The 236,418-nt window shown below is 42.6% G+C and overlaps 10 protein-coding genes across 17 annotated transcripts; 7 read left to right on the forward strand and 3 right to left on the reverse strand.

Moving 5' to 3' along the window:
- The first annotated feature begins 1,832 nt into the window (after positions 1–1,832).
- Positions 1,833–15,823, forward strand: ZUP1 (zinc finger containing ubiquitin peptidase 1). Its single transcript, XM_063124745.1, has 9 exons — positions 1,833–1,947; positions 3,766–3,876; positions 7,082–7,194; positions 9,376–9,544; positions 11,263–11,451; positions 11,911–12,079; positions 12,817–12,968; positions 14,387–14,604; positions 14,720–15,823. Exons 1-9 carry the CDS (start codon positions 1,854–1,856, stop codon positions 14,765–14,767), a joined length of 1,263 nt encoding a protein of 420 aa, XP_062980815.1. The 5' UTR covers positions 1,833–1,853; the 3' UTR covers positions 14,768–15,823.
- Positions 15,824–18,880: 3,057 nt separating this feature from the next.
- DHRS1 (dehydrogenase/reductase 1) lies at positions 18,881–20,462 on the reverse strand. Its single transcript, XM_063125735.1, has one exon. The coding sequence runs from the start codon at positions 20,273–20,275 to the stop codon at positions 19,274–19,276; it is 1,002 nt and encodes a 333-aa protein (XP_062981805.1). The 5' UTR covers positions 20,276–20,462; the 3' UTR covers positions 18,881–19,273.
- A 7,366-nt stretch (positions 20,463–27,828) lies between these two features.
- On the forward strand, positions 27,829–54,208 carry LOC134397790 (amine sulfotransferase-like). The gene is made up of 7 exons (XM_063124751.1): positions 27,829–27,918; positions 29,507–29,668; positions 32,315–32,523; positions 34,457–34,583; positions 35,445–35,539; positions 49,213–49,393; positions 53,887–54,208. Exons 2-7 carry the CDS (start codon positions 29,521–29,523, stop codon positions 54,018–54,020), a joined length of 894 nt encoding a protein of 297 aa, XP_062980821.1. The 5' UTR covers positions 27,829–27,918; positions 29,507–29,520; the 3' UTR covers positions 54,021–54,208.
- An 18,518-nt stretch (positions 54,209–72,726) lies between these two features.
- Positions 72,727–88,128, forward strand: LOC134397788 (amine sulfotransferase-like). Of its 3 annotated transcripts, none has more exons than XM_063124748.1 (7): positions 72,727–72,943; positions 73,995–74,153; positions 76,184–76,392; positions 76,706–76,832; positions 79,038–79,132; positions 82,179–82,359; positions 87,814–88,128. In XM_063124748.1, exons 2-7 carry the CDS (start codon positions 74,006–74,008, stop codon positions 87,945–87,947), a joined length of 894 nt encoding a protein of 297 aa, XP_062980818.1. In that variant the 5' UTR covers positions 72,727–72,943; positions 73,995–74,005; the 3' UTR covers positions 87,948–88,128. The 3 variants fall into 3 exon arrangements, with proteins under 3 accessions (XP_062980818.1, XP_062980820.1, XP_062980819.1); XM_063124749.1 differs by lacking the exon at positions 72,727–72,943 and adding an exon at positions 73,805–73,911; XM_063124750.1 differs by lacking the exon at positions 73,995–74,153.
- An 11,070-nt stretch (positions 88,129–99,198) lies between these two features.
- LOC134397787 (amine sulfotransferase-like) lies at positions 99,199–128,642 on the forward strand. 2 transcript variants are annotated; one of them, XM_063124746.1, is made up of 7 exons: positions 99,199–100,458; positions 101,573–101,731; positions 122,626–122,834; positions 124,228–124,354; positions 125,756–125,850; positions 126,908–127,091; positions 128,411–128,642. In XM_063124746.1, the coding sequence occupies exons 2-7, from the start codon at positions 101,584–101,586 to the stop codon at positions 128,542–128,544; spliced, it is 897 nt and encodes a 298-aa protein (XP_062980816.1). In that variant the 5' UTR covers positions 99,199–100,458; positions 101,573–101,583; the 3' UTR covers positions 128,545–128,642. The 2 variants fall into 2 exon arrangements, with proteins under 2 accessions (XP_062980816.1, XP_062980817.1); XM_063124747.1 differs by lacking the exons at positions 99,199–100,458; positions 101,573–101,731 and adding an exon at positions 102,703–102,939.
- An 8,727-nt stretch (positions 128,643–137,369) lies between these two features.
- On the forward strand, positions 137,370–151,527 carry LOC134397792 (amine sulfotransferase-like). Its single transcript, XM_063124755.1, has 7 exons — positions 137,370–137,416; positions 144,325–144,477; positions 145,631–145,839; positions 146,781–146,907; positions 147,920–148,014; positions 150,669–150,849; positions 151,392–151,527. Exons 2-7 carry the CDS (start codon positions 144,336–144,338, stop codon positions 151,514–151,516), a joined length of 879 nt encoding a protein of 292 aa, XP_062980825.1. The 5' UTR covers positions 137,370–137,416; positions 144,325–144,335; the 3' UTR covers positions 151,517–151,527.
- Positions 151,528–156,529: 5,002 nt separating this feature from the next.
- On the forward strand, positions 156,530–183,856 carry LOC134397791 (amine sulfotransferase-like). Of its 2 annotated transcripts, none has more exons than XM_063124752.1 (7): positions 156,530–156,737; positions 162,014–162,202; positions 165,100–165,308; positions 166,020–166,146; positions 168,087–168,181; positions 180,591–180,771; positions 182,706–183,856. In XM_063124752.1, the coding sequence occupies exons 2-7, from the start codon at positions 162,061–162,063 to the stop codon at positions 182,828–182,830; spliced, it is 879 nt and encodes a 292-aa protein (XP_062980822.1). In that variant the 5' UTR covers positions 156,530–156,737; positions 162,014–162,060; the 3' UTR covers positions 182,831–183,856. The 2 variants fall into 2 exon arrangements, with proteins under 2 accessions (XP_062980822.1, XP_062980823.1); XM_063124753.1 differs by lacking the exon at positions 156,530–156,737 and adding an exon at positions 159,620–160,085.
- Positions 183,857–184,649: 793 nt separating this feature from the next.
- RWDD1 (RWD domain containing 1) lies at positions 184,650–195,816 on the reverse strand. Its single transcript, XM_063124756.1, has 7 exons — positions 195,604–195,816; positions 192,897–192,962; positions 191,862–191,992; positions 190,365–190,508; positions 188,427–188,559; positions 186,620–186,682; positions 184,650–185,072 (listed from the first exon to the last, which is right to left on the reverse strand). The coding sequence occupies exons 1-7, from the start codon at positions 195,674–195,676 to the stop codon at positions 184,960–184,962; spliced, it is 723 nt and encodes a 240-aa protein (XP_062980826.1). The 5' UTR covers positions 195,677–195,816; the 3' UTR covers positions 184,650–184,959.
- Positions 195,817–200,539: 4,723 nt separating this feature from the next.
- Positions 200,540–212,841, forward strand: TRAPPC3L (trafficking protein particle complex subunit 3L). 4 transcript variants are annotated; one of them, XM_063125736.1, is made up of 6 exons: positions 200,540–200,787; positions 202,502–202,549; positions 202,800–202,897; positions 208,177–208,276; positions 210,748–210,933; positions 212,176–212,841. In XM_063125736.1, exons 1-6 carry the CDS (start codon positions 200,746–200,748, stop codon positions 212,293–212,295), a joined length of 594 nt encoding a protein of 197 aa, XP_062981806.1. In that variant the 5' UTR covers positions 200,540–200,745; the 3' UTR covers positions 212,296–212,841. The 4 variants fall into 4 exon arrangements, with proteins under 4 accessions (XP_062981806.1, XP_062981807.1, XP_062981809.1 ...); XM_063125737.1 differs by lacking the exon at positions 202,502–202,549 and having other exon boundaries at positions 200,542–200,787; XM_063125739.1 differs by lacking the exon at positions 202,502–202,549 and having other exon boundaries at positions 200,752–200,787; positions 202,805–202,897.
- A 2,607-nt stretch (positions 212,842–215,448) lies between these two features.
- LOC134398437 (calcium homeostasis modulator protein 6-like) lies at positions 215,449–220,001 on the reverse strand. The gene is made up of 2 exons (XM_063125740.1): positions 219,393–220,001; positions 215,449–215,939 (listed from the first exon to the last, which is right to left on the reverse strand). The coding sequence occupies exons 1-2, from the start codon at positions 219,927–219,929 to the stop codon at positions 215,517–215,519; spliced, it is 960 nt and encodes a 319-aa protein (XP_062981810.1). The 5' UTR covers positions 219,930–220,001; the 3' UTR covers positions 215,449–215,516.
- Between the last annotated feature and the right edge of the window lie 16,417 nt (positions 220,002–236,418).

A 236,418-nucleotide genomic window follows, 5' to 3' on the forward strand; every position in this document is an offset into this window, starting at 1 on the left:
TTCCGACTCTTCGTGACTTCATGGACCAGCCCACGCCAGAGCTTTCTGTCGGCCATTGCCACCGCTAGCTCCCCCAAGGTCAAGTCTGTCACCTCCAGAATATCATCCATCCATCTTGCCCTTGGTCGGCCCCTCTTCCTTTTGCCTTCCACTTTCCCTAGCATCAGCCTATTCTCCAGGGTTTCTTGTCTTCTCATTATGTGGCCAAAGTACTTCAGTTTTGCCTTTAATACCATTCTCTCAAGTGAGCAGTCTGGCTTTATTTCCTGGAGTATGGACTGGTTTGATCTTCTTGCAGTCCAAGGCACTCTCAGAATTTTCCTCCAACACCACAGTTCAAAAGCATCTATCTTCCTTTGCTCAGCTTTCCTTATGGTCCAGCTATCGCGGCCATAGGTTACTACGGGGAATACCATTGCTTTAACTATGTGGACCTTTGTTGTCAGTGTGGTGTCTCTGCTCTTAACTATTTTATCAAGATTTGTCATTGCTCTCCTCCCAAGAAGTAAACGTCTTCTGATTTCCTGGCTGCAAGTCAGCATCTGCAGTAATCTTTGCGCCCAGAAATAGAAAGTCTGTCACTGCCTCCACGTTTTCTCCCTCTATTTGCCAGTTATCAATCAAGCTGGTTGCCATAATCTTGGTTTTTTTGAGGTTTAACTGCAACCCAGCTTTTGCACTTTCTTCTTTCACCTTCGTCATAAGGCTCCGCAGCTCCTCCTCGCTTTCAGCCATCAAAGTGGTGTCATCTGCATATCTGAGATTGTTAATGTTTCTTCTCGTGATTTTAACTCCAGCCTTGGATTCGTCAAGTCCAGCATGTTGCATGATGTGTTCTGCATACAACTTGAATAGGTAAGGTGAGAGTATACAACCCTGCCGTACTCCTTTCCCAATCTTAAACCAGTCCGTTGTTCCGTGGTCTGTTCTTACCGTTGCTTCTTGTTTGTTATACAGATTCCTCAGGAGGCAGACAAGATGACTTGGTATCCCCATACCACCAAGAACTTGCCACAGTTTGTTACGATCCACACAGTCAAAGGCTTTAGAATAGTCAATAAAACAGAAATAGATGTTTTTCTGGAACTCCCTGGCTTTCTCCATTATCCAGCGGATATTGGCAATTTGGTCTCTAGTTCCTCTGCCTTTTCTAAACCCAGCTTGTACATCTGGCAATTCTCGCTTAGGAGCCCTGGAAGCAACCTCAGGCTTCCCACTCAGCCATTGATAGCCTTATCCTCCATGAATTAATCGAATCTCCTTTTAGAGCCATCTAAGAGTGCAATCCTATGCATGTTTCGTCAGAAAAATGCCCTACAACTGCCAGCATGAGTGTGGTAAGACTTTTTTCTATCTAAACGTGTATAGAATTGCGCCCTTAATTGCTGGCCGTCGCCCAAATTTAACTATTCTCTGTGCGAAGTCATACTGTATTGTCGGCACTGGTACAAAATGAGCCCTGTAAAATGTAAAGCCACCCCACATCAAAAAAAGATATTTCTGAGGGCCGTGAACTGTAAACAAGCGACTCTTCCACAGAACTAAGACTTGTTCTGCTATTCCTACTCTGAACGGCGGAAGGAGCCATAAGCCCTGTTCAAAAAACTGCTTAGGAAACCAGAGTGCCGCTATTTGCGTATGTACTGAGTAAGTCTATGAGGCACAGGAAATACCCAAGAGCGCACGCATGCGCTGTCTCCAGTTGAGGTGGTTTCGTTTCTTCCCCGCCCGGGTTTGATTCTTAACACCTCCAGTTTGATACTTTGATTGGAGGTTCCAAGGTGGGGCGTGGCTTCCCCGAATTCTCGCAAGCCGCCGTTGCCGGTGGGTCTCCCGGGTGGCAGCGCAGGGCGATGGAGTTATCGGTGAGAGCCCGGCAGGGGCCGCGGCGTATCCAAGGGAGCCCTTCCGCTGGTGCCCGGGGGCCGCTTCCTTCGCCTGCCCGCGGTGAGTGAGACGCCGAGGAGCCCTTCGCGGGCTGCAGTCTTCTTGCCCAGCCAGATATGCTGGGCTGCAAATTCCCATTAGTCCCAGTGGAGTTGCAGGTCCAGACATCTGGAGGGGACCAGTGCGGGCAAGGCCGGCATGTTTATGGGGCATCAGCCTCGCTTCCTGCCCCAAAGCTGCGTGACCGGCCGCGAATGACTCCCTCGGGCAAGGCTTGGTACCCTTGAGGCGCATTTGGGAGTGATACACACAGGGACGGAATCATCTCAGGGTGCAATTTTATTGATAAAATGCGTCTCGGCCTCTTTATTGGAAGAAGAGTTATAAATTGAATGAACGAATAAATAATAATAAAATTGTTTTCTGCATCTCGAGACTGCTCACTCGCTGTGTGTTTATCTTGGATGCTCACCTGCAATGGAAGTTCTGCCTGCAGTGTCTGACTTGCAACCACTCTTTCACACCTGCAGGCCACCTGGATGCAGCAGCAGTGAATATATATGTGTGGACATACCAATTTCCTTACCTAGTTTTGGGGCAGCAACTCCATTGTCGTCTCCTAACTTAGAGACAACCTGATCCTGGCAAATGGGAGTGCAGGGAGAAGAAAATGCATAAAAATGAGACTTTGAGTGAAGGATGAGGAGCCTCTCCCCCACAACATTCCCTTGGGGTAACCTGGGGGGGGGGTACATGTCAGCAGTGGGTGAGGCCAAGCTAACCACACTATTTCTCTTATAAGTGTGCACACACATACAGATGTGCAGCACATTCATTCAGTATCAGTTCTTTCAGTGTCATATATTTGCCACCCGGATCCCCTCATTCACACACACAAGCATATCTAACATTCATCTGTTATCCATTCACTCCACACTTTCTCTTTTATTCTTGTATACCCCCCTGTATATTCACAACCTATCCATTCATTTGCACACAGCTGTGCACACATATCATTCCATTCCCTCTCCTGTTTCTTTTTCTTTTGCCGTCTTCCCTCCCCAGCTGCCAGCTCTTCTTTCCCCCATGCAAGAATTAAGCTTTGTGGTGGGGAAACTCCCATTGGTGCCAGTGGTGGGTTTGTCTGTGCCTCATTGCCATAAGAACATAAGGAGAGACATACTGGATCAGTCCAAGGGTCCAGTCTAGTCCAGCATTCTGTTCACACAGTGGGCAACCAGCTGTTGACCAGGAACCCACAAGCAGGACATGAGCAACAGCACCCTCCTGCCCATGTTCCCCAGCAACTGGTGTACATAGGCTTACTGTCTCTTGACACTAGAGGTGGCACATAGCTATCATCCTAGTAGCCATGGATAGTCTTCTCCTCCAGGAATTTATCTAACCCTGTTTTAAACCATACATATTAGTGGCCATCACTACATGTTGTGGTAATGAATTTGATAGTTTAACTGCGCGGTATGAAGAAGTACTTCCTTTTATCTGTCCTGAATCTCCCACGAATCAGCTTCATGGGATTCTAGTTTTATGAATCCCTTTTCTGGTGCATTAAGGATTACCGGGTGGCTTGGACCCGCTATTTTAATTCTCACAGTATCTGGGCAATGTTACATTAGGGATGCTCTGGCATGCTATAGAACGATTTAAGTGGTTATTCCAAGCCACATGGTATGCATAGGAGTGCCATAAAATAAATCTGATAGGATTCATAGGAGGCTCAAGGGCTTGCTCAAGTTTGGAGCTGGCTCTGGATGTGAGTTTGAGAATCAGAGTGTTTTCTTCTTATTCTTTTTTTTTACAGAAGTGAAGCTAACAATCTCATTTACATTGAATCCTTTTTTAAAAATTTATATACAGAAAGCGGTCAGGAACTATATGAATGCCCAATGTGTCATCTTGTTTGTACTGATTACCCAGTTCTGCAGGAACATGTTGAACTGCACTTGGAGGAATGCAGCTTTTTAGAAGGTAAGGTGGAAGATTCCATAATAAGGGGTGTATCTTTTCTTTATTAATTAAAAATGTTAGGTAGAATTCAAGAGATGTGGTCTCTCCCAAATGTATACTTTTATTCAAGTAGTGCTAGGCAAAATTAAATGCCATGACTAGAACTGCATATATCATAGCATCATGTCTTAAGAACTAAAAAATGATGCACTGTAATTAGGAAAAATGCTACAGAATGGGCTACAACTTTGTCTCATATTTATTTCCTCTGGAGCTGGAGACTGTAACATTGTAAACAATGAAATACCATATGACTGTATCCAGATGGGATAAATAATCAGACCTTTTCTTTTAAAAAGTAGATTAAAATGTAATATTACTTTTTCTTTAAGGAAAGCATAGTTAAATCTGAGTACAACTATAAATCTAAATATATAATACCTTAAAGTTGAATCATTGGCCTTTTATCAAGCAGGCTGAATTAAGGCTACTTTTCCTTGTACATTTTGAGAAATGGTAATACATATTTGAGGTCGAGTATGTTAAATACTACATTACCATAATTTTATTATTATTATTATTATTATTATTTATTTATATAGCACCATCAATGTACATGGTGCTGTACAGATAACACAGTAAATAGCAAGACCCTGCCGCATAGGCTTACAATCTAATAAGTTGTAGTAAACAATAAAGAGGGAAGGAGAATGCAAACAGGCACAGGGAAGTGTAAACAGGCACAGGGTAGGGCAAAACCAACAGTGTAAAGTCAGAACAAACTCAATATTTGAAGGCTATAGGGAAAAGAAAAGTTTTGAGCTGAGTCTTAAAAGCAGTGATTGAGTTTGTAGTTCTCAAGTGTTCTGGAAGAGCGTTCCAGGCGTAAGGGGCAGCAGAAGAAAAAGGACGAAGCCGAGTAAGGGAAGTGGAGGTCCTTGGGCAGGCGAGAAGCATGGCATCGGAGGAGCGGAGAGCCCGAGCGGGGCGATAGTGTGAGATGAGAGAGGAGAGATAGGCAGGAGCTAGGCAGTGAAGAGCTTTGAAGGTCAGTAGGAGAAGTTTATATTGGATTCTGAAGTGAATTGGAAGCCAATGAAGAGATTTCAGAAGTGGAGTGACATGGTCAGAGCGGCGGGCCAAGAAGATGATCTTAGCGGCAGAGTGGTGGACAGAGACCAGCGGACTGATGTGAGACGAAGGAAGGCCAGAGAGAAGAAGGTTGCAGTAGTCCAACCGAGAGATAACCAGTGCGTGAACGAGAGTCTTGGCAGAAGAGACAGACAAAAATGGTCGAATCCTGGCAATATTATACAGGAAGAAACGACAGGATTTAGCTACTGCCTCGATGTGAGGAGTAAAGGAGAGCGAGGAGTCAAATATAAAGCCAAGACTACGAGCTTCCTTGACCGGAGTAAGCGTGACATCGTTGACAGTAAGGGAGAATGAGAGGTGAGGAGAAGGTTTAGGAGGAAAAACTAGCAGTTCAGTCTTTGCCATGTTAAGTTTCAAACGACGATGAAGCAGCCAGGCTGAGATATCTGAAAGACATGCCGAGATACGATCGTGAACATCTGGAGAAAGTTCCGGAGATGAAAGATATAATTGTGTATCATCGGCATACAGGTGATATTGGAGGCCGTGAGATTGAATGAGCTTGCCCAAGGGCAGCATGTATAGAGAGAACAACAACGGGCCAAGCACCGAGCCTTGCGGAACCCCAACTGAAAGGGGAAAAGAGGAGGACGAGCTGCCGTTAGCCGACACGCTGAAAGAGCGACCCTCTAGATAGGAGGCGAACCAGTTATAGACAGAGCCACAGAGTCCAAGGTCGTGGAGGGAATCTAAGAGAAGATCGTGATCAACCGTGTCAAAGGCTGCGGTTAGATCAAGGAGAATAAGAACAGAATAATGGCCTTTAGACTTGGCAGTAAGAAGATCATTGGTGATCTTGGTAAGGGCTGTTTCAGTGGAATGCAAAGGACGGAAGCCAGATTGAAAGGGATCCAGAGCAGAGTTATTAGAGAGAAAGTCAAGACAACGAGAGTAGACCAGACGTTCCAGGATCTTTGAGACAAAGGGCAAGAGGGAGACAGGTCGGTAGTTAGACAGGGATAGTCGATATTGGAAACCGAGGATTGGAAGGTCATCGCATGAATTGAGATCCAGCCTCTGGTTCTCCAGGTGTCATCTTGTATTTCATTGGAGAATCGTACGCTATGCACAGCTGCATGGTCTTATATACTATTTTTTATTCACTATTGTATATTGATCCATCTCTTTTCAAAGTGTTCCACATCCCCTTATAGACTATTTTGATTCTCTTTAGCTGTGTGAATTCTGCGACCTTCTCACTTCAATTGTGAATATTTCTTCTTCTTAAGCAGATTATTTTCATCATCTGAAAATAAACTGTTCTGCTCAGGAAGTTACTAAACGAACAGTGAGAAAAAGTTCTGTATTAGTTACTATGGATTGGATTCTGGGCCCTATTCTGCGAATGGAAGAGTTTCTTTATCTGCAAAAGGATTTTTGATCCAGAAAAGGCTTCCACTGGAGAAAAAGAGTGGGGGAAGGGACTGTCACCAAAGTTTTCCTTTGCTCTACACTTCCTTGTGCCATTCCCTACAACATCCTCAACGCTATCTCTCAAACCTCTAGAGCATTTTCTTGTAATGCAGGGCCTGCAGGAGGGTGGGTGAATTGGTGAAAATGGCCTCTCCCTCTTCCATTGGCAGGAGCATCTTGTGAGCGGAACTTTGCTGAGGGGACACTCCCAACAATAGAGTGTTGGCTAGGATCCAAGTCTGTGTATTTCTGGGCTAGGACATGGCAGAGTTCCTCCATGTACAAGAACTGGAACAGAAAGCACCAATGCTAGGAACAAGTACACACTGCTAGTTAATAAAAATGCTCCAGGTATTAATATGTTTAGTTGTTCAGATTAACCGATTAGTGTGCATAATTCTTTAAGAAGCATACGAAGTACAAATGATAAGAGTGGTTTAAATCTGTCTTTTGGGTGACTTTAAATAACTGATTTAAATTGAATAAAATAAATTAACCAGCTTATACCATATGAAAGTAATGTACGCGGCTAAGCTGTAATCCTATGCACGTGTTCCTGGGAGTGACTCCCATTGTTGAATCTATTGGGATATTCAGAAAAATGTAACTTTCTCAAATATGATAGATCTCCTGTAATGTTTATCATGTGGCATAACAGTAGGAAGACACTTGAGTGATCTAGAATTGGCACAGCATCTCCAGAATCAGGAAGACAGACAAAGAAGAGAAGAAGCAGTAAGACAAGAAAGAGAAGATTTCCAAAAGCTACAGGTATGGCATTAGTGGTTTAACTGCAATGTGTGATAGACATCTCTGCCTACTTTAATTTTGTTTCAAGATAAATACAGAACAAGTTTTGTAAATGTGCAGTTTATTTATTTTGTGCAGGTAGAAGTAATTTTGATAGATTGTCTCCTGGCAGCAATTGATTGTGCAGAGAGCCTATTCCTTTAATCAAGTTCTCCTTTTTAAGTTACTGTATTGTAATGTCACTGATATAGTTTCCTCAGCATTGTTCTTATGTCTCTGCTTAATATTATTTAAATGAATTTACTTCCAGAAAAATTGCCTCTACGAATTTGTCAGTGAATGTTCTTTAAACATGAGGAAATGTAGCAAATAATTTCTGTTTGAGAAGAATGTAGTTATCTAGTGAACCTTCCCTCCTCAGGAACAATGCAAAGCGGATATTAAGACTTAGCTTCTTCACTCACGTTGGTCTGGTCTATAGGGAGCTTCTTGCTTCCCGACAGATACACAGCATGGATGTAGGCAATTTGGGGTTTTAGGTTTCTGAGTTGCATATGTATGACAGAGCAAGCTTCTGTTGCATCCTCTTAGTCCTGCTCCTCTGACTGAATTTTTGTTCCTTACTTCAATCCTCTTCTCACTTCACTTTTTGATAACAAAATTCTTAATAAGATGTATTTATATTTTATTTTAACATATTACTCAAATAATTATAACACTTTTCACAAGTTCTCAAAGCAGTGAACATACAAGCCCATCAAAACAAAATACAACAAGATTTATAAGATGACAGTGGGTTGTATCCAGTGGTTGTGCGAACATACGGCAGCTTGTGCAACCATTACTTTTTTTCCCCTCATCCCCTTGCAGCCCCCTTGTATGCCTGGTGCAATATTTGTCTTGTTCAATTTAGTGCAATTTCCACCCTCACACTGTAGCCCACTCTTCTGGAGAAACTACTTGGAGAGGGTTTTCAGGGAGCTGTATTGGGAGGAGGGGAAGAGAGATGGTTTGCGTGAGCTGTCTCACTCATGCAACCACTGGGCACAACCCAATATATTTATCATACTATCTTAAACTTTGCTTTGATTGGCTCTGTTACCTTGGTTACAACCTTTCCAGCAAACAGTTGTTCTACTGTTAAGTTTGTTGGGGTTTGGGTTGTTTGTTCTTGACTAAAGTTCTTGGCTGCCTCTTCAGTTTCTAACAAAAACTCCCTAGGGTTGGTTTAGTAATGAGGAAATAAGGCAGGCCTTTCTGAGGCACATCGCTTGCTTGGGGGGCATCTATACAGCAGCGCTTTGGTAGCTGATTATCTCAAAATCCCACAGTATCGCTCCTGCGAGGTGGAATTGATAAAGTTGCTTGGCAGGAGTAAGCGTGAGCTACCGTATTTCTTCGATTCTAAGACGCCATCGATTCTAAGGCACACCCCATTTTTAGAGATGTTTATTTGGAAAAAAAAGGGCATCTTAGAATCGAAGAAATACGGCATGTGACCAGGAAAAACCGCAGCACCGGCAGTCATCTGGTTTATCAAGCCCTGGCCTTCATTCCTATGTGTTCCCTGCACTTGGATCTGCCCCTAGCAATGCCCACTTGCTTAACCAGAACTGAGGCCACCACTGACAAACGAAGAAACAACTGAAAACATTGTGGTAAAATGACCCTGTGAAAAAGCGCAGTTTTGGGGGGGAAGCGTGATGTGGCTGTGAGTTGGTGCTGCATCATATAAACAATGCAACACCACTGCGCAGACACTACGGGATATACAGGGCATATAGACCAGCCCCAGAAAGCTGGGCCACAATATAACCTCCCCAGATAGAGTTTTCTGCAACAAAGAACACACTTAACTCTTCTCCCGGCAGCTTACTGTTCCCTCATCCAACTCCCATAGTTCTTTTGTGGTATCTCCCAGTATTATTGTTTTATTATTTATTATTATTTATTACATATATATATACTGCCCCATAGCTGAAGCTCTTTGGGCAGTTTACAAAGATTAAAACACTGAACATTAAAACAGATAAACAAAATTTTAAACCATAAAAGCATAAAAAAGATTAGATAATATCCATGCAGATAGTATGCAGATAGACCCTTCCTGTTACTACATGGTCTCCATGTAGTAACAGTGCTTTTCTAGAGGTTACTACTTAGACTTATTCTCTCTTAAAAGTATAATTTTCTCCTTAACAGAGACAATATGGCATGGATGGCTCTGGAGGATACAAGCAGCAGTCACTGAAGAACATGGAAAAGGAAGTCGCTTTTGGAAAAATGCAACCATCTGAGTATCACAAGAGAAAAGCTGATATGATGGAATCTCTGGCTTTTGGCATTGATGATGGAAAGACAAAGACTTCAGGTCAGTAATGAAGAAAATGTGAGCTTCCTGAAAGGCCCAATGGAAGTGACCGAAAATTGTTGTTATCTAATGAGCCATTGATCATTTAAGTGTTGCGTTCTGTAATGTAGATGTGTGTAGCAAATTGCAAAGGATTTTTGTTTCTTTCAGCAAATAAATAAAGATGATATGGGCCTGGTGAAATGACCTAGGCAAAATTCCAAAAAGTAATGTTACGGGTAATAGTGCCACAGTAGATTTTATTTAGTGATACCAGATCTGGGCACATATTGTTATTGACTTCAAGCAAGAGATTAGTCTAGACAGATATCAGAGTTTCTTGGTATTTCGGTATACTTGTACCAAACTCAACTATATTGATATTTATTTCAAATCTACATTTTAGTTGAAGTATAACCTGATTTTTAAAGTAGGGAATTGGCAAGCCACAAGGTACTTGCAGTCTTTCACCAAATATTCTGTTTTCATCAATAGAAACTGAAGACATATTACAGCTCTCTGGTGTATATGGTGGGATCACTGTCTGCCTTGTGGATTAATATTTTTATGGAGGTTCCTTAATAATTTCTGCCAGACACAGTCTTGCTTTTATTTGGGTTCACAGTATCATGAGGTTTCTACAGTAATAATTTGATTGTTTCATAAATTTGATTGTTTCATAAATACTGGTTGCTTAGGCTCTGAAACATACAATGGCTGGTTTTAGATGTAACACTAAGCTACCATGGGTTGTATTTAAGAATGATCCATGGTGGCTTAGTAGGTCGTGGGGGTGAGGGTGAAATCCTTGCCCACATCAGTAAAGTACCCACCCTCTTCAGTGAGGGTAATGAGCTCTGGGGTGGCTTACCATGTGGTGTGGTGGGTGCATCATCATTAAATCCATCTCCATGGAAAAAATGCAGTGACCATGGAGATGGCCACCTAGAGCATCCAGAATTTTGGGCAGCACTCTAGGCAGCATGGCTGGACTCTGTGGGCGCCGTCGTATAGCAATGGATGGAGCAGCCAGCGCAATGTGATTTCCTCCACACTAGCTACTGGGATAAGTAGTGGTGGGAGGATGGGAATTTACCTATGCAGCGGGGAGGGGTAAGTCAACTACAGTGCGCTGCATGGTTTCCAGTTGTGTGAGGGCTGAACACGTCATGGTTGTCCTACCTCTCCCCGCTCTGTAGTCCCCCTACCCACCCACCCCACCCCCACGATCATGTGAATAGGGCCAACGTCTCTTTGATGTGCCATCCCCTCAAACTTTGCTTCTTCCTTCATAAATTGATATTATCTATGGTAATGATTGGCTTCAAGGAGTGGTTCATGTGACTACTTTTATCACCCTTTATTTGTGCTTGCATGAAAAATTTAAAAATGCAAACACATTGCTATATTGTTTAAAAAATAAAAATTTAAAATTTAGATTAGCTACAAAATATAGAGATCCCATTCAATTAACTAAAGTAAAGGTGGCCATGTCATTTATTTAGCACTCTTAATGGCAAGTCCATGTTTTCCAAGTGCATTTGTTAAACTATAATCTACTCAACCATGTTGTCGCCTTGCTTTTTGCAGTGGCATCCTGCTTTGAATTTTCTTACATGCTGGTTATGTCTTGTGAGCTGCATGACAATTGTTGAAGTATCATCAGTAATCAGGCTTGCATCTCTTTCTTACCCTGTCTCCCCACCCCACTTCTTTAAAAAATAAATAATAATAATTAGGTATTACAGAAGCACTGTGCCAGTACTATCAAAATGAATGCAAAGACATAAAACATGTATGGCTTTCTACCGGAGTGGATCACTTCCATTGTTCTTTAGGAGATAAAGGCTGGGGTTGTGGCTATAGGAACTTTCAAATCCTGCTTTCTTCTCTCTTGAGAAACAGCACCTATAAAGACTGCTTGAAAGGTAGGTATTTTGACACAGAATTGTATTGCCAACGCTACATTTAACAGCCTGAACACTTGCTGAGCATGTACTCCGGTGTTGACTTAAATTGCAATCCACCTTGAGATGTCTGCGTAACGTGGCTTAAAATCCACATAGTTAGATATAAGTACAGTGTGCGTGACTTCTTTCATGGGATAGAAAATGATGCTAAGTTTAATGGAGCAACATTATCCATTTAAAATTTGCATGAATCTGATGAACAGAATTTGAAATAATGGCTGACTTGTGGAGATTTGCATACCAGAGTTGCATATCTTGTTGTAGTCATTGCCATCACTTCAGGTGTTCATTTCACAATCATTGTGAACACAATGAAGCTACCTTTTGCTGAGGCAGTAAATGTGGCATTATACTATATGGATTTTCGATTTCTAAGAGCCAACATGGCTGCCTTTGTTTTTTCTATGTCATCGTTAGATAATGCATCAGTTCCTTGTATTCCAAAAATTCAGTCATCAATTGAAAATGCCTGGAAAGAAGGCTTTGATCCCCAGGGAGCTTCTCACTTCAACAGCAGATTGCAGGGGACTAAGGCGTGGATAGGAGCCTGTGAAATTTATTCACTCTTAACTTCTCTCAGGATGAAGTAAGTATTCCCTGTCAAAGGAAATAATCTTAGCTCTGAGCCAACGCTAACCCATGATGCCAGTTCTGTGGATGATTTTATGTGTGCTTCGCAGAAATTGGAGTCCTAACTGGTACTATACAGAGATGATATTATTTCCATGAATTACTTTAACAAGTGAAACCGTGTCAGAATGCAAGCCTGTCTAGAACCACCTTCCTTATATCTATCTTTGTAATTTTTTGCCATTTTGAAAAAAGAATTTTCCATTACTACTTTTTAGCGTTTGAATGTGGAGAAGTTTTGCTTTCGATAGTGAAATTTTTTGCTTCATAATGCATGTGTTCATTTTAACAGCTTGTCTACAATACCAAAGAAAAATCAGCTCTGGTATGTTTATGAAATTGATATCCCATTCCTCGGTATTTCAACTCAGAGCAGATAACACTAGCAATTAAAAAGTAAAAACAACAACAATGTAATAAGCTGTTTAAAATAGCAGAAACAGATTTTTGTTTTTAAATAGGCAGCAACAAGTGAAACAATTCATGACATTTTTTGTTTCAGGACTCTGGCAGTACTTGAGATGAGAGGAATCCTTTTGTGAGCACAAACTAACAAATGAACAGCTGATCTTATGCTCTGGGACTAAATATTTGTGGTGTAGAAAAACTTACTGTCCAATAGATGAGTTAAAAATGCCATCTGGCATCTTTTGTTAAACATTTTATGAAGGCTTAGTTTAAACTGTTTTGTAGGTGTCAAATCATTGACTTTCACCAGCCAACTGGCCCTTCAGGGACACACCCTCGTTTGTTTGAGTGGATACAAAACTATTACTCTTCAGACAAGGAAAACAGTGCAAAAGTTGTGTGCACCTCCAAGCCGCCAATCTACCTTCAGCACCAAGGTAAGTTCTGCCTTGTACTTCCCTGCCCTTTTATAAAACGGTTCTTAATATAAAGCTGCATTACTGTTCTTACTATCCTGGTTCCCCGCCATGTTCCAAGAATCCTATTTCATTTTGTGGAAGTGGGGAATCTTTAATCCTCAAATCTAGTTGTAGACCTGTGCCTTGGTACTTCCAAATTTCAAAAGAGCAGTTGTGTCAGCTTCCAGATTTGAGTAGGAGATGGCTTGCACCTGGATTGAGCTATAGTGAAAAGGCGTATCCCATAGGCCAGTTTGGGAGTGTTGTGCTGCTGAAACTATCCTAATGTGTCCTATGGCCTGTTCAGACAACATGCTAAGCCATTTGCAGCAAATGGTTAGTGAGCATGTTTAAACCATGGATATTAGGGGTGTGCGCTCTGCATTGAAAATCTGAGGGCCGCATGGTGCTCCGACGGAGCTCCAAACTTTCAGGGTGGTTAGGGGACGGTTTTAAAATCGTTGGATACCCGTGGTGCAGAGCAAAGGTTGTTCAGAGCTCCATTTTCAGATAACTGCTTCATTGTAGTCTATGGCAATTAACAAAAATGCTTATATCACTGTCATTTTTAAAGATAATGAGATGAAACTTAGCATGATGATAGCTCTTAAGTAGGGCTTTAGACAAGCCATATTTGAATCAGATTCTTTCAACCTTTGATTTTTTAGGAGTTTTTAAAGTTTGACAGCTCAGCTGTCTAAAGTTTGACAGTCAGCTGTTCCATTATACTCTATGGAAAACAAAAATGCTTACATTTCTGTCATTTTTAAAGATACAGAGATGAACCTTGGCATGATGATAGCTCTTCAGTAGGCTTCACCCTTGCCATATTTGAAACAGATCCCTTCATCGCTTGATTTTTAGGGTTTTGGTTTTTTTTAAAAAAAATGTTAACCACTCTGCACATGCTAGCCTTGTGCCAGGGGGTTTAGCATACTTATTCTCAGCAGTGCAGCTTGTTGCCTTGCATGAAGGCAGCCATGGTGGCCTGTTGCTGCCTGTAACAACCCACCCAGAACCCTACAATCCATGATCGTCCAAACCGGGTTACTCTGTGTTGTGGCATCATTGTATTTTCACTGGCAGTAATATTTCTAGTCTGTTTTTGTGAACCACTTTGAACATTGTTTTTGGAGAGGAAATTGTAGGATTGAAATTGTATTATAAATGTATCTTTAAAGAACATTCATGCAAGTGGCTTGTTTTTATAACTTCGTTACAATTTTATACGTTAGGATTAAGTGTGACCTAGATATTTAGACAAAATGCAATTCTGTACAGCAGTTTAGGGTTTCTTTAAGGGTTTCTTTGTTCATAGGTGCTCAGTAGAAAAATACTTACATCCTCTAACATGATTTCTGATTGTTTTTGTCTGGTTTTTGTTTGTTTAAAATTAGGACATAGTCGTACTGTTATTGGAATAGAAGAAAGGAAGAACAAGGCTTTGTGTCTACTCATATTCGATCCAGGCTGCCCCACACAAGAAATGCAAAAGCTCTTAAAAGGCATTGATGGGAACAGTCTCAGATTGCTTCGAAGATTTGTGGGCAGCTTAAAACATAAACAGTACCAAATAGTGGCCATAGATGGTGTGCTGTCCATGGAGGAAAAAGCTGTAAGTATTTCAGAAAAGAGTTGATATGGTTAAATATTTTATCGGGCTAGTATAGTATAATTAAAAGTAGTAATGCTACTCCCTAACTTTTATCTATTTCTCTCACATTTATAAGGCTCGTAGGCAGGCTTCTCAGCACTTCACGGCTCAAAAGATCCCTTGAAATAAAAAATCCTGAAGAATACCAGAGATATCTTCTGCAATCTTTTCATTTTCATGTGTTCATAAAGACTCTGGAGCGATGTACATATCTTCTTAAGCCTTTCAAAATAAATGTTTTTTGGGGTGGGGTGGGGGAATGAAGTGTCTGGGTGTGATCTCTCTATGGTAACAGATTATGAAGAGGTGAGACATCATGTCCTTAATCACCACATAATTACTGCAGAATGTCTTTTTAAATCTGGCTAGGTTGAGGGGGGGAAGAGTTCAATCTACATGAAAACTAAAATGATCTCTGCTACTTTCAGTGTTTGAAAGAAAAACTATTCATGCTAGAATAGCACCAGTCCAAGGGGAATTTTCCTAACTCTTAGATTTCAGTATCGCTCCCATCATTGAACGTGATTACATCTTAATAGACAGAGGAACACGAATTGTTTGAAGTCTTATAGTTTTCAAGAAAATTATTTTGAAGCTAGCCTAGCAACAGCAGAGATTGAACCCCCATCCCCATTGGCTGGCATGATTATGGCATCAGTGGGTTTCCCCCCCAGTAACTGAATACATGTGTGGCTTATTTTATTGGGTGGGTTGTTCTCTTCTCTGCCTTTGTTTTTGATAATTCTGCTGGAATTATCTACTGGAATTATCACCTGTCAGGATTCCAAATCTTGTCACTCTTAAGATGAGAAAGTTTGAAGTCTTTTAGGTAGGAAGAGGAAGAACTTTTCCTCCACTTACTATTAATAAGCTGGAATTCAGTGTGTCTATCTCCTGCCTTTTATGATCAAACAACTGTCATGATTAAGGCCACAAAAATGTCTTTGGTTGCATAAGTCTTGGAATGATACTATGATAACGATGATTCATAAAGGGAAAAAACCTTCAGCGTCATACTGACCCCTATCTCTCTTGAATCAAAATATTTTGCAATCTTTGGGGTAAAAATATAACATGAAATTATATCAGAATATATCCAAACTGGTTTCATCATGACTGATTTTTATCAGATAATACAAAAGAATAATAGCCTTCCTTAATATATGCCCCAACGATTAAATATAGCTTTGATGTATTTGAATACAGAGAAAACGGTAGGATTGAATGGAAGCTTTTATTTCAGACCATTAGAAGTGTTCAGTTTTGGTAATGGCTTTCTAGAAGTTAATAAGAATGATTTATGCAAACCCTAGAGCCAAAATCTGTTTGCAAAATTCAGAATTCTTAAATTACATCGTGATACAAGGTAAGGACATCTATTTTCAGCAGCACTGTTTAGTTATTGCTGATTGCTTAGAATTATTTGAGCATTTATGTTTATTCTGTATTTGTGGCAAGGTTTTATGTTTTGTATGCTTTTGTATATTTATAATAAAGTGTAAAACAAAAAACACCTTGTCCCCTTTTGAGAAGAAAGGCTTGTAGTCCGAATTTTAGTTGGAGTTTAGTTTAATTTGGGGGGAGGGGCACTGAGAAACTCATGCTTTCTCTACCCCACCTACATCATGAGAGCAGGGGTGGAATGGCGGAGAGCTAAAAGCAGGGAACAGTATCCAAGGAGATTGCAGCTATATGCTGCAGGGGGAGGGGGAGGGGAGTTGGGACAAAATGGTGTAGACGTGGATGTTGGAAAGTATCATTTGAGCAACCTTAATAGACATTAAATTTAAGAGCAGTTGATGTTTTTCCCAGTAGCAGAATGTTTGGGTGAAATTTTTGAGATGCAGTTTTACTCATAATGGAGTTTCTTGCTGAGTTTCCAATGGAAATTTACACTTGAAAAATTTGGTCTTCATCCTGAAGTACAACGGGGTAAGGACTAATGTTTCTAATACAACACAGTACTCTGGACAGGTCATAGAGCACAATTACCTAAAATGACTTGGGTAAAGTATGTTAGTTTTCTATTAGGAAGATCCCAGATAACTGGAGTGTTGGTGGTAAACTTGATTTGATTACTTGAGGACAAGAATAATAAAAGAACTGTACTGGCATCTATACTGCTTCCAACATTGCATCTTGATGATGTATAAGGCAGAATACATGTGTTTACCCACAGTATTCTTTATGCCTGGGGAAAGTATAAGGATTTAAGAGCCGAACTATGTGTTGTATTAATCCACTTTTTTTAAAAAAAGTATGCTTAATGCTGCCACTATTGTTCTGAAGGAAAAGCAGCTTCAAACTACATCCATGGTCCTGACCAAATGCCAGTTTCCCACTAAAAATACCCTCCCCACAGATCAGCCATTGCCATACTTTTAAGAGAGTAGCTGACTTTAGGTTCATTGGAATTGCTGGGAAAGCTCTTGAGAAATTGCTAAGCTACCACAATCAAAGCTGTTTCTGCATAGCTTACCTAAAACACTCGACATATAAGCTACATAAGGTGATAGAATAGGTTAAGTAATATTCCTTTCCTAAGGTGTTCTGTGTTTGTTACACGTGCAGATAACTGTGTACCATGCACCTTTCAGATGGTCTCGCTTGAAGCATTTTTGGATCCCAGCTGTCTTGCTTAAATAACATACACTGGATTTACTGTTGAGCTGTCCCTAGCCGCCTGTGGTTCAGCCACATTACTTTGCTTTCTCCTTGAAGTGGCAGCAGTAACCTAACAATGTTAAAGGCTTGCTTTCCCCCACCCTGTCTCTTCTCTTTCCTAGTATCCCACAAATGAGCTTCCAAGATGTTGCTGCTGCCAGATATACGGATTACACAAAAGAGCCTGTAGTGGTTTGCTTGCTATAGTCATGCTGTTAGTCACCTGTGTGCACAGCATAATGCTGGAACTGAAGTTTGAACATTTGATGTGTAGCACTGGACCTTGGACTACATTTGGCATGGCTGTCAGGGCAGAAGTTATCACAGAGAGCTGGCTTGCTCTGCAATAGGCAGTGGGAAGAGCTAGTTTCACCAGTTCTCTTAACCAGTTTTATCAGATTTCCAGAGTGGCTTGAGAGCAAGTTCACATGTTTACGAATGAAGTGATTATATGAAGCAACGCCAGGATTTAACGAGCAGCAACACATCACAATAAAAATTTTAAAAGGAGAAAACCCAAGCAGCTTAGATAGATTAGGAACCACTGGCTTTGTTCTTGCAACCACCTCAGGAGCCCTGCAAGGGGCAAAAGCAGCTAGGGGATGGAACAATATGGAACAAAAGAATGGTAGGTGGGAAAGAAATTTAGCATCCCTTCTCCACTAGCAAAATCATTTAAACAACAACCAACAATAAACAACCTCTGGCCCTTGGAGATTTTGTATGTATACATGCAATGTATAGGGGGGGGGGGGGGTTTGTGTGTTTTTACATTCTTCCCCTAAACCCAGGTGAAAGTCTCATTGAGTTCAATGGACCTTAGCAGATGGGGGGGGCAAGGTTTCCCCAATAAATTCACCCCTCTGTCTCTCCATCTCCTCCTCCTTGCTTGCCTCTTCTTCCACTATCTCGCCTTGATCATATTTGCTGAGGCAGGAAAAAAATGTTCTTCAACCTGCTTATAAAATGACTGTGTGAAGACCTGGGGCTAGAAAGGTTGAAGAGTTACTTGTGATCTTTATCTGTGCACAACTTATCTTCTCTTTCAAAAAGCTTACAGCTCTCTTCCATGCACGTTCACCTTTCACACGCTTTTTAAAACGGAGCTTAAGAGCTTCTCAGGTTGTTGGCTTTTTTTTTAGCCATTCATTTTACAGCTATTAATCATGATGGTTTTATATGATCTCCTGTATCAGAGGCAGCATGTCTCTGCCACTTTCTGACTAATATAAGTCAGAGGATGCTATTACACTCATGTCCTGTTTATGGAGTTACCATTGGGACATCTAATAGGTTACCACCTGAACGGAATGCTGGACTGGTAAGATTCTTGATTAAGCAAAGCTCTTAAGTACTTAGACCATATGATGCAAAGCAGATCATCTGATGAGCAATTTGTATGTTTTCACATAACAGGTATCTTTTCTTCCTTGTTGCTCTGAACTGATCTTCTAGCATCAAAGAAGGCATTTGCTTCTTAATAAGCATTCAGTGTTACTAACTCGCCATGGCCAGCCACTTTGGAAAAAAATATAGTATGTTCTACAGAAGCAAGAAACTGAGACAAAACCTGTCAAAGCAAATATATTTAATAGTAGCATAGTTTGTAGCAGCTAGTTCTGTCATATCTGAGATACATCATACACCCAAGGATTTGGGCTAATAATTGAATAATTATGAGAAAACTTTTAAAGGCTACTTTCTGGCAAATACAAAGAAAGGAGATACTGCAGAAAGAGGAGTTAAACTCCTAAGGCGAGAAATCATGCTTACAATAAACCCTTAGTTTCTGAGGAAAGGTCCAAAACAGATCCTGAAAATTATTTTCAAACTTAGAAATTCCCTCACAGCATTTTTTTTTTAAAAAAAACACACAATCCAGTTGTCAGGAAAATGTCAAAATGAAATTTTGAACAATCAGAAAACGCTACTGTAAGACATCCCCATAACCCTGTACTGTAATATATTAGCTTTTTTTAGTTGATTTAACATTTCCTGGCATAAGGGGTGGGTAAACACTGAACTTGCTAGAATACAGGGTAAGAACCCACTTAGGTAAAGTGATGAACCGAGGAATGAGGCGGAAAAGGCCAGACAGCTTGGGCATCATTTCTGTAAGGATGTCCCGAACCGAAGTATAGTTGAAGACATCTCTCCCATCCACATCCTTGAATTGATAAAGGTGGGCAAGGTCTGGAGAGAGGAGAACCTTACCACTGTGACGCATGACATGGGGGTCAGAGGCCAGGCCAACTACACACTTCCCGCTCACTTCGGGGGTCTCTGCCATAAGGTCGAGTCTCTTCTTTAGGTCCTTGAATATTGCTGCGGTGGAGTCCTTCCCTGCTTGCTCTTTCACTTTTTCAGTGCTAACGAGGCCGGGCCACAGTGCCACGCAGGCCACGCCGAAGGGACGTAATTCGACGGCACAGTCCATGGCCAGGCGGTCACAGGCGGCCTTGCCCACGCCGTAGGGCACGTCGAACATGTATCGCAGCCCCCCAGGCGAGGAGATGATGACGATGAGCCCTTGCCCGGCGGGTACCATGAGTTGGGCAGCGTAGACCGCGCAGATGTAGTGGCCCCTCAGGCCTGCGTTGTTGACCTGGTCCCAGAGGGAGGTTGAGCTCTCCCAGAAGGGCAACCCGATCTCTTCGGTGATGGCATTCACCCCCGAGAAGGCGTTGTTGACCAAGACGTCCAAGCGGCCGGCCTGTTCCTGGCGGACGCGCTCGAACAGGGCCGCCACTTCTTCTTCCCGGGAAGAGTCGCACACCACCGGCACGCATTTCCCGCCGCGGCCTTGCACCTCGGCCGCCGCCAGCTCCAGAGCTTCCCGATGCCGCGCCGTGATGTACACGGTGGCGCCCGCCTCCGACAGCTGCAGCGCGATGCCTTTGCCGATGCCCCGCGAGGCGCCGGTCACCACGCAGACCCGCCCGGACAGAGGCTTGGGGAGACCCGCCATTGCAATGGCGGCAGCAGCAGGGCAGAAGGAAAGTCAAGGAAGGCACCGGTCGAGCTTGCTGGCCTGGATCGCGGAGGCGCGACGGATGCTGGGAGAGCGGCGGAACCAGTTGGGGTGCGAGGCTTAAATGCCGTTTCCATCTCCGCCGCCACTCCCATGAGCGAGGGGGGCGGAGGTTGGCGAGCCGGCTTCCCGGGATTAGGGCGCAGGAGCAGCTGCCGCGTGGCAGCTTTCGGAGGTACGGCAGCCGGCTGGCTCGAGCCTCGCTATCTGGGACACCCGCCCGATTCTTTGCAGCTTCCCCAGAAGTATGTGCTGGTTCTTGGGATTGCTGACTGAGTATCTCCGCTGCCCAGCTTCAGCTGGCAGGAGTTCTGCAGAAACCCAACAGGCTGCAGAAACAAAAAAGGATCCAGGAGCCGGAACATTTCCCCAATGAGGGAAGGTCGCAACAGCTGTGTACAAAATTATGCATGGTGTGGAGAATTGGAAAGGGAGACATCTGTATCTAGGGTGACCATATGTCAAGGACAGGGCCGCTGTATCTTCAACAGTTGTAGAGAAAAAGGAATGTCAGCCTGTGTTATTTGTATGCATGCAGCACCTGGTGAAATTCCCTCTTCATCACCACAGTTAAAGCTGCAGAAGCCCTGCCCTCTTGACTAGATACAAAAGAAGTGCTGGGGATCTGCTGCACCCCCACAGCCCCCTGAAAGGCTTCTGCCCTGAGAGGCTGCCAAAAAAAAAAAAGTTTAAAATTAAATTGAAAACAAAACAAAACAGGCTATGGACTTCTGCGTTGTGCATGGGGGTGGGGGCAGAGAGTGTTTGCTAAGCTCTCAGTGGTAACACCAAACAGTTGTTTGAAGATTAATGGTCTAATTCAGCCTTCCCCACTTCACATTTTGATGTACCAGGGGCTATGCATGAGGAGTCCGAAGCTACAATTAGTATTCTAAGCAAAATTATCAATGAACTGAAACTGAATTCCATCCTCTCTTCTCATCAAGTGCCATTGGAGACTGGAAAAATGTGATGACAGTGTCACAGAGCAAAATGTTTGACAAGGTCTTTCAGGAGAAAATGGAAGACATGCCGCTCATATTCATCTGGGATATTTCCGGCACATTGCAGAGGGATGGATTAGATGATCCTTGTGGTCCCTATCAACTCAACAAGTATATGATTCTATAAAATGCTTCTGCTAAAGAAGTTTCCCAAATTGAGGAGGTGCAGAGCCCATACGTCACCTGCAGGAGAGGGAGGCCCATTGCCCGGGGAGGAGACAGAGCTTGCTGCTGCTGGTCTACAACCTTGATGTTGCTGCCATCACCACCACTGTTCTTCCCTGTGGACTTTCTGCCTGACAGACTGCCACTCCCTGCAGAACCCCAGGTACTAAGCCAGCTGCTTGGACAATTTCCACCATTCTCCTCCCTTCCTGGGAGGGATATATAAGCTTGGTGGCTGAGGGGGCCTAGGAGAACCATCACCTGCAGGAGAGGGATGTTTTTGTGGTTTTAAATTGTATGTTTTTGTGATTTAAAATTTTTGTATATTGTTTTAAAGCAGTGGTTCCCAAATTTTTTCAGGTAACCGCCCCCTTGGTTCCACAAACTCATGCCCAGCGCCCCCCTACCCTACACTATAAAAATCATTATTCAGAATAGCGGTTTTCAACGCCCCACTAAGGAAGATAATAACAATAAAATTCAAAACAGTAACAATTAATTGAATACTTTATTCAAAATCCAGTTGGTGTGCCCTGCCACGCTGGCTGCAAACAGAGGCATTCGCTCTCTTTTCCCTCCCTCCCTTGGCAAGCCTGGGATGGGTGCTTCCCATTTAGCGGGGATTCTAGGAGTTGAAGGACTTTTTTCTGTCTAAACATGCATAAAATTGTGCCTTTAACTTGTCATGTCACACTAGCATGAATACAGGAATCAAATAGGATTTCCTTCTTCAGTGCAACACACTTACTTAGGAGTAAGCACCATTTTGTTATAAGAAAGGATAATGTATTTTAATTAAAATTTTAAAATAATTATCTGCCACCTGGTACAGAGTTTTCCTATGGAAAACCTGGCTGGGACTGAAGTAGAGGGATGTGGGGAAAGCTTCAGCTGTAGTGGGACCTTGAGTAGACATCAAAGAACCCACACAGGGGAGAAAAAATATTTTTATATAATTTCCCACTTTACACTATTTAAAAAAATTAAATTATGACACTATAGTGTAATTATTTAAAAAATTACACTAAAATTTATAACTTTAGCTATATTGACATTAAAGAATCCACTTAAACCAAGGATCAGAGTATCTAGCATTTTTCATATAACTGCTTATTAACCCACATATCACATAACTTCCAGCTGAAAGGCATCACCAAATGTTGCTTCCTTGCTCGTATTTTCTTGCTATGTCAATAACTGGAGATCATTGTTAATGATTATTTGTGCCTTTTGTGAAGAATAAATCGATTTAACCCATTTCATGAAGTTATCTCCAAAACACATTTCTTCTAAAATTTTGAAAATGAAGCTCCAATTAACATTATCAAACGCCTTCTCTGCATCAAGAAAGATCAAGGCAGCTTGTTTCTCTGGATGTTTATCTAGGTATTCCATTAATGGGGAACTATCAAAACCATGTGAAGTACAGAGAGGAACAAGGCAAGGTTGCCCATTGTCACCCCTGTTATTTATCTTAGTTTTGGAAATACTGAACAGGGATATAAGACAAGAGGAAAAAATTGGAGGGATAAAGATTAAAAAAGATCCATACAAATTGAGAGCGTTTGCAGATGATGTGGTATTTACTCTAGAAGACCCATTAAAGGGAATAGAAGCTCTAATGCATAAACTAAAAGAATTTGGTGGAGTAGCAGGCTTTAAGGTTAATAAACAGAAGACAAAGATTTTAACAAAAAAATTTGAACTCCCAAGATCAATCAAAACTAATAGAAAAAACAGGGTTTAAGATTGAAAACTAGGAAAATGCTGGCTAGGAACGAGGCAGGAATGAGGAGTTAGGAACGAGGCAGAGCAAACTGAGCAGCTCTGCTTACTCTCAGAGAAGAGGAAGAATGGAAAGGATTGAACAGTGTGCCCTGAAGTACCATTACAGCGAAACGTAAGTAACGCTAGTTTGCCCCCCGTGATACAGAGAACCGATACAGATAACAGATTAACACGTTAGAAACGGACACTAGCAATGTTATAAGACTAGTGTAGATCCAGCCCTGCTGAAATTCCCTTTTCTATGCAATTGCTAAATATACAGGAGCCCTGCCCTCCTTTCCATATGGTCACCCTAAACAAGCCCATTTGAACCACTACACAGTCTCTTTCTATCACAATCTCACAATACTCTATCCAAATCTCATTAAATGGGCAAAGGGTTCTAGCTTGTCAGCAAAATTTTGTTCCCAAAATTAGAAAGAAAGAAAGAGAAAGAGATCACAAAATGGTATCTAGGGCATCTTGCTATATTTACCATTTTTAAAAAAATGTTATTAATTCTTGCACAGGAAAAGTATGCAGATGGATACATGGTCTCAATTTTTTTAATATTAGAAAAATGAAACAAAGCACTTCATATGCATGACCTTTATTTTCATTCTTTAAAGCTTGTAAGCTTTTACAATAAAACGTAGGTCTCAGGTAAGTACAACAAATTCAGTTTGACATGAATGTTACGTGCATTCTCACAGAATCTGCTAATTTTCTGCAAAGGCTAAACATTTTGCCTTCATCTTACAGGTCATTTATGTATACAGAAATCCTAAAGATGCTATGGCATCCTTATTTCTTTATATAAACCCAACAGGTTTAGGAAAATCATCTGATTTGGAGGACTTCATGCAGAGTTATTTAGCTGGGAAAGGTAAGACTGAAAAGTGGTGCTGTTAAAATAAAGCGTTTAAATGCAAACAACTAGTTTACAATCAACTGCAAAGAACAAAGAGGCCTTTTCCTAACCCCCATCCAGAGGTCTGCTCAGTGGGATTAGGATGGGGCATAAGTCCTCTTTTGCTGGTAGGGCAGCCTGTCTGCCCCAGAGGCCACGGAACGCTTTGCAGGCGTAGGAGCAGCGACAGCAATGTTCCATCAGCATTAGTGCACAATTCAGGGAGTTTTAGGGGTTCTGGGTGGCAGCTTTGGATCCACCTGATCCATTGCCACCTTACTTCCCTCTCATCTCTTGGATTAGGCCCTGTAATAATGCTAACGTGAAGCGAGCAAAGTTCATTTCCCTCTGCCAGATTAAAATGTTCTCCCACCTCCGCAGTGAGAAGGCAGGATTTGGAAAGCAGTAGATTATCTGCCATGTAGCTTTCCCACACTTTATAAACACTTAGACTTACTCTGCTTATGACATTTGAGGAAGAGTAAGGGGACATCAAACTGTATAGATGACTCAGACATCTAATTTGCCACTCACCTGCTCAGCTGGGGCAAGAAACAGGGAATTTAGATGAGTACCAGATTAGCAAATTATTATGTGATCTATTAGCTAGTACATGTCTAACAGCCAGACCCCACCCCACCCCTTCTCTTTCAAGCTGTAGCCTGCAGGCAACACATCACCATTATTGCATTGGAACATGTTCTTGGACATTTGTAGCAACCATTGCTGCATGGGAAATCTTATGGCCCCCTGCCCAGTTTCTATTACAAACAAGACAAGGGAGAAACACTGAACAAAGGTGTTGATTTTTCTTTCTTTCTTTGTTTGACCAACAGTTGCTTGCAACTCTATCTTAGATCACGTGAAAGGGTGGTACACCCATAAGAACGAGTTCAATGTTCTCTTCCTTTCTTATGAGGAGATGATTAAGGTGAGATACTGATCGCTTTTCTTCTCACGAGCCAATATGACTCAATGGATAGAGTGTTCGGCTACAGCATGTGGAAATCCCTGCTGCACGCAAGACTTTCACTAAAGTAAAGTAAAGATGGCCTCCTTAAATAAGAATTTGGGAGTCGCGAAGTCAGCCCTGGAATCTTTGCCCTTGTACAACCATCCCTTTTGTGCAAGGAAGAAGGGCTTTCCAGGCTACTTCAGACACCACTTTTCTATATCTGCATCTTAACAAAGCAAGCAGGGCAGGGAGAAAGGGATGGTGTTTCTCTGAAATTTCCAAATGGGCAAAATAGTGCCCACAACAGAGGAATGGCTACTGAAGATGTTCGAGCTAGCGGAGATGGCGAAACTCATGGCAATAATGAGGGAAAAATCAACTGTAAGATTTATAACTGAATGGGAACCTTTTGTAAACTTTATGAAGGAACGAGAAAAAAATGACTTGTATATCTGTGGATTCAATCAATAGTGTGGAAAATATGGAGAGAGAAATTAGAGATTTGGATTTGACAGTGATAAAGAAAAATAATAATAATGATAATATTATTATATATCTTTGCTGAGGAGAATATTGGAAGAACATTTTATTTGGTGATTTGTTTGTTTGATTTTGTTTTGTCTTAAGTTTTGTGGATGTGTGTATTGTTAGTGGTTTTTTATTTATTGATGTTTGGAAATAATAAAAAGATGAGATCATTGTTAACAACACATTTAGGTATTTATTGCAGAGCTTTGGCTATGGGGCGGTATATCAATGTAATAAATGAATACACCCAGGCTATGGGGCGGTATATAAATGTAATTCCTTATGCCCCCCCTTCCCAGCTTTCCTTCAGCCTACACTACCTCACAGGGTCGTTGTGAGGATAAAATGAAGAGGAGGATGAAGAGGACTACATGCCCTGGACTACTGCAACTACTGAGGGGCATTGAATTCTATGATTCTGTGAATCTAAGTCTACAGCAACTGGAGGGTGCCAGGTTGTAGCAAAAACTAGGTCCCGTAACCATTTCTCTGGTGTGAAGTAATGTTTTGGGTATAAGATTCATGGATGTACATTTTAGAAAATGTTTTCCTTTCATACAAACATAAAGCAGCAGATTTAGCTTATAAGAAGCAGGTACACAGGAAAAGGAAAATATTTTCTTCCTTCACACCAGAGATTTTTTAAAGAGACCTATATCTGTGTTCAAATTCAAAATACACACACACACACACAAATCTATAAAAGAAAGCTTAAAACATAGTTCAGCACCTTTTAAAGAAACACACACTACCTGAAGAAGTTTAAACTCATGGCAGATAGGCCAGGGTTAACCTCCCCTCATTCCAAGTTTCAAAATATTTCTTTCCATAAAGTTTAAACTTCAAGAGTCTTGGGTGAGGAACTGCCACCCCAAAGGAAAGTTTGCCATATATTCTTTACTTTGAATTAAGAAGCACGCACCAGCACTTCAAAAACACACACACACACACCTCCCTCTTCACAATCACAGACACACAACAAAGTCAATCAAACCCCTACCTGAGCCAGCCAGGTTTTCTTTTTCCTTGGAGGCCAGGAAATGGCCTCCCTCCAAGCAAGGCAGATAGTTTCTCCCTCCCTGGCCTTCACAGCACTGTGGGGAAGGAGAGGGTCCAGACAGGGCCTTGGTTTATCTGCAGAAGGAAATGGCTCCTAAATGAGCCAGGCGGCCATCTTATTTCCAACATTACAATCTATTTGAGACAGGAGGGAGGAGAGAGAGCGACGCTACTGAGCATGCTCCATTTAAGAGTTATGACTCTGTACTCACTTTAATGGGGCAAAGAAAAACAATGGAAGCGAATTTTGAAAAAAGAAAAGCCATTCCACCAACTAGAAGGACAGGGGGACAAGATCCCACCACTGGTTTGAAAGGTAAGGGTCCCAATTCGGAGCTTTTAGTGAGCAAAAAAATCATCGCCACCTGGAAATAGTAGGCTGTTTTGAGCAAGAGAGGTTTTCCCCATTTTCATACCTTGAACTGCCATCCTGTCCTCAATATTTCACAAATCTTCTTGAAACGCGCAGGGTATGTAAAACCAGCATTTCTTTCTGGCAGGTCTCCGTTTCAGAAAGATTGGTGAAACATTTTCCATTTTATGAATGTCAGAATGACCCACCCCTAATTTCAGCCTTAGCATGGTGGAATGCTCTTTTCACTGATCGCCTATAACACAGGGAAACACTCCTGTGTTTCCCTGTAATAAAGAGAGCTCCATTCCTCCAGCTTCTCCCACTCTTACCCAGCCAGCCAATTCAAGCACTCCCCCCTCCACCATCCAATCAGCACTCAGGCATATCCCCCCTTGTGTTTCAACCTGTGAATATAAATTGTAAGTACATTTAGGCCTGCTTTATGCATAATTTAAACAAATATCTACATTTAAGGTATATAAGGCAGCTGAACATCACATTCCCTCCCCCAGCACTACCACGGCCCACCCTACACTCATTATTATATTTCTGGAGTTATCTTTGCATAAGAGATACAAATGTTGCTTTAGTTAAGTTCAAGTATAGTGATGTTTCAGAAAAACCTCTGTTTGCTTTCTGTATTTATACGCAGCATGCAGTTCAAAGAGCACTAGCACAAAGTCCACTTTCACTCACACCATCATTATATAAAGAATGGAAACAGTATAATATTGACATTTGCTTCTTTTGAGGACTCAGAAGCTATCCTTTCATTCTGTTCTGCTTGGTGTTATTAGCAAACCAGTATTTAAGAATTATCAAGGCAAACTCGCACAGGTAATTCTGAACTGTTGTTATTAGCAATATGACATGGGGTTATAGCAATCATTTATTAGGAAAATGCTTGACTGCATGCAACATAATGCTTGCCATCATGAGTTTAATATAATGGTTTGACAATTTTGCCCATAATAACATTTTTCCCCACAGGTGTAAGAAGTGAAGTACCTAAATGTTTTTTTTCTTATTTTTTATTCCAGTGTAAAAGTTTTGGTTTGATAAATGTCATGAATAGAATCATAGAATCATAGAATCATAGAATTGCAGAGTTGGAAGGGGCCTACAAGGCCATCGAGTCCAACCCCCTGCTCAATGCAGGAATCCACCCTAAAGCATCCCTGACAGATGGTTGTCCAGCTGCCTCTTGAATGCCTCTAGTGTGGGAGAGCCCACAACCTCCCTAGGTAGCTGATTCCACCGTCGCACTGCTCTAACAGTCAGGAAGTTTTTCCTGATGTCCAGCCGGAATCTGGCTTCCTTTAACTTGAGCCCGTTGTTCCGTGTCCTGCACTCTGAGAGGATCGAGAAGAGATCCTGGCCCTCCTCTGTGTGACAACCTTTTAAGTATTTGAAGAGTGCTATCATGTCTCCCCTCAATCTTCTCTTCTCCAGGCTAAACATGCCCAGTTCTTTCAGTCTCTCTTCATAGGGCTTTGTTTCTAGACCTCTGATCATAGAGTTAGAACTTTTTAGAGATAAAATGTGTGAAAGAATGTTCAGATTATGGGAAGAATTTCCCATCCTATGTATGAAACAAGGAGCATTCCTATTATAATTATATTCTTTCTATAAACAAGGACATCTTCCTCTTTCTTAATAGTATGGAACAACCCTGAAGTTAGGAAATATCTCAGGAAACACGGCGAGGAGGGGCAGAAGAAACTACATTTTATTAAGGCCTTAGCTAGACCTAAGGTTTATCTCGGGATCGTCCCTGCCTGCTCACAGGATATCCTGTGTGTCATTTACATGAACAGGGATGACCCTGGGACGATATCGGGATAAACCTTAGATCTAGCTAAAGCCCAGGTCAAACCATTGGTCTATCTAGCTCAGTATTGTGTACATTTACTGGCAGTGACTCCCCAGGGGTCTTTGCGAGCTCTACGTGGAGTTGCCCGAGGTTGAACCTAGGATCTCTGGCACTGAAAGCAGGTCCTCTACTACTGCTCTGGAACTCTTCTCACTACCCGTTGGAGATTCATAGCCAGCTGGTGGAGATGGCAGCAGACCTGGTGGATCCCTCTCCAGTTTAAGGCAGTTTCTTATGTCCTTTCTTCCATGTAGAGGACACTTCAAGTCTGAACCAGAAAAGGGAGTTTGTTGCCCCTGCCTTATATTTTCCAAGCAGGGGCTCTCAAAATGAAATAAAATGCTGCTACGTCACCTGGGTGCATGATCTGTTCACCACACTCAGCTCTTCTCATTCTCCATATTGCAGAATTTCCTGCAGGAGGCATAGCCAGCTACCTGAAACCCCATTGCTGTGGGCTGCTCATGGAAGAGCCAAGATTGGTGCCTATATGAATACAGATGGCTAAGAAGCCTAATGGGGAAAGTTGTTAATGACTTCTGTCTTTTACAGCAGGCCCTTTGGTTATGGAAGAAACCAAGATACCACCACACCTACTTAATTTTAAAGGACATTACTTTTTATCAGACCATGTCAAACTGGAATATCTTGAGACAATAGAAGAACTTGAAGTCAGGGATAGTGATATATTTATAGTCACTTATCCAAAATCTGGTAAGAATTCTATATAATACAGTGATTTTATTTTGATTTTATTTAGGAATAGGTTTGTTTTGAACCTAAGTATTTTAAGGCTGCCATCCTATACAAATATATTTGGGACTAAAACCCTTGAGGGGCCTGCCTCTAAGTGCACATGCCTATGATTGTGCTGTAAAATATATGGACCAAACATAACTTTGGATATATTGCCATTCCTAGAGGTCTTTGGCAGGTCTATTAGTATTAAATATGATTTAAATGCACATGTTAGGCCACTCCAAGAAGTGTGTTCTACAGCTTCCTTCTTTAAACAATAACAAATCTTCAGTATGTTATGTGTATAACCTTTTGGGTTATGCTCAAAGTGTATTATCTACACTATGGAGGGTACTCCTATGATTTTATGTGTACAACCTTTTGGGTTATGCTCAAAGTGTATTATCTAATTTACACTATGGAGGCTACTCCTATGATTTCCTTATCAAACTTGTCCACATTCCAAATCATTCTGCATGTCAGACTAGCATGTACTGCCTTTCACACTGCTCCAGATGCAGTGATACATTTCTCTAAATTACATTTTGAAAATATACATGCAAATAAAAATGTAAACCAGGGGACCCCAACCTTTTTGGACTCACATTTGGAATGTGGAGAAACTGCAGTGGGCAGCAGCATAAAATGGCTCCCATGGAGGATGTGGCTACACACATAATGGCTGGCTAGTTAAAAATGAGCTAACGAGCTGCTGGTGGTGGAGATAAATAGCGAGGACGGAGGGGGACGTAGCATGGCAAGGGGTAGAGGAGAGAAAGAGAATGTCGCTAGAAAAGAAGAGGAAGAAGGCTAGGGAAAGGGAAAGAAAATAAATGGTGAGAAAAGGGGTTTGGTGAGAGGAATAGTGAGGCTAGAGACTGGGACTGGGCAGGGAGAGAAAGAATGAGCAATGGGGAAAGGTCTGTTTGGGTGGACACGTATTAGATAGGGCCAGAAAGCAACTCTTTCCTTCCCTCCCTGCCTGCCTGCTGCAGCTGATGTGCAGCGGTTCAGGAATGGGATGGAGAACCTGGTGCCCTGATATTTTCCCAAATTTTTTATTAAAAATATTTTTTGAAGGTGTCAGGGAGTAGAGAGCTTCAGAGGGCATCACTGGAGGTCCCCTCAGGGTGTTATGGTACCCCCTGATCAAACAATTGTACATCCTTGCAGAAATAAACGTTTTTGAAAAGTATGGCACATACTGTGTACAAAGTAATGTCTTCATTTGATGCATACAACAACATTAAGTCATCCACATCGCTCAAAGGTTGAACTGAGTGCATCCTTTCTTGGTTCAGTTGGATCCCTGGTACCGATGGGGATGGAAACAGCCATTATCTTCCAGGGTAGAAAATTCTGGTCTGAATCGGTATAATTCAGTAAACTTCCTAGTTGTTCCCATTTGTCCCACTGATTACTAATGCCAACAGGTTGTAAACTCTTCTTCCAACTCATTGAAATAAGAGATGTGTCCATTGACATAACTATAACTTGAACTAAGCTCCATTGGTGTGTGTGTGTGTGTGTGTACACACATTATTGTGTGTGCACATATGTTTATCTGTCTATGATTTGCGGCACGGTGTGTGGGCGTGTGTGGTAGGTTAGAGCTCCTTGTAATTGAGAGCTTTTTAATCATTATCACCTAAAATCCATGCCCTTACCTTTCTATAACCATTGGTTGATATCACTTTATGTGGATTGCCAGGAGATGACTACCTATACATAATACAAATCATACAAGTATTTGCATTGGGGTTTATTTATTTTGAAATAATTCCCTTCCAAACCCCAGTGATAGGTCAGAGGATTTACTACTATTGACAATAAGTTGTAGTTAAGCATAGAAAATATGTTTACGTACAGAAATGAACTTGATCTTATGCCGTCTCTGATCATCAGTGTCACACCAAAAATTAGATATCTATCCACCACTCTCATCTCAGCATATTGGACACAGAAAGAACACAGGAGCATTACTGCAACAAATGGTTTTCTGTGAAACAGGCTCACAGTGGCTCTATCTTAACAAGAATATTGTTGGTACTCGACACTTAAGTTAATATTCGAGGGAGTGACAGAGGAAATAATTTGATTAAGTAATGGAATGACCCCACACATTACTTTATAAACGAATATGGGGCATCATCAGACAAGCGTTTTATCACACGCTTGCTACTGCTCACTTATGGATGTTCGCATGTCCTTTAGATGACGTCTACCTGCCGTGTGCCTCTCACTCCTTCTGCTCCTTTTTCCATCTCAAAATAGACCCCTTTTAATCCAACTTCTTTTTTTAATATGGAATGTGCCTCAATCTCCTGCTGTGTGCAGGAGAAGTGGCACAATAAAAACGGCCCCTGAATGGGCCACATGGTCTTTGTTTACTTCCTCTTTCCATCCTGAGCTTTGCCCGTGCGACTGGAAACTGAGAGTAGAGGTTGATGGGGGCAGGCACAGCACAAGTAGCCACTGTTGTCTTTCTCAGCATGCAGTCCAGGGGTGGAGCATCTGCACCCCCTTGCCCCTATGAGCGGATGCCTATGGCACCATGACATATGCCTATGTCAAGCTTGGGTAATTCAGCAAGATTTTAAACAACTTGATTTTCCTTTCTAGGAACGGTGTGGACCCAGAACATTTTGTGCTTGATTTTGAATGAAAGCCACCGGAATGGAACTGAGAACATGACCACATACCAGCAGGCTCCGTTTCTAGATTACAACGTAACTAATGTGGATTTTACCCAGCAACCATCACCTCGTATCATAATGGCCCACCTGCCTTATTATTTGGTTCCAAAGGGGCTGAAAGACAAAAAAGGGAAAGTAAGCAAATCTTGTTACGCATTTCCAATTAAAACAACCATCGATAAATTAGCTTCTGGATGTAAAATCTATACATGTATACTTGTATATATTTTGTATATATGGATAGCCCTGCCCTCTTTTGTATCTGGTCACTCTAATATAGCTCCTGCAGCTTTAACTGTTGTGAAAAACAGGGCATTTCACCAGGTGCTGCATGCATACAAATGACACCTGGTGGGAATCTGCACTGATGTTATTCTAACGCTTTGAATGGGTAACTGTGATGCACAGCGTTACGTGACCCTGTATCTCTAACGTTGTAAATGAGTTGTACTTACTGGTTCTATTTCATTGACCCCTTTCTTGTTGCTTAGTTGTAGTACTGCTACTGATCCATGTGCCTCGTTCTACCGGTAATTTTCCTCTTCCTCTTCCCTGAGAGTAGCAGAGCTGCTGGGTTTGCTCCGCCTACTTCCTGTTCTCCTTCCTTCGCTTTGCCTGCTACAGCAGTTGGAGCTTTATCACACCAGTGTTATACTGTGAAATCACTGACAATTGCCTGCAAAGGACTCAGAAGTTTTCCACCTTAAAATCTGCTTTTATTGTGAAGTACTCCCGTGCATCCTGCCTTAATTGTGCTCCTTTTGCAAAAGATCCGCCCTAATTCTGAGCCGCTGCTGCAGGTGCAGGAGCAGGATTTTAAACAAATGCTTACATCTGCGTAAGCTTTAAAGATAAAGACACCAGAATTGGCACAGTAATAGATATTAGGGAGAGCTTTAAGCATACCAAATTTGAATCGAATTGGGTCATCTGTTGATTTTTTATGATTTTTTTTAACATTTCCCCCCTCTTTGCAAAGGAGCTGAGGAACGCTCAAATCACTTCCTGGTAAGCAAAGGATCGCTGTAGCTCCGTGCAGGAAAATTAACATGAGTCTCTGCCAGCAGTCTAAAACTCTAACCAGCGGGGCTTAAATGGTGTGTTTGAAATAATCCCAACAGCTGGGGCTGCCAAAAACAGGCCTCCCCTTCTGCGCTGCTAAAACTTTTCAATTTGGTCACCCATCCAAACCCTGACCTTCTTAGCTTCAGCAAAGTGGCTGGCTCCTATGCATTCAGGCTATTTTCTGGGACTTGTGTTAAGATGTTTTGGGAGGGAGTTTGTGTGTGCTTATGACTATGCACTGCTGGCTAGGAACGAGGCAGGAATGAGGAGCTAGGAACGAGGCAGAGCAAACTGAGCAGCTCTGCTTACTCTCAGAGAAGAGGAAGAATGGAAAGGATTGAACAGTGTGCCCTGAAGTACCATTACAGCGAAACGTAAGTAACACTAGTTTGCCCCCCGTGATACAGAGAACCGATACAGATAAACACGTTAGAAACGGACACTAGCAATGTTATAAGACTAGTGTAGATCCAGCCCTGCTGAAATTCCCTTTTCTATGCAATTGCTAAATATACAGGAGCCCTGCCCTTCTTTCCATATGGTCACCCTAAACAAGCCCATTTGAACCACTACACAGTCTCTTTCTATCACAATCTCACAATACTCTATCCAAATCTCATTAAATGGGCAAAGGGTTCTAGATTGTCAGCAAAATTTTGTTCCCAAAATTAGAAAGAAAGAAAAAGAAAGAGAAAGAGATCACAAAATGGTATCTAGGGCATCTTGCTATATTTACCATTTTTTAAAAAAATGTTATTAATTCTTGCACAGGAAAAGTATGCAGATGGATACATGGTCTCAATTTTTTTAATTTTAGAAAAATGAAACAAAGCACTTCATATGCATGACCTTTATTTTCATTCTTTAAAGCTTGTAAGCTTTTGCAATAAAATGTAGGTCTCAGGTAAGTACAACAAATTCAGTTTGACATGAATGTTACGTGCATTCTCACAGAATCTGCTAATTTTCTGCAAAAGCTAAACATTTTGTCTTCATCTTACAGGTCATTTATGTATACAGAAATCCTAAAGATGCTATGGCATCCTTATTTCTTTATATAAACCCAACAGAAGGATTAGGAAAATCATCTGATTTGGAGGACTTCATGCAGAGTTATTTAGCTGGGAAAGGTAAGACTGAAAAGTGGTGCTGTTAAAATAAAGCGTTTAAATGCAAACAACTAGTTTACAATCAACTGCAAAGAACAAAGAGGCCTTTTCCTAACCCCCATCCAAAGGTCTGCTCAGTGGGATTAGGATGGGGCAGAAGTCCTCTTTTGCTGGTAGGGCAGCCTGTCTGCCCCAGAGGCCACGGAACGCTTTGCAGGCGTAGGAGCAGCGACAGCAATGTTCCATCAGCATTAGTGCACAATTCAGGGAGTTTTTAGGGGTTCTGGGTGGCAGCTTTGGATCCACCTGATCCATTGCCACCTTACTACCCTCTCATCTCTTGGATTAGGCCCTGTAATAATGCTAACGTGAAGCGAGCAAAGTTCATTTCCCTCTGCCAGATTAAAATGTTCTCCCACCTCCGCAGTGAGAAGGCAGGATTTGGAAAGCAGTAGATTATCTGCCATGTAGCTTTCCCACACTTTATAAACACTTAGACTTACTCTGCTTATGACATTTGAAGAAGAGTAAGGGGACATCAAACTGTATAGATGACTCAGACATCTAATTTGCCACTCACCTGCTCAGCTGGGGCAAGAAACAGGGAATTTAGATGAGTACCAGATTAGCAAATTATTATGTGATCTATTAGCTGGTACATGTCTAACAGCCAGACCCCACCCCACCCCTTCTCTTTCAAGCTGTAGCCTGCAGGCAACACATCACCATTATTGCATTGGAACATGTTCTTGGACATTTGTAGCAACCGTTGCTGCATGGGAAATCTTATGGCCCCCTGCCCAGTTTCTATTACAAACAAGACAAGGGAGAAACACTGAACAAAGGTGTTGATTTTTCTTTCTTTCTTTGTTTGGCCAACAGTTGCTTGCAACTCTATCTTTGATCACGTGAAAGGGTGGTACACCCATAAGAATGAGTTCAATGTTCTCTTCCTTTCTTATGAGGAGATGATTAAGGTGAGATACTGATCGCTTTTCTTCTCACGAGCCAATATGACTCAATGGATAGAGTGTTCGGCTTCAGCATGTGGAAATCCCTGCTGCACGCAAGACTTTTACTAAAGTAAAGTAAAGATGGCCTCCTTAAATAAGAATTTGGGAGTCGAGAAGTCAGCCCTGGAATCTTTGCCCTTGTAAAACTATCTCTTTTGTGCAAGGAAGAAGGGCTTTCCAGGCTTCTTTAGACACCACTTTTCTATATCTACATCTTAACAAAGCAAGCAGGGTGGGGAGAAAGGAATGGTGTTTCTCTGAAATTTCCAAATGGGCCAGACACTTTTTGGGAGGTCTCTTGGAACATTACAAAAAACCCTTCTGCTTGGCTTTTAAAAGCCCAGAGGGAGTGTTTATGTCACTGCACCCTCAGATTAAGGTGTGAATTATAATGACAGCCCTGTCTGGTAACAGAGATGGAAGACGTAAGCATTGCAAAGTGCTTTTCGTGCTTTCAGTGCTATGGAAGATGATGATGATGATGATGATGATGATGATGATGATGATTAGCAGCAGCAACATTACATAGGAATATCAGCTCCACCTTCACTTGCTTCTTGAAAAACAGGTCACTTTTAGAAGGAAGGGAAAGGGAGAGAGGAAGGAGGAAGGGCAGATTTAACACATAGCAGAGTTTTAATATTTGTCATAGAAGTTAAACAGGGCTGGACTGGCTACATGAAGCCTGAAATCAGCCTAACACAGAAGGGATGGGTTTCTATGCTGTTACTCTTTGTTCTCTCTGTTTTTACACCTTCTTTAAAAAAGAGTAAAATAAAATAAAAATACATAAACAAGATAGACCAAGAATATAACTAAAAACAAAAGTAGTCATGCTGAAAGACACACTCAGCTTTTGGATTCTCTTTTTTAATAACCATTAAGGGCTTCACCAAATAATGCTAAAACTCCACAGCCTTACTGGGGCTTCTGCTTCTGGATTCTTTGTGGGAGTAAGATCAGCCTCTTTACATGGGCAGACACATGCTTTGAATCAAGGACTTTCTTTCTCAGCAAAGTTCTATATGTTTCACTTTTCAGCCTCTAGATGGTGCTGGCAACATGTCAGATTAACCTTCCTTGGGTTATCTCTGATCTTTTTATCTGCTGGATAAAAGTCAAAAAAGCAAGAGAAACCCCAGGAGGCTCCATGAGGGACCAATCATCTTCCTGCAATAACAACCTCACGTAGAAGTGCTCTAGGAATGCTCCTCCCCCACCCCCAGCAATCAGGTATATAAAGAAGAAAATTGGTTAGGATCTTTCCTAGTCTTCCGCTGCATTGATAATATTTATTTTTTATCTGAGCATTGAACTTCCTTGAAGTTTGAGAAGTTCCAGGGGAGCAGTGCTTACCTGCACTTTGTTTCCTCTGAAAGGAAGGATCGCTGGGGAATTACGGTGTGTATTTGAATTTATTTGTAGATATAGAGAGTGAAGACAGATGGAGGCAGACAGCTTACACCCCACATTTGATCTCCAGAGGGGCTGATCCCGAAAAGTGCTTTCTACAAGGCTGCCTTCATGGCATTGGGTTGCTGCCGCTTTTGGGAAAACCCTGCGCTTTCGCTGCTGCGAGGTGGCGGGGGCTAATCCCAATGCAGAAGGCATTCCGGTGGCCGTTTGGCTTTCCAGGCCTGCCTCCTGCTCTGGCTTCCAGTGACCAATCAGGGGTTGCCTCCCACCTGGTAGGGTGACCATATTTTGGAAATGAAAAAGGAGGACAAGATGTCCAGCCCCCAAGGGGGGGGTGTCCAGCACCAAGAGGGTGTGCCCATGCAAACATAGCCTTGGTCATGTATCTGATGTTACACCACACAATTAAGAAAAATTCAACTGTCCATTAAATCTGCAACAGGAAAGATGCCCTGCTCGCCCAGCACTTCTTAGCTAAAAACTGGAGATCCCCTTTATGCCAAGGGCTGAAAATGCTGAAGGTTCAAGATCCCAAAGAAGAGGTTCGACAACCTCAGTTTGAAAGATATGGCGCCAGCAGTGTTTTAAAACAATAATTTTAAAACTCCATTTTTTAAAAAAAATAATCCTAAAAATCAATGATGAATGGATCTGCTTCAAATTTGGTATGGCTAAGGCCCTACCTAAAAACTGCCATGGTGCCAAGTTTCACTTATTTATCTTTAAAAATAACTGCTTTTTAAAAAATTAAAACCTCAATTTTTTAAAAAAATCCTAAAAATCAACGGATGAACGCAACTGTTTCAAATTTGGTATGGCGAAGGCCCTGACTAAGAGCTACCATGGTGCCAAGTATGGAGGAGGGCTAACTGGAGGAGGGCTAATGTTGTCCCTATCTTCAAAAACGGCAAAAAGGAGGAACCTGGGAACTACAGACCATCCATCCCTGGGAAAATTCTGGAGCAGATTATAAAGAAGTCAATCTGTAAACACCTTGAAATCAATACGGTGATCACTAGAAGCCAACATGGATTTGTCAAGAACAAGTCCTGTCAGACAAATTTGATCTCATTTTTTGATAAGGTAACCTCCCTTGTGGACCGTAGGAACGCTGTGGACGTCATATATCTTGACTTCAGCAAAGCTTTTGACAAAGTACCACATGACATTCTGATTAACAAACTAGCTAAAAATGGGCTAGATGGAACAACTATTAGGTGGATTCACAGTTGGCTACAGAATCGATCCTCCCAGAGTGCAGGACACGGAATAACGGGCCCAAGTTAAAGGAAGCCAGATTCCAGCGGGACATCAGGAAAAACTTCCTGACTGTTAGAGCAGTGCGACAATGGAATCAGTTACCTAGGGAGGTTGTGGGCTCTCCCACACTAGAGGCCTTCAAGAGGCAGCTGGACAAGTATCTGTCGGGGATGCTTTACGGTGGATTCCTGCATTGAGCAGGGGGTTGGACTCGATGGCCTTGTAGGCCCCTTCCAACTCTGCTATTCTATGATTCTATGAACTCTTTATCTTTAAAAATGACAGATTTTCAAAAAATAATTTTAAAACCTCAATTTTTTTAAAAAAATCCTAAAAATCAACAGAACAACAGATCTGTTTTCTATTGGGCATAACTAAAGCCCTACCTAAACGCTATCAGCGTGCCAAGTTTCATCTCTTTATGTTTAAAAATGATGGAGATATAAGCATTTTCATGAATTCCCATTAAAGTAGAGCTGCAGTTTGGCTGGGGAGGATGGAAAAAAAATCCGGATTTTTCTTCAGATTTCATAATTCCGCCTTCCTGGATTTGTGACCAAAAAATACTGACAAATCTGGATTTTTACCTGTCATATGGTCACCCTACCACCTGGGAATGCCTCTGTCTTGACACCAGAGGCATTGCTCCAGCGTAAAAGGTCAGGGTAAGTCCCCGACTTTTTAAATCCGCATCTTTGTGGGAAAGTCTCGTGGTTGCTGCGAGGTGGTTGCTGCATTGTATAACGGATGCAGCACCACTGCACAACCATGCCGGAGCTTTTAAAATGTATAGACAGCCCCCAGAGCTCAGAACCAGCCTTCTCCCACTTTTTCAGTCTCACACAAAACTGCAGTTGCCATATCAAAACCTGCTTCTATTGTTCTGTTACAGGCGTCCCCAACCCACTTAACCCTCTCAATATATATAGAAGACATTTAAGTCACAAAGTGGCTGAAAAGGAAGAAACTGCCCACCTATGCAGCTGTGATTAGAAAAAACAAAATGCACTTTCTCTCCATCACCACAGCACCCCGCTGCCATTCTTCAAAAAACAAAAAACAAAGTTGGATTCTACTGCATTTTAGTCTCCTTCCACCAGAGAGCAGACTTCTCATAGTATTGATGTATTATACAAAACTAATTAGAAGTGTTACTTAGGGGTGTGATCCGCTCCGATTAGGAGCGTAGAAGCAGTAGCGGATTGGCCTGCTCCGCCTTATCCAGAGGCGGAGTAGGAGCGGACCGCGGACCCCTAGAAGCAAGGCGAAGAGAAGCGGACATTTTTCGGAGCTCCTAGTTCAGGCGGAGCGCTCCGGTCGCCATCTTGAAAACATTTCGCCATAGGATTGCATTGCGGCAAATAATCGCGGATAACTACGTTCTTTTTGAAGCTATCGTTCTGGAAATTCTTGTGCTCAGAGAGTCGTGGATGGGGGTCATTTTGAGACCACTCTCACCTCTCTGCGTTGTGCGGGTCGCGTGCTATATTTTTTTTAAAATCGGGTCAACCGCGCGGCTCAAACGGCGTTTTCGGCTTTTCGCCCATAGGATTGCATTGAGGGAAAGAATCGGGGATAACTGGGGGGGGGTTTAAGCTATCGTTCTGAAAATTCTTGTGCACAGAGAGTTGTGGATGGGGGTCATTTTGAGACTACTCTCAACTTTCTGCGTCCTGTGGTTCTTGTGCAATATTTTTTTAAAAATCGGGGTTTGGGTTTTTTTTTTTTTTTTTTGGAAGCGATGACAGGCACATTCAACTCCCAATCCTGATGAGAATTGATCTCCTCAGAAAGCATCATCCTCCAATCCCAGCGTTGGAGGGGGGACTAAGGCAGACCCACCCTGGGAACTTTCTGTTTTGTGTCTCTTTGTGGGTTGGCGTTCGTCGAGGGAACACTTAGTTAGTTAGTGCTCCTGCTTTGGACTTTGGAGATAGATTAGGATAGATTTAGTTTGGCGTGTGTGTGTGTGTTTGTTTGCTTCTTTCTGACTTATAGCTTAGTTTGCCCTGTGTTTTTCCCTTACTTTGATTTAATATAAACTTTATTTTTAAATTTTGGAGTGTGTGTTTGGTGGGTTGGGTTGGTTGCCCCCCCCGACTGTTCTGCTTTTGTGAAAGCTTTCTTTTGAAAGCATACACACACTTCTTGTCCCATTTCCCTACATTTATTAGTAATATTCTTAAACATATTTTATTATATTCTTTTACATAGTCTTAGTAGTATATTAGTATCTCATACATATTATTAGTAGTATTCATATTTTATTCTTCTTATACATATTAGTAGTAGTGTTTGGTTGGTTCTTTTCCCCCCTCCCCTCTCTTAAATCCTGATTGTGTTTCCTTCTATCTTCTATATACCAAAAAATACCAAAAAAAATTTTATTCTCTTTTTCTTCTCTGTGTAACTTGGACTGAGTGTGCTGCTTTTGTGAAGTGCAACAGGCAGCCACAGATTGAGCATTTTGGGGAAAGCATACACACACTTCTTGTCCCATTTCCCTACATTTATTAGTAATATTCTTAAACATATTATTACATATTCTTAGTAGTATATATATTAGTATATTCTCATACATACTATATTAGTAGTATAATATTTTATTCTTTTTATACAGCATACACACTTCTTGTCCCATTTCCCTACATTTAAACATATATTCTTCTTATACATATTCTTAGTAGTACCTTATACATATTATTAGTAGTATTAATATTTTATTAGTCATCATGAAAAGAGGGAGCAGGCGTGCTGAAAGCAGCAAGGCTCAGGCTGGCACCAGTAAGCAGGCTGTCTCTCCTCCTGTGAAAATCAAACGGGCAACTCCTTGGCTGACTGCTCCAAAACAGAAGCAGGACAAGCAGCAGGCAGAGCCACTCTCTTCTGCAACTTGTGCCCGGCGTTCTCTTTTTGAGGGTGGGAATGGGAAAAGTGCCCCTTTACAAGGGGCAGGTGGCATTAGAGGAGGAGGAGTATCCCCAACACCTTCATTATCCTTTCAGCCCACGAGCCCGCTGATGGACCTAGACGAGGGGGAGGGGGAGGAGGAGGAGGCGGTGGGCCTCCAGGATGTGGGGGCTGAGGAGGAGGAGCAGCAGCAGCAGGCCGAGGCTCTCTCCCCAGTCTCATCCCACACCCCTGTTTCTGTGGCAACACCAGAGAGCTCAGGCGGGCAATTGGTGGTGTCACCACGGAAACGAAAGACAAGCATCGTGTGGGACCACTTTGAGTTGGGAGCGGATCCCCGCTTTGCTGTCTGTCGCCACTGCAAACTCAGCCTAAGCAGGGGTTCATCGACAGGGCATTATGGAACCAGCAGCATGAAGATGCATCTTCATAGGCAGCACCAGTCGGTCTTGATGGGGAAAGAGGCGGGCAAGGCGACTGGTTCCAGGGGAAAGCCGAAGGCTGCTGCTGCTGCTGCTGCTGGCACTTCCACTCTCAGCTCTCCATCTCCCATCCCCACAAGGGTTAGGCAGGCAACCCTGCCGGAAATGGGGTGGGGGAAGTATGGAACCACAAGATGGCGTTTTCCAACGCCCTCCCAGATCACCATGTCAATCGGTGAGATGGTGGCGTTGGACGACCAGCCATTCAGCCTCGTCGACAACGCAGGCTTCAAGAGGCTGATGGCGCTTGTGGTGCCATACTATAAGCTGCCGTGTCGCACCACCCTGAGCAGGCGGGTGGTGCCTTCCCTGTACCGTTCCTGCAGGGAGTTAGTGCTGGGTCGTCTGTGCCAGGCAGAGGCACGGATGGTGCACTTCACCTCGGACATTTGGTCCAGCGAGGGCGGAGTGCACGCTTACCTGTCCCTGACGGCACACTGGTGGGCAGCCGTGGGGCAGGAAGGATCCAGCACTACAGGGACTGGCAAGGAGGGCTACTGCTGGGCCCTCCTCCACACGCAAGTGATGGACCAGTCCCACACGGCAGCGGAGATTACGGAGGCCATGAACCGCATGGTGGATGGGTGGCTAGCTGGGCAGAAGGTCACCCGCGGTTACATGGTCACGGACGGGGGAGCCAACATGGTGAAGGCGGTGCGCGACAGCGGATTCGAGGGCGTCCGCTGCATCGCGCACGTCTTGAACCTGGTGGTGAGGGATGGCCTTGGGATGGGCAGCAGCAAGCCCAACCTCGGTCCCCTGTCCGGGATCCGTAACCTCCTGGAGAGCTGCAGAAAGGTGGCAGGCCATTTCCACCACAGCGTCAAGGGCAGTCGCTTGCTGCGGGAGAAGCAGGAGGAGTTGAATCTCCCGCAGCACAGGCTAGTGCAGGATGTGGTGACACGCTGGAACTCCACCTACCTGATGCTGGAGCGGATGGTGGAGCAACAGCGTGCCATCCACGACTTGTTCAGGGTCAGGGACATGGGCGTCCACCACATGGGCAAGCAGCAGTGGGACGCCATGTCCCAGCTGGTGGCGGTCCTCAAGCCGTTCCTGAACGCCACCGAGACCCTGAGCAAAAGCTCTGCCCTCCTCAGCCAGGTGATCCCTGTATGCAGGCATCTCCAGAAACAGATGGGCGACTTTCTGGAGTACAGGGATCCCGTCACCGGCAGGCGCTTCGAGCCCGAGGTCCGCGAAGCAGTGACTAGGCTGAGGGACGGCCTGACGCGGAGGCTGGAGCCCATCCAAACCGATAGGGTCCACATGTTGGCAGCCATGTGCGACCCTCGTGTGAAGGATGGGCTTTGTGGGCCAAATAGCAGGCAGCACTGGGTGGAAACGCTGGTGGGCGAAGTGCGGGCGGCATGGGCCAAGAGGGTGGGGCAGAGTGAGGCAGAGGAGCAGGCCACCCCTCCCCGCAGCAGCACCAGCAGCACCAGCAGCAGCCTCACGTGCATCCCTCCCAGCAGCAGCACAGGCGAGGGGTATTGGGAAGAGGCTCTGCACGCCGTGGTTGGGCAGAGACCCTCCCCAGCCACCAGCCAGGATGACGCTGCAACCACCATGCAGCGTTACCTGTCAGAGCCCATGGAGGACTGCTCCATGGACCCCCTGGCCTACTGGTCATCCCGCTTTCAGATTTGGCCGGACCTGTCGCGGGTGGCCATGGATCGACTCAGCTGCCCACCCACCAGTGTTCCAAGCGAGAGGGTGTTCTCTATGGCGGGCGACATAGTGACCCCTCACCGCTCTCGCTTGGAGCCGGACTTGGTGGAGCAGCTGGTCTTTCTGAAGGGCAATCTCCCCCTGCTGGGATACCCCACCCTCAAACCCTCGTGGGAGTGACAGGCAGGCTCCCCTCCCTTTAATTCCACCCCTCCTTTGGTTGGCAGGCACACTACAGTTCAGGCAGGCTGGTTTTTTCTTTTTATTATTATTTTTATTATATTTTTCTTCTTCTTCTTCTTCTTCTTCTTCTTCTTCTTATTATTATTATTATTATTATTATTTAGTGGCTGTGTTACAGTTCACAACATCAACTCTGAATCATTACATTCGTCTCTGTAGGCACTAGGCAGAGTTTGTCACCGTGCGTGTGTGTGACTGACTGTGAGGGCAAAGCACCGCACTTGAGTTCATTTCATTTCTGTGGCGTCCGGTACAGCTTAGTCAACTCATCCGGATAGTTTTCCACCCAGTTCCAAAAGACTCCATGATTGACTGCACGTGTTTAGGTGAGGTGCAAGCAGGGGGCAAGGCAATGCCTGGCACCACCACCACTAGCCAGGCTGCCTCTCTCCAGCAGTCCACGGGTCGCCCTTTGGAGTGCCCTGGGAGTGGAAGACGTACTCCGTGATCCAGAAGTATGGTTTTGAGAAGCAAGCTGTCACTTGAACTCATGGAAGTCATTGACTTCAGCACAGCCACTACGTAGAGGCTGTGGTCCTCCAGGATCTGGGTGACTCGATCAGTGTGCTGATTTTGAGAAGCAACCTTTCACTGAAACTCATTCACTTCCCCAATTGAGGGTGAGGGAGGTTAAACTCCAGCAGTCCACGGGTCGCCCTTTGGAAAGCTCAGGGATCAAGTGGACTACTCGACCAGTCTGCTGATTTTGAGAGGCAACTTTTCACTTCAACTCATGGACTTCCCCAATTGAGGGAGGTACTCCAGCAGTCCACCGATCTCCCGTAGCACAGCCACTTAGTGCGTACGGACAGTTTAAGTTTCCTGAGAAGTGAGCTCTCACTTCAACTCATGACAGCCATTGACTTCACCACAGCCACTACTGTGGATGCTGTGGTCCTCCAGGATGTGGGTGAGGATTAGTCGCAGAAGCTGGTCCAGCTTCTCTCCCTGGTCTCGTCCCACCCCTCTTCCGCTGTAACGCCCTCTTTGAGAAGCAAGCTGTCACTGAAACTCATGAAAGCCATAGACTTCCGAAGCAACCTTTCACTTCAACTCATTGACTTCCCCTTTGAGAAAAAGCTAAGCTCCAGTAATGCACCGTTTGTCCGTGGGACAGCTCTCTTACGAGAAGCTGCACTGCATATGCAGCAGTGCCATGGCTTTGAGAAGCCGAGACCCATCCCAGCCACCGGGAACCGGAGGAAAACTCCAGCAGTCCACGGGTCGCCCTTTAGATAGCTCGGGGATCAAATGGAGTCCTTGATCTGTGTGCTGATTTTGAGAAGCAACCTTTCACTGAAACTCATTCACTTCCCCTATGTGTGGGAGGTACTCCAGCAGTCCACCGATCGCCCGTAGCACAGCCACTAGCAAAGCCACTACAGTGGATGCTCTCCTCTCTCTCTCTCCTCAGTCTCATCCAACCCCTCTTCCTCTTCCCCTTCTGCTGTAACCCCTCTTTGAGAAGCAAGCTTTCACTTAAACTCATCATTCATTTCCCCAATTGAGGGAGGTAAAGTCCAGCAGTCCACGGGTCGCCCTTTGGAGGGCTCAGCAGCAACGTTAATCCTCCAAGCATGCACACAAATCTTCCATACTCAAAGTAACTGCTTCAATAACTAGTAGCTCCTTTTTGCCCGCCTGCCTGCCTGCCCCCAGAGATCTATGGCATACCTGTGCAAGGTACCAGCTCCTTTGTGCCCACCGGCCCAAGCCTGCCTGCCTGCCTGCCCATGCCCGCCTGCCCGGGAGCCGTCCTTGTGAGGTAGCTGGATCTGCTGGGACTCAGTCCCCCAGAGATCTATGGCATACCTGTGCAAGGTACCAGCTCCTTTGTGCCTGCCTGCCTGCCTGCCTGCCTGCCTGCCTGCCTGCCCATGCCCGCCTGCCTGTCACTCCCCAATTGAGGGAGGTTAACTCCAGCAGTCCACGGGTCGCCCTTTGGAGAGCTCAGGGATCAGATGCACTATTCGTGATCCAGTCTGGTGATTTTTTGAGAAGCAAGCTGTCACTTCAACTCATGGACTTCCCCAATTGCGGCTGGTACTCCAGCAGTCCACCGAACTCCCATAGCACAGCCACTTAGTGCATAGGGACAGTTTAAGTTTCCTGAGAAGTGAGCTCTCACTTCGACTCATGACAGCCATTGACTTCACCACAGCCACTTTGTGTTGGATGCTGTGTTCCTCCAGGATGTGGGTGAGGAGGATTAGTCGCAGCAGCTGGTCGAGCTTCTTTCCCCAGTCTCATATGGAGCAATTAAAGGTATCTGAGAAGTGAGCTCTCACTTCAACTTCAAGTTCAGACACTTGAGCACAGCCCCTACGGTGGAGGCGCAGCTGGCCGTGCCTCTCTCCCCAACCACTGACTGCATAGGGACAGTTTAAGTTTCCTCCTGAGAAGTGAGCTTTCACTTCGACTCATGACAGCCATTGACTTCACCACAGCCACTTCTCGTTTTGTAGTGCGCCGAGTTGAGCACATCCACTCCGGTGGATGCTCTGGTCCTCCAGGATGTGGGTGAGAGGAGGATTAGTCGCAGCAGCTGGTCGAGCTTCTATCCCCAGTCTCATATGGAGCAAAGTTTTCTGAGAAGTGAGCTCTCACTTCAACTCATGAGAGTCATTGACTTCACCACAGCCACTCCTGTGGATGCTCTGGTTTGCCAGGATGTGTAGCAGCAGCTGGTCGAGCTCCTCTCCCCTATGTGCCGAGCCAAGCTCCAGCAGTCGACCGATCTCCCGTAGCACAGCCACTTAGTGCATACGGACAGTTTAAGTTATCTGAGAAGTGAGCTCTCACTTCAACTCATGACAGCCATTGACTTCACCACAGCCACTTTGTGTGGGATGCTGTGGTCCTCCAGGATGTGGGTGAGGATTAGTAGCAGAAGCTGGTCCAGCTTCTCTCCCCGGTCTCGTCCCACCCCTCTTCCGCTGTAACCCTGTCTTTGAGAAGCAAGCTGTCACTGAAACTCATGGACTTCCCCTATGTGCGGGTGGTACTCCAGGCGTCCACCGATCGCCCATAGCACAGCCACTTAGTGTGTACGGACAGTTTAATTTTTCTGAGAAGTGAGCACTCACTTCAACTCATGACAGCCATTGACTTCACCACAGCCACTTTGTGTGGGATGCTGTGGTCCTCCAGGATGTGGGTGAGGATTAGTAGCAGAAGCTGGTCCAGCTTCTCTCCCCGGTCTCGTCCCACCCCTCTTCCGCTGTAACCCTGTCTTTGAGAAGCAAGCTGTCACTTCAACTCATGGACTTCCCCTCAGAGAAAAAGCTAAGCTCCAGCAGTCGACCGATCGCCCGTAGCACAGCCACTTGGTGCGTACGGACAGTTTACGTTTCCTGAGAAGTGAGCTCTCACTTCAACTCGTCTTGTAGTGCGCCCGCCGAGTTGAGCACAGCCACTACAGTGGATGCGCCTGCCCGCCTGCCTGGGAGCCGTCCTTGTGAGGTAGCTGGATCTGCTGGGACTGACTCCCCCGCAGATCTATGGCTTACTTGTGCAAGGTACCAGCTTTTCTGGGTCCGCCAACCCATGCCTGCCTGCCTGTCTGCCCGCCTCCCCCGGGGTGCTGCTGTGGTGGGGCATCTGCCAGGACTGACTCCTCGCCTACTCTGCCTGCCTCTCTGCCCGCCTGGTGCCTGGTTTGCTCCCAATCGTCCTCCTCTGTGCCCCTCAAGGTGTAACTGCTGGCTTAGAAAGAAAGAACCAGCCATCTTTGCCTCACTTGCTCCTTGCGCCCGCTTACGGGTTGGTTTGCTATGCGTTAGTGCTCAAGCCATCCTTGCGGCACTACAATGCATGCTGCCTGCCTGCCTGCCTGCCTTCCCTCCCTTCTCCCCTTCCCGCCTTGCAGGGATGGTGTATGTGTCTTGCTTTGACTCAGGGGAGAAGTCCTTCCTGTGCTCACTTAGACTTTATCAAGTTCAATAATCCCTTTTTCAAATGTGCCAGAAGATTTAGGGTTATCTCGTGGCATGTTGGGATTTCCTTGGAACTGGCCCCATTGAGCTGTCTGCATTGCAACTTTAAATCCCTGACATACTGGAGTGCCCGATTTTCAAAAGTTCCCCTAACATCAGGGGATGATGGGATTGCCTTGAAACTTGGTGTCCATGGGGACACATGGGTAAGCTGTCATGGGACCAAAGGATAGGTTTCTGATGTGCAAATTGACGTAGTTGTAGAATGGGACTTGATTTGGGGTGAGTTAAAAAGTTTAAGCCGCGCCAAAAATCAGGGGATGATGGGATTGCCTTGAGTCTGGGCGTCCATGTGGACACATGGATAAGCTATCATGGTGCCGAGTTTGAGGTTTCTAACATGCAAATTGACGGAGCTATCCCAAGGGGTGTGAATGGGGTGCCCGATTTTCATAAATTCCCCAAAAATCAGGGGATGATGGGATTGCCTTGAAACTTGGCGTCCATGTGGACACGTGGATAAGCTATCATGGTGCCGAGTTTGAGGTTTCTAACATGCAAATTGACGTAGTTGTAGAATGGGACAATTTGGGGTGAGTTAAGCCACGCCAAAAATCAGGGGATGATGGGATTGCCTTGAGTCTGGGCGTCCATGTGGACACATGGATAAGCTTTCATGGTGCTGAGTTTGAGGTTTCTAACATGCAAATTGACGGAGCTATCCCAAGGGGTGTGAATGAGGTGTCCGATTTTCAAAAAATCCCCAAAAATCAGGGGATGATGGGATTTGCTTGAAACTTGGCGTCCATGTGGACACGTGGATAAGCTATCATGGTGCCGAGTTTGAGGTTTCTAACGTGCAAATTGATGGAGCTATCGAAAGGGGTGTGAATTAGGGTTATGGGTGGTGCGTTAGAGGTTAGAGCCGCGCCAAAAATCAGGGGATGATGGGATTGCTTTGAGTCTGGGCGTCCATGTGGACACATGGATAAGCTTTCATGGTGCCGAGTTTGAGGTTTCTAACATGCAAATTGACGGAGCTATCCCAAGGGGTCTGAATGGGGTGCCCGATTTTCAAAAATTCCCCAAAAATCAGGGGATGATGGGATTGCTTTGAAACTTGGCGTGCATGTGTATACCCCCATGAGGTGTCATGGTGCCAAACGTGAGGTTTCTAACTTGAACAGAAAAAAAGTTGTATACTTTTTTAGCTTTCTATGCAACCCTATGGGGGGCAAAAACGGAGCTCCGGATCCGGAGCTCCGAGCGGAGCGGAGCGGAAGTGGGCGGAGCGGGGGCGGAGCGGAGCGGCCCGATCCGGAAAATGGCGGATCTGCAAGTGAAGCGGAGCGGGGGGTCCGTGCACACCCCTAGTGTTACTATTAATATCCACCAACAAGATCTTTGTAATGGTAATTGAAATACAGCCAAATCGGCAGCTTCTTCAGAAACTGCCTGTATCTTCATTTCCACCAATGAGTTAAGAAATAATGTTTTCCATATGGGTAGCCATGTAACAAAAGCAATGAAGAGCCTTATGGCACCTCAACATAACACATTTATGATATTATCACATTTTGGTCACTAAGCTTAACGTAATGATACTCTCACAGCATGCCTACTCAGAAGTCAGTCCCTGAATTTAGTTGAGTTTACTCCGAGGTAAGTGTGTATAGGATTGCAACTTAAAACTCCGAAATGAAATAACTCTTTATTTCAGGACCTTAGAGGTGCCGTATTAAAAATCTGCAGTTTTGTGGGAAAGCAATTAAGCAGCCAGGAGGTTGACAAAGTTGTGGATCTGGCTACATTCAAGAATATGAAAGCTGATCGTAGGGCAAATAATGAGATTGTACTTGAAAGAATGTTCAAGCTGGAGAACATTAACCATCTACGCAAAGGTAATTCTAATTCAAGAAAATCAAGTTGCATCTTCATAACCATCATGAGGCATATTAATGTTTCATTCTAAACCATACACTAACTCAAAATGTTAAATCCTGAAATTGGGTATTTTCCAGCATTGGGAAATGCCAAAAAGACAGATTAACACTCTTCCCTCTGATCAAGTAATCGCCCCCTCTGCCAGTTCTATAGCAGTGACCACCTACTTCCATAGCAGTGAACACTCATTTCGTTTATGGTTTATGATCATGCAGTCACTGTAGGTGGGATAGAACCAACTGCAAGATTTTAATATCTGCATACATCCATTGCCCCTTGCTTGGTATTCATGACCAAGCACCACTGTACTTTATATTGCTATATTAGTTGAGTATGAGAGTAGGGAAGACAAGATGTCCAGTATCTGATTTCCAAATGCATTCTTAAGAAACTAAAGATCAGGCCACCCTAAAATAGATCAAGTACAAATTTAGAACTTTAAAAAGATAAAAAGGCTGTATATAACCAGCTACATTAAAAACCAGGGAAAGCCTGTGTAAAAAGTTATATCTTCAGGAGGTGTTTAAAAAATATTACCTTTCCTGCCTCCTGAACTATATGAGGGTGGGTCTTCCAGATGGTGGGTGCCACCACAGAGAAGGCCTGCTGCCGAGGTTCTTCATGGCATGAGAAATATATTAAATTTGATCCCCTGAGCAGGTTCACTTCTGTCTCCATTCTCTCTCCCAGGGCATGTCTGGACTAGTGTTTATTCTGGGGATCATCCCGGGACCATCCCTGTGCATCCATATGACACACAGGAGATCCCGGGAGCAGGGAGGTTTGATCCCTCCATTTCACCAGAATAAGTTGGACCACTATTAGCCCGATTCTTCCCGCGGTCTAGGGATCATCCCGAGACTGCGGGAGGTGTGTGGGTTCCCGTCTCAGCTTTGTTCTGCCTCCTCGCAAGTAAACGTGAGGAGACAGGAAACAGGCATGGGGCATGGAGCTCTTCAGGCACACCGTGCCTATCGGGGCTGGTGGGGGAGCAGGATTGTTGCTGTTTTTTTAAAAAACTTACTTTTTTATTGGAGCGCGCATGCGCTCATCTTCTGTAAAATAAAAAAAAAGAAAATGGCGGGCGCAACATCACTCCTTCCTCCTGGGATGTTGTGCTCGCATGTGGACAAAGGGGAGGATCTTGCAAGCAGAATAATGCAAGATCCTCCCCCTCCATCCCCTGGGGCTTGTCTATATGGCTTCTTTACCCCGACGTAAATGCGCAGATTTTCATTTTAGGACATTTGCTGCAGCGCCGGGTTTTTAATGTGATAATGCGCATATTCGCATTTGCAATTTACCGTGACTTTTGGATCAACATCCGAGTTTGCACTGCATTAAAGTTATGTGTCCTTAGGGGAGTTAAATCGCATTTTGACGTGTAGGCATAATTCGAGGGCAGGACAAAGTGATTGGCCGATTTCCCGCCTTCCCACCTATCGCATCCTCTGGCTGCCTTGTTCCTTTGCGCTGTTTTCATGTCCTGAGATGGAGCTTTTAAAATTGAAACAAAGTGAGCGGAATGGGCAGCGAGAGGGAGGAGACATGTGCAGTCCCCCTCTTGCATCCTCGTCTGCTGCCTCGTTCCTTTCCTCACTCGGTTTTCCTCCTATAATGGGAATGGGCAGATACAGCTTTTAAAATTAAAACGAAGAGGGGACTCCTCTGCAAGCAGTCTGCGACCCCGTCACAGCGCACGGTGCGCTCATTGCTGCTCTCGGCCGGCTTCTTGTACACAATGCCTGTGCCAGAACAAGACTGGGCGGGGGGGGGGGGAGCATGGCCATTGGTGAAGGCTGTTCTAGAGCATCCACTTTTCCACAATTAAGATAAAACATATGCGACCCACCGAAAGTGTATAGCCTTAATTTTCTTCATAAAACATGGTAATAATAATAATAATAATAATAATAATAATAATAATAATAATAATAATAATAAATTTCATGGATTTGTTTAATGGATGACTTGAATATATTATTCACTTTGAAATAGCCTCTTGCATCCAGGAACTTACATGATGTAAACATCTAATATAAATTCAAAGCCAGAGTTATGAGTTCAAACCCATTTTCAACTTAATAAACAGTGCCCAAAAGTTATGCTTTCTATAATAGTAATATACTAGGGCTGAAAAATATGAAAATAAAAAAAATACAGAAGATAAAATACAATAAAAACATTTGAAAGGTTAAAACTACAAAAAATAACCAAACAGAAACTAGCAGCAAAAGATTTAAAATATATGCATTATTGGGAGCATGTCCCATCATACTCAGTAGGACTTATTTCTGAGTAGATTGCACTATAAATGATAGGCAATTGCATTATAATCAAAGGCAGTTTTAAACAATGCATTTAGTACTAGGATGTGCTGTAATAAAACAAAATACTAATTATTAATTGATGAAATAATTAAAATATTTCCTTTATGATTTATCATTTCATTTTAGCTCCCAAGTGTGGATGGTCTACACCTGTGCTTCAGATACCACTGCTTTCCTAATTCACTAGCTTCCTTGAATCTCTTTTTTATTTTGGGTACAATCTTAAATTTATTTACCTGGGAGGAAGCCTCATTGAATCCAATGGGGCTTACTTCTAAGTAGACACACACACTCCCACCAGCCCACCAAACAGCTGTTTGGCAGAGGAGTGGTAGCAGGACTGAGCTGCCTTGGAGACAGGCGCTTGGGGAGATTTCTCCTTGCATGCTGGGTTCCCAGGAGAATTGGGAAGCCCTTCCCCACAAGACCAGCACACGGGAGTTTTGCCAGGTGGTGGTTGTGGCCTGAATCTGTTGGAGAACATGCATACAAGAAGAGTACTTATTTATTTATTTAAAATATTTCTTGGCTGCCTTCCAGGGCAGAAGCCCGCACAAGGCGGCTTACCATAATAAAATACATAAAAACAGTTAAAATAATAAAAGCAATTTATATCCCGCTTTTTTTCCTCCAAGGAACCCAAGGCGGTGTACATAATCCTCCTCCTCTTCTCCATTTTATTTTCACAACAACAACCCTGTGAGGTAGGTTGGGCTAAAAGTCTTTGACTGGCCCAAAGTCACCTAGTGGGTTTACATGTCCAAGTCGGGACTAGAACCCAGATCTCCTGACTCCCAGTCCAACACTTTAGCCACTACACCACACTGGCTCTCATTGGCACACTGGCTCTCATAATAAAATCATAATGAAAAAATAGCATTTTAAAACAATAAAACCGACAATAAAACCAACAAGAATAATAGCAGCAATGACAGTACTCATCAGGGGAAGCCCACAGTAAAATAAAATGTTTTTAAGCTATACTAGATGCAAAAGAGGGCTGGGCTCCTACAGCTTTAACTGTTGTGATGAAGAGGGAATTTCACCTGGTGCTGCGTGCATATGAATGACACCTGTTAAAATCCCCTTTGCTATACAACCGTTAGAGATACAGGAGTCCTTTCCTTTTCTTATGTTCACCCTATTAAAAGCCTGCAAGGACGGTGCATGGCGGACCTCCGATGGGAGTTTGTTTCAGAGGTACAAAACAAACAAACCCTAAATGCAATAGAATGAAAAAAAATAGTTTCCCACCGACTCCAATACAAGAAGAATAAAACGCTATCAATGTTTTAAGTAATAATATCTTCAGACAGCATGGCTAAAAAGCATTGCCAATGAATTTGCGAAGGACACTTTTGACAGGGGTGGGGTTATTCTTAAACTGCTCTTTCTCCCTCAAAATGTCACCAGTCTTCCTGATATATCATAAATTATTAGTGGTAACTGTAATGTTTCTGGGTCAAACAAACAGACAAAACAAGTGGCTAGAGAAAGGATAAATAGGTAAATTAATTTATTAAATTTCTATACTGTCCAATAGCAAAAGCTCTCAAGGTGGTTAAAATATATTTCTAAGAACCTTTTGTAAAACAACCTACAGGCCTTTCAAACTACCTAGGACATGTGACTTTTACCTCAAATTCCCAACTCCTTTATACTAACAGAGTGTCGCTGAAGTATAAACTCATTACTGCTACTTCTTCTTCTTCTTCTTCTTCATCATCATCATCTTCATCATTAATTATTCAATGATAATTTAAATAATATAAATACTAAAGCACATAACGGTTGAAATTCCTGCATGAAGTGTGTTATCCATGGAAAAGCAATTATCTTTACCAGTTAATAATTATACTATCTTATTAAATGTATCCATAGGCTGTCCTGTGTGTTTTATTTTCCTGGTAGAACATCTCAATGTTTGTTCATGATGGGTATCTAGTGGGCTACATTGAGAGCACCAGGCATTTCTGGTCATTTGAAGATTAAGCGTTTGATTCATCTCCCCGCAACAAACAGACTGTGAATTTATGCATGAGGAGTCTGGAGCTATCCCTAGTATTAAAGGCAAAATCATCAATGAATTAAAACTTCATTTTATCCTCTCCTCTCATCAGGTACCATTGGAGACTGGAAAAATATAATGACAGTGTCACAGAGTGAAAGATTTGACAAGGTCTTTCGGGAGAAAATGAAAGACATACCTCTCAAATTCATCTGGGATATTAAAGAAATGCAAAACCACACTTAGCATGGACACTGCGTAAGAAGGCAAAACTTTCCTCTCATCAGGCACAGTTTTTTGCTCTGCTAAAAATGTTAACTAGTTTGAAATATAATATAACAATATACTAATTAATATTTTACAAATATTTTCTGAAGATATTATCAAATGTTTCTGGGAAGGTATATATTAAAGGGATGTTTTAAATAAGTGTTTTCTCTTGTTTAAATATTAGTAGAACAAAAGAGGAAAAGAAAAGAAGAATGAACTGAATAAAACATTTTTGTGCTGGCATTATATTTCTGGAGACAGAACCAGTGCAAGTCCTTTTGTTGCATGCAGTGAAGGTCAAGGGGTGACCCTGTTCCCATTCCACGTACAGAAGCCCACTAGAGTAGCAGTTGGATCTTACTCCAACACAGTGTACCTAAGGGCAGCAGGCTATAAGGCCAAAGGCAGACCATGTGGCACACCAAGCTCTATCTTTCCGGATTTACAATGGGTTCCTTTAGATGGAGAACACATGATTTGGAATTGAAAACTTCCTTTCTTGGCAGGTTCAATGAAACAGCACCATCTAGATACCATTCAGGTACAGGTATCAGGCAGAGAAGAGAGATGAAGTGTACTGATTCAGCTTCTCTGCATTCTCTTTATCTTCCTTCAGTACGCCTTTAACTTCCCCACTGCCTCCCCAGCTGTTTGCCTACTTCTGATAGAGTTATGCAGATTGACATGGTGTTGATCAGCAATGAAATGTCTTAAGTGGTCACTGTTGGGAGGGCCAGAACTCCATGGTAGCGCATATGCTGTGCACGTATAAATTCCCAGGGTCAATCCCTGGGGTCTTCAGTTGAAGGCAATCAGGTGAGAGCTGGGGACGGCCTCTGACTTTTGGAGCACCACTGCCCATCAGAATATATTATTAGCTGAATTGGTGACCTGCCAGTAGAAGGCAGCTTCTGACGTACATTTCACCTCTTCCCTGGGTTCTTAGACAGATTCTATTCTTACTCAGAGAATGCTACATGTCTTAGAGCACAGTTCCAGTGGGGTAGTGATTATTAGTTACGTAATAGATCCTCAACACTAACTCTAGGGAGCTGGTGAGCTACTGTCATACATTGGACCTCCCCAAGACCTTGCATGGCACAATCACTGGTAACTGCTAGGGTCATTTTTACATTACTTCCTCCCTGCTTTTGCATGGTGTCAGGAGATATCTGAGCCTCCTATCTTCATATGCAAACTTTCTTTCCTATGAAAGGGTAAAATAGCAATTAAAACTAGTTCTGGGCTGAATCCTTCCTCTTTCCCTGTGAAAGAGGCATTGTTTTTTCTGCCTCTTTTGCAAGGAGGGGGACAGGTTTTCCACATAGCTGGTTGCTGAGGGGACTTCTTCCTATTTTTTTAGTTTATCAAAAAACAAACCAACAAACCACCCCCTTCCCTCGGCATTTGGAGGAGCCCAGCAGTTCTTAATGAATGCCTATTGGATTGTGTGACCTCACCCTCTACAACAAGTATTCAGGAAGAATTCCTGGCCTCCTGAAAATCCTGGGGGGGTGTGTGGTTTAAATAAAGTAATAATAATAAAAGACCCTTCAACAACTGGCTACATTTAAAAAGGTACGTGGAAACTCTGTCCTCCTGCCCAAGGATAAAAATTCTTCAAAATTCTCACCTCTCCCAGCCTCTTTTGTCCGAGTTTTCATTTTTTTTCCATCCCCTACAAAATGCCAAAAATGGAATCGTCAAATTTTTTGGCACAGCACTAATTAAACCGACTAATTGAAATTTAGATCTCAGTTTAAATTGCTAAAGGCTAATCTGAATTGAATGTATTTATGCCGTTGTGCCAGTTTTTGCATGGCTTGTATATAGATTGCTGAATTTATTTCTTTGTTTATTTACTTTATAGGCAAGGGGTCCTGAGGCTGTCATTTCCCATAATCTAATGAATGGGAATACTAAACTGCTGGGGCTTCCAAGCGAAATAATAATAATAATAATAATAATAATAATAATAATAATAATAATAATAATATATTTATTTCTTATCCGCCTCTCCCTTTGGATCGAGGCGGGGAACAACATTAGAACAGGAATCAATACATCTTAAGAATTCATGATTTAACATTGATCTGGATAGGCCTGCCGGAAAAGGTTAGTCTTTAAAGCTGCCTTAAAATCACACAGAGAGTTAATTTTACGAATCTCCTCCGGCAGGCCATTCCACAATGTGGGGGCGACAGAAGAAAAGGTCCTCTGGGAAACATGTCAGCCTAGTTTAGCTGACTGAAGTAAGTTCACCCCAGAGGACCTGAGTGTGCAGGGTGGACTATATGGGAGAAGGCAATCCCACAGGTAACCTGGACCCAAACCATTTAGGGCTTTAAAGGTAATGACCAACACTTTGTACTTTGCCTGGAAACTAATTGGCAGCCAGTGGAGTGATTTTAATGTTGGGGTAATATGCTCACCCCTAGATGTACCAGTGACCAAGCTGGCTGCCATATTTTGAACTTGTTGAAGTTTCCGAACTAGGTACAATGGTAGCCCTATGTAGAGCGCATTGCAGAAGTCAAGCCTTGAGGTTACTACTGTCTTTAGGTCTTCTGACTAGGGGTGTGCACGGACCCCCCGCTCCGCTTCACTTGCAGATCCGCCATTTTTCGGAGCGGGTCGCTCCGCCCCGCCCCCGCTCCGCCCACTTCCGCTCCGCTCCGCTCGGAGCTCCGGATCGGATCCGGAGCTCCGTTTTTGCCCCCCCATAGGCTTGCATTGAAAGCTAAAAAAGTAAACAACTTTTTTTCCGTTGAAGTTAGAAACCTCACGTTTGGCACCATGACACCTCATGGGCGTATACACACACACGCCAAGTTTCAAGGCAATCCCATCATCCCCTGATTTTTGGCGAATTTTTGAAAATCGGGCACCCCATTCACACCCCTTGGGATAGCTCCGTCAATTTGCATGTTACAAACCTCAAACTCGGCACCAGGGCAGCTTATCCATGTGTCCACATGCACGCCAAGTTGCAAGCAAATCCCATCATCCCCTGATTTTTGGCGCGGCTCTACCCTCTAACGCACCTCCCATAACCCTAATTCACACCCCTTTAGATAGCTCCGTCAATTTGCACGTTAGAAACCTCAAACTCAGCACCATGATAGCTTATCCACGTGTCCACATGCACGCCAAGTTTCAAGGCAATCCCATCATCCCCTGATTTTTGGGGAATTTATGAAAATCGGGCACCCCATTCACACCCCTTGGGATAGCTCCGTCAATTTGCATGTTAGAAACCTCAAACTCGGCACCAGGAGAGCTTATCCATGTGTCCACATGCACGCCAAGTTGCAAGCAAATCCCATCATCCCCTGATTTTTGGCATGGCTTAACTCACCCCAAATTGTCCCATTCTACAACTACGTCAATTTGCACGTTAGAAACCTCAAACTCAGCACCATGATAGCTTATCCACGTGTCCACATGCACGCCAAGTTTCAAGGCAATCCCATCATCCCCTGATTTTTGGGGAATTTATGAAAATCGGGCACCCCATTCACACCCCTTGGGATAGCTCCGTCAATTTGCATGTTAGAAACCTCAAACTCGGCACCAGGAGAGCTTATCCATGTGTCCACATGCACGCCAAGTTGCAAGCAAATCCCATCATCCCCTGATTTTTGGCGCGGCTTAAACTTTTTAACTCACCCCAAATCAAGTCCCATTCTACAACTACGTCAATTTGCACGTTAGAAACCTATCCTTTGGTCCCATGACAGCTTACCCATGTGTCCCCATGGACACCAAGTTTCAAGGCAATCCCATCATCCCCTGATGTTAGGGGAACTTTTGAAATTTGAACACTCCAGTATGTCAGGGATTTAAAGTTGCAATTGCAGACAGCTCAATGGGGCCAGTTCCAAGGCAATCCCAACATGCCACGAGATAACCCTAAATCTTCTGGCACATTTGAAAAAGGGATTATTGAATTTGATAAAGTCTAAGTGAGCGCAGGAAGGACTTCTCCCCTGAGTCAAAGCAAGACACATACACCATCGCTGCAAGGCGGGAAGGGGAGAATTATTATTATTATTATTATTTATTTATATAGCACCATCAATGGAAAGCAGGCAGGCAGCATGCATTGTAGTGCCGCAAGGATGGCTTGAGCACTAACGCATAGCAAACCAACCCATAAGTGGGCGCAAAGTGAGGCAAAGATGGCTGGTTGTTTCTTTCTAAGCCAGCAGTTACGCCTTGAGGGGCACAGAGGAGGACGATTGGGAGCAAACCAGGCACCAGGCGGGCAGAGAGGCAGGCAGAGTAGGCGAGGAGTCAGTCCTGGCAGATGCCCCACCACAGCAGCACCCCGGGGGAGGCGGGCAGGCAGGCAGGCAGGCTGCGGGCATTTCTGGGGGCACAAGGAAGTGATGGCTGGTTTCTAAGCCAGCATTGCAGTTAGTCACGCATTGCAAACGCAAACCATCCCAGCGAGTCGGTCACCGAGGAGGACAGGCTAGCAGAGGGGCAGGCAGAGTGACATGTCATAGATCTAGTATTGGGGAGGAGTCAGTCCCGGCAGATGCCCCAACACAGTAGCACCCTGGGTGGGCATTGGAAAACGCCATCTTGTGGGTCAATACTTCCCCCACCCCATGTCCTGCAGGGTTGCCTGCCTAACCCTTGTGGGGATGGGAGATGGAGAGCTTAGAGTGGCAGTGCCAGCAGCAGCCTTCGGCTTTCCCCTGGAACCAGTCGCCTTGCCCGCCTCTTTCCCCAGCAAGATCGCCTGGTGCTGCCTATGAAGATGCATCTTCATGCTGCTGGTTCCATAATGCCCTGTCGATGAACCCCTGCTTAGGCTGAGTTTGCAGTGGCGACAGACAGCAAAGCGGGGATCCGCTCCCAACTCAAAGTGGTCCCACACGATGCTTGTCTTTCGTTTCTGTGGTGACACCACCAATTGCCCGCCTGAGCTCTCTGGTGTTGCCACAGAAACAGGGGTGTGGGATGAGACTGGGGAGAGAGCCTCGGCCTGCTGCTGCTCCTCCTCAGCCCCCACATCCTGGAGGCCCACCGCCTCCTCCTCCTCCCCCCCCTCCACTGTGCTGAGGACCTCGTCTAGGTCCATCAGCGGGCTCGTGGGCTGAAAGGAGAATGAAGGAGTTGGGGATACTCCTCCTCCTCTAATGGCACTGCTGCCACGTGCCTCTTGCAAACGGGCACTTTTCCCATTCCCACCCTCAAAAAGAGAACGCCGGGCACAAGTTGCAGAAGAGAGTGGCTCTGCCTGCTGCTTGTCCTGCTTCTGTTTTGGAGCAGTCAGCCAAGGAGTTGCCCGTTTGAGTTTCACAGGAGGAGAGGAAGCCCTGCTGGCAGACTGAGCCTTGCTGCTTTCAGCACGCCTGCTTTCTCTTTTCATGATGACTAACAAAATATTAATACTACTAATACTATGTATAAGGTACTACTAAGAATATGTATAAGAAGAATATAATATGTTTAAATGTAGGGAAATGGGACAAGAACAATAAAATATACTACTACTAATATGTATGAGAATATACTACTAAGAATATCTACAAGAATATAATAATATGTTTTAGAATATTACTAATAAATGTAGGGAAATGGGACAAGAAATGGGACAACCACTACTATAAGAAGAACAAAATATGAATACTACTACTAATATGTATGAGAATGTATACTAATAGACTACTAAGACTATGTCAAAGAATATAATAATAATATGTTTAAGAATAGGGAAATGGTGTGCGTATGCTTTCCCCAAAATGCTCAATCTGTGGCTGCCTGTTGAACTTGACAAAAGCAGCCCACTCCGTCGAAGTTACACAGAGAAGAAAAAGAGAATCCAATTTTTTTGGTATATTTGGTATATAGAAGATAGAAGGAAACACAATCAGGATTTAAGAGAGGGGAGGGGGAAAAAGAACCAACCACTACTATAAGAAGAACAAAATATGAATACTAATATAATATGTATGAGAATATATACTAATGGACTATGTGAAAGAATATAATAAAATATGTTTAAGAATATAAATGTAGGGAAATGGGACAAAAAGTGTGTGTATGCTTTCAAAAGAAAGCTTTCACAAAAGCAGAACAGTCAGGCTTTAATACAGGGAAGGGGGGGGCAACCAACCCAACCACACACTCCAAAATTCAAAAATAAAGTTTATATTAAATCAAAGTAAGGGGAAAACACAGGGCAAACTAAGCTACAAGTCAGAAAGAAGCAAACAAACACACACACGCGCCAAACTAAACCTATATTAAATTAATCTATCTCCAAAGCAGGAGCACTAGCTAAGTAAGTGTTCCCTCCACGAACGCCAACCCACAAAGAGACACAAAACAGAAAGTTCTCAGGGTGGGTCTGCCTTAGTCCCCCCTCCAACGCTGGGATTGGAGGAGGATGCTTTCTGAGGAGATGAATTCTCATCAGGATTGGGAGTTGAATGTGCCTGTCATCGCTTCCAAAAAAATAATAATAATAATAAAAAAAAACCCAAACCCCGATTTTTAAAAAAATATTGCACGTGAACCACAGCACGCAGAAAGTTGAGAGTGGTCTCAAAATGACCCCCATCCACGACTCTCTGTGCACAAGAATTTTCAGAACGATAGCTTAAACCCCCCCCCAGTTATCCCCGATTCTTTCCCTCAATGCAATCCTATGGGCGAAAAGCCGAAACGCCGTTTGAGCCCTGCGGTTGACCCGATTTTTAAAAAAATATTGCACGTGAACCACAGCACGCAGAAAGTTGAGAGTGGTCTCAAAATGACCCCCATCCACGACTCTCTGTGCACAAGAATTTTCAGAACGATAGCTTAAACCCCCCCCCAGTTATCCCCGATTCTTTCCCTCAATGCAATCCTATGGGCGAAAAGCCGAAACGCAGTTTGAGCCCCGCGGTTGACCCGATTTTTAAAAAAATATTGCACGTGAACCACAGCACGCAGAGAGGTGAGAGTGGTCTCAAAATGACCCCCATCCACGACTCTCTGTGCACAAGAATTTCCAGAACGATAGCTTCAAAAACAACGTAGTTATGCGCGATTATTTGCCGCAATGCAATCCTATGGCGAAATGTTTTCAAGATGGCGACCGGAGCGCTCCGACTGAACTCGGAGCTCCGAAAAATGGTCGCTTCTCTTCGCCTTGCTTCTAGGGGGTCCGCGGTCCGCTCCTACTCCGCCTCTGGGTAAGGCGGAGCAGGCCAATCCGCTACTGCTTCTACGCTCCTAATCGGAGCGGAGCACATCCCTACTTCTGACCTAAAGACATGCACTACCGTCTTTAGGTCTTCTGACTCTAAGAAGGGGCGCAGCTGGCGTATCAGCCGAAGCTGATAGTAGGCACTCCTGACCGTCGCATCCATCTGGGCTGTCATTTGGAGCGACGGATCCAGGAGCACCCCCAAACTGCAAACACAGTCTTTCAGGGGGAGTGTAGCCCCATCCAGAACTGGCTGACACACCTCCAAACCTAGGTCAGAGCCCTTGACAGCAAGCACCTCTGTTTTGTCTGGATTCAGCTTCAGTTTGTTTTTCCTCATCCAGCCCATTACTGCCTCCAAGCATTCATTCAGAGGAGACACACTATCCTTAGCTGACGCTGTTATTGAAGGCATAGAGAAATATATTTGGGTGTCATCAGCATACTGATAGCACCCCACCCCATGCCTCCGGATGATCTCTCCCAGCGGTTTCATGTAGATGTTAAACAGCATTGGGGATAGGATGGCACCTTGTGGTACGCCATACAACAGCTCCTTTTTTGAGAAGCAACTATCCCCAAGCATCACCATCTGGAATCTACCTGAGAGGTAGGACCGGAACCACTGGAGCACAGTGCCCCCGATTCCCAAACCCTTCAGGCATTCCAGAAGGATACCATGGTCGATGGTATCGAAAGCCGCTGAATGGTCCAAAAGTACCAGCAGGGACACACTCCCCATCAATACTCATGCGGAGATCGTCCACTAAGGCGACCATAGCTGGCTCAACTCCGTATCCTGCCCTAAAGCCAGTTTGAAATGGGTCTAGAAAATCTGTATCATCCAAGACTGCTTGGAGTTGGAAGGCAACTGCCCTCTCAATCACCTTGCCCAAAAATGGAAGATTTGATACTGGTCTATAATTATTAAGGTCCAGGGGATCCAAGGAGGGCTTTTTTAGAAGCAGCCGTATCACTGCTTCTTTTAAACATGGTGGAAAACTCCCCTCCCTGAGAGATGCATTAATAATATGTTGTAGTTGTAGTCTAACTGCATCTCCTCCCTGGGTGACCAGCCAAAAAGGACAGAGATCGAGAGGACAAGTTGTCTTCCTTACTCGTCCAAGCAGCTTGTCCACATCATCAGTACTCACCAACTGAAACTGATCCAGTGTAAACCTACTCACGGAGTTGCTGGACACTTCAGCTTCTGTTATAATGACGGCATCTAAATTGGCTCTTATCCGAGAGATTTTATCTGTGAAATGATCATTAAATGCATCACAGCGAACTACCGAAGGCTCTAAAACTGGGTTCAGGGGAGGAGGTGCCTGAGTTAGACCCCTCACCACCCTAAACAGTTCTGCTGGACGTGAATTCGCAGACGCAATGCGGTCAGAGAAGAAAGCTTTCTTCGCTGCACGTATTGCCACCCCATAAGAACGAAGATGTTCTCTACGATGTGCCTTGTCGGATATGAGACGAGTTTTCCTCCATCGGCGCTCCAGTCGTCGACCTTCTCGCTTCAACTTCCTGAGATCTTCTGTGTACCAAGGTGCACGATTGGAAGCAGGTCGGAGAGGATGTTTGGGGGCAATCGTGTCGATAGCCCTAGTTAGGTCTTGATTCCATCTATTGACCAGGGCTTCAACAGGATCGTTGACAATACCAGCCATAGCACCCTCTAAGGCTTTCTGGAATCCAAGAGGATCCATCAGCCTTCGAGGGCAGATTATCTTAATAGGTCCGCCACCCCTGCAAGGGCGGATGGTAGCCATGATATTAACCCTGACCAGAAAATGGTCTGTCCATGACAACGCAGAGGTATTTATCACCTCTGCCCACAGATCTGTCTGTTCGGAACTGAAAACAGCATCGAGGGTGCGACCTGCTGAATGTGTGGGTCCAGAGACCAATTGGGATAGGCCCATGTTTGTCATGGATGCCATGAACCCCCGAGCTGCACCTGACAAACCACTCCCGAAAGGGATGTTGAAGTCGCCCAGGACCAAAAGCCTGGGCGACTCCAACACCAACTCCGATACCAGTTCCGTGAGCTCGGCCAGGGAGTCTGATAGGCAGCGGGGTGGCCGGTACACCAACAGAATCCCCAGTCTATCCCTGGTCTTTAGACTCAGGTACACACACTCAATGTGATTCAACTCCCGGACAGGAAATCTGGTCAGGTTGAGATTATCCTTATAGACCACAGCTACTCTGCCCCCCTGCCCACTTTTCCTCACCTGCTCGATAACACAGTACCCAGCTGGGAGGGCCTGGGCCCATGTGGAGCCACTGTCATCTCCCAGCCAGGTCTCTGTGAAACACGCCAGGTCGGCCTCCTCATCTGTGAGGAGATCATAAATTATATTTGTTTTGTTTTTAACCGACCTGGCATTGCATAGGAGCAAGGAGATGGTCCGTGGTTGGCTTGGTTCGTTCTCCAAGTTCCCCAGGGTGGCAGGGCGACTGGAAGGAAAGACGGGTGTTAAATATCTATTTCTCCTTCCCCTGTAATGGCACTTCACCCTGCCATCTCCCTCTGCCCTGTACAACTTGTATTGTCGCCTCCTTTCCATTATACATTATACATCTACAATAACTTCACAATAGCAAATTAACAACAATACACAATTAACATGGAAAATTAACAGTTAATTAGCTCAATTTGACAGGGGGGGGATGGAATGGCTGCTTCCAGGTGACCGTTGCTGGAAGGGATCAAGAGGGATGGCTGAGCAGGTGTCCTCTCAGCAGAGCTCCCCTTCTCTGTCTCCTGCAACCTGGTGGAATGGCTGCTGTCAGGTGACCGTTGCTGGAAGGGGGCAGGAGGGATGGCTGAGCAGGTGTCTTCTCAGCAGAGCTCCCCTTCTCTGTCTACTGAAGCCTGGTGGAATGGCTGCCTCCAGGGCCAGATCTACATTTGTCTTATAACGTTGCTAGTGTCCCTTTCTAACGTGGTTCTCTGTATCGGTTCTCTGTAGCTGTAACGTTACTGCAGGGCACATTGTTAAATACTTTCGTTGCTGGGTTAGCTCCGCCCACTGCCTGCCTCATTCGTAGCTAGCAGTGCAGGGCAAGTCATAAGCGCACACAAATCCCTCCCTCCCAAAACATCTTAACACAAGTCCTAGGGAATTGCCTGAATGCACAAGAGCCAGCCACTTTGCTGAAGTTAAGCATGGTTGGGTCTGGTCAGAATTTGGATGGGAGACCAAATTGAAAAGTTTTAGCAGCAGCCGCATTTAAGCCCCGCTGGTCATGAGTTTTGGGCTTTGGACCCTTGTTAATTTTCCTGCAGGGAGCTACAGCTCCTTTGCAAAGCGGGGGAAAATGTTTTTTAAAAAATCATAAAAAATCAACCGATGACCCAATTTGATTCAAATTTTAAGGCAGGATGCATGGGAGTACTTCACAATAAAAGCAGATTCTAAGGTGGAAAACTTCTGAGTCCTTTGCATACAATTGTCAGTTGACTGCACAGTATAAGGCTGGTGTGATTTATCTGCTGTAGCAGATAAGATAGCAAACGGGGCGAAGGAAGGAGAACAGGAAGTGGGCGGAGCAAACTCAGCAGCTCTGGGTTGCAAGAGTAGGACAAGGCACATGAATCTGCAGCCACACTGGAACTAAGAAACAGAACCTGTAAGTATGACTCATTTACAACGTTGGAGACCCAGGGTCACGTGACGCTATGCGTCACAGTAACCCATTCAAAGCGTTAGAAGAACACCAGTGTAGATTCCCACCTGGTGACCATTGCTGGAAGGGATCAGGAGGGATGGTTGAGCAGGTGTCTTCTTAGCAGAGCTCCCCTTCTCTGTCTCCTGCAGCCTGGTGGAATAGCTACTGCCAGGTGACCGTTGCTGGAAGGGGGCAGGAGGGATGGCTGAGCAGGTGTCTTCTCAGCAGAGCTCCCCTTCTCTGTTTCCTGCAGCCTGGTGGAATAGTTACTGCCAGGTGACCATTGCTGGAAGGGATCAGGAGGGATGGCTGAGCAGGTGTCTTCTCAGCAGAGCTCCCCTTCTCTGTCTCCTGCAGCCTGGTGGAATAGCTACTGCCAGGTGACCGTTGCTGGAAGGGGGCAGGAGGGATGGCTGAGCAGGTGTCTTCTCAGCAGAGCTCCCCTTCTCTGTCTCCTGCAGCCTGGTGGAATGGCTGCTGCCAGGTGACCGTTGCTGGAAGGGGGCAGGAGGGATGCTTGAGCAGGTGTCTTCTTAGCAGAGCTCCCCTTCTCTGTTTCCTGCAGCCTGGTGGAACAGCTACTGCCAGGTGACCGTTGCTGGAAGGGGGCAGGAGGGATGGCTGAGCAGGTGTCTTCTCAGCAGAGCTCCCCTTCTCTGTCTCCTGCAGCCTGGTGGAATGGCTGCTGCCAGGTGACAGTTGCTGGAAGGGGGCAGGAAGGGTGGCTGAGCAGGTGTCTTCTCAGCAGAGATTGTGTGGCTCAGGTGAGTTTAAACCAATGATCTTATGACTTACACAGTTCACATACTAACAACTTCTCTACACCCAGCTTCTTATCCTGCAACTTTATGACAGGTTCTTCTTCCAGATTCCTTGTGGGATTAAGATCAGTTCTTTACCCGTGCTTCCCTGTTTTCCCCTCAGGAGTTCATTTCTCCACAAGTTTCATTATACAGACACTACATAGCACTGTGGTTATAGCACTCTGTAATTCCATGGAACGATTCAAATTGCCATTTTTTAAATACTGCATTTTCCCCATTACTAGCAAAGCCACAGCATAGGTCACAAAGCATAGGAGAGTCTCTGGAGGTTGATAACATCATGTAAAGGACTATAAAGTAACCAATATGAATTGCAAGATAAAATTCTGGTGTAGAGGCCCTGTGTCACGGCACTGATCCAGCTCCCATATTTATATTTATCTCACTACATATTCTCATTAAAGGTTCACTACTAAGCATACTTAGAAGGGACAGAAGTTCTATTGGCACATTTGGCTTTATTTCAAAATAAATAAACATAGGATTGTGCTGTTCCTACACTTTTGCAATTGGACTTTGAAAACACTTTATGCAATTAGGGTGACGAAGTCTGATTTCATGTAATTCCCTTTGACCCCAAACCAGCAACAATCTGTTTATGATTAATTTCATCTAAACTTTGGTTCACCTGAGTGCATCTGAACAATTCAGCTGGCTTAGTCTGAGTGTATTTGAGGTTCATTGGGAGAATGTCTGCCCAAGAACATTTTAGTTGACAAAGGATTGTTAATCATTAATTCTAGATTTCAGCTAGATATAAAAAAGAATGTTGGTGATCTGGTCTTATGTATGATACAAAACTTCAAGGCCATGCAGTTCAACAACAGATAAAAGTTAGGAGCATCTGGGATGCGGTAGGGAGTACTGGATAACTTCCTCTGCTCCAGTAGACAGAGAATGGAGAAGGCGGTCTGATTTTGGATCTTCCCTGCCCCACCACCTCCCAATTGGAGAGGGAGTTAGATTCTTACTTATTTAAATTGTATAGCGGTAATAAACAAGGTTTCCTCCCTGTCCCCGGTTTTATTTACCCTGGTTATTGACTTCTTAGCATGTAATCTTCATTCAAATCCAGGGACTGTAGGGATTAATGTTTGGAACAAAAGTCCTCTGGTAAGTTTAGATGCTGATGACATGTTATTAACGTTGTGGGACCCAATGGTGGCACTTCCTCATTTGAAATTAGAGTTGGAAGTTTTGAACCACAACAGGGATTCTGATAAACTTCAAGAAATCATATTTGCTATGTATTCATATCTGTTTTGGGCATCAAGTTCAGGTTTCTTAAGGTTTGGGTACCTTTGGTTCGTAATCACTTTCATTAATTAGGAGTTTTTATTCTAAAACATTTTTAAAAAATCTATCAAATATGGAGGCTGATTATGAAGGATATTAAATGATGGGAAAAACTAAAACTTTCCCTTGCTAACTGAGTAGCAACAGCTAAAATAATGATTCTACCAAAATGGTCTTATCCGTTCTAAGTCGTTCCTTTTGATTTATCATTTTAAACTATTTTTAACTAGGACTAAGCCAGTACAGCTCTCCAGCAGCAGATGGCTAGAGTATTCCTAACACAGGGCATGACTAGATGAGGGTGGTGGAGGGGGATGATCTTGTGACATCCGAGGAGGAAGAGGACAACACACCCACCATTTTGTTGTTGTTTTTTAATCGAAAAAGAGCAGAGGAGCACTCCATCGCAAAAGTGAGGTCACTCGCAAGGAGCCGGGACAAAACCGGGACAGCCGGCCACACGTCCCGCGGTTTTGGGATCATCCCAAGACTGCGGAAAAAGTTGGGATTAAAAGGTAGGGTGATATCCAGGGGAAAGGTTGGGATCATCCCTCCCGGCTCCCAGGATCCCCTGTGCATCATGTAGATGCACAGGGATGATCCTGGGACAATCCCTGGGATATTGCCCCAGCTAGACATGCCCACAGCCTGTCGGCTGTGTCATTTTTGTTCTTATTTGGATCAGAAGGTGGAAAGCCATTGGGTAGGGTGACCATATGAAAAGGAGGACAGGGCTCCTGTATCTTTAACAATTGCATAGAAAAGGGAATTTCAGCAGGTGTCATTTGTATATATGGAGAACCTGGTGAAATTCCTTCTTCATCACAATAGTTAAAGTGCAGGAGCTATTCTAGAGTGACCAGATTTAAAAGAGAGCAGGGCACCTGCAGCTTTAACTGGTGTGATGAAGAGGAAATTTCACCAGGTGCAATATGCATACAAATGACACCTGCTAAAATTCCCTTTTCGATACAACTGTTAATGATACAGGAGCCCTGTCCTCTTTTTCATATGGTCACCTTACCATTGGGTGCAAACTGAGCAAACATTACTACACTCGGATTCGGTGGGGATATTCCCATACATTAGGAAAGATTTGTGCAGGTTGACAGTAGGAGTTTCTTTCTCTCTGTCTGCCATTTTATGAGTGTGGAAGATTAGGAAAGAATGGTTGATGCCTGGGACTCAGGCATAATCTGGCTGGCTGGGTATCAAGTGGGCACATTCATTAGGCAAGAACTGATAAAACAGCAAGTTTTGCAAGAGCTTGTGCCTTTTGAATCATTCTTTATTATGTTAGGCGCACAGGGAAAAGGTTTGGTTTCTAATATTTATAATGTACTTATTAATCTACGTATGGAGAATGCTGATGGGTTAAAAAAGTGCTGGGAGTCTGATTGGAGTATCACAATTGATAAAGATACATGGGGAGACATGTGGTTTAAATTTCCTTTCAAGTCTGTTTCCTCAGTTATGAGGAAGCAGATTTTGAAGGTATTGCCAAAATGGTATCTGACTCCAGCTTGTCTTTCTCATTTCAGCCCCGCTACCTCAGCCCTTTGTTGGAATGGTTGTGGGGTTTGTGGATCCTACCAACATATGTGGTGGTTGTGTGAAAAGGTGGCTAAGTTCTGGGATGCAGTTTTCGCTGAAATAAATACGATTACAGGTCAAACCTTGTCTAAAACTCCAGAACTTGCTTTACTGAACCTTTTCCAAGGCGCAAACAAGACTAGTTTATTTAAGCCACTTGTGGGGTATTTCCTGGCAGCTGCTAGACATGTCATAGATCGCTTTTGGAAGACCTTGGAAGGAGCAATGCTGAATAATTAACTTTAAAAAGTTTGGAGAACTGCTCCAACTGAAAAATTGACAAAGAATTTACGCCTGGCTAGAGGACAAAAATACAAGGACATGATCTCCGCTGATTGGTCTTGCTTTATTAGGTATACAGCTCAGGATGATCTGTATAAAAGACTTCCTGATGTATAGCAATCATTTTGGCTGACATAGGAATATGACATTGTGACTGCTGACCCTTTTTGTATTATTTAAATGCTCTTGGTTCTGTTAACTAGAATTTACCTCTGGTTGTTGTTTTGTTGTTGTTGTTTATTTGATTGGGGAAGTCTTGCTATATATTGAAAAAATGCATCATCATCATCATCATCATCATCATCATCATCATCATCATCATCATATCCATTTCTAGTGGTATCTGTGCCCATATACATCTCTGCTTCTCTCAAACTGACAGCATTGAATGTGAAATTAACAAGATAGAACTGTCCACATCTGTACCATCAGACTCACACACTTCTACTCAGTATTCTTGTTCCTGACAAGGCTTCTATGTCCATTCAACTGAATATGCGTAGAAGCCCCTTCACATCTTCCAGATCAAAATGGGAAGGGTGATGCTCATGGGGACGTTGGGGACAGTGGTCATATATGTGCCCCTGCAACATTGGATTTAACCTACTGTTTGAAAATGAGTAGTGTTTGCACTATTACTGGATGAGCTTCTGAGATTTGGAGTAAACAAGGTTAAGAGTCTGCTGTCAGGCAATGCAAGTATTTATATACATTTGTGAAAACCTGCAAGTTTCTGCTGGAGAATGTCATGTCTCCCTCCTCATTTCCACCCATTTTCCACAAGTGGTTCTCATCAGTCATATATAACACAGTACCTTTTCAGTTTGAAGATGGCTTGGATGGAGTGCGCTGTGCAAAGGCAGTGTCTCCCCTGCATTTGTTCAAAGGGAGAGGTTCCCACGCTCTACTTCTGTCATTCCACAGCCCGTGTACCTGTTCCAAGCCTCCATATGCAGTGCTTAATTGGGTCCGGTTGACAAAGGGACAAGAACAAATAGACACAGAAGCCTAGCTGGGATAATAAAGAGCCTCAGCTATGGGGTGGTATACAAATGTAAATAATAATAATAATAATAATAATAATAATAATAATAATAATAATAATAATAAATGCCCCACAACTTTTATTGACTCACTTGAATAGGCTTGGCGGTGGCATAGGGTGTGGATCCTGTAATTGGCCAGCCCCCTGCTGACCGATTCCTCTGGCCTGGGTGCCACGATCACTGGTAGTGGTTGGAAGGGGTCAGGGGCACACCACAGCGCAGACTGCTAATGTGAACCCCTTGCCACCACCACAGACGTGGACAGCTTGCAGCCCCCATGCTGGTCTGGTCTTGGCATCATGCCCCCAAGTTCCCTTACGGGAATCTTCACCATGGGTGAGCAGGGAGGGCAATCCCACTCCCCCTCACCCATGGATCCAGCCCAAAGCCTATCATGCCACAAGAGGCGGGGGATGGTTGTCCCTTACCAAACCCACCTCGGCACCCCACCTATTCTGGTTGCAGCCAATACATGAACCTTCTGGTTCGAACCAGAAGGGCTTGCACAAGACAATGCATGGCGTTATTCATCTTCCATGTGGCCACCTCGACTGTCCCAGGCTTTGGCCACTTCCAAACATGTCTCTCAGGAGACAAGGGCTTGCACAAGGCACCACATGACCTAATTCATCTTCCCTCTGATCAACTCAACTGTTTGGGTCTTTGGTCGTGTGTCTCTAAGGAGCTCAAGGCGCATCCCTTTTTAAAGTCCTGCTGTTCTACCCAGCGTATGATACGGTGCCCAAAAATCCATGCAGAAGAGGTATTTTTTTGCCCTGCAGCTATAGATGCAGTTTGTTTGTTTGTTTATTTATTACTGAACAAGCTAACCAGTCTGTATTTTCTTGGCTTCCCCCTTGATCCCATTTAAAAAAACTGATGTTACATTAGCCATTCTCCAGGGCCATATTACATGCTGTATTTTTGTTAGAAGATCAGCAATTTCACATCTGAGTTCCTTAAGAAGTCTAGGATGGGTGATTTGCTCATCAACAGAAGTCTTAATCAGTCCCAGTGCTGGGTACAGGCTAGTACCCAAGGCTACTACTCAGTTTGAAAGGAATCCTAGTGTAAGAAACATCCACACAAAACATCCAAGAATGAATTCAATATGAAATATATTAAGTAGATTAGATAAGATCAAGTTTCACATACTGTATGTTCCAAAACCAATGCTTTGTTAAATAGCAAAACAAGAATATATGTTAATTTCTCTATCCTGATTATTTTTTCCAGTATTCAATAAAAGGCTTCCATTCCTCTGTAAATTTGGGGATCTGTTGTTTGCCATTTCTCAACCTGACTACTTCACTGATTTTCAATAATTGTGCAGTTTGCTAAACTTTAATAAACCATTCTTTAGATACAATTAGTTTTCTATTTTTTAAGTTCCTGGCTAGATTGTAAGCCTATGCGGCAGGGTCTTGCTATTTACTGTTTTACTCTGTACAGCACCATGTACATTGATGGTGCTATATAAATAAATTAATAATAATAATAATAATAATCATCATCATCATCATCATCATCATCATCATCCATGATGCTGGAAACAAATTTGATAGCATCGGCTGATGAATTTTTGGGACCTCAGATTGAAAAATGCTCCAACAACATTGTTTTAGAGTTAAGAGATAAATTATAATCTGTTATTTTAAGAACTTCCCTCTTAACTTGTTTCCAAAACTCTTGGACTTTTGGACACGTCCACTACATATGCATATAATCAGCCGAGTACATCACACATTTCCAGCAGACACAATTACCTTTTCTATATATTTTACACTATGAGGTGTTAGTGTAAATCAACAGTAAATTAGTTTATTAAAAAAAATCGTTTAAAATACACAGATTGAGTTGGCCATTCCTCTGGTGAAAACTATTCTCCATTCTTCATTAATTTTAGCTTCTATAATGGACTTCCAATGGCTTTTAAAGAATTCACCTTTATTTATGTATTTATTATTTATTGCATTTGTATACTGCCCCATAGCTGAAGCTCTCTGGGTGGTTCACATAAGATAAAAACATTTAAAAACAATATACAAAAATTAAAAACCACAGAAACATGCAAAATGCACATACATTTAAAACCTCTATAACAATTTTACAAATGATGAGCCAAAAAACAGACTCAGGCTCATTACATATTGCTAAATGCATGGGAGAAGAGAAAAGTCTTGACCTGGCACCGAAAAGATGACAATGTTGGTGCCAGGTAGGCCTCATCAGGGAGATTGTTCCACAGTTGGGGGGCCACCACAGAGAAGGCCCTCTCTCTTGTTGCCACCCTCCAAGCTGCCCTTGGAGTAGGCACCAAGAGGAGGACCTTAGATGTTGAATGCATTGTTCAGGTAGGTTCATGTCAAGAAAGGTGTTCCATCAGGTATTGTGGTTCCAAGCTGTGTACGGCTTTATAGGTTAAAACCAGCACCTTAAATCTTAATCTAACAGCAGAGTATATATTTTTGACAGTAAACCTTTAAAACTTTTTTCTCCTCAATTAGTTTTTCAAATTTAGATAATTCCATTCTTAAGAACCCAAGAGTGCCAGTAGAGGAAGGAACTCTTGGGCTCAGTTAGGACGACACACTAATCAACCGGGTGGTGGTGGTAATAGGAACAGAATGGAAAACAACTGTTGATTAGCATGTCATCTGAACTCAGCCTTGAACTCCCTGCAGCCGCCCCAGCTGCAGCCTTTGGAGGAGCTCCACCCCTCCAGAAGGAGGTGAAGGGTTGAAGCCATCCTGTTGCCAGAGAAAGAACATTTGGGCATCTCTATCAAACTTCCAGGTAGCCAGACACAGAGAAGAACCCAGGAGCACCACTACAGCGTTTGGAGTAGTCCTACCCCTCCAGAAGGAGGTGAAGGGTTAAAGCTGTCCTTTTACCAAAGAAAGAACATCTGGGGTTTTCTTCTATAAACATTGCTGCTTTTTAACAGAATTGACCAACTTAATAGCTGTACGTATACTGCTTGCACTCTTGTTAAGTCTTGATGAACTAAATGTTATTAATAGCTAAGTTTAGACTTAGACAGAAATAATAATGATCATTTCCTGGTCTTGCAAGAACGTTGAATGAAAGACTTAAGCCGTTTTCCGTTTCAATTCTCCAAGCCTCTATCTTGTTCCTTGTTGTGAAAAAGCACTGAATGCTGATAACAATACAGTAATGTACTCAGCATATCACTCTGTAAAACTCTTAACAGCGCAGTTCAATATTTTAAACTGATGTTAATTCTGGAAGAGTAGAATGAACAAACCTCCTTCACTTATTTTTCTTAATTTTTCTCTTCTTCCTTCTTACTTTCTAACTAATTTTTTTTAAAAAAATTAGAACAAATATTAGAAATGTGACTATGAATACAAGAAATTATATGTGACACCTTGAGGCAGATAGCATAGTAATGGAAGATTGGAAATAAACAAATATTGGAAGTTCAGATTACTAAATTTGAAGAAAAAATAATAGCTAAAATAGATTAGACAAAAAAGAAAAGAAAAAGAAGAAATTATTTCTCATTCCAGTGCAAAAGCCTTGGTTTGATAAAAGTCATGAATAGAGAGTTAGAAATTTTATAAGATAAAAAGTATCAGTGAATGAATGAGAAGAGGGTATGGGAAGAGTTAATACTGAGTTTCCCATCCTTTACTTCCCATCCTTTACATTATAGAAGGAACTTTCCTAGGGCAATCGTATTCTTTCTAGGGCTTCCTCTTCCTCAGTAGTATGGAATGACCCTGGAGTTAGGAAACATGGCCAGGAGGGGCAGGAGAAACCACTTTCTACTAAGTCAAACCATTGCTTCATCTAGCTTGGTATTGTCTGCACTTGCTGTAGTGACTCTCCAGGGGTTCAGACACGGGTCTTTGCCAGACCTACCTGGAGATGCCAGAGGTTGAACCTGGGATCTTTGGCATTCAAAGCAGGTCCTCTACTACTGCTCGGGACCCTAAGAAGGCTAAGAAGACTAAACTGGAAAGTTGTTAATTACTTCTCTCTTTCATTGCAGGCCTTTCAATTATGGCAGAAACTGAGGTCCCACCTAAATTATTTAATTTTAAAGGATGTTATTTTCATTCAGACATCATCATACCTGAACATCTTGAGAGACTAGAAGATTTTGTAGTCAGGGATACTGATATATTTTTAGTCACTTATCCAAAATCGGGTAAGAATTCTATATAATAAAATAGTTGGGGGGGGTTGTCTTTGTTTTTGGTTTTTTGGAATAGAAGTTTTGTTTTGAATTTAAGAATTCTCAGGCTGCAATCCCATACAGACATACCTGGGAGTAAGCCCTATTGAACTTAACGGGGCTTATGCCTAAGTAGACATGCATAAAATTGTGCTGTAAGATATACGAACCAAACTACTCTATGAGGCTTAGAGATGATGTAAAACTCGTGCTGTGCTGAACCCACCCATTTTGTCCCTGCGAAAGAGACAACTGCTTTTCATCTTTTTTCACCTGTGGGTGGGGTGATTTTCTTATAAGTTTCATAGTGGTGGTGATGTGTGTGTGGGTTGTGATTACAGGTAACAATACAGCATAATGAGCAGCGTGAATGTTCTTTTGAAATGAAAATCCTTCTTGGCTGCTCTCCAAAGTCTCCTGTGTTGGTGCAGCACTTGCTGGAAAACTCATAAAAAGACCCGAATTCTAAGAAGCATGGTTGCTGGATGATTGGTGATATCATTCAAGAACATGAGTTATCCCATCTTCTCAGCTGGGAGGGAAAAGAGCCTTTTGAAAGCTTGCCTTAAAAAATCCTTTTCGGAGTTGGAGACATACCTGTGCATTAGTGCCTGATACAAAGCAACTGTTTTTTTTATAATTATTATTTTCTTTAAAACCTTCTAAAATGAGCATGGCAGTCCTCCAAGAGCAATAGGGGTGAGGATGGACAGAATAGTCCATTGTACCCTCTTTCTTCTCATAGAAGTAAACTCCACTTAAGATGTGTGTGCGTATGCCAAATAAATGCATTGAAGATCGGAGGTGGGGAGGTTAAGACTGCTACCCTAAGCAGATTTACGTTACACTCCTATGCAAGCCTACTCAGAAGCAAGCTCCACTAAGTTCAATGGCACTTACTCCCAGGAGAGTGAACTGACGCTGTGTACTAAACACTCTGAGGACTGGAGCAGTAAATGATTCCTCCTGGCAATCTTCTTCTAAGTCCTGTATAGCCAGATCCATAGGGAAAACTTCAGCAGCAGGAGCAGCAGCAATGGTCAATTGTTCCTTGACTTTTTCAACTGCCTCTTTGAGTAGAACGTTTCCAGAAATACATTTCCTGTTTTCTCTATTGAATGTCAGTACATTTACATTTCTAACAAAAAGAGACATTCTGCGGCCAGCGCTAAGGTAGCCTGCAATACTGAACAGTCGCCCTGAATGAATGCTTGTTGGTGGGCCAGAAAGGTGGGAAATTGCCGCTTTAAAAAGTGAGGGCCGTATTTATCTCCTGGTTTGCCAGCATAAAAGAGGGTCCCTGACAGGGTCCATGAAACCTTCCCAAATTGTTTCACTGAAGTGACAGGAGGGGAGTTGTGTGTGTGACATTTCTATTCCCCCACTTGCCTCCGCATACAGGGCTGAAAGAATGCAGGAACATACTGCAATAAATGATTTACTGTGAAATAAGGTCTCAGTGGCTCTGTTTTAGCTAGAATACTGCTGCACTCAACGTTCAAGTTTACTGTTAGAAGGAGCAATAGAGGAAATAATTTGATACATTTTAAATGAAGTGAGCCTGCCCATTAGTTCAAAAACATTGCTAAAGTTTCTTCAGCTTTAAAAGGAAAGGTAAACATTTTGTAAACTGCCCAGAGAGCTTCGGCTATTGGGTGGTATAAAAATGCAAAAAATAAATAAACTGAATCCTCCCAGCCATATTATTGATGACAAATGCATGTTAGTATAGTTTAGTTCTGTTGCTCTAGATTTAGATCAAGTAATACAAATATATCCCACAATGGAAGTGCTTTCAAGCTAATTTGGGGGAAACACAAACATCACTGAATACGCATAGTGATATAGCCTCATTATCAAAATATATCATTGCTGGCCTTAGATATTTTTGCTTTGCAAATCAGAATGACGCCACATTTATTCTTCTGTTTCTTGGTGATATATGCTTATGTCAGGCTTAGGTAATTCAGAAAGGTTTAAATCAAGCTGGTTTTCCTTTCTAGGAACTGTGTGGACCCAGAACATTATGTGCTTGATTTTGAATGAAGGTCACCGGAATGGAACTGAGAACACGATCACATATTATCAGGCTCCATGTCTAGATTACAATATAACTAATGTGGATTTTACCAAGCAACCATCACCTCGTATCATAATAGCCCACCTGCCCTATTATTTGGTTCCAAAGGGGCTGAGAGACAAAAAAGGAAAAGTAAGCAAATCTTGTTAATCTCTTCTAGTTAAAACATTAACTATCCACTGCTCTGTTGCTGAATCTGTACTCTTGCACAGGAAAAGTATGCAGATTGATACATGGTCTCAATTTTTTTTAATATTAGAAAAATGAAGCAAAGCACTTCATATGCATGACCTTTATTTTCATTCTTTAAAGCTTGTAAGCTTTTACAATAAAACATAGGTCTCAGGTAAGTACAACAAATTCAGTTTGACATGAACGTTATGTGCGTTCCCACAGAATCTGCTAATTTTCTGCAAAGGCTAAACGTTTTGTTTTCATCTTGCAGGTCATTTATGTATACAGAAATCCTAAAGATGCTATGGTATCCTCATTTCTTTATTTAAACCCAACAGAAGGATTAGGAAAATCATCTGCTTTGGAGGACTACATGCAGCAGTATTTAGCTGGGAAGGGTAAGACTGAAAAGTGGTGCTGTTAAAATAAAGCGTTTAAATGCAAACAACTAGTTTACAACCAACTGCAAAGAACAAAGAGGCCTTTTCCTAACCCACATCCAAAGGTCTGCTCAGTGGGATTAGGATGGGGCAGAAGTCCTCTTTTGCTGGTAGGGCAGCCTGTCTGCCCCAGAGGCCACGGAACGCTTTGCAGGCGTAGGAGCAGCGACAGCAATATTCCATCAGCATTAGTACGCAATTCAGGGAATTTTTAGGGGTTCTGGGTGGCAGTTTTGGATCCACTTGATCCATCGCCACCTTGCTTCTCTCTCATCCCTTGGACCAGGCCCTATAATAATGCTAACGTGAAGCGAGCAAAGTTCATTTCCCTCTGCCAGATTAAAATGTTCTCCCATCTCCTGGCCGTGCTGCAGTGAGAAGGCAGGATTTGGAAAGTGGTAGATTATCTGCCGTGCGGCTTTCCCACACTTTATAAACACTTAGACTTACTCTGCTCATGACATCGGAGGATGATGATGATGATTAACATTTATATACCACCCCATAGCCAAAGTACTCTGGGTGTTTTACATAGGATAAAAGCACTTAAAAACAATATACAAACATTTTAAATCACAAAAACATACAATTTTGCACAAGCTGCAGCTTCCAAATCGTCTTCAAAGGCAGCCCCATATAGAGTGCATTGCAGTAATCTTAACTTGGAGGTTACCAGGGCATAGACAGCTGAAGGCAGGTTATCCCTGTGTAGATAGGGGCATAGCTGGGCCACCAACCGAAGCTGATAGAAGGCCACCGAGGCCACCTGAGCCTCAAGTGACAGAGATTGTTCTAGGAGAACCCCCGAAGATATGAATCTGCTCCTTCAGGGGGAGTGCAACCACATCCAGAACAGGTTGAACACCCTCCATCCGGTCAGCAGAACCACCCACTAACAGCATCTCAGTCTTGTCTGGATTGAGCTTCAGTTTATTAGCCCTCATCCAATCCATTTTCATGGCCAGGCACTGGTTGAGCACATCCACAGCCTCACCTGATGAAGATGAAAAGGAGAAATAGAGCTGCGTGTCATCAGCATACTGCTGACAACTCACTCACGGATGACTGCACTCAACGGTTTCAAGTAGATGGTGAACAGCATGGGGGACACAACTGACCCCTACAGATCCCCATACTGGAGAATCCTCAGGGCCGAGCAGTGTCTCCTGAGCACTACTTTCTGGAGCTGACCTGTCAAGTAGGAGCAGAACCACTGCAATGCAGTACCTCCCACTCCCAACTCGGACAGTCGTCCCAGAAAGATGCCATGGTCGATGGTATCGAAAGCTGCTGAGAGCTCAAGGAGAATCAACAGCGTCACACTGCCCTTGTCTTTCTCCCACCATAGGTCATCATACAGGGCAACCAAGGCAGTTTCCATACCAAAACCAGGTCTGAAACCCGACTGAAATGGATCCAGATAATCGGTGTCATCCAAGAGTGCCTGGAGCTGGCTCACAACCACCTGCTCAAGGACCTTGCCCAGGAATGGAACATTTGTTACTGGCCTATAGTTATTAAGATTGTCAGGGTCCAGGGAAGACTTCTTCAGGGGTGGACTCATTATTGCCTCTTTCTGGCAGCCCGGAACCACTCCCTCTCGCAAAGAGGCATTAATCACTTCCCTGGCCCAGCCAGTTATTCCATCCCTGCTAGCTTTTATTAGACAAGAGGGGCAGGGATCCAATAAGGAGGTGGTTGCATGAACCTGTACAAGCATCTTGTCAACGTCCTCAAGCTGCACCAACTGAAACTCATCCAGAAAAACTGGACAAGACTTCTCTATACAGTTTGAATTCCCCTTACAAGAGTAAGGGGACTTCAAACTGTATAGACAATGCAGACGTCTAATTTGCCACTCACCTGCTCAGCTGGGGCAAGAAACAGGAAACTTGGATGAGTAGCAGTTTAGCAAATTATTTTGTGATCTATTAGCTGGTACATGTGTACCAGCCAGACCCTGCCCCACCCCTTCTCTTTCAAGTTGTAGCATACAGGCAACATATTACCATTATTGCATTGGAACAAATCCTTGGACATTTGTAGCAACTGTTGCTGCATGGGAAATCTTATGGCCCAGCCCAGTTTCTATTGCAAACAAGATAAGGGAGGAACACTGAACAAAGGTGTTGATTTTTCTTTCTTTCTTTGTTTGACCAACAGTTGCTTGCAGCTCTATCTTTGATCACGTGAAAGGGTGGTACACCCATAAGAACGAGTTCAATGTTCTCTTCCTTTCTTATGAAGAGATGATTAAGGTGAGATACTGATCGCTTTTCTTCTCATGAGCCAATATGACTCAACGGATAGAGTGTTCGGCTTCAGCAGGTGGAAATCCCTGCTGCACGCAAGACTTTTACTAAAGTAAAGTAAAGATGGCCTCCTTAAATAAGAATTTGGGAGTCGCGAAGTCAGCCCTGGAATCTTTGTCCTTGTACAACCATCTCTTTTGTGCAAGGAAGAAGGGCTTTCCAGGCTACTTCAGACACCACTTTTCTATATCTACATCTTAACAAAGCAAGCAGGGCGGGGAGAAAGGGATGGTGTTTCTCTGAAATTTCCAAATGGGCCAGACACTTTTTGGGAGGTCTCTTGGAACATTACAAAAAAACCTTCTGCTTGGCTTTTAAAAGCCCAGAGGGAGTGTTTATGTCACTGCACCCTCAGATTAAGGTGTGAATTATGACAGCCCTGTCTGGTAACAGAGATGGAAGACGTAAGCATTGCAAACTGCTTTTCGTGCTTTCAGTGCTATGGAAGATGATGATGATGATGATGATTAGCAGCAGCAACATTACATAGGAATATCAGCTCCACCTTCACTTGCTTCTTGAAAAACAGGTCACTTTTAGAAGGAAGGGAAAGGGAGAGAGGAAGGAGGAAGGGCAGATTTAACACATAGCAGAGTTTTAATATTTGTCATAGAAGTTAAACAGGGCTGGACTGGCTACATGAAGCCTGAAATCAGCCTAACACAGGGGGGAGGGGTTTCTATGCTGTTACTCTTTGTTTCTCTCTGTTTTTACACCTTCTTTAAAAAAAGAGTAAAATAAAATAAAAATACATAAACCAGATAGACCAAGAATATAACTAAAAACAAAAGTAGTCATGCTGAAACACACACTCAGCTTTTGGATTCTCTTTTTAATAACCATTAAGGGCTTCACCAAATAATGCTAAAACTCCACAGCCTTACTGGGGCTTCTGCTTCTGGATTCTTTGTGGGAGTTAGACCAGCCTCTTTACATGGGCAGACACATACTTTGAATCAAGGACTTTCTTTCTCAGCAAAGTTCTGTATGTTTCACTTTTCAGCCTCTAGATGGTGCTGGCAACATGTCAGATTAACCTTCCTTGGGTTATCTCTGATCTTTTTATCTGCTGGATAAAAGTCAAAAAAGCAAGAGAAACCCCAGGAGGCTCCATGACGGACCAATCATCTTCCTGCAATAACAACCTCACGTAGAAGTGCTCTAGGAATGCTCCTCCCCCACCCCCAACAATCATGTATATAAAGAAGAAAATTGGTTAGGATCTTCCCTAGTCTTTCGCTGCATTGATAATATTTATTTTTTATCTGAGCACTGAACTTCCTTGAGGTTTGAGAAGTTCCAGGGGAGCTGTGCCTACCTGCACTTGGTTTCCACTGAAAGGAACGATCGCTGGGGAATTACGGTGTTTGGTAATATTTGAATTTATTGACAGATATAGAGAGTGAAGACAGATGGAGGCAGACAGCTTACACCCCACATTTGATCTCCAGAGGGGCTGGTCCTGAAAAGTGCTTTCTAGAAGGCTGCCTTCATGGCATTGGGTTGCTGCCACTTTGGGGAAAACCCTGCGCTTTCGCTGCTGCGAGGTGGCGGGGGCTAATCCCAATGCAGAAGGCAGTGTGGGCTTTTTGCTGGCCATTCGGCTTTCCAGGCCTGCCTCCTGCTCTGGCTTCCAGTGACCAATCAGGGGTTGCCTTCCAACCGGGAATGCCCCCAAGAGTAAAAGGCATTGCTCCACTGTAAAAGGTCGAGTTAAGTCCCTGACTTTTTAAATCTGCAGCTTTGTGGGAAAGTCTCATGGTTGCTGTGAGGTGGCTGCTGCATTGTATCATGGATGCAGCAGCACCCCACAGCCACCCTGGAGCTTTTATAATGTATGGACAGTCCCTAGGGCTCAGAACCAGCCTTCTCCCACTTCCTCAGTCCCACACAAAATTGCAGTTGCCATCTCAAAATCTGCTTCTGTTGCTCTGTTACAGGTGTCCCCAACCCACTTAAACCCCCCAATATATATGGAAGGCATTTAAGTCACAATGTGACTGAAAAGGAATCATAGAATAGTAGAGTTGGAAGGGGCCTACAAGGCCATTGAGTCCAACCCCTGCAGGAATCTACCTTAAAGCATACCTGAAGATGGCTGTCCATCTATGCAGCTGCGATTAGAAAAAAAAAAAAAAAAAAGCACTTTCTCTCCACCAATGCAATGGTAATTGAAATAGAGCCACATTGAGCATGTCTAGATGGGACGATATCCTGGGGATTGTCCCGGGATCGTCCCTGTGTGTCCACAAGACACACAGGGGATCCCGGGAGCAGGGAGGGATGATCGCTGCATTTCCCGGGATATGGCCCTACACATTTTTCACAGGTTTTCCCATGGTCTTGGGATGATCCAGGACATGTGGGCAGCCATCCCGGTATTGTCCCGACTACCCCCAAGAAACCGTGAGGAGCCAGGAACTCTGCAAGCACTCTGTGCTCATTGGGGGTAGGGGGGGAGTGGAGTCAGGGCTTTTTAAAAACAACAAGAACAACACTTACCTTTGCACAGGAGTGCTGGTGTGCTCCAGCTCCTGATTCTTTTTTTTAAAAAAATGGCGGGCACAATGTCCTCTTCCTCCTGGGACGTCACGTGCCACATGTAGGTGTGCAGGATGATTTCGCAATCATCATATCGCGAGATCATCTCCCTCCACCCCCCTCGTCTAGCCATGCCCATTGGCAGCTTCTTGAAAAACTGTCTGTATCTTCATTTCCACCAATGAATTAAGAAATAATGTTTTCCATATGGGTAGCCATGTAACAAAAGCAATGAAGAGCCTTATGGCACCTTAACATAACTCATTTATGATATTATCACAGCTTGTAGACATTTTGGTCACTAAGCTTAACGTAATGATACTCTAACAGCATAAGCCTATATACATGTCTACTCAGAAGTCAGTCCCTGAATTTAGTTGAATTTACTCTGAGGTAAGTGTGTATAGGATTGCAACTTTAAACTGTGAAATGAAATAACTCTTTATTTCAGGACCTTAGAGGCACCGTTTTAAAAATCTGCAGTTTTGTGGGAAAGCAATTAAGCAGCCAGGAGGTTGACAAAGTTGTGGATCTGGCTACATTCAAGAATATGAAAGCTGATCGTAGGGCAAATAATGAGATTGTACTTGGAAAAATTTTCAAGCAAGAGAACGTTAAACATCTACGCAAAGGTAATACTAATTCAAGAAAATCAAGTTGCGTCTTTATAACAATCGTGAAGCATATTAATGATTCATTTTAAACCATACACTAACTCAAAATGTTAAATCCTGAAATTGGGTATTTTTTTTTATATATATATATTTTATTTTAAAACACAAAATAAACATCTTACAAAAACAACAACACAACATACTACATACATTTAACTAAATGTTGAATACATATATATTGAGTAAATATTATCTATTACTTATCCTATCATACAATATACCATTCTTAACATATAAGTGCCCCCCCCCCACCTCGAGATCTATTCCTGCTTCCAAAATCTCATGCTTTCTTCCACTGGCGGTTTCCCACTTCCTTTAGAAAACACAAATATTAGGAACTGTTTCCAAATTCCTTCAAAATCATTTGATTTAGCTATCCCTCTTCTCCATTTCATATTACTTGTCAATTTATCATTAATAGCTATATCCCATACTTCTTTGTACCATTCTTCAATAGAATATTCCCCTTGAATCTTCCAGTTCCTAGCTACAATCAATCTCGCTGCAGTCAGCAAATTCGTTATCCTTAATTTCCTTTTTACATTTAAAATCATCTTCAAATAGTGACAGCAATGCAACTTTTGGTGTTCGTTCTATCTTCATTTCCACAATTTCTTCAATCTCCAAAAACACCATCTTCCACAATTTTTGAACATAGTTACATTCCCACCACATATGCAAATACGTTCCTTTAACCCCACAACCTCTCCAACAATTTTCTGATTGCTGATTGTTTATCTTATTCAATCTAACCGGAGTTAGGTACCACCTCCATACAATTTTAAAATAATTCTCTTTTATTCTTACTGACATATTTCTCAACGCTCTTTGTTTCCATAATCCCTCCCAACCCTGTTGTCCTATTTGTACCTTCAAATCTGTCTCCCAAACCATTTTACCCGAATTATCCTCCATCCCTTTCTTCACCAATATTCTGTATATTTCACTCATCAACCCTTTTAACACTGTTCTTTTCTCCCTTTCATTATCTTTCTTAACTATTAGTTCCTCAAACTTTGTTAATTCTCTACAATCTCCATTATCTCTTACCCACTTTTTAGTCCACTGTTCTAATTGCCTATAATTTAACCAAGTTAATTTTTTATCCTTCAGAACCTCTTCCATATCCTCTCTTGTGCTCATTCCTCTTAACCATTCCCTTAATTTCATTTTATTTTTTTCTATTAAAACTTTACTTAATCTACTCTTTAATTCCTCCGGGAAATTCTTCAACATTATTACCGGTGACAAAGGAGAGCTGCTTGGAAGCAGCTCCCCTTTATATTTACTCCAAATTTCCCAGTGAGACCTCAAAAGCGGGTTATTTATACTTTCCACCCATTTTTTTTTCCTTCCATAAAAAATACATTTTCCAAATTAGTCTCTATATTACTAGTAATTTTTTCTTCCATCCAATCTAATTCCTCTAATCCTGTAATTGCCTCCACTATATATCTTAATCTATTAGCTACATAGTATAATTTAATATTCGGGAGACCCAATCCTCCCTTTTTTTGGCTCAAATACCATTTACTTTTATTTACCCTCGCTTTCTTATCACCATTACAATAATTATTTATAATCCTTTGCCAACTTTTTAGCTCTAATTCTGAAATTTTTATTGGTAGCATCCTGAACACAAAATTAATCTTTGCTAAAATCTTCATTTTTATTAATGCTATTCTTCCAAACCAAGATAAATTTAACCTTTTATATTTTTCCAATTTTGCTAAAATCTCTTTTTTTAACACATTTAAATTCTCTTTCTCTAAACTCTCTAGCTTCTGCGTAATTTTTATTCCCAAATATCTAATCTGATTCTTAACTCTCATTTCTCTTCCCTTTTCTTCCCAATCCTTCTCTTCCTTTTTAGTATAATTAAACAACATCATTTCTGATTTAGACCAATTTATTCTTAACCCCGTGATATCCTCAAATTCTTTCAATTGCTGTTTAATTCTCCCCATCTTCTCTATTGGATTTTTTATCGTCAACAACGTGTCATCTGCAAACATATTCAATTTAATTTCTTTCCTACTACCTATTCCTTCAATCTCCTCATCTTCTCGTATTGCATTCGCCAATAATTCCATTACCATTACAAATAGGACTGGTGAGAGCGGACATCCTTGCCTTGTCCCTCTGGCTAGTCGTATCTTATCTGTCACACCATCATTCACTACCACTACGGCTGTATTTTGAGAGTATAACTGTTCTATTATCGCTTTAAATTTATTTCCAAACCCCATTTTATTTAAAACCATCTTTAAAGCTTGCCAGCTCAAACAATCAAAAGCCTTAAAAATATCCAATGCCAGAATTCCCGCTTTAACCCTAGACTTATTTATCACCTGTATTACATTTAATACTCTTCCCACTAAATTAGACATCTGTCTACCTGCCACAAATCCACATTGGTCCTCCCCTATATATTCCTCTATAAATTTATTCAACCGCCTTGCTAAAATAGTTGAAAAAATCTTAGCATCTTGGTTAATTAATGAAATAGGTCTATATGAATCAGGGACAGTCAAATCTTTATCTGGTTTTGGTATTAAAATTATTAATGAATGTTCCCATGATTCTGGCGTTCTATCCCCTTCCAATATGGAATTATACAAATTCAATAATTTTGGTACTAAAATTCCTTTAAAAACCTTATAATATTCTGGACCTAAACCATCTACCCCCGGTGATTTACCCGGCTTCAAGTTCTCAATTACTTCTTCTACTTCTCCTTGAGTTAATACCTTTTCCATTAACTCTTTATGCTCTATTTTTATTCTCTTCTTTATATACTTTTCTATAACAGCTTCCAACTTTTGTTTTTGAATATCCTTTCCCTTATACAATTCTTGATAAAACTCCTGAAAAATCTTTACTTTATCCTTCATTGTATGACAATACTTCCCTTGTTTATCCTTCAAAATCCCTATCCCATTCCTGGCTTTTTCTTTTTGTGTGAGTCTGGCAAGCAATCTAGAATTCCTATTACTATTTTCAAAATACTCCCTTTTCATATATATTAAATTTTTTTGAACCTCCTCTAAATTTAAATTTTCTAATTGTTTTTTCTTTGCTTGTATTTCTATTAATTTATATTTATTTTTAAATTGCCAGTAATCTTTCTCCATTTTCTTAATCTCTTCCTCCAATTGTTCCTGCTCTGCTACTTGTTGCCTCCTTAAATTACACATTTCTCTAATACATATCCCTCTTGATACTGCCTTCATGGTATCCCAAACTACTGCCCTTGACGTTCCTCCCTTCTCATTAATTTCCCAAAACTCTGTCAATTCTCTTTGCATTTTTTCTACCACCTTATTATACTTCAAAAGTTTTGTGTTTAGTTTCCACCTAAATGCTTCCTTATAATTCTTTTTAACTGTAAACTCTAAACTTAACAATGCATGGTCTGTTACCTTTTGAAACCATTATATAATCTATTCTAGAGTATGTCTGATGAACTGAGGAGTAGTAAGAAAATCCCGAATTCGATCCATTCAATAAACGCCAACAATCTACATAATCTTTTTCTTTTACTAGTTTATTCAGTATAGTAATATTATTTCTTTTTTCCACATTTGTGGGGTTTGATCTATCCACTCTATTATCCATTACCATATTAAAATCCCCAGCTAAAATAAGATATCCGAAATTGGGTATTTTACAGCACTGGGAAATGCCAAAAAGACAGATTCAAACTCTTTCCTCTGATCAAGAAATCACCCTTCTGCCAGTTCTATAGCAGGGACCACCTACTTGTATAGCAGTGAACACTCATTTCGTTTATGGTTTATGATCATGTAGGTGGGATAGAACCAACTGCAAGATTTTAATATCAGCATTCATCCATTGACCCTTGCTTGGCATTCATGACCAAGCACCACATTATTTTATATTGCCATATTAGTTGAGTATGAGAGTAGGGAAGATGAGATGTCCGGTATCTGATTTCCAAATGCATTCTTAAGAAACTAAAGATTAGTCCACCCTAAAATTTGCACCTTAAAGTACAAATTTAAAACATTAAAAAGTTAAAAAGACAATATAAAACCAGCTACATTAAAACCTGGGGAAAACCTGTGTAAAAAGGTATATCTTCAGGAGGCGTTTAAAAGATAGTATGTTTCCCACCTCCTGAACTGTACGAGGGAGGGTCCTCCAGATGGTGGGTGTCACCACAGAGAAGGCCTGCTGCCGAGGTTCTTCATAACATGTGAAATTTGATCCCCTGAGCAGGTTCTCTGAGCTTCATCACACCTACACGTTTGCCCTGGTTTGCCCTCGAATTATCCGCCTTCATTTCCATAGTGTATGAAAGCCTGAGCACTTATACCTTTTACTTATACCGCTTTCCTCTTTTGTTAGCGAGACCGCCCTTAGACACAGACGCCCCCAACAAAGAACAGGATAGTTGACAGAATGCAACCACTGAAATACACAGGAGGGATGAGAGCATTTATTTTGCAGGGAGGGAAAATAATCCAGACCTTCTGTGCTCCAAAAAGAAATGAAACATGGGGTATGAGAGCCAAAATGAGTGCAGGACATGGACAATGTCATGTGGGTATTGCTCTGCAAAATGGCATACCAGGCATGGGGAGTGTGTGATAAATCACTGGTGTGATTCAGCCACCCCCTTTTAGGAGAGAATTCTCAAGCCTGGGGACCTCCACATGTGTTGGACTGCAATTCCCATCAATGGTAGCCAGCATAGCCATTGGTGAAGGCTGTTCTAGAGCATCCATTTTTCCAGAATTAGGACAGAACACATGCGATCCACCAAAAGTGTATAGCCTTAACTTTCTTCATAAAACATGTTTTTTTCAATAATAATAATAATAATAATAATAATAATAATAATAATAATAATATCATGAAATTTCATGGATTTGTTTAATGGAGGAATTGAATATATCCACACTTTATACTAACAGAGTGTCACTGAAGTATAAACTCATTACATCTTCTTCTTCATTAATTATTCAATGATAATTTAAATAATATAATTACTATACCACATACAGGTTGAAATTCCTGCATGAAGTGTGTTATCCATGGAAAAGCAATTATCTTTACCAGTTAATTATACTATCTTATTAAAATGTCTCTATAGGCTGGCCTGGGTGCTTTATTTTCCTGGTAGAACATCTCAATATTTGTTCATGATGGGTATCTAGTGGGTTACATTGAGAGCACCAGGCATTTCTGGTCATTTGAAGATTAAGCATTTGATTAATCTCCCTGCAACAAACAGATTGTGAATTTATGCATGAGGAGTCTGGAGCCATCCCTAGTATTAAGGAGGGAGAGGCAGGAAATAAATAAATAAATAATTTTATTATTATTATTATTATTGGCAAAATCATCAATGAAATAAAAGTTCATTTTATCCTCTCCTCTTATCAGGTACCATTGGAGACTGGAAAAATATAATGACAGTGTCACAGAGTGAAAGATTTGACAAAGTCTTTCAGGAGAAAATGAAAGACATACCTCTCAAATTCATCTGGGATATTAAAGAGATACAAAACCATGATTAGCATGGACACTGAATAAGAAGACAAAACCTCCCTCTCATCAGGCATAGTTTTTTGCTCTGCTAAAAATGTTAACTAGTTTGAAATACAATATATCAATATACTAATTGATATTTGCAAATATTTTTTGAAATATTATAAAATGTTTCTGGGAAAGTATATATTAAAGGGATGTTTAAAATAAGTGTCTATCTTCCAACAACTCCAAGTGGTGTCACTCGAGACCTAAGATGTGATGTGAGATTTGCTGATCCAGCTGGAAACAATGACCATGATGTGATCAGATTTAGAGCTTGTCTACATGAAACAAAAATGCCATACCCTTACCGGGCTTTCTTCTTCTGGAGTCTTTCCGGGTTTACTTCTGATATAGTTATGCAGATTGACATGGTGCTGATCAACAATGAAATGTCTTAAGTGGTCACTGTTGGGAGGGCCAGAACTCCATGGTAGTGCATATGCTGTGCACGTATAAATTCCCAGGGTCAATCCCTGGGGTCTTCAGTTGACGGTGATAAGGTGAGAACTGTGGACGGCCTCTGCCTTTTGGAGTACCACTGCCCATCAGAATATATTATTAGCTGAATTGGTGACCTGCCAGTAGAAGGCAGCTTCTGACATACATTTCACCTCTTCCCTGGGTTCTTAGACAGATTCTATTCTTACTCAGAGAATGCTACATGTCTTAGAGCACAGTTCCAGTGGGGTAGTGATTATTAGTTACGTAATAGATCCTCAACACTAACTCTAGGGAGCTGGTGAGCTACTGTCATACATTGGACCTCCCCAAGACCTTGCATGGCACAATCACTGGTAACTGCTAGGGTCATTTTTACATTACTTCCTCCCTGCTTTTGCATGGTGTCAGGAGATATCTGAGCCTCCTATCTTCATATGCAAACTTTCTTTCCTATGAAAGGGTAAAATAGCAATTAAATTAGTTCTTGGCCGAATCCTTTCTCTCCCCCTGTGAAAGAGGCATTGTTTTTTCTGCCTCTTTTGCAAGGAAGGGGACAGGTTTTCCACATAGCTGGTTGCTGAGGGGACCAACAAACATTTCTAGTGAATGCCTATTGCATGATGTGACCTCACCCTCTACAACAAGTATTCAGGAAGAACTCCTGGCCTCCTGAAAATGCTGGGGGTGTTTAAATACATTAAAAAAGAAGACCCCTCAACAACTGGCGACATTTTAAAAGGTATCTGGAAACCCTGTCCTCCTGCTCAGAGAGAAAAATTCTCACCACTCCCAGCCTCTTTCGTCCAAGTTTTCTTTTTTTTTTCCACCCCCCACAAAATGCCAAAAATGGAATGGTCAAAATTTTTGGCACAGCACTAATTAAAATGACTAATTAAAATTTAGATCTCAGTTTAAATGTTGTTGTTGTTTATTCGTTGTCGCTTCCGACTCTTCGTGACTTCATGGACCAGCCCATGCCAGAGCTTTCTGTTGGCCGTTGCCACCCCCAGCTCCCCCAAGGTCAAGTCTGTCACCTCCAGAATATCATCCATCCATCTTGCCCTTGGTCGGCCCCTCTTCCTTTTGCCTTCCACTTTCCCTAGCATCAGCCTCTTCTCCAGGGTATCCTGTCTTCTCATTATGTGGCCAAAGTACTTTAGTTTTGCCTTTAATACCATTCCCTCAAGTGAGCAGTCTGGCTTTATTTCCTGGAGTATGGACTGGTTTGATCTTCTTGCAGTCCAAGGCACTCTCAGAATTTTCCTCCAACACCACAGTTTAAAAGCATCTATCTTCTTTCGCTCAGCTTTCCTTATGGCCCAGCTCCCGCAGCCATAGGTTACTACGGGGAATACCATTGCTTTAACTATGCGGACCTTTGTTGTCAGTGTGGTGTCTCTGCTCTTAACTATTTTATCAAGATTTGTCATTGCTCTCCTCCCAAGAAGAAAACGTCTTCTGATTTCCTAGCTGCAGTCAGCATCTGCAGTAATCTTTGCGCCCAGACATACAAAGTCTGTCACTGCCTCCACGTTTTCTCCCTCTATTTGCCAGTTACCAATCAAGCTGGTTGCCATAATCTTGGTTTTTTTGAGGTTTAACTGCAACCCAGCTTTTGCACTTTCTTCTTTCACCTTTGTCATAAGGCTCCTCAGCTCCTCCTCGGTTTCAGCCATCAAAGTGGTGTCATCTGCATATCTGAGATTGTTAATATTTCTTCCTGTGATTTTAACTCCAGCTTTGGATTCGTCAAGCCCAGCACGTCGCATGATGTGTTCTGCATACAAGTTGAATAGGTAAGGTGAGAGTATACAACCCTGCCGTACTCCTTTCCCAATCTTAAACCAGTCCGTTGTTCCGTGGTCTGTTCTTACCGTTGCTACTTGTTCGTTATACAGATTCCTCAGGAGGCAGACAAGATGACTTGGTATCCCCATACCACCAAGAACTTGCCACAGTTTGTTATGATCCACACAGTCAAAGGCTTTAGAAAAGTCAATAAAACAGAAATAGATGTTTTTCTGGAACTCCCTGGCTTTCTCCATTATCCAGCGGATATTGGCAATTTGGTCTCTAGTTCCTCTGCCTTTTCTAAACCCAGCTTGTACATCTGGCAATTCTCGCTCCATGAATTGCTGGAGTCTACCTTGCAGGATCTTGAGCATTACCTTGCTGGCATGTGAAATAAGTGCCACTGTCTGATAGTTTGAACATTCTTTAGTGTTTTCCTTTTTTGGTATGGGGATATAAGTTGATTTTTTCCAGTCTGATGGCCATTCTTGTGTTTTCCAAATTTGCTGGCATATGGCATGCATCACCTTGACAGCACCATCTTGCAATATTTTAAACAATTCAGCTGGGATACCGTCGTCTCCTGCTGCCTTGTTATTAGCAATGCTTCTTAAGGCCCATTCAACCTCACTCTTCAGGATGTCTGGCTTTAACTCACTGACCACACCGTCTGAGCTATCCCCAATATTATTATCCTTCCTATACAGATCTTACGTATATTCTTGCTAGGCATGTGCTCCGCTCCGATTAGAAGCGCGGAAGCAGGAGCGAATTGGCCTGCTCCGCCTTGCCCAGAGGCGGAGTAGAAGTGGACCGCGGACCCCTAGAAGCAAGGCGAAGAGAAGCACCCATTTTTCAGAGCTCCTCTTTCAGGCGGACCGCTCCGATCGCCATCTTGAAACATTTCGCCCATAGGATTGCATTGCGGAAAAGAATCAGGGATAACTGGGTTGTTTTTGAAGCTATCGTTCTGAAAATTCTTGTGCTTAGACAGTCGTGGATGGGGGTCATTTTGAGCCTACTCTCACCTCTCTGCGTCGTGCGGTTCGCGTGCTATATTTTTTAAAAAATGGGGTAAACAAACATTACAAACAGGGACAGCGCGGGTCAAACAGCAGTTTTCACCCATAGGATTGCATTGTGGAAAAGAATCGGGGATAACTGGGTTGTTTTTTAAGCTATCTTTCTGAAAATTATTGTGCTTAGACAGTTGTGGATGGGGGTCATTTTGAGCCTACCCTCACCTCTCTGTGTCATGCGGTTCGCGTGCTATATTTTTTTAAAAATCGGGTAAACAAACATTACAAACAGGGACAGCGCGGGTCAAACGGCGCTTTTTTTTTTTTGAAGCAATGACAGGCACATTCAACTCCCAATCCTGATCACTCATCAAGCATCCTCCAATCCCAGCGTTCGAGGGGGGGACTAAGGCAGAGGCACCCTCAGAGGCAGAGCTTTGAGCTGCCTCTTGTGGGTTTGGCGTTCGAGGGGAGAGGAGCTAGTTTAGTTCGGTGCTGCTGCTGCTGTGTTTGGAGAGATAGATTTAGGATTTAGCTTGGCGTGTGTGTGTGTTTTTGCTTCTTTTTGACTTTTTGCTTAGTTTGCTCTGTGTTCTTCCCTTACTTTGATTTAATATAAACTTTATTTTTAAATTTTGGAGTGTGTGTTTGTTTGTTTGTTTGGTTGTCCCCCCCCTTCCCTCTCTTAAAGCCTGACTGTGTTTCATCTTCCTTCTTCCTTCTATATACAAAAAAATACAAAAAAAAAAAAACCCAAAAGAAATTTATTCTCTATTTCTTCTCTCTATTACTTGGACTGTGTGTGTGACTGTGTTATTGTGTGAGTGTGCTGTGCACTGTTTGTGAAGTGCAACAGCCACAGATTGAGCATTTCAAATCCTGTTTGGGCAAAGGATACACACACTTCTTGTCCCATTTCCCTACATATAGTATATTCTTCTTATACATATTATTAATATTAATATTATATTCTTATACATATTATTAGTAGTATTAGTAGATTCTTATACATCTTATTATTAATATTAATATTATATTCTTATACATATTATTAGTAGTATTAGTAGATTCTTATACATATTATTATTATTATTATTATTATTATTATTATTATTATTATTATTATTATTTTATATAGCACCATCAATGTACATGGTGCTGTACAGAGTAAAACAGTAAATAGCAAGTAAATATTAGTATAATATCATCATGAGAAGAGGGAGCAGGCGCATGTCTGTGGCAGGGCATGCTGAAAGCAGTGGTCAAGCCACCACTGCTGGTCAGTCTGGCACCAGTAAGCAGGCTGCCTCTCCTGCTGTGAAAATCAAACGGGCAACTCCTTGGCTGGCAGCTCCGCAACAGAAGCAGGAGAAGCTGCAGGCAGAGGCAGTCTCTTCTGCAACTTGTGCCCGGCGTTCTCTTTTTGAGGGTGGGAATGGGAAAAGTGCCCCTTTACAAGAGGCAGGTGGCATTAGAGGAGGAGGAGGAGTATCCCCAAGTCCTTCATTATCGTTTGAGCCCACGAGCCTGCTGCTGTACCTGTCCTCCTCCTCGGTGACCGACTCGCTGGGATGGTTTGCGTTTGCAATGCGTGACTAACTGCAGTGCTGGCTTAGAAACCAGCCATCACTTCCTTGTGCCCCCAGAAATGTCCGCAGCCTGCCTGCCTGCCTGCCCGCCTGCCCGCCTCCCCCGGGGTGCTGCTGTGGTGGGGCATCTGCCAGGACTGACTCCTCGCCTGCTCTGCCTGCCTCTCTACCCGCCTGGTGCCTGGGAGATGGGCTTTGCGGTTCGTGCCCAGCACCCTCCGGCACACTTGCTCCCAGTCATCCTCCTCTGTGCCCCTCAATGCGTAACTGCTGGCTTAGAAAGAAACAACCAGCCATCTTTGCCTCACTTCCTCCTTGCGCCTGCTTACGGGTTGATTTGCTATGTGTTAGTGCTCAAGCCATCCTTGCGGCACTACAATGCATGCTGCCTGCCTGCCTGCCTGCCTGCCTGCCTGCCTGCCTGCCTGCCTGCCTGCCTGCCTTCCCTCCCTTCTCCCCTTCCCGCCTCGCAGGGATGGTGTTTTGCTTTGACTCAGGGGAGAAGTCCTTCCTGAGCTCACTTAGACTTTATCAAGTTCAAAAATCCATTTTTCAAGTGTGGAAGAAGATTTAGGGTTATCTCATGGCATGTTGGGATTTCCTTTGAACTGGCCCCATTGAGCTGTCTGCATTGCAACTTTAAATCCCTGACATACTGGAGTGTCCGATTTTCAAAACTTCCCCTAACATCAGGGGATGATGGGATTGGCTTGAAACTTGGCGTCCATGTGGACACAAGGGTAAGCTGTCATGGGACAAAAGGATAGGTTTCTGACGTGCAAATTGACGTAGTTGTAGAATGGGACTTGATTTGGGGTGAGTTAAAAGGTTTAAGCCCCGCCAAAAATCAGGGGATGATGGGATTGCCTTGAGTCTGGGCATCCATGTGGACACATGGATAATCTATCATGGTGCCAAGTTTGAGGTTTCTAACGTGCAAATTGCGGAGCTATCGAAAGGGGTGTGAATGGGGTGCCTGATTTTCAAAAATTCCCCAAAAATCAGGGGATGATGGGATTGCCTTGAAACTTGGCGTCCATGTGGACACATGGATAAGCTATCATGGTGCCAAGTTTGAGGTTTCTAACATGCAAATTGACGGAGCTATCAAAAGGGGTGTGAATTAGGGTTATGGGTGGTGCGTTAGAGGTTAGAGCCCCGCCAAAAATCAGGGGATGATGGGATTGCCTTGAGTCTGGGCGTCCATGTGGACAGATGGATAAGCTTTCATGGTGCCGGGTTTGAGGTTTTTAACATGCAAATTGACGGAGCTATCGAAAGGGGTGTGAATGGGGTGCCCGATTTTCCAAAATTCCCCCAAAATCAGGGGATGATGGGATTGCCTTGAAACTTGGCGTGCCTGTGTATACGTCCATGAGGTGTCATGGTGCCAAACTTGAGGTTTCTAACTTTCACAGAAAAAAAGTTGTATACTTTTTTATCTTTCAATGCAAGACTATGGAGGGGAAAACGGAGCTCCGATCCGGATCCGGAGCTCCACAGTGGAGCGGAGCGGACACAGGCGGAGCGGGGGCGGAGCGAAGCAGGCCAATCCGCAAATCGTGGATCTGGAAGTGAAGCGGATCGGGGGGTCCGTGCACACCCCTAATCTTGCCACCTTTTCTTGATCTCTTCTGTTTGCCATCTTTGTTTTTGATCATACCCATTTTTGCCTGGAATTTACCTCCAATGTTTCTAATTTTCTGGAAGAGGTCTCTTTCCTTTCCTATTCTATTGTCTTCTTCCACTTCCGTGCATTGCTTGTTTAAAAATAATTCCTTATCTCTTCTGGCTAACTTCTGGAATTTTGCATTTAATTGGGCATACTGTTGCCTTTTGTTTTCCTTCTTTCTTGGGCTACTTCCAGTGTCTCAGCAGACAGCCATCTTGCCTTCTTGGTTTTCTTTTTCTTTGGGATGTTTTTTGTTTCCACCTCTTGGACAATGTTGCAAAACTTCTGTCCATAGTTCTTCTGGGACCCTATCTACTAAATCTAGTCCCTTAAATCTGTTCTTCACTTCCACTGCATATTCATTAGGAATATTAGTGAGCTCATATCTAACTGATCTGTGGGTCTTTCCTATTCTCTTTAGTTTGATTCTAAATTGTGCAATAAGAAGTTCGTGATCTGAACTACAGTCAGCTCCAGGTCTTGTTTTTACTGTCTGTATAGATGTCCGCCACCTTTGGCTGCAAAGGATGTAGTCAATCTGATTTCGGTGTCGGCTATCTGGTGAAGTCCATGTATAAAGCCATCTTTTTGGTTGTTGGAAGAGAGTGTTTGTTATGCACAGTGAGTTGTCCTGGCAGAATTCTATCAGCCTATGTCCCGCTTCATTTTGTTCTCCTAGACCATGCTTACCTGTAATTCCAGATGTCATTTAACTGCCCACCTTAGAGTTCCAGTCTCCTGTAACGAAAATAACATCTCTTTTTGGTGTATTATCCAGTAGGTGCTGCAGATCTTCATAGAACTGATCTACTTCTACTTCTTCAGCATCTGTGGTTGGGGCATATATTTGGATCACTGTGATGTTAAATGGCTTACCCTGAATTCGAATTGAGATCATTCTATCATTTTTTGGATTGTATCCAAGCACTGCTTTAGCCACTTTATTATTTTAATTATGAAGGCTACTCCATTTCTTCTGTGATCCTCTTGTCCACAGTAGTAGATCTGGTGGTGATCTGATGTGAAGTGGCCCATTCCGGTCCATTTCAGTTCACTGACCCCCAATATATCTATATTTAATCTTGACATCTCATCAATAACCACATCCAATTTGCCCTGGCTCATAGATCTTACATTCCAGGTTCCTATGGTGTGTTGACCTTTAGAACATCGGATTCGTCGTTCACCACCAGCACCGTCGGCCACTAGCCGTCCTTTTGGCTTTGAGCTAGCTGCGTCATCACGTCTGGGGCTAGTTGAACTTATCCTCTGTTCCTCCCCAGTAGCATTTTGACCATCTTCTGACCTGGGGGTCCCATCTTCCGATGGTATATCGACATATCTCTGGTTGTACTGATCCATTTAGTTTTCATGGCAAGAATACTGGGATGGATTGCCATTACCTTCCCCAGGGATCGTATTTAGTCTGACCTCTCTACCATGACCTTCCCGTCTTGGGTGTCCCTTCACGGTTTAGCTCATGGCATCCTTGAGGTGCTCAAGCTCCAGCACCACGAAAAGGTAATCTGAATTGAACATATTTATGCCGTTGTGCTAGTTTTTGTGTGGCTTGTATATAGATTGCTGAATTTATTTCTTTGTTTATTTACTTTATAGGCAAGGGGTCCTGGGGCTGTCATTTTCCATAATCTAATGAATGGGAATACTAAACTGCTGAGGCTTCCAAGTGATGTTCAATGTGGGATGTACGGTTTAGCACAGGTGCAGTGTCAGCATTATTCTGGTTTCTTTAGACCTCTCTCTCTCTCCTTCAGTCTCTATGCTCAATTACCATTATCCATTGTTATCTTACAGGTAATTGTCAGACAGTTTTACATTTTTATTTTTTGTTCACAAATATGAAATAATGCATAAAGTATATAATGAACATACAATTCCAAAATCTGGATATCTGTCTCTCCAAATGAGGAAAACAACAATAATTACCCAAAACATGAGAATCCAAGTACCTTCCCCAAATCATTTTGTGCCTGTTAACCTGATCAATTTCCACTTTTCAGTCGTTTCATTTAATATTTTTCATTACTAATGGAACCAAGATGCTCATACAAAATTATTTACAAAATTCTGAGATTCGCGCCCGGTTTTGGAGTTCAGCAGTTGGGGATAGGAGGTTTATAAGGCAGCTATGGCATAAATGGGAGTACAACTTTTGTTCACACAAGCAAACCTGCCTTTCATTGGGGGCAGAAAGTTTGCATTGCCTGGAATCTGAGATTCAGGAAAAGAATGTTATACTGACAGAGCTGTGCACAAGTCATGTAATGACAGAACAGTATGAGAAGAAGTTAGAGTTTGTTACTCCCAGCAGGTAGACACTGAAGCATCTACATCAAAATGGGACTGTCCCCTGGGGCTTGTCTACATGGGCGCTTTACCCCAGGGTAGCTTTAGAGTGGCGGTAGGTGATCTACATGACACAGCTACCACTCCGAAAGAATCTGGGGCCAAGCCCCAAAGCTCCACGCTTAAAAAATCAGGTACTTACTCTGACTTGTTTTAGCTTGGAGCCAGGCTCCGTGCCTCTGCAGAGCCTTTTTAAGAAAAATAAAAAGTAAAGTTTAAAGGGGGTATTGGAAGGGGGCAGACAGGGAGCTCTGGGCTCCATGCTGTAAACAAAGAAATACATTTTAAAGAAATGGGTGGAAGGAGAGGAACGGGGCAGCCGGGAGTCAGCCACTGCAGCCGGGACAACCAGGGAGTGGGGAGGAATGGGACAGCTGGCTCTCCTCCCTTTGAGCTTGCTCTTGCTGCCCCGTTCCTCTCCCCCCTCCTTTTTTATTTTTAATCTGTAGATGTGAACCTTTGTATCTAAAGATTAAAAATAAAGAATGGGGGTGGGGTTGAGGAATGGGACAGCCAGAGCAAGTTCAAAGGGAGGAGAGCCAGCTATTCCATTGCTCTTCTTTTCTTGGTTTTGCCAACGGCAGCATTGATTTTGTATGTTTTTTTTTACATTTCATCCCATGTACCTATTATTATTATTATTATTATTATTATTATTATTATTATTATTATTTATATAGCACCATCAATGTACATGGTGCTGTACAGAGTAAAACAGTAAATCACAAGACCCTGCCGCATAGGCTTACAATCTAAAAAAAAATCATAGTAAAGCAATAAGGAGGGGAAGAGAATGTAAACAGGCACTGGGTGGGTAAACAGGCACAGGGTAGGGTAAAACTAACAGTGTAAAGTCCAAACAACATCAAGTTTTAAAAGCTTTAGGAAAAAGAAAAGTTTTTAGCTGAGCTTTAAAAGCTGCGATTGAACTTGTGGATCTCAGATGTTCTGGAAGAGCGTTCCAGGCGTAAGGGGCAGCAGAGGAAAATGGACGAAGCCGAGCAAGGGAAGTAGAGACCCTTGGGCAGGTGAGAAACATGGCATCAGAGGAGCGAAGAGGACGAGCGGGGCAATAGTGTGAGATGAGAGAGGAGAGATAGGAAGGAGCTAGACCGTGAAAAGCTTTGAAGGTCGACAGGAGAAGTTTATATTGGATTCTGAAGTGAATTGGAAGCCAATGAAGAGATTTCAGAAGTGGAGTAACATGGTCCAAGCGGCGAGCCAGGAAGATGATCTTAGCAGCAGAGTGGTGGACAGAAACCAATGGACTGATGTGAGAAGAAGGAAGGCCAGTGAAAAGAAGGTTACAGTAGTCCAGCCGAGAAATAACCAGTGCATGAACAAGCGTCTTGGCAGAAGAGATAGACAGAAATGATCGAATCCTGGCAATATTATACAGGAAAAAACGACAGGATTTAGCTACTGCCTCAATATGAGGAATAAAGGAGAGTGATGAGTCAAATATGAAGCCAAGACTACGAGCTTCCTTGACCGGAGTAAGCGTAACATCATTGACAGTGAGAGAGAATGAAAGATGAGAAGGTTTAGGAGGAAAAACAAGCAATTCAGACTTTGCCATATTAAGTTTCAGATGATGATGAAGCAGCCAGGCTGAGATATCTGAGAGACATGCCGAGATACGATCGTGAACATCAGGAGAAAGTTCCGGAGATGAAAGATATAATTGTGTATCATCGGCATACAGATGAAATTGGAGGCCATGAGATTGAATAAGCTTGCCCAAGGGCAACATGTATAAAGAAAACAGCAACGGGCCAAGCACCGAGCCTTGCGGAACCCCTACTGAAAGGGGAAAAGAGGAAGACGAGCTGCCATTAGCCAACACGCTGAAAGAGCGACCTGCTAGATAGGAGGCAAACCAGTTATAGACAGAGCCACGAAGTCCAACGTCATGAAGGGAATCTAAGAGAAGATCATGATCAACCGTGTCAAAGGCTGCAGTTAGATCAAGGAGAATAAGAATGGAATAAAGGCCTTTAGACTTGGCAGTAAGAAGATCATTGGTGATCTTAGTAAGGGCTGTTTCAGTGGAATGCAAAGGACGGAATCCGGATTGAAAAGGATCTAGAGCAGAGTTACTAGTAAGAAAGTCAAGATAGCGAGAGTAGACCGCACGCTCCAGGATCTTTGAAACAAAAGGCAACAAAGAAATGGGTCGGTAGTTAGACAGAGATAGCCTATCAAGAGTAGGTTTCCCTTGAATTATCCCCTACAGCGCTAAGCTGTTGCCGTTGTTGTTATTCCTGCTACCGGCGGCAGTGATCCTTTACATGCCAGGAAATGGGTTTAAGGGGGGAAATGTAAAAAAATCATAAAAAATCAACGGATGACCCAATCCGATTCAAATTTGGTGTGCTTAAAGCTCTCCTTAATGTCTATTACTGTGCCAATGTTGATGTCTTTGTCTTTAAAGCTTACGAAGATGTAAGCATTTGTTTAATTTTTCTTCAAATCCTGCTCCTGCGCCCCCAGGGGCCACTTGGAAAACAACAAACGATATGCTGGAAAACTAGTAGCAAAATATTGCACTTCCTTTGGTTAAGAAGTGCAATTAAAGCAGGATGCATGGGAGTACTTCACAATAAAAGCAGATTATAAGATGGAAATATAAGAGTCCTTTGCACACAATTTGCAGTGATTGCACAGTATAACGCTGGTGTGATAAAGCCCTTTATCTCCATTGTCAGCTAATGGTCAAAACATAACTGGTTTTTTGATTCTGAAATATTCGAAGAATTCAGCATGGTCCATGCCCCCAACCACCACCAATACCAACTTAGTACCATTTCTCTCAGTTCAAAGGGGAGGCTGATGGGCAACAGTGTGATTGGCTCAGTCAACAGAAACCTTAACCAGTCCCAATTCTCCAATGCTGGCTACAGGCTAGTACCCAAAACTGCTACTCAATTTGAAAGGAAGCCTAGTGAAATAAATGATAGCTCTGTAGACCACTAGGATCCCATCTTTTTGAACTCAAGCCTGTGTTGGTTCTGAATTGAGTATGCAAGGTAGATACAGCTGATGGAGATCAAGTTCTTCCAGATCATCCATTCAAGCCCCGTAATAGATGCCAGCTCAACCCCACCATCCAGAATTAAGTCATGGATGAATTATGTTTATGGTGTTCTTCAACTGATGGCTTTCACTTCCAGCACCAGTAAACCTGATGAAAAGTTCTTATGGCAACCGAAGTCGCTGTGTTTGAGGAAGGACCTAAAATGGGGACAAATAAGACAATTTTGACATCCCCTTTCCCCTCACATGGTCCACCCAACACTCATTGCCATGATGTCCATGCCCATGTTGTCCAAGCTTGCTAATATAAATGTTTAGTCAAGTTTAAATTTCGTAAGCTTACTGAGAAATCCAAGTGTACTTTACATATCTGTTTTTACTTACCAGAGCATGGTGTTCAAAGGCTGAGGGCACAAAGGTTAATTACACCATCATTGCATAAAGAGCAGAAAAGTAGAGGACTGATATTTGCTTCTTTCCAGGCCTCAGAGGTGCTCCTCTCATTCCATTCTGTTTGGTGCTTTATTGAAGGAAGTAGCAAACCACTGTATTTTAGAATTATCAAGCCAAAACTGCAAAGGTAATTCTCAACTTCTGTTGTTAGTAATAGGACATAAGGTAATAGTAATCTTTTATTAGGAAAGGGCTTGATTGCATGCAACTTAATGCTTTCCATCATGACTTTAACATAGTGGTTTGACACTTTCCTTCCCAAACTGTTCTTCCCACAGGCATAATTCATAAATATCTTTATTTTAATTGTTTCTTATTTCTTATTCCAGTGTAAAAGCTTTGTATTGTTAACTGTCAAGAATAGAAAGTTAGGATTTTTTAAAATAAAATGTATGGAAGAATGAATGTTGAGATTATGAGAATAGTTTATATTACACAAGGAACATTGCTAGTGCAATCATATTCTTTCTACTGTTACTTTCTACTGTTAGTTTTTCCCTACCCTGTGCCTGCTTACCCTACCCTGTACCTGTTTGCATTCTCTTCCCCTCCTTATTATTTTACTATGATTTTATTAGATTGTAAGCCTATGCAGCAGGGTCTTGCTATTTACTGTTTTACTCTGTACAGCACCATGTACACTGATGGTGCTATATAAATAAATAATAATAATAATAATATATACACGGAGGAGTTCCTCCTCCTTAATAGTATGGAATGATCTTGGAGTTAGGAAACCTCTCAGGAAACAAGGCCAGGAGGGGCAGGAGAAACCACGTTCTACTAAGCCAAACCATTGCTTCATCTAGCTTGGTATTGTCTGCACTTACTGTAGTGACTCTCCAGGGTTTCAGACAGGGGTCTTTGCCAGCCCTACCTGGAGATGCCAGAGGTTGAACCTGGGATCTTTGGCATTCAGAGCAGTTCCTCTACTACTGCTCGCGACCCCCTCCTCAATTCAGACCTGTCAGTCAGTGAAGATGGCAGCACACCTGGTAGATCACTCTCCAGTTTAAGGCAACTTATTAAGTCCTTTCTTCCAAAGCCAGATACCCAAAACCCCATTACTATGGGCTGCCTCTGGAAAAGCCAGGATTGGTGCCTACATCAATACAGATTTATTATGGTTTTAACTTTTGTGAACCGCCCAGAGAGCTTCGGCTATTGGGCAGTATAAAAATGTAATAAATAAATAAATAAGACTAATCAGGAAAGTTAATTATGTCTGTCTTTCATTGCAGGCCCTTCAGTTATGGCAGAAACTGAGATCCAACCACAGCTATTTAATTTTAAAGGATTTAATTTCGCCACAGACTTCATAATACCTGGATATCTTGAGACAATAGAAGATTTTGAAGTCAGGGATAGTGATATAGTCATAGTCACTTATCCAAAATCTGGTAAGAACTCTATATTATAAAGGGAAGTGTTTTCAAGGGAGAATGGGTGAGGGTAGTTTTGAAAGATTTTAAGGCTGCAATCCTAAACTGATTTACTTGGGAATAAGACCTACTGAACTTCATGGGGCTTATCTCTGAGTAGGCATGCATAGAATTGTGCTGTACAATATATAGAGCCAAACAAACTTTGCATATATAATGCCAAGCAGTCTTTGTTCTATGAGTGTTAGATATAATTTAAAAGGACATGCTAACAGCTGTGGCTGAGTGGTTTAGCAAATGCTTTCCACGCAGAAGGTTATTATTATTATTATTATTATTATTATTATTATTATTATTATTTATTTATTTATATAGCACCATCAATGTACATGGTGCTGTACAGATTACACAGTAAATAGCAAGACCCTGCCGAATAGGCTTACAATCTAATAAAGTTGTAGTAAACAATAAGGAGGGAAAGAGAATGCAAACAGGCACAGGGAAGTGTAAACAGGCACCGGGTAGGGTGAGGCTAACAGTATAGAGTCAGAACAAACTCAACATTTAAAAGCTATAGGGAAAAGAAAAGTTTTTAGCTGAGTTTTAAAAGCTGTGATTGAGTTGGTAGTTCTCAAGTGTTCTGGAAGAGCGTTCCAGGCGTAAGGGGCAGCAGACGAAAAAGGACGAAGCCGAGGAAGGGAAGTGGAGGTCCTTGGGCAGGCGAGAAGCATGGCATCAGAGGAGCGGAGAGCACGAGCGGGGCAATAGTGTGAGATGAGAGAGGAGAGATAGACAGGAGCTAGACCGTGAAAAGCTTTGAAGGTCAGCAGGAGAAGTTTATATTGGATTCTGGAGTGAATTGGAAGCCAATGAAGAGATTTCAGAAGTGGAGTGACATGGTCAGAGCGGCAGGCCAAGAAGATGATCTTAGCGGCAGAGTGGTGGACAGAGACCAGCGGACTGATGTGAGACGAAGGAAGGCCAGAGAGAAGAAGGTTGCAGTAGTCCAACCGAGAGATAACCAGTGCGTGAACAAGAGTCTTGGCAGAAGAGACAGACAAAAATGGTCGAATCCTGGCAATATTATACAGGAAGAAACGGCAGGATTTAGCTACTGCCTCGATATGAGGAATAAAGGAGAGCGAGGAATCAAATATAAAGCCAAGACTACGAGCTTCCTTGACCGGAGTAAGCGTGACATCGTTGACAGTAAGAGAGAATGAGAGGTGAGGAGAAGGTTTAGGAGGAAAAACAAGCAGTTCAGTTTTTGCCATATTAAGGAAGATCCCCCTCTGAAAACCTGAAGAGCCATTGCCAGCCAGTGGAGCCAGTACTGAGCTAGACCAACCACTGGTCTTGTCTTGATATTAGGCAGCTTCTTACATTAAATAATAAAAAATGTTCATCATGTCCACCACCTATTGGGTTACGCTCAAAGTGCATTATCTCATTCACACTAGCGATGCTACTGCTATGAATTTCTCATCAAACTTGTCCGCATTCCAGATCAATGTGCATGACAGACTGGCATTTAATGCCTTTCACCATTTTCCAAATTCAGTGATATCTTCCTTTAAATTATGTTTGTACTCTATATAGAAAAGTTTTGTATACAAAGTTTTGTGTTCTTGAAAATAAATATGGAAATCAGAGGTCTTTTTTGGACCCTTGGGCACATTTGGGAATTAAGAGAAACTGTTGTGGGCACCTCCACAAAATGGCTCCCACAGAGGATATGGCTTTCGGGGGAACCTGATTAGTCAAAAGTGACCTAAAGCCGTGGTGGCACAGGAGAGAAAAAGCAAGGCTAGAGGTTGGGGAAACAGCATGGCAAAGAGGTAGCGCCTCTCCATATATATATGCCCAAGATTTGAGATCCGTGGGAGGAGCCCTCCTCTGCGTCCCACCAATGCGAGACACACATCATGGTGGGACGTGGGAGAGCGCTTTCTCTGTGGTGGCACCCCAGTTGTGGAATGCTCTCTCCTTGGAAGCCTGACTGGCTCCAATGCTGGCTTCATTTCAACACCAAGTTAAAACATGGCTTTTGGTTTAGCTTTTGAAGGCTGAAATTCTCCATGGTTGCATGTGGATTTTAACTGTTTTAATTGTTCTTATTGCTTTTAAACTTCTTTACTGGTTTTACTTTGTTAATGACTTAATACATTTATTGTTTTACATTGTTCTGATTTTATATGTATGCCACCCTGAAATCCTAGTGATATTGGGCAGGATATAAATGTTTTAATAAATAAATAATAAATGGAGGGGAGAGAAAGAGCAAGGATATAAAGGGAAAAGAAGTAGACTAGGGACAGGGAGGGAAGGGAGATAAATGATAAGGAAAGGGGCTGGATGAGAGAAATAGGGAGGCTAGAGAGTGGGAGTGGAGGCAGGGAGGAAATGGGGAGAGCAAGATCTGTGTGGGCAGGAGGAGTCTGGGCAGGACCAGAAGGCAACTCTTTCCCACTCTGTCTGCCCCTCACCCCAGCAGCTGATCCACAGCAGGTTCAGGATCAGGAATGGGAAGGAGAAGCTGAGCCTTAACGTTTCTGAAGGTTTATACTAAAGATAAGTGTTTGGAGACAGCAGGGTTTGGGCAGCTTCATGGGCACTGCTGGAGTAGGGTGACCATATGCCCGGATTGGCAAATCCGGGAGGGGGAGGGGAAATCCAGATTATTTTCAAAGAGCAGCTCTAATGGGAATTAACAAAAATGCTTATAACTCCGTCATTTTTTAAGATAAAGACATGAAACTTGGTGCAATGGTTGCTCTTAGGAAGGGCTTTAGTCATACCAAATTTGAAACAGATCCGTTCATGCATTGATTTTTTAGGAATTTTTTAAAAATTGAGGTTTTAAAATTATTATTTTTAAAAGTGTCATTTTTAAAGATAAAGAGATGAAACTTTGCACCATGAAAGGATTTAGGTAGAGCTTTAGCCACACCAAATTAGAAACAGATCCATTCATCCATTGATTTTTTTAGAATTTTTTTTAAAATTGAGATTTTAAAATTATTATTTTTAAAAGTGTCATTTTTAAAGATAAAGAGCTGAAAGTTGGCACCATGATAGCTTTTAGGTAGAGCTTTAGCTCTACCAAATTTGAAACAGATCTGGGGCCAGTAGCAAACCCTGTTAACAACAACAGCAGCTTGCAATGAGTGAAGATACAGTCAGAAAAGATATTTGAGGGAAGGGGAGAATGTAACACACAGAGTAGAGCAAAAGCTTCAAAGTACAGCAAAACCTACAAAAGTAGGAGTGAGTGAAGTTAATTTCAGATACATTGAATCTCTCACTTGTTCTTTATTTCAGTGATTTTAACATTAAGATGTTATGTAGAACAGATTTGTCTTAAATGTGTGCTGTAAAATCAGACATGTGACCAAGGCTATGTTCGGGTGGGCACGCCCCCTTGGTGCTGGGCACGCCCCCTTGGGGGTCGACAATGTTGTCCTCCTTTTTGGTTTCCAAAATATGGTCACCCTATGCTGGAGGTCTCTGTGAGGTGCCATGGCAACTGTGGGCCCTGCATCTAGAACCCCTGAACAAACAATTGCTAAAAGTGCATTTTCTAATTCACACTACTGATGAATACATTTCTCATCAAACGTATCCACGTTCTAGACCAACTTGCACGTCCTACTGGTTTTCAGTGCCTTTCACACTGCTCCATATTCAACTATGTATCTCTCCAATTTCTATACACACACACAGAGAGAGAGTTAAATGCATGTTTCTTTCTTAGGAATACGGTGTCCCCTAAAATCCACAGCCCTCCCTCTTTATGCCCATTGATTGACGTGATGGTGACTCCTTATGTTGATCTCCATTAGCCAGGAGACCTCTGCCTATATGTGATACAAAACATACAAATATTTGGATTTTATTGAGTTTTAAATCATTTTTCCATAAACCCCACTGATATGTGTAAGTTATCTGACTCTTATCAGAGGACTTACAACTGTTAATAAAAACTTATATTTAATAATGGAGATTTTGTTTATATACAGAAATGAACTTGCTTTTATGCTGTCTCTGATCATCAGGGTCACACACGCTTCCATCACAGAAGATAAATAAAATAAAATCAAGAGCATTATTGCAACAAATGGTTTGGTGTCAAAGAACGGTCTCAATGGCTCTGTTTTGATTACAATAGCATTGGCACACAACACTTGATTTCATTATTGAAGAACAAATTGATAATTTTGCTTCTTTGTGATATAGGTTTAAATTAAGTTGATTCAAACAAAAGTCAGTGTGGTGTAATGATGAAGATGTTTTTCTATGACTGGGGAGAAGCAGGTTCAAGTTTCCACTTGTAACAAAAAGTGTTACCCTTAACCTAACAGAATACAATAAACAAAGAAGTTAAGGAAGAAGATTAAAAATAACGATTTTATAGATTGAATAACATGTTTAAAAATGTTATATACAAAGCATTCTATCACATGTGCAAAAATACAATCAATTCATCAGACAATTCAACACAGAATGCTCAGTAAAGTTGTATCCATTGGCCAGATCCGTTTCGACGCAAGGTCTTCCACAATTGCCTGTGAGCTATGGAACAAATGCAAACATAAATACAAACATTTGTAAAAGCCAAGGTAAGCTTGTTACTGTAATTTTTTTAGACAAGCAGAATGTTTTTAAAATAAAATTAATTAGACCTACCAAAGCTGGTTGGAGCCTAGGGCTATTTTTGTTGTCGTTATTGAGACTGACTTTACAGGTTTCAAATAGTAAAGGAAATAAACGAAATCAAGTGACACTTCCCACTGTGTAGTTCCTGCACAGTATTAAGAAAATAAACAGCTCTCTAAGATTATATTTCCTTGTAATCATTTTATCCCAAGGACAAAGGGGGAAAATATCCCAGAATATTTACCAACCATTCGCAGGAAGCCCATACAAAGTGTCTCCAACAACCTCTGCTCAAACACAGTATTGCCATATCTTAGCTGAACACTTCACAGCTGTGCTTTTATTTTGTTGCTGGAGCATTCCACTGAAACAGCGACGAAACACATGAAATTTCAAAATGAAAAATTAGTTAATATTTTGTATTGTATTAGTTGTATATAGTGGAAAGAGGGCGTTTTGATGATGAAAGATAATTTTTTTGCTATTATTATTGCGCAACCTGGTTTTCAAAATGGCTACCATTGTCAAGATCAGTCACATGCTAAATGAGGTTACATTGTATTGTACAGTGAATTAAGTGTTGTTTTCATTCTGATAGCAAAGGTAAGGTCCTAAACGAGCTGCCTACATATTAAAACATTAGAAACTGTGTGTTTATTTGCAGATATATATAGCTAATTATGCATATAGTTTTGCTGTCCCATACATGACATGAAAAAGTGCACTTTTTAGGTTATATATGTTATTTGTAGCATTTAAAATGCAGTAAAGCAGATTTAAAACAAAGATAATGTTATCTACAATGAAATATTTTCTTAATGTTAATTTTTTATTTTAAACAGTTTATACGTCCCTTTATTTATTGTCCCATACGTGACACTTATTATGCAGATAATGCATAATGAATGTGTCAACTGAAAATAAAAAGAGCACTAGTGCTGAAAGAATGAAGAAAATGAGACTAAAGAAGAAGAGGGAGGATCCAAAATTTCAAAAAAAGGAAAATGAAAGGTTAAAAGAACTGAGAAGAAAGAAAAATATGTCTATGAGTAGCAGAGATGAGTTGCAGAGGAAGAAGTATGAAAGAGATCGAAAGAGGTTGCAGAGAGCATGCAAGAAAAAAACTTAATAACTATGTTATTAAGACATAAACATTGTTAAGAGCTTCTTTTTTCGCAATGATATTGTATATACTAGGGATGTGCTCCGCTCCGATTAGGAGCGTAGAAGCAGTAGCGGATTGGCCTGCTCCGCCTTACCCAGAGGCAGAGTAGGAGCGGACCGTGGACCCCCTAGAAGCAAGGCGAAGAGAAGCGACCATTTTTCAGAGCTCCGAGTTCAGGCGGAGCGCTCCGGTCGCCATCTTGAAAACATTTCGCCATAGGATTGCATTGCGGCAAATAATCGCGCATAACTACGATGTTTTTGAAGCTATCGCTCTGGAAATTCTTGTGCTCAGAGAGTCGTGGATGGGGGTCATTTTGAGACCACTCTCACCTCTCTGCGTTGTCCGTGTCGCGTGCTATATTTTTGTGAAAATCGGGTCAACCGCGCGGCTCAAACTGCGTTTCGGCTTTTCGCCCATAGGATTGCATTGAGGGAAAGAATCGGGGATAACTGGGGGGGGGTTTAAGCTATCATTCTGAAAATTCTTGTGCACAGAGAGTCGTGGATGGGGGTCATTTTGAGACTACTCTCAACTTTCTGCGTGCTGTGGTTCACGTGCAATATTTTGTTAAAAATCGGGGTTTGGGTTTTTTTTTTATTTTTTTATTTTTTTGGAAGCGATGACAGGCACATTCAACTCCCAATCCTGATGAGAATTGATCTCCTCAGAAAGCATCCTCCTCCAATCCCAGCGTTGGAGGGGGGACTAAGGCAGACCCACCCTGAGAACTTTCTGTTTTGTGTCTCTTTGTGGGTTGGCGTTCGTGGAGGTAACACTTAGTTAGTTAGTGCTCCTGCTTTGGACTTTGGAGATAGATTAGGATAGGTTTAGTTTGGCGTGTGTGTGTGTTTGTTTGCTTCTTTCTGACTTGTAGCTTAGTTTGCCCTGTGTTTTCCCCTTACTTTGATTTAATATAAACTTTATTTTTGAATTTTGGAGTGTGTGGTTGGGTTGGTTGCCCCCCCCCCTTCCCTGTATTAAAGCCTGACTGTTCTGCTTTTGTGAAAGCTTTCTTTTGAAAGCATACACACACTTTTTGTCCCATTACCCTACATTTATATTCTTAAACATATTTTATTATATTCTTTCACATAGTCTATTAGTATATATTCTCATACATATTATATTAGTAGTATTCATATTTTGTTCTTCTTATAGTAGTGGTTGGTTCTTTTCCCCCCTCCCCTCTCTTAAATCCTGATTGTGTTTCCTTCTATCTTCTATATACCAAATATACCAAAAAAAATTGATTCTCTTTTTCTTCTCTGTGTAACTTGGACAGAGTGGGCTGCTTTTGTGCAGCCACAGATTGAGCATTTTGGGGAAAGCATACGCACACCATTTCCCTATTCTTAAACATATTATTATTATATTCTTTTACATAGTCTTAGTAGTCTATTAGTATACATTCTCATACATATTAGTAGTAGTATTCATACTTTGTTCTTCTTATAGTAGTGGTTGTCCCATTTCTTGTCCCATTTCCCTACATTTATTAGTAATATTCTTAAACATATTATTATATTCTTGTAGATATTCTTAGTAGTATATATATATATATGTATTAGTATATTCTCATACATATTAGTAGTAGTATATTTTATTCTTCTTGTCCCATTTCCCTACATTTAAACATATTATATTCTTCTTATACATATTCTTAGTAGTACCTTATACATAGTATTAGTAGTATTAATATTTTGTTAGTCATCATGAAAAGAGGAAGCAGGCGTGCTGAAAGCAGCAAGGCTCAGGCTGCCAGCAGTAAGCAGGCTTCCTCTCCTCCTGTGAAACTCAAACGGGCAACTCCTTGGCTGACTGCTCCAAAACAGAAGCAGGACAAGCAGCAGGCAGAGCCACTCTCTTCTGCAACTTGTGCCCGGCGTTCTCTTTTTGAGGGTGGGAATGGGAAAAGTGCCCGTTTGCAAGAGGCACGTGGCAGCAGTGCCATTAGAGGAGGAGGAGTATCCCCAACTCCTTCATTCTCCTTTCAGCCCACGAGCCCGATGATGGACCTAGACGAGGTCCTCAGCACAGTGGAGGGGGGGGAGGAGGAGGAGGCGGTGGGCCTCCAGGATGTGGGGGCTGAGGAGGAGCAGCAGCAGGCCGAGGCTCTCTCCCCAGTCTCATCCCACACCCCTGTTTCTGTGGCAACACCAGAGAGCTCAGGCGGGCAATTGGTGGTGTCACCACGGAAACGAAAGACAAGCATCGTGTGGGACCACTTTGAGTTGGGAGCGGATCCCCGCTTTGCTGTCTGTCGCCACTGCAAACTCAGCCTAAGCAGGGGTTCATCGACAGGGCATTATGGAACCAGCAGCATGAAGATGCATCTTAAGAGGCAGCACCAGTCGGTCTTGCTGGGGAAAGAGGCGGGCAAGGCGACTGGTTCCAGGGGAAAGCCGAAGGCTGCTGCTGCTGCTGCTGCTGCTGCTGCTGCTGCTGCTGCTGCTGCTGGCACTTCCAGTCTCAGCTCTCCATCTCCCATCCCCACAAGGGTTAGGCAGGCAACCCTGCCGGAAATGGGGTGGGGGAAGTATGGAACCACAAGATGGCGTTTTCCAACGCCCTCCCAGATCACCACGTCAATCGGTGAGATGGTGGCGTTGGACGACCAGCCATTCAGCCTCGTCGACAACGCAGGCTTCAAGAGGCTGATGGCGCTTGTGGTGCCATACTATAAGCTGCCGTGTCGCACCACCCTGAGCAGGCGGGTGGTGCCTTCCCTGTACCGTTCCTGCAGGGAGTTAGTGCTGGGTCGTCTGTGCCAGGCAGAGGCACGGATGGTGCACTTCACCTCGGACATTTGGTCCAGCGAGGGCGGAGTGCACGCTTACCTGTCCCTGACGGCACACTGGTGGGCAGCCGTGGGGCAGGAAGGATCCAGCACTACAGGGACTGGCAAGGAGGGCTACTGCTGGGCCCTCCTCCACACGCAAGTGATGGACCAGTCCCACACGGCAGGGGAGATTACGGAGGCCATGAACCGCATGGTGGATGGGTGGCTAGCTGGGCAGAAGGTCACCCGCGGTTACATGGTCATGGACGGGGGAGCCAACATGGTGAAGGCGGTGCGCGACGGCGGATTCGAGGGCGTCCGCTGCATCGCGCACGTCTTGAACCTGGTGGTGAGGGATGGCCTTGGGATGGGCAGCAGCAAGCCCAACCTCGGTCCCCTGTCCGGGATCCGTAACCTCCTGGAGAGCTGCAGAAAGGTGGCAGGCCATTTCCACCACAGCGTCAAGGGCAGTCGCTTGCTGCGGGAGAAGCAGGAGGAGTTGAATCTCCCGCAGCACAGGCTAGTGCAGGATGTGGTGACACGCTGGAACTCCACCTACCTGATGCTGGAGCGGATGGTGGAGCAACAGCGTGCCATCCACGACTTGTTCAGGGTCAGGGACATGGGCGTCCACCACATGGGCAAGCAGCAGTGGGACGCCATGTCCCAGCTGGTGGCGGTCCTCAAGCCGTTCCTGAACGCCACCGAGACCCTGAGCAAAAGCTCTGCCCTCCTCAGCCAGGTGATCCCTGTATGCAGGCATCTCCAGAAACAGATGGGCGACTTTCTGGAGTACAGGGATCCCGTCACCGGCAGGCGCTTCGAGCCCAAGGTCCGCGAAGCGGTGACTAGGCTGAGGGACGGCCTGACGCGGAGGCTGGAGCCCATCCAAACCGACAGGGTCCACATGTTGGCAGCCATGTGCGACCCTCGTGTGAAGGATGGGCTTTGTGGGCCAAATAGCAGGCAGCACTGGGTGGAAACGCTGGTGGGCGAAGTGCGGGCGGCATGGGCCAAGAGGGTGGGGCAGAGTGAGGCAGAGGAGCAGGCCACCCCTCCCCGCAGCAGCACCAGCAGCACCAGCAGCAGCCTCACGTGCATCCCTCCCAGCAGCAGCACAGGCGAGGGGTATTGGGAAGAGGCTCTGCACACCGTGTTTGGGCAGAGACCCTCCCCAGCCACCAGCCAGGATGACGCTGCAACCACCGTGCAGCGTTACCTGTCAGAGCCCATCGAGGACTCCTCCATGGACCCCCTGGCCTACTGGTCATCCCGTTTTCAGATTTGGCCGGACCTGGCGCGGGTGGCCATGGATCGACTCAGCTGCCCACCCACCAGTGTTCCAAGCGAGAGGGTGTTCTCTATGGCGGGCGACATAGTGACCCCTCACCGCTCTCGCTTGGAGCCGGACTTGGTGGAGCAGCTGGTCTTTCTGAAGGGCAATCTCCCCCTGCTGGGATACCCCACCCTCAAGCCCTCGTGGGAGTGACAGGCAGGCTCCCTTTAATTCCACCCCTCCTTGGGTTGGCAGGCACACTACAGTTCAGGCAGGCTGGTTTTTTCTTTTTATTATTATTTTAATTATATTTTTCTTATTCTTATTCTTATTCTTATTCTTATTATTTAGTGGCTGTGTTACAGTTCACAACATCAACTCTGAATCATTACATTCGTCTCTGTAGGCACTAGGCAGAGTTTGTCACCGTGCGTGTGTGTGACTGACTGTGAGGGCAAAGCACCGCACTTGAGTTCATTTCATTTCTGTGGCGTCCGGTACAGCTTAGTCAACTCATCCGGATAGTTTTCCACCCAGTTCCAAAAGACTCCATGATTGACTGCACGTGTTTAGGTGAGGTGCAAGCAGGGGGCAAGGCAATGCCTGGCACCACCACCACTAGCCAGGCTGCCTCTCTCCAGCAGTCCACGGGTCGCCCTTTGGAGTGCCCTGGGAGTGGAAGACGTACTCCCTGATCCAGAAGTATGGTTTTTTGAGAAGCAAGCTGTCACTTGAACTCATGAGCCTCTGTGCAAAAGCTGTCCTTGTGTGTGTGGTTGTGAGTGTTACTGCAGCTGCCTGTCTCGCTGCGAAAATGAAACAGGCGAGTCCTCGCCTTTGAGAAGCAACCTTTCACTTGAACTCATGGAAGTCATTGACTTCAGCACAGCCACTACATAGAGGCTGTGGTCCTCCAGGATCTGAGTGACTCGATCAGTGTGCTGATTTTGAGAAGCAACCTTTCACTGAAACTCATTCACTTCCCCAATTGAGGGTGAGGGAGGTTAAACTCCAGCAGTCCACGGGTCGCCCTTTAGATAGCTCGGGGATCAAATGGAGTCCTTGATCTGTGTGCTGATTTTGAGAAGCAACCTTTCACTGAAACTCATTCACTTCCCCTATGTGCGGGAGGTACTCCAGCAGTCCACCGATCGCCCGTAGCACAGCCACTAGCAAAGCCACTACAGTGGATGCTCTCTTCTCTCTCTCTCCTCAGTCTCATCCTCTTCCTCTTCCCCTTCTGCTGTAACCCGTCTTTGAGAAGCAAGCTTTCACTTAAACTCATCATTCACTTCCCCAACTGAGGGAGGTAAAGTCCAGCAGTCCACGGGTCGCCCTTTGGAGTGCCCTGGGAGTGGAAGACGTACTCCCTGATCCAGAAGTATGGTTTTGAGAAGTAAGCTGTCACTTGAACTCATGAGCCTCTGTGCAAAAGCTGTCATTGTGTGTGTGGTTCTGACTGTTACTGCAGCTGCCTGTCTCGCTGCGAAAATGAAACAGGCAAGTCCTCGCCTTTGAGAAGCAACCTTTCACTTAAACTCATGGAAGTCATTGACTTCAGCACAGCCACTACGTACAGGCTGTGGTCCTCTGGGTGACCCGATCAGTGTGCTGATTTTGAGAAGCAACCTTTCACTGAAACTCATTCACTTCCCCAATTGCGGCTGGTACTCCAACAGTCCACCGAACTCCCATAGCACAGCCACTTAGTGCATAGGGACAGTTTAAGTTTCCTCCTGAGAAGTGAGCACTCACTTCAACTCATGGACTTCCCCAATTGCGGCTGGTACTCCAACAGTCCACCGAACGCCTATAGCACAGCCACTTAGTGCATAGGGACAGTTTAAGTTTAATGAGAAGTGAGCACTCACTTCAACTCATGGACTTCCCCAATTGCGGCTGGTACTCCAACAGTCCACCGAACGCCCATAGCACAGCCACTTAGTGCATAGGGACAGTTTAAGTTTCCTCCTGAGAAGTGAGCACTCACTTCAACTCATGGACTTCCCCAATTGCGGCTGGTACTCCAACAGTCCACCGAACGCCCATAGCACAGCCACTTAGTGCATAGGGACAGTTTAAGTTTAATGAGAAGTGAGCTCTCACTTCGACTCATGACAGCCATTGACTTCCCCAATTGAGGGAGCTACTCCAGTAGTCCACCGAACTCCCATAGCACAGCCACTTAGTGCATAGGGACAGTTTAAGTTTCCTCCTGAGAAGTGAGCTTTCACTTCGACTCATGACAGCCGTTGACTTTACCAGCCACTTTGTGTGGGATGCTGTGGTCCTCCAGGATGTGGGGATAAGTAGCAGTCGCTGGTCGAGCTTCTCTCCCCAGTCTCATATGGAGCAATTTTGAGCTCTCACTTCAACTTCAAGTTCAGACACTTGAGCACAGCCCCTACGGTGGAGGCACAGCTGGCCGTGCCTCTCTCCCCAACCACTGACTGCATAGGGACAGTTTAAGTTTCCTCCTGAGAAGTGAGCACTCACTTCGACTCATGACAGCCATTGACTTCACCACAGCCACTTCTTGGTGGATGCTTTGTTCCACCAGGATGTGGGTGAGGAGGATTAGTTGCAGCAGCTGGTCGAGCGTCTCTCCCCAGTCTCGCAATTCAAGTTATCTGAGAAGTGAGCTTTCACTTCGACTCATGACAGCCATTGACTTCACCACAGCCACTTGTCGTTTTGTAGTGCGCCGAGTTGAGCACAGCCACTCCGGTGGATGCTCTGGTCCTCCAGGATGTGGGTGAGGAGGATTAGTTGCAGCAGCTGGTCGAGCGTCTCTCCCCAGTCTCGCAATTCAAGTTATCTGAGAAGTGAGCTTTCACTTCGACTCATGACAGCCATTGACTTCACCACAGCCACTTGTCGTTTTGTAGTGCGCCGAGTTGAGCACAGCCACTCCGGTGGATGCTCTGGTCCTCCAGGATGTGGGTGAGGAGGATTAGTTGCAGCAGCTGGTCGAGCGTCTCTCCCCAGTCTCGCAATTCAAGTTATCTGAGAAGTGAGCTCTCGCTTCGACTCCAAGTTCAGACACTTGAGCACAGCCCCTACGGTCGAGGCGCAGCTGGCCGTGCCTCTCTCCCCAACCACTGTCTGCATAGGGACAGTTTACGTTTCCTCCTGAGAAGTGAGCACTCACTTCAACTCATGACAGCCATTGACTTCACCACAGCCACTACTGTGGATGCTGTGGTCCTCCAAGATGTGGGTGAGGATTAGTAGCAGAAGCTGGTCCAGCTTCTCTCCCCGGTCTCGTCCCACCCCTCTTCCGCTGTAACCCTGTCTTTGAGAAGCAAGCTGTCACTTCAACTCATGGACTTCCCCTATGTGCGGGTGGTACTCCAGGTGTCCACCGATCGCCCATACCACAGCCACTTAGTGTGTACGGACAGTTTAATTTTCCTGAGAAGTGAGCACTCACTTCAACTCATGACAGCCATTGACTTCACCACAGCCACTACTGCGGATGCTGTGGTCCTCCAGGATGTGGGTGAGGATTAGTCGCAGCAGCTGGTCCAGCTCCTCTCCCTGGTCTCGTCCCACCCCTCTTCCGCTGTAATGCCCTCTTTGAGAAGCAAGCTGTCACTGAAACTCATGAAAGCCATAGACTTCCGAAGCAACCTTTCACTTCAACTCATTGACTTCCCCTTTGAGAAAAAGCTAAGCTCCAGTAATGCACCGTTTTTCCGTGGGACAGCTCTCTTTCGAGAAGCTGCACTGCATATGCAGCAGTGCCATGGCTTTGAGAAGCCGAGACCCATCCCAGCCACCGGGAACCTGAGGAAAACTCCAGCAGTCCACGGGTCACCCTTTAGATAGCTCGGGGATCAAATGGAGTCCTTGATCTGTGTGCTGATTTTGAGAAGCAACCTTTCACTGAAACTCATTCACTTCCCCAATTGTGGCTGGTACTCCAACAGTCCACCGAACTCCCATAGCACAGCCACTTAGTGCATAGGGACAGTTTAAGTTTCCTCCTGAGAAGTGAGCACTCACTTCGACTCATGACAGCCATTGACTTCACCACAGCCACTTTGTGTGGGATGCTGTGGTCCTCCAGGATGTGAGTGAGGATTAGTAGCAGAAGCTGGTCCAGCTTCTCTCCCCGGTCTCGTCCCACCCCTCTTCCGCTGTAACCCTGTCTTTGAGAAGCAAGCTGTCACTTCAACTCATGGACTTCCCCTATGTGCGGGTGGTACTCCAGCAGTCGACCGATCGCCCATACCACAGCCACTTAGTGTGTACGGACAGTTTAATTTTCCTGAGAAGTGAGCACTCACTTCAACTCATGACAGCCATTGACTTCACCACAGCCACTTTGTGTGGGATGCTGTGGTCCTCCAGGATGTGGGGATTAGTAGCAGTCACTGGTCGAGCTTCTCTCCCCGGTCTCGTCCCACCCCTCTTCCGCTGTAACCCTGTCTTTGAGAAGCAAGCTGTCACTTCAACTCATGGACTTCCCCTCAGAGAAAAAGCTAAGCTCCAGCAGTCCACCGATCTCCCGTAGCACAGCCACTACGTTTCCTGAGAAGTGAGCTCTCACTTCAACTCGTCTTGTAGTGCGCCCGCCGAGTTGACCACAGCCACTACAGTGGAGGCGCCTGCCCGCCTGCCTGGGAGCCGTCCTTGTGAGGTAGCTGGATCTGCTGGGACTGACTCCCCCGCAGATCTATGGCTTACTTGTGCAAGGTACCAGCTTTTCTGTGCCTGCCAACCCATGCCTGCCTGTCTGCCCGCCTCCCCCGGGGTGCTGCTGTGGTGGGGCATCTGCCAGGACTGACTCCTCGCCTGCTCTGCCTGCCTGGTGCCTGGGAGATGGGCTTTGCGGTTCGTGCCCAGCACCCTCCGGCACGCTTGCTCCCAGTCGTCCTCCTCTGTGCCCCTCAAGGCGTAACTGCTGGCTTAGAAAGAAAGAACCAGCCATCTTTGCCTCACTTTGCGCCCACTTATGGGTTGGTTTGCTATGCGTTAGTGCTCAAGCCATCCTTGCGGCACTACAATGCATGCTGCCTGCCTGCTTTCCCTCCCTTCTCCCCTTCCCGCCTTGCAGCGATGGTGTATGTGTCTTGCTTTGACTCAGGGGAGAAGTCCTTCCTGCGCTCACTTAGACTTTATCAAGTTCAATAATCCCTTTTTCAAATGTGCCAGAAGATTTAGGGTTATCTCGTGGCATGTTGGGATTGCCTTGGAACTGGCCCCATTGAGCTGTCTGCAATTGCAACTTTAAATCCCTGACATACTGGAGTGTCCGAATTTCAAAAGTTCCCCTAACATCAGGGGATGATGGGATTGCCTTGAAACTTGGTGTCCATGGGGACACATGGGTAAGCTGTCATGGGACCAAAGGATAGGTTTCTAACGTGCAAATTGACGTAGTTGTAGAATGGGACTTGATTTGGGGTGAGTTAAAAAGTTTAAGCCATGCCAAAAATCAGAGGATGATGGGATTTGCTTGCAACTTGGCGTGCATGTGGACACATGGATAAGCTCTCATGGTGCCGAGTTTGAGGTTTCTAACATGCAAATTGACGGAGCTATCCCAAGGGGTGTGAATGGGGTGCCCGATTTTTATAAATTCCCCAAAAATCAGGGGATGATGGGATTGCCTTGAAACTTGGCATCCATGTGGACACGTGGATAAGCTATCATGGTGCCGACTTTGAGGTTTCAAACATGCAAATTGACGTAGTTCTAGAATGGGACAATTTGGGGTGAGTTAAGCCATGCCAAAAATCAGGGGATGATGGGATTTGCTTGCAACTTGGCGTGCATGTGGACACATGGATAAGCTCTCATGGTGCTGAGTTTGAGGTTTCTAACATGCAAATTGACGGAGCTATCCCAAGGAGTGTGAATGGGGTGCCCGATTTTCATAAATTCCCCAAAAATCAGGGGATGATGGGATTGCCTTGAAACTTGGCGTGCATGTGGACACGTGGATAAGCTATCATGGTGCTGAGTTTGAGGTTTCTAACGTGCAAATTGACGGAGCTATCTAAAGGGGTGTGAATTAGGGTTATGGGTGGTGCGTTAGAGGGTAGAGACGCGCCAAAAATCAGGGGATGATGGGATTTGCTTGCAACTTGGCGTGCATGTGGACACATGGATAAGCTGCCCTGGTGCCGAGTTTGAGGTTTCTAACATGCAAATTGACGGAGCTATCCCAAGGGGTGTGAATGGGGTGCCCGATTTTCAAAAATTCGCCAAAAATCAGGGGATGATGGGATTGCCTTGAAACTTGGCGTGTGTGTGTATACGCCCATGAGGTGTCATGGTGCCAAACGTGAGGTTTCTAACTTCAACAGAAAAAAAGTTGTTTACTTTTTTAGCTTTCAATGCAACCCTATGGGGGGGGGAAAACGGAGCTCCGGATCCGGATCCGGAGCTCCGAGCGGAGCGGAGCGGAAGTGGGCGGAGCGGGGGCGGAGCGGAGCGACCCGCTCCGGAAAATGGCGAATCTGCAAGTGAAGCGGAGCGGGGGGTCCGTGCACACCCCTAGTATATACAGCTCCTGGATTGAAGGACTACATAACTGTTTGGGAAGAAGGAAAGAAACTTAAGACTTCAAAAACATTTTCTCACTATGTTTTTAAGAGAGGCAATTTTTGTGTTTAAAAACGGCCACCTTGAAGTTAAAATGAGTTTTGTAAAATTTTGTACTCTACATCCAAAAAAATGTTCTTCTACTGAAGGATACTCCAGTGGATCAGTGTCGATGTAAAATACATGAAAATTTTAAACTCAAGTTAAAGGGCCTTAGAATTGGAGGAGATTTTTAAAGTCTGTTTTATGTGATGACAAATTAACTTCCAACTGTTGGAAATGTGAATTCCAGTGGAAAAAAATATTCCATTTCCTGAAGAGCCAACAAAGCACGTCACATGGAAGCAGTGGGAAAAGGATGCTGATGGAGGACTAGTATTAAGCATGAAAGATGGTTGTGCTGGTGAATTACACGAAGATATTGTTTCAAGTTATGAAAACTTTCTGGGTCATGTTCACATAAAAAGAATACAAGCAAATGCTTTCTTAAGTGATCAAAAACTGGAAAATGTAAGAGTGCTGCAAATTGATTTTGCTATGTCTTATAGCTGTGAGTATCAGAACAAGATTCAGAGTGCCCTTTGGTCTCGAGCAACTGTAACGCTTTTCACTGCAGCTGTCTTCTTAAATGGATCTTGTAGAACCTTCCTCTTGTGCTCAGATATAACACAGAAGGACAAACACACTGTGTATGTAATGCTGATGAAACTCTATGAGATAATGAGTGAAGAAACTGGTGTTACTCAGGTCATCATTTGGAGCGATGGACCTGCATCTGAGTTCAAGAACAAATACATGGTGCACGTGCTGAAGCTTCTAGCAAAAAAATACCAAAGAAAGTTCAGTTGGAAATATTTTGCCACCTCACATGGCAAAGGAATAGTTGATGGTGTGGGAGGCAATGTGAAAAGGCTTGTACGACAAAAGACCATGAGCCAAGGCAACGTCAGTGTCGTAAAGAATGCAGTGGAGTTTGCACAGTTAGCAAATGAACTTGCCCCCTCAACATGCACTCTGTACATTTCCCAGAGTGAAATACATTCCCAAGTAAAGAAAGACAAGCCTTGGGAAGGAACTATCACTGTGCCTGGGATAGCATCATATCATATTGTGCAGGCTAAACCAAACGGTCTAGTTTCCTTCAAACACCATGCCCTGGAGAGTGAAGAATCTGTTCCTGTTACTAGGCCTACTTCAAATGTGAAACTCAATATAGGTGCTTGGTGCTTCTTTAGTTATAATAAGGTGGCCTACCAAGGCAGTGTTATGGAAGTCTGTGGCATGGATGGAGTTAAAGTGAGTGTAATGGTTCCTGCCAACAAACATCATTATAAGTGGCCTCACACTCCTGATTGTATTACATACTCCTTTAAGGACCCACCAACTGTGGCTTTGAACTCTCGTCGCTGCACCATGTATAAATTTTCAGAATTATTCTAATGTAATGGGACTTTTCAAATATCAATGCTTAAATGCTCTAACTACATTATTTGTTGATGCTAGTGTCTTAAATCAATTAAGAATTCATATTTAGTAGTCCTAAGTGAGTTTTTTATGTTGTAATGCAGACAGTGTCCCATACGTGACAGAGAATGTCCCATACGTGACATCAAAAAAATATTTTTTTGATTGAGCTAAAATGTAAAAATTGAGTCTAACATGGATATAAATGTGAGGTGATATCTCAGGAATTATCAGAAAAAAGTTGAATTAGTTTCAAGTTCACAGTTCACAGAAATGTTTAATTGAAGATAACCATGTCCACGAAGATGGAAATTCTTGTGTCCCATACGTGACAAAATATTAATAGTATCTAAGATAATTGTTTCTTGCTGAATTTAAAATTGCTAACCCTGTACTGCTAGTAATGACCATTGTATTCATATGCTGCAAAATAAATTGTTCACTTTAAACATTAGTAGTATATGCAAAAGATTCTTTGTCCTGAACTTGAGTATAAATGTCCCATACGTGACAATGGAATGCTCCTGCTGAAGACTCAGCATACCTTTGTGATTTAAAGTTGCAGGGCTTTTTAAAGGTTCTTTTACAGACTACTGTTGTCTTTACCCTAAAAGGTCTTTAACCCAAGATATCTTAAACCACTGGACAAGAATGACAAGTGAACATAACAAAAAACATATACTGTCCGCATAGTTAAAGCAATGGCATTCCCCGTAGTAACCTATGGCTGCGAAAGCTGGACCATAAGGAAAGCTGAGCGAAGGAAGATAGATGCTTTTGAACTGTGGTGTTGGAGGAAAATGCTGAGAGTGCCTTGGACTGCAAGAAGATCAAACCAGTCCATACTCCAGGAAATAAAGCCAGACTGCTCACTTGAGGGAATGGTATTAAAGGCAAAACTAAAGTACTTTGGCCACATAATGAGAAGACAGGATACCCTGGAGAAGAGGCTGATGCTAGGGAAAGTGGAAGGCAAAAGGAAGAGGGGCCGACCAAGGGCAAGATGGATGGATGATATTCTGGAGGTGACAGACTTGACCTTGGGGGAGCTAGGGGTGGCGACAGCCGACAGAAAGCTCTGGCGTGAGCTGGTCCATGAAGTCACGAAGAGTCGGAAGCGACTGAACGGAAAAAAAAAAAGCTTACATATTGGTTTATAAAGCTGAGGCCCAATTACATTCCTCATTCAGACCTTTGGAGCCCTGGGCTCCAACCAGCTTTGGTAGGTCTAATTAATTTTATTTTAAAAACATTCTGCTCGTCTAAAAAATTACAGTAACAAGCGTTTGCCTTTACCTTGGCCTTTATAAATGTTTGTATTTATGTTTGCATTTGTTCCATAGCTCACAGGCCATTGAGGAAGACCTTGCGTTGAAACGTGTCTGGCCAATGGATACAACTTTACTGAGCATTCTGTATTGAATTGTCTGATGGATTGATTGTATTTTTGCCCATGTGATAAAATGCTTTGTATATAATATTTTTAAACATTGTTATTCAATCTATAAAATCATTATTTTTAATCTTCTTCCTCAAGTTTCCACTTGGCCATGAGGCTCACTGGGTGAGTTCGTGCAAATCATTGGCTTTGTTCAGACAACATGCTAAACCAGTGGTTCCCAATTAGCTAAGTACTGTGGACCCTTTGTTTTTCAAATGCCAAGCCATTGACCCCATTGAAAATAAGGGGTAGTCCCTAATAAGCAAAGGATTTTAGGTATACTAAAAAACAGTCCATAAAATTTGTGATATTACCACGCAAAAATGACAATGATTTAGTTAGGAATATAAAGACGAATTTAATTTTACTAATGTCTAGTTTACAATTGAACAAATTATGACAAGTCTAGCAGCTACTAAACCTAAATGTGATGGGAGAAATCATGCCTCTTTTTGTCCTGAACAATCCCTTCCACATCCGGTTCAATATTTCCTATTTTTAATCTCAAATCTGGATCAACATCGAGCCGATTTCTATGCTTGTTCTTCATATAACAAAATGTTGAAAATATTTGTTCACAAAGATATGTAGAACAAAAGGGAACTAGCTATTTCAAAGCTTTTTCACCTTTCTTATAATCAGGAAAAAACTTCACCCAGAATTGGTCCAGTCTATATTCTTTGAAAAATGGTTTCAATGAGCCATCACAAGTCATGTCAACAAGTGCATCTTGCTCTTCCTCAGATAGAGTTGTTAGTTGTACATCACCACATTCAAAAGGATTCCTTATCCATGAGTTTTCAGGATTAGGTGCAGGAAAGTAATCCCTGAAGCTAGTCGCTAAATCACGCAGGTGCTTTTGTGCATGACATCACCGTTGAAGTAAACGGAGTGCGGGAGAAGGCGTATTTTCTTTTATTAAAATGCAGACCTTGCAGAGCTGATAGGTGAATGGTGCCATGGACCCCATGGGTGGGTTATGTGACCCCCAGTTGGGAACCACTTTGCTAAACCATGCTGCTTAACCACAAAATGGTTAATGGAATGCATGCATTCTATTAACCGTTTTGTGGTTAAGCAGCATGGTTTAATATTTATTTATTTATTTACATTTTTATACCACCCAAAACCAAAGCTCTCTGGGCGGTTCACAAAAATTAAAACCATTAAGAACATATTAAAACATCCAACAATCTAAAAACCCAAATACAAAATACAATATAAAAAGCACAACCAGGATAAAACCACACAGAAGAAATTGATATAGGATTAAAATACAGAATTAAAACAGCAAAGTTTAAATTTAGGTGTTAAAATACTGAGAAAATAAAAAGGTCTTCAGCTGGCGACAAAAAGAATACAGTGTAGGCACCAGACAGACCTCTCTGGGGAGCTCGTTCCACAGCCGGGGTGCCACAGCGGAGAAAGCCCTCCTCCTAGTAGCTACCTGTTGTCTGAATGGGGACAATGAATCTATAATCTACCTCACAGCATTTTTGTGAAGACAAGATGGAGGCCGGGAGGAAAAAGAAAGAAAGAAAGAAACAAACAAACTAAAAAAAAATTCTTTTAGGAACTGTGTGGACCCAGAACATTTTGTGCTTGATTTTGTATGAAGACCACCGGAACGGAACAGGGAATATTAGCACATTTCATCGTGCCCACTCAGTAGAATATAATCTAAACAATGTGGATTTTACCAAGGAACCATCACCTCGTCTTCTATTGAGCCACCTGCCATATTATTTGGTTCCAAAGGGGCTGAGGGACAGAAAAGGAAAGGTAAGCCAATGTTGTTACTCTTTTCTCATATTAACTACCCACTGCCTAGCTGCTGAATGCAAAAGCTATACAGACATGCTTGTATGTATGCATATGCTGATACACATGTGATTAAACAAATGAGTATTAAATATACAGCTAATATCAGAAGAATAATATCTTGATGAAAGTAATGATGCTCACATCAATCCAAAGGATGTGTGAAGAGCAGACAGGGCTCCATATAAGGAGTCCTTTGAAAATGGTTTAAGAGATCCCATCAGTAAAGGGGTAGTCGCACGGGGGTGTTAACCACCTTTGTTCCTGAACAGCTGATTCACCACATTTGTAACTTTTTCTTAGGGCTCCACACCAACAACTTGCTCTGTTGGATTGGAGGAGATAGTTTACACAAGTAGTTTCCATTACATACATATTGTTCTTGGTGGATTGGAGCCCTGTGCCTTCTATAGACACACTGTTTAAGGGAAAGTTTGATTTCCAGAATAATTTAGAATGGGGTTTTGAATAAATCGCCAGTTTCATTGAATCAGTTCAGGTAGGGTGACCCTGTGGAAAGGAGGACAGGGCTCCCATATCTTTTACACTTGTATAGAAAACGGAATTTCAGCAGTTGTCATTTTCATGCATGCAGCACCTGGTGAAATTTCCTCTTCATCACAACAGTTAAAGTTGCAGGAGCCCTGCCCTCTTTTGTATTTGGTCACTCGAGCTATACGAATTAGGCACACAGTCGTAGCTGGGATAATGATTTGGCAACAACTTTACTGACTTTTACTTGAATAGGCTTGACCAGCATAGGAAAAGGAACCTGTCATTGGCCAGCTCACATACTCTCTGATTTCCCCTTCCTGGCCCACATGCCAGGAACACTGGTGGTGATTGGAAGGGCCAGGGGCACACCATGGTGCCGACCACTAATGTGAACCCCCTTTCCACCACCCCAGATGTAGCCATCTTGTAGCCCCCATGCTGGTCTGGTCTTGGTGCCACTTCCCCAAGATCCCTTACTGGAATTTAAATGAGGCGGGGGGGAGGGGGGAGGAGCGGGAAGCCCAATCCAACTCACCAATGGATCCACCCCAATGACTACTTTAGAAAAAAATAAAGTGATTAGATATGTACAGGAGAACTATGCAGACAAATGGATGGTCTCCAAAAGAATTGTAACACTGAAAAACTAAACAAAGTTCTTCCTCTATAACATCTTTATTATCTTCCTTTCAATAATGCTTGTAACTGTTTACAATAAAAGGTAATAGTATGATCCTTGTACTGCTAATGGGAGCGAGGCTGGTAAAATCAATTAAAGTTCACAATGGCATTATTTAAGTGTGTTTCCTTAGCAATCCATCAATGTATTGAAAAGGATTTAAAAATAATAATTTTGCAGGTCATTTATGTGTACAGAAATCCTAAAGACGCTATGGTGTCCTTGTTTCATTACAACAAAATGTTAAAAAGGTTTGAAGATTCGTTCAAACTGGAGTGCTTCATGCAGAGATATTTAGTTGGGAACGGTAAGACTGAAATGTGCTGTTGTTTAAACAAAACAAAACACCCACATACAAAGCCCTAGACAACACCCAACTCTAGCTGTGACAGCTAACTCTTTTTTTAGAGGTTCTCTCAAAATATGCTTCCTGTATGTAGGTGACCCTTGATTGCCTGTCTAACTGAACATATTCAAATTCCTCAAAGAACAAAATGTCTTCTCAGGGTAGAAGAAAGTTCACACACTAGATACAGACATACCGACTTTTTATGTCTGCCAGGATACAATCTGTTAAAATATCAACATAACAATAGTAAAAGGTTTATATATGCATATACTCAAACATATGATACATACAAAATTATACTAAACTAAGGGCTTAAGTAGAGCAGCAAAACAATTTTAAGCAGCTTACCAGTCTTTTCCTTACAGGCAATTAAACTAGGAAGTAGCTTCCCCAGAAGTTCGTAATATTCTTAGGATGTAATCCTATACATGTTTAGACAGAACCTAGTCCTAGAACTCACAGGATGTTAGATTATTGATAGCCTTCTCCTTCAGGAATTTGTCTACCCCCCTTTTAAAGCCATCCAAATTGGTGCCCATCACTATGTCTTCTGGTAGCCAATTCTATAGAAAAGATGTCCACATTCTATCCACTTTCTCCACACCATGTATAATTTTGTACAACTCTACCATGTCTCCCCTTACTCTCCTTTTTCCCCAAGCTAAACAACCCAAGATTTTTTAACCTTCCCTCATAGGGGAGATGCTACAGCCCCTTAATATTTTATTTGCCCTTTTCTGCAGCTTTTCCAACATGGTCCTCCTCCGAGTGCCTACTCCAAGGGAAGCTCGGAGGATGGCAACAAGGGAGAGGGCCTTTTCAGTGGTGGCCCCCCGACTGTGGAATGATCTCCCCGATGAGGCTCGCCTGGCGCCAACATTGTTATCTTTTCGGCGCCGGGTCAAGACTTTTCTCTTCTCCCAGGCATTTTTAACAGCATTTTAACAGCATTTAACAACGTTAAGTTTGTTTTTAATGGACCCCACAATTGTTGTTTTTAAATGGATACTGTTGTTTTTATACTGTTTTTTATGTGTGTGTGTGTGTGTGTGTGTGTGTTTTTAAATTGTATACTTTTAATGTTTACTATTTTTAAATGTTGTAAACCGCCCAGAGAGCTTCGGCTGTGGGGCGGTATATAAATGTAATTAAATAAATAATAAATAATAAATAAATGGTGTTGAACACATTTTCTGGGGTCTGCAAATCACACTGCAAGCTTGGAAATGTAAAGGCTTCAGTTACGGAATCCATGTCTGAGTCCATGTTCAGACTAGAAGGAGCAAACTGGGTAAACCCTGATTAAAACCAAAGCGTGAATGTTGTCAATTCATTTTTCTTTCTTTGTTTGACCAACAGTTATTTGCAACTCCATTTTTGACCATGTGAAAGGGTGGTACACCCATAAGAATGAGTTCAATATTCTCTTCCTTTCCTATGAGGAGATGATTAAGGTAAGATGTATCTCTTCTATTTTCACGAAGAATAACATCTTCATAGAATGTGAGATTCGACAGGTGGAAAGCCTGGCTGTGCCAAAAGGTTTTTACTATCTGTCTTTGACATTGTGAGATTCAATGGAGGCCTTGGCACCTTGAAGCCTAACTGGGGCTTTCATTCTAAAGATGGCCTCATAAGAAGAAGAATTTGTGAGCCTTCATGACAGCCTTGGAATCCTTGCACTGGCACAAGCATCTATTTTCTGCAAGGGCTCAATCTACATGGAAGTGTCTTCTGAAGCTGATGCAGTTTTAAAAAATGCATTTTCCGGAATTTGCATTTACTCCTCCTGTGGTACATGTAGCCATTTAGTGTCCTGAAGGAAACGTGTTTTTAACCCAGATTAATCTGGCTATAAATAGGTGGAGTCTTGTGAAATCAACAAGTTTTCTTCTGGTTTTTTGGTTTTTTAAAAATCATTAATGCTATGTGTAGGTGCAATGGAGGGAATGCATGAATTATTATTATTTTTTAAAAAAACAGTCAAAACAATTCCCAGTTCCTCACAATTCCATACTCAATTGAAGGCTGTGAAACAAGTAGCTTGGCCAAGAAACTGAATTCAATCCAGAGCATTGTACTTGGCAGTATTCTACCCTCTTTGTTAAAATATTTTACATTTAGCATAACCTAAAGCAAGTAAAACTCAGGATGGTGTCAGTGGAGATACCAGTGGACTCCATGTTGGAGAACCCTGATCCAATTAATCTGCCCATCCAGAAACCCCTGGATCTGAGAAGCTGCCATAGGAATCAATGGAGGCTCCCCCCCCCCCCGTTTTCCTACCCCTTTTTCAGGGGGTGGAATTTCAGGAAGAAATGGTGGGGGTATCTTAAGTCCCCTTCTCCCAGAGTGCTGTGTTCCCGGTCTGAATTACAGGACAGTAGAGAAGGTTCGTATTCATAGCTCCACTATGCATAGTTTAATTTAGGAGAGACATTTCGATCCTGTGACTGTACATGGGATTAGATTGCAGCCTAAAACTCACAAATGAAACAATTCTTATTTCAGGACCTCAGAGGCGTTGTATTAAAAATTTGCAGTTTTGTGGGAAAGCCCCTGAGCAGCCAAGAGGTGGACAAAGTTGTGGAGCAGGCTACCTTCAAGAATATGAAAGCTGATCCTCGGGCAAATTTTGAGGTCCCAATTCATAGAAATGCTTTCAAGACAGAGAAGATAAACCATCTACGCAAAGGTAATGGTGAGACAACAAAATTCAAATACACCTCTTTCGACAGGCCCAGCGCAAGCTGTCGCGCAACCTGAAGCCATGCAGCACTCCCTCACTCCCGCTGCTGCACAGTCTTAGCTCTCTTTATGCCTCCACCACCCCAGCCCAGAGAGCCCCTGCATGGCAGACAGAAAAGGGGAGATGCATGCCCACCCCTGGGGTGGAAAGGCAGCACAGGCACATCTTGGGGTGCCATGGGGGGCAGGAGGCTGTCGCCCCCTCCCCTCCCCAGTGAGCCCAAACAGATTGCTGCTTTATTTATTTTTATTTATTTATTTTATTACATTTATATACCGCCCCACAGCCGAAGCTCTCTGGGCGGTTTACAACAATTAAAAATAGTAAACATTAAAAGTATACTAAAATTTAAAAAACATAAAAACAGTATAAAACAACAGTATCCATTTAAAAACAACAATTCTGGGGTCCATTAAAAACAACTTAACGTTGTTAAATGCTGTTAAAATGCCTGGGAGAAGAGAAAAGTCTTGACCTGGCGCCGAAAAGATAACTATGTTGGCGCCAGGCGAGCCTCACCGGGGAGATCATTCCACAGTCGGGGGGCAACCACTGAGAAGGCCCTCTCCCTTGTTGCCATCCTCCGAGCTTTCCTCGGAGTAGGCACTCGGACGAGGACCTTAGATGTTGAGCGCAGTGTACGGGTAGGTTCATGTCGGGAGAGGCGTTCCATCAGGTATTGATGGAACACTACTGGCTATCAAAATTACTGGCCACCAAAATTAGTGGTAGGAAAGCAGCGGTCTCGGCTGCTTCAGGGTTGCTGGGAGGAATCTGCAGAAATGGCTTGGTGGTTTCCACGCATTCCACTTTGGCAGTCCTGGCATAAACAAGAGTAAAAGCAAACTGTTCATTCCCCATATATTAGGCAAATTTTTGCATACTTTCCAGCATTTCTAAATGCCAAAAGACAGATTCAGTTTCTTCTCTCTGACTCAGAAATCATTCTCTCTGCCACTCCCATAGCAGTCACCAACCATCACATCATTCATGATGACTCAGATGGTATAGGACTGGCTCAGGGATGAACACCAATCAGGTGTTAGGAAATTAAGGCTCCAATTCAGCCCTAAACAGATGATAATGATGATGATGATGATGATGATGTGATGTGATTTATTGCATTTATATACCGCTCCATAGCTGAAGCTCTCTAAGCAGATGATGACCTTGGGGCAATGCAGGAGAAGTCTGGAGCTCTTCTTAGTTTTCCAGGCAAAATCACCAATGAATTGAAACTTCATTTTATCCTCCCCTCTCATCAGGTACCATTGGAGACTGGAAGAATATAATGACAGTGTCACAGAGTGAAAGGTTTGACAAGGCCTTTCAGGAGAAAATGAAAGACATAACTCTCAAATTCATCTGGGATATTAAAGAGATACAAAACCATGATTAGCATGGACACTGAAAAAGAAGATTCTGGGCCACTTTTTGTTCTGCTAAAAAAAAGTTAACTGGTTTGAAAAACAAGAATTAAAAAAACACAGAGATTGATATCTTGCAGATCTTTTCTATCAAAAATTCTGGGGAAGGTAATCATGAAAGAAATGTTAAGAAGAAATGTTTACTCTTGTTTTAACAAGAGTAAATCAAAAGAGGAAAGGAACAATTTAAAAGAATGTATGGAATAAAACATTTTGCACTGACTCCATCACACCTACTTTTTTATCCAGCTTTAATTGCAATTTCCTCCTCCGTTTCCTTAGCGAATCGAGCACTGGGCACTTTCACATCTGAGTGTTGTTGCGCTTTCTCAGCTCGTGTATCTTTTCACCTGGAGCGCTACTTTGCTGGCGAAATCTCCCGCCCCGCCCCCCTACATTCTCCTTTCTCCTCCAGTTAATTTTTTATTCTTAAAAAATATTTCTTTATTTCTGTGCAAATACAATAGTACAGCAGCCTGAAACAGCTCAATTACGATCAAACAGCACACTACACTTTCCCCTGAGATCATATTAGAGATCAGAGGCCATCAGTGGGGGAGGAAGCAGCAGCCAGGCACCTCTCCATCATGCCTGGATCCAGCTGCAGCTGAGAGCTTCCCTCCCTCCTGTTACCAACAGTCACTGCTGAACTTAGCAACTAAGAATCTAGTTCCTCAATTTGCTATTCTTCCCCTCCTCCCTCCCAATCCCCTTTCCTTTTGTGTCATGTTGTTTAGATTGTAAGCCTGTGGGTAGGGACTGTCTTAAGAAATATTTTTGTAAGCCGCCTTGAGAGCCTTTTTGGCTAAAGGGTGAGATGAAAATGCTAAAATAAATAAATATTAAACAAACTCCAAGGAAGGGAGGCCATTTGTAGGAAGCACGAGGGAGTACATGGTCCCAGACTGTTGCTACCCCTTGGCTTGGGAAAAGTTTACAGGGGAGGAGGAGTGAAGGTTTGTTTTGCTCATTTCAAAGGGTGGGCAGATGAACAATCATTTTAAATAATATCTTTTGTAAAGGTGGTTGGGTCCCCTCCTTTGCTCCAAGGTAACCCAAATGCTTACAAAGAGATCAAACTTGGCATGGTAATAGCTCCTAAGAAGGACTTTTGCCATGCCAAGATTATTATTATTATTATTATTATTATTATTATTATTATTATTATTATTATTTATTTATTTATATAGCACCATCAATGTACATGGTGCTGTACAGAGTAGAACAGTAAATAGCAAGACCCTGCCGCATAGGCTTACATTCTAATAAAATCATAATGAAACAATAAGGAGGGGAAGAGGATCTGTCCATGCCTTGATTTTAAGGAATTTTTAAAATGGAAATTAACAAAAAATGCTTACATCTGCGTAAGCTTTAAAGATAAACAGAACAAACCTGATACAGTGATAGCTCTTAATGAGGGCTTTCAGCATGCCAAGTTTGAATCAGATTGGTTCATCCCTTGATTTTTAGGAATGTTTTAATTTCCCTCCTTAAACCCTTTTCCTGATAGTCCACCAGTGTGATAGTCCACCTATCTGTATTTGTGAAGGATCTGTTTTCCTTTACTTTGATCATGCGAAGCTGTGTATCTTCAGTTACTAAAATAGATATCTGCTGGTTCACTTACTCAAGAGTAAGTCTCACTGATTTCAACTGTATTTACATCCAAGTCATACTAAAATCTGCTATATACTTACCTTTGAGTAAACCGCATTGAACAGAGAGAGACTTACTTCTGAGTAAACAGAATTAAGGCCTTCAAAGTAAGCATAGGGTTTCAGAGCACGTCTTTCCAGTTTGCCGTTTCAGTTTTTTTTTTTTAAAAAAAAAGCTTCTGAGTGATCACACCATTAAAAGTCAGTTCTATATGAGTTTACACAGAAGTTTATTTGGACTGGGCTTTGGAGGCACAATTTTAAAGTGGCTCTAGTTGTTCCTGGGGGAACAGTCTCAGAAAGTGGTGCTGGGGGACGTCTGTTCCAACCCATGGTTGTTTGCCTCTGGGGTGCCACAAGGTTTTCTCTTGTCTCCCATTCTTTTTTAACTGGAGGCAGACATCAGGAGGTTTGGGCTGAAGTGTTATCAGTATGTGGATGATACTCAGCTCTACCTTTTGTTTCCATCTGCACATCTCAGGGACACTGTCAAAATTGTGAGCCAGTGTGTGGAGGTTGTTTGGGATGGATGAGGGTGAACATGCTGAAACTTAGGCCATTTCTACACCAGCCTGAAAATGCGGGCTGTCACAGCCGAGTCCCTGTGCTTCCAAATGAGGAAGGAGGGACAAGAACGGGTTTTCCCAGGGATAAGTACTCCCTGGGAAAATCTGATTCTTCCCGCACTCTTGGGATTGTCCTGAGATCACGAGAGGTGTGGCCACCTGTCCGGGCTTATTCCCTCCTCCCTGCGAGTAGTGGGGATCAGTAGAGGGAAGGAACTGGGCTGGGAGAGCAGGGTCTGAACTTAAAAACAAAACCAAAAAACACTTCACATGTCGTTGGAGTGCATCTGTGCTCAGCTCCTTTTTAAAAAATGGTGGGCGTGACACCCTCCTTCCTCCCAGGATGTCACGCCTGCATGTGGACTAAGGGGAGGATCTTACAATCAGGATATCGTAAGATCCTCCCCCTCCCTCCCTCTACATCAGGCTGGTGTAGAAATGGCCTTAATCCAGCCCAGTCAGAGGTACTGTAGGTTGCGAAACTAACTACTTCAGATGGAGCTTTACAACTGGTCTTCGATAAGGGCCAAATCTACACCAAGCAGGATATATCACTTTGAAAGCAGTTTGAAAACGGTATATGGGATGTGTCATGGGCCCCAACAGTTGTCAGTGCACTTCTTAAAACGTCACAAAGCAGTAGTGTTTATCCGGTCCTGATTGTACTCCCCTTAAAAGAGCAAGTACATAGTCTGGGAGCCCTCCTGGATTCTGCACTAAGTGGGGAAGCCAGGAATGCACTTCACCAGCTTAGGCTGGTACACCAGCTGTGGCCCTACCTGAAGAGGACCTTGCCTCAGTCATCCACACATTCGGCGAGGCTGGATTCCTGTATTGCACTGTACTTTGGTAGCAGATTAGCTGGGTTTGATGCAGAGCTCATTGTGGGATGTTATACATGGGGCCACCTTTGGAGAAGGTTCAGAAAGTTCAGCTAGTGTGGAATGTGGCCTGCCTGAGTATTGGTGGGGCTGAGACAATTTGATCACATACGGCCCCACGGCAAAGGTGTGTTTCCAAGCGCAATTCTGGGTGGCCCAAAATTTTGCATGGAGATAGCTATGGTCATTTGCTAGTAGATTAGCCAGGTTTGGTGCACAACAAAGTTTATTATGGCACGTTATAGGTAGGGTGACCATCTGAAAAGGAGGACAGGGCTCCTGTATCTTTAACAGTTGCATAGAAAAGGGAATTTCAGCAGGTGTCATTTGTATGCATGTCGCACCTGGTGAAATTCCCTCTTCATCACAATAGTTAACGCTGCAGGAGCTATACTAGAGTGACCAGATTTAAAAGAGGGCAGGGCCCCTGCAGCTTTAACTGTTGTGATGAAGAGGGAATTTCCCCATGTTCCCCATATATACAAACGACACCTGCTGAAATTCCCTTTTCAATACAACTGTTAAAGGTACAGGAGCCCTGTCCTCCTTTTCATATGGTCACCCTAGTTATAGGGGAAAGGGATTAGCTGCCCCTGTGGGGCCTCATGGATGGATGTTAGTGTTGCTCTTGGAGATATAGTTCCATGGGGAGTTCTTCTAATGCTATGCTATGGTAGAAGTGTGTGTGTGTCTGTGTGTGTGTGAAAATTTAAGGGGGGGGGAATGAAAAGACGTGACCAACCACCTGTTGTACAAAATATGGTTGGAAATTTGCCTGGCTGAATTTGCCAGGCTGGGAGAGAATAGGCCAACTAGCAGCGAGGTTGAAATCCAGCAAGATCAGTGATGCCTGAGGGTGGAGCCAGAGGGTCAGAAGCCAAGCCTGCCCTCCCTACAAAATCCCCCCCCAGAAATATCACCCCTATACTGCAGCATCACCCATACCCCTAAGCCCCTCCTCCCTATATCATCCACCCCAGACATCACCCCACCCTAGGCATTACCCCCCAGAGCCCCCACTGTGCAGACCCAGGCAGGAGCTCCCAATCTAGAGACCTAGGGCTCGTCCATCCGGGCGTTTTGCCCCTGGATTGCTTCAGAGTGGCAGCAGGTGATCTACATGACGCAGCCACCACTCCGACTTACCCCAACTTTTTTAGACTGGAGGAAGGCTCCAACCAGGGAGGGAGCACCCTGTTCCTCTCCCTTGCCCCCCCCCATTAGCTATAAATGTGATCCTTCACAGTTACAGCTAAACAAAACAAAACAAAACACGTCAGCCCTATTTTCCTATTAAAAAACCCACCTACCAGAGCAGAGGGGCTGCAGATGCTCCCAGGCACACCCAGACCTGCCTCGTGAGGGCTCGGGTGGGAGGGTGCAGTGGTGGGCAGCAGCAGAAAGCCCTGAACTGCGCTCCTTCCGATGTAGACACTGGGAAGGAACGTCAATGCAGCTCATGCCACCAGGTGCAGCATTAACGTACTCATATAGACGAGGGCCTAGGTACAACCCCTGAAACTGCCCTTCCAAATGCCCCCCCCCCAGGCTGGAGCACTCAGCCATGAGCCCCACCCCTGATACCCACTCCCAGTATAAGCCCCCACCCATCCCGACCCCCCATCCAGCAGACACAGACATGTGCTCCTACCCAAACCACTGTCCCCAACCTAGAGCCCCCACCTCCAGACACAAGCCCTGACCCCCAGGCACCCATCCATAGCATGAACTAGGTCTTGGAAGGAGGATCTATTGGGATCACAGCATTCTTCTGAGCAAACCCATTGTGTGTGGGGTGGGATGGGAGGGTGCTGTTACACCATGTCCTGCTTGTTGGTTGCTGGTCAACAGCTAGTTGGGCACTGTGTGAACAGAGTGCTGGACTAGATGAAGCCGCAGTCTGATCCAGCATGGCACTCATTATGTTCTTATGGGTGGTGCGGTGTATCCCCATGCTCTAAATGTGGAGAAATCTTCTCTTACAACTCCAATTTTGATAAACACCAGAGTCTCCACATTCCTTTGTACTCTCACATCTGTGCTGCAGTACTTGTCGTAAAAACTTTCCTAACAAAATCTATGGTTTCATTGGCAAAACTTACAGTGGTCCGTGAGTTATAGTTCAACTGAACAAGCAAAAGCTGGGGCATTTCCCCCCCAAACATAACTCCAGCTCCTTTTCAAACACAATGCACCTTGGCCAAAGGGACCAGCACATGTGTGGCAAGTGACAAAGGGCAAGAGCCCATTGGGATGCACACATGACCGTTGAACCCCAGGGCTCTGGGACCTAACAGTCAACAGCCTGAGTTCCCTGACCTGTGAGATATTGTGCATGCCACGTCAGAGTTGCCACGTCAGAGTTGCCCCCTTCTGCCTGAGTGAAGACAGCTGAGGGAAAGCCAATAGTACAGGCGCCAACAGTTTGGTGCCCATAGCCTCCACCCTATATTGCAGTTCCCATTTGTTGCACCACCCCGTACCCTATGCCAATGTCAGCGGTGAAGGTGATAACAGCTTGACTACTGGTTGGCAGAGAGAAGAGGTTGAGATGTCATACTGGAGAGAGAGAGGAAAGCTGGCACCCAGTACAAGAAAAAGTGCACAGCTTGGCCCGACTAGGCTGCAGCAGTGTGGCAAGGGCACCCACCCCCATAGCCTCCACCCCATTTCTACCACCCTATACAAGTGGATGAGTTAATTTCAGGCAGCTACAAATGGTATTAGCCCATTGTCGATGTTAGTAGGCTATCAGTGGCTGAGGATACATTTGTAGTTGCTTGTAATTTGATGGAGATGTATTTTCAGCTATAATGTATCAACCGATTATTGAAGTCATAGAATCATAGAATCATAGAATAGCAGAGTTGGAAGGGGCCTACAAGGCCATCGAGTCCAACCCCCTGCTCAATGCAGGAATCCACCCCAAAGCATCCCTGACAGATGCTTGTCCAGCTGCCTCTTGAAGGCCTCTAGTGTGGGAGAGCCCACAACCTCCCTAGGTAACGGATTCCATTGTCGTACTGCTCTAACAGTCAGGAAGTTTTTCCTGATGTCCAGATGGAATCTGGCTTCCTTTAACTTGAGCCCGTTATTCCGTGTCCTGCACTCTGGGAGGATCGAGAAGAGATCCTGGCCCTCCTCTGTGTGACAACCTTTTAAGTATTTGAAGAGTGCTATCATGTCTCCCCTCAATCTTCTCTTCTCCAGGCTAAACATGCCCAGTTCTTTCAGTCTCTCTTCATAGGGCTTTGTTTCCAGACCCCTGATCATCCTGGTTGCCCTCCTCTGAACATGCTCCAGCTTGTCTGTGTCCTTCTTGAATTGTGGAGCCCAGAACTGGATGCAATACTCTAGATGAGGCTTAACCAGGGCCAAATAGAGAGGAACCAGTACCTCACGTGATTTGGAAGCTATACTTCTATTAATGCAGCCCAAAACAGCATTTGCCTTTCTTGCAGCCATATCGCACTGTTGGCTCATATTCAGCTTGTGATCTACAACAATTCCAAGATCCTTCTCGTTTGTAGTATTGCTGAGCCAAGTATCCCCCATCTTGTAACTCTGCCGTTGGTTTCTATTTCCTAAATGTAGAACTTGGCATTTATCCCTATTAAATTTCATGCTGTTGTTTTCAGCCCAGCACTCCAGCCTATCAAGATCACTTTGAAGTTTGTTTCTGTCTTCCAGGGTATTAGCTATCCCACCCAATTTGGTGTCATCTGCAAATTTGATCAGCGTTCCCTGCACCTCCTCATCCAAATCATTAATAAAAATGTTGAAGAGCACTGGGCCCAGGACTGAGCCCTGCGCTACCCCACTCGTTGCCTCTCCCCAGTTTGAGAAGGTTCCATTGATAAGTACTCTTTGAGTCCGATTCTGTAGCCAACTGTGAATCCACCTAATGTTGTTCCATCTAGCCTACTTTTAGCTATTTTGTTAATCAGAACGTCATGTGGTACTTTGTCAAAAGCTTTGCTGAAGTCAAGAGATATGACATTCACAACGTTCCCATGGTCCACAAGGGAGGTTACCTTATTAAAAAATGAGATCAAATTTGTCTGACAGGACTTGTTCTTGTCAAATCTATGTTGGCTTCTAGTGATCACCGCATTGATTTCAAGGTGTTTACAGATTGACTTCTTTATAATCTGCTCCAGAATTTTCCCAGGGATGGATGTCAGACTGACTGGTCTGTAGTTCCCAGGTTCTTCCTTTTTGCCCTTTTTGAAGATAGGGACAACGTTAGCCCTCCTCCAGTCATCCGGCACCTCACCCGTCTTCCATGATTTTGCAAAGATAATAGACAAAGGTTCTGAAAGTTCTTCCGCTAGCTCCTTCATTACTCTTGGATGCAGTTCATCGGGCCCTGGAGATTTGAACTCATTCAAGGAAATTAGGTGTTCTTTGACCATTTGTTTATCAATCTCAAACTGTAATCCTGCCCCCTCAACTTCTGCTTCACTTTTTCAGGGGGGTCATAGACCCGCTTTTGGGAGAAGACTGAGGCAAAGTAGGAATTGAGCACTTCAGCCTTTTCTTTGTCGTCTGTTATCAATTTGTCATCCTCATGAGTCTCTTAGCTCATGAGTCTCTTAGCTCACGAGTCCTCCCCCTGCAATACTATATATACTATAAAATCAGGGGAAGAACTGATATGCTTCAAACTAGGTCTGCCTAAAGCCCTTCTGAAGACCTACCATGGTACTAATTTTCATGTCTGCATCTGTAATTTCATTTCTTTTTTTGGGAAACTACTTCTCAAGATACTAGTCCTCAATGAGGTTTGAGTTGTAGAAATTCCCAAAAATCAGGGAATGATCCAATTTGCTTCAAAGTTGGTGTGCATAAGGTCCTATGCAGAAGCTATCATGGTGCCCAGTTACATGTCTTTAACTGTAAAAATGACAGAGATGAATGCATTTTTGTGAAGGGGGGAATGGTAAAATCTTTTAAAAATTCCTAAAAATCAGCAGATGAACCTATATGCTTCAAAATTGCCCTGACTAAAGCCCTACTTAGGTTCTATCACAATGTAAAGTTACATGTGTATATCTTGAAAAATGACAGCATAGTTAAAAATAATAATTTTAAAACCTCAAACTTTTTAAAAAATCCTAAAAAGTCAGGGGATGAACTGATTTGGTATGTCTAAATTCCTATTTAGAAGCTATCACATTGCCAAGTTATATGTGTGTATCTTGAAAAATGACGTAGATGACTGCATTTTTGTAAATGGGGGGATGGTTTGAGGCTAAAATCTTTTTAAAAATTCCTAAAAATCAGCGGATGAACCTACGTGCTTCAAAATTGGGGTGCCTAAAGTCCTATGTAGTTTCTCTCACGTTGCAAAGTTACATGTGTGTATCTTGAAAAATGACAACGTTATAGCACTTTGAAATGACTGGAAATCACATTTTTTTAAAAAAATCTTTGCAAGAAAACCGATGTACAGATCTGTCTAAAATTGGGCACACATAAGCATCTCTAAGGTATCTGTAGGCTCACCAACTTTCATGCTTCTAGCTTTAAAAATAAAAAGTTAGAGGCGTTTCTTTAGGCCAATGCAATCCTATGGGGACACAATTTCAAATCTAGCATACGTGCAGAACAAGCACGAAGCAGGGGAGGAGTGAGAACGGAGAACAGGAAGTGGGCAGAAACAAACCAGGGGAAGCATACAGCTTTAGAAGATACCGTGTGTCCCGGCTTCTCCCCTTAATAACGAGAAAGGGAAACGTAAGTAGCGTTACAGTGTGTGTCCCCTGACGTTTTAAACCAGCAAAAAATATATGTAACTATACAACGTTATAAACGATGGTGTAGTTCTCCCCTGTGTCCCTGGAAAACGAGGGAGGTAGGCAAGCGTTGGGAAGGGCTTCCTCGGGGTCCTAAAGCCCCTGGCAGCTTCTCCCTCCCCTACTCATTCCTCGCCCAGTCTTTGGATAGCGAAGGGCAGAAACGGCACTGACCGGGCTGCCTTGGTTTAGGAAGAGACCAGCAGAGATCTTGGGCAAGGACATTTGGCTGCTCTTTTCGTGTGTAAATAGGCGTGGTTTGTGATTTGGAAGGCCACAGGTTGCCAACCAATGCTCTAGGGCAAGCCACAGAAGTCTGAACTCCTTAATAAAATTCTTGCCTCTATGTTGCAGATGTAGGTGGGAGCAGATGCAAATACCGTTTGCCTCCTTAGAGGTTGTGTGGCTCATTCTAGATTTCAGCTAGCTATAAAAAGGGATCTTATGACTTACTCAGGTCTTAGCTAGACCTAAGGTTTATTCCGGGATCATGTAAATGACACACAGGATATCCCGGGAGCAGGCAGGGATGACTCTGGGACGATCCTGGGATAAACCTTAGGTCTAGCTAAGGCCATAGTTCACATACTAACAACTTCTCTACACCCGGCTTCTTATCCTGCAACTTTATGACATGTAAATCTTCTTCCAAATTCTTTGTCGGATTAAGATCAGTCCTTTACCTGTGCTTCCCTGTTTTCCCCTCAGGATTTCATTTCTCTGTAAGTTTCATTATACAGACACTACATGGCACTGTGGTTATAGCACAAATCTGTAATTATATGGAAGGATTCAAATTGCCATTTTTTAAATACTGCATTTCCCCCATTACTAATAAAGCCATGGAAAAGGTCACAAAGCACAGGAGAGGTTTGACGATGCCATGTAAAGGACAACAATCTCTATCACAATATAAAAGTCTAGTGTAAAGAGTTCCAGTGTCATGGCACTGATCCAGCTCCCATATTTATCCCACTATATATTCTCATTAAGGCTTCACTACTAAGCATACTTAGAAGCAATATAATTTCTGTTGGCACATTTGGCTTTACTTCAAAATAAACATAGGATTGTGCTGTTCCTACACTTACTTGCAATTGGACTTTGAAAACACTTTATGTAATTAGGGTGATGAAGTCTGATTTCATGTAATCCTCTTTGACCCCAAACCAGCAACAACCTGTTTATGATTGATTTCATCTAAACTTTGGTTCACCTGAGTGCATCTGAACGATTCAGCTGGTTTAGTCTATTTGAGCTTCATTAGGAGAATGTCTTTGAACTCGCACTTAAAATTCCCACCCAAGAATATTTTAGTTCACAAAAGATTATTAATCGTAATTCTATATTTCAGCTAGCTATAAAAAAGAATGTTGGTGATCTGGTCTTGTGTATGGTATGAAATTTCAAGGCCATGCAGTTCAACAACAAATAAGGGTTAGGAGCATCTGGGATGCCATAAGGCTGGGTCCAGGAGGCTGGGTCCAGGAGGTTGTAAATGCCTCCTTGAGAGAGGGAGTGGTGCCGGCCTCTTTAAAAGAGGCGGTAATTAGACCACTCCTGAAGAAGCCTAATCTGGACCCGGAGGACGTTAACAACTACAGGCCGGTGGCTAACATCCCTTTCCTGGGCAAGGTGCTTGAGCGGGTGGTTGCAGGACAACTCCAGGCACTCTTGAATGAAACGGATTATCTAGATCCATTTCAATCGGGTTTCAGGCCTGGTTTTGAAATGGAAACTGCCTTGGTCACCCTGTGGGATGACCTCTGTCGGGAGAGAGACAGGGAGAGTGTGACCCTGTTGGTTCTCCTGGACCTCTCAGCGGCCTTTGATACCATCGACCATGGTATCCTTCTGGATAGGTTGTCTGAGCTGGGAGTTGGAGGTACTGCGTTGCAGTGGTTCTTCTCCTACTTGGATGGCCGATTCCAGAAGGTGGTGCTGGGGGATTATTGCTCTGTGCCGTGGCACCTAAGCCATGGGGTTCCACAGGGCTCTATCTTATCCCCTATGCTGTTTAACATATACATGAAGCCGCTGGGGGAGGTTATCCGGAGATGTGGACTGAGGTGTCATCAATATGCGGATGATACCCAGCTCTACCTTTCCTTTTCATCAAACCCAGGTGAGGCAGTGACTGTTCTGAACCAGTGCCTGGGCACGGTAATGGACTGGATGAGGGCTAACAAACTGAGACTCAATCCAGACAAGACGGAGGTACTGTTAGCGGGTGGTTCATCTGCCCGGCGAGGTGATGTTTGCCCTGTCCTGGACAGGGTTGCACTCTCCCTAAAGGATTGGGTCCGTAGTTTGGGGATGCTCTTGGATTCAGAACTGTCACTTGAGGCACAGGTGAACTCAGTGGCAAAGAGCACCTTTTATCAGCTTAGGTTGATATACCAACTACGCCCTTATCTGGACAGAGATAGCCTAGCTACAGTTATCCATGCTCTGATAACCTCTCGCTTGGATTACTGCAATGCGTTATACGTGGGGCTGCCTTTGAAAACGGTCCGGAAGCTTCAGCTCGTACAAAACAGGGCAACCCGTTTACTAACAGGGACTGGCCGGCGAGATCACATTACCCCAGTCCTTTTCCAGCTTCATTGGCTGCCAGCCTAGGTCCGGGCCCAATTCAAAGTGCTGGTATTGACATCTAAAGCCCTAAACGGTTTGGGGCCAGGTTATTTGAAGGAATGCCTCCTCCCATATGTACCTGCCCGGACCTTAAGAAGTGAGGCAGGTGGCTACTAGGAGGAGGGCTTTCTCTGCTGTGGCACCCCGGTTGTGGAATGAGCTCCCCAGAGAGGTCCGCCTGGCGCCTACACTGTACTGCTTTCGTCGCCAGCTGAAGACCTTTTTATTCTCTGAGTATTTTAACACTTAATTTTAATTTAAATTTAAATTTTACTGTTTTAACTCTGTATTTTAATCTTATATCAATTTTGCTGCGTGGTTTTATCCTGGTTGTGCCTTTTATACTGTATTTTGTAATTGTGCTTTTAACCTGTTGGTTGTTTTATTGTGGTTTTAATTTTTGTGAACCGCCCAGAGAGCTTTGGTTATTGGGCGTTATGCAAATGCAATAAATAAATAAATAAATAAAGTAGTGGATCACTTCCTCTGCTCCAGTAGACAGAGTTATGAGAACGGAAGAGGAGATCCAATTGTGGAGCTTCCCTGCCGCCTCCCAATTGGAGAAGGAGTTACATTCTTACCCACTTAAATTGTATAGCGGTAATATACAAGGTTGCCCCCGGTCCCCACTTTTATTTACCCTGGTTATTGAATTCTTGGCAGGTAATCTGTGTTCAAATCCAGGGATTGAAGGGATTAATGTTCAGAACAAAAGTCATCTGGTAAATTTAGATGCCGATTAATGTTGTGGGACCCAGTGGCGGCACTTCCTCCTTTGAAATTAGAATTGGAACAGTTTTGAACCACAGCAGGCCTTTGGGTGAACATCAAGAAATCAGATTTGCTATGTATTAATATCCATTCTGGGGATCAAGTTCAGGTTTCTCAAGGTTTGGGTACCTTTGGTTCTGAATCACTTTAATTACTTAGGAGGTCTTATTCAAAAACATCTTTAAAAAATGATAAAGTATGGAAGCTGATTATGAAAGATATTAAATTATGGGAAAAACTAAATCTTTCCCTTGCTAGCTGAGTAGCAATAGCTAAAATTATGATTCTACCAAAATTGTTTTATTTGTTCTATGTTCTTCTTTTTGATTTACTGTTTAAAACTATCCTGGCAGCAAACAATCATTATTATTATTTTTACTAATACTAATCTGGTACAGCTATCCAGCAGCGGAGGGCTGGGGTATTCCTAACCTAAAGTTATATTATCAATCCTATATAAGCGGCAACATCTTTGTGCTTATTTGGATCAGAAGGTGGAAAGGTGCAAATTGAGCAAACATTACTACACTTGGATTTGGTGGGGACATTCCCATATATTAGGGAGGATTTGCACAGGTTGACAGTAGGAGCTTCTTTCTCTCCGTCTGCCATTTTATGAGTGTGGAAGATTAGCAAAGAATGGTTGATGCTGAGGGTGTCCCCCCCGCCTGCTGCCGCCACGATCCCTCTACACCTCCATCTGAAGTTTATTTCTCCAAATCTCAGGGATGTGGAGAGATCAGTTGAGGGACTCAAGCATAACCTGGCCGGCCTGGTATCAAGTGGGCACATTTATTATGCAAGGTCTGATAAAATGGCAAGCTTTGCAAGAGGTTGTGCCTTTATTATGTTAGGAGCACAGGGAAAAGGTTTAGTTTCTAATATTTATAATGCACTTATTAATCTACGTATGGGTAATGCTGATAGGTTAAAAAACTTCTGTGACCTTTTTAATTTCTTTTTTTATTTGGTTGGGAGAGTGTTATTATGTATTGAAAAAATGTATAATAATAATAATAATAATAATTGTCCATTTCTAGTAGTAGCTGTGCTCATATACAACACTGCTTCTCTCAAACTGACAGCATTGTATGTGAAATTAACAAGATAGAACTGTCCACATCTGTGCCATCGGACTCACGCTCATCTACTCAGTATTCCCGTTCCTGACTATGCTTCTATGTCCATTCAACTGAATATGTGTAGAAGCCCCTTCACACCTTCCAGATCAAAATGGGAAGGGTGATGCTCATGGGGACGTTGGGGACAGTGGTCATATAATTCCTGCAATGTTGGAATTAACCTACTGTTTGAAAATGAGTAGTGTTGGCACTATTACTGGATGGGCTTCTGAGATCAATGAGGCCTATTTTGGAGTAAACAAGATTAGGATTGTGCTGTGAGGCAATGCAACATTTATAGGTGTTTGTATTTGTGAAAAACTGTTGGTTTCTGCTGGAGAATGTCATGTCTCCCCATTTCCACCCATTTTCCACAAGTGGGTCTGATCAGTCATACATAACACAGTACCTTCTCAGTTTGAAGAGGGCTTTGGATGGAGTGGCTTGTGCAAAGGCAGAGGCCTTAGTTAGACTTACCTGTTAGTCCGCAACAGAGGGGTGAAGGTCTCATGATGGTTTTATCGCAAGATCCCCCCTCTGTTTACATGCGGCGCGTGACGACCTTAGAAGGTCACAATAAATGTTTCTTTAAAAAGTAAAAATAAGAAAACATAACTGTGCTACAGTGGAGAAATACATTAGATTAACTAAAATGAAAATTACAGTGCCTGATTTGGGACAAATAGTATGTGAATATGTGTATGTCTATGCATGCGTGTGTGCTTGTGCGCACATGTGCTGCCCCCACCCTGTGAATGTGTGTACATGTGCTGCACCCTGATGACACCCAATGTTGCCCTTAGGGTCAAAATATGTATGTACTCGTACTCTAGAACCATACCTAAGATGGAATTGGCCCTATATGAAAAAATAAAAATGTCCTCTCCATGTTTATATAATCTCTCATGGCAATGCTTTGGTATTAGCTCTTCCACAATACTGTGACAAAATAGCTCTGATGTATTTCCAACTTATGGAGTGATTTTGAAAAAAACAACACAGATATAAACACAGACATAACTTAGAAATAACATAGAAAGGTGCTGATGAATAGTAGATAGGTGCAAATGAACAGCAACATGGCAAGTTTAGTGACTTCTGAATCATTCTAAGTATGTCACCAAACTAATGAAGGAGATCCTTCTTTAACAAGCCTGAGTAAAGTACATCAGCAGTTTTTACCTGAATTTGAAAAAAAATGTATGATATGCCTGTTCCAAATGTAAATGGGCTAATTTTCATGACTTTTGAAATGGCTGTACCTATGTTAGATGACCCTGTTCAGATGACACACTAAGCCATGGTGGTTAGTCATTTTGAGCTAAACATTATAGCTTAGCATGTATTTTCTATTGTATTTTCTATTTGTGTTTTTAGACTGTTGGTTATTTTATTATGCTTTTCATAATTTTAATTTTTTTGAACTGCCCAGAGAGCTTCGGCTATTGGGTGGTATAAAAATGTAATAAATAAATAAATAAGAACCATGACTTAGTGTGTCATGTGAGCCATTCCTAACCATGGTGGCTACATAAACATGGTTTAAACAAACTCACTAACCATTTGCTGCAAAAGGGTTAGCGGCCTAATCATGGCTTAGCATGTTGTCTGAACAGGCCCAAAATGTCTCACCAGTTTGAAATTGGGCCCAGTTCGGAAAGTCCAGATTGGGGTCTGTGCACAGCCCTACATCTGAGAACTGGAGAAGCAGTGGAAAAACTGAATTAACTGTTATGTATTAATTTGTTGTGTCTCTTTTATTTATTTATTTATTTATTTATTTTATTACATTTATATACCACCCCACAGCTGAAGCTCTCTGGGCAGTTTACAACAGTTAAAAACAGTAAACATTTTAAAAGTATACAATTTTTTAAAAAAACCATCAGAAACATATAGACAACAATATAAAAACAACATTATCCATTTAAAATAAGAGTTCTGGGGTCCATTAAAAACAAACTTAGCATTGTTACATGCTTTTAAATGCCTGGGAGAAGAGAAAAGTCTTGACCTGGCACCTGAAAGAGAACAGTGTTGGTGCCAGGCGAGCCTCATCGGAGAGATCATTCCACAGTCGGGGGGCCACCACCAAAAAGTCCCTCTCCCTTGTTGCCATCCTCCGAGATTCCCTTGGAGTAGGCACTCAGAGGAGGACCTTAGATGTTGAGCGCAGTGTACGGGTAGGTTCATGTCGGGAGAGGCGTTCCATCAGGTATTGCGGTCCCAAGCCATGTAGGGCTTTATAGGTTAAAACCAGCACCTTGAATTGTTCCACTAATAGTGGAAACTTTTATTAATTTATGTATTGTTGTGCCAGGTGTGCTAGCAATGGAGCCATCTGAGAAATACATGATTGAATACAAAGGATTCTATTTTGCAAGAGATACGGTTATACCAGAATACCTAGATTCACTGGAGGATTTTGAAATCAGAGATAATGATGTATTTCTGGTGACTTATCCAAAATCAGGTAAGATTTTGTAGTATCTCCCCAGGAAATACCCTTATTTTCATCAGATGTATCTATGCCTTCAGTCTTAACCCCCACAGCTCTACAGTTACAGGGTTTAACTCATTTTTCATAGATTAGGTGGAGAACGTACAGAAAAAAATCTCTTAGAACAGATGCTTATTGAGCTGCTTTTGGTCTGTGCTTCATTCTGAGAAACTGCACATGATGGGGTGAGAGCGCCTTGTCCGAAACGACACCATTTAATCCTAGAAATATGTGAGAAAATTAAACAAGCAGAAAAATAATGTAATGAAGTTGAAGTCCCGTATAAAAATGGAGCACAGACATTGAAAGCTGTTGGCCAAAAACAAATGCATGGTTTGGCGATACATAACAGGAAACAAAGCCAACCACATGAGGGGATTCTCTGCATTAAGGTGGCTATTTAAGCATCCACACAAAATGCACAAAGACTTTGGTCATTTATTTCCATTCACAAATACTGCACACATTCTCTAAATGGAACCAATCAACATTAACTGTGCAGGTTCTATATAGACTACTCCATTTAGAAAATTCAGTCTTATGAAATGAATGTTGCAGTAAAAGCTATAATAATAATTTACATATTTTCTTCCCACTGCTTTTTGTATTGCCATCTTTTTGGAAACCAGTATTGCTACTATACATGCATAAAACAGTTGCACTGCTAATTAAAATTTTGTGTGATGTATTTGTCATTGTGTTAAAATTCACAATATTATTGTCACATATCCCTTCTTTGCTTCACTTATTTGAGTGTGGTTAAGGACAGAACCCTTATTGGTAATTGTTACTGCCTCACTTGGATTTGATGAAAAGCACAGAGAGAACTGTAGTAAGTACAGTGATTGCTGGATCCAAGAGCACCCACAAACTACTAGGGGAAGTGCTACTCCCAGAAGAACAAATGGAACATCATTTTGCCAGGGAGACAAACCAGCCACTAAGAGTACTTCCATCTTGTGTGCATTGAGTCTCAGTTTAGTGGCCCTCATCCAGCATTACTGCATCCATGCACTGATTCAGAGTGCCCAGTGCCTCACCTGGATTTGATGAAAAGGAGAGATAGAGCTGCACTAAGTACACTGTTGACACTGAATGAATTAAATCAGGTTGTTCATATTTACAGGCACCATGTGGAGTCAGCAAATTCTGAGCTTGATTTATCATGAAGGTCATCGAGATGGAACTGAAAACTTAACTATAATGGACAGAGTTCCATGGCTGGAACACAATATAGACAACACGGATTATGTCAACCGTACATCACCTCGTCTGTTCACCACACACCTGCCCTACCGTTTAGTGCCAAAGGGGTTACGAAATGGAAGAACCAAGGTAGGAGCTGCCACTCTGTATAATCTCATTGAATTAATTTTGTCTTGTTCTAAGTTCACATCTCCAATTTCATAGACAATATCTATCTATCTATCTATCTATCTATCTATCTATCTATCATCTATCTATCACATTTTTATACTGCCCATCAGCTGAAGCTCTCTGGGCAGTGCACAACTATAAAACAAAAAATATAACAAGTACAGATTTAAAACATTAAAAAGTTTAAAAGGCAATATAAAACCCACTACATTAAAAACCAGGGGAAGCCTATGTAAAACGGTATGTCTTCAGGAGGCGTTTAAAAGCAGCTGCTGCTGCTTGCTACTTCTGCTTTTACTCCAGATGGCAGTTATCCCTTCCTCACCCTCCCTTTACCTTCAACATTCTGAGTGCTGCATTATGAACTTCCATAGGCTTTTATTAGCAATAAAAAATATTTTAAAAATGAGTAATTTGAATTAAAAAAAAATCCATTCCTCTCAGTAGAGGAGAAACAAAATCCAGAAATGACAACGGTTAGCACATATTATTGGCCATCCTGGCTGGACCAGAGATAGGCACAAAAGGTAGCCAACACTTTTAAATAAACACTTTTGCATGATCAAGGGTTTTTTCCCCCTCTTCTGTTAACTGACCTCCCTCAATCTTTAACCAATCTTCCTGAAAATTTCAGGTTATGTAAAACAGGGATTTCTTTCTGGCATATGCAAATTTTAGAAAGATTGGTGAAACCTTTTCAGTTTTATTAAGCTTAGAATGACACACACACACACCCCAATTCCGCTTTTCAGTGGTGGAACCTATTTTTTTCTTTTCAAACCTTAACTAAGGGCACACGGCTGGGCGTCCTTAAATTAGAGAAAATAATCTCATTGCTGGGCACTTTTTTAGCTTATTGGAAGACTTTGACTAACATAAACATTTTATTGTTCCTGCAGGTTATTTATGTGGCCAGAAACCCAAAGGATGTCTGTGTTTCCTTATATCACTATTCCAAAACCTCAGTCTTATTAGAAGAAGTAGAAGACTTTAACATTTTCATGGAAAGGTTTTTGGCTGGCAAAGGTAAAAAAGCAGTTCAATGGCAGAATACACAGCAGAGCATAGAGGAGCGTACAAGAAAAGGGAATGGCAAGCTCCAGAGGGAGTGAAGAAGGAAAACCGGGGAGATAGAAGCAGAGTGGCACCAAGAAACATAAACATGAGGGGCGAGGTGCCAGATTTCGCAGATTCTCCTGCTCTCCTCTTGGTTGGATGGAAGTACAGGAAAATCCTCCATACTGATGCTGAAGCGAGGATACAGTGCAACATACTGCTGCATGCCCACTTGCTCCCTCGAATAGCAAACTCATGCGGACAAGTACCTATCAGTTTTAAAGCTAATGTGGGCCACCCCAAAATGAGTCAGTGTGACATCTGCACACTTGGGGGAATTCCCTGGATACCTAGTAGTGGATAAGATCCTAAATTAAAGGGAAAGGTTAACAACAACCCAGATCCATGAGATCTCAACATGGTCAGTAGTGCCTCAAGAGCCATGTAACGTTGAGTTGAAAAGAAAACCATGAGACTAGAGAGGGAGTGGGAGTTGGACAACTTATATAATATGCTGGAGTATATTATAGTTTGGCTGTCAGGAACCCTAATGAGGCCATTTCTGTTAGAGAGCGAGGTTGTACAGCAACATTTGTTGCATGATCATACTTGTTTCATCCACTTTTGATGCTTAAAAGAATAGGCAGCATGTTCAGCTTTATTGGGTTGACTCAAGTTACCATGGTTTTATGTCATGTTAGAGATGGAGAGGGGCAAGGTAGTCTGAATCATCAGGAATTTGGGACTGAGGCAATATCTGAACTGGAAGTGTGCAGAGCACAGCCTTGCAACTAACTATACCAGGGCCAGATCTACACCAAGCAGGATATAACACTTTGAATACATTTTGAAAGCGATATATTGAATGTGTCCTGGGCCCAAACAGTTGCAAAAACCATTATAAAGCAGTAGTGTAGATCCTGCCCAGGTGTCGTTTATATCTGCTCTAATGTTTATGCCAGACTAATTTCTCTCCTATCAGTGATAGGTAGTTCATGGCTGGACCACATAGAAGGCTGGTCTGCTCACAGGGATGACTTCAATATTCTGTTCCTTACCTATGAAGAAATGAAGAAGGTAAGTCATAACAGAGTCATTCAGTCTGATAGTATAAACTACCCTCAAAACCCACCTAATGTTTCTGTGGCATTTTCATCTTTGGACATCAGGTGCCTTTACATTATGGACCAAGGAATATGCAGTATGAATGATTAGTCAAGAGTCCTGAGAGAAGCAGATTCTGTCCCTCCCCTGCTCACCCCCAATGATCCAAAGTAGTCAACAACTCACTTTTGAGTAACCTCATAACATGTAATTTAAACTAGGGCTGTGCTAAAAATGTCTTCCACTTTCCCGCTCCACTAATCCCATTCAATTTGAAAGAAAAGGAATTGCTTTTAAAAAGAAATGCAAAGGAGAAGAAAATTTTGGAGAAATTCCCTTGGGTTGGGTTCAGGGTTCTTATCCTGCCTTTCCTTATGAGGCAGCTGAGGAGAGTGCATGAGTGTTTTGGCTTTCATTGTGCTATCATATCTCTGCCTCCTTGGCTTCCTGCGCTTCAATTTCAGCCCAAGGGAAAATATCCTGAGGTAATTCCTCCCTCAGGCTTTTTCAGATCCGGAAGATCCTTGTGAACTGCCCAGAGAGCTCCAGCTATTGGGCAGTATAGAAATGTAATAAATAAATAAATAAATAAATAAATAACACAGTAAGCCTAGGAGGCTGCAGTATAATGAACCCTCAGCCACCTTGTAGTGATTAGGTAAACTCAAAAATGTCTCTAAAAGAAATTCAGAATAAATTATAAACACCCTGAGAATGATTCAGAAAATCTAAATTTTCTTTCATGGGGGAAAAAAAAACCTTTCAGGAATTGGAGGATAGATTTTGGCATAGCATTAACTCCACTTCTTCCCTGGAACTTGACAAAACATTTTCCGCTCACACGTGCTTCAGGGCATTCAGGGAAGTAACAGTATTATTATATGCATTACTGACATCACTTTATGCCATGGTGGGTTAATAAGCCACTCATTAATGGCCACCATTAGTGTGGAGGGGATAAATGCATGATTTTCTCCCTCCATTCTAATGGGGAAAAGGGCCTCCATGACCCTTTTCAGGGCAGACCTGTGCCTGAGTGCTCCAGGAGCACTTGGCCCCCTTCTAGCGCCAGGCGGGTTTGCTTCGGCCTGTGACGACTGGAAGTGGGGGCAACCACTGTCCTTGTGGGCCCAATGGTAGCACTATTTCACCCATTAACAACATCTCAGCAGCCTGTTTTAAGCTTCTACAGTATCCCAATGAGAGGGAAAAGGTTAATTCAGCAGTTCCGGCATCACCCCAAGGGGGGGGGGGCAAAGCGCTGGAAGCTTGCAGGATCAGGACCAAAGCAGCAAATACCCAGGTGCACCAAAAAGAGGGTGGCGCAAATCAGGATCAGGACCTACCTTCATACATAGCCTTCCCTAGCAAGGATGCACACGAGGCCCATTGAAAACTCTGCACACTGACAAAGCCAAGCAAGGGAAAGCATCTTTTCACCAAAAAGGTGGTGGAGGCTATAACTCCGTAGATGTTTGCATGAGTGGAACAAAACTTTATACACAGCATCCGGATAGGGTTGCACACAAGAAAACATGACAACCCTGCATAGCTACCATCATCCAACCAAGGTGGTTTTTGACACTTGGGGAGGTTGCAGAGTTCGTTGCTGGGGGAAGGGTTAGGGTGGGGCTAGGCTGTGAGCACAAATAATTGCTAGGCTGAACATGGAAACAGGGATCTGCCAGCTGGAGGTGAGCAGTGGAGCCGTTCTGACCTCTCTTGCCAAGCAACTCTATAGGTTACCAAAATTGCCCATGCAACTGCCACATGATACAATAACCCATGATGGGTTAAATAATGCACTCCGTAGACTGGTTTCCCAGAGTGAGTTATTTTTGCCAAGAAAGTTATCATGAGTTAAAAAAAAAGAAGACAGACGATACGATAACCCACGATGGGTTAAATAAGCCATCAAGGCTTATTTAACCCATCTTGGGTTATCATGATATTTGACCCCAGTCAAAATGTATCCACCATCACCTTTGTGAAATGTAACATTTGGAAGACCCTGGGTGAAGGTGCTGTCCCTTGAAGAATGATGAGAGCCGAAGCGACATTTCTCAGAAGGGAAATGGAGATTCAGGAGAAACAATCTGTGTAAGGTTAAAACTCTGGGCTTCTTCTCCATCAACAATCAACAGTGCCATGATTGCACATAACGGAACATGGCTTGTTTAAAAAACTGGAAGCAGCGAGCATGTGGGGGGCAGCAGGCACACACAGTCCCAACAACCCATGGGTTATTGTTATGGGCAAACCACAATATTTGTTCTGAAGGTGCAGTGTGCTTCAAACAATGCAAACAATAATGTCTGTAGGTTTCTTTCTATTTTCTGCTCACAGTTTGGCACTAGTGCCAAAGGCCCTGCAGATCTCTCTGCTTTTCTGCCCAATACTGATTGGGAACTATACAACGTCTTATTCTTCAGACCACTCGTCCTTCTGGGCCTGTACAAACTCCCTTGACTGGAACCAATAAGACTCCAGGGATGCTACAGCCGAGACTGAGAGGGGTGTCTGCAAATTTCTTATTACAAATTTCTTCTTATCCTGCCTGTTGTATTGTTTTAATTACTGGACTATCGTGGTTCTCAGCCTGATGTCAAAACCATGTCCAATTTCAGGACGTCAGAAACTCCATCTTAAAGATATGCAACTTCCTAGGAAAGAGGCTGACTGACAAGGTGATTGATGATATTGTGGATAAGGCTTCAATGGCTAATATGAGAGTGGATCCCAGAACAAATCCTGACATCTTTGTTCCTACCCTCTTCGATTTAAGTAAAGGCAGCTTTCTTCGCAAAGGTAAGACAATGGCAAATAATGACAGTTTGATGATAAGATGCTATTATTATTATTATTATTATTATTATTATTATTATTATTATTGTATCCCATTGCTTTGAAAATCTAGCTGAAATGCCTCTGGGAATGAATCTACATCATTAAGTAAAATCATTGCCAGGGGCATTTGCAGCTCCATTTCGCTTTTTTAAAATGTAAAAAATATTAGTGAAAAACACACAGGCTTCCTCAACTAAACATAAATTGAAACCTAGAAATCCAAAGTTTATTGTACTAGCCAAAGGCCATGACAAATACATCAAAAGAAAGCATCCATGCATATATACAGTAATACAAATACCTCTAAACAAAAATAACCCTTACCAAAAATTATACTGTTTCATCATTTCTGCTCTAAAAGTCCCTCAAGTCCCCCCCTTCCCACCACTATGGATCACGATGGAGGAGGCCTGGCAAAAGAGGAAGAAGCACCCAGCCCTACCTTAAACTACAGAAACTAATTATTGGTGTTCATTTGTCTATCCCTTTCTCTCTGTTACCAGGCACTATTGGAGACTGGAAAGACATGATGACTGTTGCACAGAGTGAAAGATTTGACTGTGTTGTTAAGGAGAGGATGGAAAAGCTGCCCTTCAAGTTCTGCTGGGACATCAAGGATGACTTCTAAGTTCATATCATGCTTGAAAGAGGAAAACAATATGCAATGTACACATTTAATCTATATTTTTGAAACGTAGATGACAAAACACCTACTTAGAGCAAATGCATATTAGGCCACCTCAAATATCACAAAAATGTGCCAGCTTTCCTCCTAATTGTGAAATATGTTATATATTAGGGGTGTGCACGGACCCCCCGATCTGCTTCTCTTCCAGATCTGCAACTTCCGGATCGGGTCCGCTCCGCTCCGCTTCGCTTATAGTCCGCTCCAGTTCGCTGCGAAGCTCCGGATCCGAGCTCCGCTTCCCCCCCCATAGGCTTGCATTGAAATCCAAAAAACCCTACAACTTTTTTTCTGTTAAAGTTAGAAACCTCAAATTCGGCACCATGACACCTCATGCACATATACACACGCATGCCAAGACTCAAGCCAATCCATGCCTCCCCTGATTTTTGGAGATTTCTTGAAAATCGGACACCCCATTTTCAGACATGGACTGTTCTCTGACATTTTGACAGATAAAACTTGTAAGCAGGCACATCCGCATTCATGGCAAGTTTCAAGCAGATTCCATCATCCCCTGATTTGGGGAGGGGCTTTAACCTCCAACGCAGCACCCCTAATCCCAATTCAAACACCCCTTTCTATATCTCCGTCAGTTTTCACGTTAGAAACTCAAGTTAGGCACCGTGGCACCTCATGCACGTATACACATGCATGCCAAGACCCAAGCCAATCCAAGCCTCCCCTGATTTTGGGGGAATTTTTGAAAATCGGACACCCCAGTATCTCAGGGATTTAAAGCTGCAGACAGCTCAATGGGGCCATTTCAAAGGAAATCCCAACATGCCATTAATTGGGGAGTAGATAAACCTAAATATGAATCTTCTTCCACACTTGAAAAATTGATTTGGAAAAAGTCTAAGTGAGTGCAGGAAGGATTTATCCCCTGAGTCAAAGCAAGACACACACAAACCATCCCTGCGAGGTGGGCAGGGGAGAAGGGAGGGAAGGCAGACAGGCAGCAGACATTTCTGGGGGCACAAGGAAGTGCGGCAAGGATGGCTTGTTTCTTTCTAAGCCAGCAGTAGCTCATTGCAAACCAACCCTGCGAGGCAGGCGCAAGGAGTGAGCAAAGGATGGTTTGTTTCTTTCTAAGCCAGCAGTAACGCATTGCAAACCAACCGTGCGAGGCGGGCGCAAGGAGTGAGCAAAGGATGGCTTGTTTCTTTCTAAGCCAGCAGTAACGCATTGCAAACCAACCCTGCGAGGCGGGCGCAAGGAGTGAGCAAAGGATGGCTTGTTTCTTTCTAAGCCAGCAGTAACGCATTGCAAACCATCCCTGCGAGGCGGTCACAGAGGAGGAGGACAGGCGGGCAGAGAGCCAGGCAGAGATATGCCATAGATCTAGTATGGGGGAGTCAGTCCCGGCAGATGCCCCACCACAGTAGCACCCCGGGGGGAAGGCAGGCAGGCAGCAGACATTTCTGGGGGCACAAGGAAGTGAGCCAAGGATAGTTTCAAAGCCAGTAATGCAAACCATCCCTGTGAGGCAGGAGCAGCACAGAGAGATGCCTTTTCTTTTGCATCCCTTAACTAGGAGGCTAGGAGGATAAGAGTAAAGCTTTGTGATCCTTGCTTCAGAGTTGATTGACTGCATTGCGATCACAGCCATTATTAAACAACAACAACAACAACTAGTAACGTTAATAATAGCAGTACCAATTAATATTAATAGTAATAATAATGACAACAACAATAAGGAGTTGAACCACAATGAAAGCCTGCCTGACTTCACTGAAGAGGAAAAGCCAGGAGAGCTTGGGCTATGGGATGTAAATATAAAATGGAATAAATAAATAAATAAATAAACAAAGGAGGGGTGGAATTAAAAGCAGCAGTGTTGCTGAATAAACAACAAGAAGAATTTTTTTTAAAAGGCTCCTCACTCCATTTTGGTGCATCATAGGTTGTTAATGTGATGTGCAAACCTCAAACACAGAGTTGTTTAAGGACTAATAAAAAAGCAGGTTTGTTATTAACTCATGACTTGTCCTTATGTGCAAACTCCACCTCTAATTGCCATCATCCCTGAGTATTGCCATGCTGGCTGAGGATGATGATAAGGACTGAGAGGAATTTAATCTAGAAGGTCAAGGTTACCAAGCTCTTTTAGAGAAATCCACAGAAACGCGTAATAGGTTTATTGCCCCTATACTGCACATGTCTTTAGGGGCAGAGAAAAAAATTCTCCTTACAGAATTCATGGCTCAGATGAACTCTCACCCAAAGATCTTGTAATTTACCTAGTTCATCTACTAAATCACAGCATTAACCCAGCTCCCATATTTATATTTATCACACTGAATATTCTCATTAAAGCTTCACTACTGAACATACTTAGAAGGGAGATAAATTCTATTGGGTACATTTGGATATACTTCCAAATTAAACTAGCATAGGGTTGTGCTGTTTCTACACGTATTTGCCATTGGCCTCTGAAAATGGTTTATGCAACTGGGGTGACAAAGTCTGATTCCATCTAAACTTGTTCACCCTCAAGCGCAATGCATCTGAGTGCATTGGAACAAATGGTTCAATGGGATAATGCCCTTGACTCTCAAGTAAAGTTTACTAGATCTAGTTGACTCTGTCTAAAGTGACCCTGACCAGCCCCACTGGGCATGAGCCACAGCCGCACTTTGCTTCACAGAATACCCACCATTCTAGGCTTCATCTTGATGAGCACGGGAGGAAAGGGCATTGCTCCTATTCTCTGCAATATGATGACATTGGCTTTGCTCCTTCAGTGTTATAGGGCAGAGTTGGCTGTCCTTAAAACCCAGAAAAGCATACTTCATGATGGGGGGGTGGGGCAGAAGTAATAGCTCCCTCCCCCCCATTATGCCCACTGAAGCAAAAATTTCAAGTTATCCAGGGAAGGATCTGAAGGGAGAATCTGTGCATTTGTGGAGGGAGCTCTTCTCCTTTACTTTGCTGATGCACAGCTGGGCATATTCAGTTTAGAGATCTGCTGTGTTCCCTGGTTACGGGCACAATCCCATATTTAGAAAGAAAAATGTCCTACAACTCCCATGCTAGCTGAGGAATTAGAAGATCCTATGCATGTCTAAACATGTATAGGATTCCAGCCAAAATAGCTACAACATTCTAGGTAATACAAAAAATTAGTCCTAACAATGCATGAGATTTCACCTTGCCATTTAAGAGACCATTGAGCTTGGTTGTCAGCTTCATAGGCGGTGTTACTCGTCTCCTGCAAGGGTGGAGGACCCATTCGGATGATCCGCCCCAGGAGACTGATGAAATGTAACGGATTCCTGAATGCTCTTGGGAATTTTCCAGTGGAGAGAGCTGGTGATCCAGCCGGGGCCCTAGCCTCACTGTGGAACGGTGAGATGCGGAGGGCCATTGACTTGATTGCACCTGAGTGCCCTCTCCAGCCCTGTAGAGCCCACTCTGCTCCTTGGTATACTAAGGAGTTGCAGTCAATGAAACAGGCTGGACGTCGGCTAGAGCATAAATGGCATAAGACTTGAAGCGAAGATGACTGAGCACACTCTAGAGCACATAATCGTGCCTATTGCATGGCAGTATGGGCAGCAAAGAATTTTGCTGCCTCCATTGCATCTTCTAGTAGATATCCAGCAGAGCTCTTCCGGGTGGTCTGGGGGCTGCTAACACCCTCCCCAGCAAATGGTATTCGACAACTACTGCCCAGTCACAAACATCCCTTTTTTAGAGAAGGTACTTGAGAGGGCTGTGGCAGAGCAACTGCAGGCACAACTGCAGGATACTGATTACCTAGACCCATTCCAGTCTGGGTTCCGATCCGGTTACGGGACTGAATCAGCCTTGGTCGCCCTGATGGATGACATTTATCGAGAGAGGGACAGGGGGAATGCAACCCTGTTAATCCTGCTCGATCTCTCATCGGCTTTTGATACCATTGACCATGGTATCCTCCTGGATCGACTCCATGGGACAGGCATCGGAGGCACTGTGCTATAGTGGTTCCCGTCCTACCTATGGGGTCGTTTTCAGAGAGTAGCATTGGGTGACCACTCCTCAGTCCCTTGGCAATTGAGCTATGGAGTGCCGCAGGGCACCATTTTTTTATTATTATTATTTTTATTTAAAGATTTTTATGCCGCCATTCAGCCAAAAAAGGCTCTCACACCCATCTTGTCCCCAATGTTATTTAACATCTATATGAAGCCGTTGGGAGTGGTCATTAGGGGATTTGGGGCTAAATGCCATCAATATGCTGATGACACACAGCTCTATCTCCCTGTGACAAGGCAAAAGCAAACAAAACAGTGGCTGCTACTCTAGTCCAACCAGCAGGATAGGGTTTTTTGGCACCAGTGGCTGATGGGATACTAGTAGGAGGACTTCTGCAACATTTGATTTGACACACTGAGTAAGGTTGCCCCTATTGTGTAAGGTTGAGACTATTACTGGATGGGCTTCTCAGATCAATGAGGCCTATTTTGGAGTAATCAAAATTAGTATTGGGTTGAATGGCAATGCAAACATTTATTTCTGTTTGTGTCCCCTGCAGGCTCCCACTGGTGAATTCCCCTTCCAGTATTTTACACTCATGATCTTAAAGTCACTTGATTCTCTGTGCACATGGAAAGAGGACTTAGGGGGGATCTACACTATTGCTTTTAAAGCGCTTTAAAGCGCTTTGAAAATGTTTTGAAAACTGTATATGCAGTGTGTCCTGGGCTCCCAACAGTTGTCAAAACTGTTATAAAGTGCTTTAAAGCTGTAGTGTAGATCCCCCAACATGTGTTCAAAGAAGTGCCTTTAGTTGATTGTATGGTTTCTCCCCCATCCCATATAAACAACAGTGAAAATATGAAACTGCATCCCATTTTGCAGGCTGGGAATCAGAGGTGAGTCATGGGGCTGGGCACATTGGAGAGTACTGACAAAGCAGTACACGTACAAGTTCCATCCCTCCGTAAGTTCCTTCTAATGCAGGAACCAAACACAACCTGTGAATGACAAGAGTATATAATGATTTACTAAGGGTCATTATGCCAATTCAGTGCTTTGCAAATTAACATCAATGGATAAAGGACTATAAATTGTTCTTGGAAAGACTGCCTTTGAACATCAGCCTTGACTATTAAGCTGAATTTTTCCAGGTAGCAGAAAAGCTCTTCTCCAGGTCTTTTAAAAAGGAAATCAGAAGGTAAGCTCTCTATGATTAAAGCTTTCTGGGCAAGAGATGGTTTACAGGGTAATAAAAACAACCACAAGTCTACTTGTTGTGGCATGAGCATTTGAGGGAAACATCTGACTTCTTCAGATGCACATAAGCATGCACATGGGGTGGGCTTGGTGTGCCCAAGCACACCCTAATATTTTTTTGGGGGGCAGCTTTGCTTTCCCCCCTCACCGCTCCCATCGGCAACGGTGCACACCGCTTTCCAGAAAATAAAGCAGCGGCAGCACCTCCAACTCCCCTGCCTGCCTGCTGGCTGACTTCCTTAGCAGGCTAGGACATGCTCACTGCATCACCAGTGCACTGCCTGTCTTTAAGAAGCTTCTCCCTCCACTCCTATCAAAGGCAAGGGCACGGGGCTCTTTTCAGAAAATAAAGTATGTGCAGTGACAGCAGCAGCGGCTGTCTTATTTTCTGGGAAGTGCCCTGTACCCTCACTGTGTCCGATGGGAGCTAGGGGGGAACTTCCCCCCGAAGATATTAGAGGGGCTCGTTTCCTTGTCCCCTTCCCATGATCCTCTCGCTCACGATGCAAGCATGTGGTGCCCGCTTTGAGTGGCTGGCTGGACCTTTCTTGGACACGTGCGTGGTGAGGGAGGGAGCCTCAGCCTCGTCTCCCCAACCCAGCCGGCTTGCTGCTGCTCCTTTTGGAGTGTGCCTGTCCAGGCAGTGCATGTGCTGCCAAAGCACCCGAGCAACGGCCCCTCTCTCCCCTGTCCAGCTTGCTCCTTTAAAAAACCCTTTGTTTTTATCTGCGAAGCTTCACAGCTAGAGGAGTCCCCCTCAATCATTTGGAGTCTTCAAAATCCAGGTTTCATTGATTTAATTTCAGCACCCAGACCTGCTGAGGCCCACCAGACCTGCTAAGGCCCTTAAGCCATTTTTCTCATGGCCTAAAGAGTGAGAATAAACTTCAGGGCTGCTGCAGAAAAGGATGTTGACAAGGTGCTTGGACAGGTCCACACAACCACATCTGTACTGGATCCTTGCCCCTCTTGGCTAATAAAAGCTAGCAGGGATGGAACAGCTGGCTGGGCCAAGGAACTGATTAATGCCTCTCTGCGAGAGGGAGTGGTCCCAGGCCGTCTGAAAGAGGTGGTGGTGAGAGCACTCCTGAAGAAAACTTCCTTGGACCCGGAAAATCTTAGTAACTACAGGCCGGTAGCAAATGTTCCATTCCTGGGCAAGGTCCTTGAGCAGATGGTTGCGGGCCAGCTCCAGGCACTCTTGGATGAGACTGATTATCTGGATCCATTTCGATCGGGTTTCAGGCCTGGTTTTGGCACGGAAACACCCTTGGTCACCCTGTGTGATGATCTCTGACGGGAGAAAGACAGGGGGAGTGTGACTCTGTTTGGCATTGGGGCAAGTGCCTGTTTTACCATGAGGCAACACACAACCCAGCAAGAGAAAAGAGGAGTTAAATTTTCTCCTCACAAAAAACCAAGCATGGGATGGCATTTGGAAAAGATTGACAATGTTTAAAAGCTTCATATCTACAGATTAAAAAAGAAAAAAATGGGGTAGGGGAGGAACGGGGCAGCCAGAGCAAGGGCAGAGGGCAGAGAGCCAGCTGCCCCATTCCTCCCCCTCCCTGGTGCTCAGCCCTATTCCTCCCCCCTCCCTGGTGCTTGGCCTGGCAGCGGTGGCCTCCGGCTGCCCATTCCTCTTTTCCCACCCCTTTTCCCCCCAAATTTATTTATTTATTTACAGTGTGGAGCCCAAGTTGGAGCTCCCTGTTCGCCCCCTTCCCTATCCAGCCCAGTCAATGATGACCAATCAGGGGCGCCATCGCCTACGCAACCAAAAAAATCAGGAAAAATGCCTGACTTTTTAAAGCAAAGTTTCTGGGGTTTGCCCCCGATGGCTTTGCAATGGCAGCTGCGTCATGTAGATGACCTGCCGCCACTCCAATCCACCCCGGGGCAAATCCTCCATCAAGACAAGTCCAAGGCAGAAGTGTGAAAATGAACAGCAATGTCCCTCTAAGCTTAGAAAGCCTTAATTCTCAGTAAGCCTGCACAAGTCTGCAGGTCTTCTTTTGCATTCCTCCCCCTCTCTTAAGCAATCGTTCAGTTGAGAGTTTCCTGCCCTTACACCCAGATGAGCACTGTTGACCTGGAAGCTGGTTGGGAAGAGCCCTGTGGTTCTGTGAGTGCATGGGAGAGGTTTTAAAAGTAAGAAAACTTGGTAGAAGTCTTGAGCTACCTCATCTTCTGAATAAGGTAGATGGAACTAGTACTGTGCATGGACCCCCCTACTTGCTTCGGATCCCAATTCAGGCCTTCCAAATCGAGCCTTAGTTTTTATTTGGAAAAAATAAATGCCTATAAATTTTTAAGAATGTTCAACATAGAAATATGAAATATGGTGAGCTTACAGATGCCCTGATGGTGGTCATGTGTGCCAAATTTCATACACATCTGTGGAGCAGTTTTCCTGTAATCAAACTCCTAAAAATGTGATTTTTCAGGCAAACCTGTCAAAGCAAGGTGCTATAACTTTCTCAGAGACAAATGTGCATTTCGGTGAGCTTACAGATGCCCTAATGGTGGTCATGTGTGCCGAATTTCAGACACATCTGTGAAGTGGAATTTATGTAATCCACTGCTAAAAATGTGATTTTTTTAAAGGAAACAAAGCAGCCACTCCAAAGCAAAGAGCAATTTGAGAAGGTTATCTAATCAACAATCAACATACACTGTTCCTTCCCTAATCTCTGCGTGCTTTTGAATCACAAATCTCCCCTACTTGAGACTTTTTGTGTTCTGAAGCTAACACACCCAGCCCTTCCCATTCAGATAAGAAACAGGGAAAGTAGGCTGGGAGCACATTACCTGGCTGGGAGCAATATGCCTCAGAAATTGAGTCAAACCAGCCCTGCAAGGTGGGACCAGGCAGGTAATATTGGAGAAGTGTGTAGGTACTCAGGCAGGTAGTTAAGCAGCAGGTAGCTATGTGGGCATGAGTAAGTGAGCCAAGGATTGTTTCAAGTCAAAGCTAGAAACACAAACCGCCCTTGTGAGGTGGGCACAGACAAGGAGAGGCAGAAGGTGGCTATGCTCATGAAGCACTGGGAGCAAGTATGCCATAGGTTTGTGGGGTTGACCCACCCAGCCCATCTACATCTCCCAGACACCAGGAGGGCAGAGAGGCAGGCTGGCCCAGAGAGGCTGGCAGAAAGCAAACAAACCGGCCCTGCAAGGCAAGCACAGTGGTTGGAAACATAGTCAGTGAGAGATGCTTTGGCATCCCCTTAATAGGAGGCTAGGAGGAAGATAGTTTCAGGGTCCGTCAGAGTTAACTTACTCAATGGTAAGCATAGATAATAATAATAATAATAATAATAATAATAATAATAATAATAATAATAATAATATCCTGAGTTCTGTCTTGGTGAGTCTCTCACTGTCTTCTACTGTGTGTGTGTGTGTGTGTGTGTGTGTGTGCTGTGTGTTATGCACAAGCAGTATACAATAAAGCATACTTTTATAAAATTCCATCAAAAAACAAGAGTTGAACTGATCCGCTTCAAACTTAGAATGGCTGAAGACCTACTGAAGACCTGCCATGATGCTAATATTCATGTCTGTATCTGTAATTTCATTTCTGTTTGGGGAAATTTGGTTACTTCTCAAGCTGCTAGACCCTGAAGAGGTTTGAGTTTGAACTTTTAAAAAATTCCTAAAAACCAGAGGATGAACTGGTATGCTTCAACCTTGGCATGCCTAAAGTCCTATTTAGAAGCTATCATGTCGCCAAGTTACATGTCTTTACCTTTAAAAATGACACATATTTTAAAACAATAATTTAAAAACTTCAAACTTCTAAAGAATCCTAAAAATCAGGGGTAGAACCAATGTGCTTCAACCTTGGCACACCTAAAGCCCTACTTAATTGCTACTATGGTGCCAAATTTCATGTCTTTACCTTTAAAAATGATGGAGATGAATGCATTTGTGTAAATTTCCATGTGTAGTCCTTGAAACAATCTCAGAATCGCCAAATCGGTCCAAATCGATTCAGACCAAGCCGATTCACTTCAGGTTGATTCAGACCTTATTTATTTGCTTTGCATTTGTTTTAGGGAAGTCCAAAACACCCCGATTCACTTTGGATTCGGGATTCAGATCCGAAGCGGTGCACAACCCTAAATGGAATCCCTGCCTCCCCACTCCCACTAGAATATTCTTTGACATTCTCCCCATCCCTGCAAAACAGGCAGAAAAAAGCCTCTTTCGCAAAGAGGGAAGAATTCCACAACGTAAAGGGGCAGGGGGATAATGATAATCCCTTTATTCAAATAAAGGGACAGCATCGTTATTAATTTTTGTGAATTGACGAGGGAGCTTCGGCTATTGAGCAGTATAAAAATACAATAAATAAATAAATAAGCCTCATTCTCACTTGGGTAAGATACCACCGGTGGACTAATGTTAAAGGATGTTCCTTAATTTTCCTAGATATTGATTGAAATAGTCCACTTGTCCACATTTTAGCTTTTATGGATTGTTCAAATTGCCATCCAAGATCCCTATCCCATGTTTGCTTTAATGCCACTGTAGAGCCATATTTGATTTCACTCAACGAGCTGTATATTTTAGAAACCAATCCTTTTGTTTTTGATTTAGTTTGAACCAAAACCTGCTCAAAATTTGTTCGTGGGTGTATTTTGTTCTTTAATGAAATATAATATTTGTTGCAAAGGTAGTTCTATCCTGTAACATTTCTTTAATTGGCTGACTGGATTTTGGACTCATGCCTACAGGCAAATCCCATAATCTATATTGATATGCTTGTTCCCAAATTACATATCTTTTAAAATTATCTCACTCATAAAAGAGTGGATGATGTGAAAATGGAATTATTGGGGAGCGAGGATTTGAATAAAGGGATTATCATTAATTATTAAACCTTTTGGTTTGAAATGTACACATTTAGGACATCAGTAGATAATTGATGCCAAATTTAAAGGTATTTATTCAACCGGTCTTTGAAGCTTAGAATGGCAGATCCTTTTTATTTGTGACTTACCTTAAGCCAAAGGGCCTTAGCCATGCTCCTGGAACAATATCATCTTTGCCTGCTTTGCCATTCTTTTTCTTTTTCTTCCCCTAACTGGCAATTTAGAAGCAGTAAGCACTGCTCTTGTTATCATCTTAAGGATGGGTTTTTCACAACATGTTTTAAATAACTGAATTCATTTTTATATTAATTTGTTGTGTCTTGTTATACTCTAATAGAACGACTTGTTGCCAATTTCTGTACTGTTGTGCCAGCAGTACTAGGAATGGAGCTATCAGACAAATACCTGTTTGAACACAAAGGATTCTCTTTTGTAAGAGATCTGGTTACAGCAGAATACATAGAAGCACTGGAAGATTTTGAAATCAGAGACAGTGATGTATTTCTTGTGACTTATCCAAAATCCGGTAAGTTTTTGAAGTATTTCCTAGCAAATGCCATACTTTCATCAGACTTAAATATTCATGAGTTCAAACTTAACACCCCACAACTGTACGGTAGCGGAGGTTTAGCTCAATTTTTTTTAATGGATTATCAGGCGGGTGTAATGAATAAGAGCTCCATCACACCTACTTTTTTATCCTGTTTTCATCTGCGGTTTCCACCTCCGTTTCCTTAGTGAGTCCAGCACTGGGCACTTTCATATCTGTGCATTGTTGTGCTCTTTCAGCTCCTGTATCTTTTCACCTGGAGCGCTACTATGCTGGTGAAATCTCCCTCCGCCTACATTCTCCTTTCCCTTGCTGCATATTTTTTGTTTTTTAAAAAATATTCCTTTATTTCTATGCAAATACAATATAGTACAGCAGCCTGAAATTGCTCAATTATGGCAAAACAGCACACTACACTTTCCCCATAGAGATCATATTAAACAAAATCTAAGGAAAAGAGGCCATTTGTAGGAAGCACAAAGGAGCACAAGGGCCCAGACTGTTGCTATCCTTTGGCTTGGGAAAGGTTTACAGGGGAGGAGGGACAAAGGTTTGTTTTGCTCATTTCAAAGGGTGGGCAGATGAACAATTATTGTAATTAATTTCTTTTGTAAAGGTGGTCAGGCTCACTCCTTTGCTCCAAGGTAACCAAAATGCTTACATCTGCATAATTTTAAAAGATCAAGAGCTCAAACTTGGCATGTTGACATCTCTTAAGGAAGGCTTTAGCCACTTCAAGTTTGAATCAGATCGCTTCCATTTCAAATGGAAATGAACAAAAATGCTTATATCTGCATAATTTTTAAAGATAAAGAAATCAATCTTGGCACAGTGACAGCTTTTAAGGAGGGCCTTGGCCACACCAAATTTGAGCAGATTGGTTCATCCCTTGAATTTTTGGGTTTTTTTTAATCCCCCCCTTAAACCATTTTCCTGATAGTCCACTAGTTTGCATTTGTAAAGGATCTATTTTCCTTTACTTTGATCATGTGAAGCTGTCCATCTCAAGTTTATAAAATAGAGATCTGCTGGTTCCCTTACTCATGAGTAAATCCCATCGATTTCAACTGCATTTACATCCAAGTCATACTAAAATCCCATGCATGCTTATCTGAGTAAACCCCATTGAACAGAGAGAGACTTAGGCCACAGCTAGACCTAAGGTTTATCCTGGGATCATCCTGGGTTCACCCCTGCCTGAGCACTGGATCCCCTGTGTGTCACCTAGATGTACAGGTTTGACCCCTGGATGATCCAGGGATAAACCTTAGGTCTAGCTATGGTCTTACTCTCAGTAAACAGAAGTAAGACCTCAGAAGTAAGCACAAGGTTGCAGGTTGGCTGCACTTCTTCCAGTTTTCTGTTTTAGACTTTTAAAAAGCTACTAGTGTTTAGATATAGAAAGCGATATCTGAGGCTAAGATGAAGTACAGGCAGTTAAAACTGTGAAACACTGTAATCAGGACTCAGCACATCAAAATACCAAAATCACCTTTCAATCTAAAAAAAGAAAAGAAAAAGAACACCTTCATTTTTTAAAATATTCTTCCTGATGTTCCAGAGATCCAAAAACAAATGCATTGGAAAACAGGAAACAAGATAGGAAACAAAACCAAAACCTCACATTTTCTTTTTCTCTCCTTTTCTGAAATGGGCTTTTATTAACGTATAAAACTTTATACAATATATCATTATAAAACACAATAATTATGCACATGCAATTATATTAGTTACTCAGCAAAAGCACCCAGCATAATACCACATATAAACTTTTAGGAACAGGTTTAGTGTCAAATAGATTAAATATCTTATAACATCACACAAAACATATAAGAATAAGTTAAATATCAAATAGACTAAATGCATTAAAAATGCATAAGATCAAATTTCACATAACTTCCAAACCTCACAGGCATTCATTTCCATGTACAAATAGTGCACACATTTTCTAAAACATATTAACTATGCAGATTCAAATCAATATTTATTCATATTTTATGTAAACTACAGAGTCTGCATAATATTGATTGTTTCCATTTAGAAAATGCAATCTTATGAAATGAATGTTGTAGTAAGGGCTGTACTTATCATTTACATATTTTCTTCCCACTGATGAAGGCTAATCAGGTCAAAACACATTGGAGTTATGGATATTAGATATTAATATAGCCTTATTTTTGGAAACCAATATAGTTACTATATATGCATAAAACTGTTGGACTGCTAATTCATTGTTTTAAAATAACATTTTAATTTTTGTGTGATATATTGGCTATTGTATTTGAATTCACAATATTATATTTATTCGTATTTTGCTTCAGTATTTTGAGTATAGGTAAGGACAGAACCATTATTGTTAGTTGTTACTGTTTCAGAACACCCACTTACCTCACTTGGATTTGATGAAAAGCAGAGATGGATCTGTAATGAGTACATTGACTGCTGGATGCAAGAGCACCCACAAACTACTTAACCGAGTCTTTAATGTATGTGCTAGGCCCGCAAGAACAGGTTGAACATCTGCTAGCCAGGCAAAGAAAACACCCATAAGTGTACCTTGTATGGACTAAGGCCATAGTTAGACCTAAGGTTTATCCCTGGATCGTCCAGGGGCCAAACCTGTTCATCTAGGTGACACATAGGGGATCCAGTGCTCAGGCAGAGGTGAACCCTGGATGATCCCAGGATAAATCTTAGGTCTAGCTGTGGACTGAGTTTCAGTTTATTGGCCCTCATTCAGCATTACTGCTGCATCCAGGCAAGGATTCGGAATGTCCACTGCCTCACCTGGATTTGATGGAAAGGAGAGATAGAGCTGTACTAAGAACATGGATTGCACTGGATGAATTAAATCAGGTTGCTCCTATTCACAGGCACTATTTGGACTCAGCAGATTCTGAGCTTGATTTATCATGAAGGTCATCGAGATGGAACTGAAAACATAGACTTAATAGACAGAGTTCCGTGGCTGGAGTACAATATAAACCACATGGATTACGTCAACCGTGCATCGCCTCGTCTGTTCGCCACACACCTGCCCTACTATTTAGTGCCAAAGGGGTTACGAAGTGGAAGAACCAAGGTTGGAGCTGCCACTCTTTATGATTTCATTGAATTTATTTTGTCTTGTTCTAAGTTCACATGTCAAGTTCCACAGACAATACTGAGATTTCAGGAAACAGAAAACCAGGAAACTAGGATCTAGCAAGTTGGAATGGGTGGGCATGACTCAAAGAGTGTGAGTTACACAGGACTACGATCATAACCCGATAAAGGGGTAGGGGTAGTTTGGTTCAAAAACAATCTACAGGAGCCAAGAATGAAAGAAAATTGAGATATGAAAGCAATCTAGCAGAGAGCTTTGGTAGCAAAAAAAAAAAAAAGGGGGGGGAGATGATCTGAGTCAACTTAGGAAGAACAATGCAAGAAAGCTCAACACAAAAGAAGAAATTAGATTTCATTTTCCATAGTAAACATATATGTTGCAAATGTTCATTTGGAAAGAGGACCTAAGGAATATGAAGCAGTTCTTTAATAGAATAATCAGTCTACTAAATAACTCATAATATGTACCTCTCTTCATCAATTGGTTCTAAATGTCATTCAGACTTGTAAATTAGCAATAATTACAATACCAAATGACATCTGCAATTCTAAGCAGCACATTTAAAAGTGATCATAAACTAACAACAACAACAACGTTATCAATAGTACAAGATTAGAGAGAACAATCTCATTGTTTTAGCTCAATGAAAACCTTGACTAATCAATATTAATACTATTTTTCCTGCAGGTTATTTATGTGGCCAGAAACCCAAAGGATGTTTGTGTTTCCTTATATTATTTTTCCAAATTTTCTGTCAAATTGGAAGAAATTGAAGACTTCAACTCCTTCATGGAAAGGTTTTTGGCTGGCAAATGTAATAATTGCTTACTAGAAATCACATTTGCTCTATATCTTTTCCCCACCTTGGCAGCAATAAGTGGTAAAATGGTTTCTCCATGCCACCACCAGGTTCTGCTGGCTAATATGGACAGTTTCTGATCCATTTTTTAACAACTATCAAATAACTCACCAATTCCAAATACATTATAAGACAATGATGTACCTAACCACAATTTCTTTATAAGCAATCCCCTGGGAGAAAATTATAGGGCAGGATCTACACTACTGCTTTGAAACAGTTTAAAACAGTAGTGACAACTGCTGGGGCCCATGACACACTCCATCTACAGTTTTCAAACCGTTTTTAAAGTGGCATATCCTGCTTGGTGTACATCTGGCCCTAAATAGCATTGAAACTCCAGTGGAATGGATGACAGTGGGGGAAAGCCAGGATCTTTTTAAAAAAAGTGCACAGTGGCTCCCATCTAGCAGACCTTCTCTTTCCTGAGAAGGGGTAGTGGAAACAAGAAGTGGGGAATTTACTAGTAGGTGTGTCACGGGCATCAATTTGGAGCTTGAGGTTCAGCAAGTTCTCACTGGCTTGCCCCCGCCCCTCCCGGGATGCCAGTCCGCCGACCCCTGAACTTGCCCAACTGTCCCCACTGCTCTGTATCCGTAAATAGGCCAATTTACACAACATTCTAGGTGAATAGGAGCGGGTGGTGCTGGAGGTTTGGTGAGCATTGCACGGCATGGATGGAGAGAGATTGGCCACCCCTACTTCCTAGACAAGAAAAGAGCCCTTGGTTTTATTTAACAGGGAGGGAGAAAGGATGGCAGAAGCAAGAGGAACTACTCCAGTAGGTATATAAGTCAAAGTAAGTCTCTAAGCAAAAGAAATGGGGGACTTACTAGCAGAGATGTCACTGGTATCAGTTTGGGGCTTGAGGCGTGGTGATTTCTCACTGGCTCCCCCCCCCCCCCCCCGACGTTGGTCTGTGGATTCCCATGCTTGCCTGACTCTGTCCCTCCTGTTCCACTAAGCTGCTATTTTCTGCAAAATAGTGGCTCATCCTTTTTAATCTAAAGGGCCCTTTTGCACAAATGGCTTCCATAAACAGGTCCATTTATACAACATTATGGATAAATACAGATGATGGGGGGGAACCTGGAGGGTCAGTTGAGCACAGTACGCCATGAGCAGGGGTGAAATTGGCCATTCCTACTTACTATAAGTGGTGGATGGGCAGACCCTTGGTTTCATTTCACAGGGAAGGAGAAAGGAGGGCAGAAACAAGTGGTATACAATTCCAAGTAACTCTCCAAGCAATAGAATTGGAGTATATGGAGGCCAATAAAGAAGCCTGACTAAGGTGACTCTTCAGAGCCTGTCTGACCTGTCTCTGGCTACCCAGTCCCAGGGTGCTGGCCTAGGCGGCACGCTCTGTCACACATCTTGATAATGGATTTACTGCTGTGTGAGAACAGTAGGCAGTGGCTGTTCTGTCCTCCACTGTCTTCCTCAGAGAGAAACCCTCAGTTCCCAAATAGGTTAGTAACTGGTTGTACACATGGGAATATTTTACTCAGATGTTTCTAATATATTTGATACATTATTTATTTTATATGTATTGTAACTCTACAGTAGCTGTAGCAGCCTGGCTACTCAAAGGCCAGCTAAAGAAAGAAATAGGGGAGAAAAATAACATGCTGAGGCTGGGAGGGAAGGAAAAATAGAAAGCCAAAGGGGGTCCAGCTTTATTAAGTTGGCTCATCGGTCAAGTTACCATGGTTTTATGTCATATTGGAGATGGTGGGGAAAAGCAAGGCTGGGTGGAGCTTAAACATCAGGAATTTGTGGCTGAGGCAACATCGGAACTGGAAGTGTGCCATGCACAGCCTTGCAACTAACTACACCAGGTGTCATTTCTATCTGCTCTAATATTTATGCCAGACTAATTTCTCTCCTATCAGTGGTAGCTAGTTCATGGCTGGACCACATAGAAGGCTGGTCTGCTCACAGGGATGACTTCAATATTTTGTTCCTTACCTATGAAGAAATGAAGAAGGTAAGTCATAACAGAGTCATTCAGTCTGATAGTATAAACAGCCATTAAAACCCATCTAATGTTTCTGTGGCTTTTTCAACTTTGGCCGTCAGACGGCTTTACACAATAGAGTAAGGAAGCAATATGCAGAGTTGAGTCCTGGCAGAAGAAGATTCTGTCCCTCCCTTGCCCGAGTGCCTAAATAAAAGAAAACAGTCAACTACTCACTTTTCAGTAATTTAAATTTAAACTAGGGCTGTGCTGAAAATGTCTTCCACTTTTTTTTTTACTAGTCCTATTTAATTGGAAAGAAAAGTGTGTGTGTGTGTGTGTGTGTGTGTGTGTGTGTGTGTGTATATATATATATATATATATATATATATATATATGAAATTTTGGATAAATGACCATGGGTTGGGTTAAGAATTCTTAACCTTACCTTCCTAACGTAGCAGCTGAGGGAGTATGCATTAGTGTCCTTTCTCTCTTTGTATTATCCTGAGGTAAATCCTCCCACAGGCCTTTTCTGATCCGGAAGATGTCTAAACATCAGCTTTGCCCCGGAGTGGCTCCGAATCCACGCTGCAACGGATATATGATGCCGCCGCCAATTCGGAGCCACCGTGGGGCAAAGAGCTAAAGATGCACAGCAGAAAAGTGGGTGACTTACCCTGCCTGAGGAAGGTCAGTGCTTGTCTTCCGCCATCTGTCCTCATGCCCAGGGCATTCCTGGGCAGAAAGTGACCTTCCATTAGTCATGGGAAGCTGCGGGAGGGGGAGGGGCAGGCCTGGTGAAACTAATGGCTGCTGCAAAGCCAGCATTCGACATCGCCCTCCTCCTGCGATACCATGGGGTTTGGCAGCGGAGAGGTGCCAATTTGGTGCTGTGGAAATAGCCCCCATTAACCACAGGAGCCCTGGGAAGCTGCAAAACAAAGAAGATATGTATAATAGAAAACACACACAGCACCCTCAGCCACCTTGCAATGAACGGTTGTTGTTCTCCGCCTCGATCAAAATGGAGAGGCGGGTGAGAAATCATATTATTATTATTATTATTATTATTATTATTATTATTATTATTATTATTTACATTTATATACCACCCCATAGCTGAAGCTCTCTGGATGGTTTACAAAAGTTAAAAACAGTGAACTCTGGGCTGCTTCTCCTTCCACAACAGAGTGCCATTTTTTGCATATAGCAAAAATGGGTTGTTTATAAAAGTGGAACCAGTGAGCAGTTGGGGCATTTCTAGGTTCTTAAAAGACCCAACTGGCCCATAACACAAATTTGGATGTACTTACATCCAAGTTGAAGTGGGGGGTGTCAGTCACACCTTGTGTGTGTGTGCATAGATACACACAGTACATATCTTAGCAGTGTGCACTGACCTCCCCTCCTCACTTCAACTCAGACCGTAATTCAGTGGTTTGGAAAACAGCCCACTTCTGCTCGAGTCATTGCACTTCAACTCAGTACCAAACCTGAGTCAATGTTTGGAAAACTCAGTTTTTATGCTTCCTGTAGACAATCATGTATTTTTTAAAAACATAAACTTATTTCTCTTGGTCAAAAATGGATGGTAATTGTCAGCATATTAGCCCGGGAGGCATTACAGCTGCCCCACTGTCAGGAAGAAATGTTGCTGGGTATTTTCTAAAATATCATTCCAGGCAAGCTCCCAGCAGTGGGCATGTAAGAGCAGAAAAAGTAGAGGGACGGAGAAAAAACAATGTGCAGACTGTAGGAGGAAAGGTGGCAGTCTGCCCTCTAGTTTAAAAGGCTGGTGCATCCGCACAACATCCCCTATTTGGCAGGATCTACACTACTGTTGGGACACGCTCCATATACAGTTTTCAAACTGTTTTCAAAGTGTCATATCCTGAATATTCTATTGAAGAATGGTATAAAGAAGTATGGGATATAGCTATTAATGATAAATTGACAAGTAATATTAAATGGAGAAGAGGTATAGCTAAATCAAATGATTTTGAAGGAATTTGGAAACAGTTCCTAATATTTGTGTTTTCTAAAGGAAGTGGGAAACCACCAGCAGAAGAAAGTATGAGATTCTGGAATCAGGAATGAGATCCCGAGGTGGGGGGTTTGATGGCAAATCCGGGAGAGGGAGGGGAAATCCGGATTTTTTTCCAAAGAGCAGCTCTAATGGGAATTTACAAAAATGCTTATAACTCTGTCATTTTTTAAGATAAAGACAGGAAACTTGGCACAATGGTAGATCTTAGGAAGGGCTTTTGTTGTTGTTGTTCATTCGTTCAGTCATTTCCGACTCTTCGTGACTTCATGGACCAGCCCACGCCAGAGCTTTCTGTCGGCTGTTGTCACCCCTAGCTCCCCCAAGGTCAAGTCTGTCACCTCCAGAATATCATCCATCCATCTTGCCCTTGGTCGGCCCCTCTTCCTTTTGCCTTCCACTTTCCCTAGCATCAGCCTCTTCTCCAGGGTATCCTGTCTTCTCATTATGTGGCCAAAGTACTTCAGTTTTGCCTTTAATACCATTCCCTCAAGTGAGCAGTCTGGCTTTATTTCCTGGAGTATGGACTGGTTTGATCTTCTTGCAGTCCAAGGCACTCTCAGAATTTTCCTCCAACACCACAGTTCAAAAGCATCTATCTTCCTTCGCTCAGCTTTCCTTATGGTCCAGCTCTGGCAGCCATAGGTTACTACGGGGAATACCATTGCTTTAACTATGCGGACCTTTGTTGTCAGTGTGGTGTCTCTGCTCTTAACTATTTTATCAAGATTTGTCATTGCTCTCCTCCCAAGAAGTAAACGTCTTCTGATTTCCTGGCTGCAGTCAGCGTCTGCAGTAATCAATGCGCCCAGAAATACAAAGTCTGTCACTGCCTCCACGTTTTCTCCCTCTATTTGCCAGTTATCAATCAAGCTGGTTGCCATAATCTTGGTTTTTTTGAGGTTTAACTGCAACCCAGCTTTTGCACTTTCTTCTTTCACCTTTGTCATAAGGCTCCTCAGCTCCTCCTCGCTTTCAGCCATCAAAGTGGTGTCATCTGCATATCTGAGATTGTTAATGTTTCTTCCTGCGATTTTAACTCCAGCCTTGGATTCGTCAAGCCCAGCACGTCGCATGATGTGTTCTGCATACAAGTTGAATAGGTAAGGTGAGAGTATACAGCCCTGCTGTACTCCTTTCCCAATCTTTCTTTTTTTAATAAATTTTTATTTTTCCAATACTTAAACATACAACCATTACAATTAAAAAAACAACAACATTACTACATAAATGTTGAGTACATTAATATCATATATTCTCACTTTAACTATTTAACAGAATCATACCTAACGTAAAAGTGCACCCCCCACCTCAGGATCTTACTCCTGTTTCCAAAATCTCATAGTTTCTTCTGCTGGTGGTTTCCCACTTCCCTTAGAAAACACAAATATTAGGAACTGTTTCCAGATTCCTTCAAAATCATTCGTTTTTGCTATACCTCTTCTCACATTAATATTACATGTCAATTTATCATTAATAGCTATATCCCATACTTCTTTATACCATTCTTCAATACAATAATCACCTTGAATCTTCCAGTTCCTAGCTACAATCAACCTTGCTGCAGTCAGCAAATTCGTTATCAGTTCCTTAATTTCTTTTTTACATTTTAAATCTTCAAATATTTATTTATTTATTTATTTATTTATTTATTTATTACATTTTTATACCGCCCAATAGCCGAAGCTCTCTGGGCGGTTCACAAAAATTAAAACCACAATAAAACAACCAACAGGTTAAAACACAATTACGAAATACAGTATAAAAAGCACAACCAGGATAAAACCACACAGCAAAGTTGATATAAGATTAAAATACAGAGTTAAAACAGTAAAATTTAAATTTAAGTTAAAATTAAGTGTTAAAATACTGAGTGAATAAAAAGGTCTTCAGCTGGCGACGAAAGCAGTACAGTGTAGGCGCCAGGCGGACCTCTCTGGGGAGCTCATTCCACAACCGGGGTGCCACAGCGGAGAAAGCCCTCCTCCTAGTAGCCACCTGCCTCACTTCCTTTGGCAGGGGCTCACGGAGAAGGGCCCCTGTAGATGATCTTAAGGTCCAGGTAGGTACATATGGGAGGAGGCGTTCCTTCAGATAACCTGGGCCCAAACAGTTTAGGGCTTTAAATGTCAATACCAGCACTTTGAATCGGGCCCGGACCTGGACTGGCAGCCAATGAAGCTGGAAAAGGACTGGCATAATGAGATTTCGCCGGCCAGTCCCTGTTAATAACCTTGCTGCCCTATTTTGTACCAGCTGAAGCTTCCGGACCGTTTTCAAAGGCAGCCCCACGTATAACGCATTGCAGTAATCCAAGCGAGAGGTTATCAGAGCATGGATAACTGTAGCTAGGCTATCTCTGTCCAGATAAGGGCGTAGTTGGTATATCAACCTAAGCTGATAAAAGGTGCTCTTTGCCACTGAGTTCACCTGTGCCTCAAGTGACAGTTCTGAATCCAAGAGCACCCCCAAACTACGGACCCGATCCTTTAGGGAGAGTGCAACCCCGTCCAGGACAGGGCAAACATCACCTCGCCGGACAGAAGAACCACCCGCTAACAGTACTTCCGTCTTGTCTGGATTGAGTCTCAGTTTGTTAGCCCTCATCCAGTCCATTACCATGCCCAGGCACGGTGACAGTAATGCAACTCTTGGTGTTTGTTCTATCCTCATTCCCACAATTTCTTCAATCTCCAAAAACACCATCTTCCACAATTTTTGTACATATTTGCATTCCCACCACATATGTAAATACGATCCTTTCCCCCCACATCCTCTCCAGCAATTTGCTGAGTGCTGGTTATTTATCTTATTTAATCTAACCAGGGTTAGGTACCACCTCCATATAATTTTGTAATAATTCTCTTTTATTCTCACTGACATATTTCTCAACGCTCTTTGTCTCCATATTCCATCCCAACTCTGTTGTCCTATTTGTACATTCAAATCTGTCTCCCAAACCATTTTTCCTGAGCTATCTACCGTCCCTTTCTCCAACAATATTTTATATATTTCACTCATTAACCCTTTTGTCGCTATTCTTTTTCCTTATCATTTTCTTTTTTTACTATTAATTCCTCAAACTTCGACAATTCTCTACAGTCTCCGTTTTCTCTTACCCAACTTTTAGTCCACTGTTCTAATTGCCAATAATTTAACCAAGTTAATTTTTTTATCTTTTAGAACCTCTTCCAACTTCTCTCTTGTATTCATCCCTCTTAACCAATCCCTTAATTTCATTTTATTAAAATCTATTAAACTTTGCTTAATCTACTCTTTAAATCCTCCGGGAAATTCTTTAACATTATTACCGGTGATAAAGGGGAGCTGCTAAAAAGCAACTCCTTTTTATATTTACTCCAAATTTCCCAATGGAATTTCAAAAGCGGATTACCTATATTTTCAGCCCATTTTTTACCTCCTTCCCTAAAAAATACATTTTCCAAATTCATCTCTATGTTACTTGTAAATTTATCTTCCATCCAATCTAAATCTCCTACTCCTATAATTGCTTCTACAATATGTCTTAACCTATTAGCTACATAATATAAGTTAATATTTGGGAGACCCAATCTTCCCTTTTTTTGGCTCAAATAACATTTATTCTTATTTATCCTCGCTTTCTTATCCCCATTACAATCATTATTTATAATATTCTGCCAACTTTTTAGCTCTAATTCTGATATTTTTATTGGTAGCATCCTAAAAACAAAATTAATCTTTGCTAAAATCTTCATTTTTACTAATGCTATTCTTCCAAACCATGATAAGTTCAATCTTTTATATTTTTCCATTTTTACTAAAATCTCTTTTTTCAAACTATTTAGGTTCTCCTTCTCTAAATTCTCTAAATTTTTTGTAATTCTAATTCCTAAATATTTAATCTGTTCTTTAACTCTCATTTCTGTTCCTTTTCCTTCCCAATCCTTCTCTTCCTTTTTAGTATAATTAAACAACATCAACTCTGATTTTGACCAATTTATTCTTAACCCAGTAATTTCCTCAAACTCTCTCAATTGCTGTTTAACTCTTTCCATCTTTCTTCTTGGATTTTTAATAGTTAACAGAGTATCATGCGCAAACATATTCAGTTTTATTTTTTTAATACCACCTATCCCTTCTATCTCCCCGTCATCTCTTATAGCATTTGCCAATAATTCCATAACCATTACAAACAGGACTGGCGAGAGTGGGCATCCTTGTCTTGACCCTCTGGTCAGTCATATCTTATCCGTAACTCCATCATTCACTACCACTACGGCTGTATTTTGAGAATATAGCTGTTCTATTATAGCTTTAAATCTATTTCCAAATCCCATTTTATTTAAAACCATCTTTAAAGCTTGCCAGCTCACACAATCGAAAGCCTTAAAACTATCCAGCGCTAAAATTCCTGCATTAGTCTTTGACTTTTTTATCACCTGCATCACATTCAAAGCTCTTCCAACTAGATTATGCATTTGTCTGCCTGCTACAAATCCACATTGATCTTCACTTATATATTTAGCTATAAATTTATTTAGTCATTATGCCAAAATAGTTGAATTTTTTTTAGCATCCTGATTTATTAATGAAATAAGTCTATATGAATCTGGGTCAGTCAAATCCTTATCTGGCTTTGGAATTAAAATTATCAACGAATGTTCCCATGATTCTGGGATCCTCTCTCCATCCAATATAGCATTATATAACTTTAATAATTTTGGTACTAAAAACGTTTTTAAAACTTTATAATATTCTGATCCTAAACCATCTACCCCCGGTGATTTACCCACTTTCAAATTCTCTATAACCTCTTCAATTTCATTTTGAGATATGGTCTTTTCCATTAACTCTTTATGATCTGTTTCCAATTCCCTCTTTATATACTTTCCTATATAATCTTCCATCTTCTTTTTTTGAGAATCCTTCTCCTTATATAATTCTTGATAAAATTCTTGAAATTTTTTTATTTTACCTTTCATAATATGACAATAATTCCCTTGTTTGTCTTTCACTACTCCTATCCCATTCTTAGCTTTTTCCTTTTGTGTGAGTCTGGCAATCAATCTAGAATTCTTGTTACTATTTTCAAAATACTCTCTTTTCATATAAATTAAATTTTTCTGAACTTCCTCCAAATTTATATTTTCTAATTCTTTTTTCTTTGCTTGTAATTCTACTAGTTTATGCTTTTTTAAATTGCCAATAATCTTTCTCCAAATTCCTAATCTCTTCCTCCAACTTTTCCTGTGCTGCAACCTGTTGCCTCCTTAAATTACACATTTCTCTAATGCAAATCCCTCTTGTTACAGCCTTCATGGTATCCCAAACAACTGCTCTTGCCATTCCTCCCTTTTCATTAATCTCCCAAGTTTCTGACAATTCCCTTTGCATTTTTTCCACCACTTTATTATATTTAAATATCTTTGTATTCAATCTCCACCTATATGCTTCTCTATAATCCTTTCTAACTGTAAAATCTAAACTTAGCAATGCATGATCTGTTACTTTAATTACCCCCAATTCCATTTTACAAACCTTAGTTGCGAACTCTTTTGAAACAAAAATATGATCTATCCTAGAATATGTATAATGTACTGGAGAATAGTATGTAAAGCCAGATTGTACCCCATTAAGTAAACGCCATCCGTCAACAAAATCTTTTTCTTTTATCAAATTATTCAATATAGTAATATTATTCCTCTTTTCAGCATTAGTGGGGGTTGACCTATCCAATCTATTGTCCATTACCATATTAAAAGCTCCAGCTAAAATAACATATCCTTCTTTAAATTCTTCTATTTCCCTAAATAATTCTTTATAAAATACTCTTTGTCTCTCATTTGGGGCATAAACATTAACCAATGTATACGCTTTACCTTCAATTTGACCTTTTATCATAAGATATCTACCATTGCCATCCTTTTTTACATTATCCATAATAAATCCACTTCTCTTTGAAATCAAAATGGCCACTCCATTTTTTTTTCGAAGTCCCCAGTGACTTTTCATAATAGACTGACCATTTCATACGTATTTTGTTTTGGCCCTCCTTTACTTGATGTGTTTCTTGCAGGAAAATCATATCAGAACCTTCTCTATTTAACATTTGTTCAATCATCCTTAATTGAAACATGAGCTGCTCCTTTTTGTAGTAATTGCCGAATTTCATCAAAATATCTCTTGGGGAAGATCTGGACCGGCTTACTCCCACTCTATGAATTCTTTCCACTTCTTTATCCTTAATTATCAAATCTGGTATCAGCTCTTTAAACCAAGCCAGTATTATTACTCTCAAATCTTCAGCTGGTTGCTCTAAAAAGTGTTTAATTTGGATCGACGATCTTCTACTCTGGCCTTGAAGCTGAATCAATCTTTTTTCATGCTCTTCAAAGTCTGTCTTATGTTTCTCTTTCAGCTGATCCATTTCCTTCCCCAGAGAATTTACTTCTATTTTAAGCAATTTAATATCTTTATCATTCTGAGCTACCATGTTAAGTAGGCCATCAAATCTCTTATCCATCTTTTCAGTTAGTTTGTCAATTTTCTCCAGCACTGCCGTATTATTAAGAATCATAAGCTCTTTCATCTCGTCCGCTTCTGTTGGCTTTTTGCCAGTTTTCGACGCCATTTTAATATTTATGCTATCTTCCTGAGCCTGTTCTGGTTCCGAATCTGACAATTTATGGAGTCTGGCGGAATGATTTGAAGGGTGCGCACAAAACCTCTGTCAGACAGGTATATATTCTTTTTTTTTATTTCTGCTTCTTTGGATTCGACATTCACCTATAAATCACGTTTCCGGGCAAGAATCAGCTAGCTCTTAAAGCTCTTTAAATCTCTTCACAAAGTTCCCTCCTGCACTCCAGCTGTCAGTTTTATTACTTTAATGAGTCTCTCTGATAATTTCGCTGATAGCTGTTGGCAGGAGATGCTAATTTATGTGTTTTCAGCCCATCGCTTCCCGGCAGATTGTTAGTGCATCACAATGCAATCACATCGTCCGAAAACAAACTCCACACAGTCTCCATCAGCCGCATTTTTTAACTGCTGCCAACAATGTGTTTAACACCACCATTCATTATAATTTCTTGCCCGCTTGTTTAATATGATAGAATTTAATGGCTTCCAAACTGGGAGCCTAAATTATGACCTACCGACTCATGGGTTGCCAGGCTCCGCCCCCCTCCTTTCCCAATCTTAAACCAGTCCGTTGTTCTGTGGTCTGTTCTTACCGTTGCTACTTGTTCGTTATACAGATTCCTCAGGAGGCAGACAAGATGACTTGGTATCCCCATATCACCAAGAACTTGCCACAGTTTGTTATGATCCACACAGTCAAAGGCTTTAGAATAGTCAATAAAACAGAAATAGATGTTTTTCTGGAACTCCCTGGCTTTCTCCATTATCCAGCGGATATTGGCAATTTGGTCTCTAGTTCCTCTGCCTTTTCTAAATCCAGCTTGTACATCTGGCAATTCTCGCTCCATGAATTGCTGGAGTCTACCTTGCAGGATCTTGAGCATTACCTTGCTGGCATGTGAAATAAGTGCCACTGTACGATAGTTGGAACATTCTTTAGTGTTTCCCTTTTTTGGTATGGGATGTAAGTCGATTTTTTCCAGTCTGATGGCCATTCTTGTGTTTTCCAAATTTGCTGGCATATGGCATGCATCACCTTGACAGCATCATCTTGCAATATTTTAAACAGTTCAGCTGGGATACCGTCGTCTCCTGCTGCCTTGTTATTAGCAATGCTTCTTAAGGCCCATTCAACCTCACTCTTCAGGATGTCTGGCTCTAACTCACTGACCACACCATCTGAGCTATCCCCGATATTATTATCTTTCCTATACAGATCTTCCGTATATTCTTGCCACCTTTTCTTGATCTCTTCTGTTTCTGTTAGGTCCTTGCCATCTTTGTTTTTGATCATACCCATTTTTGCCTGGAATTTACCTCCGATGTTTCTAATTTTCTGGAAGAGGTCTCTTGTCCTTCCTATTCTGTTGTCTTCTTCCACTTCCGCACATTGCTTGTTTAAAAATAATTCCTAATCTCTTCTGGCTAACCTCTGGAATTTTGCATTTAATTGGGCATATCCCCCTATCACTGTTGCCTTTTGCTTTCCTTCTTTCTTGGGCTACTTCCAGTGTCTCAGCAGACAGCCATCTTGCCTTCTTGGTTTTCTTTTTCTTTGGGATGTTTTTTGTTGCCACCTCTTGGACAATGTTGCGAACTTCTGTCCATAGTTCTTCCGGGACCCTATCTACTAAATCTAGTCCCTTAAATCTATTCTTCACTTCCACTGCATATTCATTAGGAATATTAGTGAGCTCATATCTAACTGATCTGTGGGTCTTTCCTATTCTCTTTAGTTTGATTCTAAATTGTGCAATAAGAAGTTCGTGATCTGAACTACAGTCAGCTCCAGGTCTTGTTTTTACTGTCTGTATAGATGTCCACCACCTTTGGCTGCAAAGGATGTAGTCAATCTGATTTTGGTGTTGGCCATCTGGTGAAGTCCATGTATAAAGCCGTCTTTTTGGTTGTTGGAAGAGAGTGTTTGTTATGCACAGTGAGTTGTCTCCTGGCAGAATTCTATCAGCCTATGTCCCGCTTCATTTTGTTCTCCTAGTCCATGCTTACCTGTAATTCCAGATGTCATTTGACTGCCCACCTTAGCGTTCCAGTCTCCTGTAACGAAAATAACATCTCTTTTTGGTGTGTTATCCAGTAGGTGCTGTAGATCCTCATAGAACTGATCAATTTCTGCTTCTTCAGCATCTGTGGTTGGGGCATATATTTGGATCACTGCGATGTTAAATGGCTTACCCTGAATTCGAATTGAGATCATTCTATCATTTTTTGGATTGTAGCCACTTTATTATTAATTATGAAGGCTACTCCATTTCTTCTGTGATCCTCTTGTCTACAGTAGTAGATATGGTGGTGATCTGATGTGAAGTGGCCCATTCCAGTCCATTTCAGTTCACTTACACCCAGTATATCTATATTTAATCTTGACATCTCACCAATAACCACATCCAATTTGCCCTGGCTCATAGATCTTACATTCCAGGTTCCTATGGTGTGTTGATCTTTAGAACATCGGATTCGTCGTTCACCACCAGCTTTAGTCATACCAAATTTGAAACAGATCCGTTCATCCATTGATTTTTTAATGAATTTTTTAAAAATTGAGGTTTTAAAATTATTATTTTTTAAATTGTCAATTTTAAAGATAAAGAGATGAAGCTTTGCACCATGAAAGGATTTAGCTAGAGCTTTAGCCACACCAAATTTGAAACAGATCCATTCATCCATTGATTTTTTTAGGAATTTTTTAAAAATTGAGGTTTTAAAATTATTATTTTTAAAATTGTCATTTTTAAAGATAAAGAGCTGAAAGTTGGCACCATGATAGCTTTTAGGTAGAGCTTTAGCCATACCACATTTGAAACAGATCTCAGGCCAGTAGCAAACCCTGTTAACAACAACAGCAGCTTGCAATGAGTGAAGATACAGTCAGAAAAGATATTTGAGGGAAGGGGAGAATGAAACACACAGAGTATAGCAAAAGCTTGAAAGTACAGCAAAACCTACAATAGTAGGAGTGAGTGAAGTTAATTTCAGATACATTGAATCTCTCACTTGTTCTTTATTTCAGTGATTTTAACATTAAGATGTTATGTAGAACATATTTGTCTTAAATGTATGCAGTAAAATCAGACGTGACCAAGGCTATGTTCGGGTGGGCACGCCCCCTTGGTACTGGACACGCCCCCTCAGGGGCCGACCATGTTGTCCTCCTTTTTGGTTTCCAAAATATGGTCACCCTATCATATCCTGCTTGATGTAGATCTGGCCTTGGTGTCCTAAGAGAGCAAGTCCTAAGGCAAGGCTAGTGAGCTCAGCGTGAAGAAGCAGACTGGTATTAAGGCAAATGCTAGTACTTGGGGCACAGCTGAGAAGATCCGGACCCATGCCCAGGTAGGCCCTTCCCTAAAACGGGATTTCATTATGGGCAAACCACATAATTTTTTCTGACTATGCAGTAAGTTCCAAGTTATGCAAACTGTACTGTCTGTAAGTTTTTATCTATTCTCTACTGACAATTTGGCACAAGCACCAAAGTCCCTGCAGATCTCTCTGCTTTTCTGCCAATACTAACCTGGAACTATGCAGAGATTTGTTTTTCAAACAACTTGTGTCATTTTGGGGCCTGCCCAAATTACCTTGACTGGGACCAATAAGTCTCTCCCGCAAGATGGTACTGCCAAGATTGAGAACGGTGTGTGCAAATTTCTTATTACACATTTCTTCTTATCCTGCCTGTTCTATGATTTTTAGTTACTGGACTGTTGTGGTTCTCAATTAGCCTGATGTGAAAACTATGTCCAATTTCAGGATCTCAAAAGCGCCATCTTAAAAATATGCAACTTCCTAGGAAAGAGGCTGACTGACAAAGTGGTTGATGCTATTGTGGATAAGGCTTCAATGGCTAATATGAGAGTGGATCGGAGAACAAATTATAAGCAAATGTCTCCAGAATTACTAGATTTCAGTAAAGGAAGCTTTCTTCGCAAAGGTAAGTTGGTGGCAAATCAAACTCAGTGTAAAATGAGTTTGTAAAATGTCCCACAGCTTCCCCTGGAGTCTCTTCTGACACAGTTTAGGCATTGTACACAGCTGTTTTTATTTTCCCAGGATATGGAACTTTCAGTACTTTCCTGCTGTCTTATGCTGCTTTCTGAGCTCTCTTCACTTTACTGTTTCCTTAAGCACTTTCATTCCATTTTATTGTTCTGTCTGGTAAAAAATCTATTACATAACCCTTTCAAATTAATGCGTAATGCTCAGTAGTCAGACAGCCATAGCCACTCTTCCATTCCAGCATTGTTATGAAAACGTTGGCTGGCTAACATAAGCACAGCACTTGTGCTACCATTAGCAGGGACAAAAAGGCATAGTTTGGTGTTCTGTGTATTTTGTGTATGGAGCTCTCCTAACACTGAGGAGTAGGAAAGGTGTAGTTGCTGCAGAGCACCAGAAAGTATCACATTTCTATCAGATGTTCTTATTTATAAAGATGCACAATGACTATGGCAGACTATGCAAGTCCACACGCAGTGGTAGTGCAAAGACAGTATCTGTTCCCTAGAGCAAAGAATACGGCTTTGGAACCCGCCCACCCCAAATATGGGTAATGGCAGACTTTAATCAGGACCCTTTTTGACCTTATCTTATTAGTGGAGAAGGAAATCCACTGCTCACAGTATCGCTATTTTTCACACAAAAACTTTCTTTCAGTTACCAACCTTGAACGCCAAGTCTTTCTCTTAGCATTCCATTCCCCTCATACCCAAAGCAGAGCAGGGACAGAGTGTGGTCTATTTTTTTTCCCTTTAACTTTTGTCAGGTGCAACAGATTCGATGAGAAGATGCAGGTAGCTATTGCCCCCTCCATAATTTTACAATTTAAAGAAATACCAGATGATCTGCCTACACTGTGCTTGGCAGTCTGACTGCAGAGTGCTTTGAAAATCTAGGTGAAATGCACTTGGGAATGAATCTACATCATCAGATAAAATCTTTCCGAAGCATTTGCAGCTCTGACTTTTTTTAAAATGCAAAATTATTGGAGAACACGCTGACTTCGTCTAAACATAAGTAAACCCTACCAAAAATTATAGTTTTTCATAATTCCTGCTCTAAAAGTCCCTGGAATTCCCTCCAGCACCGGCACCACTATAATATGATGGAGAAGGCCCAGAAAATGTGGGGATAAAGAAGTACCCAGCCCTACCTTAAACTACAGAAACTAATGTTAGGGATCCATTTGTGGATCCTTATGTTCTCTTTCTCTCTGAGCTTTCACACCGGCGATTTATTGCACTCTTGCCATGCTTGGTATGTGTTTTTGCAGCGCAGTACTCACGTGATCTCATCCCTGTCCTATGTTCATTTTGCCTTTCCCCCTCCCTTTTCCATCTTATTTTGGAGCAGGGAAAGTCTGGTTTATTTCCTCCACGTAGGATTAAAGCACCCTTCCCCCCATGTATTGTCATCCTCACATTTTTTCTTTTGCCGGGCGCATGTGCTTTGAACGTGTGCTGGCTGATGAAAGAGGAGGGTGTGAGGGCTCTCCTCTTCCAGCACAGTGTCAAACGAATTGAGCCAGTCGAATGGGCTTTTGCTGCTCCACCCCACCCTCACCTGCAGAAACAGTGCCCAGCCGATTGAACGTTGAATCAGTAAAACACTAGACAACAAAGCCAGTGTGTGTGTGGGGGGGGGTGAGGCTCCCACATTTGACAAGAACCAATGAAGTGGAGGGGGAAGGAGAAAGGGCAGGGCGGGCGCAATAACAGAAGAGCAAACAAGTGAAAAGAGAGTTCCCCAGTATAACTTCAATCATGAAAGGGACCAGCACTTGCCGAGCTAAAGAAAGAGAGGTCCAAATCGCAGGTGCATATCGGGAGGGGGAAAAGGTGTGATGGAGCTCTTTGTTTCCTGTACCAGGTATTATTGGAGACTGGAAAAACCTGATGACTGTCGCACAGAGTGAAAGATTTGACTGCGTGTTTAAGGAAAGGATGGAAAAGCTGCCCTTCAAGTTCTGCTGGGACAACAAGGATGACTTATAAGTCCATAGCCAGCTTGAAAGAAGAAAATAATTTACAATTGTTTGAAATGTAAGATAAGACACCTAGTTCTGTTGGGACATCAGTGACAAATTATGAATCCACTTCCATCTTAAATGAAGAAAATAGTAGTGCACAAATTTCATCCAGACCTGTTTGTAACAGAGATGACAAAACACCTACTTAGAGCAATCTTTGTACAACACTTCAGCCTAATTCTGAAATACGCAGAACATGTTTATTCACTAGCTTGGTATCCTCCCCTTTCTCCAAGGACATCTGAGCAGCATTCTCCTCACAGCAATAGCAACTTTCCACCTGGAGCAAGCTGAAACTTTGGAGGGGGGATTATGATTGGAAACATAGATCAAGGGAAATGTTTTGGGTTTTTTTAAAATCCTTTCCATGTGGGCCGCAGTCCCATTCTAGATTGAGGGCTTCCACAGCTATTATTTTAAATACACACATAAACATGAAAATATATTTAATGTAACATGTAATTTGGCTTTAAGAGGACAAGCTAGTTAAAATATTCTTGAAGCTTATGTATATTCTGAACTGTTGATAATCAACTGTATGGTACCTGGATTTTAGATGGTAGAAAACAGGCTACTTCATCATTCAAGCACAAAGGCAGATGATCTCACTTAGATTGTGATTCTTGAGAATGGGTATATCACAAGAAGTCTATGCTTTCACTTGTGAAATGTTGAAAAATGACACTAAAATTAATAAAATTGCCTCTACTTTGTAGATGGGGCTTGGAAGCAGAGACAAATGCTCTTGGGAGTTTGTGGCTCAGATAAACTCTGAACCAGAGAGTGCACATTTTACACACATTCACATTTTCAGCTCATATTTATCTTTATCATACTTCATAATAGTGCAATTACAGGGAGACGGTCCATGTCGAAATTCTTGTATCATAAGGTGTGAAAGCTTTGAGTGCTTAGACATCTTACAAAAAATTGTCCAAAACTGTCATAGCCTTGTGAGCAAATGCTGGGGCATTTAGGGGATTGCAGCCACTCAAAACGTCATTCTGGGGCCAATAATTACACAAGACATGTAGACAAAAACAGCAGCAGCAGCATCTGTTGGAAGAGTAGTCTATGGACTTACACATTGTTGGGGCTTACCCCGCTTTCTAACGCATCCCAAAAGGGGTAATGGGGAATATTAATGACATCAGAAGGTGCATGATGATATGAATCTTAAAATATCCAATCTGATTGCTTGACCCAGGGCCAAACCCAAAGCAGACCATTTAATACAAGCAGAGCTATAATAATTTCCACTCTGCTGCATACTTGGACCATGCATAGTTGGCTACAGATATGTAGGGGTACCTTTGTTTGTGAGGCTTACTATGGAAAGGAATCTGCACAATCCTCAGCAGCCCTCAGTAAAGAAGCCCTGGAATCACCTAGCAACAAGATGGCTGAAAGGTGATTTCATTAACAGGTGCCAGCTGAACATTTTGTATGTTGTAATAAATGGACAGGTGAAGCCATCAGAACGTCTCCGACTTGGTATTGCAGTGAAAAGAATTACTGGCAATAGGAATGTCCTTCACATCCTTAAATATCTTGGGTACAGTAACAGCTGCTGTGCTGAAGAAACTAGCTATACACTAAAGACACATTATTTGAAGCAAATTTGTACACCTCATGTTTCCCCTAAAATAAATACAACTACTGTACTTTCATAATCTTTGGAGTGATGTTAAGAAGTGTGAGTGCCATGGAACAGCTTCTTTTCAGAACAAGTGGTCCTCCTAAGATAAGCCTCCTGTTTGGGGATTCAAGGAAATATGAGAATGTTTTCTTGATTTCCATTTATTTTGTTTTGCATCCAAAGCATCAACCTTAAACCAAGGCCTTAGTACTACAACACACTCGGAACTTGAAGTGCATTTTAAACTTTACCACATAGTCCAATTCTTCAAGAACATTAGGGAGACACACTTCAAGTGTTAAAGAGTTTATTATCCGTGATGACAACCACCAGAGGAAAAGTCTTCTGACAGTGAAATATTTTGTCTTTTTAAGGGAACCAAAGCACTTGTGGCTTGTCTCTCCATACAAGTTTTCACACCTGTTGACCGGTAGAGCAGGTACAAAAATTTCAGTCTAGTCACTATCTAGATGGACGGGGTTGTAGTCTGGATCATCCTCTTCATCCTCCAAGTCTAAGTCATCCATTTCCTGGAACAAGGATTCATCCACTTCCACGCTGTTTCCAGCTGAGGGGAGGGAAAAACAGAGGAAAATGTTGTTTCAAAGTAGAAAAGGCCAATTCCAAATGAGGTGCCCATGAGAGCTGTTTGGAAACTTTAGCAAAATGTTGCAGCCCAAAGCACATCAAGGGGCATCAAGAGTCCATTCCCAATGCAGACTCTAACCATCCAATGTTCTGTACCATGGGTGGGGGATTGGATTTCAAGTCCCATCATCTGACCAATGGCTATGTTAGCTGGGGCTGATGGGAGTTGGGAGTCCAACATCATCTGGAGTGGCAAAGCTTTCTTGCCCCTGCTTTGTAACTGTTATATCAAAGTGATGATCTAAATGTAATTTGAGACCTTCAGTACATTCTGTCAGTGAAAATTTGGATAACAAACTCAAAATGTGTGTTATGTCCTCTCCCTGCCTTTAAAACTTGTTTTAACCCAAAACAATCCTGGGCAGGGTGGATCTACAGAGGACGGGAGCAAAGGGGACTTTCATCCTCCTGAAGCTGCTTTCCCAGCTGCCTATATTATGGGTCCCCCATATGTTCCCTCCAGTCGAAAAAGGAAAGTGATTTTGAACTGAAAATTAAACTGAAAATCTCCCAGCTTGCCCAGGAGGCTGCAGGTTTTAAAAAAATCAAACGAACATTGAACTGTACGTAATGTTGGGATGGGGAACATGTGGCACTTCAAGTGTTGTTGAACCAACTCCCATCATCCCTCATTATGGGCTATGCTGGCTAGGGCTGATGAGACTTGTAATTCAACATCTGGACAGCTACCTATTCCTGACTCCCTGTCACAACATGTAGTTTGAGCCCAAGAATAATCCGACTGGAGCAATTATATCCTCCCTATTCCAAGAGGCAGAATGGCACAAGAATGACATCTTCTGGCCTGGAGCTTTAATGGCTTTTATTTGCTACACGTGAGGAATTAATTTTCTCCCATGATGATGATGATGATGTCTGAATAAATGTATAAGATTGCACTGGAAGAGGAACTAGAAAAATTCCTAAGAAATGACATGGGGCTGGGATTCTCTTTATGTGATATAAATGGAATAAAGTCTCAAAATAAAATCAGGTGGATTACATCATACTTCAAAGTTGCTTACCTTATTAGGATTCATTACCATATTGGTTCTTTGGCCGATCAAACACATTAATTTTAATTTTAGTCATTAATAACATTAGCATTTTGCCCTTACTCCAAGCAACCCAAAGAAGTAAGTCACAATGAGAGTTTCCATACAGATCCCCCCATTTTGGCACTAGCCAGGCTCAGAGCTTCTGTCTGTTTGTCATCTCACCTGGCGCCAGGTGTGCATGCTTTGCCAGATTCCTGTTTCCTTCAGGGAGTTTATAACATATGGGGTGGGAGGATGGGAATAAGGATCATAAGGACACCTCCAAGACTTCCCATTACACTGAATGGGAAGCGATCATTTGCTTTCAGAATTGTACTGGAGGCAGCATTTAGCCAATTACCAGATGCAGGTTTTGGTCTTGGTTCAAAGAATTACAATTTATAGCAATGAAAACAGAAATAATAGTTACCTTCTTCCAAGAACTGAATATCAGATGTATCAAGATTATGATCTCTTTCAAATAACTGTTTTCCTGTAATAAATATTTAGGGATAAATTGTATCAGACACCGTTATTAGAATTCTGACAACATGCATTCAATAGGCTGCAATCCTATACTTACTTACCTGGAAGTAAGCACCATTTAACTCAGTGGGTTGTACTTCTTAGTAGGCATGTGTAGGACTGTACCATTAGAAGCTTATGCCAATAAGAAAACTTTGGTCTGTAGCACATTTACACATTCTTATATCAGGAGCACTGACAAGGAATGGGCCAAGGCTTCACTCCTAAGTATTGCAGAGTGGGCCATTTCAGACAGAATGCTGAGCTATGGTTTAGCACTACAAACCTTGGATTTGCATATTCCTTTATCTTCCTCTAGCACACCCATGAGGAAGAGATTGGAATATTTCGTTTCTCCATTTAAAATGGTCAGAGTTACTCTGAGTTCATACCTAAGAAGGAACTAGAGTTCACTCAAAAGTGGAAGCTTCCAATCTGTTCAGGACTGCATAAGAGGACAGGGGTCAGGGAGCGTGTGAGTAATCCAAAACTATAGTTTAGCATTATATCAGAACCTGCCCATTTTGTCCTGCTGACTTCAATGGGACTTACTTCTGAGGAACCATAGTTAGGTTTGCACCATTAATCATCTTTAAATTTCCCTTAAAGCAAACGCAAAGACAGTAGCTTAGTTCAAACAACACGTTAGTCAACGCAGTGTGATAACTCCACTCAACGTTTCAGTTTTTAAGAGGTACTCCCCACACAACATGTTCTAACTCCACCATTGTGTGACTGTGGGCTACCGTGGAGTGAGTAAAATCCATTGCAATGTTTGATTGACAGTTCCTCTGCACTCTCTCCTTCCCCGGTCCTCCCGATGGTATCCCATCAGCCATTGTTGCTAAAAAAAACAATCCAGGTAGCTCTCCTAGAGTGGCACTCATTCCTTTCACCACTCTTGCCAAGGAACTCTGTAACCAGTGGGAAAAGTCAACTCAACAGAACGGAAAACTCCATGAAGCCCACCACACAACACACCAGTTGTGCAGGAACTCTCCTCTGCACAGCATGGATATTCTGTGTTGAGTGTTTTCCAAAAAAAACCCTCTACCATCGTGTGGAGTTTTCCCACCAGACAACACATTTCTCAACGGTGGTGTAAAAACTCCACCGTGGAGTTCTAAAGCCATCATTGAGAAACTTGTTGTCTGAACAGAGCCTGTCTTTGCACTGGCTACAGAGTTCCCTGGCAAGAGTGATGAAAGGAATGAGTGCCACTCTAGGAGAGCTACCTGGATTGTTTTTTTAGCAACAATGGCTGATGGGATACCATTGGGAGGACCGGGGGAGGAGAGAATGGAGAGGAACTGTCAAACCCTTGGCAGTTGTGAAATAACTTCAATATTGCTTGACGACTCTGCTAGAAGACTGTATTCAAGCTCTTATTACTACCACTCTATGGGTTAGTTTTTTTAAATGATTAAATTGTTGGCATGGATCCAAAGAAACACGTGACTACTTCTGCATTTCCATGGGCGGCTTCGACTTGTATTTCTTAAGCAGCATCCATGCACCACTCTGCCTGGGCAACTTCTTTTGAAGCTGAAGAAATTTTCCAACTGGTTTGATATGACATGGATGACTTAGTATTCAAAAGCAAAAAGTAGAATATTTTCCTGGTACACCCAAGGCCTGGAGCTTGCCTGACATAGCTCTTTGGAAACCCAGTCAAATAAAATGGTAGACTTAAGGCAGCATTCATATCATACCTGTTAGTTTATTTTTTCCACACTGTTCTTCCTCTTTCATCTTTTTCCTTCTGATTTCTACGATCTCTGTATCAAATTTTGCTTTCCAGCTTAGAAAGTTTTCGATAGTGACAGGGGTGCCATGGAAACATTGCTAAACGAAAGGGGGGAAATGTTAAAATATATACGTCATCAACATATTTCTTCCCAAATTCAAAGTAAGTGTAACTCTAAACATTTAAGTGTAACTCTTAGCATTTAACAACATATGCTAAGGTGTGTTTTTTTTTTAATGGTCCCCAGAACTGTTGTTGTTTAAATGGATAATGTTGTTTTATACTGTTGTTTTTATATTTTTGATGGTTTTAAAATTTTGTATACTTTTTAATGTTCACTGTTTTTAACTTTTGTAAACCGCCCAGAGAGTTTTGGCTATGGGGCAGTATATAAACTTAATAAATGAATGAATAAATAAATAAATAAATATTCAATTCCAGGCTTTCATAAATAGACTTAGAGGAGCATTGTGTCGCTTGTCTGCCTAAACAAGAAATATAATTACAACTCTAATATGCAGCAGTGAGAACAACCAAGCTAACACTGATCCCAGATGGGAAACACAGCCACCACCAGCACCACCATCACTACTACAACCAGGCTAGCTCCTCTACTTCATATAAATTTATTTATTTATTACATTTATAACCCACCTTTTTTCCTTGCAAGGAACCCAAAGCAGCTTACATGGTCCTCCTCATCTTTTCCATTTATCCTCACAAGAATCCTGTGATGTAGCTTCGGCTGAGAGTCAGCGACTGGCTGAAAGTCACACAATGGCCTGTTCGGAAAACACCTTAAACCACAGCTTAAACCATGGTAAATAAGGCAAAAAGCCTTATTCACCATGGTTAAAGCCGTGGTTTAAGGTGTCTTCTGAGCAGGGCCCGTGAGGTTCATGACTGAGTGGGGACTAGGACCCGGATCTTCTGCATCTCAGTCCAACACTCTAACCGTTATATCACAGTGGCTTTCTTAATTGCAAGCCAAATAGGGCATCACATGATTGTAATGAATGGGCTGTCCTACCCTATAGTCCTACATGGCCAATCTACAGTGAAGAAATGTATGTGCAAGAAGCTGCTCATGTGTAGGCTACTTCACTGAGGAAGTCCACAACAATGTGTGCAAACAGCATGGTTCCACTTCTAGTAATCGTGTGATGAATCTTCACATGTTTCGTTCATGAAGGGGGCTTACAGATCTACTTCATTTTAAAGGTGGCTTCTGCAAGTGGAATATTTAAGCACACAAGAAATTTGCCACTGAAAGTTGAGGGACTCCCCAACACATGCAGTTACACAGCCAGGTTGTGTCATAGGTAAGATTCCCATATGGAAAAATGAAAATCTTCTGCACATAATTAACATTCATTTACAGGCCTGATGCTATGCCAAATGCAATTACATGGAAGAAACTGATGTTGTTGTTTTTTTTAAAAAAACAAGAAACTACAAATGTAAAATAAAATTATGATTTCATCAGAAAATTAAAAGTCCTTAACTGAGGTATTTTGCTATGGCTGTTGCTTGGTTTTTCTAATGGATTAATATGGTGACTTATATTCTTAAACTGCTTTAGAGAATACCACATTTAGCTGCTTGAAGAGGAATCCTAGAACTGGAGGGAGCTGATCATGTACCTAAGGATGGGATTTGCATAAAGGAAAACATAATCCAACCACTAGACAATTTCACCAAGTCTGGTTTCTAATTACTTTATATTGTGTACCGTCTAAAATTATTATCCAGCTTTGCTAATTTAAGGAGTATGTTTTTCTTTGCTTCTTCTCCTTGCCTTACAAAGGACTAGTATATTTAGAGACAGCACCTAGCCAGGCCAATCTTACACCAGAGAGCTTGCTAATATTTATAACATTATGTTGATACGTCGTTCTTTCACCTTTTCTGCCTCCTCTGCTTCTTTTTCCTTCTGTATCTTCTCCTCTTCTCTTCTTGTTTTTATCTGATCAACAATTTCATTTAATTTTTCTTGCACAGCTGATACTAATGTGAAGATCATTACCATACCTAGGTTTTCTTCTGTCTGAAAAACACAAAAGGGTTTACAGGAAACGAAATCATAATCTGGAATGGCAAATAAAAGATATGCAGTAAAAGTTGCTTTGAAAAGCATTCAAAAGTAGGCAAAAATGAAAAAAGATATGTTGGTGATATCCAACATTGCAGGAATTAAGGCAATTCAAGCAATGGCTCTTTATTTATTTTTGCATTTATATCCCACTTTTTTCCCCTCCAAGGAATCCAAGGCGGCATACCACCACCACCACCTCCTCCTCCTCCACCACCTCCTCCTCCACCACCTCCTCCTCCTCCTCTCCATTTTATCCTCAAAACCACCACCCTGTGAGGTAGGTTGGGCTGAGAGTCTGTGACTGGCCCAAAGTCACCCAGTGGGGACTAGAACCCGGATCTCCCGACTCCCAGTCCAACACCTTAGCCACTATACATACTGGCTCTTGCTTCCCACCCATTTCTCCTGCTCCCCTCTGCAGTCCCCATAATATTCAGTAGGTCCTGTCTGACTTTCTGGAGAGGTTTTTCAGGGACACTGGAGTCTGCAGAGGGGACTTCACATAATGTTGGATATCACCCATTTACTGCAAAATTGGAACTGGGCAACAACCTTCATTTCATTTCTTCTACTTCTATACTGCCCCTGAGCTCTGTGGGCAGTTCACAAAAATTAAAAACCATTAATGGTTTTCAGCTGAATCACTCTAGCACAGACGACAGCTTTTAATTCATTATTTGTACTTTGTGAGATTCAAGTTGTCCTAGAACTGCAATTCCCAACTGGTACAAAACAGACATAAAAGCCATCTTTGTACTTTCAACTGTGACGGAACGTCCCATAACAGAAAGCTGTTGCGTTGGCAAATCTAGCACTGATGCCACAACCACGACATCAGTCAATCCCATTTGCAAAACTGCCTATTTGCATTTACACAAGTTTCACAGCAACAAGTGATTTAACAAAAGGGATAAAACACCATGATTTATCATGACTAGGAAATATGAAGTGAACCATTCCACTGCATGCTCCCACAATGACCTGGGAAGGGGCAAGGAAGCTGAAAGGACTCCAAACCAGCTATAGGGCAGGCAAAAGCATTACTTGAATGGCACTTTCTTAAAACAAAGTATTTACCCATGATAATTAAAATGCCCATTCATTTACATGCTTTTTCATATCTACAGGACCCACTGTTCTTGAGCTGGAAAAACAACAACTATGACAACCTCAGTGTTTATTCCCCAGTCTGTGAAGCATAAATCTTTCTACACACTGAGGAATAGCTGGACTTGCTGTTTCTTAATGTAAAACCAGTAAATCATCAACCTCAAGAAGTTCCTGTTTGTTCTGAATGTTGCTTACCTGTTCCTGCAATAATTTCAGTATATCTGTAACATCATTGTCCTCAAGATTGTCTTGAGAAAGCAGTTCATACAGTGGGATTTCATCTGGATATTTCTCTGCATATGTGAATTTGAGGGTCGTCTGAACAGCTACAGTATCACAGAAAACAGCAGAGATAAATCAGTTCCAGCTTCCAAATGTATCTACCAACATTTAACATTACATCTCAAACAATTTTCACTAACTAGTTTTGACAAAGGCTCAATGCATGCAAAGCAAGCTGTGCAACAGCTGCTTTAAATGCAAGAAGGATGAAACTGATCCACGTGCTGAGCTCTTTGATACAGGACCTCACCTCTTGGATTCAGCAATTTCCCCTCACCATCACAACCATTCTGACTTTGTAGTTTTCAGTGTGATGAAACTATAAACACAATTCTCAGCACCAAAAGAAGTTTATTGTATGTGAATATTGGGCCTAACATTTTATGCTTTGAAGGAATCCCGGGAGATTTATCTTCTATACATTAAAGCAAGATTGCCCAGACTGTTTTACTATGATTCTCAGGCTCGTTCTTGAGCTAGTGTGTAAGGCAGGGGTGAGCAGAAGGTAGATCTCTAGGTGTTTGGGATTTTAACTTCCAGAAGCCCCTGCCAGCATGGCCAAAACATCTGTATATCTACTTTCTGCCCACCCTGGTGTGTGTGTGTGTGTGTGTGTGTGTATGTAAACTGTGCATGCTCCTGCTCTTTATTGCACACACTAGAAGGCTCTACTCCACTGAAATCCTAAGAGAATGCCATGCTTCATATCCATGTTAGAATTTCAACCTGGGCTTTCCATACACAAGCCCCAAATACAATACCAGGCAGAAAAGTCGAGATTTCTAGCCCATCACCATCACCAATTGGTCATCTCACTGCATGTTTATCAAATGGCCACTTCACTGAAATGTAGTCTCATCACATTTTGAAACAATGATGTCTTACTTCCAAGTAGATGAAAATTGTTTTGTCTTTTTTCATACGTATGTTTAATGGCATTCAACTTACTTTCATCATTTTCTCCTGCTTCAGATGTCACAGTGATAGTGAAACTTGTTGGATTTTCTGATAATACTGTGGAAGAAAGTAGTAGTTAGCAGAAACAAGAAAGTTATTTCCCATATAGAATGGGCTTTTTCTATCACTGCAAATTTACATGTAAACCTGCTCAGCTGTAACACAAAGTTAAATAACCTCTGAAATGCTGTTCTTTTTGATAAATGGTTATTTTCTCGAAATTGGCTCTAAATTCACAGACAGATCAAAGCGATATTAGATCACCAAGACCACAAATCAGCAACAGATTTTCCAGAGACTGAACAGAAGTCATTTCCATTCCCTCAGAAGCCTCTACCCTCTAAGGAAGAGGCGTAACTCAGTGGGAGAGCACATATTTTACATTTAAATGGCCACAGCCACAACCTCTGGGATCTCCACAGGGCTGCCTGTTAGTGTAGGAAGGGCTGCCAGTCAGTCACATCGGTTTCAGACAATCGCATCCAACACTCTTTCCACTGACAGAAGTACTTTGGTCAGCAGAACCAGGAGAGGGGCAATTCCCCCTCCCAACCCTGGAATCCCCTGCACACCCTCAAAATCTACTCTGTAGGGCTGGGAAACCTCCAGAGTAGATGTTCAGACAGCATGGAGCACTGCAGTGGGTAGGAGAGATGGAGAAGTCCCATCACACTAGCAGACATCTGTTATCAAGATGTTGCATCTGACCCTTAGTATGCAATTGCACTGCTTCATTCTTGGAATTTTTATACAGGGGGTCCAGATGACACTTCTTCTGTCTTTTGTCTTACCAGAAGAAATCTGTTAAGAACGATGGAATAGTTGCACAATGCCTTTTGATTGGTAGCACTAGGAGCCCTCCATTTGGAAAGGCTCTTACCAAGATGAAGCAATAGTCTGAACAGGCCATATTAGACTACAATGATACTGGACAGCCTTTGGATGGGAGGGGAATCTACACAGGCTGATACCACTGCATGCCAACTTCGGGGTAGCTCAGCCCCTAATCCAGCCTTCCCTAGCCTGGTGCTCTCCAGTTGTTGAATTGCAACTCCTGTAATTCCCAGCCAATGGTCATGCTAGTTGGGGATTATGGGAGTTGCAGTCGAACACATTTGGAGAGCACCAGATTGAGGAAGGCAGCCTTAATTTGAAATATGGGGGTAACCCCATTCAACTAAAATACAGATTTTGGTGTGATTTAGAGCAAGACCATACGCACGCATGAGACACTCTGAGGCTTAAAAGCACAATACTACCCTCCCACAGCCTAGCACCCTCCCAATGTTTTGTACTACAACATCCAGCATTCTTTATCACTGATCATGTTGGCAGGGGCTGGTGGGAGTTGTATCAAAACATCTGGAGGGCACCAAGTTGCAGACAGCTACACTATACAGATGCTGTGCTCTTACTCTGTTTTGGGAGCATACTGTTTATATACTGATATGCTCAGATGTTCTATAATAGTGCATTTTATTTAAATAGGCCATACCCTATCTTATTTACTTAGGCTAAAATGAACATATACAGATCTAAAGAATGTGCCTCATACAACGCTGAAAAAGGTGATCTAAGGCAGTTTTCATTTGTGGCAATGGAAACTCACAGCAGTGGATACCAACCTTTTTTGGAAAGTGTGTTACCCACAAATTATAACTAAAAACACACACATTGGAGGTGGTAGTAGCATGGCATGGCATTGGAGAAAAGGCAGGCAGGAGTACAGGCCTGATTTTGTACCATGGCTCTCATGCAAGTCCAGAAGGGTTACAAACTCCCAAGTTGGCCGTTAATAACTGAACACAATCCAGTATTACAGGTCATAGCTATCTGTTATAGGGGCTTATCATGAAGACAACCATAAGGATCGACCCAATCCCAGAGTTGTGTGAACTGAGGTTGGAGAATGAGAGAACACGTTTTATATTCACATTCAGCAACTCCCACAACACCCGAACACATCCCAGGACTCTAATGCTTTTATTAATTATTATTATTTCAATGTATATACTCAAATTGAGAGCTTGCTTCCACATAATAATGTTCTCTCTTTGCTTGTTTTAATGATCTTTGGTGGTTCACTGTAAGATGTTAAATGGTTGCAAACATCTGGGGGTCTGTTTTCAGGGCCAAAAGACGCCATGCATCACGAACGTACGTGCGGATACATCCACAGCTTTTACATCCACAGCATTAGAGCGCGCAACAGGCCATGTCTAGGTACGAGGACTAAATGAAGGCCCGACCTGGAATAACTTTTACCGAGACGATTCGGGAGTGCAGGGTTTGCATGGTTCACAGGCCTGCAAATCAGCCGGGAAAGAAACCTCCGCCTTTAGTGAGAACTGGCAGGGGATAATCCCCACCAGCCCAAAGGAAGAAAACAACGCAAAGGTCGTTTCCAAGCAGCTTCTTCCCTTAACTTGCCCTAAGATCACGCGAAGCCCAGGAAAGATGGGGGGGGGGGTCTGTGTCGCTTTGAGGGCACGGAGTTCAGAAGGGGCTGAAAAGGCAAGGGAGGGGCGGGTTGGGAAGCAGCATTTCTTTGATGGAGGTTTGCGGGAAGGCCACGCAGAAGGAATGCAAGCGGGGGGAGAGAAAAGCAACTGTGCCACATGTTGGGAAGTTGCAGCCGCCGCCCTGCAAGCCCAACCTGCTCCCCATGCGGAGTTCCACGCACCAGCCGGCCAGTTACCTGTAAAGGAGTCCGGGTAAATGGACTCCAGGGCCTCGAGCTCGTTGCGCTGCTCCTCCCCGTAATCAGTCATGGTCCCCCGCTGCCGGCCATGGAACGCTCAGATCCCCCAATTGCCTCCGCCAGCAGAGGGAACCCGGAGAACCCAAGAAGAAGAAATGGGGGTGTGAAAGAGACATACACAGCGCCCAGGCCACTTCACGCACGCGCAGTGGGCCGCGCCTTCGCCTCCTTTTGCAGTCGCAACTCCCCGGCCTTGAAAGGGAATCCGTTGTTCTTGCGTTGATTGATCGCGTCTGCCCACCTCCCTAGGACGACGTCAGAAGCGATTGCCTTGAATCCCTTCTGCCGCGCTTCGTCCCTGATTATGTAGGGTGGCTTTCGGCTAGGGAGAGGGGCCGAAGGAATTTTCAGAATCACTTTCGGGGGTGGGGGGAGTGCTCACTTTTTTTGTTGTACAGCAGTCTTTGAGGCTGTTGCAGGGACTTGTGTTTGCTCTTTAGCTTCACCCCCCTGCTAGTAGAAAACTAGCCTATCAGCAATAGATCTTCTACGGTGCCAACCAATGCAGGTTTAGACAGAAAAATGGTTTACAATTCCTAGCCAGGATGGCAGGCTGGGGAATATTGGAAGTTTGGGGACTTTTTTCTATTTAAACCTGCATAAGATTTCTGCTTGCAAGTGCTTAAGCTTGAAACTTTAATAGTATAAATGTAAACATGAGAGCTAGGTTAGTGAGTGCGGTAGGTATGAAATGTGAACTGTCGCTGGTTTAAATCTAATTTGAGACATAAACGCTCCCAAGAGCATTTGCTTCTGCTCTCACCCTTAGGGACGCTCAGAGTATGGCAACAAGGGAGAGGGCCTTTTTGGTGGCGGCCCCCTGACAGTGGAATGATCTCCCCGATGAGGCTCGCCTGGCGCCAACGTTGTTCTCTTTCAGACGCCAGGTCAAGACTTTTCTCTTCTCCCAGGCATTTTAACAACATTTAACAACGCTGTTTGTTTTGTAACGGACCCCAGAACTGTTGTTTTTAAATAGATACTGGTTTTTTAATGTTTTTGATGGTTTTAAATTTTGTATATTTTAATGTTTACTGTTTTAAACTTTTGTAAACTGCCCAGAGAGCTTCAACTATGGGGCGGTATATAAATGTAATAAATAAATATAAATAAATAAATAAATTTACAATGCAGAGGCAATATTTGGATTTAGCCAGTGCACATCCTTCAAGATAGGTGTAATGTGGTGCTGGTATCTTCCACTGGTTAGCAGCCTAGATAATCTGTTTATGTGAGAGTTCAAAGAAGTACCCCTTTGAACAATTTGCCCCCTTGCCAATTTTCTTCCCCTTTAATGTTTACATTAAATAAAACTTCGCCACCCTACTACTATTGGTAGTCTTCAAAGGTCAACAGCAAATAAGTAACAAACAGCACAGTCCTACACTATTTAACTTGGAAGTAAATCCAATCTCCCCCCAATAAAATTTATTCCCTTATTAAGGGCAGATTTATACCAAGCAGGATATAATACTATGAACGCAGTTTGAAAATGGTATATGGAATGTGGATTGTGTCCCAACAGTTGTCAGTGCTCTTCAATACCATTATAAAGGAGTAGTGTAGATTCTGCCTTATGAAGCCTTAAAGAAAATAGTCATTATGATAAGTATAAATATGGAAACTGGGCTAGTGCAATCGGACTGATTTTGATCCAGAGCTGAAGTGGTGCACAGCCCTACCTCAAATGCCATGGAGCTGAAGCATTTCTGTATGGAGGAATGGGCCAAAATTCCTCTAAACCGATGCAACCAACAGCTACAGAGAACGCATATTTGAAGTCCTTGCTGGTTAAGAGGGGGCCACCAGGTACTGAATCTAAAGGTTCACATACTTTTTCACACATGGCTATTGAATGTTGAATCTGTTGTGGATAAACAAATGTTGGAAAAAACATCATGTTTGTGTATCATTTGCTTAATCAAGATCTATTGTTCTTTATCTAGGATTATGGGGTTAGATTAAGATATATTAACATTTAAGGTTGGAAATATGTGACAATCCTAAGGGTTTGACTAACTTTTTCTCACGTTGCCACCATACTTGCCTGTACCAGGCTTTCAGTATGATTCAAAAAAATTGTTCCTATGATTATAAAAATCTTAATTCCCTCCTCCTGCCTTGTGCATTACTTAATTGGATTTCTTTAAGCCTCAATAATATTCTGCTCCTCCATTGATTTTGTCTGAAGCAAAGGATTGTTTTTTCTCCTTAAGTGAGGTTTGGAATGAGCAAGGCCTTTCCATGCTTCAATTTTTAACTTAGAAAATGCATTAGTGAAGAAGCAAAGACCAAGAAAACAGTGGAACATCAATACTGTTGACACAGGAAATGTCAACAGCCAATAAGAACCGCCTATTCTGCAGTGGTGTTACATTACCAGCTTGCTAACTTCTTAACAAGCAATTATGGAGGATCATGTGACTATCAATAAGCAGATAAAATTTTATCTAGCATCCAGCATAAAATGCCATGCTTTTGGGGAGGTGATAGACAAGAGCTGTAATATTTGTACAGATTGATTTTATGCATGTTTAATTAGAAGTAAGACTTGCTGAGTTTAATGTTTTTTACTCCCAAGAAAGTGTGCATAGAATTCAGGCCTGTTACGCTGTTTTATTTACCGTATTTGTTTTGAAAATGTATCCTCTTCATTCAGAAGAGGATGCACAAAAATCAGATTTGTGATACAATAAAAACTACAAAACCTAAACAATAACAATAAAATGGAGAGACATAAACACTTCCAACCAGCACATACATTTCAGTATAAAATACCTGGGCAAATAAAAGCAAAATACATGGCACAACTGATGCCAGAGGGTATTCCAAAGTCAGTGCATCCCCATTGAAGGCATCTACCAATGAAAAGGTTATGTAGTGGAATGTACTGAAAGACAGAAAAGGAATGTAGAGTACTAATTCACAAAGATTCCAGATGAAGAAGTACCAGATTCAAAACCCTCATCTACAACGACACTGTGATCCTGAACACACTTATCAGGAAGTAAGTTTTTCCAGACTAAACAGGCACAGGATCAGGCTACAAGAATTCCAAAATAGTCTACAGCTACTTTCAAAGTCTGAATTCTTTATTAGAGAGACATGCTACAGTTAAAGGCCAAATCAGGTGTCAGGGTGGTGAAGTACCACCATTGGGTAACCATTAAGTGGCTTATAAAACCACTTCCTGTGTTGGGGTCATGACAAGACTTCTCTACATTTTTTTTAAAAAAACACCCAGCTGCCTTACTGGGGCTTTCTGCTTCCGCTTTCTTTCTGGGATTATGATTGGTGCCATTACAAGGGTGGCTACGGGTAGCCATTGAATACTTCCTCTCTGCATGCTTCATTCACTTCCATTCACTTTAATGAGACAGTAGCGTAATTATAGCGCAACACCAAGTTTGCACACTCGGAGATCCTGCTATTCCACAGATATCACCATATTCTCTCCTCTCTCTCTTTTTTTAAAGTGAGATTTCTAGGTAATAGCACAGGAGATGTCCTGGACATTGACAGCATCATGTAACAGACCGCAAACTTCCATGAGTGGCCAATCACGAGCATGCAATAAATTGCTCATTTAGAGAAGCTCAAGAAGTAACTGCCCGCAAGAATAAAAACTGCTGGAGAGCAGCTGCTTCAAGGAGAAAAGTGTGGGCAGGGGGAGATTCCCATGCTATGCTTTAAATCTTCCCTATGTTGTGTTAAAGGGATTTGACACAACCAGAGTTGGATAGTTCTGCTATTATGAACAAGAAAAAGGGAGAAACGTCTCAGGATGCTATAGACAACTTTATTGTGAACAAGCCCAATGTGTTTTGGCCTCTTGGCTTGTTCACAATAAAGTTGTCTACAGCATTTTCTTGTTCATAGAATCATAGAATAGCAGAGTTGGAAGGGGCCTACAAGGCCGTTGAGTCCAACCCGCTGCTCAATGCAGGAATCCACCCTAAAGCATCCCTGACAGATGGTTGTCCAGCTGCCTCTTGAATGCCTCTAGTGTGGGAGAGCCCACAACCTCCCTAGATAACTGATTCCATTGTCGTACTGCTCTAACAGTCAGGAAGTTTTTCCTGATGTCCAGCTGGAATCTGGCTTCCTTTAACTTGGGTGCTTACCCACCTTGCACCCTAGTTCTGCTATCATACCTAGTTTCTCCCTCAGACGCCGACAGACAGCTCGTGTGTATGGAAATTGTGGTGCCACCACACACAGGCATGGGGGAATTCCTTCCCCTTTCTTGTAGGGAAGGGTTTTTATATATATAGTTTGACATCAGAAACCCATGCCCTCAGCTAGTCACATTGAAACATTTGTTTGACCATTTCCGGTTAACAATGCCTAGCGATACATATGGGCATGGCAAGAGGTGACAGAAGTCAATCTGGGTTAATTAGTACTGAAATGAGTGGGACTTCCAAATTAACATGGCTGGCTTAGACTATGCAGCTGTAATCCTATGCACGGTTATCTGGCTGTAAAGCTTCATTGAACAAAGCTGGATTTCGTAGTATCCCTCCCAAGGATACCTGCATGCTTTGCAGGATAAACATAGCTCGATTAATGAAAGAAGCCAGTAGATATCTCAGACCAGCTTAGTAAGGAAACATTTAGTTCAATTGGCTGGAGCTTTGCCCTGAGATGAGTACCTTATATTTGAGATTGCTATGCCATACAATCAGTTTTATATATGTCTGACGTAATTAGACATTTTGAATTTACTGCTTTTGCCTGCCCTGGCTTCTTGCAGTGAGAGCAGCTATTATGCGTGTGATTTGCAATCTCTGTTGTTTAATGGATCAGTTGCTGATCTGAGTCAGGCTGTTCCCTGAAGCAGGCTTGATTTCTTGCCAAACACATTTCCCCTGGAAGGTTTGAAGCCTAGAATAGGAGGGGCGTCGACAGCAGAAAAAGCAGAAAGTGTAGCACACGGAGCTCATTTACTGTCAGAGAGTGGCAAGGGAAACTTTTAGCCAGGATAAAGAAGAAACACAGTAACTGAATGGCAAAATGCTTCCTGAAGAAGAAAGGATCTAGACAGTGGATCATATACTCTGTTACTGTCTAAGAAAAATGTCGCGGCCAGCAAACCGAAGACCAGAAAACCCCAAAATTGTAAGCTTTCTTTAAATATGTAAAATGCCATTAAACATTAAGCTATTCTTGGGTATTTTAAATGGATGCACTTCTCTTTTGATATACAGTATGAATATATCTTACAAGCTAGAACATATAGCAAATAACTTAATGTCAACTTTTTGGGGTATATGGATGGTAGTTTCACATATTGTTTTGGAACAATGCGTTATCACTCAACAGGAGCCTTTTTGGCTCCAGTGCTTGTGGTAGCTGCTGTGATGATTTCCCACAAACCAGATCTTTCAAAAACCCATCAAACCACTGGCCACTAAGTGGCTTTGATTGTGGCAAAATGCTGTGGACCTGCTGACATCACTCCATCATCTATGTCCTCCTTTCTCCCCACATATTGGCATATATAACCATCCATCATCATCATCATCATCATCATCATCATCATCATCATCATCATCATCATCATCGTGCCCTTTCTCTAAAGCAGTGGTTTTCAACCTGTTTTGGATTGAGAAACCCCTGTATCATCTCATAATATCTTGAGAAACCTCATCTCCTCTCCCTGACCCCATACACAAAGTGTGACATAATTTCATATACTTTGTGTACATACACATGCGCACACCCATACACACACACTAAAAACTAGTGATTTGTGTTTTTTTTTTTAAAAAAAAATAGAACATTGAAGCTAGACAGCTTTGGCCATTGGGCAGTTTAGAAATGTAACAATAAAAAATACAAATACAGTTCTAAGGTTCAAGAGGGAAGTGAAGAGCCTGACATGTTGACTTGCAAAATTCCCCCAGGTGTAAATGTTCAGAGACCCAAGTTGAAAAGAATTGCTTTCAGTAAATAATAATAATAATAATAATAATAATAATAATAATAATAATAATAATTTTATTTGTTTCCCGCCTCTCCCTCTGGATCGAGGCAGGGTACAACACAAATAAAAACACCATAAAATACATACAACTAATTCAGACATTTAAAACCAGTGCATCATTAAAAGCAGCACACCATTAAAAAAGGCACATTAAAATTCAACTGGGTAGGCCTGCCGGAAGAGATCATTCTGTATGGCTTTCTTAAATTCTGGAAGACTGTTAAGTTGATGAATCTCTCCCGGCAAGCCATTCCACAAACTGGGAGCGGCAGAAGAAAAGGTCCTCTGGGTAATAGTTGTCAGCCTTGTTTTTGTTGGCTGGAGTAAATTCTTCCCAGAGGACCCGAGTGTGTGGGGCGAATTGTATGGGAGAAGGCGATCCCGCAGGTAGCCTGGACCCAAACCATGTAGGGCTTTAAAGGTGATAACCAACACTTTATACTTTGCCCGGAAACTAATTGGCAGCCAGTGAAGAGATTTTAAGACTGGTGAAGGGAAGTATATATCGGGTACATTTTATTCTCACAATAAGCCTGTGAGGGAAGGTTAGGTTGAGAAAGAGCACTTGTCCAAGGACATCCAGTACACTTTGTTCATGGCTGAGTAAGGTAGGGGTTTGAACTAAGACACAAATCCATTATCACAAAGAGTTTGTTATCACTTTACCCTTCCAGGACCTGCTCATTCAGCTTGTGAATTCTTTTGATTATTAAGCTGCTTTTTCTTTTCATTTCATCACATTTTATTCCTTAAAAAAAGAAGATGCTTTTTAGCAAAGCAATGTAAAGAAGTGTTGTGACTGTACTGTCATGTCCCTGCCCCCTTTCACTTCTCTTTATGTTGTAGGACTGGCATTTGCCCGCCATTTCATCCTCTGCATCAGCACATCACATGGTATGCAGAATGACCATTGCATCTATCCTATATGTTTTTTCCTGGGACACTGGGATGTTTGGGGGATTCATGCTGGGCTTGGCCAGATGGTTCTGGATTTTTGACAGTATGGGTAATTATGCAGCACTGTGTTCATTGCCTTTTCATTAGACAAGAGCTTGCGGGTGGGGTGAAGAGTATCGCCCCCCCCCTTCTGATCGAGTCTGTTTCTAAAACACACCCTTTACACAGAATTTTCTGTTATTGGCAGAGCAGAGAGCTTTTTGTGCTCACCTATGGTGCTTTGGTAGCCCAGCTGTGTAAGGATTACGAAAAGGATGAAGATGTGAACAAATATTTAGACCGCATGTAAGTAGCACGCTTATATTCAACTAGTGCTGGCGAGAAACCATGATTTGATCCAAACTTCATGACAATGACCCATTAATCTGAGGAGAAATGGTGTCTTGAGATGGCACCCCGCTTTTGCTCAATTGTTTAATTTTGCTAATTCTTTAGCACATCTATTTTGGAATGAGCCCCCATTGAACTCAATGGGGTTTACTTCTGATCTGATAGGCATAGGATTGCACTGTTCATTTCTTATTCCCTCCTCCCTCAAATATGGCGCCTGTGGGTCTGCTTTCAAATAGAGCATCTTTGGGTTTTTGCAAGACATTCTTCTTTATTTTAACATACACACACACACACACATCGGAATGAAACATGCATAAGATCATGCTGTAAGTATTAAATCCCTACTCAGGAATGAAACGAAACGAAACCCAAAATAAAAAACAACCCAGTCCATTTCAACGTGAGTGAAGCAATTTCAAAATGATCATTGTCATTTCAAGTCAGTCCTAATTCAAACACATATCAGGTTAGCAGGAAATGATGTCCACTTAACTCTCTTTTTTTCTCATACACGTATTGGGATGACAAATTTGAAATCCAATAGATAAGATATATGGCAAATGATTGTGTAAATCATGTTTTTGCCAAGGCCAGATTGTTAATTTTGTGAAAGCAGCGTAGCAGACCATTTAGGCTTGGTTTAATGAGAAAGACCATAAGGACTGTTGCCCATCAAAAATGAGGCTCTGGACAGCAGACTGAATAGGCAGGCACATGGGACACCTGGTTGCAGTCTTCTGCTCTGTGGTGAGCTGGACTGCATTTAAATTGTAATAATTATTTCTAGATTTGTACATGTATCAATTAGCACATACACGTTTTATGCAAAGGGGTGTCCTCTTTTGTCTTCTCTTTTGTTGATGCAAAAATGGCCATCCAATTTCTGGTATTTGAGACATTCCCAACTGATTCTGATGAGTCTTGTTGACCTGTAGAACAGGAAGTCCTACAGGTGTAACCTGCAACAAAATGTTGTGGCGTGAGGTGCTACTGTTACAGTCAATCAGCTATGCCCTCTTCCATGATGCCCCATTTCATTTCCCATCTCAATTCAATTTTGTCTCCCTCCCTCCCACCCCGTCCTCAGCAATCCGTCAGCATTCTGTGGTCACTGAGTGTGTGCAGTTCTCATTGGGATGTTGCTGGATTCCCCCCTTAGGGTATTTTTTCCTACAGACTTTTTGTATTTTTTTGCAAAACTTGTGGTCACCTTGAATTGTTTCTGAAAGACAATGGCCATAGCTAGACCTAAGGTTTATCCCTGGATCGTCCAGGGGTCAAACCTATTCATCTAGGTGACACACAGGGGATCCAGTGCTCAGGCAGGGGCGAACCCTGGATGATCCCAGGATAAACCTTAGGTCTAGCTGTGGCCAATAAGGATGTTGAATGCTGGTCTCATAGTGGATTGCAGAAGCTTTCCATCAGGCATCAAAGTCAGTCCCACCTAATAGCACATGGACTGCATGCATAGCACATAGTAGTCAGGTCAGTCCCACATAGTAGTGCATTATATTTAAAGCAGTTTGAAACTGGTTTAATTGTCCCAGCTTCCTCTAAAGAGCAATAGTAACTGTAGCCTTTCAACAAAGGTGGTGAGAATTTGTTCTAGAAAATTTTCAATCCTTTCATAGAAAGAAATATGTTTGCTAGTTTATCCAAACTGAAGAACATGTTCTCACTTGAATCTACAATTGCTTTACTTTTTTTAGAACATTAAAATAATGTGAGCATTTGTTTAGTGCTGATGTACACACGTGAAAGATGTACATATTTGAACAATATATTCAGATATCTCAGTGCTGTTAATGCTGAAATTTGTTTTAACGTTCCCGTAGATGAACAAGTATTGTCCCAGCTTGATTCATTGCATAATATGGCTTTGAAGCTTAGTCTGCAAGAAAGGTTTGCATTATATCAATACTCTGGCTATTATCATCTTTTTTGGCTTCGTGTCACGTAGTCTGATCCCATAATACTTAATGCTTTCCCATTAACAGCAGTTGCTTTTTTCTCGTCAAGCCTGTTGTGAATAGGGACCACGAAATATTAAGAGGGAGAGAATTTAATGGATCCTCCCTGCCCCCCCCCCCCCCGATCCATTTACATCCTTTCAGCCTGGCAAATGTACCACTTTGTTACATCTGCTTTCTTTTTATTCAGGTCCCCTATACATTATAGGGAATTCCTTAACAGTCATTCTGAAATTAATGTCCAATACCATCTTCATGGCAGTGTTGGATATTAACCCTATGAGATATGAAGGACACCTTTATATCCCATAGGGTTGCATTGGGATTTAAAGATGCTCCATGCTGACAATTGGGCGGGGGGGGGGGAATCCAACCCACCTCTGCCATAGAACTGTGTTGCCCCAAGCGTTCTTGGCAGGGGGTTGAATTCCCCCCTCCCCACGTGCTGAGTTTCAGCACTGATCGCTTTTATATCCCACAGGGTTGCACAGGGATTTAACACCGATAGGAATTTTAAAAGCGCCCTAAAGATCGCTCTGTCAAAACCGATGGCTTGAGGGCTCTTGACGGGGAAGGCGATACAGGCTCTCCTTGTCTGCATGTGCAGGAGGAGCAAGCCAGTATGCTTCGGTTTCTTGCTGTTGTGCATGTGCACATGTGCAGAAACCCAAAGAATTAGGAGGAGGAGGAGGAGGAGGAGGAGGAGGAGGAGGAGGAGGAGGAGGAGGAGACAACACATTTGCACATGGGGAAATATATATTTAAAAAATCCCAGTCCCGTTTTTGCACAAAAGCGGGACAGGGAACTTTTTTTAAACAGTGCTCCATCCGCGATTGAATCTGGGAAGGGGGACTTGCTGGCAGATAAGATGGGTTTGCTGCCATGTGCCCTGGAATGCCAGTTGGAGGACTGAGGGGAAGGGAGGGGGCAAACAAGACATGCACTGTAGGTCATTTGCCTGATTGCCTGGCGAGTGGACTAATCACCCAGTGTGGGTTGTTCACCCTATGTTGATAATAGGAGCACAATGCTGGTCGCTGACCAGGTAATTTACCAGATCTGACTCCTGGTATTCAGCACATTCATGTTCTGCTCAGTCCCCCTCCCCCCGCATTTGCCTTTGGAGAATGCATTTTAAGAAGTCCATTAGAAACTGAATTGCTTGATCTAGTCTTACACTATCACTCTCAACCCTATTCCTGAAGCTGGGGATGAAGTCATCTGGTTTATTCACTGTAGCCATAGCTAGACCTAAGGTTTATCCCTGGATCATCCAGGGGCCAAACCTGTTCACCTAGGTGACACACAGGGGATTCAGTGCTCAGGCAGGGGTGAACCCTGGATGATCCCAGGATAAACCTTAGGTCTAGCTGTGGCCTCTGTCTCAAAATGGAGTCACTACTCTTCACTCACAACAGAGCTACTTCATAAGAGTTTCCAATCTAGGAACCAGATTCTTTTGCTCTTGTTATAGCAACCATTTATTTATATTTTATTTATTTATTACACTTATATACCGCTCCCATAGCCAGGGCTCTCTGGGCGGTTTACATTTGATTTGCAACAATTAGCAGTTGGTAATATTTAACTTCCTTGAAGGATATGCAGATTGTGTAAAATCTGTTCTGTCTGTGTTTCATAATTTGCCAGGCACTTTTTGTCATCCACCCATCAATGGAATCAGATTTTTTTTCTGTTTCTGAATTTGCACAAATTCGCACATTTGAAAATGCACAAATTCCCCCCAAAAGCACATTTTCACACTTTAGCCTATAGATGTGTGTTTGAACATTATTGGCTGGAGTGGTGTTTGGTGTTTTTTTGCATATTTTTCTAAGACGAATTTTGCGCAAAATTCCTGAAGGTTATAACAATCTGAAAATCATAGAGTCATAGAATAGTAGAGTTGGAAGGGGCCTATAAGGCCATCGGGTCCAACCCCCTGCTCAATGCAGGAATCCACCCTAAAGCATACTTGACAGATGGTTGTCCAGCTGCCTCTTGAATGCCTCTAGTGTGGGAGAGCCCACAACCTCCCTAGGTAACTGGTTCCATTGTCATACTGCTCTAACAGTCAGGAAGTTTTTCCTGATGTCCAGCCGAAATCTGGCTTCCTGTAACTTCAGCCCGTTATTCCGTGTCCTGCACTCTGGGATGATCGAGAAGAGATCCTGGCCCTCCTCTGTGTGACAACCTTTTAAGTATTTGAAGAGTGCTATCATGTCTCCCCTCAATCTTCTCTTCTCCAGGCTAAACATGCTCAGTTCTTTCAGTTTCTCTTCATAGGGCTTTGTTTTCAGACCCCTGATCATCCTGGTTGCCCTCCTCTGAACATGCTCCAGCTTGTCTGCATCCTTCTTGAATTGTGGAGCCCAGAACTGGACACAATACTCTTGATGAGGCCTAACCAGTGCCAAATAGAGAGGAACCAGTACCTCACGCGATTTGGAAGCTATACTTCTATTAATGCAGCCCAAAATAGCATTTGCCTTTCTTGCAGCCATATCACACTGTTCTTTCATATTCAGCTTGCGATCTACAACAATTCCAAGATCCTTCTCATTTGTAGTATTGCTGAGCCAAGTATCCCCCATCTTATAACTGTGCATTTATAAGACGGGGGAGAAATCGGTCTGCTGCGATATCTGCGGATTGTTCTGACATCCCTACTTCCACGTCATGAAAAGTTTCAGCTGCTCATGCTTGCATATCAAGCTGCTTAAGGCCCAAGGACAGGAGAGACTGGGTTTGTGTGTATGTGTGTGTGTGTGTGGGGGGGTTCATATGTTTTTGGCCAGTTGGCAACCTAATTTCAGCCTTTCAAATGCAGCAACAAAGGTGCAACTAGATACCTGCTAGGAAAGGAAAAACTAGCAACCATGTTCAGAATTTGAATTCATATCACAAGAATGTGAGAAATATCTTCAGAATTTCTGTTCTAATTTACACATATCTATAATTTTCATAACCTGGAGAATTTTCCTTGATAAATAGATGAGGTAGACAAGGTTTTTAGAGGTGGAATGGAAAGATCAAGGAGGAAAGGTGGATTTTTTTTTTACAGTAATAATTTTTTTTAAAAAATTGCAATGGCCATGCAGGCTGAGGATGATGGGATTTATAGTCTAACACATGTGGAGGGTGCCAGATTGGGGGAGGCTGCCATATATCATAACATAATAAGCAGAGAAAGGAAATAAAGGAGAAATTAAAAATATGAACGGCTACAGCTAACTTCTGTTTTGTCTTTCTGTTAGGGGATACAGCATTGGCATAAGGCTGGTTGAAGACTTTTTGGCTCGCTCTGCTGTGAAGAAGTGCAGGAGTTATTCAGAAACTGCAGACATTATTGCACAGGTACAGGAAGATGCTGACACTACCTGGACGTGGCAAGGGCAGCTCCAAGTTATCCAGGGTCCTACTCATTGGCCTGGTTCAGACAACACGCTAAACCATGCTGCTTAACCACAAAATGGTTAAGGTAATGCATTCCCATAACCATTTTGTGGTTATGCAGCACGGTTTAGTGTGTTGTCTGAACCAGGCCTTAGGGTAATGACTGCACCAGCTGCATTCAGGCAAAACTGCAGTCTCCAGGCATGTGCTGGATGGAGACACATGGCTATTTTCACAAATAAATATATGCACCATGTGCTTACATCCTGGAGCATTTCAGTTCCAGCTCTTTCATAGTTCTGCCAGTAAGTGACAGTCTGGGAAGAAAAATAAGTGTGGCTACAGGACGGAGTATTGACTAGGGATGGAGGAGGATGAAAGCGTAAACTCCCATAATTCCCAGCCCGCCAGCAAGGCCACTAGCTGACACAGTATGCTTAGCCTGCTCTTACTTTCCAGCTCAAGCAGATACTGAATGAGAGCAATCTTCATAGATGCCTCTTCCAAACCACCCACTTAGTCTGCCCCTGCTGTCTCCCTTCCTCTTGTGGCCAGTGGCTATCCCTTAGCCCTCAGTTTCACTGAGCTTGTAAAGAGCAGCTACAGAGGAGATGCTAACGGGGCTGCTGCTGCAGAATGTCTTGAGACATACTAAGGCCGGTCCTACCATTACATAGGGATGTCATGAAAGGGCAGCAAATTGACATCATATTTTTTCACCTGGGGAAAGGTTCTTGCAGACTTTTCTGCCTCAAGTGACAAAAAAACTTGGCCGCCCTTGACTTGTGCTGTGTGTGTGTATGGGGTGGGGGGAGGGCTGATTTGCTGTTCCATCTCAGGCAGGTCTTGCTCTGGCCCTGTGGCTACCTAAATATCCACCTTCTACCATTTAGTCAGGTGGTGACTGAGGAGGGGCCTTCTTTGTTATGGAACTGTGTGTATCAAAGGGCTTGGAGGTTTGGGATTAGAAGTGTACAGGTATTGTTAAACCTGTCTGCATTTTGCAGATTGTCAAGCGTCTTTCATTCTGTCATCTGTTCAATGACAAATTGGATCTTTCTTTTTTTTTTTAATAGAATTTCATTCTACTGCTAATTTGCATTAGCGCTAATGCGAATTAGCATTAATTCCATTTGCACTAATATGCACTTGCACAAATGTACTAATCCGTATTAGTTAATGCTGTTAATGCTAATGTGGATTAATGGATTTGCGTAAATGAGCAATTGCTTATGCACACCTTTGACTTCCCCCCAAGAATGAAAAATGAGTCCATAAGTCTGATATATCCATGTGACCGAGAAAAAGGCATTCTGCTGCAGAATCTGCAGGTCTGATTCAGAGAAACCTGAACTCATCTGAATCTGTTGTGGAGTTTTATATCCCTCCTTGGGACCCAGGAGGGCTGTTCCTACCATCCCAGAGAAGTGCTCCTGGGACTATCCTCAGCTAATGTTCCCATGGGTGGGGCGGAGTGGATAGATACAAGTGGATTCTGGGGAGGGCAAATATGAGCAGGGAAGAATTCAAGTACAGCAGTTGGCTGGTGATATGGTGTTGCAGGCGGTAAATGGCCACTACTGAATTGCAACCAAGTGGGAGTGGATCTCCCATGGTGTTTATTGAAGACATCAGGCAGTAGTGTTGGATGCAGGATGGAGCAACTGAATTCTGTGGTTTGAGTTCTGTGCAACATTTTCCATTCTTTGATTTTGCAATTCCCCAAAAAGAGGTATCTGAAATCCGAACAAACAGACATGTTTTGTTTTTCTGCCATCTTCTTCATTTTGATGCATGCATGGACCTTTACAAATTGGATAAGTTTTGGATCTTGAAAGAGACACTTCTTGCTTCCTGTATGACAACTCTTTTATTTTTGACCAGTGTCTTAAGAAATAAAATAAAACCGAGTACAACAGACAAAACATGATCCATATTAAATGAATAACATCTTAGTTTAGCCAGTGATATTTAAACCAGATGATAATAAGAATCCCAGAGTGGAGCCATCAAAACCACGTTAGGAATAATCCAAACAGACTTCAGTTCAAGTAATTGCATAGACTGTGAGCGATTGCCATATGAAAGGGGGAAAGAATTGTTTCTTGCAATATTTGGAAAATATTGTTATGTACTTTATGCAAACAGCTGCTTACAAAGGCAAATCCTTTCTCGTCCGATTTGATTTAGAGTCTGTTTTGATTAGCATTTATCGATCCTTTTCTTATACTGATATCGAATCCATGCAGAAAAAAGCATGTACATCCTCATGTATAATGAAACCTTCACACACACTGCCATATTGATGAAAATCACCCCACAACTGTACTTAATTAAAGAAAAAACCAGTCGTAGTTGCAAACTTCAAATTTAGCTTAACATGTAGTTTGAGCCAGTGATGATGTGATGCAAATTTCCCCTTTCATTTCCAGGTTGCTTTTAAGATGTATCTCGGTGTTACCGCCACTGTGACTTGCAGCAACGCAATGGGAAATGAGTTCTCCCTGATTCTGGGCAAGAATCCCTTAGTGGACTTTGTGGAAGAGCTGCCAGCAGGGCGATCTTCACTTTGCTATTGCAACCTCCTGTGTGGTGCCATTAGAGGTGCTCTGGAAATGGTAAGGAACTGTACCCTGGCTCTCCCTCTTCTATACATACGTGTACATACATCACACATGATTCCACCATATGAGGCTGGCATCTGACTTTGTCAAGTTTCTTGGATGCAGAACAAACAGTGGCTAGCCCTTGCAAACAGGAGCCATGTGTGATAGGGCTGGTTTTTGTGTCTTCCCACAAGTAATTAGTGGAGCATGCTACCTCCAAAGACTTTTTTTAAAAAAAGTATCTTAAAGGTTCAGAAAATGGCAGAGAAGACGGTACTGGTTTATATCATCCATGATGATGTGTAGACTTTAGCCATGTTTGGTGTTTCCCACCATGCGAGAAAGCTTCTGTACTTGTGTGAGCATCCTGCACTGTTAAGTACCCTGAACGATCCAGATTCTAAGGCCTAAATTAAACTTACTGGTAGCTTTTCTTACTCTTCTGCAAGTGCATTGCTCCAATTCAGATCAGAAACATAGTGCTCTGGGAGGGGGGAGTAAATCATTCTCCCCACTTGTTTCCCCCTGAAATTCCTCCCCTCCTGGGAGACATTGGAGACTTTTTTCCTTCTAACATCATCCCGCACGCCCACTTTGCAGAGATGATTTTGGGGCTGGAATGTGTGTGTGTGTGGGGGGGGGGGAACAGAGGGAAGGTTTGAGTCCCCACTCCTGGAGTGCCATAGTCCTGATCTGAATTGGGGCCACATGCACTTACATAAATGTGCAGAAAATACCACTCCGTCCCGGTTTCATGTGGGGAGGCTATGTGAGTATATGGTATGTTTCTTGCTGCCGTAGACAGCTGTGGGGCTCGCTGTCAAGACCACAATAGAGGAATGGAACCAGCGAGCACCTCCTCACTGTCTCTCTTCACTAAGTGGAGAATCCCCGGGCATGCCTAATGGCTACGCTTCCTCCTGAATTATATGAACCAGTTTCCCCACTGTTCCACCATTTTGTGAAACTTTAAAACTGTTTTTTTAAAAAAAACTTATTTGGGAGTGTTTCTAATTTTTAACCGGTGTGATTTTATTCTATAAGCTGCTCTGCATACATTTTGTTACAGGGCAGCAGTTTGGGCTGGGGTGGGTGGGAAAAACACACATACATCATGAATGTCAACACAGGGCTTAAAATGTTTCTCTTGTACAAGGCCTTTAAAATACAAAGGAATGATAGGTTTTCTTTAAAATAGAAATGAAGAAGGATAGATTTTCTTTCACTCAATGAGCTAAACTTATTTCTTTTCAGTTACACCTAGCTGCTGAAGTCACGTTCATTCAAGATGCTTTGAAAGGAGATGAGGTCACGGAAATTGGAATTACATTCTTAAGGAAGATTGAAACCAAGAAACACAAAAGAAATAAGTGAAACCAGTAACTTAAGTAGCTATGTATGAATAGCTAATATTTTCACCCTTTGTACCTCCATAGATAAAGAATTTTCCCAACCCAGAAAGGGTGATCCACACAGGACCAGGCTGTGGAGAGTTCTCCTTCTGGATCACACCCTGCATGTTCAATGATTTGTTATAAGGAGCAGGAACTCCACATCCACCACCCAAAAGGGATCTGAATGGTGCTTGCTCCCTGCTAGATCAGCAGCAGTTGGGTCCAGTTGGCCAAGGGAGTTCCTGCTCCCTCAAGAACACCCCTGCATGTATATGTCATGTGATATGGGGCTCTGTTCCACATGCTTCAATCAGCTAAAGTTAAGCAGATGGAGAAGGTGGAATAGGGCTTTATTAGGGGTGGCATCCTCACTGTAGAACTTCCTGCCTAAGAAAGCTCTTTCTTAATGTTTAGAAAGCTGGACAAGACATTTTTGTTTTGAAAGGCCTCTGAAGGTGTTGGCTAACTAGTGATCTGTCTCTGCTGATGCTAGGAATTCTGGGTTCTCCAATTGCTTATTTATTTATTTATTCTTTGTGTTTTAATGCATGTGGATTTTTTAAAAGTTAAAAACAAGGCTTCTTTTATATGTATTTGAATTAGAAGTTTATGTATGCCACCGTTGGAGGACTGAAGGATATAAATGAAATAATTAAATGCATCAGAACCACCAGTATGCACTTATTTGGGAATGAGGGGAATGTTTCCTGACAACAATCACATGGGCAACCCCATATCATTAAGAATGATGTAATGAACAAGATGATGTCACTAAAAGCAATGGAAGTGAAGTCAATTCAGAATGAAGGCAAATGCTTTCTGAGTTGGTGAATACATTTCTTAAGAATTACCACAAAATTGCTAAAAGGGCTTTGGCATTTTCAAGTGTCCCAGTAAGTCGGCTTAGTCCTACTGGGGATTTTTGTTTTCTTTTTCATACCAGGGACTACTATTATTAGTGGCTACTTTCAGCACCCCATCATGCCTGAACAGCTGAGCCCAACATACCAGTGGTTTTATAGTTAGGGGAAGGAGGAGGCACTTTGGGATTGCATGAAAATCACCCAATATGGCTGCCCAGCATGGAAGCAATTGTGCAGTCAACACCTGTCAGCAGCAAATACCTACCCAGATGGGAAATGGTGGGTGTTGGCTCTAACTTTAGATGTATGACAATGGCAGTAGCTTTTCCCTTACATCCAAGGAAAAGGAAAGGAATCAGTTAAGTACCCTAAGAGGGTGGGAAATAAATATCTCCCTAGCTTATAGCATTTGTGAAGAATTTATGAGATAACAGAGAGCATTTGATTTACACCTATGGGGAGGAAAGCAATGGGATAAGATAAGGATGTCCTAATAGGAACTTCCTATGTTGCATGGGCTAAATTATCGTGAGCAATGAACTGTGAGTCTTCTGGTCTGTTCGGGATGAAGGAACTCTAGTGGGTCCTCCTGACTCAAGCAGCTTCTTCGTTGATTCCAATAGTATAGTGCATGCATTCTTTGGAAATGAATGAGAACCCATCAGGAGCATGAGAGATTCATATACCCAGCTTCGGTGCACAAAGATGTCTAGGTTTAGGTGGCCCTATTGCTCTACAGTAAGAGTTCATGTCAAACAATCGAAAGGCTTGTATTTTCTGCCTAATCAGAAAATGTCACTTTTCAGGTGAAGGTTTTATTTGAACAAGTAGTGGCAGATCAGCCCATTCTGACGTTGTGTTTCCAGTCCTCCGACTATGGTATGGAAGGCGGAAGTGTGCCACACTTCCACTTCCTTCCACCTTCTCTTGGTTAGTATCACCATTGTTTGCTGTGACATCTGAACTGGGCAGATTATGGCTAATACCAACAAACCATGATTTGAAACCTGTGCTCATCATTCGGATGTCCCAAGAAATGATCATCAGGAATCCAAGCACAAGAGAGAGGCGGGATGATAGACACTCTGGCACTTTCTCAAGCCTCCAAACAGAAATGTGACATCTAAATAGAGGCTCCGTGTGAATGTCTGTAATTTTTTTGTTAATAACATGAAATACATTTTCTGCTTTTCTGATCAACGTTCTGAAGAAAACTAAATAAAGTATTTTGTGCTTTAAATGATATTCTTTACGTGTGATGGCGGCTTGTTAAATGTTTTCATTTGAGGAAGCTGTTCCTTTCCTTTCCCCACTGATAGCAGTTAGAAGGATTACTATTGTGGTTTCATCAATCAACATCAGCAGAAGTATCGTGGACAGTATCCAACAGTGTCATACTGCAAACTCAAATTGCACTAGAGGAGTGCTGCTGAATCTTTCCATCGCACAAACAATTGCCCATTACACTTGTGTAACCAGTTGCATAACTGGTTGCACAAGAATTATGTGCAAGTGGTTGCACAAGCATAATGCACAACTGGTTGTGCAACCACGCTTGCACAAACATAACTTTAGTTGGATTCTTCTGTTGCGCATAATTCAGAACGCCATTTGTGCTAATGGAATGACACATTGGATACTGACCTGTGAGTCGCAAGGATCCTGAAAAATGTAATTTCCTAGGGCTTCTGGGTTCTTAGTAAGGACTCATGAGTCATAGGAAACTACAATTCCTGGGAATGTTAATGGCTGCTTCTCCAAGCATGTTCAGCAAAATCTTTGGTTCTAGGATCTCTGAGAGTTGTGTTTTCCTAGGGATTATCACTAAGAACTCCTGGAAAATTACAATTCCCAGGGACCCTAACTCCTGGTATACTATTGCTGCAATATTCAATGGAATGAGGAAGGCATACATTATGCCATGAGACAGTAGGCAGCTGGTTTAAGTAGTCTATGAGAAAATAGCAAAAGCAATAGGGTGAAATACTCAAGAGCAAAATGTGATTCACACTAAATGAAAACTCAGTTCCTTCTGCACCTAGGATTTGGATGTGCAGGGATATTTGTCAGTACAACGCTACTGTTACTGATTCTGTACTTCATCAAGAAGAGTATGTGCGAATTTACAAATGCCTATTCACAAACCAGCAATATTTTCTCAATATGTGTTGAAGTGTGTTTATTCTTTAAGCACACAACCAAAAGCTTTAATGCTTGGGTTTTTAAAAAACAAAAATAGTTATCGCAAAGCCCAAATTCTCTCTGGCGCAACCACATCACCATACTCAGTTACAGATCTTTTTATGATGGAGGCTGGTTTGCAAAAACATAGATTCCATTATAACACTTGAGTCTCACCAGCTCCAGCACCATCCACAAATGTCAGACAAGTAGGAAATTGATCCCCTTCGGCGGATCGAATGCTGCCACCTCTGGTTTTGAAGGCAACATACTTATGTATCATACTGTAGTAATGTTCTTCAGGATTAAAAGCAAATAGGGAGGAAACACCATGCCAGTCTTTGAGGCTCGGGGTGTCAAACGGTGCCAGTTCAGCACAGCCAAAGAAGCAGTTGATATTCCTCTCCGCCAACTGAGCAGCGTGTTCTTTGGCCTTGAGCTCAAAAAGCTGCTGCTCTTTCTCCGTGTACATTTTCCAGAAGGCAAGCTGAAGAATACTGACGGGGGAACGGCAGCGGGAGATACAGGTGGCAAAGACAGCCAATGTGAAGACGCTGGCAATCAAAAGCCATCCTGCCACCTTTGGGAAGAATGAAGTAAGAGAGAGATAAGAACAATGGTGCATCGAGGAACCCCAGGCACTCATGTCTAGAACAGGGGTGGGCAGGCTTCAGACTTGTCTGGTCTACTTTGTATTTTACCAGAATCCCAAGACCCTTCAATCAGAGCCAAGTGTAAAAGACACAACAGCCTTTGTGTTGAGTTGGGTTCTGGTTCTGCCAGGTCCAAGTCATCAGTCAGGTTCTTTTGGTTATCAAGAGGAAACAAGCCGCTTGTGCAAAAAGGTGATGGCAGTTTATTGATGGAAAATGGATGCAGAGTAGATACATGCAAAGAAAGTTAGCCCCTCCTTCCAGCTAATCAAGCTGTCACAGCTGGGTGTCTATTGGAGGCCCCACGATAGATGGAGGCCGTCCCTTCGAGCCACAGCAGGTTCTCCGGGCCGGTTACGTAGTTCCTCCTGAAGAGAGGCCCAAGCATGAAGCTTGTGCATTGGATCTTATAGGCTCCACTGCTGGGTTCCTGCTTGTCAGGAGGTGACAGGCTGCATTCCTCCCCCACTCTCTGAAGAAGCTGGGGGGACCCCTCCCACAGGTTCCCAAAGCATCTGAGCTGGGAAACCAATTGCCTTGATTAGGAATGAAAACCTCCCAGCACATCCCGACATAAGACTCTACGAGAAAAGGGTGGCATAACTATGAGAGGCCTGCTCTTGTCAACTAAAGCCTGCTAGAGTCCTGCTCACTGTGTTAGGCTATACTGGTTTCGTAACAGCATTCTGGAACTCTGTGAAGTCCATATTTATTTATTTTTATTTATTTATTTATTACATTTTTATACTGCCCAATAGCTGAAGCTCTCACTAACAAACTCACTACAGCATTCTCCCAACTGGTACCCTTCAGATAGGTCGGACTGGAGCTCCCAGAATTCCCAGCTAGCATGGCCATTGCTGGCTAGGAATTACGGGAGCTGTAGTATGACACATTCGGAAGGTGTCAGGTTGGGGGAGGCTGATTTAGAATTATACAACATGGCACTTCTGAGCACATCCTGGGCCTAGGAAATAGTTTTCAGTGCCAGAACTGAACTGCACATATGCAAATTCCATTCCTGATTACCCCCAGCTTCCTTCCTTGCAGTAGTGGAATCATTTTTTTATTATTGTTACACAGTTGGGAGGCTTTGGATCTATTGCAAATTAACCAGAAATTTGCTAGTAGATCCCGACCAACCAACTAGTAGATCCTGACCAAATAAACACAAACATGCTGGCCAAAGACATATTCTACCAACCACCCCAAAAAGAAACTGACAAGCACCCACCCACCCACATGAGCCAAAGCTCACAAAAACACAAGCAAAACACACGCTCCACACACATAGACCCCACCCAAACTAAATGGGAATGTCTTAATGCTGCGGCAGAAGGACCCAAAAGGAGGGGACTGGCTGGACCTCTCTAGGAGGCTGTCTTGATGAGGGGAAAGCCCCGGGGTGGATCTGCAGTGGTGCTCGGTCATCTATATGATGCAGCAGCCATTGCGGAGCCATCCCAGGGCTTTCCCCTGAAGCTCTGAGTTAAAAAAGTCAGGGAGTTACCCCAACTTTTTTCTCTTGGAGTGAGGTGACGACATCTGTCGCCTTGCTCTGGAGCTGCTTTGGAGGCGTGTCTGGGCAGATGGTGAACCCTGATTGGTTGCCATCTGCTCGGACGGGAGAGGGGGCGGGCCAGTGAGCCAAATGGCTATTGGTCCACCTCCGTGCTTCTCTGGCATGGGGAGAAGCTGGAAAAAGCTTTTAAAGACCTGGGATGTGGGGAGGCATGGGCACAGGCGCGAGCTGAATGGCCACCTCCATGCCTCCTCTGGAAAAAAGGGTAAAAGAAAGAGAGAGAAACTGGGGGAAGTGAGGAGGCACGGGTGCCCCACTGCACGGGAGAGCCGCTCCTCCTCGCCTGCAAACCCTGTGCTCACTCCTATTATTATTATTATTATTATTATTATTATTATTATTATTATTTATTGATTTATATAGCACCATCAATGTACATGGTGCTATACAGAGTAGAACAGTAAATAGCAAGACCCTGCCGCATAGGCTTACATTCTAATAAAATCATAATGAAACAATAAGGAGGAGAAGAGAATGCAAACAGGCACAGGGTAGGGTAAACAGGCACTGGGTAGGGTAAAACTAACAGTATAAAGTCAGAACAAAATCAAGTTTTAAAAGCTTTAGGAAAAAGAAAAGTTTTTAGCTGAGCTTTAAAAGCTGCGGTTGAACTTGTAGTTCTCAAATGTTCTGGAAGAGCGTTCCAGGCGTAAGGGGCAGCCGAAGAAAATGGACGAAGCCGAGCAAGGGAAGTAGAGACCCTTGGGCAGGTGAGAAACATGGCATCAGAGGAGCGAAGAGCACGAGCGGGGCAATAGTGTGAGATGAGAGAGGAGAGATAGGAAGGAGCTAGACTGTGAAAAGCTTTGTAGGTCAACAGGAGAAGTTTATATTGGATTCTGAAGTGAATTGGAAGCCAATGAAGAGATTTCAGAAGTGGAGTTACATGGTCAGAGCGGCGAGCCAAGAAGATGATCTTAGCAGCAGAGTGGTGAACAGAAACCAACGGACTGATGTGGGAAGAAGGAAGGCCAGCGAGAAGAAGGTTGCAGTAGTCCAACCGAGAAATAACCAATGCATGAACAAGAGTCTTGGCAGAAGAGACAGACAAAAATGATCGAATCCTGGCGGCAATATTATACAGGAAAAAACGACAGGATTTAGCTACTGCCTCAATATGAGGAATAAAGGAGAGCGAGGAATCAAATATAAAGCCAAGACTACGAGCTTCCTTGACTGGAGTAAGTGTAACATCATTGACAGTAAGAGAGAATGAGAGGTGAGGAGAGGGTTTAGGAGGAAAACCCAGGGTGGGGTGGGGGGATAACATGAAGGAGCACAGATGGGGGTGTTTGAGGGCTTGAGGTGCCAATGTGTCATCGTCAAGGCAGGCCCTAGGAGTTCTAAACTGGCCATGGCAACACCTTCTCCCAACCAAAAGTGAGCTTGGAACTGACACCTTAAAAGAGATAGGAGCTTAAAACAGCAGTAAATTAATAGAAACAAGGCATAAAACGGCAGCATCAAATTAAACACGAAAAACCTAGGCAAAAAGAAAGATCCATGCCTGGTACTTCAAGTTCATTAAATGGGGCATCAGGCCCGGAGCCCTAGAAAGAGCATCCCAGCACTGAGACACCACCTCCAAAAATATACGCTTTTCCCAGGCACCAAGTGCCTAAACTCTGCCTGTGGGTGTCGCTGGAGAAGCACCCCTTGTGGTGATTTTAACAAAAGGGGCAGTTTAGCATGGGGCTCTCTGTCCATCTCCAAATAAGGCCTTACTGCCAGTCTGCCCATCAAACGGACAAGCCATAATTTAGTGAGGGTCATAAAATCTGGACACGGCTACACCAACCTGAGACTGTGCTCGGAGCTGCATGAGCATATCGTAGATCTCCTGGGGAGAAGAGGTGCCCTGACAGGGCGCTTGAAGCACTGCCTTGATGCACTTTTCCTCTTCGTCTTTGCACATGTACCGCTGCAGTACTGGGCTCCCAGTAGCAGCACATTCATAGAAACCACCTCCCAGTAAAGCCACAGCAATCCACGTGAAAGGAGCGACAGCAGCCCCAACCACCACCAGCCACAGCACTCGCAAGGAGCGCCAGAGGCGGCCCCCGTGAGGACGCTTACACAGCTGGCCTGGGGCACAGCATCCGGTGAGCACCTTCCAGGACCGGATACTGACTAGCAAGCCGAGCAGAAACAGTATTAGAGCGGGCACCAGCAAGAAGACAGTGCCGTAGAGCATATTCCAGGAGTTGCACGGGCATTTGAACACCACAACAGAAAAGATGCGCTCGCTGCCAAGAGTCAGCAGAGACACCGCCCCATAGCCCAGAGCCTTCTGGTGAGTAAGGCAGAAGTCCAGCAGTGTGCGAAACTTGTCCATCTTTTGGCCCGGTGCTGCTTCCGATCGGCCTTCAGATGGGTTTTTCTCTGCTCCACGAGCCAGAGAAATCCAGCGTCTACAGGGAAAGTCTGTAATAGGAAGAGGAACAACTGCTGACAAGAATGCAAAAGGTTTCACTTTCCTTTTTTGTGTGTAAAAGCAAGATAAAAGAGGATGTAGACTAGTAAAAAAGAAGAAAAGAAATCATGTGCAAAGACCACTTCCTGCAATGTTTTACATGATTTATTTATTTATTTATTTATTTATTACATTTTTATACCGCCCAATAGCCGAAGCTCTCTGGGCGGTTCACAAAAATTAAAACCACAGTAAAACACCCAACAGGTTAAAACACAATTATGAAATACAATATAAAAAGCGCAACCAGGATAAAACCACACAGCAAAGTTGATATAAGATTAAAATACAGAGTTAAAACAGTAAAATTTAAATTTAAGTTAAAATTAAGTGTTAAAATACTGAGTGAATAAAAAGGTCTTCAGCTGGCGACGAAAGCAGTACAGTGTAGGCGCCAGGCGGACCTCTCTGGGGAGCTCGTTCCACAACCGGGGAGCCACAGCGGAGAAAGCCCTCCTCCTAGTAGCCACCTGCCTCACTTCCTTTGGCAGGGGCTCACGGAGAAGGGCCCCTGTAGATGATCTTAAGGTCCGGGCAGGTACATATGGGAGGAGGCGTTCCTTCAGATAACCTGGCCCCAAACCGTTTAGGGCTTTAAATGTCAATACCAGCACTTTGAATTGGGCCCGGACCTGGACTGGCAGCCAATGAAGTTGTAAAAGGACTGGCGTAATGTGATCTCGCCGGCCAGTCCCTGTTAATAACCTTGCTGCCCTGTTTTGCACCAGTTGAAGTTTCCGGACCGTTTTCAAAGGCAGCCCCACGTATAACGCATTGCAGTAATCCAAACGAGAGGTTATCAGAGCATGGATAACTGTAGCTAAGCTATCTCTGTCCAGATAAGGGCGCAGCTGGTATATCAGCCTGAGCTGATAAAAGGTGCTCTTTGCCACTGAGTTCACCTGTGCCTCAAGTGACAGTTCTGGATCCAAGAGCACCCCCAAACTACGGACCCGATCCTTTAGGGGGAGTGCAACCCCGTCCAGGACAGGGCAAACATCACCTCGCCGGACAGAAGAACCACCCGCTAACAGTACCTCCGTCTTGTCTGGATATGGTAATCAAGGCCTCCTATTAAAAACTGCAGAAGAAATCCTTCTGTAAACTTAGGGCTCATCTACATCAAGCAGGATATTCCACTATGAAAGTGGTATATAAAAGGCCGGAGCCACACTACTGCTTTATAGCGATATTGAAGAGCATTGCAGGATCTACACTACTGCTTTATAATGGTAATGAAGTGCACTGACAACTTTTGGGGCCCATGACACATCTACACCAAGCAGGATATGGTACTATGAAAGTGGTATGAAAGCAGCATATGGTATGTGTCATGGGCCCCAACAGTCATCAGTGCACTTCAATACCACTATAAAGCAGTAGTGTGGCTCCTGCCTTTTATATACCGCTTTCATACTGCTTTCATAGTAGAATATCCTGCTTGGTGTAGATGAGCCCTTAGTTTACAAAATCCTCTTTTTTCTGTTTAATTGTCATAAGATTAAGTTGGGAGATAGTGAATGAGCAAGACTGCCCAGTGTCACGCTCCACAACAGAGATGCAAGGTTTGGATTCTTGTTTTGTTTACATGAACTATTTCACACTGCACTGAATGCTTGATTCGGGAAAGAGACGCAGCCAGAGGTATGTGGGGTGTGAAGCCCAGTGGAGGCTGGTGGCTTTGATGTCACTGGGGCTTTCAGTCAGAACCAGTCAGAACTCTGCACCTTGGCTAGCTCCTTTAGAGTTCTGACTGGTTCCAACTGAAACCCGGAGTGGATTCACCTCCCCACTGACATCAGAGCCACCAGCCTCCACTGGTGGAGCCTCTTCAAATTAACATCTTGCTTTGCTCTGTAAAGAGGTTACATAGATATGGCTTATTCTTTGTACCATAAGGATTGCTGCCCCGTCACCCCCACCCCTAGCTTCCTAAGGCTATATTTGCAGAAAGCCAACAGGTGAAACTTCCCCCCATCCTTGCATTGGCATGTTGGGGAAAGTTGCACCTGTTGAAGCTCCGCCTGCCATGAAACTGTTAAAGGCATAGGAAGGAACCCTTCTGGCAGTAGTGTTGGAGGATGGGGAGGTGACAAAAGCTGGTACATAAGGTAGTAAATTCCCTACCAAATTTTGAGGTAGGAGGCCCATAAGCCTGTATCCACCAGTTGCTGGGGAACATGGGTGGGAGGGTGCTGTTGCACCATGTCCTGCTTGTTCATCCCTGGCCGATGGCTGGTTGGCCACTGTGTGAACAGAGTGCTGGACTAGATGGACCCTTGGTCTGATCCAGCAGGGAACTTCTTATGTTCTTATCTTAAAAAGAAATAAAAAAAGAAAGAAGGAACTTTTTCAGCTTTTTTAGAAAAGTTCTTATTGAAAGTTTTAAAACATTTCACGTACCAACGCAAGCCAGTTGTAATCCCCTTTCTTCTCACTCAGGGCAACTTCTGAGACAAGAAATAGTCTAATCCATCATAATTGCATTGTCTCCTGTGGCTGTAAAAATCTGAATCATGTACCATCGGCTAGCCTGACTTTTAGCCACTAGGTGGCAACAAATATAAAATCCACTTGGCAAGAAATCAGAACGTTTATAGGAAAGCATGCAAATCAGAACCAATGGAAGGATTTGAAGTTAGATTTCCTGTTGTAGGAGGGAAGAATGACCAAAGACAAAAGTGGTGATTGTGGTTCAAACAACTAAAAAGAGGAAAGTTACAAAACAGACATTGTGTTTATTTTTACTCAAGAACCGTGAAGAACTTTGTGAGAATAACGCAAAGCAATCTTTTCTACGCATGTGTATGTGTTGCATGCTTGATAACAACCAGCGATCTCAGGTTTCTGATTGCTGTTTACATACCACTAGGTGGCTGTAGAGTGCCATAAAATGTGTTTCAGTCCACTTTTAAATGAACATTGATGTTGGTCGACTTTTGATAAGCCGTAGCTAAAACATTGATAAAAAATTTAAAAATATATTTCTCTATTGAAAGGAAAGGTTAATACTATTTTAGTTCATTGTATTAATCTTTCTCTTGTTTCGTGCTCTCTACTTTGTAAATGGCTTTGAACGGGCTTTTCCTTAGCAGGTGGTATAAAAATATTTTAAATAACTTAAATTCGGAAATGCTCAAATATGATGAACACGAGGAAACATAGGAAAGAACTAATGATCATATCAGGCAAATGCACTCTGATCACTGGAACCAACTGTACAAACCAGAACTATATAACATACTAGTGAATGAACCCGGCTTTGCAAGGATTGCATTTGCTTTTAGAATACAAAGAAGCATTCAAGCAAACTTACACAGCTGACACAGTTAGACACACTGTGCCCACCCTGCCCGAGTGAAGGCACGCCTGCTGGCACCCCTAGCCACAGCCCCTACCATGGTGTCCACCTCCATAACATCCTGTGAGAGGCTGTCGTGTTTTCTCTTTAACCTCCAGCCTTCTTGGGAAACAATAACGAGGCCTGCTAAGTAATCTACAAAGCTTTATTTAAGCAATAAACATCTCTTCCTGCCTGAAGAGAATCTAATCTCTTGGAACTTTCCCCTAAGCAAAACGATGCAAACTAAGCGAGACAATTGTCTGTTCAAGAAGAAGAAAGCCTTTTCCCAAGATGTGTTAACTTCAGAGAGACTAGTTCTCAGGCGGCTTCTGATGCGATGCGAGCTGGGCCGACTTTCTCTCACCTTCCTTTCGCTCCGCCCATTTTAACTTGTTGGTGCTCTCTCCTTCAGAAGAATGTTGGCTTCCCACTGAATGTGTATTATTTGCCCTTGACAAGATAAGCTCTGGAGAGAGCTGACCACCAGCTGGTGCAGAGTTCGTGAGAGCTGTCTCCCCCACTGATACAGGCTGGCCTGTGTCTGGCACCGACTTCTCTACATCGGAGTCTGATTCTGATTGATTACCTGAAACACTTTCTTCCAAACTAGGGGGAGCAGGGCTAGACATGACATAATACATTTATTAGAATGTAAGCCTATGCGGCAGGGTCTTGCTATTTATTGTTTTACTCTGTACAGCACCATGTACATTGATGGTGCTATATAAATAATAATAATAATAATAATAATAATAATAATAATAATAATAATGATGATGATGGAGCTGTCCACTCCATTGTCCTTAGATGGAGCTACCCCACAGCGGAAAGGTGGGGGGCAGGCCTATAACTTGGCCTACTAATCCTCCCTGGCTTCACACTGCAGTTCTTCTTCTTTTCATACTTCAATATTTGGGGCTTTTTTAATGTCTAAAACACCCATGAAAAACATGAATGATGTTTGGTTAACATCTGCTCACTGCAGTGCTGAAGATGATGGGAAGTTTGATCAAAGATACTGAAGCTGTATATCTTTTTTAAAAAATTAATTTGCCACCTTTTTGATTCAAGATGGTGGCCGAAATGTTCACTATACCTAAAACCATCCCAGATAGAGGTAAAACAAATCTGAAAAGTTTCATAACAATCGGATATATGGTTTTTGAGTACATCGAGGACATGCAAATAAACACTACCTTTTATTTATATAGATACAGAACTGTTTAAAGATTTGGTTCACATACTTTTTACCACTATATGATGTTAGGATATTTTCCCCAAGAATAAGGAAGACTGCAACACCAATAGGAAAAGCATGTCAAATTGCAAAAACTTTGGATTAATTCAATTTATGACAGGGATAGGCCCTCAAGATATCTTAGAGTACAACTCCTGTTACGCTCTATACATGGCAAGAATGACCATTAGCCATTCTTGCTGTGGCTGATGTACTTCACTTGCTGTGGATACTAGGTGGAGTGTTTCCGTGAGAGGCCACATGAAAAAATCCATTACGCACAAAAGGCATTTATGCAGACCAGGAGTTCATTTTAGGGAGAACTCTTGACTCAGCTTAAATGGGAACAGTTGTGATTATCCAAGGAAACAATGAATTTACCTGGGGCAAGTTTGTCCATCACTAAATAGAAGTACCATGTCGTCAGCATATAAAATAATTGAAATCATACTGGGACCAATTGAAGAAGGAAAGAATTCTGGACTAGACAGCCTTAGAATAATAGCATTAAGAAAAAGGTTGAAGAGCAAGGGAGCTAAAACATCTAGCCTAGAAGATATCCTTGTTTAACACCTTGATTTATTGGAATTGCATCCATCAAAGAATCTGAGCTTCCCCCTCAGATTCATGTTGTTGTTATTATTATTATTATTATTATTATTATTATTATTATTATTATTATTTATATAGCACCATCAATGTACATGGTGCTGTACAGAGTAAAACAGTAAATAGCAAGGCCTGATGCTGGTGACCCCAGCCATTAAAGATGAAGTATGCTCCTGATGGCATGGCCCTTCCCTGGATGGACAGACATTAACACACACTTATTTGTACTTCCTTTTATAATCTCTGGATTTTAATTATTAAACCATTGTCTTTGCTTTTATCGTTTATTGTTGTTCCCAGCCTCGATCAAAATGGAGAGGCGGGCAAGAATTATTATTATTATTATTATTATTATTATTATTATTATTATTATTATTATTATTATTATTATTATTCCATGGTTCATAACAGCTGCAAAAAAAAAAAAAACAAATAAGGAAAAAATAGAATGAACAAGAACAAACAATAAAAATAAAAACAACAAAAGAGTTGCCATTCCCTGTTTTGAAAATTAAAACTCAAGGTATATCCTATTCACAGTATATGTTACGGGTGCTTAAACGATGTGTATGCTGTTCAGGAAGCCTTTTAAATAGCAGCAAAGTTCAATCCAAACGCATGAAGAAAAAGATTGAAAAATCGTGAAGGCTTTGGCAAATAATAAGGGAACAGACAATCAATCAAGCTTGGAATAAACCTTTTGAGCCAGTGCACCGAAAAATGTTACTAAAATGCAGCTGCTATTTTGATTTATAGAGAAGGCTGCAGCCCAGCAAATTAATTTGTTCTTAGAAAAAAATATCTAAAAGCAGGGAAGTTTACAAAGCTGGAATACTTAAACTTTGACTGACCTTACATTGCCTTATGCAAAAAAATATCTTTAAGAAAGATGGATCGGGAAATATTTTTTGCTTTTCCATTAATCTTTTGGGCAATCAGTGATGTTTTAAATTAATATTAACTTGCAAGCATGCCATGATTCAAGAGTAGGGTTGTCTGCGGTGTCTAGAATTTGGGGAGAGGTTTGCTATGTTCATTTGCACACCTATAATTTGAATGTACAATATACAACAGAGCCAATGGAGGTTTCTGTCCTGATACTTGGGCTAGATCTACACTACTACTTTATAGCAGTATTGAACTGCACTGATAACTGTTAGGGCATAGGACACATTCCATATACTGCTTTCATAGTGTTATTTCCTGCTTTTTATTCCACATTTGTAATGATTTGAAACAAGGTGTAGATCTGGCCCTGGTGGTAGGGTTGGTGGGTTTTTTTAGTCAGGACCAAAGCCGGAAGGAGAGGGTTAAACTCTCCATCCCCCTCCCTTTCAGTCATGATGTTGCTCAGGGACCTCTGAAGCTACTATTTACATTTTAAAATAATTTACACTGTGTTTATGCAATTAACATGTGTCTAGCTTGGTCTTTAATCAGTAAGACAGCTCCTTGTTTCCCTAAGACAATTCCTCAACTTTTTTGAAATGTCCATCTAAAGTGAAGTTCTGGTGTTTCCTGTGGATATTTCTTTGTCAGCCCATAAGGAAGATTGCCCAGGCCTAACGAATTTGATAATGTCCAAAGTGGCAATTAAACTCCTAAAGATGCATTGCAAACCTGGAAAAATGCCTGGCTTTTATACAAGAAACTAAACTTAAAACAAAGTGAGCCTGATCATGAGGCGGACTGAGGAGAGCAACGAGGCTGATCAGGGGTCTGAAAACAAATCCCTACGAGGAGAGACTGAAAGAACTGGACATGTTTAGCCTTGAGGAGAGAAGACTGAGGGGAGACATGATAGCACTCTTCAAATACTTGAAAGGTTGTCACATAGAAGAGGGCCAAGATCTCTTCTCAATCATCCCAGAGTGCAGGGCACGGAATAATAGGCTCAAGTTACAGGAAATTAGGTTCCGTCTGGACATCAGGAAAAACCTCTTGACTGTTAGAGCAGTATGACAATTGAACCAGTTACCTATGGAAGTGGTGGGCTCTCCCACACTAGAGGCTTTCAAGAGGCAGCTGGACAGCCATCTTTCAGGTATGCTTTAAGGTGGGTTCCTGCATTGAGCAGGGGGTTGGACTCAATGGCCTTATAGGCCCCTTCCAACTCTACTATTCCATGATTCTATGAATGGCCACCTTCAGATTGGAAATTTGGGAGCTAATTTTAGAGCAGCAAAAAGTTTTGGACAAACTTTGCCAAAAATATGCTGCATCTGGGCCCTAACATCATTAGTTCAAGTCTGACATAGCCCAAGACAACAGGCATTCGCACTGCTGGAATCCTGCAGTGATTGCACTTGTGAACTGGTGTGTTGGACAGCATGATACTGCCAAATAGATATTGCTAGATACTTAAAAATCTAGGAGCCCATGGGATGTATATTTGTATAGAATTTACATATGCTAATTTATAGGTATATGTACATATCAATTTGGGTTATTTTCAGTGCCTTTCTTCTCCTTGCAATTTTTACATCTCGTCCCACTGATATTTGTAATCTGCAAACTCTCGGGGAGTCTGAGGGACATTGACAGAGAACCGGCTGCAGTAGCACCATGAACTGACATGCAGGTGGGGCAGCCCTCTCCCAGGAGCTCTATTGCTGGCCTGCAAATGCACCATTGGACACCATGATTTGATGACAGACTCTGTTAATCCAGGGACCTTGTACGAAAAAGAAAATGCCATCACTTGATGCATCAATTTGCAATGTGGGGCAGCATGGCAGCTTCAGCCACACAGCTGATTGGCAGTGCTGTACTGCTTCCTTATTTTGCATTTGACTCATGGCCAACCAACACACGCCAATGATGCACCAGGGCATAGAGGAAAAGACTCAGGACATGGGTCCCCTCATCCCACACCTAACAATGCCCCTGCTGCCAAATAAAAGAACAATTGCCCTAAGAAGACTTTGTGCAATGAGACTGCACAGCACTGTCATAAGGAGCTTCCCTGGTGAAGCTAACACCACAAGAGAACCACTTTATTAGAGCCATACTTGAAGGGCTGCCTGACACTATATTTACCTACCTACACATTAATATCTTTCATGGATTCTGTGAGCGGTCCCACCAATTAAAAGTGAGGCAAGTGTTTACCAGAGAAAAGGGTTTCTCAGTGATGGTGCACCAGTTGCTGGACACTGTCCCCAGAGAGGTTTCCCTGACATCTATTCAGGGCCCAGCGTCAAGGGTAGGCATGGGTGATTACCTGCCAAGGGCCCACACCCCACCATGGAACCACAGACAAAGGTCTTCTGGAGTTTCTCCTCCTCTTCACCATTCAACCTGCTTATTCACCTGCCTTTTGTTCTGGCCCTTGCAATGGTAGTGATGAGAAGGAAGGAGTGGATCCCCCTGACTAAATGCTCACAAACTCTCTGCTTGTCAAGCAAGTGAATGGTAGCAATGATGAGAGAGAAGATGAGGAGCAAGAGCAGCTGGTGGCTATGGTGGTGAGAAAGTAGATCCCCTGAGAGAGGGCCCCCCATTGACGGTGTCTTGCTCAAGGGTTTTCAAAAACGTAGAACCAACACTGCATCTATTTATTGCCCTTTTGGCAGCAAAGACCTTCTCCATGAGACCCTGCCAAAGGAAGTGAGGCAGGTGGCTACTAGGAGGAGGGCTTTCTCTGCTGTGGCACCCCGGTTGTGGAATGAGCTCCCCAGAGAGGTCCGCCTGGCGTCTACACTGTACTCCTTTAGTCGCCAGCTGAAGACCTTTTTATTCTCTCAGTATTTTAACACTTAATTTTAACTTAATTTTAAATTTTATTGTTCTAACTCTGTATTTTAGTCTTATATCAATTTCTGCTGCGTGGTTTTATCCTGGTTGTGCTTTTTATACTTTATTTTGTAATTGTGCTTTTAACCTGTTGGTTGTTTTATTGTGGTTTTAATTTTTGTCAACTGCCCAGAGAGCTTCGGCTATTGGGCGGTATAAAAATGTAATAAATAAATAAAAATAAATAATAATAAAATAAATTATTTTCCAAAACCTTTAAGATGAAACGTTAATCCTGCTGACAGTTTTGTTCGACTTCGATGATGTTGCGGTTTTTATTTTTTATATTTAAATTTTCATTCTTTTACTGTATTTTTTCTGTTCTGTCCTGGTAATATGTTTGAAGGGTAGCATAGAATACTCAGCATTCATAAATATAAAATAATCCAGGTGTGTGTGGGATAATGGTACCCGGGCTAACCTTTTTGTCATCTGTAGTGATACTAAGCGGGCCTGGATTCAATTTTAAGAGAACTGCTGTTTATTGCAACCTGTTTTTGTTGGAGAGTAAGGTTCTGACTGACATGTTAAATATAACTATTTTATGTACACCATAAAGCTATGGGTGAGGGAAAATATCTGTAAGGGTCTCAGATGCTATTTATAACATGAATGGAAAGGCCTCCACCCTAACTTTGGAACTGCCCAATTGACCATAACAAATGAAGCATTCAGAACTGCCATTTCCTGACAAGTTTTTTTGGATTATGTATATGTAATATTTATCTACATGAAAGAAAAGTGCCAACTGTGCCTTTCCTGAGGGGGAAAAACACATTGCACTTTTACAGAGCAGAAGGAAATTAACATCAGTTAATTGGTCCGCTGCAAAGGTAGCTGTTATTTTCAGAAGTAATTTTTTTAGGGAGAAGACAACTTAATCAGGAAGCTCCAGTTTGCCAAGGGAACTGATGGATAAGTAGACATTACCACAAACCTTTGAGCACACTTCACATAGGGTCAACTTAATACTTACACGTACATATTAACTCACGTTTTTATGTGGACAGAATAAAATCCTCTTCATTGGAGGAGCTGGTGGTTATTTTTCTAGACTTAAGAAAGTGAACAGAATGTTCATATGTGATGCCAGTGACTCATTCAAGGCTGGCTGTTGTGGCCTTATTTCCACACATGGAACTAGAAAAGTTTCTCATATTTACTAGCCATGCTTTAACCGAGCACCAGTTCTGAGTATAAAACAACACCTCTTGGCATTGAATTTTAATGGGGCAGCTTTCAGTGTTACATTTTCTCATATTCTGAAAATATGGGGAGGGGAATGGACACTAAATAGCTGCAGGCTCATATATATTTTTATTGTGCTAATGGCCAAGCACAGATCTTATCTGTGTGGATGAGGGAGAAAACACCCTAATTTTTTTTTTATCAGTTTCACACTGTGTTGCAAATACACATTGCATTTTTGCATTTCTTCTCTGGCCAGAGACTGACAGCTTCTCTCATACACATTGGCCCTGTTCAGAAGACACCTTAAACCATGGCTTTAACCACAGTGAATAAGGCTTTTTGCCTTATTCAGCATAGTTAAAGCTGTGGTTTAAGGTGTCTTCTGAACAGGGCCGTTTTGTGTGCGTGGGAGAACTCATGATTTATAGACATTCATGCACTTCATAAGTAATGTGACACACATGTTTATATTTAGGACTTTTCCTAAGTACAAAATGTCCTGCACGCAATATCCTTTAGGTCCCATTCATATATTCTTATTTTAATGCTTTATATGCACTTTGAAACTGATAGGCAAGGTGATGCGCATGATGCAATACTCCAAAACAAAGCAAATGACCAATAATAGTTCAATACAGAAACAAATTTTTAAAATGTGAAACATTTCGGCATAAATCACCAGCTTCCGTCAGAAATAAGAGTAGGCTGCAATAACACTTATAAACTGAGCCTGAGCCAGAACCCATCAGGAACTGTATGTGCCACGGACAGTCATTTGTTTTGTTTTGGAGCACCCTGAAGCTGTAATGTTTTATGCGCAAGTCTTTCTGGGTATGCCATGAAAGACTTGCTGGAGAAACAGGGACAGTTACCACTCAGAGGCACACGTTTTTGCAGGGTAGACCAAAGGCTGTTCATGTGTCTCAAAAACAGTGGACTTTCTTTATAGCATTTTTGCTCTTTGTCTGAAAAGGCTCAGAGCGGCTTAAATGACTTCAATATCAAACAAAACACTCCCTGCCCACAAACTTACAGCCTTAAAGACATGACACAAAAGAAAAAAGGGGAATGTGAGAGAAGAAGGGGGAAAGCAAACTCAGGCACCATGAGTGATAAAGTTCTTATAACAACCAGCTTGAATGGAAACAGCTGAGGGAGTGGAACAGGCGTCTCTGCAGAGCTGATGGTGAGGCCCTACAGTCCTCTATCTCCCTCTGCTACAACCTGATGGAACAGCTGCTATGAAATGACAGTTGAGGGTGAAGCCAACCTCAACTCTCCCTCTTTTGGTTACCATTTTTTTACAAATTATTTATTTATTTTACAAAATATTGGTACTTATCCCTGAATGCATATACCTATGCTTTATGCTGGGTTAAGCGCTCTATGCTTCAATAAGTATATATTGTACAAGTGGAGGAGTTACCTGATCATGAGTTCATATTTTGAAATCATTGTGCGATATCCAGATAATTTGCATATAAAACCAAACAATATATGATTATTGTGATCACATTATTATTACCAAAGCCAATTTCAAATGGACTGGATTGCTTATGTGTGTGCTTTTATTGATTTAGTGTTTTTTGCTTTATTCACTTCAAAGACAAATCCATCTCCTACTTATTTTTCTCTTAAGTCAAAATGAGTGCTTGCTATGAAAAACCAACATGTATTTTTGTCCACTCCTCACTAGTGTTTTATTAGCTAGTATTAAACATTTTATGAAGACAGAGCCTTAGAAGAGCATCTGTGATCAACAATTCTTATCGCACTACAAAATGAACGCATTTCTCTATCTCCTTCAACATACTGGCAGGCTGTTAAATCAGCATGCATATACAGAAGTTTCCTGTGTGGGCCCAAATACACTCTCAATGATTTTTTCATAATGAAATCAAATTAGAAGTGATGGGAATATCTTTCACAGTTAACAGGCATTTCAGTAATGAGTTTATCCTGAGCTTAGGGCCGCCTTCCCCAAAGTGTCCTCCAGTCTGTGTTGGACTACAACTCCCATAATTCCCATGCTGCCTTAGGATGATCCAAATAAAGGAAACATATTAATTTCCACCATAAGGCAGGGTGAGATGGCCAAACTCAGTGGTAAAGTTTGAGACATCTGCAAAGACCAGCTCATTGTCCATAATTTTCAATTCTGGAGGATGGTGAGAGGCAGGAAGTGAAGGGCAGCCCTGCTAGCTTGCACCAACATGGAAGGAGGTCAGGGGCAGTTTTATTTATTACATTTCTATACTGCCCAATAGCCAAAGCCCTCCGGACAGTTCCTGGAGTTCTCTGGCAGTTCTTTTTATTTTCCAATCTTCCCCTGCCCTAGTTAGTTTAAATGGGAAGGCAAATGCCTGTGCTAGCTTGAGGCCCAATACTGGGGCCTGTTGTGATAATAACAATCACTTTGGATACAGCAGATCCAAGGATCTACCTAGCCTGTCTCTGGGACACTATCTCAGGGCCAGGCAACATCACCTCCTACTCCTGGTGGACTTCCTCTCTGCTGACAGAAGAGTACATCCACCCTTTTCCTTCCAGCCATTGGTTACACCTGTATAGTTACATGTATATTTTTACCACCATGCCCCCAACCAATGTCATTTGGATTTTCTCCTGCCACTTTTGATTCTTGGGTTCTGTTAAAGCTCACCCTATGGCTTCGGGAACTATTACAATTTGGAGTCTGGTGCATATACACATCATGAATGAATCTAGCCACTGGCTGGTACCAATAGAATGGATTATTATTGTATATTTTCCAAAGCTCTGACTTCATCAGGATGAGTCTCTTAATGCAAAAAAGCAAGATACTTTTCTATGATAGTCATCAGCTTGTAGAGCCAGATTGTCTGAGGTTCTCACACAGCCATTAAACATTCTACAAGCTACAGGATAACAGGCACAAGGCCAATAGTTAAGTTGGAGCCCTCCAACCTTATGCCAAAGAACCACACTGAACAATGACCAAAGTATTCAGCATCATGATGTGGGTGGGTCACCTTATGGTCATGTGAATCATCCCATAACCAGATGATAGCTACCCTGCCTGCGTAGACGTACTTCCACACATGAGCATCTGTAAAAAATTAAAACAATACTGGTGATGATGCATAAGGGAAAGAGACTGTTGTGTTCCTGATTGCTTTTGCACACTCCTATATTTCTCTGTAGTGGCACCCACCATCTGGAAAACACTCCCTTGTGTAGCTTGGGAGGCAGAAAATGTGACATCTTTTAAACACCTCCTGAAAACACACTTGTTCACCCAGGCTTTTCCTGGGCTGTAAGTAAATTATGCTGCTCCATTTTACGGCTCCTTATTATTTTTACTGTAGTTGGAAGTGTTCTTAATGCTGTTTTAATGTTGTGTTTTTAATATATTTTACTACTGTAAACCACTGAGATTTTATTATATTCAGTGTTATATAAATGCCACAAATAAAATAATAAATATTTCCCTTAGAAACTTTGCATTTCACTGCATTAAGAAAACATCCATTTCAATTTTAAAAATATGACTGTCTTTATATAGTTGAAACAAAGGTCTATTTTCCAGGGTTGAATATAGTATAGTTTAATACATTTTAAAAATGCCACATAAAATAGATCTGTGCTAGTAAATATAGTCAAGGAAGACAGACAGAAATTAATCCCCTTCCATCACACCAGAAAAATCTGCATTCTAGTAATGAAAGATGCTGCTAGTGTTAGTAATGTCATTAATTTGTAAACCCAAACCTCCCCAAAGGTTCAAATGAGGCAATGCCTTATTTATTCATCTTTGTAACACATGTGATTTGCATTCTCACATTTACAGGACAGCAGGAACTTGAGGCTGAGGGACAGTGACATATCTAACCCTGTCCTATGATTCATAGCTGAGATAGGACATGAACAAAGGCCATGCCATTTGGGCTCTACTTCAGTCATGGGGCAGTATCCAATGGTGTCATGCTGCAAACTCAAATAGCACTAGTGGAGTTCTGCCAAATCTTTATGTTGTGCAAGCAGTTGTGCAAGTGTAATGCACAACCAGTTGCCAATGGGTGGTGCAAGCATAATGTGTAACTGCTTGCAAAAACTACACTTGCGCAAATGTAACTTTGTTTGCACATAGTTTGGAACTTAGTTTCCATTAGCACAATGTCATTTGCACTAGCGGAATGATACAGTTGGATACTGCCCATAGCATCCTCCATTTTTGTGGAAATATACACTAAAACGTCACCTACTGTGATGGCAGACTTGAACAGAATTTCCTAACTTGCCTACTTTAAACTCCTGATTTTAAAGTACCTACATCTGCTTTATCATTCTGCTTTTATAATGTACAGGAATGCACTGACCTCATAGTAATAATATGTACGGCTGCTCACTTGATAAATCAATCACTAACAGAAGTACTCATAATTGCCCTCTAGAGTTTTAAGATATCCTTTAGTGGAAAATAACAGAAAACATACATTGTACTCTAGCAGTCTGCATATTATCAATGTATCAATAAATTCAAGAAACGATATTTAAATATTATTTTGTTAAACCAATACTCTGGTAGGCTGAGTTTTTCAGATCTTATTCGCTGAGCAGGGCACAGTCTGTGCAAGGATTATTTTTATAATGCCCAATTCTGTAACCATTAAGCAACTGTGCATATGTTCAATTCTGTTTTTCATAAACTTGCATAGCACATCCCTATGCATGTCTACTTGAGTTAAATGGGACTTTCTTGTATGTTGTGTATACATGGATACTATACTCCTTTGGCCCTGCACCCTCTACCAAACAGCAGCTGATTGCTCCGAGAAAGGGAAATTCAAAGCAGGGGAAAGCTCTTGTCTCTGATCAGCTGCTGATAAGAGATTTATTTATTACATTTCTATACCGCCCAATAGCCGAAGCTCTCTGGGCGGTTCACAAAAACTGGGCGGTTCACAAAAACCGCCCAGATATGAGCTTTTCTCTTCATGGCAGAGATAGTGGGGCCAGAGGAAGAAGCTGCCAGGCCAGATGGGGAGGTAGAACCCCACCCCCTCCCACAGGCCTTATCAGGCTGGTGGGCCAGAGGTTCCCCATCCCTGATGTATAGGATTGTGGTATCCAAAACCTTTTTTTAAAAAATTGCTGCAACAAGAAATGTAACACCGAGCATAAAAAAGATAAAAGCTGGATAGGAGTAAGGAGAAGTCGATATGCAAGCATTGGGAAGAAGGAGCCGCGGTGTTCATCGGAATCTGTTTGACTATCATGGGAGTCATTGTCAGAGATTTTTAAAAATCAATTTAATTCTTTTAAAAATATCAAAAGAAAGTTTTTAAAAATATTTTTGTGAAGTCCGTACGAAAAGCAGCAGAAGATAGATTCCTTATTATATGGATACATAACAAAAGAAGAAAAATAATCAAGTGAAAGATTTTCATAGCTGAGACATTTATAATCTGTTTATTTAGCAAAATGTGTTTGAGACGATGTTTTTATTTTCTTCAAGGCATACAATAATAAACCAGTTCTGCAGTTGATCCTTATTTTTTTAGGATTCCTTGGATTTGTCTAGGATTTAAAAATTAGTCCCATGATTGTTGCAGGCAGGAGTGGCACATTCATCAATTGCAGAAGCAATGTTATTTCAAGAATTTCTAGCTATATATGGGGCTGGTGTCCCACAACTGGAAGGGGCAAGGGCCTCATCTATCAGCTACTCCCACTTAGTCTCCCCTGAGAAAGACAGAAATTCCCACCCATAAGCAATTCAACAAACATGTTCTCCGTCCTCAAAAGACTCATCTCTCTCTTAATCCTGGACAGAGTCTCTGTCATGCAGCTATGTTCTTAACCCTGCCTTCCTAAAATGCAGTCCTGGCTTTCTCAGACAAACTAAGATCAGATTCATATATTTTAGCCTTCCCCAACCTGATGCCCTCCAGATGTTCTGGACCACAATTCTTATCAGCTCCAGCAGCATGGCCAATAGTCAGGGATAATGGAAGTAGTGGCCCAAGATATCTGGAGGGCACCAAGTTGAGAAAGTTGACATCTTTGGTGACTGGCAGAAGATTGTGAGAACTGATTTGACTGAAAAGCACTTGAGCCCACAAAAGTTCTGTCTGTGGTGGCTTGTTCTATATACTACAGTGTGCAAGTCATCATTTGATGCTGCAGTCATTTAA

Source organism: Elgaria multicarinata, chromosome 4, assembly GCF_023053635.1.
Source record: "Elgaria multicarinata webbii isolate HBS135686 ecotype San Diego chromosome 4, rElgMul1.1.pri, whole genome shotgun sequence".
Taxonomy (NCBI): Eukaryota; Metazoa; Chordata; class Lepidosauria; order Squamata; family Anguidae; genus Elgaria; species Elgaria multicarinata.

Excerpts from the sequence above, each read along its gene's own strand:
- ZUP1 (XM_063124745.1), top strand. The coding sequence starts at position 1,854 with ATGGAGTTATCGGTGAGAGCCCGGCAGGGGCCGCGGCGTATCCAAGGG. Across the intron at positions 1,948-3,765 it reads GCTTCCTTCGCCTGCCCGCG|AAAGCGGTCAGGAACTATAT; the intron begins GTGAGTGAGACG and ends ATTTATATACAG. Across the intron at positions 12,969-14,386 it reads AATCTACCTTCAGCACCAAG|GACATAGTCGTACTGTTATT; the intron begins GTAAGTTCTGCC and ends GTTTAAAATTAG.
- DHRS1 (XM_063125735.1), bottom strand. The coding sequence starts at position 20,275 with ATGGCGGGTCTCCCCAAGCCTCTGTCCGGGCGGGTCTGCGTGGTGACC.
- LOC134397790 (XM_063124751.1), top strand. The coding sequence starts at position 29,521 with ATGGAAGAAACCAAGATACCACCACACCTACTTAATTTTAAAGGACAT. Across the intron at positions 29,669-32,314 it reads AGTCACTTATCCAAAATCTG|GAACGGTGTGGACCCAGAAC; the intron begins GTAAGAATTCTA and ends TTTCCTTTCTAG. Across the intron at positions 35,540-49,212 it reads CTTATGAGGAGATGATTAAG|GACCTTAGAGGTGCCGTATT; the intron begins GTGAGATACTGA and ends TCTTTATTTCAG.
- LOC134397788 (XM_063124748.1), top strand. The coding sequence starts at position 74,006 with ATGGCAGAAACTGAGGTCCCACCTAAATTATTTAATTTTAAAGGATGT. Across the intron at positions 76,393-76,705 it reads TGAGAGACAAAAAAGGAAAA|GTCATTTATGTATACAGAAA; the intron begins GTAAGCAAATCT and ends TTCATCTTGCAG. Across the intron at positions 79,133-82,178 it reads CTTATGAAGAGATGATTAAG|GACCTTAGAGGCACCGTTTT; the intron begins GTGAGATACTGA and ends TCTTTATTTCAG.
- LOC134397787 (XM_063124746.1), top strand. The coding sequence starts at position 101,584 with ATGGCAGAAACTGAGATCCAACCACAGCTATTTAATTTTAAAGGATTT. Across the intron at positions 122,835-124,227 it reads TGAGGGACAGAAAAGGAAAG|GTCATTTATGTGTACAGAAA; the intron begins GTAAGCCAATGT and ends ATAATTTTGCAG. Across the intron at positions 124,355-125,755 it reads GAGATATTTAGTTGGGAACG|TTATTTGCAACTCCATTTTT; the intron begins GTAAGACTGAAA and ends TTTGACCAACAG.
- LOC134397792 (XM_063124755.1), top strand. The coding sequence starts at position 144,336 with ATGGAGCCATCTGAGAAATACATGATTGAATACAAAGGATTCTATTTT. Across the intron at positions 145,840-146,780 it reads TACGAAATGGAAGAACCAAG|GTTATTTATGTGGCCAGAAA; the intron begins GTAGGAGCTGCC and ends TTGTTCCTGCAG. Across the intron at positions 148,015-150,668 it reads CCTATGAAGAAATGAAGAAG|GACGTCAGAAACTCCATCTT; the intron begins GTAAGTCATAAC and ends GTCCAATTTCAG.
- LOC134397791 (XM_063124752.1), top strand. The coding sequence starts at position 162,061 with ATGGAGCTATCAGACAAATACCTGTTTGAACACAAAGGATTCTCTTTT. Across the intron at positions 162,203-165,099 it reads TGTGACTTATCCAAAATCCG|GCACTATTTGGACTCAGCAG; the intron begins GTAAGTTTTTGA and ends TCCTATTCACAG. Across the intron at positions 180,772-182,705 it reads AGGAAGCTTTCTTCGCAAAG|GTATTATTGGAGACTGGAAA; the intron begins GTAAGTTGGTGG and ends TTCCTGTACCAG.
- RWDD1 (XM_063124756.1), bottom strand. The coding sequence starts at position 195,676 with ATGACTGATTACGGGGAGGAGCAGCGCAACGAGCTCGAGGCCCTGGAG. Across the intron at positions 192,963-195,603 it reads TTACCCGGACTCCTTTACAG|TATTATCAGAAAATCCAACA; the intron begins GTAACTGGCCGG and ends TTTCTTCCACAG. Across the intron at positions 186,683-188,426 it reads TGGAAAAAATAAACTAACAG|GAAAACAGTTATTTGAAAGA; the intron begins GTATGATATGAA and ends TATTTATTACAG.
- TRAPPC3L (XM_063125736.1), top strand. The coding sequence starts at position 200,746 with ATGTCGCGGCCAGCAAACCGAAGACCAGAAAACCCCAAAATT. Across the intron at positions 200,788-202,501 it reads GACCAGAAAACCCCAAAATT|GACTGGCATTTGCCCGCCAT; the intron begins GTAAGCTTTCTT and ends TTTATGTTGTAG. Across the intron at positions 208,277-210,747 it reads CTGCAGACATTATTGCACAG|GTTGCTTTTAAGATGTATCT; the intron begins GTACAGGAAGAT and ends TTTCATTTCCAG.
- LOC134398437 (XM_063125740.1), bottom strand. The coding sequence starts at position 219,929 with ATGGACAAGTTTCGCACACTGCTGGACTTCTGCCTTACTCACCAGAAG. Across the intron at positions 215,940-219,392 it reads AGCTCCGAGCACAGTCTCAG|GTGGCAGGATGGCTTTTGAT; the intron begins GTTGGTGTAGCC and ends TTCTTCCCAAAG.